Source organism: Oncorhynchus tshawytscha, linkage group LG19, assembly GCF_018296145.1.
Source record: "Oncorhynchus tshawytscha isolate Ot180627B linkage group LG19, Otsh_v2.0, whole genome shotgun sequence".
In the NCBI taxonomy this organism is placed as follows: domain Eukaryota; kingdom Metazoa; phylum Chordata; class Actinopteri; order Salmoniformes; family Salmonidae; genus Oncorhynchus; species Oncorhynchus tshawytscha.
In genome coordinates this window covers 21,586,206-21,872,203 of record NC_056447.1, presented here as the reverse complement: position 1 = coordinate 21,872,203, position 285,998 = coordinate 21,586,206, and the positions used below count along the sequence as shown (strand labels likewise).

The following is a 285,998-nucleotide window of genomic DNA, read 5'->3' as shown; positions in this document are numbered from 1 at the left end:
TAAGTTCTTTGCACACCTACATTGTGCAATATTTGACCATTATTCTCTTCAAAATTCTCCAAACTCTGTCAAGGTGTTGGGGATAATGGCTAGACAGCCATTTTCAAGTCTTGTCATAGATTTTAAGCAGATTTAAGTCAAAATTGTAACTAGGCCACTCGGGAACATTCACTATCTTCTTGATAAGCAACTCCAGTGTAGATCTGGCATTGTGTTATAGGTTATTGTTCTACTGAAAGGTGAATTCCTCTCCCAGTGTCTGGTGTACAGCAGACTGAGGGATAGTCATAAACTAATCATGTCAACCCCTATTATTTCACACAGAGTGAGTCCATGTAACTTCTTATGTGATTGGTTAAGCCACATTTGACTTCTGAACTAAGTTTGGCTTGCCTTAACAAAGGGGCTGAATACTTATGCAAAGACTATATTTTAGTTATTTAATTTGTATTCATTTGTAAAAAGAAGAACACTTTGACATTATGGAGTATTTTGTGTTAAATATATTTCAATCCCACTTTGTAAAGCAATAAAATGTGACAAAAGTTCAAGGTGGTGCAGACGTTTGATAGGCATGCACAACACAGGCACATTAACTCACTCATTGTCAAGAAAAACAAATGCAACAAAATAAAAGAAGGCCTATTGAATAAAACAAAATGTCAAAATGATCCAAACGAAATGGTAAAGAAGCTGCAATGGGAGGCTGTCAGCCCAATAAGCATGTACGGTGAAATATGGAAACCTATGAGATGTACAACTATTCCCTGCTGGATCAACTACTTTACTGACAGACTGACAGACTTAGTTAGCATCAAAACATTGTTTGCTGTTTGAGTCTTCCTACCAAATTGAGTCATGCACGGTGATAAAGTGGCCTCATAATGATTTAGAAACCCCATCTCAACACAGTGACAGGTTGTTTAATGGCTGGGATGCAGTAACAGCAACAGCTAGTCAACACACGCTCTCTCTCTTGTCAGCGGAAGTTTCCAGACCCTTAGACAAAACCCAGATGCAGACACTCCAAAACAAAAGTCCCTCTAAGTAATTTGCGACACTGGAAATCAAAACCCTCTCCTTCTATTTGTGACAACACTGTTGTTGTTCTCTATCTGAAAGGGACTTCTGCATGACATTATAATGGGCCCATGACCAACTTTAATTAGGAACTAACCAGGACAACCAGCCTCATTACTCTGCCTGCTTAATCTCTCTCTCTCGCTCTCTCTCTCTCCTTATATAAGATGGCTTGCTGTGAAATCAATTACCATTACAGTCTATATTCGTCCCTGCTGAAGCCGTTTCAAACCCACTGATTCAGGTTTAAATGACTCAATACTTTTATTCGCTAGCTGCTTTATTCAATATTCCCTAAATCCACAAATACAGTTTCATATTTTCTCTGAGGAATTATTCCTCATACTAATTAAATGAAATGAGGGGGACTTGATCATTTACCCTAAAATGAGGCTGATCGGGAACATCAAATTCACTTCTGGGTTGTGCTGGTGGTGTGTGTTTTTACGTGTGCCCATTGTGCATCCATGGTCTATGGAGTCAAGTAGTCAAGTGCTACTTCAAAGTCTCCTTTCATCCAGTGTCTTTTCATCATCTGCTCTCTGTTAGTGAAAAGAAGATGTGAGGTTTCTCTTACCAAGTTCAGGTTTGTTTTTCCCCATGAGAGTCAAGAGAAGACCGTAATTTTATTTGGTCAAGGATGGTCAAATAAATCTGTCCTCCTTTTCATCTCTCTCTCCCTCCATCTCTCCCTCTCCTCTCCTCTGTTCTTTTACAGTTCTACACAGATTTTGTAGCCATGACAACCTCCAGCAGTGCTGTCGACTCGCCTGGGTTCTAACAGGATCTGGCTTACCTTCTCTGTTCCTTTTAACATATTCTCATTACCACCAGCTGCTCCCCTCACATCTCTTTACCCACACTAACTACCTCTGTCTGGCTGGCCGGCCTCCATCCTCCATATCCAACATATCGCTCTCCTTTCCTCTCATGTAGCTCATAGGGTTATGAGCTGGAAGGGTTGACTTTGTACTGTGGAGAGACTAGTTCTCTCTCACAGTCCCCAATTACAGTTGCAGGGGCCTTATGTGTGACTCATATCGGTAACTCATATGGGTGATAGAGAGTGGGCCTGAGGAAAAGCATTCTGCTGGACAAGAAATCGATGGGATGTGCATGTAGGGGGAAGCATCTGACCAGATGCATGATTCAGAATCAATTCCCGGAAACTGGGCCAGGTTCGGCTCTCTGTCATGTGTGTGCACAGTGTGTGTGCATTTCGTTGTGTAATGGTTGCGTTTGGGTAGTGTCAGGATTTTAATTCTTACTGACGAGTTTTTGAACAGTTTGTTTTACCCATAAATTCAATAAAGCTGACCCATCAGTGACCCCTGGAAAAACAATGTCCAGAAAGGCCCTGTTACTTGATTCATGTTTTTTCAAGCCTCCTCTCTGTCAGTAACATAATTAACTCCGGTACGGCGTATTAATTAGCCATATGGACGTTAACATTAGAGAGGATTAAAGGCCAACTCGTCCAAAACAGAACATGGCCTTTTGCTCTCCTCAGCAGACTGGAACCTAACAACTCAAGAAATGAAATCAATTATACACACTAACGATGATTAAGTGCAAACAAGAACACTGGTCCAAAGTGACATGCTATATAATAAACAGGGTACCATTTTAGATGCAACCAGTGTCACCTCTCTCACAGTAATCCTGCTGTCATCACAGACTTCGTCTCTCTTCTCTCAATGATCTGCTTTCAAAGAAAACAACTCAAAACCCTTCTTGGGGGGGATCTTCTAGTCTACTCAGACCAGACCCGTGTCTGGTACTACCAATCACTCCTCTGTATCCATCATCCTCTCTGCTCCTGCTTGGTTTCTCTGTGCTACTCCAAGTGTTGTTTATGAGCTAAGTGGACATATCCCTTACAGGACTCGCCTCCCACACAAGCCCAGAGAATGATGCTAACAGAGACTGACAACGTGACCAGAGATTCACTTCAACAGGTCAATATTGAAGTGGCATCATCTCACTGGAACATAGAGACAAAACACACACACACACACACACACACACACACATACACATACACATACACATACACATACACACACACACACACACACACACACACACACACACACACACACACACACACACACACACACACACACACACACACACACACACACACACACACACACACACAGAGCAATCAAAACAATGTTAGAGATTCAGCTTCTTTCCACTATTTGAAGTGACACATTCCATTTTTAATATAGTGGTGTATGTCTGAAGGCCTTAGATGAACATGCGCTGGGGGGAGCAATATATCAAATATGGATTAAAAATTGATAGCCAGATATCAACTTGAGGCTGCTATGGCTGGTGCCCCTGGTATTTAGCCTTTTATACCTATACTTACAGAACTGCCTTGCAGGCCAGTCATGTGCATATCCCAAATTGCACCCTATTCCCTATGTAGTGCACTATTCCCTACATAGTGCACTGCTCCCTATGTAGTGCACTATTCCCTATGTAGTGCACTATTCCCTATGTAGTGCACTATTCCCTCTGTAGTGCACTGTTCCCTATGTAGTGCACTATTCCCTATGTAGTGCACTATTCCCTATGTAGTGCATTATTCCCTCTGTAGTGCACTGTTCCCTATGTAGTGCACTATTCCCTATGTAGTGCATTATTCCCTCTGTAGTGCACTGTTCCCTATGTAGTGCACTATTCCCTATGTAGTGCACTCCATAGGGAACAGGGTGCCATTTGGGACACAGCCTATCCCTATCTTTGTCTCTATGTTGCCCTCAGCTCTGGCGTCAGAGATGGCCTGATAGGGCCGTGTCCCCTGAGGAATCCACAGGGCTGTGTTTCCAGCCTGCCTAACCCTGCCTCCTGTCACTATAGGTACCCAGGGCTTTGGGACAGAGCCAGTCGGCCAGAAGGACATGGCATGTGGCTCTCAATGGGACCTTTACACAACAGAGAGGGGAGAGGCGGTGGGGGGGGGGGTCTTAAAACCTTCCTGAACAAACACCACTGTCTCATAAGACTACATTTTCGATTGCAGCGTTCATTCTTGTATATCAAAAGATGGATCTCTTAATTATTTTATTATGAAATGTAACACTGTAAAGGATTTGCCCAACAGGGAGTTGGAAGCCCTTTTCTTAGACATCCAAACCCTCTCCTTCCACCTGACTCAGTTTTGTTAAAGCTTACAGATTGGTGGGTACTTCAGCTGGTCAGAAAATGCTGTTTTCAAATCAAATCAAATGTTATTTGTCACATGCGCCGAATACAACAAGTGTAGACCTTACAGTGAAATTCTTACTTACAAGCCCTTAACCAACAATGCAGTTTAAAGAAAATACCCCTTAAAAAAAGTAAGAGATAAAAACAACAAATAATTAAAGAGCAGCAGTAAATAACAACAGCGGGCTACATACAGGGGGTACCGGTACAGAGTCAATGTGGAGGCTACATACAGGGGGTACCGGTACAGAGTCAATGTGGAGGCTACATACAGGGGGTACCGGTACAGAGTCAATGTGGAGGCTACATACAGGGGGTACCGGTACAGAGTCAATGTGGAGGCTACATACAGGGGGTACCGGTACAGAGTCAATGTGGAGGCTACATACAGGGGGTACCGGTACAGAGTCAATGTGGAGGCTACATACAGGGGGTACCGGTACAGAGTCAATGTGGAGGCTACATACAGGGGGTACCGGTACAGAGTCAATGTGGAGGCTACATACAGGGGTACCGGTACAGAGTCAATGTGGAGGCTACATACAGGGGTAACGGTACAGAGTCAATGTGGAGGCTATATACAGGGGTACCGGTACAGAGTCAATGTGGAGGCTATATACAGGGGGTACCGGTACACAGAGTCAATGTGGAGGCTACATACAGGGGTACCGGTACAGAGTCAATGTGGAGGCTACATACAGGGGGTACCGGTACAGAGTCAATGTGGAGGCTACATACAGGGGTACCAGTACAGAGTCAATGTGGAGGCTACATACAGGGGTACCGGTACAGAGTCAATGTGGAGGTACAGAGTCAATGTGGAGGCTACATACAGGGGGCACCGGTACAGAGTCAATGTGGAGGCTACATACAGGGGGCACCAGGGGTACAGAGTCAATGTGGAGGCTACATACAGGGGTACAATGTGGAGGCTACATACAGGGGGGTACAGAGTCAGTACAGAGTGGAGGTACAGAGTCAATGTGGAGGCTACATACATGTGGGGGTACCTGTACAGAGTCAATGTGGAGGCTATATACAGGGGGTACCGGTACAGAGTCAATGTGGAGGCTACATACAGGGGGTAACGGTACAGAGTCAATGTGGAGGCTATATACAGGGGGTACCGGTACAGAGTCAATGTGGAGGCTATATCACAGGGGGTACCGGTACAGAGTCAATGTGGAGGCTACATACAGGGGGTACCGGTACAGAGTCAATGTGGAGGCTATATACAGTCAATGGGGGCACCAGGGGGTACAGAGTCAATGTGGAGGCTATATACAGGGGTACCGGTACAGAGTCAATGTGGAGGCTATATACAGGGGGTACCGGTACAGAGTCAATGTGGAGGCTATATACAGGGGGTACCGGTACAGAGTCAATGTGGAGGCTATATACAGGGGGTACCGGTACAGAGTCAATGTGGAGGCTATATACAGGGGGCACCGGTACAGAGTCAATGTGGAGGCTACATACAGGGGATACAGGGGATTTCACGTTAGTTGACAACTCAACCAAATGAATATCAAAACTAGACGCTGAAATGAAGTCTGTGCCCAGTGGGTAGTCAGGAAACAAAACCCAAAAGTCGAAACAAAAAAATACGCAACAGGTTTCAAACACTTGAAAACTAGCTATACCTTACTTCAAAAGACTATCAAGAGTATGCTAATACTAAGTTTGAGACTATACCTACACACCCCAAAACAAGGACATGATTGGCATGCAATATGTGTGGAACATGCAGTTCTGTCCAAACTGAACACAACAACAGCAATGGCTGGGGTTCAACGCTGATGGATGGTAATATAACACACACATAGAGAATGTGTGCTGTGATGCTCGGATAAAGCTCGTTCTGAGCATCATTACCATGGACTTAATGGGGTGAAGGTGAGATACGAGTCATCAAATGATCACCCAAATTGGATCAGTCCTGGTCCAGTGCTCTGCTGAGATTGGTCCATGGCTCATGAGTCTCTTTCAACTTTGCCAAAAAAGTGCTTGATGACTCACAAGTAATAGTCCAATACTGAGTCACGATTGGCCACAGAGTCATGAGTTGCCGTCCAATGCTCTGCAGGGATTGGCCATTAGCTTGTAGTCCAGGACACTAAGTTACATTCCACTGGTCCACAAGCTAGGCCTCGGTGTGAAACACTGCAGTCATCAGCTCATGACTTTAGGAAGGACGGACAGTGTGAATGGAAAGAGCGATGAATGTGATGCCAAAAACATAAGTTAAGGAAGCTATATACAGTATATGAATGAGATGCCAAAAACATAATTTAAGGAAGCTATATACAGTATATGAAGTCCATTCCAGAAGGCACTACGTACATGGTCTGCAGCAGGCTCTGCGGCACCGTGCAGTTAGCCTTTGAAGGGAAGTTCCAAAACAATCCGGGCCCCATCTATTAGTACAAAATAAAATCATCCGTTGGAGATTGAAAGAGTGAGGGAAAAAAGTGAACATCAAAGTTCAAGCCATATCGTTATGACTCATAGTTCGATTTTTTTACAGTGGTAGGAACAGAGCAATTTTATCTGCCTCAGCTTAGCTGATAAAGGAACAAACTCACAGGGTATTTTTAAGCAATAAGGCCTGGGGGGAGGGGTGGTATATGGCCAATATAACACGGCTAAGGAATGTTCTTAAGCACGACGCAAAGCGGAGTGGACACAGCCCGTAGCCGTATTATATTGGTCATATACCACAAACCCCTGAGGTGCCTTATTGCTATTATAAACTGGTTACCAACGTAATTAGAGCAGTACAAATAAATGTTTTGTCATACCCATGGTATAGGGTCTGATATACCATGGCTTTCAGCCAATCAGCATTCAGGGCTGGAACCACCCAGTTTATAATGCTCTTTGTAGTTCTATTAATATCCAAGAGCAGCAAAGAAACAGACCTGGTCCCATAGGATACAGTGGGCTTTGTTGAGCTTGCATATGCTGAAGGAGAAAATGCTAACCTGATAACGTCCTTTTTTACACTGTATAGGGTGATTATAAATCATAATAGACAGTGTGGATTAAATAACAGGGACATTGTGTCTACTGTCCATTTGTCAAAGCTTTTGATCCTAGAACAAACCTATGTATTAGAATTCTGCACCAGGCTTATATAAGACAATGAATTGGGGCTGCACCCATATTATTTCAGATTATCTTGTCGGCAGAAAGTGTACCAATGAACAGGACATATTTCTCACAAGGTGAAAGTGATACATATCAGCATTTACTTCCACCACAGCCCAGGAGCCTGTCATCGTTTTGCTGACAGGTGATGAAGATCACTCACACCATGTCAGGCCTGACATTCAGCCTCAGATCTCAAAGGGTTTGCCTACAGGTCCAAGTGTGCAACCACTATTCAATGAGGCAGGAGGCTGTGCACACAGCATGTAAACGAACATCCACATACACAAAGAGCTCAAAAGAAATGTAGGCCTACCAGATATCCAATTACAGTTCCTTCAGAAAGTATTCATACCCCTTGGCTTATTCCACATTTAGTTGTTACAACCTGAATTCAAAATGGATTCAATTGTTTTTTCTCTCACCCATCTACACGCAATACCCAATAATGACAAGGTGAAAACATGTTTAGAAATGCTTTCAAATGTATTGAAAATTTGTACAGAAATAACTAATTTACATAAGTATTCACACCCCTGAGTCAATACTTTGTAGAAGCACATTTGGCAGTGATTACAGCTGTGAGTCTTTCTGGGTAAGTCTCTAAAAGCTTTCCACATCTGGATTGTGCAACATTTGCCCATTATAATTTTTTTATTTATTCTTCAAGCTCTGTCAAATTGGTTGTTGATCATTGCTAGACAACCATTTTAGATCTTTCCATAGATTTTCAAGTAGATTTAAGTCCAAACTGTAACTCTGCCACTTGGGAACATTCACTGTCATCTTGGTAAGCAACCCCAGTGTATATTTGGCCTTGTGTTTTAGGTTATTGGCCTGCTGAAAAGTGGATTCATAACCCAGTGTCTGTTGGAAAGCAGCCTGAACCAGGTTTTCCTCTAGGATTTTGCCTGTGCCTAGCTCCATTCCGTTTCTTTTTTTTAATCCTGAAACACTAACCAGTCCTTAATGATTACAAGCATACACATAACATGATGCAGCCTCCACTATGCTTGACAATATGGAAAGTGGTACTCAGTAAATGTGTTGTATTGGATTTGCCCCAAACATAACACTGTGTATTCAGGAAAAAAAAGTTAATTGCTTTGCCACATTTTCTGCAGTATTACTTGTTGCAAACAGGATGCATGTTTTGGAATATTTTTATTCTGTACAGGCTTTCTTCTTATCACTCTGTCAATTAGGTTAGTATTGTGAAGTAACTGTGGATCCATCCTCAGTTTTCTCCTGTCACAACCATTAAACTCTAACTGTTTTAAAGTCACCATTGGCCTCATGGTGAAATCCATAAGTGGTTTCCTTCCTCTCCAGCAACTGAGTTAGGAAGGACGCCTGTATCTTTGTAGTGACTGGGTGTATTGATACACCATCCAAAGTGTAAATAATAACTTCAACATGCTCAAAGGGATATTCAATGTCTGTTTTCTTTTTACACATCTACCAATAGGTGCCCTTTCTTTGCGAGGCATTGGAAAACCTCCTTGTGGTTGAATCTGTGTTTGAAATTCTCTGCTCGACTGAGGGACCTTACAGATAATTGTATGTGTGGGGTACAGAGATGAGGCAGTTATTCCAAACTCATGTTAAATACTGTTATTGCATAGGACTTAGTCCATACAACTTCTTATGTGACTTGTTAAGCACATTTTTACTCCTGAACATATTTAGGTTTGCCATAACTAAGGGGTTGAATACTCATTGGCTCAAGACATTTCAGCAATTCATTTTTTATTAATTCGTACAGTATTCAAACATAATTCCATTTTGACATTATGAGGTATTGTATGTAGGCCAGTGACAAAAACATCTAAATGTAAACCATTTTAATTTCAGATTGTAACAGAACAAAATGTGGGAAAAGTCAAGGGGTGTGTGAACACTTTCTGAAGGCTCTGGAAATGTCCACTGATTAACTCTTCATTGAGACTGTAACACTTGGAACACAGAGACTACTTGGACCAGAATATAAGCTTTCCTGTCTCTATCCATCTAACTCTACCCCTTCCACATGCAATGGCCTCAGATATGAAGTGCAGTGTGTTAGTGATTAGTGTGGCTGCTGGTTGTTGGAGGGGAGGGTACGCAAACCTTTTTCTACGGCTGATACACAACTAAACACAACAAAGCAAAGCAGTTCGCTATTCTCTTTAACTGGAAAGCAGAAGGCCTGCTCCTAATAAGGAGGTTAGACTGTGTATTCTCTATATTACTTAGTAATACGCAGGTTGCCCAGGGTTGTCTAAGGCAGTACTGATCTGTATGACGCACTCCTGTTTCTAGGGTTAATAAATTCAACCTGACGACCTCGTACTCACGCCAATGCAGAGGCTGGCACTGGGGCACAGTCAGAACCTCACTTATACAGCTAGGAGACAGTAGAGGATCTGGGGGATGCTAAATGTCCCTATACAGTATGTGCTATCAATTCCCTCTTCCATGATCGATGTACCTTAACCTTCTTATGCACTATCAAAGAGTTAAGTCAAGCTTTGCAAAAATGAGTTCTGTCATTCTATCTCATGTAGGTATCATCATCAGATCTAAACTGAACATACAGACACATAAGGACTTACCTCTTGTGGTGGTTTGAGCTTCAACAGCTGCTATTGTTGCGTATTTTGTAGTGCGTCTGTTTTTCTCTCTCTCTTTGCCTTAGTCTGTTCCAGTCTGTGTGTATGAGCGTGCTACAGAAAGAGGCAGTGTATTCTATGGGGTCTCTGCTCTCCAGATCTCTCTCCCTCTCATCCTCCCTCCCTCTTTCTCTCCCGCTCCCTCCCTCCCTCTCCATCTCGCGCTCCCTTCTCGCCTTGGCAATAAACAGAGAGCACGTGTCATCCCCAATGATGCAGCATGAGAGCGCCGCCACACTAGAAGATGAAGGGGAGAGGGGATGAAATGAAAGAGGGAAGACAGAACATGATGGGAGGTAAATTATACGGAGGGTATGGATAGAATGATATGTTCATAAAAGTGAGATTTAGAGTTTGGTAAAGGAGAGAAACTGATCTTTTTGGGGTAATAACTTGCTGTTGAAAGCAGAAGAGTGAAGGAAGGTTCTGCACCAATGAGTTCACAATCATGAGCTTCAGAAGTCTATTTTCTGCAACACCCACACAGTGGCACATTCCACCAAAACCAGTACTTATGGATTTATTATTTCATTTAGCATATTTGAACTGTAGACAGCCTCTCTCAGGCGCCCCCCTCCCACGCACACACACAGGAATAAACCAATACAAGGGGTTTGTTAAAAGGGATCTGCTGGTTTACTTTTATTTTGAACATCTTTTTTTCATCATGCAGGCAATATTGGATCTGTGTTTGTTTGCTGGATCTGCAACAAGTGACCTACTTTAGAACAGCACTGATTCACTGACGAGACACAGTAATATCAGACCAGATGGACCGATTGCCAAAATGGAGAGCCTCTTCTTCGCTGAACAAAAATAAAAACGCAACATGTAAAGTGTTGGTCCCATGTTTCATGAGCTAAAATAAAAGACCCAGAAATGTTCCATTTGAACAAAAACCTTATTTTTCTCACATTTTGTGCACATTTTTTTATATCCCTGTTAGTGAGCATTTCTCCTTTGCCAGGATAATCCGTCCACCTGACAGGTGTGGCATATCAAGAAGCTGATTAAACAGCATGATCATTACAAAGGTGCACCTTGTGCGGGAGACAATAAAAGGCCACTCTAAGTTTGGTCACACAACACAATGCCACACATGTATCAAGCGTGCAATTAGCATGCTGCCTGCAAGAATGTCCAACGGAGCTGTTGCCAGATAATTGAATGCTCATGTCTCTACCATAAGCCTCCTCCAATGTAACCGCAGACCATGTGTATTTCTGGAAGCTGAAAATGTCCTAGTTCTTCCATGGCCTGCATACTCACCAGACATGTCACCCATTGAGCACGTTTGGGATGCTCTGGATCGACGCGTACGACAGCATGAGCATATGAACATGACCGTTAGTGATTAGTGTGGCTGCTGGTTGTTGGAGGAGAGGGTACGCAAACCTTTTTCTACGGCTGATACACAACTAAACACAACAAAGCAAAGCAGTTCGCTTTTCTCTTTAACTGGAAAGCAGAAGGCCTGCTCCTGGTAAGGAGGTTAGACTGTGTATTCTCTATATTACTTAGTAATACGCAGGTTGTCCAGGGTTGTCTAAGGCAGTACTGATCTGTATGACACACTCCTGTTTCTAGGGTTAATAAATTCAACCTGAAAATGTCCTAGTTCTTCCATGGCCTGCATACTCACCAGACATGTCACCCATTGAGCACGTTTGGGATGCTCTGGATCGACGAGTACGACAGCCTCTTCCAGTTCCAGCCAATATCCAGCATGAGCATATGATCATGACCGTTATACGCCCACACCATTCTGTTGTTGGGGTATGCCATACCTAATTACATTTTTTTGCAGAAGGAAAACTATTTCACTCATATTGTAATTAATTATAAGTAATATTTCATAGAAATCTAGAAACACTGGACAGTTACTTTAATGCCAATTTGTCTACGGATGATCATACCATACCAAATCATCTCTATCAAGACCAGTCATTGTCGCGTGAACAATGGGAAATGTAGTTACATATTTAGGTGACTTACAATAACATACACTAAACACAAAGTCCAATGTTTCATCAGCTGAAATAACAGATCCCAGAAATGTTCACAAAAACCTATTTCTCTCAAATGTTCTGCACAAATTTGTTTAGATCCCTGTTAGTGAGCATTTCTCCTTTGCCAAGATAATCCATCCACCTGACAGTTGTGACATATCAAGAAGCTGATTAAACAGCATGATCATTACACAGGTGCACCTTGTCCTGGGGACAATAAAAGCCCACTCTAAAATGTGCAGTTTTGTCACATAACACAATGCCACAGATGTCTCAAGTTTTGAGGGAGCGTGCAATTGGCAATGCTGACTGCAGGAATGTCCCTCAGAGTTAATTTCCAGAGAATTGAATGTTAATTGCTCTACCATAAGCTGCCTCCAATGTCGTTTTAGAGAATTTGGCAGTACGTACACCCGGCCTCTCAACTTAGACCGCGTATAACCACGCCAGTCCAGGATCTCCACATCCGGCTTCTTCAACTGTGGGATTGCTGAGCCCAGCCACCCAGACAGCTGATGAAACTGTGGGTTTGCACAACCAAAGAATTTCTGCACAAACTGTCAGAAACCGTCTCAGGGAAGCTCATCTGCGTACTTGTCGTCCTCACCAGGGTCTTGACCTGACTGCAGACAGTGTCGTAACTGACTTCAGTGGGAAAATGTTCACCTTCGATGGCCACTGGCACGTTGGGAAAGTTTGGGATGCTCTGGATCGACGTGTATGACAGTGTTTCAGTTTCTGCTAATATCCACCAACTTTGCACAGCCATTGAAGAGGAGTGGGACAACATTCCACAGGCCACAATCAACAACCTGATCAACTCTATGTGAAGGAGATGTGTCACACTGCATGAGGCAAATGGTGATCACACCAGATACTGACTGGTTTTCTGATTTAACACCCTACCTTTCTTTTCAGGTACCTGTGACCAACAGATTCATATCTGTATTCACAGTCATGTGAACTCAATAGATTAGAGCCTGATGAATTTACTTACATTGAATGACATGAACTGTAACTCAAATAGTTACTTGTTGCATTTATATTTTTGTTCAGTGAGGCAGGGTGAGTCACAGTTCTAAACACTGTCATGTTTGGTCTGGACAAAATGCTCAGTGTTCATCAGACACAGATTAGTGTACGCAGTGTTCACAAACAGGGAGCTATTGGCCCTAATTTGTCTGTGCAGTGATACTGCTGATGGTCCAGCACAGTAAGCAGGTCAGAGACCTTATTAGGATGTAGATAGGATAGTATGCTGGAGTGGAGATATGAACAGCCGTTAGCCAATAGGGTGTGGCCAGCAGAGAGACTGAAGGGAAACCTGGCACACAGAGGGACTGTGTCTGAAATGGCACCCTATCCCCTATGCAGTGCTCAGTGCTCTGGTCAAAATAAGTGCACTACATAGGGAATAGGATCAGGGGTGACATTTGAGAAGCATCTTGGAGTGGAGAATAGCCGTTGACCAACAGGGCATGGCCTGGCTGAGAGGCTGAAGGGACACCAGAGACCTGGCACAGTGAGGGACTCTACCCTCAGAGGAGAAATGTTAAAGAGCACTTGGTCCAGTATGTGGGATGGTGTTTGTGCCAGCTTGCTTAACTACTCAACCCACATACTGTACAGCAGGGATCATCAACTAGATTCAGCCGCGGGCCAATCTTTTCTTGAGCAGATGGTCAGGGGGACGGAACATAATTACAAATCATTTGTAGACTGCAAATTGACCGCAAGAAGCCCAAACAGGTATAATATTTGACTTAAACAATCATTTCAAACCTTGCTTACATTTTTACATGATCACATTTGTACACGAGCACCGGCCTGTACCCTAAATGCCATAAGCTCTCTCCTGGCCCCTTACACAAAGTCTGAATTTGTCCTGCTAGGTGACATAAACTGGAACATGCTTAAACCATCTGACCAAGTCCTAAAGTAATGGGACTCCCTAAATCTTTCTCAGATTATTACCAATACGACTCCAAACACCCAGAAAAGGCTACTCTCCTTGATGTTATCCTCACAAACAATCCTGATAGGTATCAGTCTGATGTTTTCTGTAATGACCTTAGTGATCACTGTTTTACAGCCTGTGTTCGTAATGGCTGCTCAGTGAAATGACCTGTCCTGATGTCATAGACGCTTGCTAAAAAACTTTAATGAGAAAGCCTTCCTTCATGAACTGGCCTCTATAAAATGGTATAGAATCATCTTGATCCACTCTGTCAAAGACGCTTGAACCTTCTTTTTTATATTTTCAGAGGTATTGTTAACACGCGCCCATAAAGAAAATGAAAAACAGGTTCAGCCCCTGGTTCGACAGTGATTTGGCAAAGTTACTCCACCTCAAGAATTCCATTTGTCAAATCGCTTGGCACACACATACTCAGGCTGACTGGCTCTCGTGAGGCAAAACAGTTAAAGTTAAAGGAAAACAGTTAAAGACCTGGAGAATAAACCCTCCTCTTCATTGCTGCCCATGTCCCTTAATGTTGATGATGTGGTTGTTACTGACAAGGAGCACATGGCTGAGCTCTTTAAATCACCACTTCATTAAGTCAGGATTCCTATTTGACTCAGCCATTCCTCCTTGCCTGTCAAACATTTCCCACCCCTTCTAATGCGACTATCCCTGATGCTCCTCCCTCTTTTACCGCTGCCCCGCTACAAAGTTTCTCCCTGCAGGCGGTTACTGAGTCCAAGGTGCTAAAGGATCTCCTTAACTTGACCCCAAAAAACATTTGGGTCAGATGGTTTAGAACTTTTTCTTCTTTAAGGTTACAGCCCCTATCATCACCAAGCCGATCTCTGACTTTAAAAAAAACTCTCTCTCCTCTTTGGGGAGGTTCCCATTGCTTGGAAGGGAGCCACGGTGCATCCTTTACTTAAAGGGGGAAATCAAGCTGATCCTAACTGTTATAGGCCAATTTATATTTTTCCCTGTTTATCAAACGTTTTGGAAAAACTTGTCAATAGTCAACTGACTGGCTTTTTTGACTTTTTCTCTCGGGTAAGCAATCTGGTTTCCGCTCAGGTTATGGATGTGCTTAGCGACCTTAAAGGTCCTAAATGAAGTCACTATTACCCTTGATTCTGAGCAATATTGTTCTACTATTTTTATTGAGTTAGCCAAAGCTTTTGAAATGGTAGACCATTCCATTCTTGTGGGCCGGTTAAGGAGCATTGATGTCTCTGAGGGGTATTTGGCCTGGTTTGCTAACTACCTCTCTCAAAGAGTGCAGTGTATGAAGTCAGAACATCTGCTGTCTCAGCCACTGCCTGTCACCAAGGGAATACCCCAAGGCTCGATCCTAGGTCCCACACTCTTCTCAATTTACATCAACAACATAGCTCAAGCAGTAGGAAGCTCTCTCATCAATTTATATGCAGATGATACAGTCTTATACTCAGCTGCCCCCTCCTGGAATTTTGTGTTAAACGCTCTACAACAAAGTTTTCTTTGTGTCCAACAAGTTCTCTGCCCTTAACCGTGTTCTGAACACCTTCAAAACAAAGGTCATGTGGTTTGGTATGAAGAATGCTCCTGAAAGGTCGCTCAGCAAGGAAGAAGCCACTGCTCCAAAACCGTCATAAAAAAGCCAGACTACAGTTGGCAACTGCACATGGGGACTAGGATCGTACTTTTTGGAGAAATGTCCTCTGGTATGATGAAACAAAAATAGAACTGTTAGGCCATAATGACCATCGTTGTGTTTGGAGGAAAAAGGGGATGCTTGCAAGCCGAAGAACACCATACCAACAGTGAAGCACGGGGTGGCAGCATCATGTTGTGTGGGTGCTTTGCTGCAAGAGGGAGTGGTGCACTTCACAAAATAGATGGCATCATGAGGCATGTTAATGCTTGATCGTAAATGGGTCTTCCAAATGGACAATGACCCCAAGCATACTTCCAAAGTTGTGGCAAAATGGCGTAAGGACAACAAAGGTACTGGAGTGGCCATCACAAAGCCCTGTCCTTAATCCTAACGAAAATGTGTGGGCAGAACTGAAAAAGCCTGTGCGAGCAAGGAGGCCTACAAACCTGAGTCAGTTACACCAGCTCTGTCAGGAGGAAGGGGCCAAAATTCACCCAACTTATTATGGGAAGCTTGTGGAAGGCTACCCGAAATGTCTGACCCAAGTTAAACAATTGAAATCCAATGCTACCAAATACTAATTGAGTGTATGTAAACTTCTGACCCACTGGGAATGTGATGAAAGAAATAAAAGCTGAAATAAATAATTATCTCTGCTGTTATTCTGACATTTCACATTCTTCAAATAAAGTGGTGATTCTAACTGACCTAAAACAGGGAATTTTTTACTAGGATTCAAATGTCAGGAATTGTGAAAAACCTAGTTTAAATGTATTTGGCTAAGGTGTATGTAAACTTCTGACGTCACCTGTGTGTGTGTGTGTATATACATAGGAGGACGGGCTCATATATATATGAGCAGTAAATCTCAGGTTGCATTTTGACTCAAAAAGTGATCTTTTCTCAGAAAAGGCTGGTGCATTAGAGCATCTTTGGGATGAGATGGAACAGGTTGTTCGCATCATGAACGCACCGCCGTCAAATCTGCAGCATGATGCCATGAGTCAGCATGGACCAACATCCATGTGGAACGTTTGACACTTTGTAGATTACCCCAAAGAATTCAGTCTGTTTTGCAGGCAAAGGGGGGTACGATACAGTACTAGATGAGTGTACTTAATAAACTGGCTGGTGATTGTATATCTCTATTATACGTGGGGATACTTTGATTAATTTCCTAAATTAAAATAACTTGGAGCTGATTTGCTGGTGTTTTTAGTCTTCTGTCCAGCAATAATAATAAATAATAATATAATACTTTTTTTCTCAGAATACTTGGGGGGCCAAATAAAATCAACCACGGGTCAAATTTGTCCATTGGACCGCCAGTTGGGGAACCCTGGAGTACAGTATTCCTCCTGCAGTACAACTCTGACTCATCTGTGTGTTATGCTGAGAATGGGCAGCTCTCAGGCAGCGAGAGTGGCTCTGCTCTGATGTATTTATGGAGACCACTTCTCTTGAGAAGCTCACTTGTCCATGGACAGAACACCCAGCGCTACATACAATCCACCGACAGAGAGGTAGAGAAGACGGAGGGAACCAGGGAGAATGCAGAGAATCAATCAAGACAAAAAGAGATGGATTAGTGGTAACATTTTACATGTACATTATGGTATACTTTATAGAGCGTTCATAGGTAGTTTAGCCAAGCTGTGCGTCATCACATGGGTAACCAATGGTTCTGTGTCGCCGTTTTTCCATTATCACTACTTATCAGTCTACACTCAGCCTATACAATACCAATGTTTGTCGCATTAGATAATATTGGGAAGAATATATTCTTCTCTCTCTACCCTCCCACCTCCAGCCCATGTGTCCGTGCCAGAGTGCGCAGCGGGGGGGAGATTATACCAATTTGAAGAGCCGTGTGGGGGCGTTCACTCAGATACGGCTAATCCTGACACACCTCATCACTGCGATGTGGATGCAATGTGCGCCTCAGCACCTCTCACTCGCTACACCTCTGTTCTCTTACAGAAACCCCTGGAACGTGCACAGCTCTCACGCAGACATGGGAGTCTGAGGAGACAGAGAGGAGGAGAAAGCAGACAGATGCAGGGATAGTTATATTGATGTAGCTAGGCTACATGCTCCCTGTAGTGAGGATAAGAGGAAGGCGTCATCTCGCAGGAAAAGTAAAGCTCGTCAAAAGTTTACTTTTAGTCGCTCGTGTTAACGTTTCACCTCACTGAGGTGGAGGTCCTGATTAATCCAGACGCTTTATGTCGTTGGGTGGTGTCGTTCAAGACATAAATAAAGAAATCTGTCAGATGTTGGACATCTTATTATTTCATTTATAATTGAAGCAGGAAGGTCACTTTGCGGTGAGCATCGATTTTAAAAATGCGCCCTGGCCAAGAAAGCAGCCTAATAAATCAATTAGCAGCACAAACACATACTGTACATTAGTGCAATTTGACACAAAACATATACACCTCCTTATAATACCTTATTTTCCAGTACCTTTTCAACTATCTTTGCAATGAAACAGCTTCCATACATTAGCATATATTCAGCAGTGGAGGCTGGTGGGAGGAGCTATAGGAGGATGAGCTCATTGTAACGTGTGGAATGGAATAAATAGAACAGAGTCAAACATGTGGTTTCCATATGTTTGATGTGTTCGATATCATTCAATTTATTCCATTCCAGATATTACAACGAGCCCGTCCTCCTATAGGTCATCCCACCAGCCTCCTCTGATATTCAGTGTTGTTCTTTGATCTGTGAAGCCATGCAGGTAAAAAAAGGGCAGACACCCTACAGAAGACAATCAGAAAATAGAAAGGTGAGAAGAAGCAACCTTCAATGAGATGTAGTGTTACAGAACAAAAAGCCAGCAGCATCCCACCACCATTATTCAAATAAGGACAAGGACTTTAAAGAGAAGTGCTGTAGTAGACCAAAGTAGTCTAAATAATGTGGGCTGGATATACCCAAAACACAAGCCCTATTATGGAACTGTGCAGTAGTACACTTCAAAGAAAAGATAATTAAATTGTTAATGGCATGGAAACAGAATATTGGCAGCCACATTCATAGTAAAAGCCCAACTCTGCCTGCATAATACCCAGAAAGTGAGGCGCAAGCGTACACAAACAGGTTTGTTTTAAACCCGTCAGAGACCCTTAAACTAAACAGAAAGCAGAGGCTGCTGTGTTGGGTTGTGTGTGTCAGTTCCTGGACTCTGTCCCTAACTCTACCCTTTGATGTTGATAATCTTTTGGCTGAGCATAGTCTCTCTATTTGGCTCCAGGGAGAGCTCCGACAGTTGTCACAGCACCAGACAAGATCAGACCAGAACATTCTAGAAGCCTGCAAATCAGCCATACTACATAGCACACACACTAGAATCACGTGGTGCTCAGGCATTGCGTCACAATCTTCAGATATCTAGACAACCCTGGCTTAGTCCGCTGGAGCATTGATTGGAAGCTACTCTAGCCAAGGCATATTCTCTCTCTCACCTCAAGAACATGGAGAAATGGGCCCTGTGCTAAAGAGCTAAGAACATAACCTCAGTTCTGCAGTACTAATGACTAGAGCCAGGAGTTTCCCTGGTCAGGAAACACTGACAACAGATTTCTACCATTACCAGAACTGCAGAGTCCCTCCAAATGGTCTGGACTGGTAAGATTCCTGATGGTCCAGCATAAAAAGTTACAGTACACTATGACGTAGGTCTATGACGAGGGAAAAGTTGATAATATTCTTCAAACCCTCCCCACAGAGGTCAGTCCCCAGGATCAATAGCTACACCCCAGAGGGGAACGTCAATAGCTTCTATCGAATCACCAACTCCCTAACAGCGCAGGCATCAGCTGACCCGCATTTTACACAGGAGAGAACATATAGGACTGTCACTGCACTGTAGAAACATATGTACTACCATACATAATGTATGTACATTTCCCCTCAACAGGGATAGACAGTTTAATTGTTTGTAAACAGTACTTGTTCTCTTTAGAAAGCTTCCTACAGGTCTTTCATTTGTGTGTGAAGTGCGGAGGTTTGCACACCGGGACTTGCCCGTGTGCATTTTGACGCAGATAGAGCTTTTGATCATCTCTCACACACAATAAATGAACGTGACGTGTGTGAATGTCACCTCTGGGGAACAGGCAGTGCTGCGACAAAGACAAGTCTAGCGAGTGACAGCAGCAGCACAAGGTCAACGCACTCACGTTTATGTATCACACATTAACACTAAAACACTTTTGCAAAAATAAACCATTCAAAACTTGACGTTGTAAAACCCTGCGCCTTCAGCTGGCCATAACGCATCTCCTGAGAGCTCCCCGTCACTGCAGTCATTATTATGCAGACACTGCACCACATGAATATGTACTGTAAACAGAGGATTACATTATGCAAACCACATTTCAGGTTAAACAAATTGAGATGACATTTTTTAGCCAATTCCCATTTTGAGTCAAGAATCATTCCCTGTGATTAAAATGTTCACAGGCTGAAACTTTGATGCTGACAGAGTACAAATTAGATGTACTTTTAACTGGGTCATGCCTTACGGCAGTTTCATTGTAAAGATGAAGTCCCATAACAACCAATGCGTAGCTAATGTAGCAGCATCAACAACTCTCTGTGCTGTTATGACTACAGGCTCTATGGCAGATCAATAGATAGGAGTCTAGTGACCAAAAGCCTGTTTGAGCATGATCACATAATTCCATCCAGGTCATCAAGAGGGATCAGCCAATTGAATACACTGCAGATGGCAGTATGTGCCTTTTCAGCCCGTTTACCAACTCATAGAAGTAGTAGAGGAACATGGACTACTTCAAAATGGAGATGGCCTCAATGGCGCTGCCCGTGTGCTCAGATGACATAATGGGACAGACAAGAATCCTTCATCATTCTCTATGGGCAGAGATCCAAGCTGCTCCTCTGTAGACTAACGTTGTTACTAGTTGTGAAGTCATAAATACCAGTTGGATACATTCATGTGCTTTGAACACGTTGAGAAACGCTGATCAGCTAATGGCCAACAAACTGCGTCAACCATAAACTAAAAGTACAGCTATCATGCTTGGTAACCAATTCAAGTGTTCAAAAACCAAATTAATAGATTGCTTTTTATTAAAAAATGTTTTTGCATTTAACTAACAAAATGCTGTTAGATGTCATTTACTTAGCGTGTGGAAGAAGCCTGAGCTCAGGGATGATCGTTTCCCACTAGTAATTATTTTCCTGTTGTGATGGGTGTTTTGTCCTATATTTTTAAACCCAACACCCATAGGAGGCCTTTTGGTAGGCCGTCATTGTAAATAAGAATTTGTTCTTAATAGACTTGCCTAGTTAAATAATTACCCGTTGGTGGGGCGTTCCAGTGGATTTTTCCCAGTTGTGTGATAAATACCACCTTCCCACTTGGTTATGAACACAGCATATGATGATTTACTGTAGATGGTTTTCAAACAGACTAAATAGATGTGCGGTAAATCAGTTCTGGCATATATTCATTAAGTTGTTGTTGTAGTAATGACATTTATGAAGAAAGGGTAGGTTACATTCATTATGCATGCAGAGCTAGATAATATGGTAATACATTCCTGTTAATCCTTACACAACCATTTAAAAGTTGTTTTGCCTTATCATCCCTGATGGAATGCATGGCCACATGCATTGGCAAAATAAGGCAACTCTACTTTTTAAAAAAACATTCCTGTTAAACGGCAACATTTCTTACTTTAAGGATGACATCCAATTTAAAGACTACGGTAGCTTTAATTTTATAAAAATTCAAACTTACATTACACAAAGCAGATATTTTTTGAATTATTTACAAAGTCTTTGAAAAACATTTGTGTACAGAATGTGTATAAAGATCTCAAAATAAAACACACAAGATACCATAACATAAAAGCAAAACGCTAAGTTTGATGTGGGAATCAGTTTATCTTTTATGACACACACACCTCCACACTACTCTCCTTCCAACTCAGTCATTTCTCTTCTGGCCTGTTGCTTTGAGTTCCAAATGGAACCATATTCCCTTTATAGTGCACTACTTTTGACCAGGGCCCAAGTAGTGCACTGTATAGGGAATATGGTGCCATTTGGGATGCATCTTTGCAGTCCCTCAGGGCTGCAGATCAGTGATCTTCCTCTTGCGGTAGTTGAGCACCAGGCTAGAGGCAGTGATGGTTGATGCGCGGCCCCTCTCCCAGTTCTGGAAGCTGTTGAGGCCGCTTTGCCCTGCCCTGAACAGTGCCCTCTCCAGGTAATCCAAGCGCTCCACCAGGGCTGACGTGTCTTCGTTGTAGGCATTCTGTGAGGAATCCATGGTCCGGCGGAAACGACCAATGAATGTCTGGAGGTGAAGAGGTTAAGCCAATGATTTATACTGAACAAAAATAAAAGGCAACATACAAAATGTCAAAGATTTTACTGAGTTATAGTTCATATAAAGAAATCATTCAATTGAAATAAATTAATTTAGGCCCTAATCTATAGGATTTCACATGACTGGGCAGCGGCGTAGCCATGGGTGGGCATAGGCCCACCCACTTGGGAGCCAGGCTTAGCCAATAAATGTGTTTCTCTAAAAAGATGGAGGTGGCTTATGGTAGAGAAATCAACATAGAATTTTCTGGCAACAGCTCTGGTGGACATTCCTGACAATTGTACACCACCTCAAAAGTTGAGACATCTGTGGTATTTTAGATTGGCCTGTTACTGTCCCCAGCACAAGGTGCACCTGTGTAATGATCATGCTGTTTAATCAGCTTCTTGATATGCCACACCTGTCAGGTGGATGGATTATGTTGACAAATGCTAAAATGCTATCTAACTGGGATGTAAACAAATTTGTGCACAAAAGTTGAGAGAAATAAGCTTTTTGTGCGTATGGGACATTTCTGAGATCTGTTATTTCAGCTCACTTTACATATTGCATTTCTATATTTTTGTTCAGTGTACACTACCGTTCAAAAGTTTGGGGTCACTTAGAAATGTCCTTGTTTTTGAAAGAAAAGCATTTTTTTGGTCCATTAAAATAGCATAACATTTACCAGAAATACAGTGTAGACATTGTTAATGTTGTAAATTACTATTGTAGCTGGAAACGACTGATTTTTTATGGAATATCTACAAAAGGGCCATTATCTTTTGCAACTATCTTAGCACAGCTGAAAACTGTTGTTCTGGTTAAAGAAGCAATAAAACTGGCCTTTAGGTTAGTTGAGTATCTGGAGCGTCAGCATTTGTGGGTTCAATTACAGGCTCAAAATGGTGAGAAACAAAGACCTTTCTTCTGATACTCGTCAGTCTATTCCATGCGAGGAATTGCCAAGAAACTGAAGATCTCGTACAACGCTGTGTACTACTCTCTTCACATAAAAGCGCAAACTGGTTCTAACTAGAATAGAAAGAGTGTGAGTCCCCGGTGCACAACTGAGCAAGAGGACAAGTACATTAGTGTCTAGTTTGAGAAACAGACACCTCACAAGTCCTCAACTGGCTCCAGATATTCAATTAGTCTAAAGAAGGCCAGTTTTATTGCTTCTTTAAATCAGAAGTTTTCAGCTGTGCTAACACAATTGCAAAAGGGTTTTCTACTGATCAATTACCCTTTTAAAATGATAAACTTGGATTAGCTAACACAACGTGCCATTGGAACACAGGAGTGATGGTTGCTCATAATGGGCCTATGTAGATATTCCATAATAATAGTCATTAACAAAAGTAACAATGTGTACACTGTATTTCTGATCAATTTAATGCCATTTTAAAATGGACACATTTTTTCTTCTTTTCATTAAAAAAAATACATTTCTAAGTGACTCCAAACTTTTGAACGGAGGTAGTAACACACACAACACACACACACACACGCTGATAGGGGAGCTGTGTTGAAGCAGTGACTCCATCTTGGCACCCACCCTCTATTGTAAAAAAAAAAAAAACTAAAAGAAATACAACTACAGAAATGCATTTATCAAGGTCTATATTCATTTTTGCCACATGTATTCTATTACAGACATCTTAAAGCTGCAATATGTAACTTTTTGGACACCTGGACAATATTCACATAGAAATTTAAGTTATAGATCTGTCATTGAAAGCAAGTCTAAGACGCATTAAATCTGTTCTATTTTTGCCATTTCTATGCTTCCCGTTCTTATGTTGCGTTTTTGCATCTTTTACTTTCGGTTTTGTACACCAGCTTCAAACCACTGAAAATACAATAGTTTTGGTTAATGAGAAGACATTTAACAGTGGTTTAGATGGTACAATGGTTCTCTATGCTTGTTTTGTCAAACTAAAATTGGGCAAACTGTTAGAATTTTAGCAACGTGATTTTTTTCAAATTGTACCTTTATTTTTTGTACTTTTTACCCCTTTTTCGTGATATCCAAGTGGTAGTTACGGTCTTGCCCCATCACTGCAAGTCCCGTACAGACTCGGGAGAGGCAAAGGTCGCGAGCCATGCTTCCTCCAAAATACGACCCTGCCAAGCCGCACTGCTTCTTGACACATTGCTCGCTTAACCCGGAAGCCAGCCGCACCAGTGTGTTGGAAGAAACACCGTACAACTGGCGACCGAAGTCAGCATGCATGCGCCCGGCCCGCCACAAGCAGTCGTTAGAGCACGATGGGACAAGGACATCCCGGCCGGCCAAACCGTCTCTAGCACTGCAGTGCCTTTGACCGCTGCGCCAATCGGGAGACTATTGCACATTTAAATGCATACTTTAAAAATTACATTATGAGCTAAAAAATAAACACACACACACACACACACACACACACACATATATATATATATATACACATATATATACACATATACATACATACATACATATACACTTACATACATATACACACACACACACACACACACACACACACACACACACACACACACATATATACACACATATATATATATACACATATACATATATACATACATACATACATATACACACACACACACACACACACACACACATATATATAAAAAAAATGGATGACTAATGTTACTCTCCCCACTGCAAATAATGTGAATACATGTCATTCTGTCCTTGAAACAATTCATTGAAATACTGTAGAATTCCATTGATTCCTATGGGAGGACAGCTCCTACTGGAGTGTGCCAATATGGCTGACTGGTGGCTTCAAAGCCTCTCAATGGCCAATTACATAGAATCAGCAATACAGAGTTAACAAACATCATTGGGTTAAGCCATGAGAATATAATGTTTCACATCAACCCCACCAACAAGAAATACACACAAGCATACCAAGAGCTCAAGAAAATACAAGAGGTGAATAAAGAGGGAGGTTAATATAAACACCACCAAAGAAAAATACACACAACCAGTATACATACATGAAGGAGATAGAAGAGGTGAATAAAAACATTTGATGAAACTCAGTCATCCTTTGTGGATGCAGAGAGACAACTAATAATCCTGTTGGATTCACTTGAAGTGATTGTTTTTCAAAGATGACTGATGTGATTTGTCAGTCTGCCCAGCAACAAAACAACACTACGCAGCCTTTTAGTCAATGATGACAATTCGATCACATAGCACCACCTAGTGGCTGACTATGGGACATAACACTGAATTGGTTTGTCAGCGTGTCCAACCATTTGACCTGGGTGGTGACTCAATCATAAACTTTCTAGTGATATTATACAACTAAAAGGGTACAAATTAGAGGTTGACCGATTACATCGGAATGGCCGATTAATTGGGGCCGATTTCAAGTTTTCATAATAATCGGAAATCTGTATTTTTGGACACCGATTTGGATGTTTTTTTTTTTTTTACACCTTTATTTAACTAGGTAAGTCAGTTAAGAACACATTCTTATTTTCAATGACGGCCTAGGAACGGTGGGTTAACTGCCTCGTTCAGGGGCAGAATGACAGATTTTTACCTTGTCAGCTCAGGGGATTCAATCTTGCAACCTTACGGTTAACTGGTCCAACGCTCTAAATACCTGCCTCTCGTTGCACTCCACGAGGAGACTGCCTGTTACGCAAATGCAGTAAGCCAAGGTAAGTTGCTAGCAAGCATTAAACTTATCTTATAAAAATCAATCATTATCACATGGTTGATGATATTACTAGTTTATCTAGCGTGTCCTGCTTTGCATATAATCGATGTGGTGCGTATCGTTGCTCCAATGTGCACCTAACCATAAACATCAATGCCTTTCTTAAAATCAATACATAGAAGTATATACACTGCGCAAAAAAATAAATGGAACACTAAAATAACACATCCTAGATCTGAATGAATGAAATATTCTTATTAAATACTTTTTTCTTTATATAGTTGAATGTGCTGACAACAAAATCACACAAAAATTATAAATGGAAATCAAATTTATCAACCCATGGAGGTCTGGATTTGGAGTCACACTCAAAATTAAAGTGGAAAACCACACTACAGGCTGATCAAACTTTGATGTAATGTCCTTAAAACAAGTCAAAATGAGGCTCAGTAGTGTGTGTGGCCTCCACGTGCCTGTATGACCTCCCTACAACGCCTGGGCATGCTCCTGATGAGGTGGCGGATGGTCTCCGGAGGGATCTCCTCCCAGACCTGGACTAAAGCATCCGCCAACTCCTGAACAGTCTGTGGTGCAACGTGGCGTTGGTGGATGGAGCGAGACATGATGTCCCAGATGTGCTCAATTGGATTCAGGTCTGGGGAACGGGCGGGCCAGTCCATAGCATCAATGCCTTCCTCTTGCAGGAACTGCTGACGCACTCCAGCCACATGAGGTCTAGCATAGTCTTGCATTAGGAGGAACCCAGGGCCAACCGCACCAGCATATGGTCTCACAAGGGGTCTGAGGATCTCATCTCTGTACCTAATGGCAGTCAGGCTACCTCTGGCGAGCATATGGAGGGCTGTGCTGCCCACCCAAAGAAATGCCACCCCACACCATGACTGACCCACCGCCAAACCGGTCATGCTGGAGGATGTTGCAGGCAGCAGAACGTTCTCCACGGCGTCTCTAGACTGTCACGTCTGTCACATGTGCTCTGTGTGAACCTGCTTTCATCTGTGAAGAGCACAGGGCACCAGTGGTGAATTTGCCAATCTTGGTGTTCTCTGGCAAATGCCAAACGTCCTGCACGGTGTTGGGCTGTAAACACAACCCCCCACCTGTGGACGTCGGGCCCTCATACCACCCTCATGGAGTCTGTTTCTGACCGTTTGAGCAGACACATGCACATTTGTGGCCTGCTGGAGGTCATTTTGCAGGGCTCTGGCAGTGCTCCTCCTGCTCCTCCTTGAACAAAGGCGGAGGTAGCGGTCCTGCTGCTGGGTTGTTGCCCTCCTACAGGTCTCCTGATTTACTGGCCTGTCTCCTGGTAGCGCCTCCATGCTCTGGACACTACGCTGACAGACACAGCAAACCTTCTTGCCACAGCTCGCAATGATGTTCCATCCTGGATGAGCTGCACTACCTGAGCCACTTGTGTGGGTTGTAGACTCTGTCTCATGCTACCACTAGAGTGAAAGCACCGCCAGCATTCAAAAGTGACCAAAACATCAGCCAGGAAGCATAGGAACTGAGAAGTGGTCTGTGGTTACCACCTGCAGAACCACTCCTTTATTGGGGGTGTCTTGCTAATTGCCTATAATTTCCACCTGTTGTCTATTCCATTTGCACAACAGCATGTGAAATTTATTGTCAATCAGTGTTGCTTCCTAAGTGGACAGTTTGATTTCACAGAAGTATGATTGACTTGGAGTTACATTGTGTTGTTTAAGTGTTCCCTTTATTTTTTTGAGCAGTGTATTTTTAAACCTGCATATTTAGCTAAAATAAATTAAATGTTAGCAGGCAATATTAACCAGGTGAAATTGTGTCACTTCTCTTGCGTTCATTGCACGCAGAGTCAGTGTATATGCAACAGTTTGGGCCGACTAATTTGCCAGAATTTTACGTAATTATGACATAATATTGAAGGTTGCGCAATGCAACAGGAATATTTAGACTTATGGATGCCACCTGTTAGGTAAAATACGGAACGGTTCCGTAATTCACTAAAAGAATAAACGTCTTGTTTTCGAGATGATAGTTTCGGGATTTGACCATATTAATGACCTACGGCTCGTATTTCTGTGTGTTATCATGTTATAACTAAGTCTATGATTTGATAGAGCAGTCTGACTGAGCGATGGTAGGCAGCAGCAGGCTCGTAAGCATTCATTCAAACAGCACTTTCGTGCGTTTGCCAGCAGCTGTTTATGACTTCAAGCCTATCAACTCCCGAGATTAGGCTGGTGTAAACGATGTGAAATGGCTAGCTAGTTAGCGGGGTGCGTGCTAATAGCGTTTCAAAAGTCACTCGCACTGAGATTTGGAGTGGTTGTTCCCCTTGCACTGCATGGGTAACGCTGCTTCGAGGGTGGCTGTTGTCGTTGTGTTCCTGGTTCGAGGCCAGGTAGGAGAAAGGAGAGGGACAGAAGCTATCTTGTTACACTGGCAATTCTAAAGTGCCTATAAGAACATCCAATAGTCAAAGGTATATGAAATACAAATCGTATAGGATAGAAAGAAATATAATTCCTACAACCTAAAACGTCTTACCTGGGAATATTGAAGACTCATGTTAAAAGGAACCACCAGCTTTCATATGTTCTCATGTTCTGAGCAAGGAACTTAAACGTTAGCTTTCTTACATGGCACATATTGCACTTTTACTTTCTTCTCCAACACTTTGTTTTTGCATTATTTAAACCAAATTGAACATGTTTCATTATTTATTTGAGGCTAAATTGATTTTATGGATGTATTATATTAAGTTAAAATAAGTGTTCATTCAGTATTGTTGTAATTTTCATTATTACAAAAAAAAAAAAAAGTATTTATTATTATTTATTTATTTTTAAAATCGTCAGATTAATCGGTATCGGCTTTTTTTGGTCCGCCAATAATCGGTATCGGCGTTGAAAAATCATATTCGGTCGACCTCTAGCACAAATAGATAAAGATCAGTGAGAAATAATTTTGTTATGGTAGTAGCACCAATGAGGCAGGAGTTGGGTTTCTGCACAGGGCCAGTATGTTTAAAATTGTACAGTCTTCAAAAACCTTTTCCCCAGAATCGGTTTGCACAATTCTCTATACACTTCTCCCTTATATGAAATCAATGATGATGGTAAAAGAGTGATATTACAATATCACCCCATGATTGATATGGAAGGAAAACTCCATTCATGCAAAACGCATCATACTGTGACACTTTCTGTATTTTGAAAGTTCTATATCTTGATAACCTGATTGCTGACTAGCCAAACATTTTGGGACTGTATCAACAGCAGACTAATAAAACAAGGAATGTTAGTTGGGATATGCACAGTTTCTGGGGGGGTCAAAGGAAAGTTTCAGCTAGCAGCCAAAGTTAATAACACCTGAACTGTCGGGGGGGGTAGTGGAGTGAGCAGTGAGATATTTATACCCTCTGATATCACTGTTTGTGTGCTGTACTCACCTGAAGTACTGCCTGGGCAATCTCCGGATTCTCAGGGCTGTCAAAGTGCAGCAACTGGGAGCCGAGGCCATAGTAATAGGGTCCCATCTTGTGAAGGTCTACTACAGTGGGGTCTGCGTTGAACACAGTCCTCCAGCCCTCTTTGTAGACCTTAGGCAGCTCCACTGAGACAACACGCCTCTTCCTCTCATACAAGCCCTTTGCCAGGAACAGGGGCATCTCCATCTTCGTACCCTGGAAGACCGGAGAAAAATATTATTTTGGTGATGGATCAAAAATAACATCGCTAGTTAGATATATACCCTTATTAGGCACACCCATCAAGTACCGGGCCGGACCCACTTTACCTCCAGAACAGACTGAATTCTTTGGGGCATGGACACATTGCTCAATTGGTATCAATAGACCTAACATGTGCCAGGAAAACATTCCCCACACCATTACACCATCAGCCTGTACCGTTGAGACCAGGCATGATGTGGCCATGGAGTCATGCTGCTTACGCTCAAAGTCACTCAGGTCATTGGTACTCTAACTTCTTCTCGGGCACCCTCAGATGTTTCACAATTTTGTAGTAACCCTCAACTAGCTCACCTGATTCACATAGTCAAGGGATTGATCAAGAGATTGATCATTAGTTGACAAGTTGAAAAAGGTGTGCTAGCTCTGAAATAGATTAAATGGCTGGGGGTCCCCAAGGAGAGGATTGAGAACCACTGGATTAGGTCACTTGTTTTGCCCATTCTAACATTCAATCGAACAGTAACTGAATTGCATCGGCGCCTGTCTGCCTGATTTATATAGCAAGCCACAGCCACATGACACACAGTCTGTAGGAGCGAACCATTTGGTATACCTAATAAACTGTATACAGTGACAACAAACATCTCCCCAAAATGCATTTCAGTTTGGCCACGCACAAGGCTAATGACTTTATGACATTATATGGGTCTATAGCTACACAATGTGGGTGCTTATATTTGTCTCCTATTAATCATGAGAAATACACCTGCAAGCAGCAATGCCGGGGTTCAAGCTGTGGGCCCACTGAGACCATCAGGACTAGAATTAGCTACTTCTGTAGTCTTTACCACGCTTGCCAAATACCAGAACATTATTTTTTTTGCTTTTGATACATTTTTGGATCATTTCTAATGTTAAAACATCTTCTCCAGAACCACTCGCACCAAATTTGCTATATCGCGTCTATGGATGCACGTCTTCAAAATGCAATATTTTCCAAAACTCTTGCTCAAACAACAAGGCCACTACAAGCCAATGAGATTGCATTAAATGTTTCTGTAAAACAGCTCCAACGTACTTTACAACTTAGCTAGACTCATATCCCTGACAGGGTTTCCATTAGCAGGCAATGGCCGACTTTTTTTCTGATAAAGTTTAAAAAAAATATTTTAAAAATCCTGTTACCGGCCATAATGACTGGGATAAAAAAAAAATCCCATTGTAAAGTAATGCTTTTTATTTATTGATGGAAATACATTTGACCATCACGCTTATCGGCCTATAGGTTCATTTGCATAATTTAGTGGAATTAAATTGGATGGATAAGACACATGATGACTATCACACACGCAGAACATACAGAGCCTATTTTGAGCTGGATTTCTCCTGCAACTCCTCAGCTGGTTGCTGCTGGAGTAGTTATGAGGCATGGCTTACCTTGCTTCAAAGTAGTCTATAGGCAATATCCAATTACAATTTATCCGGCCATTTCTACTATTCTGCGTGCCAGTTATGATTTTCATATGCATATTTTGTGGAATGGTTTTCATTTCAATAATAAAGCTGTAGTTTAAGTAATCATTGTCAAGTGGTTAATCATAAAAATAGGAATTAAAATGGGCTATGAGTTCCATGTACTCATTTCTTTAGCCACCAATGGATCATGGTGTATCAATGTGTCCATATGGCAGGGGCTGGTGATACGGCATTAGTTGACTTAAACATCTAAAAGTGATCATTTTATTTCCGATTTTTATGATTAACCCACCTGACAATGATTTTCAGAAACTAAAACGTTATTATCAACTAGGCCTATTGCCACAATCAGCTGCCCAAATTGTGGGGCTTCCCAAATAGGCATAGGCCCACGAGCTTGTGATTCGAAACAATCCACAGCATTTAAAAAAAATAAAAAAAAGTGTATAAATTTCACCTTTAATTTTTTTTTAAATAAATATTTCTCACCTATATGAAAGGTCCTTATGCTTCCAAAACCGTACCACAAGCGATGCATGCTAATGTTTAGACTGAGCGTCGAGGCAAAGATGTTTATAACTATCTGTGGTCACGGCTCTTAACAAAACTCCCCCCTTCATAACACCACGGCCACCCCACTCATTAGGCAGATCGATCAGGGCTGCATTTTCTGCACTAAACTGACCAATACTCACCTCCAACAACAACACAAAACCTCCCAGAATTCTGCCCAAAAACAATGACAATTTCTCTCAACCAGTAGCATATGGACTTCCGAGTGGCGCAGCGGTCTAAGGCACTGCCTCTCAGTACTAGAGGCATCACTACAGACCCTAGTTCGAGTCCAGGCTGTATTACAACCGGCTGTGATTGGGAGTCCCAATGTCGTCCGGGTTAGGCCGTCATTGTAAATAAGAATTTGTTTTTAACTGACTTTACTATTTAAATAAAAAGGTTAAATAAAAATGTAATAAATACAATTTTTAGGTGGGGGATGATGCCACCCTGTGATAAGCAGTTCACACTTTGTGTAAGGTAGGGGCGCAAAATATTTTGCTTGTCCATTCCCAGCGCACCTCTTCGGGGTGCTGTTCGAGAGACGCATTACTGCAGCGCTCCACCACATAAAAATAAATATCATACAGCAGACGTAGGACATGGTACAGTGGTTCCTCTAAAAGTTGCGTCACACTGCGGCACACCCTGCGTGCTGCTGCAGCATTCTGTGGCAGGTCATTTAATTCTCAGCCATTTCTTCAGTTACTGCAAGTTAGTTGCTAGTTTGACCACCAGAGGGCATCTTTGAGAAGCGTTTGATAGTATTCCGTACTGGCATGCCAGAGAATTTAAAACCTTTTTTGTAATAACATAGTATATGGGATTGATTTGAAGAAATGTGGCTTAATTTGATTAATATCATGGTGTTTCCATTCAGAGAAAAATTGTTTGTAAATTCAGACCATTTCACTCTCAGAGCACACACTGGACCTTCGGGCCGAGGAGTAGGGTTGATTTGAGCGTTCCAGCAGTCAAGCACCCAAGCTAACATTGGCTAGCTACTTCCAGACACAAATGAGACTACTCTGACCATTTTACTCACCCTAGCAGAGCTGGTAAGGCATTTTTCGTGTTAACCAGAGCGTTGGTGACTGGAAATGTGCTGCTGGAAACAATTTCGCAATGTGTATATTTAGATTTTTTTCAAGTCGGGTGTTACCTTTTTGAATTGGATAGCTAGTTAGCGAGGTGCGCGCTAATAGCGTTTCAAATCGGGGACGTCACTCACTGAGACTTTGAAGTAGTTGTTCCCCTTGCTCTGCATGGGCCGTGGCTTTTGTGGAGCGATGGGTCACGATACTTCGAGGGTGGCTGTTGTCTGTGTGTGCAGAGGGTCCCTGGTTTGAGCCCAGGTAGGGGCGAGGAGAGGGACGGAAGCAAACCTGTTTCACGGGCACCATCTTAAATCAGGAGAATCTCCTCTTTGTAATTATGCAAGCCTGGGCAGCGAGCTCGTTTGTCATCGATCGCTAGGCCAGAAGTTTTTATTTTTTCCATTACGCGACGCAGACATAAACACAGTTGACAGCATCGAGGTTTACATTCTACACAAGTCGTTTATTCCCCCGCGTTAGAACAACTTACATCTGGTTCCACAATAATGTTGTCAGCCATCTTTGTTGAAGGACGCCACAAGGCAAGGGTGGCTTGCGTCAAAATTCGTCATTGGAACCACTCGATATGATAGGTCATATAAAAACCTTGGAACCCAAATGCACAATGAGTGCTCTAACTCCCCCTTGTGGTGGTCTGGAACAACGAGGCCGTGAAGCTGGGTACCTCTAAGTCCCGCAGTGCAAGCTCACAACTTTTAAAGGAGGAACCACTGTAGAAAGTGTATGTGGCCTTTCTGTAGCCTACAGGCTTGAAATATTACATTGTCATACATTTTGAGAAGGACACTTTTTACATCATGCAGGTTTCTCAGATCAAATAGCCTAACCTAAATGGCGTTCAACCAAAATAAAAATGCACTGGCATGTGAACAAACAACTCCTAAAAACAGGACAGGTCAAAGTAAAAGGGACCATTTGGAATGGACAATCACAACTGTTGTCCAGGAGTTTTACCCCATTGTCATTAGTGGTTTCAAGTTTGTATCGGTCCATTTTTTACTAAATAAAATACTTCTGTATTTCCCGCTGTTGTAAACACATTACAAATAGGCTCGCAATAACACCTGATAAAGTTGGGTAGCTGAACCAATCATTTACGCAGTGGCGGGCAGTCCTTTTTTGCATGCTATTTTGGCATTTATACATGTCACATCAGTTTGCAAACAATGCAAAAAAATATATATAATGGAGTTAAAAAAGCTACATAAACATGGTCTCTTGTTTTCTTGGGGAAGGCAGCTCAAAATCCAGGTGTTTCAGCCTAGGTCAGTGCTTTCTGTGGTGGTGGGGCAAGCCAGGAGAAAATACGGAGTGTTGCGCCGTGATCGGCTCAGTGTTCTGTCACTCATGGGGACACCACATCACAGCCAAGTCTAAGGGTACAGCTAGAAAATTCTAGCCCCTTGGTTTCTGCCATAGAGTTCCATTAGAAGTGCCCAACCAAGAAGGCTCAATGTCATAAGCCACAGATCAAATGAAGTCAAATCACATTACGTGTACAGTAGCTTTGATTTGACTGATCATGTCAACATCATACTTTCAAAATCTTAGCTAGCAGTCATCATCATGAATCAAGTTGACAATCTACTGATAAATCCTTTGTAATCCTTGTTGTATGAAGGAAAATAATGAAAATAAATTATAGATAAAACGTATAGGTGCTCATCGGCCATTGGACATAAACATTACACAAGGAAATCTCAAATTCAACAATGAGTGGTTTGGAAGGATTCAGTGTGGCTAACTGCAAGTTTTGCAAAGCAATGCTATTCTGTGGAGTGGCTGTGTGGTCCAAAGTCTATTATTTTAAACTAGGAAAAGAGACCCTTAATCTTAAATATTCAACATTGGCCATGCTGTCAATGAAGCATGATTTGTGCAGCGCTCAAAACAACTAACTCCGAACTGAAAAATCTGGCTTTAGTGAGTTTAAGACAACTGGGAACTCAGGAAAAATGAGCTACAACTGGGAAAATACGTTTTGAACTTTTATCCAACTCGAAATTGTAAATTCGAAACTCGGGCCTCTTTCTAGAGCTACGACCTGAAGATCACTGACGTCATCATGATTCAACCTCCCCCCCAGAGTTCCTGTTGTCTTGAAAGCACTATAAATCCAGAGAATTACAGACTTTGATGACAAAATTTGCCAAAGGACCGCCACACCACCTTCCTGTTCAAGTGAGCACAGCACAAGGTGAGTCCAACAATGTATTGTATGCTGCTGCATAAATGCTGTAATATGCCAGGGAGATATCCATACTGTAGCTATGAAAGTAATACTAGGAGTATGTTGTGTAGTAAGCTGTTAGTATCCCATGTGCCTTACACTAAATTGTGTCTATTTACCCCTCTTAATTTCGACCTACTGTTCTGATTTGGTGGTGCACATGTAGCCTATAATGTGTTTTAGAGAAATGTAATCAACACATTTTGGAAGAGCTTTCATTGTCTGCTTATATGCCCCCTGTATTTATCCTACGGTTCTGACTTGCTGTACAGGGAGAATACACTAAGAACGGCCCATGTTCTGAATTCTGTCGCTGTACATTTCAAAATTGACTACTTCAGTCTTAGCTCGCTCAATAATGTCTTAAATCGAAATTGCCTTTTATCTGCTCGTCGCCCCCTTATGCCATAGTTTGTACATCTAAATTGTCTGTAGAAACTACATTTGTTTAAGCAAGTCAGCTGTTTTGTTTTAAAGGTAGTAAATTAGGCTGAATTAACTGTTTTGCGGCAGACAAGGCTCCGCTGATAGCCAGGTGTAGCAGTGGTAAGAAGTTAGGACTGCAGCTTTATGTAGGCACCGTTTGTCACCGTTATAGTGCAATTAATGTATTGTGTAGTGGCTTTGCTGGCATGCATCTCCCACTTTTTTTTTTTGTTGCCCCACCAAGATTTACATGCTAAAATCACCAGTGCATCACCAGTCTGTTTGGTTCAGATTTTGTCCGGTATGGACGAGCCTTATTTGGCCCAAACAAAGGTCTATAATTGACTAATTTTCAACTTTCTTTCAGAACCTAAAATAAAACCTTATTTCAACTTCCGGAAGACAAAAAATTGTCAACGTCCGGAAAAGACGCCTTTTCAACATCCTGTAAAATATGCATTTTAAACATGAAATACCTTTCTTGCTTTAATCAGAAACAAAATTGAAGTGAACTTAAACGCCTAGAAAATACGTATTTTTAATTGTGCTTTCCTCCAGTGACTTGTGTAATGTAATGGGTCATGATCTAGGGCTAGTGAACGAGGTGACTGAATGACCAGCAGGAATAACAAGTGGATAACTAAAACGATAACTAGTTAGCTAGCTAACAGCCACAGGTGGTGAGATTAATGGCTACACAGTAACATTATCGGATGTGGTTTGTTTCACATGTTCGACTGACCTCTTGAATGTCTCGCGAGTCACTCGATTTCTCCAGGAATCCCAGTCGGGGAAATGTGCATTCTGTCCGACTGGGTAGCCTCTCGTGAGAAAGCAAAATGTCATCAAGAGATAAGAAATTCTCTTCCATCCCCACCCCGGGAGGCACGGGAAGGTACGAATGTGTTTCCATTAAAAACTCACAGTAGTTCAAAAGTAGATATCTGCCCAGTTATTAGCGAGGTAGCTAACTTCTGCTGTGTGGGACTGTTTACACTTTGCTTCCCTGGTTTGGCGCGAAACTTCGAATTGACCCGACTTGCGCAACAGTCCGCTTTTGAGTCAGGCGAGAGCAATCGATTTTCGACAGTCAAAACAATCGGATAAAACAGAGCGCTTTCTTAACATTTAACCTATAATTACTGGTTCTTATGAGAAGAGTACATGAAAGACGTGCACATGAAAGACATATGCTTAATGCTTATTTTTCTTTGTTCTTTAAAAAAAAAATAACTCAATTCTCCGTGCATTATTAGCAGAGGAGCTATATTTTTCACTGATCATATAGGCTAAAACACGTTATTCATTCTGAAGATAACCATGCTGTTCAGTCTATCTGAGGTGGCATGTATTTCTTTGCAACAACAATGCAAGTTTAAGTGATGGTGAGTGATTAGTAACTTGCAATTACTAATTTAGCCAGTGGAGGTCCCAAGGTCGCCTTTGTATGAAGCAGTTCAAATATTTATCTTGTAGGTTGGTGTTTGTGTGTGTGTTGTGTGTGTGTGTGTGTGTGTGGGGGGGGTATGTTTAATGATCACATCAACAAGGATGGCCTAATTGGGTTATTTTGACCTGAGATATGACATTCTGATATACTGTTAGTTAGACTGCCTTGTTGCATGAGTGAATGGGAGTGACAGGTGTCTGTCGCCCCTGACTGTGCTGTCACTCAAACCCACACATTCAGACACATAGGCCAACCTGTATCACGTGTAGCCTAAATCAAAGAGATTGTTAACACACATGCACACATTTGATGTGTGTTTCCTGGCACAGTGGCCCACATTAATAAAAGAAGGCAAAGTAAATACCTCTGACTGTTCCGTAGGCCTATAGGCTATCCTTTGTCTTTCAACTGCGATACCATGGAATGATACACCGTTTTCTCAGTCAGATTGCTTTTTGAGAAACACACAGTGGTAGTTTATTTTACATTCTGGCACCTTACAAATTGTTTACTGGATTTATAAATGGTGAATAGTGTTCATTGTTTGTTCATTTATAATTTATTTAACAGTAGGCTAATAAACAGTTAGGCAATAATTTATGCCAATAACAATTAGGACTATTTGGGGGGAAATACATGAAGGCTACTAATCAACAGGATGAGATTTAGTAGGCCTAATCCCATAATTACTCATGAGTCAATAATCTCAACAATGCCGTATATGGTGAGAAATATGAATGCTGTGCCATCTGCATGTTAACTTGGTTATGACATCAGGTCATATCTCGTCCTCTGCTCACACTGCATTCTGATTTGGCAGCCGGGGGCGAGCCAGACAAGAGCCATCGTTGGATTTCTAGAAGAGATAGACAACGAGGACAATCTGTTAATCAATTAATCGTGATTAAGAATATAGAGTACTGTGTATTCCCTCTTCACACTGTCTTTACATTGATAATCCGAGTATGCGCACTGAACGCCATTGTCTGCCAGCAGCAAGAGTGAGACCGCGGATATGATAGTGCAGGGGAGCGGCATACATTGACCCGAATCTCCGGAACCGGAGAACAAGTGGACTCGGACACACATCGTTGGAAAGACATACTGGCAGACAGACAGCAACAGTTGTCATTGCTATGATCAGCTGAGCCAGTCAAGGCAAAATAATACATGTAAATGTGGTAGCCAATTGCGGAGAAGCGCTACTGTCGGATACGTTTGTTGCGCTTTGTGTTTGTCAACCTTGTTGTGATTTGGGGCAGGCTACCTGTCATTAGCTGTGAGGAAAACGTGTTGCTTATATTTATCGTTTTGTTTTTCTGTCATTCGTTTGACATCATCCTATAGATTCTAGTTTTTCTCGGTTGGTGTGAATCAAAGCACCCAGTCGCTCATGCTGCGGTCAGGGAAATGGGCTGTTGCGTCTGTTAGTCAGACTTGACAACCCAGATTTTTTTTAGGTGCCGTTTTGTCTTTGGCAAAGGGCGAGAAGTCCACTGCAGACAGGCGTGTCGGGGGCGATTCCAGTGACGGCTCGACTCTCTGCGGAGCCCCCATTTCAACAACCCCCACCCATTTTGCTCGGGTGCTTTGGATGGGGGGCAAGCAAAGTACGGCAGGGCGGCCACGGGGTGCTTTTCCCGGTGTCTCGACGGATGACAGCGCAGTGCCGCCCTCGGCTCACTTTGGCCACTACCGACCGAGTGGCACTATGGGGCTACGCAGCCGCTCAGTGAGTTCAGTGGCTGGGATGGGCATAGAACATAGTCCTGCGGTGCCCTTTGGGTTTTATACCCCCAGAGGAACTGACTCGGACAGGGCCGGAGGGGGGTCTGGCACTAACGCTGGCCATGGTAACGGCTACCAGGAAACAGGCGGCGGGCATCACACGGACGGTATGCTCTACCTGGGATCCCGAGGGTCGTTGGCAGACACCTTGCCCCTGCACATTGCACCCCGGTGGTTTAGCGCCCACAGTGGTAAGTGTCAACACATCCACCTCTGGCTGGCAGCATATATCAAAGTTATCAGGGTTTACAGAGGGATGCATTGACATTAGGCTAGATGTCATCAGCAAACTTCCCTACCATCCGTGGAACTTCATTCATTAATTTGTGAAGTGTGTGCGGCTGTGCAGGTCATGTATGTGTGTACAGCAGGCCACAAAGTCAGGGTTTATTGAGTGTCTGACCTCTTGTATGGCAGGATGTCTCCAATACCTTGTTGTGAGAAATGACGCTAATAAGCCATGTTCCCAAACCTAGCTCAGTCAATTGGCCTATGATTAGAGAGGAGGAGGGAGGGCCCAGCATTATCATCCGCTTACCTCAAACCACAATATGTCTCACTGACTGGGCTTGTCAGGGCCTGAGCTGCAGAAAACTGAGGACACTGGCTCAGGTCCCCAGGCCCTCATTACCAAAGCCCAAACCAGCAGCCCACGGGAGGGAAACAGAAAGTTAGGCATCATCCAGATTGTTTGCCTCCCTTTTATCGCTAGGCGACCCCTGATATTCATGTTTATGTGACTGAGAAGCTTTCTGTGAGGTCCTGCTTCGGGTACAGATTTTAGCCCTGTTTTCAAATCCGCTTTCTTCTGTCCACTCTGGTTGGGGGGTGGCTAAAGAAGGCCTAATGACGGAAAAGATAGTCAATGTATTCAGGTTTCAGTTTCACAGGATATTTATTAATGGGGATTGAAAAGTGAAGGCCATGCTAAGTAGACCAATGCCTTACACTGGTCTATTCTAGACCAACAGTATTAAAGATTTCCAGTAACTCCATTCCGAGCTCCATGTCTCTGATAGAGCACGTTTTGAGACGGAGACACAATCCTAAATTGTATCAATTTCAAACCCTCCAGTCTGTTATGGTCACACTCCTATCATAGTATGTAGTATTTTTTTCTGGATATTTCTTATCTCAGTGGAGCATTTGTCAGACATCTTGTTGCCTTCAATTGATTTGTCAAACTAGAAACAGTACTGTCAGTCTGCAAAGCATTTTAACACACAAAAGCTTGTGTTGCCACCATGGTAGACCGTAGACAGTTCTGCTGCAAAATAAACAATAATGACACAAAGTCACAGAGCACTCTTATGACAATGGGATATACTGTACTTCTCCAAGGGTTTGATCATTACAAATGGGCAATTCTATGGGAGCAGAATTACACTGGTCCAAGACAGCCCTTCTTATCTCATTATCAAATCATTTCTGGGTAACAATTAAGGAACCTACTCTGATTGTTTTCAATTAAAATGGTCAAAAAGAAGAAAAAATGCTTCTTAGGAAATAGCCATTTCTCAAGCAAGAATTTTGCTAGGACTGTCTGGGAGTGGCCTGAGTGGGGAGGCAGGCCATCAGGTATGCCATAACGCCAACCCACCAAAACACAAAAGAGTCATTATTATAATTTTCACAATTTCACAGTATTATTCCAACCTCGTAGTGTGGAAAAATAAGAAAAATCACTTTATTCACAAGGACTACTTTTAAACATTTCCCTGATCATTTTTCAAAAACTGATTTACAGGATGAACTGTGCAGATACGTTTAGTAACAGAATAAAGCTGTGTTACCAATTAATTATGTTACCAAACTGTGCACAGTTTTTCCATTGAATTATTATTTTTTACTGTGTAAATTGTTCAAAATAGTCATTTTGCATAAGAGTTGTATAGTTTGTTAAACTTTGAAATTAATGTTTTTTTGTTTGGCATACATTTTAAATGGAAATATCTGAGTCTCAGCATAATTCCGTTACAGTGGAAATGCCCAAATATCACAGAGGCCTCTGATCTTCACCAACTGGACTGTTTTGCCCTGTCCTTTTCCTCAGCCTCCGTGATACTGCATTGACACTCTATCAATAGTGTATGACAGTGCTGTGGGTGGGCCAGCTGAAATTTGGGTGGACCAAAAACACAACAGCTTATTTGCATGACAAATAATGTCCCGTTTGGACCACTGACAAGTAAATATTTTTTGTTGTTGTTGCGCAATCTGATTGGTTGGGCCTGGCTTCCTCTGTGCCTACGCGGCTGGTGTATGACTGCCTGATAAACTTGATCCTGACAGGAAACCTCCTTCTGATAGTCAACTGTTTGATCTAGATGCAAGCAGTGAACAACACTGAGACAATTCTCCCTCCACTGATGCAGTTCCTAAACAGAGTCCTTTCTGCATTGTCACTTAGTGAGTTGTTCACCTACTGTTGTTGTTATGCACTTTCAGATGAAAGACCCTTTAACAATGGTCTGTGTAATATCTCTCCTGTGTTTGACCCACCGTGTTCAGTCACCTGTCACAGAGATAAGTAATCACTCACTCACCGATGTGAGCTGAGCAGAGCACTGACTGAACTCTCTTTTTAGCGGAAACCAAATGTGATTGTTCTCAGATTAGAGCCATAAGCAATCATTCACTTGTGTACACCTCCATTTTAATTGAAATGTAAATAATGACAACGATAACACACACACATGAACACACGCACTACTGTAGACACACACACTGTTGTGGCTGGGTTTTAGTGGCAAGTCTTTTTGGAATGATGGGATTGTGGAACATATGTGCTAAACTGTCTGGCTGCACGATTCAACAATATAGGTCACTCATTTTATTTCTGTTTTCCCATCTCCTCAAACACTGTCTCTCTCCCTTCTCCCATTAGCTCAGCACAGTGTATACAGAGGAAGAGGGACACACACACACACAGTCTACACTGGATTGCTGAGAGAGGATTTCTGTTGCTGTGACAACCATGTTGCTTGTCACTGCTGTTTTCAAGATGCACACTTGCTTGCTCCTTGCTATCCCCACAATATCCTCACACACTTGTTTCCTCAAGAGACAGAGGGCCAGGGAGGGATAGAGGGAGAAAGGAAGAGACTGGGGTAAGGTGAGAGAGGGAGAAAGGAAGAGACTGAGGTAAGGTGAGAGGGGAGAAAGGAAGAGACTGAGGTAAGGGGAGAGGGATAGAGGGAGAAAGGGAGAGACTGAGGTAAGGGGAGAGAGGGAGAAAGGAAGAGACTGAGGTAAGGTGAGAGGGAGAAAGGAAGAGACTGAGGTAAGGGGAGAGAGGGAGAAAGGAAGAGACTGAGGTGAGGGAGAGAGCGAGAAAGGAAGAGACTGAGGTGAGGGAGAGAGCGAGAAAGGAAGAGGCTGAGGTAAGGTGAGAGAGGGATAGAGGGAGAAAGGAAGAGACTGGGGTAAGGGAGAAAGGGAGAGACTGAGGTGAGAGAGGGATAGAAGCTTGACTAGTTCCTCTAACAGACTTTCTGTCACCAGAGTTTCACAGCCAGTCTGTTGTTGAGTGACAGCCGACAGACCTTTCTAATAAAAGGACACCACAAATGGACGGAGCTAAGGCAGTGGCGACCGTTGCCGTGGTGTAGGGACTAAATCCTGTCATCATACAGCAGAGACTTTCTAAAGATAAACCTTTGACATCAGTAGCAGGGGGCAATGGCCCCTGTCAATCAACTACACTGATAATGCCAATGGCTAGTAAGCATTACTGATCACTGGATGCTAGTCTAAATCATTAAGCATCACAAACCTAAATCACATTGTTTCTCACCAGAGCATAACAGCCCATTCTGTCTTATTCGCTGTGTAATGATACCCCTTTCTCCCCGACACAATACGCACCAGTGACATTACACACCTCCCTCCTACCCATACTCTACTCCCGTCTCACCTGTATCTAAGGCCACATTACTTCCTGCAATCAAAGAGTTTAGCTAAAACAACAATAGGTCAGTATGTCAGCTCTCTCGGCCCCCTCCTCCCCCTTTCCCTCTCCAAGTCTTTGACTCTCTCATTCAGCTGTTTCCATGGAAACTGCTGTTCTTTCCGGTAAGGTAAAGAGTTGTCTGAGTTGGGTTTGAGTTGGATGTGATGTAATCAAATGGCTACTATCCATGTATGGGCATGATGTCCTGTATTCTGAACATAATGTCCTGTATTCTGAACATAATGTCCTGTATTCTGGACTAAACAGGTCTCTAGACACGCTCATACACTCCTCATTTAGTACCATCATTAGAGGGACAACCAACCCAGACACGTGGAAAGAAGATATACACAAACAAACAAGGTCACTCATTTAATAAGATAATCTATGTTGTCTTGTCTACTCTAATGACCTGTGTAGACAGTAAACAAGCTATGTCCTTGACTTGACAGAGCGAGGGCTTGAAATAGCAAGGTGTTTGCTCTCCTCAGAGAGACAGAGGCTTTCTGGACAGCAGGTCGGGCAGGGTATTACAAGGAGCTAGTTGTCACCTTGCCTGCTAGAGGGAGACAGACTTCCCATCTGTACCCTTTAATTGTGTCTTATCCCCTCTCTCTGTCTTGCATCACAACCAGCACCATATTCCCTATATAGTGCACTACTTTTGACCAGGGTCGCATTCCAAATTGCACCCTATTCCCTATATAGTGCACTACTTTTGTAGAATCTTATGTAGGATCTTAATTTGATCACCCTGTTGCAGGATAACTTTTCTGCAATGTAGGACATGTAAAACCTGTAGTGTATTTGAAGTTTAATTTCCACTTTGAAATTTCAGACTTGATTTTCCCTTTTTAAAAATGTAGCAACCCCTACAAAAATGTCCATGAATTATAATCCACATAATTCACATTTCCTGTTACAGCAGGGTGATTTTCCTACTGTAGCAAACTGGCTCAAATGTAAGATCCTACATCTGTATAAGGAATAGGGTGCCATTTGGGATGTGCACTCTGTTCGTCTGCTACTGTACCTCTCGGCTCTGTTCATAATGCTACTCCTGAACCTCTCAGTACTGTGTTTGTCTGGCTGGCTACCACAACTCCCCTGCTCCTCTCTTCCCTCCATCTCTCCCTCTACATGATAGTCTGAGCAAAGACAGATTCGGTCGAATGTCATTTTGAAAACATCATGAATTTAGGGAGAGATCTAGTCAGGAGAGTTTATTTTGTGTTTTTTTTTTTTGTGTGTTCATTGCATTTTACTAATGAGCCAAGGGAATGCTATTAAAATATGAATCTAAATATTGATATTGTGACTTTGAAATCCAATGATCTGCTGGTGGTCTTCTTGTTGTGAATACTCCCTTTAGATAGTGTTCATGTTTATGGAATACTTAAGGGAACAGGTGGGTAGGCATCCTTGCAATTTAACCCACTGAAACTTACTTTGTTCTAATAATACATGTTGTTTAATGATATTCTGATCTATTTAAACCATGTATTATATACAGTGCATTAGGAATGTATTCAGACCCCTTGACTTTTCCCACCTTTTGTTACGTTATTCTAAAATTACGTTATGTTACGTTATTCTAAAATGAATTAAATTGTTTTCCAGCCCCTAAGCAATCTATACAGAGTACCCCATAATGACAAAGCAAAAACACGTTTTTAGAAATGTTTGCAAAATTTTAAAAAACAACATAAATCTCACATTTACATAAGTATTCAGACTCTTTATTCAGTACTTTCTTGAAGCAAATTTTGGCAGCGACTACAGCCACAAGTCTTCTTGGGTATTGGCGCGGCAAGCTTGGCACACGTGTATTTGGGGAGTTTCTCCCATCCTTCACTGCAGATCCTCTCAAGCTCTGTCAGGTTGGATGGGTAGTGTCAATGCACAGCTATTTTCAGGTCTCTCCAGAGATGTTCGATCGGGTTCAAGTCTTGGCTCTGGCTGGGTGTTACGAGAATTATGTTCTCAATGTTCATAACCCAATTCAATTAAACTACTCAGCCTGCAACCCAGGATTTGCAAGATACTGGTTGAATAAAACAGACGGAGGCCCAGCTATGATGGCCAAAATGTTTATTCACTAGAGCACTAGTTCGTTGTACAAAACCATTCATTTTATATTGGCTCCTTACACACATACTTTCACACACAAACAGAAGGTATCCTACGCACATACTGTCTCCCTACCCAGCCGACATAGATTATGGAGACCGTGAGGCTGTGAGAAGTACTCCCTGCCCTCTCCCAAATCTCTGTGGCCCCTAGCCAAGGTCGGCACCGAATTTTGCTCAGACAGTCTGTGTTTAAGATATTATAGAGACTTATTGTACAATTATTTTGTTTTACCCTAATTCTGACTAAAACTACACACATCATTAATAATTTTATGATCCTAATCAATTTCATACAATTATATGGTTTCAGGGTGGAATATTCTAATCATTCATTTAAACATATAAATTCTATTAACACTGGGCCACTCAATGACATTCAGAGACTTGTCCCAATGCCACTCCTGCGTTATCTTGGCTGTGTGCTTAGGGTCGTTGTCCTGTTTTGAAGGTGTACCTTCGCTCCAGTCTAAGGTCCTGAGCGCTCTGGAGCAGGTTTTCATCAAGGATCTCTCTGTACTTTGCTCCGTTCATCTTTCCCGCAATCCTGACTAGTCTCCCAGTCCCTGCCGCTGAAAACATCCCCACAGCATGATGCTGCCACCACCATGCTTCACCGTAGGGATGGTGCCAGGTTTCCTCCAGACGTGATGCTTGGCATTCATTTTGGTTTCATCAGACCAGAGAATTAAGTTTTTCATTGTCTGAGTCCTTTAGGTGCCTTTTGGCAAACACCAAGTGGGCTGTCATGTCCCTTTTACTGAGGAGTGGCTTCCGTCTGGCCATTCTATCATAAAGGCCTGATTGGTGGAGTGCTGCAGAGATGGTAACCTTCCTTCTGGAAGGTTATACCATCTCCGCAGAGGAATTATGGAGCTCTGTCAGCGTGACCATTGGGATCTTGGACCCCTCCCTTCTCCCCCGATTGCTCTGTTTGGCCGGGCGGCCAGCTCTAGGAAGAGGCTTGGTGGTTCCAAACTTCTTCCATTTAAGAATGATGGAGGCCGCTGTGTTTATGGGGACCTTCAATGCTGCAGAATTGTTTTGGTACCCTTTCCCAGATCTGTGCTTCGACACAATCCTGTTTTGGAGCTCTATAGACAATTCCTTTGACCTCATATGGCTTGGGTTTTGCTCTGACATGCACTGTCAACTGTGGGACCTTATATAGACAGGTGTGTGCCTTTCCAAATCATGTCCAATCAATTGAATTTACCTCAGATGGACTCCAATCAAGTTTTAGAAACATCTCAAGGATGATCAATGGAAACAGGATGCAACTGAGCTCATAGCAAAGGGTCTGAATACTTATGTAAGTAAGGTATTTTTTATTTTTTTTATTTTATTTTAATACATTTGCTTTAATTTCTAAAAACCTGTCTTCGCTTTGTCATTTATGGAGTATTGTGTGGAGTGATGAAGATTTTAAAAAATAGTTTCTATTTTAGAATAAGGCTGTAACGTAACAATGAGGAAAAAGGCAAGGGGTCTGAATACTTAACGAATGCATTGTATAATTTATGCAGAATGCTTGAGGCGATGACAGGATTGCTTTAAGTAGAGATTAATGATTCATGAAGTGTTAAGATTCATGATTGCCTTAAAATCAATACAAGTTCAAGGTAGAAGCCAAACGTGTCTAAATGAATTGCTACAATTAATTAAAATAGTGTGTTGGCTTTGGGTGAGTGGGTCATGATGGTCTTCAGAACATCTGAAAACAGAAAATGTATACTTTATTAATTCAAAACCAGATCTTTCCAAGTTAGTGTTCATCTGGCTCACAGTTTTGGCCTGTGGAGGCAGTGCCGGTTCCAGGCATAAGTGGTCGCTAGGAGGCCCCCAAGTGAAAAAAATAATAATAATAATATACAGTACACGGAACAAAAATATAAACGCAACATGTAAAGTGTTGGTTCCATGTTTCATGAGCTGAAATAAAAGATCCCTGAAATTTTCCATACACCCAAAAGCTTATTTCTCTCAACATTTTTTATTTGCGAAGATAGTCCATCCACCTGACAAGTGTGGCATATCAAGAAGCTGATTAAACAGCATGATCATTACACAGGTGCTCCTTGTGCTGGTGACAGTAAAAGGCCACTCTAAAATGTGCACTTATGTCACACAACACAATGCCACAAGTTTTGAGGGAGTGTGTAATTGACATGCTGACTGCAGGAATGTTCACCAGAGCTGTTGCCAGATAATTTAAGGTTAATATCTCTACCTTAAGCTGCTTCCAACATTTTAAAGAATTTTGCAGAATGTCCAACCGGCCTTACGACCGCAGACCACGTATAACCACTTCAGCCCAGGACCTCCACATCTGGCTTCTTCACCTCCAGGATCATCTGAGACCAGCCATCTGGACAGCTGATGAAACTGGGGTTTGCACACACAAAGAATTTCTGCACAAACTGTCGACCTAACCAGGGTCTTGACCTGACTGCAGTTTGGCGTCGTAACCCACTTCAGTGGGCAAATGTTCACCTTCGATGGCCACTGGCATGCTGGAGAAGTGTGTTCTTCACGGATGAATCCTTGTTTCTACTGTACTGGGCAGATTGCAGAGCGTGTACGGCGTCGTGTGGGCGAGCGGTTTGCTCATGTCAATGTTGTGAACAGGGGTTATGGTATTGGCAGGCATAAGTAACGGACAACAAACACAATTGCATTTATCAATGGCAATTTGAATGCACAGAGATACAGTGATGAGATCCTGAGGCCCAGTGTCATGCCATTCATCCGCCGCCATCACCTTATATTTCAGCATGATAATGCACAGCCCCATGTCGCAAGGAACTGTACACAATTCCTGGAAGCTGAAAATGTCCCAGTTCTTCCATGGCCTGCATACTTACCAGACATGTCACCCATTTGAGCCTGTTTGGGATGCTCTGGATCAACGTGTACGACATCCTGTTCCAGTTCCCGCCATTATTCAGCAACGTCTCAGCCATTGAAGAGGAGTGCATACAAAATGCTCGTTGACTTGACAAACAAGACGAACTGGCAACAGACAAACCGAGCACACAGGTATAAGTACCCAGGGGATAATTGGGAAGATGGGTGACACCTGGAGGGAAGTGGAGACAAGCCTGTGGCCTGTGGAATGACAATATTCCACAGGCCACAATTGACAGCCTGATCAACTCTATGCAAAGGAGGTGTGTCACGCTGCAAGAGGCAAATGGTGGTCACACCAGATACAGACCGGTGATCTGATCCACACCCTACTTTTTATTTAAGGTATCTGTGACCAACAGATGCATATCTGATCTATTTCACCTGTCCTTGTGCTTGTCTCCATCCCCCTCCAGGTGTCGCCCATCTTCCCCATTATCCCCTGGGTACTTATACCCGTGTTCTCTGTCTGTTGCCAGTTCGTCTTGTTTGTCAAGTCAACTAGCGTTTTGTCTCAGCTCCTGCTTTTCCCCAGATTTAAAATGGCAAAAATCTCTCTCAATCCCATGGAAAATAGGTAGATTTGCAGGAAATTAGCTGTAAAAGTGCACATTTTGTCTCTGCCCTAGAATTGCATGACATTTTTATAAAACTGCAACATGTTCTCTACGCCCCATGACAAAATGTGTAGAATTGCAGGAAATTAACTTTAAAACTTCACAGTTTTCTCTCCACCATCAAGAGGGGGGCCACTAAAGTGTTTTACTGTGACGTGAGGGGCCCCCCAACCAAATCTCACTTATGGCCCCCAAAAGACCCGTGTGGAGGAAATTATTCTGAGGTATTTTAACTGTGCTTATGCAGTGATGTTTGTGCCACATGAGTGAAATATTGTGTCAGATGCATGGCCTTGCCTTACCATCAGCAGTTCCCTGTTATTTGAAAATAGTAGCATTTATCCAAAACCTTTTTGTGTTTTTCGGTCTTCCGTTTCAACCTGGCCTAGAGCCTAGATATTTATGTGACGGTTGAATACACTTGTCACAACAATGTATTGATTCAGTCGGAGTGTGGTTTACAAAACAATTAACCTGACCGTTAATTTGATCTAAAGTCATTTAGGGTGCTGATCCTATCTATCTACTTCTTTTTTTTGTTTGGTAGTTTAAGTGATCCATTTCTTATGCCTAATGTTTATAATTTTGTCTCAAATCACAGTAATTCACATTTGAAGTGCTTCTGAAGAAGGGTAAATGCAGTTTGACATCTAAAAAAAGGAGATGGTTTTTCTTCTCACACACAGGGAGAGGAGGGGTTAGGTATCGAGAGGGTCATGATCCTGAGGAAGGAAGCTATCATAATGCTGGTGGCCAGTCATGGGCATTTTATGAGCTTCCGAGACAGGTATTTTTGTAAGGTTTTGAATTCGTTGTCATTGACGATGGGGAATGGGGCTGGACTGCAGCGGTATCATGAAAAATGCATGAAGCAGAGATTGAGTCAGTCGGCTCGGCTTGGCTTGAGAAAAGTGTCGGCTTTGTCGAGAGGCGCCTTGGGACACTTTAACAGAAGCGCAGTGTGACGGCTCTATTTCACCTACAGGAACATGGGGGCAGCACGCTGGTCAGCTTGGGTTTAGCATGCCCACTCCATAGTTACTTTAACAATGGCTTGATATCTATAGAGTTGTGTGACATCTGTACTCTACATTGTTCAGGGTAGGTATACAGTGGCTGTACTATTACCTAGTAAGAATATCAAACCATATACCGTTTTATTTGTCACACGCTTCGTAAACAACAGGTAGAGTATCAGTGAAGTGCTTACGGGTCCCAACAATGCAGAGAGAAGAAAAACAGAAATAATAGAAAGATAGTGACGCAAGGAATAAATACACAATGAGTAACGCTAACTTGGCTGTATACACGGGGTACCAGTACAAAGTTGATGTGCAGTGCTATGAGGTAATTAAGGTAGATATGTACATATACCACAGGAGATTGGTGTCACCTTAATTGGGGTGGACGGACTCATGGTAATGAGTGGAATGGTTTCAAATACAGCGACGCTATTCCATTCGCTCCGTTCCGGCCATTATTATAAGCCGCCCTTCCCTCAGCAGCATCCTGTGGCATATAATGTAGGCAGCGATAAAGTGACTGGGCAACAGGATAGATAATAAACAGTAACAGCAGCGTATGTGATAAGTCAAAATAGTTAGTGCCAAAAGGGTCTAGCAGTGTTATGGCTTGGGGTAGAAGTTGCTCAGGGTCCTGTCGGTTCCAGGTGCACCAACCCGCGTACCGTGCAGTAGCAGAGAGAACAGTCTATGACTTGGATGGCTGGAGTCTTTGACAAAGTTTAGGGCCTTCCACTGACACCGCCTGAGATAGAGGTCCTGGATTGCAGAGAGCTTGGCCCCGGTGATTTACTGGGCCGTGCTCACTACCCTCTGTAGCGCCTTGCCAAGCATTAGCCATACCAAGCAGTGATGCAGCCAGTCAAGATGCTCTCAATGGTGCAGCTGTAGAACCTTTTGAAGATCTGAGGGCCCGTGCCGAATCTTTTCAGCCTCCTGAAGGGGAAGAGGCATTATTGTACCCTCTTCACGACTGTGTTGGTGAGTCTGGACCATGATAATTCATTAGTGATGTGGACACAGAGGAACTTCAAGCTCTTGACATGCTTCACCACAGACCCGTGGATGGGGGCATACTCAGCCATCCATTTCTTGTAGTCCACGATCAGGTCCTTTTGTCTTGCGGACATTGAGGGAGAGGTTGTTGTCCTGGCACCACAATGCCAGGTCTCTGACCTCCCTGTAGGCTGTCTCATTGTCGTTGGTGATCAGGCCTACCACTGTGGTGTTAATGATGGTGTTGGAATCATGTGCGGCCACGCAGTCATGGGTGAACAGGGAGTATAGGAGGGGACTTAGCACGCACCCCTGAGGGGCCCCAGTGTTGAAGATAAGCGTGGCAGATGTGTTGTTCCCTACCCTTACCAACTCCCATCAGGAAGTCAATGATCCAGTTGCAGAGGGAAGTGTTTAATCCCAGGGTCCTTAATTTAGTGATGGGCTCCCGAGTGGCGCAGCGGTCTAAGGCACAGAATCTCAGTGCTAGAGGCGTCACTACAGACACCCTGGTTTGAATCCAGGCTGTATCACAACCGGCGGGGATTGTGAGTCCCATAGGGTGGCGCACAATTGGTCCAGCGTCGTCCGGGTTTGGCCGGTGTAGGCCGTCCATTGTAAATAAGAATTTTTTTCTTAACTGACTTGCCTAGTAAAATAAAATAATAAAAATAGCTTGGAGGGTGCTATGGTGTTGAATGCTGAGATGTAGTCAATGAACAGCATTCTCACGTAGGTCTTCCTTTTGTCCAGGTGGGAAAGGGCAGTGTGGTGTGCAATAGAGATTGTCATCTGTGGATGTGTTGGGGCGGTATGCGAATTGGAGTTGATCCAGGGTTTCTGGAATGATGGTGTTGATGTGAGCTATGACCAACCTTTCAAAGCATTTCATGGCTACAGATATGAGTGCTATGGGGCGATAGTCATTTAGACAGGTTACATTGGTGTTCTTGGGCTCAGGGACTATGGTGGTCTGCTTGTAACGTGTAGGTATACAGACTGAGTCAGGAAGATGTTGGAAATGTCAGTGAAGACACTTGTCAGCTGGTCAGCGCATGCTCTGAGTACGCATCCTGGTAATCCATCTGTCCTTGTGAATTTAACCTGTTTAAAGGTCCCACTTACTTTGGCCACAGAGAGCGTGATCACACATGATAAATCTGTTATGGTGTGGTGGTTAGTCTTAGTTTCATGTAGGTACATTTGTTTGTGTTGATTATTTGTGCTCTCTCTGCCGGTATGAAGTATGTCTTGTACGCGTGGTTTGATGAAGGGCCAGCTCTGTGTTCATGACACACACTGTGTTCACTGTGGGGAATGTCTTTGTTTGCTTATGTTTTGATGCATTCTTGTGATTTTTCTTTTGCCCCTATTTGACCTCACAGTAGAGTGCTATTTCTCAGTTACAGTATGTTCTCAGGCTGATGTCGCCTCAGTGGATGGACACACACACACACACTTATATTCAGTGAGAGAAAATGGCCGAAAGTCTGAACAAGAAAGGGAAGTGTAAATTAGCATTGTTTCCATTCCATGATGAGGGTAAAAGGTCCACAGTGTTGTCAAGGGAACTCTGTTTGAACACTTCTTTGATCATTGGAATGGTCATAGAGATGCTGCCATATAATGTCTGCTTTGCCATTTACAGACAGGGCCTCTCTGGCCTCTTGCCTTCTGGGAGGGGATTCATGGTCTTTCTCTGTCCATCCAAACTCTGCAGAGCATCTCTCTTATGAAGTCCTCCTGCACCTCTCTTTTTTCCTCTCAAATGTCTTCCATCCCCCTCTCCGTCTGTCCCTAAGGAGGGGCTGAAAATAGCAGCCAGGGGAAAAGTGGGTCAGCTGCCGTGGGGGGCTGGTGGGTGGGGAGGGGGCCCTGGTTTACTGACTACATTTACTTCCCTTCTTAGTTTCTCCCTCCCTCTGTCTATCAATCTCACCTTCATCCCTTTGTCAAACTTATCTTCCAAGCTACTCCCTTACCTAGACATCTACAGCTTTTCTTAATCTCTCCAACTCTTCTCCCGACTGTGGTGGTCTGGCTGCTTTATGCTCTCTAGGTAAGTCCCAGACAGACTCATAGAAACCAGACAAGCCTCCATAGAAAGAGTTTAGACCCTGACTTAACACTAAACACACATTCCGGTGCGGTAGCATGGCATAGCGGTAGTGCTGCAGTCTCCCAAGCACATATTGTCCATGGGCAATACGGTTACGAATCCCACCACTGACACATTTATGCTGTCCTTCCCTCTACTGAGTAAAGAGAAAATACGGAAGGACACATTCTGCCCACTGCTGTCCCAGCGGCACATATGTACCATTTCTAAAACATTACATGAATAACTAACTAGGAATGAAGAATAACTCAGTCATATGCTACCAGTATAAATTAATAGCAACATCTTCATGAGTGCATAGTTATAATTCTACCAAAAGCACGCTGATTTTGGCACGGCTGAGCTCATTTCTGGCCATGCACACCCAGCACAGAGTGGTCGCTGTACTGAGTGGTTTCATGGCCAACGTGATAATGGCCTGCTTGCTATTGTGCATTAAAACACTGGCAAGTCCAGCCCAGCGCTGTGGGATCTGGCATGGTAACTGTGTAAATAAATGTAAAGGGTTTGGTGCAGCAGCCAGCTAAACACTACTGGGTTGCGTCCCAAACGAGACCCTATATTCCAAAGTAGTGCACTATATAGGGGAAGGGTGCCATTTGGGACATTACCCTGGTGTCTGTTTTATGGTTGCTGTGTACATTTTAAAGTGTTGGGTGCAGCCAACTGAACACTACTAGTGTCTGTGTTTAAGCAGTATTGAGAGCTCATGATGCAAAACTCAACCCGTGGCTGGATAGAGAGCGACGCCAGGAATTGATGTAATCTCCTGTTATTTGCTTTGCTAATGCTGTTGTATGCACAAAGCTGAAACCAAACATCGTAAGGGAGATGGCTAAAATAGGGCTTTGCAGTAAGTCATGTCTGCTATTTGGGATGGGATATACCGTATGTGATTAATGACTCACTCTATGTGCCAGATTTGTATCAACACAGTTTGAAAAAGAGTTTAGTTTATTCGTCAGGGACAACATACTGTATATCTCACCCGATTTTGCAACACAGCTAATTTCCATCTGCAGTCCCTTTCCATATGCAGGTAAACATTCAACGTTTTTACAGATGATAAGTGTTGTAATTACATGACTAATAGGGGACAGGTCTGTATCACATTGTCATGCAAAGGGGGCTGACTAGAAAAGACAGACCGAGTGATTCAGTGTGACTACATGGCTGATGCCAATGTTTGTGGTGCCCCTATTTTAGTTTGGAACATTGGTTTGTAATAATCTAAGATAATTTGTTTCACTTATTCACTGTTGTAAATTGGATGGTTGCTTTGAGCGCCAGTGTAACGTGTGTGTATATACTAAGGTCTAACCTCGTTCTCCACAGGGTTCAAGTGTCCTGTCTGCTCCAAGTCTGTGGCGTCCAATGAGATGGAGGTGCACTTCATCATGTGTCTAAGCAAGCCCCGCCTGTCCTATAATGGTGAGACACACTTCCTCTACCTCTCCCCAGACCCTATATCCTGCTCTTGATCTCTTCTCTCCCCTCTTGTTTGTCACTTTTCCTCCTCTGAATCTTTGCATTCTTCTCCATTAGCCCCTCTCTCTCTCTCTCTCTCTCTCTCTCTCTTGCTCACATAGCCTCTCATCCCCGTCTCCTATGATGCTCTCTCCCCCCTATCTCTCCCCATGTCGATGTTGGCTGTGACTGTGGGAATGTAGACGTGAACTTTATGAGCCGTCTCTCTAGCACCAGAGCTGGGGGGTCACGGCGAGTGTTATTCCCTCCATCGATTCTCTCCATATTACTACTGTCTGTCTGTGGACATGCCTCGATATGAGAGTTCAGGATTGTCCATTGCAGACTGTAGCCATAGAAATAGAATTAGAATCCTGTATTTCTATATCAATGGCTTGAGCTGCTTGTACTTAAGTAATCACAGTATCTAAACAAGAAAAACCTGATCTACATGCACCATACAGTAGCCATACACAGAGATAGTGTATGTATGCTATGAGCTCTGTAATTGGTTTTGGTTCATGTGTAATCAGTATGCTCAGATTGTGGGAGAGACAGTTAAATGTTCAGAGTGTCAGCTAGGCACATATAAGTATGTTCAGGGAGTCAAGCCAGGTATACATTCCGAGTCGATTCAGGTATACAATCAGCTTTCCCAGGGCATTATGGGTCCTTGTCTGCTGTTCTTTTCCCGTGACCATGTGTGCCGGCCTGGCTCCAGGTTGTTTGAGTGACAGCGTGACTAGCTGAGATGGCTGCCTGCAGCCTTGGTCACCCCTGTGATTGACTGACTGCTACCTGTTTGAGTGACCACTTTCCGTTCCGGTCTGGGGCTGAAGGTGACCCTGTGGGCTACGGGTCACGTATGACCAGTCTGCTTTCTGGGGCTCATTTAAAGCCAGGTCTGTCAGGATGGAGAAGGAGCTAGATGAGGGGCTGAAAAGGAATGGGGGTAGAAAAAGATTGAGATTGTCATTTTTATTAGGTTCCTCATTAGCTAACGCCGTAACATTGGCTAATCCTCCTGGGGTCCAACCCCAATTAACAAGACATCACAAACAACCACAATCAAGACTTCTCAAACATTCAACAAGTAGACAATACAGATCATTAAAATACCTGACAGGAAACACATTTAACATTCAGTTGATGCTATCTATTTGCCGTCCAGTCATATGGTCTATCGCATTAGATGTTGTTTTTTTCTCTTCTTCTTGAAGGTGGATTTACATTTTGCCTGAGAAATATGGATTGGTAAATTGTTCCATTCAGCTATGTCTCTATATAAAACTGTATTTTTAAGGCGATTTCTCCTTGGGTTGTTTTAGCTGCCCTGAATTTGCCTGTCTGGTTTGGTGGTTATGTGTGTTGCTAGTATGTACTAACTGGACTGAAAAATACTGTTTAAAAAAAAATGTAAATATAACATTCCTAAAGAAAATAAGAAGACTAGATTGTAATTTGTTTTTAACGTGAAGCCATGAGAGATTCTGATGCATTTGGATAATATTCATATGATTAGATCAATGAAGAGATAATCTACCAGCCCTGTTTTGAGCGATTTGGAGATGTTTTATATCTTTCTTTGCTGCAGATGACCATATAACTGGACAGTACTCTAAGTGTGACACTTTGTTCATATCAACCCACTCAGACACCATTCTTGGTTCACTGCTCAGTACATCTGTTAGCTCATTACATTCTGATGCTGCGCTATACATTGTGGAGTTATCAGCATACATGACCACTCTTGCTTTGTTTATTACTGAAGGTCATGAGAAGTTGGCCTGGGCTACTTCCTTGAGGAACACCACAGTGTATATATTTATTGTTTGAAAAGCTACCATTTAAAGAACCATTTTTGCCTTCTCCTGGATAGATAGCTTTCCGTCCAGGATAGAGCTGCAGACTTAAGACCATAACATTTGAGTTGACCTAGTAACAGTTCATGATCAATTACATCAAAAGAAGCACTGAAATCTAGCAACACAACACCAACTAACTTCCTGTCATCCATACTCTTTAACCAATCATCTGTCATTTGTGCTAAGGCCGTACTCGTAGAATGCCCTTCTTTGTATGCATGCTGGAAACCCGTTATCAGATCACTACATTAGAAATGATCCTTGATTTGTACAGATATAATTTACTTAACTCAGGCAGTAAACTTATAGGACGACTATTAGGACCAGTGAATGCAGATTTTTTTTTAATCCTTAGGTAGTGGAATAACCTTTGACTCTTTCCAGACTTCTGGGCACATCCACTACATCAAGCACTTATTCAAAATATAAGAGATTGGGGTAGATATTTGGCTAGCTGTAGCTCTAAGCAATCTGGCGTCAAGATGATCTGTACCAGGTGACTTGTCATCTGAAAGAGACAACAGCATCCTTTCTACCTCTTCACTTTCTACTTGATGAAATTCGAACATGCATTGCCTCTCCTTCATGATAGTCTTTTATAAGGGTATATGCCACTGAGCCATCAGTTGGAATCATAGCATTCCTCAACTTGTCCACTTTGCCTGTAAAATATTCATTAAAGTAGTTTGCGATGTCATGTGGTTTTGTAATAAATTTACCCTCTGATTCAACAAAAAAGGCGAACGCGTTCGAATTCCTACCCATAAGTGTTCAACGTTCCCCACAGCTTTTTCCAATCACCCTTCATCAATTTTGTGCTGATCGAATCCCTTCTTCTTTCCTTTGTTTAGCTTGGTCACAAGATTTCTTAATTTACAATAACTTTGCTTATCAAACAGAGTGCCACATTTATCTACTACTTTTTTGGCATCATAACGTTGATTCATTACATTTCTCCGCTCATCATCAATCCATGGAGCACCGTTTGACCTCACAGTGCATTTTCTTAAAGGAGCGTGCTTATCAACTATAACCATAAATTATTTCATAAACTTAAGTGACATTTTCAGGATCATCCTTACTACACACTTCTAACCGTTGCACATGTTTAATCTCATCCACAAATGAGTCCTGATTGAACCCTCTGTAGGACCTGAGGTAGATTATCTTAGGGCCAGCTTTTGGTATTTTAGTTTTCCTAGTGCGTGCAACCAAGTTAGGATCACTGCAACAAAAAAAATGTAGACCTCCACAAGTCTGGTTCATCCTTGGGAGCAATTTCCAAACGCCTGAAGGTAGGTAACATGTTCATCTGTACAAATAATAGTACGCAAGTATAAACACCATGGGACCACGCAGCCGTCATACCGCTCAGGAAGGAGACGTGTTCTGTCTCCTAGAGATGAACGTACTTTGGTGCGAAAAGTGCAAATCAATCCCAGAACAACCGCAACGGACCTTGTGAAGATGCTGAGGGAAAAGGGTACAAAAGTATCTATATCCACTGTAAAACGAATCCTATATTGACATAACCCGAAAGGGCGCTCAGCAAGGAAGAAGCCACTGCTCCAAAACCACCATTAAAAAAGCCAGACTACGGTTTGCAACTGCACGTGGGGACAAAGATCATGCTTTTTGGAGAAATGTCCTCTGGTCTGATGAAACAAAAATAGAACTGTTTGGCCATAACAACCATTGTTATGTTTGGAGGAAAATGGGGAGGCTAGCAAGTCGAAGAACACCATCCCAACCGTGAAGCACGGGGGTGGCAGCATCATGTTGTGGGGGTGCTTTGTTGCAGGAGGGACTGTGGATATATTGAAGCAACATCTCAAGACATCAGTCAGGAAGTTAAAGTTTGGTCGCAAATGGGTCTTCCAAATGGACAACAACCCCAAGCATACTTCCAAAGTTGTGGCAAATGGCTTAAGGACAACAAAGTCAAGGTATTGGAGTGGCCATCACAAAGCCCTGACCTCAATCCCATAGAAAATGTGTGGGCCGAACTGAAAAAGCGTGTGCGAGCAAGGAGGCCTACAAACCTGACTCAGTTACACCAGCTCTGTCAGGAGGAATGGGCCAAAATTCACCCAACTTATTGTGGGAAGCTTGTGGAAGGCTACCTGAAATGTCTGACCCAAGTTAAACAATTGAAAGGCAATGCTACCAAATACTAATTGAGTGTATGTAAACTTCTGACCCACTGGGAATGTGATGAAAGAAATAAAAGCTGAATAAATCATTCTCTCTACTATTATTCTGACATTTCACACTCTTAATATTAAGTGGTGATCCTAACTGACATAAGAGAGGGAATTTCTACTAGGATTAAATGTCAGGGATTGTGAAAAACTGAGTTTAAATGTATTTGGCTAAGGTGTATTAGCCTTCTTACTAATACAAACTTCTGACTTCAACTGTACATTGGCAACAGAAATACTTTTCTTTCTCATTGGACAGTTGGTGTTAAAAAAGCAATATTCATATCTACCCCCAAAATATATTTCCCTATTTTCATCAGATACCTCATCCAACATTTCACAAATTACATCAATATATTTCACATCAGCACCAGGTGGCCTATAGCAGCAACCAACTAGTTTAGGTTTCAAATGTGGTAAATCCACCTGTACCCGTAGCACCTCTAATCCATTCAACATGACGTCTTTACGTTGTTTTGCTGGAATATGACTCTGGATGTAAACTGCAACTGCGCCGCCCCCATATCCATTTCTGTCCCTCCTGAACAAATTATATCCAGGTATAGAGATCTCAGCATCCATGAGTCCATGTGAGTCTCTGTTATTGCCAATACATGAATATTGTTTGACTGCACTAGACAGCATATTTCATGAATTTTGTTCATTGAACTGCATATATTCAAGTGAGCAATTAACAGACCTTTCTTTGGTAGATGCACAGTATTTATATGTCCAAACATGAATCAGCAGTTGGAATCTGAGAGAGGTGTGTGTGTGTGTATGTGTGTGTGTGTGTGTGTGGAGCTGGAATGACTTGTCTGTCGCTCCTCCTAACTCCTTGGGAGTTAACTGAGGTGAACAATCAGTTTGTCATACCTCAGATATGCTATGTCACCTCGTTCTCTTGCAGCCTTCATGGCTGGTATTAGTTCCTTTCTTCTTTGACTGACTGCATCTGAGAAACCCTCATTGATGAAGACGAAGGACCCTTTTAAGACGTTTGGCTTTTCCAAGGACTGCATGTTTATCCTTAAACCTGAGGAATTTCACTACAATTGTCCTGGGTCTGGTTCCATTTGCACCACCAGTGCCCCCTGGTTTCCCAGACCGGTGAGCACGTTCCAGCTCTACCTGTTGAGCCAGTTGTAGCTCCTCAGAAAACAGCTTTCAAACATTGTCCTCTGATTCAGCCCATGTCTCACTTTGGCTCTCCTGGATACCGTCTATTACAAGATTATTTCTCCTCGAATGTCCATCCAGGTAATCAGCCTTCCCAGACATGTTCTGGGGGCCCTCCCTGACTGTGGTGATTTCATTCTGCCTTCCCAGACATGTTCTGGAGGCCCTCCAGAACATGTGGTGATTTCATTCTACATCAAGGAACAGTTTCTGGAAAGTGTATCTTCAAGTGTGTCTTCATCCACATCCTTCTGTGTGAACTGAAGGCTTGTTTTAATGTCTTGTACATCTTTAGTCAGGTCGTCCAGCTGTTTGTTGGTCGACTCCATGATCATTTGTATGAAGCTTTTACAGTTCTTTTCCTGCTGAAGTATCATTTCCTTACAGAAAACTTTCTGCTTCTCCAAGACTTCACGTACCTGACCAGCAGAGATGTGGTCCTTGCCTTTTTTCGGAGGCATGATAGTAATGATAGTAGGACGAGCACGCTATTCACTCCGTGAAATGAGAGACGCCAGCAGTAGAAACCTCTGGAAATCGGTGGTCCTAAAACAAGGGCTAACCGCTTAGCGTGCTTGGTATCCGGCAATAGTAGCCCAGGTTTCCTGGCTTGATAGTGAGCAGCAAAAGTAGAGCGAAACTGACTGGGATGGATGGAATAGTACAGAGAGTGACTGAGAAGGATGGAAGAGTCTGGAGAGTGATACAGAGATGGCTGATAAAGAGTAAGAGGAGAAATCTCTCATTTTTTGGTTTTGGGGGTTGTTTTTCAACTGTCCTTTCAAATTTGATTTCTGACACATTTGCTTTCTCTCTCCCTCTCCATCTCTTCCTCTCTGTCTCTCTGTCGTCCCCCCTCTCGCTCTGCAATCCCCTGAGTTAGTGACACATAGGGACAGGGCTGCGGCTTATCTTATTTCCCAGAATGCTCTGTGGCCCATTGTCAATCAGCTGGGCCCGCTTCCTGTCACACATCAGCAGATCTCTCTGCATGGCCAATGTACCTCTCACACACACACACTCACACCCTGTCTGCAGTGGCAGTGATAAATGTGTGTGTCTGTCTGTATTCTTACTGTTTCTGTTTGTGGAGCAGCTAGAGAGTTGTGTGTGTCTATTATAATGACATAGAGGATCCATGCAGTGTGTGGGTATCTGGCCAGCCAGATTGACATTGTGATATTGGTTACTGGTTAGAAATGCCACACATTACTTGTGTGGTTTACCCAGTGGTCTTTAATGGTGCTTATACCTGTGAACTCCTGCCCACCCAGGCCAGTATTGATCCTGATAGGAGATTAACATAGGGCTGGTAACACCCAGCTAATACAGAAATATATAAGTGCATTAATATTGGTCAAAAACAGCACCGTCCGCCATCAACTGTAAGAGACAGTGTAATATCTTGACGTTATTGAATTATTCATTTTTATTTCACAGATAAACTCCTTTCCCACTCAGTGTCATTTGCATACAGTATATTGCCAACAGAGATTTGGCATTCTTCCCAAACACATCAAATAGGATTAAAGTACTTTTTCTTTTATGGCTTTCTCAAGCATGGCTTGCTTCCCTGTCTGTCTCTGTGTGTCCTCCAGACTAGCAGGCAGCCATCACCTGTGCTGTAAAAGCCAAACTCTTTCTCTCTCCTCTCTCTCTGCAAGGGCTATATTTAACCACAGTTATTAAAATATCATCATGCAATGTCGTAGCCCAAAAAAAGACAGTGGTCAGCTCACGTGGACTGGCTTCATCTATCCTTCAATCCCCAACTTACATTTCTACTAAAACAGTGTCACATTCAGTCACTCACTCACAAACACCCCTAGATTCCCAGAAAACACACACACATACATAAGCATAAAACATAAGACCTAACAAACTTCACACAAATAATGCATACCCACAGACACATATATAGACACATACTGCACTGTACTTTGCAGTGTGAAGACCTAGACCTAAATCCCCCCCCATGTACACAACATTGCATGCACAAAAACAAACACACTCCCTCCCTCTGGCTGACTGGCTGGCATAATGCGAAGCGAGCCGCTGATGCCATAGTTCCTAAGAGGATAACAAGCTAAGGAGCAGGAGGTGAGGACGGGGGGAGTAGGAGGGGGTGCTTATTGTTCTATCTGCAAGGGTGTGGAAAGGGAACAGCTGTGTATAAATTTACTGAGGACCAGTTTTGGAGATTGAGGATGTTGGAGGAGAGGGGGTGGGAGGTGGGGAGAGAGGGGGAGGCAGAGGGTTGACGAGACTGGGCAGCTAGCTAAGCTGATTTACATTCAGAGCATATGTCTTCTGTCTGTCTCTCACTCCATCTCACGCTGTCTTCTCCTCCCTTCACCTTAGCTTCCCCACATTCCCTCCCTCGTCTCTCATCCCTCTTCCCCCCCGCTTTCCTTTGTTCTAATACTGTTTTCACCCAGTGCTCAAACCTAACCAAACATCTCATTAAGGGTCATTTAAAAATATAACCTTCACTTCCTTAAATGCTTTGAATGGACTACCAGAGGTTTGGTGCATCACGTCCACCTCACCATCCCGTTTTATAAACTGGGTAGTTTGGGTCTGTGATGCTGCTTGGCTAAAACAGAATGTGTATATCAGATAATATACCACAGGTATGACACAAACATACTTGTTTACTGTTCTTTCACTGGCATAGACCAACCAGGTGAAAGCGATGATCCTTTATTGATGTCACTTGTTAATTACACTTCAATCAGTGTAAATGAAGGGGGAGAGAAGTTAAAGAAGGATTTTTAAGTCTTGAAACAATTGAGACATGGATTGTGTATGTGTGACATTCAGAGGGTGAATGGGCAAGACAAAGAAAAGTGCCTTTGAATAGGGTATGGTAGTAGGTGCCAGGCGCACAGGTTTGTGTCAAGAACAGCAATGCTGCTGAGTTTTTCATGCTCAACAGTTTCCCGTGTGTATCAAGAATGGTCCACCACCCAAAGGACATTCAGCCAACTGTACACAACTGTGGGAAGCATTGGAGTCAACATGGACCAGCATCCCGGTGGAAAGCCTTTGATACTCAATATTAGGAAGGTGTTCCTAATGTTTGGTATACTCAGTGTATGTTGGTAACCAGTTTATAAAAGCAATAAGGCACTCTGCTTCACGTTGTGCCTAAGAACAGCCCTTAGCCATGATATATTGGCCATACACCACACCCCCTTGGGCCTTATTGTTTAAGTCTACCCTTTGTTCTAAAACCCCACTCTCACTCAAACAAAACAGTCATGACAAGAAAGATGCGTGCGTGCGTGCGTGCGTGCGTGCGTGCGTGCGCACGCACACACACTGGTGTTTCCAGGGAAAGTATTGAGTTGCTGTAACAGGATGTGGTCTGGTGTCCTACTCTGTTCTGGCACTGCAGCATTTCCTGTCAAATTTAAACTAGGTTTTACTGGAATCCACAATGTCTTATTCTAAGAACAATGGCTGTTGCGAAATGTGTTTCAGTGACTCACTGTTGGGGTATGAGCTACCGTGTTCTATCCTGCTGATCATTACCTTGCTGAACAAATGGCTGGATGTTTCCAGTAACAGACACACACACACACACACAGTCTTCTGGTTCGTGTATCGTCTGCCTGTGCACAGAGACAGTAACTGTGAGCCATGTTGGGTCTAGAAGCCAAACGATGTGTTGGCCCGGTGTAAGCCGGTGAAACCCTGCATCAGTGAGTTGTGTTAGAGATACTGTGTATATGCTGTGTGAGATGGTTGTGTGTCTGCCCTAAAAATAGGAGTCGTTGTCCCAAAAGGCGGGTAGGCAGGCGGTTTGCTTATCGCTGTATTCCCGCGCGGACAGATTTTGACAGCAGTGGACCCTCTTGCTTCGCCTCTTCTTCTCTGGTTGTGTTGGTCCAGACCAGACTGTGCTCAATGCTGCCCCCTGCTGTTTGTTTTACACAGCAGCAACCAGACAAGGCCTAGTCCTCCCTCTCCTCTGACGCACTGACTGGATGCTCTTCCACCTGAATAGCAGAGTGCACAGCTGCGTTTCTTTTGCTCTGTTCTATTCTGGTGTATCTGTTCTATTGTTGCTTTACTGGAATAGTCTCCAGTTTTTTACTGAATTTAGTTTTGTTCTTGTGGCAGTGACACACTGTCTTTGTTTTTCATATTTGGTACGATGTGATGTGTCATTGCCACTCACCATTGTCTTGCTTTCTTTTGTGTGTGTGTGTGTGTGTGTGTGCCTGCATGTGTTTGTGTGTGTCACAGATGACGTGCTAGCAAGGGATGCCGGGGAATGTGTGATCTGTCTGGAGGAGCTGCAGCAAGGAGACACCATCGCCAGACTGCCTTGTCTCTGCATCTATCACAAAAGGTGAGGTACGACTCAGCTCTCAGGCTGCGTCTCAAATTACCTCCTATCCCCTAGATAGTGCACTACTTTTGACTAGGACACATATGGCTCAGGTCAAAAGACATGCACCATAGGGAATAGGGTGCCATTTGACGAACCCTCTGACTCAACTCCTGGTCTGGACTGTACAGTGCATTCGGAAAGTATTCAGTTGGACTCCTTGAGTTTTTCCACATTTTGTGGAAAAATTTTTGTAAATTGATGAGGGGAAAAAAACAAACAATTTACACACAATAGCCCATAATGACAAAGCAAAAACAGGTTTTTCAAAAAATATTGCTAATTGAAAAAAAAATATACATCACATTTACATAAGTATTCCGAACCTTTACTCAGTACTTTGTTGAAGCACCTTTTGGCAGCTATTACAGTATCGAGTCTTCTTGGGTATGATGCTTTAAGCTTGGCACCCCTGTATTTGGGGAGTTTCTTCCATTCTTCTCTGCAGATCCTCTCAAGCTCTGTCAGGTTGGATGGGGAGCGTCACTTCACACCTATTTTCAGGTCTTTCCAGAGATGTTCGATCGGGTTCAAGTCCGGGCTCAGGCTGGGCCACTCAAGGACATTCAGACTTGTCCCGAAGCCACTCCTGCGTTGTCTTGGCTGTGTGCTTAGGGTCGTTGTCCTGTTCAAAGGTGAACCTTCGCCCTAGTCTGAGGGCCTGAGCGCTCCAGAGCGCTCTTCATCAAGGATCTCTCTACTTTGCTCTGTTCATCTTTCTCTCAATCCTGACTAGTCTCCCAGTCCCTGCCCCTGAAAAACATCCCCACAGCATGATGCTGCCACCACCATGCTTAACCGTAGGGATGGTGCCAGGGTTACTCGAGACGTGATGCTTGGCAGTCAGGCCAAAGTGTTCAATCTTGGTTTCATTAGACCAAAGAATCTTGTTTCTCGTGGTCTGAGAGTCCTTTTGTGGTCTGAGATTCCACATGGCATCCCACACCAAGTGGGATGCCATGTGCCTTTCACTGAGGAGTGGCTTCCGTCTGGCCATTCTACCATAAAGGCCTGATTGGTGGAGTGTTGCATAGATGGTTGTTGTTCTGGAAGGTTCTCCCATCTCCACAGAGGAACTCTGAAGCTCTGTCAGAGTGACCATCGGGTTCTTGGTCACCTCCATTCTCCACCGATTGCTCAGTTTGACCAGGGGCACAGCTCTAGGAAAAGTCTTGGTGGTTCCAAACTTCTTCCATTTAAGAATGATGGAGGCCACCGTGTTCTTGGGGACCTTCAATGCTGCATAATTTTTTTGGTACCCTTCCCCAGATCTGTGCCTCAACACAATCCTGTCTCGGAGCTCAAGGGACAATTCCTTTGACCTCATGGCTTGGTTTTTGCTCTGACATGCACTGTCCAAATCATGTCCAATCAATTGAATTTACCACAGGTGGAATCCAATCAAGTTGTAGAAACATCTCAATGAGGATCAATGGAAACAGGATGCATCTGAGCTTAATTTGTCATAGCAAAGGGTCCGAATACTTATGTAAATCAGGCATCTGTTTTTATTTTATTTAAGACAATTACAAAACATTCTAAAAACCTTTTTTCACTTGGTAATGATAGGGTATTGTGTGTAGATTGAGGGAATAAAAACTATATATTTTAGAAAAAGGCGGCAACGTAACAAAATGTGGAAAAAGTCAAGGGCTCTGAATACATTCCCAATGTACAGTAAAGCACGCAGGCTCACAACATTACCCAGCCTGAAATGACTCCACTAGATGAATTATACGCAGTGGGGCAATACATTTAGGCCTCAGTGATATACTGTAACCGAGGCCAAAGAGATAAGTGCATTCATGTAATGGTTGTGTTTCCCCCTCTCTTCCTCTCCCAGCTGTATAGACTCCTGGTTTGAGATTAATCGGTCCTGCCCTGAGCATCCTTCAGACTGACTGACCTCTGTGCTGCTACTACTACTCCTTCAAGGTGAGAGCATCCCTTCTCTTCCACACAGGAGACTGGGGATTCTTACAAGAATACTATGGTACAAATAGGACACTCACTCAGTGTAACTAGGTAGTAGTAATATGATGAGAACATACTCTTGAAATAGCTCACTCACTAACGTCTACACTGAGTGTACAAAACATTAAGAACACCTCTTTCCATGACTTAGGCTGACCAGGTGAATGCTATGATCCCTTATTGATGTCACTTGTTAAATCCACTTCAAACCAGTGTAGATGAAGGGGAGGAGACGGGTTAAAGAGGGTGAATGGGCAAGGCAAATGATTTAAGTGCCTTTGAACGGGGTAGTAGGTGCCAGGCGCACCGGTTTGAGTGTCAAGAACTGCAACGGTGCTGTGTTTTTCACGCTCAGCAGTTTCCCGTGTGTATCAAGAATGGTCCACCACCCAAAGGACATCCAGACAACTTGACACAACTGTGGGAAACATTGGAGTCAACATGGGCCAGCATCCCTGTGGAACGCTTTTGACACCTTGTAGAGTCCACGCCCCGACTAATTGAGCAACTCAATGCTAATGTTTTGTATACTCAGTGTAAATGCACTGTATAATGCATACATACGCACACATGCATGTACAGTATAACCACCCTGAATAAAACTCTCTTAGTCTGTATGAAATTATAGCATTCTGTAAGTGTGAATTATACATTTAAAATAACACCCTTAACTGTCTTTGTGTATCCACTTTGATTATATGGCTATAACCTCTCAGGGCACTTTATGGTCCAACCATGGATAACTGGATACTGAAGTAACCAAAAAAACGAAACAATCAAAACAACCAATCAATTGATCTATCAAGAAAATTCCTAGCAAACTGAACCAAAAGAAGAAACATCGCAGCCAATACTGTCACTTCCACATGCATTACTGAGTGCCCCTCCTCCCTGCCCCTTCAGCCCTAGAGACTGCCAGTCGGGCCCAACCAGGCTGACCATCCCTCCAGACAAACTGCCTCATCAGGCCGCTTGTCCCCCCACCCCAGCCAGCCAGTTGCCCCACCACATGCCCTGGCCCCCTGCTCTGCCCTCCATTCTGCCTCCAGAGTCTAGCGCTCCCTGTCACTCATCTGGATCCAGTCCTCACATGGCCTTCACCGGAAGAGACAGGGGAGGAAGAATCGGGCTGGATGCACCCTGTGTGCCAGGGAAAGGTCGACTCCCAGGACGTTGTCTGATCATCAGACAGAAAGCCCCCCCAATCACTATAGTTACAGCACCCACCCACTCACTCATTAGCTGGAGTCACATGTGCTTCTCTTAGTCTTCGCTTTGAGGTGGAGTAGCGGTGTGTGAGATGTCGAATTGGCGAGGCAGGGTCTGTGTGTGGGTGGGTGGTGTCAGAGGTGTAGTTTATGCTTCTCTGTGTGTTTAGGCAGTGAAGATGCCAGTCAAACTACACTTGTTCTGTGTGTGGAGGGGGTACATTGTTTATGCTTGGTGGTGTGTGAATGTGTGCTTGTGTGTTGTAGGGGGCAGTTGGGGTTCGTTGGTTTACGTTCTTCTATGTGCTGGGGCGGTGAGGATGATGTCAGTCACCATACCTGTGGTGTAGTTGGGGTGATGATGATCTCTGTAGTGTGAGAGCCTGATTTGCTAAAGGGTCAAATAGAAGTCTGAGACAATACTGTGTGTTGGTCTGTGTTTGAAACGTTTACAATTTAGATGTCCATTTTCCCTGTGTGAATGTGTAATTTCTCCCTTTATTTCGCTAATGTTTACAGTTACAGAAAATCAACATGACATATTCTATGTAGTTATTTTTGTCCACCAGGTTTTTGCTGTGATGGGGACACTGATCAGAATGAGTCATTTCTTTGTAGGGGCCTTGAGTGTGTTCATGTGAGAGTGTGTGTGTGATGCATCTCGGCCTAAGAGACTGTCTGTGCCCCATATGCTTTCTGCTGAAATAGGTAATGTCCTCTCTGGTTGTGTTGACTTATTGTAATGGAGGTGTTCAAGACCCATCAACCCAAACATTTTAGTGCTATTCCGGGGTTACAACTGAGCTATTCCGGGGTTACAACTGAGCTATTCCGGGGTTACAACTGAGCTATTCCGGGGTTACAACTGAGCTATTCTGGGGTTACAATTTATTTATTCACATTTAAGATTTGTTTTTCCAAATCGGTCAGAACTCTTCAGAATGCCTCTAATGTATAAAGAATAACAGAATGGAGGGTTCTGTAAGGGGAAAAAAAAAAGACTGAACAAATGGGTGAATATATATATTTTTTCCATTTGTGCTAGATTAAAATGTAGAGAATAGTATTTTTGCAGGGTTATCTGCTTCATACCCGTGAGGGCACTACAAAAACCATTTATTAAGCAAGCAGACAACCACCAAGCTTCTCAGACACAGGGGAGACAGACTACTAGTCAGTTATGATATAAACTATATAACTTAACGTCTCCTGCTAACTGGAGCCCTGCTCAACACTCTAAAGGGCCATACCTTCATTTCTTTATTTAGTTTTAATGTCTTTTGATTACTTTTTTTTCCAAGGATGTGAATGGATGCCTGTTTTGGAGGTATCAACTAATTGTCTCATGATTTTGATGTGCAATCTGTGGGATGAGTAATGATAAATATAATAATAAAAGTCTAAATAAACATGTTTTTTTCCATGTAATTTCCTTAACTAGATTCAGGCCTAAATGTTAAGTTTGACAAATCTACTCATGAAATGATTGTGTGGTAGTTACTTTGTTCACCCAATTTGAAGGCATCAGCTAATATTGACAAATTAGATTGTAAGAAGAAATCTTTAGACATAAGAGCAACTACACCATGGCAATATGAGGGATTTTTATTAAAAAATACATCATTGTCAATGAGAAGGGGCCAATTACAGTTTGAATACAGTATGTACACATCAACAGGGCACACAATTTAACAGAAACAAAACACAGAACGTTGCATTAGGTTTGTTGCAAATATATAATTTCAAGCCACCTTCGATTGTAATAACATCTAAATTAGCAGCAGTTCATTCTGAGGAACTAGACAGGCAAAAATAACACAATTTGCCCTTGGCACTCAGTCAGTTACTCTATAAAATACTAAACTCCTGACACCCTGTGGCAGACAAAGGTATTGTTTTAAACTTCATTCATTGATTCAGTGCTCTGATAAGGTCATAGCTACAGTACCTTCAGCTACAGAACCTTCCCAGGATTCATGAGGTTCTTGGGATCAAGGGTGGCTTTGAGGCCCTGCATGACCTCGATGGCCAGGGGTCCCATCTCCTCTCGGAGCAACGCTCGTTTCCCCAGGCCCACCCCGTGCTCCCCCGTACATGTCCCGTCCAGGGCCAGTGCTCTCCTACAACATGAGAGAAACGGAGAACTATAAATATAAGAGAGGAGTTCAATGGTCAGGAACAAGGGGCTGATTTAATGCGATAAAAGGAGAAAGGATAGGATAGAGAGACATACAGTACCTGGCCAGTCGCTCAGTGAACTCATGAACTCTAATGACCTCATCCTGGTCATTGGGGTCCATGACCATTATACAATGGAAGTTTCCATCTCCAACATGACCCGCGATCGGACCTCAGGAGAGAAAGAATCCTCAATACACTACTGGTCACACACAAACATGTACAGTAACATAAACAAACAGTGTATCCTCTGAGTGATGCCCCACCAGGGAGTCTGTGTTGATTGTTAGCTAGCCGTTACCTGTGAGTCCATTTAGCATCAGGTCCTCCTTGGTTTCCACAATGATCTGAGGGAGACGAGAGAGAGGGACGCACACATCTGTGGAGTAGGCCTGCAGGACCAAAATGGAGTCGGCACATTTCTGTTACAACATTACAAACAATAATGCTGAAGTGATTACATTATTTATCAATAATTATTAGAGTCAGAGCCTTACTGACCTTGCAGCCCGGTCTGAGTGCCAGGGCAGCGTACCAGGCATCGTGTCGTGCCTTCCACAGGCGCCCGCGGGTCTCTGCATCCCGTGCCCAGCTAAAGTCTGACCCACCGTTAGCCTGCGTGATCTCCTCTGGACAGTTTCCAATCAACAAATAAAGAAGAAATCTCACTCAAGTCAAATTTCCAGCAAACTATCGCAAGTAACGTTAACTTAACGTACAATTACATCACACATTCAGTATAACACCGTACAGCAACAAAACACCTGTGACGGTAACCTGCTCCTCCAGACTCTTCTCAGTGCCGTGGAACTCCAGGAAGAGAGTGGGGGCCACGGGGTAGGCCAGCGAGTTGAAGCTATTACAGGCATCAATCATCACATCATCAAGGAACTCTGGAAAGGACAGACGTGGTTAGATTAGAACAAGGCTCCAGCTCCACTGAGAAGATTGTGGTAAAAAACACTTGGTCAGTGTTTTAAATAGCATCAGGTCCTCCAATTAGTGTCTAAAGCCCTTGGTTACTCTGAGTAAGAATGCATAGCAGTCTCTTGCTCAGTGTCAGTTTAAGATGGACAGGCACTTTACAGTAAGAAAACCATGAACGCAGAGGTAAGTTCTGTGTTAAAAACTAGTAAATGGCCACCTTGTCTACTCACCGATGCGTGCGATGGGCACTCCAGTCTGGAGGACCTGCACAGTGCTGTCCACTGCTGCCTGGACAGAGGGGAAGGTGCACACAGCAGACACCATGGCTTCTGGCACCCCGTAGAGACGCAGGGTGGTCTTCGTGATCACTCCCAGAGTGCCCTCTGAACCCACAAACAGGTTGGTCAGGTTGTACCCCGCTGACGTCTTCCTAACGGAGACGAGAGAAGGTCATACATGTCCTCATTACTGGTGAAATTACAGAAAGAGAGAGAACACCAAATAGGTTGTTAATAGCTAAACACTAAAACCTGTTTTAACTGTCACTTTCTGTTTCAGGCCTGGCAGTGTAACCAATGACGTATATAACCATGAATATATCCATGTCTGGGAGTGTTACCGGGGCCGGCGCCCCCTGCCTGCTGTGTGGATGATGGATCCATCTGCCAGCACCACCTCTAGGTTGAGTACGTTCTCCCGCATGGTGCCGTAGCGCACCGCATTGGTGCCTGATGCACTGGTGGCAGCCATGCCACACAGAGACGCGTCTGCACCAGGGTCTGTGTGTGCCGACAGACAGTAGAACACCTCAGTGATTTCATACCCAACACTTCACAAATATTCTTCCCAACTTCGGGCACAAAATGTCAGCTAGAATGACGATCATGCAATACCACTGTACATGAAAGTAGTTGGTGTGATTTGTTATATCAGGGGTTCCCAACATTTTCCACCCATGGACCCCTATTTCATGATAGAAAAATGTTCCCCTTCATTTCACAATGATTAACTAAACTCAGGCGTGTGTATAGTGACAGGCCTATTGGGCCTACCCGTTGGAGCAGTGACATCATTGCAGGCCACGTGACTCACCGACAGGAAACCACAGGCCGGTGTCTCTCAGGTAGGAGTTGAGGCCTTTGCGTGTCACACCTGGCTCCACGCTCACATCAAAGTCCTCCTGATGGAGGTCCAACACCCTGTCCATGTTCCTCAGACTAAAACACACCCCGCCCTTACACACACACACACACACACTTGGAATACTTCCTATAGACCCTCAATGAAACATTGTGAATACAAGGACCCATGTTATCAGAGGTCAGGGATGCACTGTACAGACGTCTGCCTGCGCTATTTGGTACTGACAACACATTGACCCCTTTTTTCAAGACCTCTTACACAGCACCCTTCATTTAGACACCTTTAGGAGATGATGACACTGCATCCTGTCTTACTCTGTCACACACATTCCGACTAACATTGTGCGAGAGAAACAAAAAACGTCAACATGAATTATTATGGCTTTTACACAGAACAACTTTCTCTCTCACTCTTGTAATCTTTCTCTCTAGGGTCATTCCATGTCATTTCAACAAGCCATGACACCCAGCATCTCAGGTTGTTATTGAGAAATAAAGCTGATTGATTGTACCCAAATTGGATTCACATAATATTCAACAAATTATAGTACCAAACATCCGATTTGGTCTAAACTTTTCCTACCATTGAGTGAGACACAAGGAACATCCATCCAGGCTAATCCCACCCATCAATCAGTACGCTCACAGCCTGGTTCCTCTCTAGGTTTCCTCCTAGGTTCTGTCCTTTCTAGGGAGTTTTCCTAGCCACCGTGCTTCTACACCTGTATTGCTTGCTGTTTGGGGTTTTAGGCTGGGTTTCTGTACAGCACTTTGAGATATCAGCTGGTGTAAGAAGGGCTTTATAAATAAATGTGATTGATTGAGTTCTCTGTTTGACAAGTAGTATGGAGCTGTGGCTTAGAGTATTGCTTATTCACCATTTGTAAAGGATATCCCTGTGAATCTGGTGACGGTTGTTTACCCCTGTTCAGAGAAATTAGCCATTGACGTTGCTTGCATTTTTTACCATAAATGTGTGAAAGTACCATGTTTTGTCCACTAGATACCGCTGTTCCTGCTACTGCCACCACACCCTTTTATCCATGTTGCTGGTCTCTTGTGTTTATTAAATGAATCACAACATTTTCTTTGGAAATTGGGTAGAAAACCAATAGCTTTTGCTGATGATGAAAATGTATTGTGTGGTCAAGCCAGTCCTCCATGAAAGGAATTCAGTTTGTCCTTCTCTTAGCAACCTAATGCTTCAACCCAGCTCTCCTTGAATAGTCCAACAAATGGCAGCTCTCAGAGAACTATCCGTACGGTGCAATTCTCATATGAAGACTTTTCTTTCAAGCCCGAATCTTTGATGGAGAAATGGGCTAGTGACTAAAATGTTATGACAACCCTTAGATAATAATTCAAATATAATCCATTGCATGGCAGTCATATGTTTTTCAATCAAATTCTTAGAAAACATCTCTTATGTAGTGTGATTAGTGACATTTACCATTAAACCCAACCCAATACAATTACCATTGCAAAACACACACATATATATATATATATATTTGGGACTTTTACCATTGAAGTGCTGTAACCTAATGGTTTGTTTGTTCACCAGGAATGGTCTAACTAATCCAGACCTTTTTGAAGGGAATAAACCACACACAGAGGGTCTGTTTCATGGACAGAAATTAAGCCTAAGAGAATAAAAAACAGAATTGCTTTCATGGAGAACAGGCTCGAATTGTGAGGATGACCATAAAATCTATTTTCATCATGAGCAAAAGCCATTGGTTTTCTACCCAAAGTTGTAAAAAGAATGTTGTGATCCATTTACTAAACACAAGAGACCAGCAACATGGATAAAAGGGTGTGGTGGCAGTAGCAGGAACAACTGCATCTATTGGACAAAATGTGGTACTTTCACACTTATTTATGGTAAATAATGCAAGTGACTTCAATGACTAATTTCTCTGAACAGAGGGAAAAAACATCACCAGATTCACAGGGAATACATTACAAAGGATGCAGAAGAAGCAATACTCCATACTACTTTTCAAACACTGATAAACGATACTGGTTGTTGGGGTTGGAGTGGCATGGGGTGTGTAGGCTCCATGGGTGGCTTTTTATAATTTATTGGATTCCTTACATCTTACTCATTGTTAGGAAGAATTAAGTTCCAAATTGGATGTTGGGTACTATATTTATTGAAGATTATCTGAATCCTATCAATTAAAATGGCAATTTTTTCTACAATCAATTATCTTAATCAAATTATATATAAATTCACAGAGAGATTAATCAAACTTTCCAGGCTGGTATTTATCTTTCTCCTTAACACAGACTGATTCGCTCTCACCTTAAGTGCACCCACTCCTCCCTCGAGGCCTGTGCCTGTGCCAAATGGGATGATGGGAAGGTGGTGGTGGTGGCAGATCTTGGCGAGGGCACTGACCTCCTCCACACTCCGCGGCCACACCACTACGTCTGGGGGGCGACATCTGGGAGAGAACAATCACTTAGACTTATTGGATACTCCTAGAACCACCAAGGCACACCCCGAATCCCTGTAGCTATCCATCACCAGAAACACATCAGGGTTGGGTCAATTCGAATTGAAGGCAGTCAATTCAGGAATTTATGTGAATTTAATAATCAGATTTCATTTATTTTTTATTTTTAATAGCTTTTAATACTTTTCAGTTTATTGAGAAGACGTTGAAAAGAAATGCCCTTTTTTTCAATTATTGAATTAAAATTTAAGTTCACTTCCTGAATTGACTGGCTTCAATTCAAATTGACCCCAACCCTGAAACACATACACAAATCGAGTGTGTGCGTATGTGTGCCTGCATGTTGGAGACAGGACACACCTGCTCTGTGCCAGACGGCTGAGCTCACCTGTGTACAGACTCGTCTCTGCCATGTTGCTCCCTGACTGCTGCACCCAGTGACACTCCATCTTCACCACACACCGAGCGGAATGCAGGGATCACCCGCTCCCACACACCATTCTAACACAGGGACACACACAATAAGAACAGTTTAGCCATACCTGAACAAGGGGACTATACTAGAACCACATAGGCTTGTTGGACTTGTGACTGAATTAATCAACTGTATACTTCTGTAGACAAGAAAGGCAGGAAGGTGAATAAAAATGTTAAAAATGCACAGAAATAAATATCATTATAAGCCTTAAAAAGACATGTATACATGCTTGTAACAAGTAATAAAGCATTACTGTTCACAAGTTCTGAAAATTACAACTACAAAAAAAACGACAAAAGATAAGGATTGACAAGGAGAGACCCTTGTTTTCAGCACCTTCTTAAGAAAGTACCCACTAAGCATTTGACGTCATGCAACGTCTTTTTTTGGTCAATCATAGACATCTACGTTTCACAAGTTTGGACGGCACAGTACAGTAAAGAAGATTAGAGTATAGTACAGAACAATATAGTAGAGCACTGCTGGCTTGCCTCTGAAGCTAAGCAGGGTCGGTCCTGGTCTGTCCATGGATGGGAGACCAGACGCTGCTAGAAGTGGTGTTGGAGGGCCAGTAGGAGGCACTCTTTCCTCTGGTCAAAATAAAATTAACCCAATGATTAGGATCATTGCCCTTTGTAGGGTGCAGTCTTTCGGATGGGACGTTAAACAGGTGCACTGACTCTTGTTGTCTCTTTAACTATGCCGGATTAAGTGATATGACATGCTATTCTATAAAATAATTTCTCTGTAATTAATATTACCTGATTGAGCTAATCATTTAAATGTAATTAACTAGAGAGTCGGGCACCACAAAATAATATTTATAGAACTGTTATCTTCCGAATAAACTCTTAAAGACCTAGTAATATTTTACATAGCAGTCAATATTAATCGTCATCTTAATTCAGTCTCATCTGAAAGTTGTACATTCTTGGTTATCTGCACGAACCCTGGCAAACAAGTTGAATCAGCAATACAAAATTGGGTTTAATTATTGATTTACTAAATACCTAACTAATCACACAGAATTACACATACACATATTTAAATCATAACTTGATTACAAATTACGTCATAAAGGAAAACGTCCCTAGCGGGCGGAACAGATATGACAGCTGGTTACACAAAAGAAAAGGGGATGGGTTTGAGTGAAAGAGTGGAAAGACTGAGGAACAAAGGGCGAAGCTGTGCTATCGTAAATACAGTATCTTATGCATTCTAAATTACCTCCCATTTGGAAAAGGAAAATGCAATAAATATTTACTCTGAGCTGCGCTTCGGTAGGTTGGTGGTAGATGGAAGGCCATGTTGCCCAACCGAGTCCTTTGAAGAATGCATCTGCTGGTAAATTGAATACGTTGTAGTAACGTCATTGTGTGGTAGACGGGATACTCTGTCTGTTCCTTCCTAACCCTTGTTTGCAGCAGCTGTTGCTAACTCAACGGCTAGGAGGTATCACTTCTGTAGTGAATAAGAGTTCATACCATTCGCAACCAAAGCTCACGCTGATGTTGGCTTCGTTCTGTAGTTATTATCTGAACCATTCTGACATCGGACCGTCGTTCTCACGTCCTCGGAACAGGTTATATTGTCGTCAAGGGCTTATATAGGAAGGGAGAGGAGGGTGTGTTTGAAAAGTTTTATAGCCCATGTCCCTTCACAGGGCCACTGATTGAGCAGAGCGCTATCTGATGAAAACCCAAATCTCACATTTTAGAAGCTAAAATCACATTTCATCCTGAATAATTTCATATTCAAACATTTAAATTGAACAACAATTCCATGTGAATCCGATAACTCTGAGGTGTAGACTTTCCACTGTAGAGTTTGTCATCTTATCATTGATGAGAATGTCTCAGATGACAACTGAACTGACATCATATTAAGTACCACTGCATATGTTCAATTGGTCGGATTACCAGAATATAGTTCATTTCCCCCCACCTTCTGATGTTCCCAGAATCTCTATGTTAACCAAGGGTTTTGAAAATGTAACATCAGTAGGGTAGAGAAAGGAAAAAGGGGGGAAGAGGTATTTATGACTGTCATAAACCTAACCCCAGGCCAACGTCATGACACTCTATGGTTAATATAGATAGAATGGCACTTATTGTAAGGGTGTTAACCCTGGTGTCCTGGCTAAATTCCCAATCTGGCCCTCATGGCCACCTAATCAACCCTAGCTTCCAATTGGCTCATTAATCCCCCTACACTCTCCTGTAACTATTCCCCAGGTCATTGCTGTAAATGAGAATGTGACCTCAATGAACTTAAAAAAAAAAAAAAAGTAAAGCAAAGTATACTTTTGTGCAGGGTTTCCCAAACTCGGTCCATCGTTATTAACAATACACTTATAAACACTTATATTCTAACGCCTGCCTCAGACCACTCTTAGAACAGTTAAGTGCGTTGTTAGATGCCTTTTTTCCCTTCCGTGTCACTTCACACACAGAAGAGGTTTATCTGTCTCTGTGACTGCGGGTAACGTCACAACGAAGTTGACTACAAATACAATGTCTTTGAAATTGTTGCAAACAAACAAAGGATGAAAAGATGCTTCAAATGAAAACTGAGATGACTGCATTAGATAAATAGCCAACCTTCTGTACAGTATAGGCTACATAGGCCTATATACGGTATTAAATGATATTGAAATAGATTATGTTCATTCAATTTAGTTTTATTTGGCTCCTGTAACATATTTCATGATGTGTAGCCTAACATAAGCTCAATGTTCCAAATCTGTGATTTAGTGCATTTTTATTGGAAAATAATTAGAATAAGCCACCTCAATATATGAGTGTTTATCTCTCTAGGAGCTGATTCGTCATCAGTATTGTCAAATAATTCAAATGTTAAGGTAAGATTTTAATGGAAAATGGTGATCCGAGAGAAGCTCCACATTTCTTTCGACTCCATCAGTACAGACACATGCTTCAACAAAACACTTACCGACCGTTCTATCTGTGTGGTGTTTTGGGAAACGCATGTTACATCTTCGTTAGTTGTAGGAAAGAGGCTTTGTTAAAACACCGCCATGGGGAAACCGGGGCCTGTACTGTACTCTGTGTTCTACTATACTAAGCTGTGCCGTACTGTATGATTCGTTCAGATTTAGATCTGGCTCGCACGGACCAAGCGTGTACTTGTTTGGGGGCGCAACTAATTATACTAATACCCATCATGCTTTGCAATACTTTTTTTTTTTTTACATTTAGGTCAGTCAGCAGACACTCTTATCCAGAGTGACTTAGTGCATTCAACTAATTTGTTTTTACATTTAGGTCTAGGTCAATCAGCAGACACTCTCATCCAGAGTGACTGAGTCAGTGCATTCAACTAAGATAGATAAACAATAACGTATCAGTCACAGCAAAAAATAAAAAAATATGTAACCGTTACTCTATAATGCTATTGTAGTTGAAGTGGTCTGCAGTCTGCTCCTCTTTCCTATGAAGATATATCGCAAATATTATTGCGATATAATGCTTACTTAATTAAAAATGTATAGCAGTTGAATTTTGGCCATAGATTCAATGCCTGAAAAATAAGTATTTTCACCTTTCATTCAACACCTATAATGCACTGATTTCAATGTCCGGAGAAGACGTCTTTAAACATCCGGAAAAAAAACATATGTGACGTCTGTATAAGACGTCTTTTCATTTTCGTAAAATATGTATTTTTGACGTCCAGCACCTGAAATGCATGTGATGTCCACGTCTGAAAAATACATATTTTCAACGTAATTTTGCTAGGTCGAATTATGCCTTCTCCCTACAGTCCTCCGCCATTTGCTTCGCCCACAAATGCCACACGTGAACTACAATCCCGACGCTGTATTGTAACGTTTATAAATGTAAATAATCATCACTTGCTATATGGCTTTCGAAAAATATCGTATATTTCATCAGTGAGAAAGAATATTTCAAATAAAACATATACACATAATGTAGCAGTTTGCGCAGATCCACTCAGCTATGGGTGCCTCCATCTGACTAAACTACACTTCAGCTTCATATGCCACGTTCAAAACAACTGGGAGCTCGGAAGTCGGATGAAATCAAAACAACTGGGAACACGGAAGTCGGATGAAATCAAAACAACTGGGAACACGGAAAAAAATATATCCGACTGGGAAAAATCGATTTGAAAGGTTATCCAACTCGGAATTCCAACTCAGGAACCCGGGCCTCTCTATAGTTCCAACCTGACGATCACCGACTTCATGATTTGCACTGAGTTCCCAGTTGTTGTGAACGCGGCATTACACACAGGTGTTCGGAACATGCTAGATAGCCTCTTGTCTTCAGTAAACAAGTGCTGTAACATAGAGAAATGGCCACACTAACCTTAACAAGGTGTGTATCAATTTAACCTTTAGTTTAACAAAAAGACAAACAAAACATTTCTCGCTGATATGAAAGATAAGGTTCTTGTGTTTCCAAAACAGTAGCGCAAGAGATGCATGTTAATGTTCAGACCGAGCGTCGAGATCTTAACAAAACTCCCCCTACAGAAGACGCCTTCGTCCAATGACTCGTGTAATGCAATGGAACGGAGTCATGATCAAGGGCTAAGGCTCTACTACTACTACTAGCCTACAGAATAAATGCAGTCGTGCATTTCGGTTATCTATCCACCAGAACAAGAATATATCATGCAGCTCATTAAGCTTTTAAACATTAACTACCGGTATGATCAAAATATCAGAACAAACTGACACATTACCAAGTTAACTGAATGCTCACTTTTAAAGTGTGTTCTTTCTTGATAGTGCGACACTGCACGAAATTAGACTTTGACAGGTGAGCGTACAAGCGTCGCGTTGGTCTCAAGGCGAAGGTCATATTCACAGATCAGAATGTCGGCCCGTGAAATATTTTTTTATAATAAACTACTGTATACTAAATGCACTTAGCTGTCGCCTGCGATTTCATAATGGACAAAGTATTCTTCCGGATCAGAAGTTTACAGTAGTGACGTCGAGACTTCTTCTTCGTTTGGTTTTCCGGTAGACCAGATGCTGTGTTGTATTGCTGCCATTCGCAGGTCAGAGTACGGATTGCACATTTTGTGACCAAAAAAAAAGGAAAAGGGGAATGGGAAAAACTTGAATTGCACCACCATCTAACCCTGCACCTATACACTATCCCACAACTTTGGCCCTAAACGAGCCTACAACAAGCTGTCGGCCTGGGAGGATGGAACCCCTTCTCTCAAAACATCCTGTAGATCTTCTAAACTAAAAATATTTCACACCCAAATATTTATCTGCTGCTGCAACTACCACATCTATCTTCTGTGATTTCTGCTCCATCAGTGCAGTGCAGTGCAGTTGATCACCATGGCTGTAAATGCAAGAAATCCAACCTTACTAAAACTCATCCTCGCTGGCTCTCTCTCTTCAGGCCTACTCATGGGGGCATCCCAGTTGACTCACTCATCCTTGGGCTATCTTCTACTCTCTTCACTGTCTCATAGGAAACTTTCTGCCCCACTTGAACTCTGGCAATCTCAACCTGTCTCTCTCTCACAGGGCACTTCGGATCCCCAGCTGCATGGGCACCCCCACAGTTGACTACAGTGCTTTCTCTATCCCAACAGCACACTCCCTCTGACTATACCTTTCTGCACATGTCTCACATCGTGGGATCTCCCTTCTACACACTGCTGCAACATGTCTGAATCCTTGGCACCTAAATCACCGAAGCAGGTTCAGAACATAGGCCCTCACAGAATAGCAAAGCTAAACATGACAGACAGGGTATTCTCAGTCTCGCCATTGCCACCGAGTCTACGTCTTACCAAACGGCAGGTGTCAAACACTAGGAATATACCTTTTAATTTGATCCACCTCTACACTCAACGCTATCCCACTGATCACCCTTTTTAGTGGCTCCAGAGAGCAAAGCCCACCACAGGTTGAGTCCTGAGCCAAGTGACTCCAAGTGCCCACTTCCTCTAGAAGGCAGATACACAAATCTAAACAATTCCACTTCTCGAAACTTCCACAAATGTAACCAGTTTGTCCTTTACCCAGCTTGACTCAATGTATGGGTCAGCCAAAAAGCAGGAATCCACTCTTTCCAAAATTCGCACTCCTACCTGTCCAAAATCATCTCTGGTACGATTCTCAGGGAAAATGTCGGAAGACTCTACCACACCTGTCACCACAGGTAGGCCCAATACATCCTGGACTGGTTCAACTTCAGAGCGCTCACCACTGCTGACTGACTCCATTTCGCGGATCATCAAGGTTCTCAAGAGAGCTTGACCTATAAGTAAGATTACTTGGTTTATAATTAGGAGACATAGGTATGTAGACCTTGAACGAAGGTGCATGCTCAGGAGACGAGTCTCTGATCTTAACAGCAAAGTCTTATGCTTTCGCGTCATCGCACTTCTGACGTCGACCTCACGCCAGGTACCTGCCTACACATTAGTCTCAACTAGCCAGACCTTGGGCAACGGCTTGTAGGCCCAGTGCAGTCAAAAACATGATTTCCCTGTGTTATATATATATTTCCACACTGAGGTTGGAATAATATTATACAAAATTATGATAATGCAATTTTGTTGTAAGAGCTGTTTGAAAAGACCTCCTGAAATTTCTGCCTGTTTTGGTGGGATAGATTTTGGCCAGGTGCAAAAGTAGTTAATAGCTCAATTCGAGAGTTCCAAAGCTAGTTTTCAGTTGTCCCCTCCCACTCAGACCATTCCCAGACAGTCCTAGCAAAATTCTTGCTTGAGAAATTGCTCTTTGCTAAGAAGCTATTTTTGTTTCTTTTTGACCATTTTTAATTGAAAGCAATCACAGTAAGATACTCAGAAATGATTTTATATTGAGATAAAAACAGCTGTATTGGACCTTTTTTAACTGTAGCATTTAAAGATTGCGGATGTAATCCGTCTGTCTCGAGACGCCACCTACATATTGAGCAGCAATATCAAGCAAAATCAGGTTACTAGTGTTTCAAATTTTAACATTAAACAGGGTTTTTTGTCTTGAATAACATATTTGGAATCATTTGTATAATCTACTATCCATTCGACTGTAAACAAGTTTTGTAAGACATAGCTATCAATTTGTTACTGTGAGCCTTTTAATTAAGCCAAGCTTTTTTTTTTTTATCAATTTGGCCAAAGTCACAAAGTGACACATTGAATGGTGACGCATTTATAAAATGCAAATGTCATAGGAAAGAAGCCTCTAGTGATAGCATCGTTCCACTAGATGGGAGTATGGTACCACAAGTCTCCTCAAGGCTATTCCTCATCCAGTAGGCTATAATCAGACGCAAGGTACAGTACTATTATTTTTTTCATTTGTTTATGTAGCTAGCCATTCTATTTAGAAAGCTCTGTTTTTTTTTTCGCTCTAGTGACATGTTCGCAGGTCATATGAGACAGCAGACAATTGGAATGAGATCTCCTTTTTTCCCAAGATGAAATCAATCAAAATATCTGGCTGCTCAGCTGTGCTGCTGGTAGGTTTTGTATTATAGCCCCAGTACAAAGTTTTGTCAATACACTTGATGATGGATTTTCACATTTCAGTGTGGGTCAGTGGCCTACAGTGAGATGGGCTCGGTTGGGGGCCCTTCAACCAGGATCAATAGAGAGAGAGAGGGTTATTTGAGGCCGTATCTGATACCCTTCTTATTCCACTGGTTCCAGAATAGCTTTTAGCGGACAAGCTGTCAGTCTGTGTGGCACAGGTCCCAACACCCCCACACCAGAGCTCTCTGCTGCCTGGGCCAAATATGTTCAGAGACCTGATCAATGCCTCTGGGATGATTAAAATGCTCTCTCTTTCCACTTAGAACTCCAGGACTCTCCGCACTGTTTGCTTCTGCTCATCTGCTTTAGTTTGTTTACAGGACTTTCTGTCCTCCTCCTTGTGTATTTACAACAGCTTATGTTGTGTAACATGTACTTATTACAGATATTAACAAGTTGATTGCATCTGTTACAGGTGTCTGAGGATCATCTTGTGTCATTTATCATAGGCTAAGGTAGCCATACTGACTAAAGAGAACGTGTTTTCATTATTTCTCTGCAAAGGCATTCTAAAGAATTACAATTTGTAAAAAGCCTTTGCAGTTATGAATCATTGCTAAAGGCTACAGTTGACCTAATGTGATGTGGTTAAAAGGCCTCCACTGATAGGCCACTATGCCTCAACCCATAGAAATATGTGAGTAATGGTAATATCCCCATTGTTTCTTGCTTTCCTCCACCTACCTAATTATAGACAGTGACACGCTGGCTGTTGCATTGCATAACAGTCTTCCTCTCTCTTGACTTCAGAACAGACATTTTTTTCTGTATAGGCCAGGCCCTCAGCCCTTCCTCTCGCGCACTGGGAGAGAACATCGTCCGCAGAGGACGCGAGTGAGCTGGAATGCTTTGACGTCAGTAGCAGGCCAGCGCTCAGAGCCGATCAGACAGTGAATGAATGTGCGAATACTGCAGAGAGGCGCACTCGCAGCATCGACCATCCATCCCTGTTGCCTCGTCCTTTCGGAGACATCGGGGCATACACACGCCACTGGCACAGTGAACACAACAGGACGTCGGGAAAATATTGGAAACCAATAGCTTTACGATTCTAACTCATCAAGTAGTATTGGAATAGCAAGAAGTGCCAAGCTGTTTACAGAGGCAGGTCGCTCCACAAGCCTCAAGGATAACGCATTTTCCTCTCAATGGTAAGTTATTTTTGTAACCTTTTTAAGGTAGCAATATTCTCACTCTTTTAGCAATTTTAGCATCATCATCTTTGGTTAGAATGTTATTGTCAGACCGCGGATGTTTACGACATGTCTATTTTTGTGCATTTCATCAGATGCGTAGTAGATGCGTATTTTGCGAACTCAGGACTGCAGTTGCGGAGTGGAAGTTTACCAGTCAGCAAGTGTTTACGCCGGGATGTTGTACTGCTTATATTAATCTCCAAGGGGACAATGGGACAATTGTTATTTGCATTTTGATATCTATCCATATGTGCTCGCAGCTTTCACAGAAAATTACACTGACTCACGGATGATCGATCCATCCTCTCTAATATCCAGATTCCTATTCAAGTTTAGCGGAAACTTTTAATGCTTTAATGTAAGTAAATAACTGTTGATGTTCATGATCCCATAATGAAAGATGATGATGATTGTGTAGTACAGGGGATGATGAGTAAAATTATTGCTCATGTGTTCTGTGTGTGTTGTCCTTTGTTAAGGGGGTGGCAAGTCCGGTGGCATCTCACAGTGCATTGTGTGAACACTGATAACGCTGTAGCCTATTGGTCGTTACTGTAACAAGAGAGCTGGATCCTGGCCTGCACAGTGCATTGTGTGAACACTGATAACGCTGTAGCCTATTGGTCGTTACTGTAACAAGAGAGCTGGATCCTGGCCTGCACAGTGCATTGTGTGAACACTGATAACGCTGTAGCCTATTGGTCGTTACTGTAACAAGAGAGCTGGATCCTGGCCTGCACCTCTTCTTTTTATTATCTTGGCTTCTCCAGGGAAACCGTGGAGCATGGGTCAACTCTGAGTCATCACAGGACCACCAACCAGAGAGGGAGAGAGAAGAAGAGGGTGGACAGGAATACAGATGGGGTGATTGAATAGCAGAGGAAAGTTAAAGTGATCCTACAGAGTTGATAATTGAGGGAACAAGCATGTGATTGTGGGTATACAGTCAGAGTGCATGTGTGTGTGAGGGCTTGTTGGCATGTGTACAAGTTACTGCTTATGACCATCTTGTCCTCAGTTAATTTTTTTAAACATTTGTGGGAGGAGACAGATTGCCCTCTGCCTGCGCTGTGACCCCTGGGTCATGGGGTGGGCCTAGGGGAGAGAGAGGGGACAGGAAAGAAGGGAGAGCAGCCAGGTCACACAGGCCCTGCAGCAGTCAGTCTCAGCACACAGCCTCTGTTAGTGCTTCGATCTGCTGCATAAGGGAACAGAGCGTGTGCTGCTCAACACATCAACTAACTATGTGTCTTGGTAGGCCTTGAGAGCCATGCTGTACTCAACTCCGCTCTCTCATTACCACTGATAGGTGAAAGAACTGGATAGGTGTCCACCATATTGATTTGACTGTCCGTGACCAAACTTTGGGCCCTAGTCATGAGGGAAGGAAGACAAGGATAGACCGATATAAGGGTATTTAAGACACAACCCACTCAACACTGTACTTCCCCTCCCAATTGTATTTCTATTAATATTACAATGCTGTTCCATACAAAGGGAGAGACAGAGGTAATGGAGGAGTTAAATATGTGATGAGTTTAAATGCTGGGAATGAGTGTAGAATTGAATCTACTTTGTTGTAATGAGTGAATTGAGAATTCAGAAGAGAGAGTGCTCTCTCAAGTCTCTGCTCCCCTATTCCCACGTGGACCTCACCATGTTGAATATTGCACGATGGGAACAAGTGAGATGAGATCATACCTAAGGAAACCCCACTCTGTTCCTCCATCACCCCTCCCTCCATTTTCCCCTTCACTATCCTGACTCCATTTCCTCCTCCCTCCCTTTTCCCCTCTCCATCCCTATCCTCTCACTCTCTACTCTTCCCTCTGATACGAAACCGAATGAGTCATCCCCTTGCCCCTCTCTCATTATGCTTCTCTCACACCATAATCCTACCCAGCTGTACCCTGTGTGTGTGTGTGTGTTTGTGTGTGTGTGTGTGTGTGTGTGGCAGTGCATGGGTCCATATTCACCCTTGTCCTTGTGTTAAAGATGCACTCTCAAACTTTTGTATAATTTCAGCCAGTAGTTTTGAAAGTGGTGCTCTTGAGCCAAAATGGGTCCCCTTTTTTTGTGTACTGTGTCTTCAAATTGTGTACTACGCCATGTGTACTAACTCAATTTGTGCAATATGTTACACATTTCTTGCGCTTAAGATCCCTGCGTGCATCTTTAAGTGTGGCCCTTCTATTGTTGTTTGTCTGAATGTTCACTTCACTTAGAATGTGTTCTCTGCCTTTTCTGCTCAGCTAGCACCAGCAAAAATATATATTTTCAATAATTGGCTCAAGATGTGAGATCCTTTATGTTTGCAAAGAAATATGCTGAGTGTACTAAAATCATGATGCCTTGGCATTGTTTATTTGTGTATGTGTGTACGTGCACCTGCAGACATGTGGGTGTGTGCGTGAGAGTGTATGTATGTGTTAGTTTGTCGGTGTGTGCGTCTGTGTGTTTTTATAACTGTAAAAGGAATCTCCCCAGCGGAAGCCTTTTCCCTGTGTGAACACTATCAGAAGGAAACAGTGTTGTTCCCTCCCTGCTCCCTATAGGAAGCAGCGGTCTGTTTAAGACCTGTTCTGCTTTGATAACTGACAAGAGAGGCAGTGAAAGCCACAGTGAATAGGAGGATGGCCTTATCCTTAAACTCTCTCATTCTCTGTTCTCTCCTGTTCTCTCTCTCACTCCCCCTCTCTTTTACAGTCTACCACAGCACAGCTTGTCCACTGAGTGTTGTTTAACATAACTGCTGCATCTCTCAGATGGTAACATAAAAGCTCTATCCCAAGGACAGATCCTGAGGCAAGTCACACACATTGTGTTTGTGTGGCTGTGTTCATTTGAATGCACAAGTGAGTTTGCCTTTCTGTGTACAGTGATGTGTTTGAATACCCATACTAACTTACTTAATGAGTATATACTACATACTATATGCTATTAGTTCATTTTAGTATACTGTAAACAAACGGTATCCTTTTAGTTGATAATACTAGCCCTTTGCCTGTCTACCAGAAGTTGATGCTGTTGCTGTGCAACCTCTTGCTAGCTTGTTAGCATAACAAATTACTAGCTAGACATTATACCACTTCGGGTGTGTTTGTAAAAATCAATCTGGAGTGCCAGAGTGCACTCTGAGTGTTCGTAAATTCAGAGCGTTGTCCATTTGTAAATTCAGTGCGTTTTGCTCTCGGATCGTTTAGAGCCCACACCTGACGCTCTGGTTGAGGAGTAGGGTTGATCCGAGCGTTCTGACCTCACAACGGCAGTCAAGCACCCAAGCTAACTGGCTAACGTTGTCTAGCTTGCTAGCTACTTCCAGCCACAACTGAGAGAACACCTCACTCTGACCATTTTACTCGCCCTAGCAGAGCTGGTTAGGCTGTTTTCATGTTATCCATAGAGTTGGTGACTAACTATGCTGCTGGCAACAATTTAATTATGCATTTTATGCCAACTTTTACTGCCACCGGTGATATTCAACGGGTGTTGCGTTCGTAAATTCATCATACTACTCGCCAATGTCCAGTCTCTTGACAAGAAGGTAGACGAAATCCAAGCAAGGGTTGCCTTCCAGAGAGACATCAGAGATTGTGACATTCTTTGTTTCACGGAAACATGGCTCACTTGGGATAGGTCATCAGAGTCGGTACAGCCACCTGGTTTCTTCACGCATCGCGCCGACAGAAACAAGCATCTTTCTGGTAAGAAGAAGTGCGGGGGTGTATGCCTTATGATTAACGAGACGTGGTGTGATCATAACAACATACAGGAACTCAAGTCCTTTTGTTCACCTGACCTAGAATCCCTTACAATCAAATGCCGACCGCATTATCTACCAAGAGAATTCTCTTCGATCATAATCACAGTCGTGTATATCCCCCAAGCAGATACATCGATGGCCCTGAAAGAACTTCATTTGACTCTATGTAAACTGGGAACCACATATCCTGAAGTTGCATTTATTGTAGCTGGGGATTTTAACAAGGCTAATTTGAAAACAAGGCTCCCTAAATTTTATCAGCATATCGAATGCGCGACCCGGCCTGGCAAAACCCTGGATCATTGTTATTCTAACTTCCGCGATGCATACAAAGCCCTCCCCCAAACCTCCTTTCATGAAATCTGACCACAACTCCATTTTGTTGCTCTCAGCCTATAGACAGAAACTAAAACAGGAAGCGCCCGTGCTCAGGTCTGTTCAACGCTGGTCAGACCAATTGGATTCCACGCTTCAAGATTGCTTTGATCACGTGGACTGGGATATGTTCCGCATAGCGTCGGAAAATAACATTGATGAATACGCTGATGCGGTGAGCGAGTTTATTAGCAAGTGCATCGGTGATGTTGTACCAACAGCGTCTATTAAAACATTCCCCAACCAGAAACCATGATGGCAGCATTCGCACAAAACTGAAAGCGCGAACCACTGCTTTTAATCAGGGTAAGGTGACTGGAAACATGACCAAATACAAACAGTGTAGCTATTCCCCCCGCAAGGCAATCAAACAAGCTAATCGTCAGCATAGAGACAAAGTAGAGTCGCAATTCAACGGCTCAGACACGAGAGGTATGTGGCAGGGTCTACAGTCAATCAGACTACAAAAGGAAAACCAGCCCCGTCGCGGACCAGGATGTCTTGCTCCCAGAAAAACAAAACAATGTCTTTGCTCGCTGTCATGGCCATTGCTGGAAGAAGACCAAGGTGCAGCGTGGTGAGTGTACATTTTCCTTTTTATTTCAAAATGTTGCCAACAAAACAACAAACGAAAAACCAACCGTGAAGCTTACAGGGCATTAGTGCCACAAACAAAGTTAACTACCCACAAAGACAGGTGGGAAAAATGGTTGCCTAAGTATGGTTCCCAATCAGAGACAACAAATAGACAGCTGTCCTTGATTGAGAATCATACCCGGCCAAAACAAAGAAATACAAAACATAGAATGCCCACCCTACATCACACCCTGACCTAACCAAATAGAGAAATAAAACAGCTCTCTAAGGTCAGGGCGTGACACTCGCTTTGAGGACAATACAGTCCCACTGACATGGCCCGCTACTAAAACCTGAAGGCTCTCCTTTACTGCAGCCATTTAAACGTGTTAACCCCCGCAAGGCTGTCGGCCGAGACGGCAGATCAGCTGGCTGGTGTGTTTACGGACATATTCAATCAATCCTTATCCCAGTCTGCTGTTCCCACATGCTTCAAGAGGGTCACCATTGTTCCTGTTCCCAAGAAAGCGAAGGTAACTGAGCTAAATGACTATCGTCCCGTAGCACTCACTTCCGTCATCATGAAGTGCTTTGAGAGACTAGTCAAGGACAATATCACCTCCACCCTACCTGACACCCTAGACCCACTCCAATTTGCTTACCGCCCCAATAGGTCCACAGGCGACGCAATCGCAATCACACTGCATAAACCCATCTGGACAAGAGGAATACCTATGTAAGAATGCTGTTCATCGACTACAGCTCAGCATTTAACACCATAGTACCCTCCAAACTCGTCATTAAGCTTGAGACCCTGTATCTCGACCCTGCTCTGTGCAACTGGGTCCTGGACTTCCTGACGGGCCACCCCCCCAGGTGGTGAGGGTAGGAAACATCTCCTCCCCGCTGATCCTCAACACTGGGGCCACACAAGGGTGCGTTCTCAGCCCTCTCCTGTACTCCCTGTTCACCTATGACTGCGTGGCCATGCACGACTCCATGCACGATACTACAGTGGTAGGCTTGATTACCAACAATGACGAAACGGCCTACAGGGAGGAGGTGAGGGCCCTCGGAGTGTGGTGTCAGGAAAATAACCTCACACTCAATGTCAACAAAACAAAGGAGATGGTCGTGGACTTCAGGAAACAGCAGAGGGAGCAGCCCCCTATCCACATCGACGGGACAGTAGTGGAGAAGGTGGAAAGTTTTAAGTTCCTCGGCGTACACATCACGGACAAACGGAAATGGTCCACCCACACAGACAGCGTGGTGAAGAAAGCGCAGCAGCGCCTCTTCAACCTCAGGAGGCTGAAGAAATTTGTCTTGTCACCAAAAACACTCACAAATTTTTACAGATGCACAACCGAGAGCATCCTGTCGGGCTGTATCACCGCCTGGTACGGCAACTGCTCCGCCCACAACCGTAAGGCTCTCCAGAGGGTAGTGAGGTCTGCACAACGCATCACCGGGGACAAACTACCTGCCCTCCAAAACACCTACACCACCCGATGTCACAGGAAGGCCAAAAAGATCATCAAGGACAACAACCACCTGAGCCACTGCCTGTTCACCCCGCTATCATCCAGAAGGCGAGGTCAGTACAGGTGCATCAAAGCGGGGACCGAGAGACTGAAAAACAGCTTCAATCTCAAGGCCATCAGACTTTTAAACAGCCATCACTAACATTGAGTGGCTGCTGCTAACATACTGACTCATCTGTAGCGACTTTAATAATGGAAAACTTGATGTAATAAACGTATCACTAGCCACTTTAAACAATGCCACTTTATATAATGTTTACATACCCTACATTACTCATCTCATATGTACAGTGGGGCAAAAAAGTATTTAGTCAGCCACCAATTGTGCAAGTTCTCCCACTTAAAAAGATGAGAGAGGCCTGTTATTTTCATCATAGGTACACTTCAACTATGACAGACAAAATGAGAAAAAAAAATCCAGAAAATCACATTGTAGGATTTTTAATGAATTTATTTGCTAATTATGGTGGAAAATAAGTATTTGGTCAATAACAAAAGTTTATCTCAATACTTTGTTACTGTATATACTGTATTCTATACCATCTACACTATCTTGCCTATGCCGTTCGGCCATCGCATATTCATATATTTTTATTCATTCCTTTTTCTTATTTTTCTTATTCATTCCTTTACACTTGTGTGTATAAAGTAGTTGTTGTGGAATTGTTAGATTACTTGTTAGATATTACTGCATGGTCGGAACTAGAAGCACAAGCATTTCGCTACACTCACATTAACATCTGCTAACCATGTGTATGTGACAAATAAAATTTGATTTGATTTGAATTATTTTGCACTCTGGCACACTCACACGAGAGTGCTCTGAAATTAGAGTAGATAGCCAGAACGAATTAACCATGTCCATTGAGAACACACAACGACTATGCCACTTAGCTAAGCGTGACATGAATAATCAAGTCAATCAACGTTGGGTAGTTAGTTAGCATATAGTTAATATACTGGAAGGTCTGATGTATTAGTAGCCAACTAACATTACTTTAGGTAGCTAGCTAACATACCGGTACATACTGCTGTAATGATATGCTATGCGGTTCATAAGGATAGCGTAGCTAACAAATTGTCAGCCAACATAACGTGTAACTTATTTGAAAAGGCATTACGTCGCTCAACATTGTCTTAACACATCATAATTTGTTAAAGAAATGAATTTTTATAAACTCTCGTCGGACTTTGGCTGCATATTTTCCTCCATTTTCTTAAAATCTGAAAACGTTGTGAAGCTATGCTCATTTTCTGAATAATTGCATTATGGGGCCTAAAAGCATGGAAATAGTGTCCACTGCTTGTATACTTCGTATTTTAGCGAATTTAGTACGACATCCGGGAACTTAGTTAGTATGAGTTCGTTTTTGAACACAGCTCTAGTGTATGTATACACTAGGCTTGGCTGATACCTCAGTATATGCTATAAACGGTATATTTTGAATTACCAATGGTATGATTTTCAATACCATAAAAAAAACACATTTTAAATTAAACAATTTGGGGGCACCCGGGGTGCATGCTACGCCACTCCTTCTATCTATGTTAAGTATATAACTATAAGAAATGCTACGCCACTCCTTCTATCTATGTTAAGTATATAACTATAAGAAATCTAAGATGTGTCAAATAAATGATATCCAGCTCAGGCCTCTAGCTATGCATTTGGTTTGCTAACTTGCTAAGTGGCTAGATGTCAAGATCAAGCTTCTTGGTTACAGCAGAGACATTAAATCCCCTCCTGGATCAAGATCCCTGTTGCTTAAATTGTTTTGTGCATTAAATACAAAAGCTTTATTTGTATTATTTTTTTGGGTCGGGACACGGCTCTTTTATAATTTTTGGTGGCACAGCACGCACTCCCACAGCTCCCGCTAGGGGGGCGTGCTGTGCCACCGCTTATAAGTTAAGTATAACTATGAGAGAACTAATCATTTTTGGGTTTTAAAAATAGCGCCCTTTGTGTTCACTTCTTGTAATAATACCACCTAACCCTAATGGATTCCCACAATGTTTCAGGTAGGTTAGCTATAAATTCAGTTGTCCAGCTTTGCAGTGGCAACAAAAACACAGTGTAAACATGAAGATCCACTGTCACGTTTCTTTAGTATTATACACAAGTTATGTTATGAGACTGTTTCTTGTTGGCTGAAGGTTTGGGTGTCTCCTATGCTGCAGAGAGAGAGAGAGAGAGAGTCCAGAGACTTGGCCATCAGACGCCCATCAGACTGTGGGTAGGTCAATAATTAGCAGCATTGATTTCTGCATACAGAGCGCTGTGTCTGTCTGCACATGCTCCTCCAAGGACTCTGCACTCAGACACATGTGAGAAGGCCTGCTCTCTCTCCAACCCTTCTGCTTCTCATTAAAGGGCGACTGCACTTCCTGATTTGGCCTGATTTTTAGATATGGTTCATTAAGAAATGCGTGTCTTGGTCTCGGGGTCTGATTTGATGAGTGTGTTTGCAAGTGGGAAGAGTTTGCCAAATGATTTAGCTAATTAGCTTCAGCCAGCAGGTGTGTGACCGTGGCAAAGTTTGTTTGACTTTAGATAGCATTTCCCCAGGGCTAGTTAAGGACCGTCAATAAAATTACACAATGTAAAATTACATAATTTTAATGTTGTTCACCTTTTAGCTCTCATTAAATGCGTTCAATATTTGCATATGCATTTCTACAATTTATAGTTGGTTTGATGTTTTTAAGTCATCGAAATTTAACGCTATTGGAATTTTAACATATTGTCCCTTTGTATATTGTGTAATTGACCGATGGGCCCTAACTAGCCCCATAGGGATATCCAAAGTCAACCCAAATTTAAATCTACCACGGGCATCTGCCCTCCGAATTGATGATCACTTGAGTGCTGCCAGCTGTGGGTGTGGGTGGGATCGAACCAAACCCAACCTTAATTTACATTGTGAGGCAGTCACGATCACAAGTCTCACAAACTCTGTTTTGGATGAGACTGACTTTGACCAAAATTATCCTATTTACACTTTTGTAGTCTAATTAATGCCACAGACTGTTTTATAAATGAGAAGTTTAGAGGCAGTTGCTCTTTAACCATTCAGTTACACAGACACGCACACACACACTTGCACGAACGCGCACACATGCACGCACAAACGCATGCACACACACACACCCCGATACACACACATCCACACTGCGATACACCCACACAAACAAATTATGATATCTCATTACAGATATTGATCCATACCATTTTTGCAGGATTGCTGTTATCTGACTCCCTGCCACTAATTCCCTAAACACACTCAACATCCATAGTCTTTATCCCTTCCAACCTTGTCTGTATCTGCCACCCTCCTCCATCGAGCCCTTCCTCAACTAAACCTCTGTTTATTCTAGCTTTTCCTCTCTCCTGTCCTGGCTATTATCCTCACAGTTATGTGTATCTATGCCTAGAGCACTACAATAGTGACGCCTGTTCTGTTGTTCTTTCTGCCTTCTTTCCTGTTTCCTTCGAAAGTCCTCTGGGATTCTTGGAGGCACAGAAGGTTGCTTGGGTGTTTATGATGCCATTAAGGGATTTGAGACTGTTTTAATGTCATAAGGTGTCACAGAAAAAAGCTTTTTAGTTGTCGTAACATGGCCTCCTCAACTGTCTGTGTTTGTCACTGAGGCTACTTCCTGCTTGATGCTTCCACTCCCTTATGTTGATAGGAACGCTTCCCTAACCTGTCTGTCAGGCTTACTGTACACACACGCGCATGCATGTGCACGTATAGGTTCAGTGGCAGGACAGTTTGTGTGAGAAACTGGAAATGAGAATGAAGTGCAGCCAGGATATTTTGGCAACCATTCTGAAGTTTAAATTGCATAAATGTTGACAATGGCCACTATGACTGATAAAATTAGTTTCAAGATTGTAAAAGTAGATTCTGTTCATATTTTTAATATAGTTTGCACAAATGTATAGACCTCTACAATGAATAGCTTGTTGAAAGCAGTTGCATAATGTGTGTGTGTTACCGTAGCAGTACTGTAATGGCAGTCCACACAATGAGCACTCAGTCTGTACCACTGATCAGAGCACTCGCACTGGAATAAGGACCCTAGCTGCAACAGACTGCAGAAATTACAATACATTGACATATAAGGCCCAAAGTATATAGGTTTTAGTTTATTTCAAACACCCCATTTCACATACCAATCTGCACTAAAAACCCTCCTCCGTCTTGTTTGATATCAAGCACAACTCTGTGTCACATCTCTCTGTTTGTCCAGGTAATGCATCAGTAGAGAGAGCCTCCATAGAGCTTCAAGACCCCTCCAAGGCCCCTCATCCAGACTGAGACTGTCTCCAGCACCAACACACCACTCCCCTCACCCCGTCTCTGCCCTGCCCCACCCAGACATGGCTGCCTCCAAGAGCGGCTACGAGGGAAAGATCGCCGGCCTCTATGACCTGGATCGCACGCTGGGTAAAGGCCACTTCGCAGTTGTCAAGCTGGCACGCCACGTCTTCACAGGCCAGCTGGTGGCGGTAAAGGTGATCGACAAGACCAAGCTGGACGCCATGGCGACGGGCCACCTGCTGCAGGAGGTGCGCTGTATGAAGCTGGTGCAGCATCCCAATGTGGTGCGGCTCTACGAGGTCATCGACACTGCCAACAAGCTCTACCTCATCTTGGAGCTGGGCGATGGAGGAGACATGTATGACTACATCTTGCGCCACGAGGGTGGCGTGGCTGAGGACACGGCTAAAGTTCACTTCGCCCAGATCGTCCGAGCAATCTCCTACTGCCACCGGCTCCACGTGGTGCACCGAGACCTCAAGCCAGAGAACGTGGTGTTCTTCAGGCAGCAGGGGACCGTCAAGCTGACCGACTTCGGCTTCAGCAACCTCTTCAAGCCCGGGACTATGCTGATGACCAGCTGTGGCTCGCTGGCTTACTCCGCCCCAGAGATCCTGCTGGGAGATGAGTATGATGCTCCGGCTGTAGGTAAGACAAAAAGGGGACCGGGACAGGGGTGTCTGGGTGGGCAGGGGGTCTGTCTGTCCATCTGGTTGTCTGGCTGGCTGTTTGTTTTCTTCATAGGAAGGGTCAAGTGATGCAATGAGATGAGAGAAATGTGAAGATAAAATAAATAGAACATTGTTTGCGTGTAACTCATTTTGCAGACAAGTACGTGATTCACTGAGTTTTTAAAATTATATTCTACCCGTAAGACCACATATATAGATTCAGGTCCCTCTAAGGCTAAGCCATTGAGCTACACAGAATTACCATAAATCCCCTGAGACCAAGATAAAGCTGGAGAGATGAACATGGGCGTGTCTGTGGTACTGCCTGTGGATCTGTCAGTCAGGCAGGCATTCCTCTAGCTCACCCAACATACACACACACAAACGTGAACAGATGGACTACTCTCTGGGCTGCATAGAATCTGGAATGGAAATGTAATTTGCGTGTGGATGGGCGGTGTGGTTGAAGCAATCCACACAGGGCTTTAATCCAGGGCAGGGACAGTGAAGCTGTGTACATGCAGGGCTTAAAGCTGGAATCCTTCATGGGGAAACAGCCATGTCTGTTTGCGATATTACAACAACAAAAGTTACTGTAAACAACGAACACAGTCCCCCTCCCCCCGGACATCATTGCACACGCGATAGAAGAGCAGAATATGTATCACACTGTATATTTTTTTACCTCAGCTCGGCAATAATAACAACGGTGGTCAGGTGGCCAGTGGCGCTGTTGCCCCCTACTGCGAATTCCATCTTTAAAGCCTAGAGCCAGGCGGATAGTTGTCTCTGTGTCAGGGTAGGAGGACTGTGGGTTTCCACTTACAGTTCAGCCGGTCTGCCCACTGAGGTTGTTTTTAGGTCTGGTTTGTTTTCTGCAGACAGACAGGGTTGTATCTGGATTTTTCTTCAATGAAATTAAAATCAGTGGAGAGTAGTGCAGCGAGAGTAAATGTACAATGTCTCCAGTCCTGTAGTATTCCAGACCTAAGCATGCCCCAAATACACACTCCTGGCCTGCCCCAGATATGAACACCTGGCTGCACCTCATTCATCTGCTACAGGGAAATGGACTGTTATTGTGAAAATGCACCATGACATCTTAACATGTGGAAAGTGTTATGGTGCGGTGTCATTAACACCCTAGCAGAACACTGAGCAATAGTAGAAGAGTTATTCCCTGGGTTTTTAGCGGTGAGTAATCCAGTAACCCTATGAGACCTGTTAGGTAATGGCCACTGGCCAGGGAACACCTGACAGGATCACAGTTTAGAGGGACTCAAATCAGATTCATACCTCATCTCGGCACAACACTCTTCTAGTGCGCAGATGCATGGTCATGTACATTCCTTAATCATAACTGCTGATGGGCCATGTGAAAGAATGATGATCAGCGCTACGCAAAGTAAAGAATATCCCCTATGGCTACATACTATAGAATATATAGTTGAGACTGTTCTCAAGCAGCCATGTGACCCATGCAGGGTTGGTAACACAGACGACAGTCATACTGACTGGGCTGTATGCAGTGTGGTGCTGGGAGTGTGCCAGCCCCTAACTGGGTCAGACTCCTCTGAGATACAGCTCCAGCTAAGCCTGCCAGGTGCCAAAAGCTAAGTGGGCTTCCCACTGCAGAGGGACCGCAGGGGTTTAGGCATGTGCACTGAAACTAAAGACACAACCACAACACAACCACCACATTCACCAGTACCTGGCTTTAACTTCCACACCTCAAATAGAGACTATTGTAGCCGGGATACCGGTGACAATCACTGGAGCTACAGTATATTCTCTGATCACTGGAGCTACAGTATATTCTCTGATCACTGGAGCTACAGTATATTCTCTGATCACTGGAGCTACAGTATATTCTCTGATCACTGGAGCTACAGTATATTCTCTGATCACTGGAGCTACAGTATATTCTCTGATCAGTGGAGCTACAGTATATTCTCTGATCACTGGAGCTACCGTATATTCTCTGATCACTGGAGCTACAGTATTTTCTCTGATCACTGGAGCTACAGTATATTCTCTGATCACTGGAGCTACAGTATATTCTCTGATCACTGGAGCCACAGTATATTCTCTGATCACTGGAGCCACAGTATATTCTCTGATCAGTCCTACGTGTGTCACTGTGGGCACGTGCAAAAATGCTTGGACAGTGCTCACCTACATTTGTAGTGGAAGCTCAAGTAAATCAGAGCAGATTTTTTTGGTTTTATCCCTCTGGTTACTACGGGTTGATTAACCTCAAACACATCTGGCACACATTTTGATAATTAGATCAAAACAAGATTATTGGCTTGCAAGGCAGTGGAACTATTGTACAATCCCAAATATTTTGACCTATTGCACGTGGGTGGCCTTGGTGTTGTGTGTGCGACTGACCAGTGGCAGTCTGCCCACTGGGTTGAGGCTCACAGTGGTATAATCAGATTGTGTGGCATGCTGGGCACTGCAGTGCCTGGCACAGAGAAAGGTCCCATTCCACACCCAACATACGGCACGGGAACAGGTTTCGGGCATTAACCTGGTTTGAGCCCAGTCAATGAGCCTGGGAAACAACACACACCTACCCATGTGGCTGAAGAGACCTTGTTTCTAGTATCAACTTGTCCCTGATGTTATCTGACAGGCTGTTTGAAGTCAAGCCGGGACAAGGCCTGCTGTGTGTGTGTGTGTGTGATTATATTTAGTGCCTTCAGAAAGTATTCAGACCCCTTGAATTTTTCCACATTTTGTTACAGCTTTATTCTAAAATAGATTGTATTTAATCCATCTATTAAATACAATGCCCCATAATGAAAAAGCATAAATAGGGTTTTAGAAATTTTAGCAAATGTAATAACAAAAAACATACCTTATTTACATAAGTATTCAGACACTTTGCTTTGAGAGTCTAAATTGAGCTCAGGTGTGTCCTGTTTACATTGATTATACTTGAGATGTTTCTACTGTACAACTTGATTGGAGTCCACCTGTGGTAAATTCAATTGATTGAATAACCCAATGGTCACTCTAACAGAGCTCTAGAGTTCCTCTATGGAGATGGGAGAACCTTCCAGAAGGACAACCATGTCTGCAGCACTCCACCTATCAGGCCTTTATGGTAGAGTGGCCAGACGGAAGTCACTCCAAAGTAAAAGGCACATGACAGCCTGCTTGGAGTTTGCCAACAGGCACCAAATGGCTCTCAGACCATGAGAAACAAGATTCTCTGGTCTGATAAATCCAAGATTGAACTCTTTGGCCTGAATGCCAAGCATCGTGTCTGGAGGAAACCTGGCACCATCCCTACGGTGAAGCATGATAGTGGCAGCATCATGCTGTGGGGATGTTTTTCAATGGCAGGGACTGGGAGACTAGTCAGGATCGAGGCAAAGATGAACGGAGCAAAGTACATATAGAGATCCTTGATGAACACCTGCTTCAGAATGCTCAGGACCGCAGACTGGAACGAAGGTTCACCTTCCAACAGGACAACGATCCTAAGCACACAGTCAAGACATTGCAGGAGTGGCTTCGGGACAAGTCTCGGAATGTCCTTGAGTGGCCCAGTCAGAGCCCGGACTTGAATCCGATCAAAAATCTCTGAAGAGACGTGAAAATGGCTGTGCAGCAACGCTCCCCATCCAACCTGACAGAGCTTGTGAGGATCTGCAGAAAAGAACCCCAAATACACGTGTGCCAAGCTTGTCACGTCATACCCAAGAAGACACAAGGCTGTAATCACTGCCAAAGGTGCTTTAACTAAGCACTGAGTAAAGGGTCTGAGTACTTATGTGTGATATATATATTTTATCTTCTTTAAAAAAAAAAAAATTTGCAAACATTTCTAAAAACCTGTTTTTGCTTTTACCATTATGGGGTATTGTGTGTAGATTGAGGGGGGAAAAAACGATTTAATACATTTTAAAATAAGGCTGTAATCTAACAAAATGTGGAAAAAGTCAAGGGGTCTGAATACTTTCCGAATGCATTGTGTCTCTAGACCACAGATATCCTATTACTACTGGATTCTATGGTCTAGTCTCTGTGACTTAGTCGTCTTCTGATGACGCCTGTAAATGCCATGGATGGAGCCTGAGTCAGTGTGATGTAGTATTTCCACAGGTTACCTGGGTGGTTGTGTATAGTTACTGTATCACTTAATGAATATTCATTAGTTCAGCATGCTCTTATCCTGGTCCACTAAGCAGGTGCTGGTGTAATCTACTTATTAGGTCTTAGTGACAGAGTGCCAGCTGAGCGAGGCAGCTTGCTCACTGAGGCCCACTGCCATTATACTGCCATGCAGCCCTGTTATGATAACACAGCACAACACAACACAGCAGGGTTGGGGTCAACTCCATTTACATTCAGGCAATTCAGAGTAAATTGAATTTCCAATGTAAGAATTTCAAACTGCTCTTAGAAGATAAATGACACCTGGAAGATTTGAGTGATTGGACAGAATGCAAATGAGGTTGACACCAGCCTTGCAGCTCTGCGGAGCACTGCAAGGCGTGACATGTGCGTGTGAAAGAAGAGCTTAGAGATATGATACTCCATTATATCCCTCTTTCTGCACAGATGCAGGTTTGTGGATAATGCTGAGTAGCTCTGAGAAAGAGATGTCCCTTCTGTACTGAGAAAAGAGATTACCTTAGTCCATGGGGACGTGAGTCATAAACTCCTTTTTATAGCACACTGTGTATCTCATACACCTACTCATACACCTATGTTGCCATATACAAACAAATGTACAACCACGTATTAAATATTTGTACAGGGTGTACTGGTATTTTATAGGTGGGTACTGTATGAAGCTATGGATGGATCCCAAGGGCCATTAAACAGAGTGCAGCATGACTGTGGTCATATGATGAGGCAGAGAAAATCAGAGGCCTGTGTGTGCAGAGCCACGCAGCAGTACCAGACCCAGGGCGATGGGACAGTGGCCTGTTCTGTGTCTAACACATGGCTGCTATACTGCATAAGCCAAACAAAGCAGTGTGGAGAAGAACAGTCAGATACCATCTCAGGTCTTGTCTTGTGTCCATTTAAGTAGAACTTGTCTGTCTCTACCTGGGTTGTGCCTAAACGGACAGTCTTGGCATACTCAAAAGCAGAGGAAATCTACATGTAGAGTTGGGGAGAGTTAGTAGTAGGCCAGTTGGCGCTCTTTAATATACAACTTTGAGGTAGAGTTAAGGAGAGTTGTAGCAGGTAATGCTTGTGATTATGTGCATTCAGATAAACTATTTTCATTCATCAGTCTAAAGTGGGTGTAGTTTCCTTTCTATGATTCACCCTTATCCAATTCCATGAGGCGTCACTGCATGGTGATTCAGTGATTTAGTATGATCCTCTCGTTCAGTCCGAGTGTGACAGATTTAGGGAGAGAGGAACAGATTGGGTGAGGTAGAGGGCTCTCATTATTTACTCTAGGACAGAGCATTTCCTCTGAGAGAGGGACTGAACACCATCTGGTAGGATATTTGACAGAACAGAGAGAGAGACCAGGAGAACTAGCTCTCCACACACACACACACACACACACACACATGCCGTTTTGCAAACTCCAGGAGTTTACTTTTTTTTTTTTGAGGACATGAAAATACAGCTCTTTGGCCGAGGCACACCAGTGGTGGGTTTGGTGTCAAAATGAGAACACATGAGCAGAAAAAAAGCCATATCTCCTTTAAAATATGGTGGATCTTTGATGTTATGGGGCTATTTTGCTTCCACTGGTCCTGGGGCCCTTAAGGTTAACAGCATCATGAACTTTACCCAGTGCCAGGACATTTTTGCCAAAAACCTGGTTGCCTCTGTCAGGAGTTGATCTTCCAGCAAGACCATAACCCCAAGCACACATCAAAATCCACAAAGAAATGGTTTATTGGCCACAAAATTATTTTGCAATTGCCAGCTTAGTCACTAGACATTGAAAAACTGTGGTTTGAATTGAAGAGGGTAGTCCATAAGGTCCCGAGTGGCGCAGTGGTCTAAGGCACTGCATCTCAGTGCAAGAAACTACATTTTCTTGGCATTTCATTACTTTATTACTTTCATTACGTTTCCTAAAATGTCCAACATGGTTACATTTAATGAAAATTTTGGTAATGTTCTAATAATGTTCTCCAACTGGTTTGACATTGGGAATGTTCTCGAATAGTTCAGAGAACGTTAAGAAACGACATTCTTCTGTGGGAATTTCAGTACTTCATCATATTGTTTCCTCATGGTTCTATTTACAGTAATGTCCTCAAATTGTTCCAAGAACATTGAGCAAGTTTTCCATAAAAACCACAAGAATGTTATTTAAAAACATACATTCCGTTATCAGCATCAACAAAACTAAAAACAAAAAATGATTGGTCACATACACATATTTAGCAGATATTATTGCGGGTGTAGCAAAATGCTTGTTTTCCTAGCTCCAACAGTGCAGTTGTATATAACAATACACAAATCTAAAAGTAAAAGAATGGAATTAAGAAATATGTAAATATTAGGACGAGCAATGTCGGAGTGGCATTGACTAAAATACAGAATATACACATGAGTAAAGCAGTATGGAAACATTATTAAAGTGACTAGTGTTCCATTATTAAAATGGCCAGTGATTCCATGTCTATGTATATAGGGCACCAACCTCTAAAGTGCAGGGTTGAGTAACTGGGTGGTAGCCGACTAGTGATGGCTATTTAACAGTCTAATGGCCTTGAGATCGAAGCTGTTTTTCAGTCTCTCGTCCCAGCTTTGATGAACCTGTACTGACCTCGCCTTCTGGATGATAACAGGGTGAACAGGCCATGGCTCGGGTGGTTGATGATCTTGATGATCTTTTTGGCCTTCCTGTAACATCAGGTGCTGTAGGTGTCCTGGAGGGCAGGCAATGTGACCCCGGTCATACGTTGGGCAGACTGCACCACCTGCAACCACATGGCTCTCCAGAGGGTGGTGCAGTCTGCCCAACGTATGCAAATTAGTAAGCAAATTGAAGTAGGTCTTGGGTGTCAGGTAAGGTAGAGGTGATATGATCCTTAACTAGCCTCTCATGCACTTCAGCACTTCATGATGACAGAAGTGAGTGCTATGGGGCGATAGTCATTTAGTTCAGTTACCTTTGCTTTCTTGGGTACAGGAACAGTGGTGGACATCTTGAAGCAAGTTGGGACAGCAGACTGGGATAGGGAGAGATTGAATATGTCCGTAAACACTCCAGCCAGCTGGTCTGTGCATGCTCTGAGGATGCGGCTAGGGATGCCGCATGGGCCGGCAGCCTTGCGAGGGTTAACACGCTTAAATGTCTTGCTCAAGTCGGCCACGGAGAATGAGAGCCCACAGTCCTTGGGAGCGGGCCTCGTCGGTGGCAATGTGTTATCCTCAAAGAGGGCGAAGTAGGTGTTTAGCTTGTCTGGGAGGAAGACGTCGGTGTCTGACATGGCTGGTTTTCCCTTTGTAATCCGTGATTGTCTGTAGACCCTGCCACATACGTCTTGTGTCTAAGCCGTTGAATTGCGATTCAACTTTGTCTCTGTACTGACGTTTTTCCTGTTTGATTGGCTTACTGAGGCAATAACTACAATGTTTGTATTCAACCATATTCCAAGTCACCTTGCAATGGTTAAATGCAGTGGTTCACGCTTATAGTTTTGAGCGAATGCTGTCATCTATTCACTGTTTCAGGTTTGGGTAGGTTTTAAGTCACCGTGGGAACAACATTCCCTATGCACTTCCTGATGAACTCAGTCACCTTGTCCGTGTATACGTCAATGTTATTCTCAGAGGCTATCCGGAACATATGCCAGTCCGTGTGATCAAAACCATCTTGAAGTGGAAGTGGATTCAGGTTGAACAGACCAGCGTTGAATAGTCCTTAGCACGGGTACTTCCTGTTTTGAGTTTCTGCCATATAGGAAGGGAGGACCAAATGGAGTTGTGATCTAATTTGCCAAAGGGAGGGCAGGGGAGGCCCTTGTAGGCATCTCGAAAAAGTGAGATGCCTACGTCTTATTAAACTTCTTGATGCACCCATCCCGTTAGCGGGATCATTTTCGTCAACATCCGCTGAATTGCAGAGTGCCAAATTCAAATTAAATTACGAAAAATATAACATTTTCATGAAATCACAAGTGCAATATAGCAAAACACAGCTTAGCATGTTGTAAATCCACCTGGCGTGTCAGATTTCAATAAAGCTTTTTGGCGAAAGCATACCAAGCGTTTATTTAAGGAGATCACTCTCAGTAGGCAAAATATTACAAACAGCTAGCAGCCAAGTAGATTGGTCACGAAAGTCAGAAAAGCAATGAATTAAATCGCTTACCTTTGATGATCTTCAGATGTTTGCACTCACGAGACTCCCAGTTACACAATAAATGTTCCTTTTGTTCCATGAAGATTATTTCTATATCCAAAATACCGCCATTTGGTTGGCGCGTTATGTTCAGTAATCCACAGGCTTGAGCGGTCACGACATCGCAGACGAAAATTCCAAATAGTATCCGTAATGTTCGTAGAAACATGTTAAAAGTTTTTTTATGATCAATCCTCAGGTTGTTTTTACAATATATAATCGATAATATTTCAACCGGGACTGTACCTTCTTCAATAGGAGAGAGAGAGAAGTGTCTGCTCCAAGCTGGTGCGCATGCAAAACGCTGCTGGCACCCAGCCATACAATGACGCGATGTGATCTTTCTCACTAATTTTTCAAAATAAAAGCCTGAAACGATGTCTAAAGACTGTTCACACCATGGGGAAGCCACAGGAAAAGGAATCTGGTTGATATCCCTTTAAATGGAGCGTAGGCAGGCTATGGAACAGAGAGCTTTCAGGAAAAACAACACTTCCGGGTTGGATTTTCCTCAGGTTTTTGCCTGCAATATCAGTTCTGTTATACTCACAGATAATATTTTGACAGTTTTGGAAACTTTAGAGTGTTTTCTATCCTAATCTGACAATTATGCATATTCTAGATTCTGGGCCTGAGAAATAGGCAGTTTCATTTGGGTACATTTTTCATCCAAACATCAAAATACTGCCCCCTACACTCAAGAGGTTAAATCAAATCAAACTTTGTCACATGCGCCGAATATAAGAAGTGTAGACCTTCCTGTGAAATGCTTACTTACAAGCCCTTAACCAACAGTGCAGTTCAAAAAGAGTTAAGAAAATATTTACCAAATAAACAAAAAGTACAAAATAATAAAAAGTAACACAATAACATAACAAGGCTATATACATGGGGTACCGGTACCGAGTCAATGTGTGGGGGTACAGGTTAAAGTAGTTTGTACATATAGGTAGGGGTGAAGTGAATATGCATAGATAATAAATAGTGAGTAGCAGCAGTGTACAAAATAAATGTTTGGGGGGGGTGGGTCATGTAATAGTCTGGTGGCCATTTGATTAATTGTTCAGCAGTTTTATGGCTTGGGGGTAGAAGGTGTTGAGGAGCATTTTAATCCTATACTTGGCGCTCTAGTACCTCTTGCCGTGCGGTAGCAGAGAAAACAGTCTATGACTTGGGTGACTGAAGTTTCTGACAATTTTTGGGCTTTCCTCTTACACGCCTAATATTTTGGTCCTGGATGGCAGGAAGCTTGGCCTCAGGGATGTACTGGGCCGTATGCATTACCCTCTGTAGCGCCTCTGTAGCGCCTTACAGATGCCAAGCAGTTGCCATACCAGGCGGTAATACAACCGGTCTGGATGTGCTCGATGGTGTAGCTGTAGAACTTTGAGGATCTGGGGACCCATGCAAATTCTTTTCAGTCTCCTGAGTGGGAAAAAGTTTTGTCGTGCCCTCTTCACGACTGTCTTGGTGTGTTTGGAACATGATAGTTTGTTGGTGATGTGGACACTCGACCCGCTCCACCACAGCCCCGTCGATGTTAATGGGGGCTGTTCGCCCACCTTTCCTGTAGTCCACGATCAGCTCCTTTGTCTTGCTCACATTGAGGGAGAGGTTGTTGTCCTAACACCACACTGCCAGTTCTCAGACCTCCTCCCTATAAGCTGTCTCATCGTTGTCGGTGATCAGGCCTACCACTGTTGTCGTCAGCAAACATAATGATGGTGTTGGAGTTGTGTTTGGCCACGCAGTCGTAGGTGAACAGGGAGTACAGGAGGGGACTAAGTACACACCCCTGATGGGCCCCAGTGTTGAGGAACAGCTTGGCAGATGTGTTGCTGCCTACCCTTACCACCTGGGGGTGGTCCATCAGGAAGTCCAGGATCCAGTTGCAGAGGGAGGTGTTTAGCTCCAGGGTCCTTAGCTTAGTGATGAACTTTGTGGGCACTATGGTGTTAAATGCTGAGCTTTAGTCAATGAACATCATTCTCACATAGGTGTTCCTTTTGTCTAGGTGGGAAAGGGCAGTCTGGAGTGCGATTGAGATTGCGTCATCTGTGGATCTGTTGGGGCAGTATGCGAATTGGAGTGGGTCTAGGGTATCCGGGACGATGCTGTTGAGGTTAGCCATGACCCGCCTTTCAAAGCACTTCATCGTTACTGATGTGAGTGCTACGGGGCGGTAAGCATTTAGGCACGTTACCTTTGCTTCCTTGGGCACAGGGACTATGGTGGTCTGCTTGAAACATGTAGCTATTACAGACTCAGTCAGGGAGAGGTTGAAAATGTCAGTGAAGATACTTGTCAGTTGGTCCGCGCATGCTTTGGGTACACGTCCTGGTAATCCATCTGGCCTGCCGGCTTTGTGAATGTTGACCTGTTTAAAAGGTCTAGCTCACTACTGAGAGCATTATCACAGCCATCCAGAACAGCTGGTGCTCTCTTCCATGTTTCAGTTTTGCTTGCCTAGAAGCAATCATAAAAGGCATTTAGCTCATCTGGTAGGGTTGCGTCACTGGGCAGCTCGCGTCTGGGTTTCCCTCTTTAGTCAGTAATAGTTTTCAAGCCCTGCCACATCCGACGAGTGTCAGAGCCGGTGTAGTAGCATACAATCTTGATCCTGTATTGACACTTTGCTTGTTTGATGGTTCGTCTGAGGGCATAGCAGAATTTCTTATTGGCATCCGGATTAGTGTCCCACTTCTTGAAAGCGGCAGCTCTAGCCTTTAGCTCAATGTGACTGTTGCCTGTTATCCATGGCTTCAAGTAGGGATATGTACGTATGGTCACTTTGGGGTCCATGCCGTCAATGCACTTATTGATGAAGCCGATGACTGAGGTGGTATAATCCTCAATGCCGGAACATATTCCAGTCTGTGCTAGCAAACAGTCCTGTAGCTTATCATCCGCATCATCAGTATTGAGCGAGTCACTGGTAATTCCTGCTTTAGTTTTTGTTTGTAAGCAGGAATCAGGAGGATAGAATTATGGTCAGATTGGCCAAATAGAGGGCAGGTAAGAGCTTTGTATGCATCTTTGTGTGTGGAGTACAGGTGGTTTAGAGTTGTTTTTCCCCTCTGGTTGCACATGTGACATGGTGGTAAAACTGATTTAAGTTTGCCTGCATTAAAGTTCTCGGCCTCTAGGAGCGCCACTTCTGACTGAGATTTTTCTTGTTTGCTTATTGGCTTATAGAGTTGGTTGAGTGCGGTCTTAGTGCCAGAATCGGTCTGTGGTGCTAAATAGATGGCTACGAATAATATAGATAATATAGATAACTCTCTTGGTAGGTAATGTGGTCTACAGCTTATCATAAGGTACTCAACCTCAGGCGAGTAATACCTGTAGACTTCTTTAATATTAGACATCGTGCACCAGCTGTTATTGACAAAAAGACACACCCCCACCCCTCATCTTACCAGACGTAGCTTCTCTGTTCTGCCGGTGCATTGAAAATCCCTCCAGCACTATATTATCTGTGTTGTCGTTCAGCCACGACTCGGTGAAACATAAGATATTACAGTTCTTAATGTCCCGTTGGTAGGATTATTGTAGGTCATCAATTTTATTTTCAATGATTGCATGTGAGCAAGTAGAATTGATGGCAGTGGGAGTTTACTCGCTGGCCTACAGATTCTCAAAAGGCAGGCCATTCTGCGTCCTCTTCTCCTCCGGTCTTTTCTTCACGCAAATGATGGGGATCTGGGCCTGTTCCCGGGAGAGCAGTATATCTTTCTCACCGGACTCGTTAACGGAAAAGCTTCTTCTAGTTCCTGGTGAGTAATCCCAGTTCTGTCCAGAAGTCCAGAAGTTATTTTCGGTCATAAAGACGGTAGCAGCAACATTACGTACAAAATAAGTTTAAACAAAATAAGTTACAAACGACTCAAAAAAAATAAGAAAATAGCACAATTGGTTACGGGCAATGTAAAACGTCAGCCATCCTCTTCGGTGCCATCTTACTTAAGTGTGTTCAGGTGTGTTGGCCGCCCTCACTAATTGGCCACACCTAATTGGCCACACCTGATATTAATGAGTGCTTGTTTTGTTTGAAATAGGGTCTGTTTGAATAGACTAAAATGAACAGCTTTGTATGCGGAAAAACAAACAAACAAGGCATTTAAGCTCCATCTTGGTGGCACAGTGGACTAATTCCATGGATAAAGAACAGAAGATTATAGTTTTTAATCTCATTGATGCCGTGTAATAATAAGAAAAGTGTTTGCATGGTTCATGCCTGAGGAAATACATTTTCATGTGTTCTATCTGTGCTTGGAATCAAAAAAAGTTAACCCAAAATAAGCTAGCAGTGTCATCAAAAGTCTGCATATGTAAACATAAATAAAAAATAAATCACTGAAAGTTGTAAGGAAGTTATTCAAAAACCTCCAAATAAATGATAATTTCCTTCTCAGAGCATTTATTAATAAAACCTCCCAGGAAAATGTTCAAGCAACCAGCAAAATTTTTTTTAATCAAATCCACCCTGCAACCTAAAAATAAACGTTTCCAGAACAGGCAACATTTTCACTTCTGTTTTCAGAATGTTTGAAAAAGGTTATGTTTTACCGGTCAGGAAACGTATGGCTTCATAAATTTTTTTTGTGAAACCAACTTCCATGGAACCAAATGTTAGCAGTATTTGAATTATTTATTTTATACAGTCATTTTTGCTCATCTTTATCAACGGTGTCAATAATTTCTGACCCCACTGTTTATAGATCGGGATTGCAGGAAGAGAACAGATCAGGAGAATAATCACAGGGATTCCACATGGGTAACCTTTGCCCTCATACAGCAATCAGTGCCATGGGGCATTCTGGCTGTCGGATGTCATTAGCTGAACCTTAACTTAAAAAGGCCAGCTATTCATGTTCTACCCTTTGAACACACATTATTATGTGCATGTATCTCAGTGTTCAGGAGTCATCAGCAGAGAAACGGCTAACTCCAGTTAATATGTTACGTAGTGGGAACACATACATACGATTTATTGGACTGAACTTGATTAAATATGGCAGCTCAGCCAAGGAAAGGTTATTTGCTTTACGATCAAATGCTCGGTGCTCATGGTTGATTTTCACTTTTCAACTTCTGTTTACTTTCCCTGGACTCAGAGACGAGTGATGACGATAATTGTGCTTTTGACAGGGTGAAGACAGTGTTTGTGCTTGTTTAGCAGCGAGTGATGTGTGTTTTGAGTGCAGCACTGCAGATCTGTCAGATCTAATGTGTGGTAAGAATATGTGGAAATCCCCAGTGGACTGAGAGAGGGAGCGTCGCATTTTGAATTTGCTGCCGTTGTATAACTGAGGTGGAGAGGGTTGTGTGTGTGTGTCTCTGTGTGTGCGCGCGTTCATGAGAGTATTTCTGTGTGAATGTTTATATATGTGGGATAGATATGGTAACGAGGCAGAAAGAGAGTGAGGGTTATTGTTTTCATTGTCAAGAGCCCTCTGGGACAATGGTAACATGCACTCAGCAGGCATCATAATCTCCTCTGTCCCAGCATGCAGCTGTGATGACGCCCACTGTCCTGTCCCATGAGGCTGTTCTGTTCAGGCTGAGTCGTCTGACTGTCAGTCAGGGGAATGTCTCTGCTTAGACCAGCACGCACTTCTCTTCTCTGGAACAATGTACAATGAACTACATTGTTTTCTACATGTGCCCGACCGGCTCGATTCGGTCTTATGTAGCAAAATTTGAAATTGTGTTTTTTACATTGGATGAAAGCAAAGGCTCAGAGCTAGAAAATTGTATATAATACACTGCAGTTGAGGAACAATGGGAAAGTAATTCAGCTTTGAAAGTTGATAAACTTGTAACCCCACTTTTAAGAGAATGTCCTTGAATGTTTTGGTATACCTACTCTTCTTTGTCTACACCCATTCAGCATTGTTCATACCCTCTTAAGCCTTAGCCCCACCCATCTTTTTAAGGATTCACGTGAGGCCATGTGCTAAACAGATAGTGTAGTATACAACCTATGTTAAAGTGTTGAAAGTGGTATAAAAAATACACTATCTAGTCCTTGGCCTATGTCCTTAACTGACATTGTTGCAGGTCATGTTCTTCACATTACCGTCTCTGGTAAACACTGTATCAATTAAAATCAAAGTGTATTTTTCATAGCTAACATTAGGCTAAAACTAGCAATGCAAATGGCTTTCTGAGATATGAATAATAGTACTACACAGATCACGTAACGTTAGGTAGCGAGTCAGCCAGCTAGCATAAGCTAGCTAGCTAACGGTACACCTTAACTTGCAATGAAAACAACTTTCTGACAATTATTTTCTATAAAAGAAACACACACAATTTGAGTTTGATATTCACAAGAAGCAGTGCCTGATGTGAACCATACCTCGAACAAAAGAGATCCAAGAAGACCGAAGATTAAGAATTGTTGACTTGCATAAAGCTGGAAAGGGTTACAAAAGTATCTCTAAAAGCCTTGATGTTCATCAGTCCACAGGAAGACACATTGTCTATAAATGGAGAAAGTTCAGCACTGTTGCTACTCTCCCTAGGAGTGGCCATCCTGCAAAGATGACTGCAAGAGCACAGCGCAGAATGCTCAATGTTAAGAAGAATCCTAGTGTGTCAGCTAAAGACTTACAGAAATCTCTGGAACATGCTAACATCATCACTGTTGACGAGTCTACAATATGCTAAACATTAAACAAGAATAGTGTTCATGGGAGGACACCACAGACGATGCTACTGCTGTCCAAAAAAAAACTATGCTGCACGTCTGAAATTTGCAAAAGAGCACCTGGATGTTCCACAGCGCTTCTGGCAAAATATTCTGTAGACAGATGAAACTACAGTTGAGTTGTTTGGAAGGAACACACAACACTATGTGAGGAGAAAAAAAGCACAGCACACTAACATCAAAACCTCACCCCAACTGTAAAGTATGGTGGATGGAGCATCATGGTTTGGGGCTGCTTGGCTGCCTCAGGGCCTGGACAGTGTGCTATCATTGACGGAAAAATGAATTCCCAAGTTTATCAAGACATTTTGCAGGAGAACGTAAGGCTATCTGTCCGCCAATTGAAGCTCAACAGAAGTTGGGTGATGCAACAGGACAACCACCCAAAACTAAACTAAATCAACAACAGAATGGCTTCAACAGAAGAAAATACACCTTCTGGAGTGGCCCCGTCAGAGTCTTGACCTCAAACAGATTTTGAGAGCGGTTCACACCAGACATCCCAAAAATATTGCTGAACTGAAACAGTTTTGTAAAGAGGAATGGTCTATAATTCCAGATATGGGGAAGGGTACAAAACATTTCTGCAGCATTGAAGGTCCCAAGAGTACAGTGGCCTCCATCATTCTTGAATGCCAAGCGTCACATCTGGAGGAAACCTGGCACCATCCCTACGGTGAAGCATGGTGGTGGCAGCATCATGCTATGGGGATTTTTCTTCAGTGGTAGGGACTGAGAGACTAGTCAGGATTGAGGGAAAGATAAGCGGAGCAAAGTACAGAGAGCTCCTTGATGATAACCTGCTCCAGAGCGCTCCAGACCCCAGACTGGTGCGAAGGTTTACCTTCCAACAGGGCAACAACCCCAAGCAGACAGCCAAGACAACGCAGGAGTGGCTTCGGGACAAGTCTCTGAATGTCCTTGAGTGGCCCAGCCAGAGCCCGGACTTGAACCTGATTGAACATTTCTGGAGAGACCTGAAAATAACTCCCCATCCAACCTGACAGAGCTTGAGAGCATCTGCAGAGAAGAACAGCAGAAACTCCCCAGATACAGGTGTGCGAAGCTTGTAGCGTCATACCCAAGAAGACTTGAGGCAGTAATCGCTGCCAAAGGTGCTTCAACAAAGTACTGAGTGAAAGGTATGAATACTTATGTAAATGTGATTTTTCCATCTTAAAAAAAATATATACATTTGCTAAATGTTCTAAAAAAACTGTTTTTGCGTTGTCAGTAAGGGGTATTGTGTGTAGATGGAAGAGAGGGGGAACTATTTAGGGATAGGGGGCAGCATTTTCACTTTTGGATAAATAGCGTGCCCAATTTCAACTTCCTGATACTCATCCCCAGAATATAAGATATGCTATTATTAGTAGATTTGGATAGAAAACACTCTGAAGTTTATAAAACTGTTTGAATCATGTCTGGGAGTATAACAGAACTTAAGTAGCAGGCAAAACCCAGAGGACAAAACATTCAAATGTTTTTTTTTTTTTTAAGTCACTGTCTATTCAATAGGGTTTTCATTGGGAAACTAGAAACTTTCTAAGCGACTTGTTTGCAGTTCCTACCACTTCCACTGGATGTCAACAGTCTTTAGAAATTGGTTGAGGTTATTCCTTTGTGTAATGAAGAAGTACGGCCATCTTGAATCAGTGTCATTTGAAGTGTACTTTTTGAGAGAGGAGCATGACTTGAAAAGTAGCGTGAGTTTGTTGTCTTCCTGTATTGAACACAGATTGTCCCGTATTCAATTTGATCGATTATTAATGTTTAAAAATACCTAAAGTTGTATTACAAAAGTAGTTTGAAATGTTTTGGCAAAGTTTACAGGTAACTTTTGAGAGATTTTGTAGTGACGTTGCACAAGTTGGAAGCTGTGTTTTTCTGGATTAAACGCGCCAAATAAATGGACATTTTGGATATATATCGATGGAATTAATCGAACAAAAGGAACAGTTTTGATATTTATGGGACATATTGGAGTGCAAACAAAAGACGCTCGTCAAAGGCAAGGCATGATTTATATTTTATTTCTGTGTTTTGTGTTGCGCCTGCAGCGTTGAAATATGCTACTCTCTTTGTTTACTGTTGTGCTATCATCAGATAATAGCATCTTACGCTTTCGCCAAAAAGCCTTTTTGAAATCTGACAGGTTGTCTGGATTCACAACGAGTGTAACTTTAATTTGGTATCTTACATGTGTGATTTAAAGAAAGTTTGATTTTTATAGTATTTTATTTTAATTAGGCGCTCTACATTTTCCCTGGCTATTGGCCAAGTGGGACGCAAGCGTCCCGCCTATCCCAGAGAGATGGATACTCTAATTGTAACTCACTCTGGGTAAGAGGCCGCTATTTTAAATAAGATTTTTTTTCTTACCTGACTTGCCCAGTTTTTTTTTTTGTTGTTGTATTTTTTTGTTTGAATTTTACCCCTTTTTCTCCCCAATTTCGTGGTATCCAATTGTTGTAGTAGCTACTATCTTGTCTCATCGCTACAACTCCCGTACAGGCTCGGGAGAGACGAAGGTTGAAAGTCATGCGTCCTCCGATACACAACCTAACCAAGCCACACTGCTTCTTAACACACCGCCACAGGAGTCGCTAGTGTGCGATGAGACAAGGATTTCCTTACCGGCCAAACCCTCACAAACCCTCCCTAACCCGGACGACGCTGGGCCAATTGTGCGTCGACCCACAGACCTCCCGGTCGAGGCCGGTTACGACAGAGCCTGAGCGCAAACCCAGAGTCTCTGGTGGCACAGCTGGCGCTGCAGTACAGCGCCCTTAACCACTGCGCCACCCGGGAGGCCCCTGACTTGCCCGGTTAAATAAAGTTTAATAAACAACATGCAAATAAAGATTGTCTGTATGTATGGTATTTGAATCAGCCCCTTTTCAGGGAATTGGGTTACATATTCGATTCGCCATCTCTCTCACGTACTCTCTCCAGTGCTCCTTTCTCTATGCACATGACTGAGAAGGAGGGAGGTTTATTTTCCTGGAGAGATATCTTGGAATGGAACCATCCCGAAAAAGATTAGTTCTCTGTGGCCAGCCCCCATGTTCCACAGCTGCTCTCTACTTGTGACAGGTCACACACTGTTCTGAGTTGTTCTGGGTGCAGGATGTTCTGAAAGCGCTTCCAGAGACCTTGCGTTACTCTGGCCCTGAGGAAGGGGAGAGGGGAGGAGACAGGAAGGGCGTGCACCGTGCACGCTGAAGAATGTCACTCAATAAGAGCAGAGACAAATAGAAGGCTCTGAGCAGGGCCTGTGTCAGTGTGGGTGAGAGGTTGCCTCTCTGTCTTTTAGGGCAAGCAATCATAGGGCAACTTACAGTGTGGGTGAGAGGTTGACAATGAGTGTCTCAAGGCCTGTCTGCTCGCTCCAGGATTCAGACTCCAGACCCAGTCTGCCTGGAGGAGGGAGAGTTATGTACTCACACAGCTGTCTGGGACAAATGCCTGGCTCTGTAAACAGCATCATATACTTCAGCTACTGAAACCAGCCTATTGAGGAACAAGTTATACTGTAGATGGTTGTTTGTTGGTTTGTTTGAGTGCTTGTTTTCTGTTAGGAAAATGATGTTTTCATGATCTTGTGACCTGACCATACAAATCTCTAGGCCCTAGTGATCATATAGTATGTGTGTGCGTACTCACTTTACTCAAGTGTGACAGGGTGTTTAAGTATTGTATCATATGATGACTGTATGCATGGTGTTTGTGTTACAGATATCTGGTCGTTGGGGGTGATCCTGTACATGCTGGTGTGTGGACAGCCCCCTTTCCAGGAGACCAATGACAGTGAGACGCTCACCATGATCATGGACTGTCACTACACCGTCCCAGCCCACGTCTCCTCAGACTGCAAAGAGTGAGTACCACCCATCACCTACAGAGATAGGCCCCCAGCTCTCTCTCTCACACATCCACGCATTGACCTTAACACAGTAAGAATATGTCATATGGTTTTATTATTCGGTCAGATACTGTGGTTATATGACAAAAATACACACAATAATCATGATGCCAGTCAGTTGTCAGCTCTCCGTGTTTATGAATACAATGCGCCAAATTGTCCTACCCCAACCTGTCCTACCCCAGTCTACACAGCCCCAGCCTACAATGCCCCAGCCTAGCCTGCCCGGCCCCAGCCTACACTGCCCTAGCCTACACTGCCCCAGCCTACACTGCCCCAGCCTACACTGCCCCAGCCTACACTGCCCCAGCCTACACTGCCCCAGCCTACACTGCCTTAGCCTGCCCGGCCCCAGCCTACACTGCCCCAGCCTACACTGCCTTAGCCTGCCCGGCCCCAGTCTACACTGCCCCAGCCTACACTGCCCCAGCCTACACTGCCCCAGCCTACACTGCCTTAGCCTGCCCGGCCCCAGCCTACACTGCCCCAGCCTACACTGCCCTAGCCTGCCCGGCCCCAGTCTACACTGCCCCAGCCTACATTGCCCCAGCCTACACTGCCTTAGCCTGCCTAGCCCCAGCCTACACTGCCCCAGCCTACACTGCCCCAGCCTACACTGCCCCAGCCTACACTGCCCCAGCCTACACTGCCCTAGATCATGCCCAGAAATGATAAACCAGTGTCTCCTATCGACCAAACTCTAAACCTCACACCTATCTGACAACCTTGTACAAACAGACTTCTAGACACAGTGTACCCTGTGATCATTGGCTGTTTTTGTCAATGGGGGCAAGCCAATCACTGAATAGGGAATACAATACTGAGTGTTGATTTGAGGGGGCAAGCCAACCAGTGGGTAGAATAAAGAGCTGACTAAAGGGAAAGTTCATGTCAGGCGTTATAGGAAATTGAGTGAGTTGGCTGCAACCCATGCTGTATTGGATTGGCATGGGTGCGATCAATCCCTGCATACCTAGTCCATTCCATATCGGACCCCAGATCTCACCCCAGCTCTGGTATATATTAAAGATCAATCTTGACAAAGCTGTATTTGTTTTAAAAGTTGTGTTAGCTGAGCCCCTTGGTACCAGTCCTATTTGTGGTTGAGACTGAAGAACACCCCTGCAGCCCATGAACCTCAGGCCAGAGACCTGGCAGATATTGTGGTTCCGAAGCAGATGACTCTGCCTCAGACATCTGGATGACTGGCTCAAGAACAGTTCCAAACATAGAACATGGGCCACATGACCAGGGCCCTGATGAAAGCTCCTTTAATGGGAAGATGATTTCTTGCTAAACAGTTTAGTCCTGCGGGCAACAATCAACTGAACGAAAGCAGAAACCTCCTCTCCCCACCCTTCATCTCTTTCATTTTCTCTCTCGTTGCCCAGCTATTTATTTCTCTCTCCTCTGTTGCTCTCTCTCTCTCTCAAGCAACTCTTAATTTGTATTTAGTGCTTTACTCTACAGTAGTGTTGTGAGATATGCATGGGTCAGTTAGGATGGTATGTAAATAATTAATTTCTATAAATATTTAAGTAGTTGTATGAATAGGATATACCAAACACCAACAGCATTATTGGAGGTTCAGAGAAGCATGGGTACTTGAACAGTATAGATGGATTTAAGGGCAAATAGAACATTTCTGATAAGTGCATAGGCCGATTTGGTGATCCTGGTCTTACATGGTTAAACCACGTAAAGACACACACGCACACACAGACAGACAAAACATTAGGAACACCTAATATAATAGAAGCACGGAACACCGTACTTCTACACCTGCATTGCTTGCTGTTTGGGGTTTTAGGCTGGGTTTCTGTACAGCACTTTGAGATATCAGCTGATGTACGAAGGGCTATATAAATTGATTTGATTTGATTTAATATTGAGTTGCACCCCCTTTGCCTTCAGAACAGCCTAAATATCGTCAGGGCATGGACTACAAGGTGTCGAAAGCGTTTCACATGGATGCTGGCCCATGTTGACTCCAATGCTTCCCACAGTTATGTCAAGTTGGCTGGATGTCCTTTGGGTGGTGGACTATTCTTGATACAGACAGGAAACTGTTGAGTGTGGAAAACCCCAGCAGCATTGCAGTTCTTTACACACTCAAACCGGTGTGCCTGGCACCTACTACCATGGCACTCATACACAATCCATGCCCCATTTGTCTCGCGGCTTTAAAATCCTTATTTAACCTGTCCCCTCCCCTTCATCTGCAGATTGAAGTGGAATTAACAAGTGACATCAATAAGGGATCATAGCTTTCACCTGGATAGTCATGTCATGGAAAGAGCTTAGTGTATACACATACACTAAGCTCCCGACTTGGGCTCCCGAGTTGGCGCAGTGGTCTAAGGCATTTCATCTCAGTGCTAGAGGCGTCACTACAGACCCTGGTTCAATTCCAGGCTATACCACAACCGGCCGTGATTGGGAGTCCCATAGGGTGGCACACAATTGGCCCAGTGTCGTTAGGGTTTGGCCGGGATAGGCCGTCATTGTAAATAAGAAGTTTAACTTAACTTGCCTAATTAAATAAATAAATACATGTGACACGGAGGGTGCAGTGGCACCCCCTGCTGGTAATTCAAATGAGCTTGTAGAGGCCGCTCAGCCTTTCACTGCAGTGCAATAAAACAGTCGCATGAACAAATAGATGTCTGATGCAGACTTTGCATACCTCTATGCACACACACATATAAGAGAGAAATACAAAGTCCCCATCCTGTCTCAGCCTGCATGATGATGCCAAGAGTCAGACTATGCCATGCTTCTCAGCAAATGATCTGCCTGGCCCTGCATGGGTGCACCTAAAGACTGTCTGAGGTCTGCAGGCACTCATAAATATTGATTAACTATGAGATAGACAGTTTGATCTCATTCCCTCTCCTATCACAGATATATGGGGTTATGTGCTTTGCCTGTCAATTACTGAATCAGTGTACATGAGAACTTCACTCACTTGTACCGGTGTTCCAAAAGGAGATATTTATATATAGTATCTGGTCCATAGAAGATTAATTCTCTCCCTCTCTCAGTCTGATCTCCCATATGCTGCAGAGGGATCCATCTAGCCGTGCCTCCCTGCAGGAGATCGAGAACCACCCCTGGCTGCTAGGGGTCGACCCCTCGCCCGCGGGACACAGTGCCGCCCCCCTCACCTCCCACCGTAGCCTGTCCCCAGAGGAACACGAGGTCATCCTCCAGGCCATGACCAGTGGCAACATTGCAGACCGCGACGCCATCCAAGAGTGAGGACATCTCTACATCTCCCTCTCCTTCCCATATTCTCTCTCTCTCAATCTCTATCCTCTTCCTTTGTACCCTGCCACAGATCTGTAAGTTTTTCAAGCAAGGGAGCTTGGTGATGTGTGTTATGGATGTAGTTGATTTTGATAGTTAATTATTTTATTTTAAGTGTATACCAATCATTGTGTTGCACCCAGGGCTCTAGAGGCAGACCGATACAACCACATCACAGCCACATATTACCTGCTGGGGGAGCGCATCCTGAGAGACAAGCAGGAGCAGCCCAGCGAGATGCCCAAAGTCGACAGCGCATGGGCTGAGCCACCACAACTCCAGTAAGACCTATTCACGTCCCTGACAGTCACATTACATACTAGGCCACTAACGGATCATGAACACTACTAATGTCCCTGTCTCTTCTACAGGAGGCCACTGTCTGAGCCTCTGGATCTGGAGCAGAGGGGGCTCCATGGACTGCTGCCTGGCTGTCCCCGCCGAGGGGTGTCAGAGTCTGGGGACTTCCTGGCCCACAGGCCCCTTTTGCTCCAGCCACAGCCAAGTCGCACAGAGAGCCCCTTCCCTGACTACAGCACAGGGCCCTGCCCGGGGCTCACCCTGCACCCCCCACCCCCTGATGAACCCCTGCAGGTCAAAAGCCTGGGAGCCCTGCAGCTGATCTGTGAAGAGGATGAGGAAGAAGAAGAGGAGGAGGAAGAGGCAATCAAACCACATGTTGGACTTCATAATATTCAAGCACTGCCTCACATAGTAGGCTTGGTATCAACCACTGGGTCTACAGAACAGTCAAGTCCCATGCTCTCAGCTCCAGAGGCTCCACAGAGGCACCCAGTTAGAGTAGTGCCAGGTCAGGGAGAGGAAACAGGCCTGTTGGGCACCTCAGTGAAGGAAGCACTGGACACAAAGAGGGGGGAGGGGGACAGGGAACAGCAGGACAAGGTTTCCAGCCACAACAAAGATATGGAGTCTGACCAGGTGGCAGCCAGACAGGAACAGGGTACAGTGGAGTCAGAGGAGAAGCCCATGGAGGAAGAGGATATGTCATGTGACCCACTGAGGCTAGGTACTCATGCGACTGCAGACCAGCCAATCAATGGTTTAGAAAACCTGATTCAGACAGTGGTAGATAGTCAACTCACTCCGAAAGCTCATCCTCCATGCCTGTCTCGCCTAGGGCGGGTGCAGTGTTGTCGGGGGCAACGAGAGCCTCCTACCCCATACATCATGGAAGGGGAGGAAGACACTATGCTTGAAAACAACAACAACACCACAGAGTCCAAGCCTAAGCTCCTGGTGCAGGGTGGGGGTTCCACTCCAAGCGCTTCACCCCGCTCTCTGCCACGTAACCACTGTGTGGACCTGGGTCCTGACGGAGTGGAGACGACACGCAAGGTGGGTGGGCCTGGAGGAGAGTCTGAGGGGGAAATGCCGGAGGAGCTCCAGTTGGAGAGATCCCATATTGCACCACAGGGCCCTCTTGGGCTCAGAGAGGCGGGGACCGACCCTGCAGTCAGACTGGATCCTGGGAAGGGGAAGAACGTGAACTTGCGAGACCGCCTACTGCAGTTCCCCCTCTGTGAGAAGGCCTTGTCCTTCAACATCCAGCCCACCTCCAAGGAGAAACTCCTGCCCTTCGCCCAGTACAACTGCTGCCACGTGTTGTAGGCGGGGCCACCTGTAGCTTTACCTCCCTATACCTCCCACATCACTCACTCACTTTATAGCCTGGCCACGGGGCACAAACTAGGGGTCCTCAGGCCCCTCAAGACAGCCTCACACCAGGCCAGAGCCTGTCACCGATCCATCTAGTTCAACACAAAACACCAGAGCAGTCTGGGTCCTGAACTAGAAGTCTGCATCTTACCTGAACTAGAAGTCTGCAGCCGACCTGAACTGAACTATCTTACTGTGACCTCAGACATTTTGTAGACAATTCTTGTTAGATCTGTGTAGCCCTTACCTCGTTATACTTAGCATCTACTGCTGCTTCCTTTGTGAGAAAATAACTCAACTTCTTGTGCTGCCATGTACTGAAGTTTATTAACTGCTTTTTGTGTAGTCTTCTTAGACTATCACTATATAGTATATAGCTTTGTATTGATTGCTATTATAAAATCCCTTATATCGTAGCTCTTCATTTTGCACTAGCTTATCTCGAACTGAGCCCATTTCAGTGTATGGTATGTTGTCACTCTGAGGCCTGCTAGTACAGTGCTATAATTGTAATGTCTAGCATGAAGATGATGCATGCTGTAGAGGGGACAGCTATACTCCCTGCCTCAGCCGCCCGTCTACATTAGCTCAGCTAGCGGACTGATGAAAGGGTTGATGCTATTGACAATGTAGCTGGAAGCATGGTATCATTTAATGCTGGGGGTTGGATACGTCAGTGGTAATCTGAGAGGTGTAAGGTTTGGGACCTAAACGGACTAATGCAGGGAGAGCTAAATCTGTGAACAATTGTTGGACAGGGTTTAATACAAGAGACTTTTGAAAATGGATATGATATCGACTACGGAAATGCAGGTCTTCCAGATTGTTTGTGTGTATATGTACTTTATTTAAAAATCTTTCGTCGTTATTCTTACAAATGCTATTGAACCCTTTTATTTTGTCGGACAACAGTTTCTTTGTCGTAAGACATATCCACAGGTGCGTGATAATAACTATTCTTTTGTGGTATCTAAGTGTGACAGAATGAATCAGTCTCGAGAGTGATGACAGATACTGTACATTAAATCCCTGTATTTAAATCTGTATTATTTACCACATATGCCTCAGTGTACTCTGGGCCGTTAAACAAACAAACCGTGTCCCTGCATATTGTTGTTGGACTTGCCTGGGGATTTGTGTATATATGTATTCTGTCTGTCTATGGTTCTGAGAGTACACCTATACATACATACTATTAAGAGATACCACTTGATCAAATCAGAAATCCTAATCTAGATGCGAACTAGCTATTATGCAAAGAAGAAATGTTATAGAACGAGAGTCCTCAGAAAGCTGTGTTCTTTCTCATCAGTGGAATCCCCAGAGGACTGTATGAGAGCAGAATTAATGGCATACTTTTATCCCCCTCGTTGTGGAAGAGAAGAGTGTAGTGATGGACACAGAGCCCTAACCTCAGCTGTCACACATTCATATGATATGGACACTTCAACCTCCCCTGTCTCCTTTCCTCTTCTGTCATTGGATGGGGGGGGGTGTGTCTCCATTCCACTCCGCCAACCAGCTGTCTCCTCCACACCTAGCCTGGAGTCACCTTAGCTGGGAAGTGTCTGTCTGTCTGTCGGCCCATTGAACCTGATTTAAACTATGACTATAGGGCTGGATTCAATTTGTAGCGCAGAAGATCAGTGTTGTAGCACGGTTTAAATTTGTAAGTAATTTTCGATTGAGCCGACATATGAAGTGTTTACCGCGGAAGCATTGCATTTAAAACGGCAATTTGTGATCGCTAGGTCCATTTTTGGACTTTTAAATTGGTGGTATACCCCCTCATTCTTGAAGAATATAACTTATAAATGCCTAATGAGCTTAGTTCAACTGTTGTACCCCATCACAATACATATTTTAACCTTTTACACCTCTTTGTTTGTAAACAAACATTGTATAGCCTCCAAACATGGTTAAAACTATCATTTTAATCTCAGAGCTGGTCAGTCCTTGCACCCATAGTTCAGTCTATGAATTTGAGAGCGCTTACATTTCTCCAGCCCCATCCCTCCTCTCTTTACCAAATCAGCGGTGGGGTGGCCTTTGTTGTTTGAACAGCAGATTTCACCTTTAAATTTCAATCACGCTATAACGCTGATTTTAGGCGCTACGGATTGAATCCAACTCTAGGTCTCAATGAGATTTATTTATTTTTGTATTTATTTATTAAAATGGATTAAACCAGAGATATGGTGTGTGATGTGATTTAATGGGGTATATGTACTATAGTAAGGATAAACCAATGTATAATTACTCCTCTGAAACGGCCATGGAACATTGTCTTTTTTTTTTAGCAGGTCAGATGAAAGTCCAAGTGGATTTCAGTACATTTTGACAAGAGGATACTGTACAAATAATTTTGATGGCAAAGTAAACTATACTAAATCAAGTACAACCATCAGCCTTGCTATCTACATTCATCCAACACTGCATCAGTTCTGAAATCTTCATTTTTAAAAGATACTGATAATACACATGTAATAGATAGGCCTACAAATATTCCAACAACAAGCTCATCAATCCAAATGTTTAAAATATAGTCAACTTCAAGTAGAAGTGCACAGATATACTGTATTATGTGATATCAAGTACTCTCATTTTGTTTGTGATGTGCCTATTATAAGTTAAGCGTACAATGTAACACTGATAATGGGAAATTACATGGAGCACACTGTGGGAACATTTTACAAAATGATGTGCAACATGAAAAAAAAGGATGCAAATGCTATATTAACACAATGAACTTAGCTCTTCTTCTTTGCGTTTCCCTTTAGTCCCTGGCCTTCTCTCTAGTATCTCCCATGACATGAGAGACCACTCTAGTTATGACTGAAACAGTCCTCCAGAGGGAGATACTGACAAGAGTTTCTTGGAGCGGAGAGCAGGCTCTCATGGCTCAGCTCCCAGACTTCGTCGTGGCAGCTGGTTCTAATGAGACCCCAGGTCTAACACTGGATGGGAAACATGAACACCCTCAGGGGTTCCACAGCCTTCAAAGCTTCTGCAGGAGTCAAAGGGAGATGTTTGTCATTGAGCTGATTGTTCCATAAGATTCAGGGCTTTTCTATATCATTAACGATTCAACTAAATCTGATCACGCTCAGCTGCTGCTCAAGACCTTGCAGAGAGTGGATCTCAATCTGTTCCCTCTTTATCCCCAAACCTAACTCCCCTCCCTCATACTGTACCTCCACCAGGATGGCTCCCCAAACCTAACTCCCCTCCCTCATACTGTACCTCCACCAGGATGGCTCCCCAAACCTAACTCCCCTCCCTCATACTGTACCTCTACCAGGAAACCTAACTCCCCAAACCCCTCCCTCATACTGTACCTCTACCAGGATGGCTCCCTCTACCAGGATGGACCTACCCTCCCCAAACCTAACTCCCTCCCTCATACTGTACCCTCAAACCTAACTCCCCTCCCTCATACTGTACCTCCACCAGGATGGCTCCCCAAAAACCTACCTCAAACCTAACTCCCCTCATACCAGGATGGCTCCTCAAACCTAACTCCCCAAACCTAACTCCCCTCCCTCATACTGTACCTCTACCAGGATGGCTCCCCAAACCTAACTCCCCTCCCTCATACTGTACCTCTACCAGGATGGCTCCCCAAACCTAACTCCCCTCCCTCATACTGTACCTCTACCAGGATGGCTCCCCAAACTCCCCTCCCTCTAACTCCACCAGGATGGCTCCCCCTAATACTGTACTCCCCTCCCTCATACTGTACTACCAGGATGGCTCCCCAAACCTAACTCCCCTCCCTCATACTGTACCTCTACCAGGATGGCTCCCCAAACCTAACTCCCTCCCTCATACTGTAACTCCCCTCCCTCATACTGTACTCGACCAGGATGGCTCCCCAAACCTAACTCCTCTCCCTCATACTGTACCTCGATCAGGATGGCTCCCCAAACCTAACTCCCCTCCATCATACTGTATCCTGACCAGGATGGCTCCCCAAACCTAACTCCCCTCCCTCATACTGTACCTCGACCAGGATGGCTCCCCAAACCTAACTCCCCTCCCTCATACTGTACCTCCACCAGGATGGCTCCCCAAACCTAACTCCCCTCCCTCATACTGTACCTCCACCAGGATGGCTCCCCAAACCTAACTCCCCTCCCTCATACTGTACCTCTACCAGGATGGCTCCCCAAACCTAACTCCCCTCCCTCATACTGTACCTCCACCAGGATGGCTCCCCAAACCTAACTCCCCTCCCTCATACTGTACCTCTACCAGGATGGCTCCACAAACCTAACTCCCCTCCCTCATACTGTACCTCCACCAGGGTGGCTCCCCAAACCTAACTCCCCTCCCTCATACTGTACCTCCACCAGGAAGGCTCCCCAAACCTAACTCCCCTCCCTCATACTGTACCTCGACCAGGATGGTGAAGAGTATGATGTTCTTGCCGCTGATCCCTCCCTCCAGACAGAACTGCCTAACCCGAGGAGGCAGCAGCCAGCAGTTAGACATGACTGAGACAAAGCCCAGAACCTCAAACGCTGTCTGAAACATACACACAGGCATACAGTAATATGGTTACAGGTACATACAAGGACAGGAGCAAATACAGACATGTGCATAGTGACATAGATGGGCACTGATTAGGAAATAACACTAACCACTGCACGTTGCTCACATCTATTTATTTACCAGATTTATCTACATAGATCATTTGCAGTAGAATTCCCTCTCTGTTCACATCTTCGCTTAATACCACCTGGCCTGCCACACTCCCATGTTGTACACGGGCTGAGAAGGGTTTCTGGAAGAGTTTACAAATGTTGTACGCAATCTGCTCTGATCTCTGTGATGTTGTTAAGGACGTCACAAAATGACATCACAAAATAAAAACCAATATGACATTAGTTTTATATAGATCATCTCTGACCATTCCCCACATTCTTATGTTAGAAATATTGTTCCAGTATTCGCTTTTGAACGTGTTAGAGTTTCGGCGGGAAAACTGTCTGTGAAACAAAGGTACATTCCTATGAGCATTTAAAGAGGGAGGGAGTGAGTCTTCTTCTACCTTAATTTACGACAGGGCGTGAGGTGTCAAAACCCACCCACACCAGTTCCCTCCTCCACTCTGCGGGTGGTGAGAGGGGGTCTGGTGGAAGTTTATTAATTACAAACCTGATCTGCCCATTTGGATCACACAAGGACAGTCGTAACAACAGCGTGTATTTAATGATGGTGTTCAATCAGGTTTTCTGGACATAACAAAGGATCGATTTTTGGTCTGGTTCTTTACACTGTTTACATTAACAATATTGGTTTATCTGTAAAAAAAACTTGTATGGAGATGACACTGTTGTGTTTGCTATTGCCCCCACAGCTGACCAGCCTCTGTCAGAGCTTCAATCTGCCTTTATTGCCCTGCAGAAAGCCTTTGTTGAACTGAAATACAGTGGTAAGAAAAAGAAAATTGGTCATCAAATTTTTATCTAAGTCACAACAATAGACAAACATAGTGTACTTAAACTAATAACACATAAATTATTGTGTTTTTCTTGTTTATATTGAATACATAATTAAAACATTCATAGTGCAGGTTGGAAAAAGTATGTGAACCCCTAGGCTAATGACTTCTCTTAAAGCTAATTGGAGTCAGGAGTCAGCTAACCTGGAGTCCAATCAATGAGAAAAGATTGGAGATGTTGGTTAGAGCTGCCCTGCCCTATAAAAACACTCACAAAATTTGAGTTTGCTATTCACAAGAAGCATTGCCTGATGTGAACCCTGCCTCAAACAAAAGAGAGCTCAGAAGACCTAAGATTAAGAATTCTTGACTTGCATAAAGCTGGAAAGGGTTACAGAAGTATCTCCTAAAACCTTGATGTTCATCAGTCCACAGTGCAAGAGCACAGTGCAGAATGCTCAATGAGGTTGAGAAGAATCCTAGAGTGTCAGCTAAAGACTTACAGAAATCTCTGGAACATGCTAACATCTCTGTTGAAGAATCTACGATACGTGAAACACTAAACAAGAAGGGTGTTCATGGGAGGATATCACAGACAATGCCACTGCTGTCCAAATAAAACTATGCTGCACGTCTGAAATTCGCAATAGTGCACCTTGATTGTTCCACAGTGCTACTGGCAAAATATTCTGTAGACAGATGAAACTACAGTTGAGTTGTTTGGTAGAAACACACAACACTATGTGTGGAGAAAAAAAGGCACAGCACACTAACATCAAAACCTCACCCCAACTGTAAAGTATGGTGGATGGAGCATCATGGTTTGGGGCTGCTTGGCTGCCTCAGGGCCTGGACAGCTTGCTATCATCAACAGAAAAATGAATTACCAAGTTTATCAAGACATTTTGCAGGAGGCTATCTGTCCACCAATTGAAGCGCAACAGAAGTTGGGTGATGCAACAGGACTACCACCCAAAACACAGAAGTAAATCAACATCAGAATGGCTTCAACAGAAGAAAATACACCTTCTGGAGAGTCCTGACCTCAACCCAATTGAGATGCTGTGGCATGACCTCAAGAGAGCAGTTCACACCAGACATCCCAAGAATATTGCTGAACTGAAACAGTTTTGTAAAGAGGAATAGTCCAAAAATCCTCCTGACCGTTGTGCATGTCTGATCCGTAACTACAGAAAACGCTTGGTTGAGGTTACTGCTGCCAAAGGAGGGTCAACCAGTTATTAAATCCAAGGTTCACATACTTTCCCCACCCTGCACTGTGAATGTTTACACGGTGTGTTCAATAAAGACATGAACATGTGTAATTGTTTGTGTGTTATTAGTTTAAGCAGACTGTGTTTGTGTCACGACTTCCACCGAAGTTGGCTCCCCTGCCTGTTCGGGCGGTGCTCGGCGGTTGTAGTCACTGTCCTACTAGCTGCTACTGATCCCTTTTTCGTTTGTCTGTTGGTTTTGTCTTATTAGTTTCACCTGTGTCTATTTGTTCACACCAGACATCCCAAGAATATTGCTGAACTGAAACAGTTTTATAAAGAGGAATAGTCTTATTAGTTTCACCTGTGTCTATTTTAGTTTAATTAGCTTCCCTATATGTAGTAGGATTGTTTTTTGTTACTCTGTTGGATGTGGTTTTCATGTGTGTATTCTCCGGACTGTTTGGTCCTGTGTTTGGGCTGGTTCTATGCGCCCTGTATGTTGGTGTGACCGTTTGTTGGCCGGAGAATAAATCATGATATATACTGAACCCTGCTCTCTGCGCCTGATTCCAACCCACCACTCCTAGTATCCCGTGACAGTTTGTCTATTGTTGTGAACTAGATGAAGATCCGATCAAATTTTATGATCAATTTATGCAGAAATCCAGGTATATGCCAAAAGGTCACATACTTTTTCTTGCCACTGTAGGTACTTAATGCAAGTAAAACCAAGTATACTGTAGGTTATTTTCCAAATCACGTAAAAATATATCTGATGATTTATGCATACGTACTTTCGATAGTGCCCTCATTGATCGTGTCCCACCAGCTAAATCTATGATGTTAAAATGCCTATTTACTCTGTCCCATTTGACTGTGTAATCCACTGTCTCATCAGCCCAGCCAGGCAATTTATAAACTTGATATCCACTATAAAAAGCATCTAGATATTATCTCACATTTCTTTTAGACTAACATTTAGTTTTCAACAGCGGATTTCTATAAACCTTAATGTCTGGCTATCCGACATTTGCAACATTGTTTCAATATTCAAATTCGATCTCCAGCTGTCGGGACGAGACAGACAGGCAGGCAGCTTTTCTCAGCCAGTCGTAATCATGAATCAGCTGGTATCATTTTATGGATATATACAAAGAAAGGTGAATTGAAAAAAAGTCAAACGAAACAAAGTGCAGCTAGTTTGCAATCTGTACAGCTTAATTTTGAAGTGATTGTGTTAGCTGTGTTGTTGGCTAGCTCCTCTGAACAACAGTGTTCTGATGAGTGAGCACATTTCCTATGCCATCGAGGCGCGAAATCGCGCCTCATTAGCTCATTGTTATGGGTGTATCCAAATAAATGTCACTAGAAAACAGCTTAAACAAACACAAATGCAGCTACTTTGCTGTTATTCTGCACTTTTTGACATTACTGTAAGTTAGCCGTCAGTAGTTGGCTAGCTAGCAAGCAAGGGATAAGAATGTTGCCAACCATAATGGCAATAGGACATTTAGAACAAATGTCCATAGATACAGATCAAATAGACTGAAGGACTCGGTTGTGTCTCTGGCAAACAAACCGATAGAACGACCGACCAGCTGGCTTGGGTAGCAACCCTAGATTTGTGTTGGTACTATATCTTGCAGAAGGATGGAATAGGATGAATAAATTCATCAAAATAATGTTTTTCATTTCAGTTATTATTTGAATATGTTGATAAGCCGGCCTTCGACTTTATCTCGGGCCTAACAACACCCGTGCCAAAATGTCTGACCTTTGTCCCGTCAAAGTGAAGGTTCATGTCCATTCTAGTATTCTAATTCCTAATTCTACGTTGCTGAACACAGCCTGTAACATGTGACCGCTGACAGGGTCCGTCATCTTCCTCCACCTCACCCCTCCCCGCCTGCTCCGTCACCACTCCACCACCTGAACCACCTCCAGCAGAAGAAAGGTCAGGACCAGGCCTAGGAAGCCAGGACTCAGGTGTAGAAGTCTCAAAAACTGAAGTAAAACGGTAATTTTTACAGGCGTTTTATACTCAACTTTGGTGCTGTGGCAGCACCTCTCACGGCCCTAACCCACATGTCCCAGAACCGTTTTTTCTGGACCTCTGAGCCTGACAGAGCATTCGGGGAGCTCAAGGGATGTTTCACCTCCGGACCCATCCTCGTCCATCCTGATCCTACCCGTCCCTTGGTGGACGCCTCGGACACCGGAGCAGGGGTGGTCCTTTCACAGCGGAACGAGGGCTACAAGAAACTCTCTCCAAGCGGTTCTCGCCAGTGGAACGCAACTACGATGTAGGCAACCGGGAGCTCTTGGCAGTTACGTGGGACCTTGAGGGATGGAGACACTGGTGGGAGGGGGCACCTCATCCTTTCGTGATCTGGACGGACCATAAGAACTTGGTCGCCATTCAAGAAGCCAAGAGGTTGAACACTCACCAGGCTAGGTGAGCTCTGTTCTTTAACAGGTTCAACTTCACACTAGCCTATTGCCCGGGATCCAAGAATCAGAAAGCAGACGCCCTGTTCCGCCAATACAGTGTCTCTAACAAGGCGGGGGACTCTGAGCCCATCGTCCCCAGCTTCCGCATTGTGGCCCTCTTGATATGGAGTATTGAGACCACGGTCCAACAAGCCCAGATCTGAGAACGTGACCCCGGTGGGGGTCCCACTAACAGACTTCATGTCCCGTGATCAGCCCATTCCTGAGTACTACAATGGGGACACTCCTCTAAATTACCTGGGCATCCAGGGGTTAATTGGACACTGGAGTTCCTGAGGCGGAAATTCTGGTGGCCAAACATGATCGAGGATGTGAGATCCTTCGTTACAGCCTGCTTCCCCTGTGCCCAAAGCAAGTCCTCACAACAGAGACCGGCTGGGTTGCTCCAACCTCTGCCTATCCCCAGCCGGCCCTGGTCCCACCTGTCCATAGACTTTATCAGAGGGTTACCCCCATTCCAAGGGCTTTCCTGGTGGTCGTCGATCGGTTTTCCAAGGCAGCCCATTTCATCACCTTACCCAAGTTTCCCTCAGCGAAAGAGACCGCTGATCTCATGATTACATTTGTCTTTCGACTACATGGACTTCGCCAGGACATTGTTTCTGTCACACGGTATTGGAAAGCCTTCTGCTCCCTGTTGGGGCCGTCAGTGAGTCTCTCCTCAGTGTTCCACCCACAGTCGAATGGGCAAACGGAACTGGCCAACCAGGAGCTGGAGAAGTTCCTCCGCTGTTTCGGCTCCACCCAGGCCAGCAACTGGAGCAATTTCCTCGTCTGGCCAGAGTATGCTCACAACACACTGCCGAACTCGTCCACTGGACTGTCGCCGTTTGAGTGTCAGTTCGGGTTCGCCCTCCCCTATTTCCTGAACAAGAGGCTGAAGCGGGGGTGCCAGCAGCCGAGAGGTTAATTCAACTGTGTCGCTGCACCTGGATCCTCCTTGCTCCGCTCCTCTGCCTGACACCAACCCCAGGCAAACCGGCACCGAAGGCCTCTTCGGCTCCTCCGACCGGGTCAACGGGTGTGGCTGTCCACCCGTGATCTTCCCTTAAGGGTGGACTCGAGGAACCTCGCTCCATAGGACTATTCAAGATCCTGAGTTGCTAAGTGTACTCATTGTTTTGTCAAGCAAACTTACACAAACGCTTGTATTGCTTTCGCTGCAAAGCATAATTTCAAAATCTGAGACGACAGGTGGATTAACAAAAGGCTAAGCTGTGTTTTGCAATATTGCACTTGTGATTTCATGAATATGAATATTTTCTAGTAATATTATTTGACTGTGGTGCTATGCTATTCAGCGTTGCTGATGACAATTATACCGGATCCGGGATGGGTGGTTCAGAGAGGTTAATCTAACTGTACTGTACGATTTATAGTAGCGATTACAGCGAAAGCATGCCATGCGATTGTTTGAGGATGGCGCCCCACAAATATTTTTCCACCGGCACAGGTTTCAGAAATTCACAAAAAGCGATTAAATATTCACTTACTTTTTGAAAATCTTCCTCTGGCTTGTCATCCAAAGGGTCCCAGCCATAACATATAGTGTCGTTTTGTTAGATAAAATCCTTCTTTACATCCCAAAAAATCAGTTTAGTTGGCGCCATTGATTTGAGTAATCCACTCGTTTAACATGCAGAGAAAGGAATCCAAAAATCTACCCCTAAACTTTGTTTCAACAAGTCAAAATAAGTTTCTATTTACTCCTTAGATACCCTAAAATGTAATCAAACTATAATATTTCTTACGGAAAGAAGTATGTTCAATAGGAAAGCGATTTTAGCAGGTGCGTCCTTTCTCAACAAATTTCTAAGACGGTCTCCCTGTACTAAAACGAATATTTCTTCTTCGTTTTTGAAGTTACAAACCTGAAACCTTGAACATAAACTGCTGACACCCTCTGTGGAAGCCGTAGGAATAATTTCCAGTATGCCCTTACACTTTCTATTGTAAGAGAAGGGTCTCTCTCAAATTTTGGGGGCGTTATTCTTTGGATTTTTTTCATTATTTTAACATTTCTACATACTTATATGCATTTCTACCCAATTATATGCATATCCTGGCTTCAGGGCCTGAGCAACAGGCAGCTTACTTTGGGCACGTCATTCAGGCGGAAATTTAGAAAAAAGGGGCCTAGCCCTAAGAAGTTAGCCTGTTCGGGAAAGGGGGCAGCATTTTCACGTTCGGATGAAAAGCGTGCCCAGAGTAAACTGCCTGCTACTCAGGCCCAGAAGCTAATATATGCATATTATTAGTAGAATTGGATAGAAAACACTCTGAAGATTCTAACACTGTTTGAATGATGTCTGTGAGTATAACAAAACTCATATAGCAGGCGAAAACCTGAGAAAAATCCAACTAGTAAGTGGGAAATCTGAGGTTTGTAGTTTTTCAACTCATTACCTATTGAATATGCAGTGTCTATGTGGTCATATTGCACTTCCTAAGGCTTCCACTAGATGTCAACAGTCTTTAGAATGTTGTTTCAGGCTTCTACTATGAAGGGGGAGAGAATGAGAGCTGTTTCAACCAGAGGTCTGGCAGAAGGCCATGAGCTGATCACGCTTGCACCCGTGAGAGCGTCCTGCGTTCCATTGCATTTCTAAAGACAAAGGAATTCTCCGGTTGGAACATTATTGAAGATGTTAAAAACATCCTAAATATTGATTCTATACATCGTTTGACATGTTTCTACGAACTGTAATATAACTTTTTGAACTTTGTCTGAACTTTCACCTGGACTTGCCTGCGCCTCGTGAGTTTGGATTTGTGAACTAAACGCGCTAACAAAAGGAGGTATTTGGACATAAATTATGGACTTTATCGAACAAAACAAACATTTATTGTGGAACTGGGATTCCTGGGAGTGCATTCTGATAAAGATCATCAAAGGTAAGTGAATATTTATAACGCTATTTCTGACTTTTACTGACTACACAACATGGCAGGTATCTGTATGGCTTGTTTTTGTGTCTGAGCGCCGTAAATCTGACACAGCAGTTGCATTAAGGAGAAGTATATCTATAATTCTGTGCATAATACTTGTATCTTTTATCAAAGTTTATGATGAGTATTTCTGTAAATTGATGTGGCTCTCTGCAAATTCGCCGTATGTTTTCGAGGCACAACATTACTGAACATAGCGCGCCAATGAAAACTGAGATTTTTGGATAGAAATATGAACTTTATCGAACAAAACATACATGTATTGTGTAACATGAAGTCCTATGAGTGCCATCTGATGAAGATCAAAGGTTAGTGATCAATTTCTCTATTTCTGCTTTTTGTGACTCCTCTCTTTGGCTGGAAAATGGCTGTATGTGTTTTTGTGACTAGGCTCTGACCTAACATAATCATACGGTGTGCTTTCGCTGTAAAGCCTTTTTGAAATCGTACATGATGGGTAGATTAACAAGAAGTTAAGCTTTAATTTGGTGTATTGCACTTGTGAATGTATGAAAGTTAAATATTTCTGAACACAGACCTAAACACACAAGCACTTAATGTGTCAGCATGTTTCAGTTTGCCTGGAGCTTAGTTGAACTCGGCTAGCTGAATTGAACGAGTGTTCTCGCATACTCCTTTAAAAGACCTTTGCTTGAAAAATGAGAAAAAGCGGCAATAGTACTGGTTGTCCATTTTGAGACGCCGTAGTCAGTATACACTTCCTCAAAATATTCCAAATTTATCTAAGACAACTCAAGAAATCTATAATTAATTTTAATATTTTGCCATAGAGATTTTAGTTACGCAGTTTTGTATCTAACTGAGATGTTTGGTGCAGTGTTTAAAAAATAAATAAATGTGCATGAAAACGAGCCGTCTCTCGTTGAATGACAACAAAGACTTATTGAAGAATCCCTACTGTTGACCAATCACCTATGAAGGGGCGTAGACTTCGGCTCCGAACTTCGGGATACCTCCAGAAAAACTGTTGTGTGCCCGAACAGCCGAAAAACCCTTGCGGAAGTCCAAAACGAACAGAAACGTCACAATGTTATCATAACAATATATATGCACGAACTCTAACAAACTGTTTTGGCTTGGAAGCATGCGGATGCCTTTACCCACTACGGAGCTGTCCTTGCAGATGGTTGAGTCGGAGTTGCAGGACAGGAATGCAGTGAAACTTCTCCCTACCTTTAGGGTGTGGAGCTCTGTTCACTGTCTCACAGAGCTCTGACTCACAAACCACAACCGCCACTCTACTGAATACATACAGCACACAGTTATACATATTTAATGACTAAAGAGATACATATTTTATATTACATTGGTTGTAACTTAAGCTATTAAAAGAATAGTTCTCAACTAGGTTTGTGAAAATGATCAAAAATAGATGCAACAATTTAGTTAGTGATAGTGACAAGCACCATCTGTACGTGGTCTCATGATGGATTATCTTAAATTATTTCCACTACTAGTTTGCTAACTTGCTTATGATGGGGCAATATGCCAGACGATGGCATGCCATAGCGCTCTGTTGTTTATGACAGCTGGAAGGTCCTCTGTTCGGCAGATCCTAGAGCATATGTATGCTGTTTGACATCAATGCTTGATTAGCGCAATTACTAAGGCAATGAATAACAGAATGATCTACAGTTCAGTACAGTACATCAACATAACTATAAAAAATTATAGTAGGTTTGGAAGACAAAAATGGGCTGGCTCAAAAACATGACAAGTGATCAGAAATATACAGGCATTTATTTTCAGATACATAGAGTACCAGTCAAAAGTTTGGACACAATTATTCATTCAAAGGTTTTTCTTTATTTTTTACTATTTTTTACATTGTAGAATAATAGTAAAGACAAACTATGAAATAACACATATGGAATCATGTAGTAACCAAAAAAGAAAAAAATCAAAATATATTTTATATTGGAGATTCTTCAATGTAGCCATCCTTTGCCTTTGATGACAGCTTTTCACACTCTTGGCATTCTCTCAACCAACTTCACCTGGAATGCGTTTCCAACAGTTTTGAAGGAGTTCACACATATGCTGAGCACTAGTTGGCTGCTTTTCCTTCACTCTGCGGTCCAACTCATCCCAAACCATCTCAATTGGGTAGACGTTGGGTGCTTGTGGAGGCCAGGTCATCTGATACAGCACTCCATCACTCTCCTGGGTCAAATAGTCCTTACTGTACACAGCCTGGAGGTGTCTTGGGTCATTGTCCTGTTGAAAAACAAATTATAGTCCCACTAAGCGCAAATCTGATGGGATGGAGTATCGCTGCAGAATGCTGTGGTAGCCATGCTGGTTAAGTATGCCTTGAATTCTAAATAAATCACAAACAGTGTCACCAGGACAGATTTCCACTGGTCTAATGCATTGCTAGTGCATTGCTGGTCTAGTGCATTGCTAGTGTTTCTTGGCCCAAACTAGTATCTTCTTCTTATTGGTTTCTTTGCAGCATTTCGAACATGAAGGCCTGATTCACGCAGTCTCCTCTGAACAGTTGATGTTGAGATGTGTCTGTTACTTGAACTCCGTGAAGCATTCATTTGGGATGGAATGGAGGCTGGTAACTCTAATGAACTTATCCTCTGCAGAGGTAACTCTGGGTCTTCCTTTCCTGTGGCGGTCCTCATGAGAGCCAGTTTCATCATAGTGCTTAATGGTTTTTGCGACTGCACTTGAAGAAACTTTAAAAGTTCTTGAAATTTTCCAGATTGTCTAACCTTCAAGTCTTAAAGTAATGACGGACTGTTTCTCTTTGCTTGTTTATGCTGTTCTTGCCCTAATATGAACTTGGTCTTATCAAATGGGGCTATCTTCTGTATACCACCCCTAACAAATTCCATCACGAACACCATCATTGTGCGCAGCTCGATGGTGACAGATTTTGGCCTGCCTATGATCTCTGGATCTCTGTTACCCAGTAGCCCGTGTCCATGACATCAACCCCCTCTTGCCCACGGTTCTGGCCAACTACTCCAATATTGACACCATCATCACACACACAGGTTTTAACGACCTTCCTTTTTTGCGATCTGACAAACTGAGGGAGGACTACAAACCTTTTTTAGACATACTTGCTAGCACAATGAAGATGATAATTATCTCTAGCCCCTTCCGTGCTGACAAAGGGGTTCAGAATGTTTCAGCCGACCCTTTGATCTGAACGAGTACCTGAAGAAACTTTGCAATGACAGAAATAAAAAAAATTGTGACAACACTGATTTGATGTAGGAGCAACCAGCACTTTTTAAAAGAGACGGGATTCACCCTAACCACAGTGGTTCCAGGATTATTTCTAGCAACATCGCAAACTGTTTTAGAGACTGACAGACAGGGTCTGGTAGTGTTCCAGTTCTCCCTGTCAGAATAAGCAACAGAGGACTTGGAAAACATATCAACTCCTATAGAAATGGCACTATGGTTATTGTGAGTAACCTAATTTATGTTCCATTATCTCCGCCTACTGTAACATTCTCTTTTCACAGAAAAATGGCTCTCTCGGGATATGTTGTCGGAATCGGTCCAGCCACTGGGCTTCTCCATGCATCACGCCGACAGAGATAAACACCTCTCTGGGAAGAGGAAGGGCGGGGGGGTGTACAACTCACGGTGCGATAACAACAACACACAGGAACTAAAGTCCTTCTGCTCCACCGACCTAGAATTCCTTACAATCAAATGCCGACCATTCTACCTACCAAGAGAATTCTCTTCAGTTATTCAGTTAATTCTCTTCAGTTATTCTCTTCAGTTATTCTCTTCAGTTATAGTTAGTCACAGCTGTGTACAACCCCCCACAAGCGAACACCAAGACGGCACTCAAAGAACACTCGATTCTATGTAAACTGGAAACTATATACCCGGAGGCTACATTTATTGTAGCCGGGGATTTTAACAAAGCAAATTTGAGACCAATGTTACCTACATTTTATCAGCATATTGATTGCACAACACGTAGGGCTAATACTCTCGCCCACTGCTACTCTAACTTCTGCGATGCATACAAAGCCCTCCCTGCCCTCCCTTCGGCAAATCCAACCATGACGCCATCTTGCTCGTCCCGGCTTATAGGCAGAAACTCAAACAGGATGTACCAGTGACGAGAACCATTCAACGCTGGACTGACCAATCAGAAGCCACGCTCCAAGATTGTTTTGATCACGTGGACTGGAATATGAGAACGACATTGATCTATACGCTGACTCGGTGAGTGCGTTTATAAATAAGTGTATTGGAGGTGTCGTAACCACTGTGACTATTAAAACCTACCCTAACCAGAAACCGTGGATGGATGGCAGCATTCGCGCAAAACTGAAAGCGTGATCCACCACATTTCACCATGGAAAGAGGTCTGCTGATATGGCTGAATATAAACAGTGTAGTTATTCCCTCCGCAAGGCAATTAAACAAGCGAAATGCCAGTACAGGGACAAGGTGGAGTCGAAATTCAACGGCTCAGACACGAAACGTATGCGGCAGGGTCTACAGGAAATCACGTCTACAAAAACAGCCACATCACAGATGCCAACGTCACGCTTCCAGACAAACTAAACACCTTCTTTGCCCGCTTTGAGAATAATACAGTGCCACCGTCGCGTCTCGCTAACAATGTCTGCGGTCCCCCACTCTCCTTCTCAGTGGCTGACATGAGTATAACATTTAAAAATATTAACCCTCACAAGGCTGCTGGCCCAGACGGCATCCCTAGCTACGTCCTCAGAGCATGCGCAGACCAGCTGGCTGGTGTGTTTACTGACATATTTAATTGCTCCCTATCCCAGTCTGTTGTCCCCAGATGCTTCAAGATGGATACCATTGTTCCTGTACCCAAGAAGGCAACGATAACAACTAAATTACTACCGTCCCATAGCACTCAATTCTGTCATCATGAAGTGCTTTGAGAGGCTAGTCAAGGATCATATCTCTGCCACCTTACCGGCCACCCTAGACCCACTTCAGTTTGCATACCGCTCCAACCGGTCCGCAGGTGACGCAATCGCCATCACACTGCCCTATTTTTAAAATATATATATTTTTTACCTTTATTTAACTAGGCAAGTCAGTTAAGAACAAATTCTTATTTTCAGTGACGGCCTAGGAACAGTGGACTGCCTGTTCAGGGGCAGAACGCACCATCTGGACAAAAATAATAGCTATGTAAGAATGCTGTTCATTGACTACAGCTCAGCATTCAACACCATAGTACCCTTCAAGCTCATCAAACTGGAGGCCCTGGGTCTCAACACCTCCCTGTGCAACTGGGTCCTGGACTTTCTGGCGGGCCGCCCCCAGGTGGTGACTGTAGGAAACAACAACTCCACTTCACTGATCTTCAACACTGGGGCCCCACAAAGGTGTGTGCTCAGCCCTCTCCTGTACTCCCTGTTCACCCACAACTGCGTAGCCATGCACACCTCCAACTCAATCATCAAGTTTGCAGACGACACAACAGTAGTGGGCTTGATCACCAACAACAACGAGACAGCCCACAGGGAGGAGGTGAGGGCACTTGGAGTGTGGGGTCAGGAAAACATCCTCTCACTCAACGTCAACAAAGCAAAGGAGATGATCGTGGACTTCAGGAAACAGCAGAGGGAGCACCCCCTATCCACATCAAAGGGTCAGCAGTGGAGAAGGTGGAAAGTTAAGTTCCTGGGCGTACACATGACAGACAAACTGAAATGGTTGACCCACACAGACAGTGTGGTGAAGAGGGCACAACAGCGCCTCTTCAATCTCAGGAGGCTGAAGAAATTTGGCTTGTCACTCAAAACCCTGACAAACTTTTGCAGATGCACAATTGAGAGCATCCTGTCCGGCTGTATCACAGCCTGGCACGGCAACCGCACTGCCCTCAACCACAAGGCTCTCCAGAGGGTGGTGCGGTGTGAACAACACATCAATGGGGGCAAACTATCTGCCCTCCATGACAGCTACAGCATCAGATGTCACAGGAAGGCCAAAAAAATCATCAAGGACAACAACCTCCCGAGCCACTGCCTGTTCACACCATCATCATCCAGAAGGCGAGGTCAGTACAGGTGCATCAAATCTGGGACCGGGAGATTGAGAAACAGCTTCTATCTCAAGGCCATCAGACTGCTAAACAGCAATTTTTAACTCCGAGAGGCTGCTGCCCACATTGAGACCCGATTGATTACTGGACACTATAATAAATGGATGAATAGTCATTTTAAACAATAGCCACTTTAAATAATGCCACATTAATAATGTTTACATATCTTACATTACTTATATCACATGTATATACTGTATTTTTTGCCATCTACTGCACCTTGCCTATGCCGCTTGGCCATCGCTCAGCCATCTTTCACCCCTTTAGATTTGTGTGTGTTAGGGAGTTGTTGGGGAATTGTTAGATATTACTGCACTGTTGGAACTAGAAGCACAAGCATTTCGCTACACTCTCATTAACATCTGCTAACCATGTGCATGTGACCAATAAAATTAGATTTCTAGTGAATTTATACAAGCTGTTATCTCCTACCTATAAGGGCACAAGGCAGGACCCAGCTGCAGACACAGGAGGCAGATGGTTTGAGTCTTTGATATTTATTAATAATCCAAAAGGGGTAGGCAAGAGAACGGTCGTGGACAGGCAAAAGGTCAAAACCGGTTCAGAGTCCAGGAGGTACAGTGTGGCAAGCAGGCTCAAGGTCAGGGCAGGCAGAATGGTCAGACAGGCGGATACAGAGTCCAGAAAACAGGGAAGGTCAAAACCGGGAGGACTAGCAAAGAGAATAGAAAAGGCAGGCGGACGGGAAAAACACACTGATTGGCATGGAACATACAAGATGAACTGGCACAGACAAATAGAAAATACAGGGGATAATGGAAAAGATGGGTGACACCTGGAGGGGGTGGAGACAGGAGAAACAGATCAGGAGATCAGATCAGACCAGGAGAAACAGAACAGATAGATTGGAGACTGTCAGAAAACTTAGTTGTAATGTTAATAATTTGGTTGTTACTCCATTGGTTACCTCGAGGCAGATGCCCCAGGGGCAGAGTGGACCACACTCCTTGAATATGGCGTTTTAAAATGTTAGAGCAATCACAAGGAAAACCTTTCTCTTGAATGACCTCATTACTGAGCGCAAAATTGATTGCATGTATCTCACTGAAACATGGCTGTCTTCAGACTGTAGTCCTGCTCTTATTGAAGCCCCCCCCGCCCCGGACTACATCTTTTAATACTCTATCAGAAAAGGAGAAAAGGGTGGGGGGACATCCTCTATTTTTACTCATGCTCTCAGCTGTAAGGACATTTCGTTTGGCGTCTTTGGATATTTTGAGCATCATGCTATACTATTTAAATGTGTGCCAGTGCTGGCCATAACCCTGTATAGGCCACCAAAGCACTGCCCCACTTTCTTTACTGATTTATCTGAACTACTGTTTCTTGAGAACTATGATAAAATCATTATGTTGGACGATTTTAATATTCATGTTGACAAATAGACTGACTCCAAAGCCATTGAATTTACAGTATGCATTTTTTTGAGCTCTATGGACTTTATCCAACATGTTACTGGGCCCACCCGGCCATTCTCTGGGCCCGGATATTACTAAGGATCTTTCTACTGACATATCCTCTATTGTTGATGTTGCTTTATCTGATCACCACTGTGTATTTTTTACTAGGTTGTTGCCCATAGCACAGTGTAATACTGAACGCATTATTAAGAAACACTATCTTACCTCTGAAGTGAACTTTCCTCCACATCTAAATGTGATGAGTTTGCGCGTTACTTCAGAGATAAGGTTGGGTATCAGTCAAACAAGACCCGATGAGAAGTTTGATATGTACCCTAGCCTACCACGCAAAGGCACTATGGATTTATTTCCCCTGGTTGACACAAAAAATGTTCAGGAAAGTGATATCACAACAAGCTTTGAGAGAAAATTAGAGAAATAAGCTTTTTGTGCATTTGACACATTTCCGGGATATTTTATTTCAGCTCATGAAACATGGGACCAACACTTTACATGTTGCGTTTATATTTTTGTTCAGTATAGATATTGGTGACTGAGTTATTGTATTGTTGGCGGAAGGTGTTATGGAATAAGTTAGCTAGGTTAAGTTTTAGGAGCATAATTAGACACTACCATGACACACTTCCACATCTCATCGCTAGGTCCAGGTGCTGCGGATCAATTGACAGGTGGAAGCAATCAGGTGGATTGTGTGAGAGAGGTGGCAGGAAGCCACTCAGCCTGCCTTTGTTTGTTTTGTATTACCTTTACTTTTTGGCATGCCTTTGTGTATATATTTCTGTTTCATCATCATCTGAACCAATAATAATGCCCTTGGACTGGCTGACCATGGGAGTCATGACTCAGCTGGACCTAAGGTAAGGTTGCTGTCTCCCAGGTACATGCATTCAACACCTGGTCACATACGTTTACTTCTCACATTTATGCATACATCAAATCAGGCCACAGACCATGTAGCTATGTCTAAGACCCCCTAGACATAATGAGAGCAGCAAAAATCAGTAGGCTAGTTATTGGTTTTGTAACAACAGTAATATTATTAAGAGCTGCACTTCACCCCCCTGAGTGCCACCCCAGTTATAGCTCTCCACCGGCTACATTGTTCCAACTGGGGCAGGATGTCAACGTGTTTGCCATCCCTCCATCCTGCTTAGTTCCAAGAGGAACAGGACGACAGAACACCAGTTGCCATCAAGCCCATTCCTGTTGCATCCAGGCACCTGGCCAAGAGCACAGAGCAACAAAAAAAAGGAGATTCCTCGTTGCGCCACTAGAGGTCATCGGTCCCTCAGGTGAGCGAGATTCCTCGTCACCTAGGACATCCTTACAGGCTGGGGAAGATTTTCATGCATGTGCAGTCTCCCCACCGGTGAGGGGCTGTGGTAGCTTGGGAACATTAGGCATCAGTCTGGTATCCTATTATGTGTTTGTGCATTTTTGGCTTTTGGCAACTTGGCTCCATTACTAGAGGATTGTGCTGCGTCCTTTATTAGAGCCAGGGAACATGAAGTATGTGTTCACGCTACTTCTCAGTTCCTGAAGAAGGTGAAGGGGGCAGGTCCTATCGGACTGGGGGCAGGTCCTGTCGGACTAGGCCCCCGACAACTATCTTTTGTCTTAAGCCAACAATGCTATTGTATCTCTCGCCTAATCCTTGTACCCTGAATTGGTTTTCTTCGCCACACTTCAGAGTGGATGTTTTTCCCTCTCTCGGCTGTCACCCTGCATGAGCATAGCGTCATGGGAATAGCCTTCTAGGATCAGCTAGGCTCGTACAATCTCCTAGCTAACTAGTTCTCCATCCACTTGGTTAACTGTCCTGCAATGTCATTTCCATTCTATCCTACAAGAGGAATTTGACTGCACTGATGACCCACAACCGATAGGGTGCGTTCGCACCCTTCATCTAATGGGCTGGTTCCAGACTGTTGGAGACAGCAGGCACTCTTCACTTTGCTGCTAGGAAGTACACACATTACTAAGTTAATGTCTCTGTAACAGATCACCCTGCTCTGTTCCTGTGTTGGACTCATGCTAGACAGAGTGGCTTATATGGTACAGTGGTTACAGCCGCAGACCCCTGCTTGGGTTCTATTCCGGTCCACTGTCTTTTGTATGGATGTCTAGCAGTGGAGGCTGCTGAGAGGAAGGTTCATAATAATGGCTGGAATGGAGTAGAATGGTATCAAACACATGAAAACCATTCCATTTACTCCATTCTAGCCATTATGAGCCATTCACCACTCAGCAGCCTTCCCTAATGTCTAGCCTCCCCACAGTGTGGGCATGACTGTATACATGGGTGTTGGAGCAATGCGACGAGGGAAGCCTCCCTCTCGTGGGTTGCTGTAAGGAGGGAGTGTGTTATACACACTAATCTCCAGCCCTATAGTCCCATTGCGCACCCTGTCTGTTTTAGCGGTATCCAGTATAGTGACCAAGCGGACAGTCCCATACTGGAACTGTGCTGAAGACTATTTCACAGCCGCTGTTCGAGCCACTGGAAAGCGTGAAAGAGTTTGTCATTTTAATTCTGCTTTACTAATAGCTATTACATCCACGACCTGGGTGATGAGCTGCAAGCACTGTCACATGCTGACTAGACCGGGCGCGCTCATGTTGATTTTTGTCCATCCACATCAGACACAATCAGGACACACAGGTTGAAATATGAAAACGATCTCTGAACCAACTATATTAATTTGGGTACAGGTCGAAATGCATGAAACATTCAAGGCAATTTAGCTAGCTAAGTTGATGTTGCTTGTTATACATTTGGGAGTTATACATTGGGTTGTTATTTTACCTGAAATGCACAAGGTCCTCTACTCCAACAATTAATCCACCGATAAAAGGGTAAACCGAGTTTGTTTCTAGTAATCTCTCCTCCTTCAGTCCTTTGGACTTTATATGGCGGTTGGCCATCAAGTTTAAGGTGCATTACCACCACCGACTGGAGTGTGGACCTAATTTCATCTTTCAATCACCCATGTGGGTACATGCTCCTGAAAAACAATAAGGAGATGGAAGAGGCGGGACTTGCAGCGCATCAAAAACAGAACCAAGTTCTATTTTAGTGCCTGGCTATGCAGACGCTCTTTGACGCACGTGAGCTGTTTGGATTAAATGATTGAATAACATGTATTTTACAACGCTTGCGCACGTAATGTGAGCCGTGTGGTCAGCATGTCAGTTTCACCACTTGTGCCTATACCTTGACCCGGGATAGCCCTAGACCGTCAAACTCAATCAGCCCACAGGCCATATTGAAAAAACACAATGAATTTGTGGGCCAGACAGTTTGTTTGACCACAAGATGTCACCAAATTATTTTCCCAACACTTTCCCTGGCTGCCACTGCTCTTACTCAACAACAACAAATGTCCTCTGTGTCATCACAACTTTTGGAGATATTTAAACAAATATCTTTGGGAAGTTGATCAAATGCTTTGAAATGTTGAAAAAGTTGGAGATATATTCCAATGAAGTTAGATCTATATACTGTTCAAAACTTTGGGGTCACTTAGAAATGGCCTTGTTTTTGAAAGAAAAGCACGTTTGTTGTCCATTAAAATAACATCAAATTGATCATAAATACAGTGTAGACATTGTTACTGTTGTAAATGACTATTGTAGCTGAAAACAGCTGATTGTTTTATGGAATATCTACATAGGCGTACAGAGGCCCATAATCTGCAACCATCACTCCTGTGTTCCAATGGCACAGTTGTTAATTTTACCTTTATTTAACTAGGCAAGTCAGTTAAGAACAAATTCTTATTTTCAATGGCAGCCTAGGAACAGTGGGTTAACTGCCTGTTCAGGGGCAGAACGACCAATTTGTACCTTGTCAGCTCGGGGATTTGAACTTGCAACCTTCCGGTTACTAGTCCAACGCTCTAACCACCCTGCCGTGTTAGCTTATCCAAGTTTATTATTTGAAAAGGCTAATTGATCATTAGAAAACTCTATGTTAGCACAGCTGAAAACGGTTCTGATTAAAGAAGAAATTGCCTTCTTTAGACTAGTTGAGTATCTGGAGCATCAGCATCTGTGGGTTCGATTACAAGCTCAAAATGGCCAGAAACAAAGACCTTTCTTCTGAAACTCGTCAGTCTATTCTTGTTCTGAGAAATGAAGGCTATTCCATGCGAGAAATTGCCAAGAGACTGAAGATCTGGGGGGTTATTAATTGTCAAGCTTTAAACCCCGAAGCCAGACTGCAACATTTTAGTAGCCTAGCTAGGACTGTGGCATGTCTGTACACTTTCCCTCCGCTGTGCAGGCTGTAAGCGGGAGTCATGAAAGCAGCGCATTTGATGTTGAATTCACCTACGGGAGTGCACCAGGCTATGATGTCATGAAGTAAATGACTCAACTGTTGACTCATTACTCACGTGCAGTGGTGGAAAAAGTACCCAATTTTTTATTTACGGAAAACCAGGGGCACTGACTTCTTTAGGAACGAAGCATGTGTTTGGTGAGTCTGCTAGATCAGAGGCAGTAGGGATGACCAGGGATATTCTCTTGATAAGTGTGTGAATTAGACCATGTTCTGTCCTGCTAACCATTCCAAATGTAACGAGTACTTTTGGGTGTCAGGGAAAATGTATGGAGTAAAAAAGTACATACGTTTTACTTAACTACTTTACACCACTGCTCGCGTGTGTCTTATTGTCCTTTAGTAGTAATTTATACCCGCGTGTGAATGCTTTATTTTATAACTTTTTGGCAACCAAGATTACATTTTCTGTAGGATACAGCAATGACCCGTTGGAACCGAAACTTGGCATGGACATTTAGCCTACAACACGTTCACACTTTTGGTCCCGTAGAAGATTCATCCAGTGTCATTAATGATGATATGATACAGCACACTGGCTGGCTCGTGTGTGGGTCTTGGAGGTGTGTGTGTGGCACTACTTGCTGTGACTTGTAGAGCAGGGCATCATGGGCGTTATGGAAGCGGCCCAAAATCAATTAACAACGCAAATCATTGCACACCTGATAGAAATGTCATTCGCCGGATTGACAGTGTGATGAGCAAAATAGTACACATCATCTGGATATGTATGCAACAAGTGTATAATTAAACTTCTGCTACCATTTCTGCCAATCCGTCTACGCATACAGTTTGACGAATACGTTTGATAAATCCAAGGTATGCACCACACCCTACACACTGCAACTGCCTCTGCAACGCAATGCTGCAAGGCAAAAGCAGCGTTTCATTGGAAATTCATGTAATTCTGGTGTATCAAAATGCCAAGACGCTGTCGGTGTTTTCGAAGCGTCAACATAGGCCAATTTTATCCTTTGGACGAGTGGAGGTTAATATAATCGTGATGGTTTCTAGGCTCTTCCACCAGAAGTATGGCTGCATCATGGGAATGGTTTATCCTGTTTTGGAGACAAAACATTTTTTTTGTTCGGAATTTCGGATGACTGACATGCCCAAAGTAAACTGCCTGTTACTCGGGCCCAGAACCTAGGATATGCATGTAATTGGTAGCATTGGATAGAAAACACTCTGAAGTTTCTAAAACGGTTAAAATAATGTCACATGTTTGAGTATAACAGAACTGATATGGCAGGCGAAAATCCATCCAGAATGTGTGTTTTTTTTTTTTTAGGTCACAGGCCATTTCAGTGCTAGCCTATGGGAAATACAAATAGATAGGACCCAGATTGCAGTTTCCTATGGCTTCCACTAGAAAGGGAAGTGATTATTGCACAAGGGATTCCATAGGTTAATCAGCAAGGATGGTGGAATTGGAATTTTGACCACACCCATAAAGTAGGTGTTACCCCAGAAATGAGTGACCTCACTCATATTAACATATAACCAGGGTTACGTAACCTTGCATTTTTTCTCTTTTAGAAGGTCAAATGATAGAAATGCACAAATGAAACTTAGTCTTTTTCCAACTAGAGCAAGAAAGAGAAATAGCCTACAGTGAAGTGTGATGATTTGGGATGTTTATTTTATTTGGCTGAACATAACCATCTCCACTCAATCCAACACATCATCTCTTCCACATATTCCATTTTAAAAGATACATATGAATATAGTATGTATCCCAAAATCAAGTTAATCATTACTCCTTATGTTTTAACATTTGTAAAATCTTCAAATAATTTATAATTTAATTTTAGGTTTAATGTGCGTGAAGCGTACAATGTAACAGTCATTATGTGGAAGTACGTAAAACACTGGAGAAAAAAAATATATATATAGCAAATTAAAAACGTGCATAGTATGTGCCAGACACAAAGTCCAAAGCTACCCAGTATTTCAAGAAATCTGACACATAAACTGAAGCTGCAAAGCTACACCGCTTCAGTCCATGGCCCCTGCCTCTAGTATCTAACATGCCTTATAAAGCAAAGCAGGTTCAGAATGAAAACCTGAGTTTCTGCATCAGCTGAGACTGCACCAACCAGATGCTAACAACACTTCCTACATTAATATGGCGGTCTATTTAAGCTGACCAGGTTCTGCTCACACATCCTCTGCCGCTTGCTGCTACTGCTAGTATGCATTTGTTTTTCTTGCTACACACCACCACCAAAACCTCCACCACCCCAACCCCCACCTGTTTGGTTCTGTTTTCCTTCCTGCAGGTGGAATGGTATACCCGTAGTTATTATATGTTGACGCTTTGCTCTGACAGTGAGCTACCCTGAAGGAGCGGAACCTATTGCCGAGACCTATTGTACTGTTCATATTCTCTAATAAATGGTTAAACGAATACCTGGTGTTTCCTTTCTGGAATGTATTTATGCCTGGAGAGGGAGTCCTTCAGAGGGAGATACTGAGAGAGCTTCTCAGACTGGCTGACTCCAGGGTTTAGGTTCACAGGCCAAACAGACGTGTCTTTATATCCTCCTGTCCGCCCTCGTTATGGCAGCTAATTCTAATGAGCCCCCTAGTCCAGACCACCACTTGAAGAGCAACAGGACACTCACTCTCCCACAGGGGCTTCAAAGCTTCTGTAGGAGTCAAAAGGAGATGTTTGATTGTCAGATGCCAGGTTGTTCCAGTAACTGGCAGGGATTTTCTATATTATTAGTGATTATTCTTGATTTGGTCATTCTTACCTGCTGCCCTAGAGCTTGCATAGAGTTAAACTCGATCTGTTCCCTCTTGATTCTGACCCAGTCAGGCTCATCTGGGATCATAAAGGCTAGAACCATCTTGACCAGGATCAGGACATGCTAACAAACACATTTTAGTCATTAAGCAGATGCTCTTATCCAGAGCAACTTACAGGAGCAATTAGGGTTACGTGCCTTGCTCAAGGGCACATCGGCAGATTTTTCACCTAGTCCGCTCGGGGATTCAGCCCAGCAACCTGTCGGTTACTGGCCCAATGCTCTTAACCACTAGGCTACCCTCACCTATGTTGGTTGGGCAGATGATGACACTGTAACATTCTGTAAATAAGACAATTGTTATGAACCATGTACTGTTATGAACAAGATACTGTACCTCCACCAGGAAGGCTCCCCAAACCTAACTCCCCTCCCTCATACTGTACCTCCACCAGGAAGGCTCCCCAAACCTAACTCCCCTCCCTCATACTGTACCTCCACCAGGAAGGCTCCCCAAACCTAACTCCCCTCCACCCTCATACTCCCCTACCTACCTCCACCAGGAAGGCTCCCCAAACCTAACTCCCCTCCCTCATACTGTACCTCTACCAGGATGGCTCCCCAAACCTAACTCCCCTCCCTCATACTGTACCTCCACCAGGATGGCGACCAGTATGATGTTCTTGCCGCTGATCCCTCCCTCCAGACAGAACTCCTGGACGCGAGGGGACAGCAGTAGCAGCCAGCAGTTAGACATGACTGAGACAAAGCCCAGAACCTCAAACGCTGTCTGAAACATACACACAGGCATACAGTAATATGGTTACAGGTACATACAAGGACAGGCGCAAATACAGACATGTGCATAGGGACATAGATGGGCACAGATTAGGAAATAACATTGACCACTGCACGTTGCTCACATCTATTTATTTACCAGATTTAGCTTCATAACACATTTGTCTGCATTAAAAATGTCCTCTCTGTTTGTTCAAATTCTCACATCGCCCCAAAACCCTCCTGACCTGCCACACCCCCATATTGGACACTGGGGCAGAGAATGGCTTCCGGAACAGTTTGCAGATCTTGTAGGCATCCCCTCGGATCTCTGTGATGTTGTTGAGGAGCAGGAGGACGGCGGTGAGCGGGTACACACAGGAGAACAGACTCAAATACCCAAACTGCAGCAGCAATTCAATGTACTCCGCAAACAGGCCCTGCAACGTAGCAACAGACGCAATAACACCAAAACAAATATACACCAAACATACAGTACATATTCAAATGCACCCAACCCTGATTCTACCCCTTAAGGCACAGATGCAAAGAAACCAAGGCAGGCGAGCACAATGAAGAGAAATGGAAAAGAATAAAAAATTTTTACATGGACTTACTGGATAAGGGGGAAGGCTTCTCTGGGCTCTGAGTTTGTCCATCTCTAGGTCGTCCTCCTGCTCTTTCTTATGGGGAGCACTGAGGAAGCGGTCGACTATAAACGGCACTACCACCTCTGTACACTGGTTCACCAGCTGGTTTCCAATTAGCATAGAGGCAAGCCTCTGGGCAAAAATCGATAGTAAACAAACATAAATAGTTACATACTGCATACACACTCTCTCTGGGATCAATTACTACAGACAGTGCACATAGAGAATGTGATCTGCTCTGTTGTAGAGCTCAAGAAAATCTATTTGAGATCCATCTACCCTTTAAAATGAGGTATTTCCACATTGTATAACTTTTCCTCCGGCCATAGACAAACAGTGCTGCCCAGCTGAAATCTCTTACCTTGCGTAGCAGTGGTAGGTCCTGTTTGTAAAAGGCAATGTGGAAGAGCACAGCAAAGTTGTTGAAGAAAGTAAACTGAAAATTAGAAAGGGAGATGTTGGCTTCAATTAATATCTCTGGAGGCATGACTACAGATCCTGTATCTGATTTGCCTCCCACATCTGTTTATAAAAAAACAGCTGATACTATCTGCACAGTACTCTCATCTGTATCACAATACATTTAGCTCTGCACCATTTTTTTTATTTTGTCATTTACCAGAAGCGCCTATCCAGAGCAACTTACAGGCTAAATCCCTTGCTCAAGGGCACAACAACAGATGTAGCACTTAGTCGGCTCTGGGATTCGATCCAGCTACCTTTTGTTTACTGGCCGAACGCTTTTAACAGCTATGCTACCTTTCTCCTGGGAGGAGGAGGATGATAGACTGACAGATGGGGAAGGAAAACTGACCAGGAGGACTTTGGTGGTATGATGGTTCTGGAAGGAGGACTCCTCTCTGTGGTTTTCTATGTGGGTAAATCAGACAGATTTTCAGTGGACTTATCACACACAAACTGTGATACTTTGCATCCAATTGCATTCTCTATTATTATATGACTCTCTGCTCTTTGGTGAACTTAGCTATGTTCCCAAACATTCTAACCCCTACTGCAATTATTCATCAACCTCACATTTATTTTCTCTCCCCCTCTTTTATAACCCTTCTCTATCATCTCTAACCCATCTCCCTCCCCAGTGCTCTCTCTTACCCCACTCAGTGAGTTGCATGGCCACAGCATGGTACACATTCCCCAGCATGTTGGTGTAGACAATGTGGGCCATGGAGGGCATGTAGAGCAGAACTCCAGAGAACAGGGAGCCGCTGTCCTGATGGAAGCCCTGTACCAGGGCCTCTCCGTGGTAGAAGCAAGTCATTCCCAGCACCACCAGTCCCATTAACAGCCCCACTAGGGGCAACGACACCAGGCCCACACGCAGCTGCCTCTGCCACTCCGGGAACAGGGGCTCCAGACGGCCTGTTTCAGGGTTGAGCCCCAGGGTACCGTGGAAGCCAGGGCGGGGCCCGGCAAAGCGCTCGGCCAGGTTCAGTGTGCCCCAGCGGTGGGAGAGGGAGGAGCTCCGGCGCTTCCACAATTCGATGAACAGCGTGGACCACAGCATGCTGAATACAGCCTGTACCATGTGACCGCTGACCGAGGGGCCATCGTCGTCCTCCTCCATCACCCCCTCCCCGGCCTGCTCCTTCACCACCCCACCACCTCCAGGCAGCAGAAAGGTCAGGACAAGGCCCAGGAAGGCAGGGGGAACCAGGGCCCAGGTGTAGAAGTCTAGAAAACTGAAGTAAAACGCCACGGTGCTTCCAAAATATGATTGTATTGCATCTGCACAGGAAGAGAGCGATCATTAGCAGGACAAAGGAGCAAATGTTTGTTAGAGCCGGGCGATATGGATAGAAAATCCATATCACAATAAATTCACACATTTTTGACGATAATGATAAATCAGCATTAAATTACAACAAAAAACATCCGGGAAGGCGACATCGCTAGGCGATATGGGCAAAAAGTCATATCGCGAATATAACTTTTTTGCCCAATAACAACAATATACAACAATAATAAAAACATGTCAATGGACAGTTACTTTACATTAGTGGTCAGTGCCAAGTAAAACAACAGAGATGGTAGCCTATGATTAAAACAGTTAAGCCATTTCATCGAACTTATCCAGGAAATACATGATTTGAGATTTTGATGTGCAACCTGTCAAAATTCTTCAGAGAATTTGACAACATCTTTGCATATTGGCCTCATGGCTGTATTATTCACCACCTGAGGAAGTGGGAACTCAAAACATTTAGCTAGATTGCTAACGCTAAATATGATATTGTTGCTATATAGCCATGTAGGCTCAGTAAATGTAGTCTAATGTCCTACAAAAACCTTTCACCGCTATGCCTAAGCTACAGTTCCACTTGTAAAGTCGTACCATGAACTCAATATTAAGAGGTGAGAAACACATGATCTACTCACAGAAAGCTGTGACTCTCCTTTCTGTAACTAGAACAACATGAGTTGCTTTGAAAACTGTATTTATCTCACAATATCATTTTGAGCAAAGGTCATATGCATCTCTACCTCCTCACAGTGGGGATTTGATTTGGATCTTTTAGTCCCCATTTGGACTAATTTTCCAAGAGTCCGTAAACATTAAAATACAATTTATAATACGAACATATTTTCACATATAACGCACTATTACAAACATACATAATATACCAACAATGACCCAATAAATACTCAATCTAAAAAATATTGATTCTTCATCTACTATAGTCCCACAACATTTCTATGTATTTAAATGGTTTTAAAATAGTTTGAATTTATATATTGAAATGTTTTTGGTTTGCTCAGTTAATTAATTCAATTTCTTTATTGCTCTAAATCGAAATGTTCTTTTGCCTATTTAAATTTTCTGTCTGGATAACGCATAGATGGTGGACAATCTATGTCTAGTATTTACAGAATGTCTGTCTCTTACCAACTGAATACCGTTATGAATAGAACTTGGCCGTTTTAAATTATGTATATTATGAAATAAAATAAGTATGTTTTTTCCAATTATCTTGTCGATTGATGACGTCACAGTGGGGAGATGGGCATGAGAGTCAGCAGCCAACAGCAAAACAGGGACAGGCAGATACTTTCATAGCAAGAATAAACATAATGCATAGACTATTGCTGTTGACCAAATTATGGTTTTAGCACCATCTACAGGAACGTTGTGTAACAAAATCATCAACATAGGAGGAAGGCTGTGTCTGTAATTTTTGGTTTATCATCCCAGCTCTAGTGTGTGGGTGAATACAGTATGTAACTATTTTGTGTTTGCTTTACTGTATGATGTTGTTTACCGAGAGGCTGTCCCCATATCTGCTTCTTAGAGTACCACCTTCTGCCGAGGTCATTCAATCTCTGCTGGTCATGTAGAGGGAAGATGTCCTTTATCACTCCTGCCCTCACCAGCTTCTGACCTACAGCACAGAGACAGGACGGATGGGCAACATCAGGGAACTGTACAATACCTCTTCCATTATTACACATACAGGCGGGTAACCGGGGGTAACATAGCCAGAAGCTTGGCAGCATATGTAAGGGACAGTGCAGATCACAGAGCAGTGAGAGAGGACCGGAGAGAGCACTGAAATGATGAGCCAGAGGTGGTGCTCTGCTCTGCTCTGCTGCAGAACAGCTTAGCTAAGCAAGATCATGACCAGAGGACAGAACATGCAGAGGTAAACCAGATGGCACACATGCGCACAAACAATACTACTCATATTACAGAGCAAGTGATAAAGCTTCAAATGATACCAACTTTTGCTTCGTAGAAATGACTTTGCAGCACATTGTGGAGTCACATATTCCAATTTCAATGAATCATTTCTCAATTATGCATTAAAATACAAATGTCAAGTACATGTCAACAATCATTCCTATTGAAGGACCTTTCTATGGATAATATTTAGTGAAAATACCCAAAATCAGTCCTTTTTTGATCTAGTTTCGTGAGGAATCACCCAACATCCCCATTTATAGTATATCACTCTATTCACATACCTAAACACACACACGCACATGTAAAGACTCACAGATGTTTTCCCAGGCCTCTAGGACCCCCGGAGCCTCTGGGATTCCAGGGATTCTCTGCTTCTTCTGGGCCTGTAGAGAGTCCAGCTCATTCTTGACTATGTACTGACGCTCCGCTAGCGTCAGGAACTCCTGCATGTCATCTGGTAACACAGAGGACAGGCGTCAATCAAGACTGTCGTGTGTGTGTGTGTGTGGATATATAATATATACACACACACACACACACACGCACACAGTTCTGGAAAAAAATTAAGAGACCACTGCAAAATTCTTATTTTACTATTTAAAGGTATGTGTTTGGGTAAAATGAACATTTTTGTTTTATTCCATAAACTACTGACAACATTTCTCCCAAATTCCAAATAGAAATACTGTCCTTTAGAGCATTTATTTTCATAAAATGTCAACTGGTCAAAATAACAAAAAATATGCAGCGTTGTCAGACCTCAAATAATGCAAAGAAAATAAGTTCATATTAATTTTTAAACAACACAATACTAATTTTTTAACTTGAGTTCAGAAATCAATATTTGGTGAAAAAACTCTGATTTTCAATTACAGCTTTCATGCGTCTTGGCATGCTCTCTGCCAGTCTTTCACATTGATGTTGGGTGACTTTATGTCACTCCCGGCACAAAAATTCAAGCAGCTCGACTTTGTTTGATGGCTTGTGACCATCCGTCTTCCTATTGATCACATTCCAGAGGTTTTCAATGTGGTTCACGTCTGGAGATTGGGCTGGCCATGACAGGGTCTTGATCTGGTGATCCTTCATCCACACCTTGATTGTCCTGGCTTTGTGGCATGGACCATTGTCCTGCTGGAAAAATCAACCCTCAGAGTTGGAACTTTGTCAGAGCAGAAGGAAGCAAGTTTTCTTCCAGGAAAACCTTGTACGTGGCTTGATTCATGCATGGGTGCGAAACCTGGAGAGGCCTACAAGCCACAGTGTCCCGCACCCACTGCGAAGAAAAAGCCATATCTCAGACTGGCCAATAAAAAGAAAAGATTAAGATGGCAAAAGAACACACACTGGACCGAGGCACTCTGCCTAGAAGGCCAGCATCCCGGAGTCGCCTCTTCACTGTTGACGTTGAGACTGGGGTTTGCGGATACTCTTTAATGAAGCTGCCAGTTGAGGTCTTGTGAGGCGTCTGTTTCTCAAACTAGACACTAATGTACTTTTCCTCTCGCTCAGTTGTGCACCGGGCTTCCCACTCCTCTTTCTATTCTGGTTGGAGCCAGTTTGTGCTGTTCTGTGAAGGGAGTAGTACACAGCGTTGTATGAGATCTTCAGTTTCTTGGCAATTCCTCGCATGGAATAGCCATAATTTCTCAGAGCAAGAAGAGACTGACAAGTTTCAGAAGAAAGGTCTTTGTTTCTGGCCTTTTTGAGCCTGGAATTGAACCCACAAATGCTGATGTTCCAGATACTCAACTAGTCTAAAGAAGGCCAGTTTTATTGTTTCTTTAATCAGAACAACCATTTTCAGCTGTGCTAACATAATTGCAAAAGGGTTTTCTAATGATCAATTAGACTTTTAAAATGATGAACTTGGATTAGCTAACACAACGTGCCATTGGAACACAGGAGTGATGGTTGCTGATAATGGGCCTCTTATGGAATATCTACATATGCGTACAAAAATCAGCTGTCTCAGCTACAATAGTCATTTACAACATTAACAATATCTACACTGTATTTCTGATGAATTTGATGTTATATTAATGGACAATAAATAAGAGCATTTCTAAGTGACCCCAAAATGTTGAACTGGTGTGTGTGTGTGTGTGTGTGTGTGTGTGTGTGTGTGTGTGTATATGAATATATATATACAGTTGAAGTCGGATGTTTACATACACCTTAGCCAAATACATTTGAACTAAGTTTCACAATTCCTGACAATTAATCCTAGTAAAAATTCCCTGTCTTAGGTCAGTTAGGATCATCACCTTATTTTAAGAATGTGAAATGTCAGAACAATACTAGTTATTTAGTTCAGCTTTTATTTCTTTCATCACATTCCCAGTGGGTCAGAAGTTTACATTCACTCAGTTAGTATTTGGTAGCATTGCCTTTAAATTGTTTAACTTGGGTCAAACGTTTCAGACAGCCTCCCACAAGCTTCCCACAATAAGTTGGGTGAATTTTGGCCCATTCCTCCTGACACAGCTGGTGTAACTGAATCAGGTTTGTAGGCCTCCTTGCTCGCACAACCTTTTTCAGTTCTGCCCACAAAGTTTCTATAGGATTGAGAAAAGGGCTTTGTGATGGCCACTCCAATACCTTGACTTTGTAGTCTTTACGCCATTTTGCCACAACTTTGGAAGTATGCTTCGGGTCATTGTCCATTTGGAAGACCCATTTGCGACCAAGCTTAAACTTCCTGACTGATGTCTTGAGATGATGCTTCAATATATCTACATAATTTCCCTCCTCGTGATGCCATCTATTTTGTGAAGTGCACCAGTCCCTCCTGCAGCAAAGCACCCCCACAACATGATGCTGCCACCCCCGTGCTTCACGGTTGGGATGGTGTTCTTCAGCTTGCAAGCCTCCCCCTTTTTTCTCCAAACATAACGATAGTCATTATGGCAAAAACAGTTATATTTTTGTTTCATCAGACCGGAGGACATTTTTCCAAAAAGTATGATCTTTGTCCCCATGTGAGGTTGCAAACCGTAGTCTGTATTTTTTTATGGCAGTTTTGGAGCAATGGCATCTTCCTTGCTGAGTGGCCTTTCAGGTTATGTTGGTATAAGACTCGTTTTACTGTGGATATAGATACCTTTGTACCTGTTTCCTCCAGCATCTTCACAAGGTCCTTTGCTGTTGTTCTGGGATTGATTTGCACATTTTGCACCAATGTACGTTCATCTCTAGGAGACAGAACGTGTCTCCTTCCTGAGCGGTATGACGGCTGCGTGGTCCCCCGGTGTTCATACTTGTGTACTATTGTTTGTACAGATGAACGTGGTACCTTCAGGCGTTTGGAAATTGCTCCCAAGGATGAACCAATCTTGTGGAGGTCTACAATTTATTTCTGAGTTCTTGGTTGATTTCTTTTGATTTTCCCATGATGTCAAGCAAAAAGGCACTGAGTTTGAAGGTAGGCCTTGAAATACATCCACAGGTACACCTCCAATTGACTCAACTGATGTCAATTAGCCTATCAGAAGCTTCTAAAGCCTTGACATAATTTTCTGGAAGTTTCCAAGCTGTTTAAAGGCACAGTCAACTGAGTGGATGTAAACTTCTGACCCACTGGAATTGTGATACAGTGGATTAGAAGTGAAATAATCTGTCTGTAAACAATTGTTGGAAATATTACATTGTGTCATGCACAAAGTAGATGCCCTAACCGACTTGGCAAAACTATAGTTATGTTGTAGAACAATAGTGAAAACATCAAAACTATGAAATAACACATATGGAATCATGTAGTAAACAAAAAAGAGTTAAACAAATCCAAATATATTTGAGATTTGAGATTCTTCAAAGTAACCACCCTTTGCCCTCATGACAGCTTTAAACACCCTTGGCATTCTCTCAACCAGCTTCAAGAGGTTGTCACCTGGAAGGTTTTACAGCTGCACCATCGAGAGCATCCTGACTGGTTGCATCACTGCCTGGTACCGCAACTGCTCGGCCTATGAACGCAAAGGCACTACAGAAGGTAGTGTGTACTGCCCAGCCACCCCAGTCATAGATTGTTCTCTCTGCTACCGCAAGGCAAGCTGTACCGGAGCGCCAAGTCTAGGACCAATACGCTTCTCAATAGCTTTTACCCCCAAGCTGTAAGACTCCTGAACAGGGATTCAAATGGCTACCCGGACAATTTGCATTGTCCCCCGCCCAACCCCTCTCTTACGCTGCTGCTACTCTGTTCATCATCTATGCATAGTCACTAACTATACATTCATGTACATATTACATCAATTAGCCCAACTAACTGGTGCCCCCACACATTGGCTACCCGGACTATCTGCATTGTGTCCCACCAACCCCTCTTTTACACTGCTGCTACTCTGTTCATCATATATGCATAGTCACATAGTCACTATACCTACATGTACATATTGCCTCAATTAGCCTGACTAACTGGTGCCTGTCTATAGCCTCGCTACTGTTATTTTCAGTCTTTTAACTGTGGTTTTTATTTCTTTACTTATCTATTGTTCACCTAATACCTATTTTTTACTTAAAAATTGCACTGTTGGTTAGGGCCTGTAAGTAAGCATTTCACTGTAAGGTCTACACCTGTTGTATTCTGTGCACGTGACAAATAAACTTTGATTTGAATGCATTTCAATTAACAGGTGTGCTTTTTTAAGTTAATTTGTGGAATTTCTTTCCTCCTTAATGCGTTTGAGCCAATCAGCTGTGTTGTGACGAGGTAGGGGTGGTATACAGAAGATCAACCTATTTGGTAAAGGACCAAGTCCATATTATGGCAAGAACAGCTCAAATAAGCAAAGAGAAACGACAGCCCATTACTTTAAGACATGAAGGTCAGTCAATACGGAAAATTAAGAACTTTGAAAGTTTCTTCAAGTGCAGTCGGAAAAACCATCAAGCGCTATGATGAAACTGGCTCTCATGAGGACCGCCACAGGAAAGGAAGACCCAGAGTTACCTCTGCTGTTCATTAGCGTTACCAGCCTCAGAAATGTCAGCCTAAATAAATGCTTCACAAATTTCAAGTAACACACACGTCTCAACATCAACAGTTCAGAGGAGACTGTGTGAATCAGGCCTTCATGGTCGAATTGCTGCAAATAAACCACTATGTACTAAAGGTCACCAATAAGAAGAAGAGACTTGCTTGGGCCAAGAAACACAAGCAATGGACATTAGACCGTTGGAAATCTGTCCTTTGTTCTGAGTCCAGATTTGAGATTTTTAGTTCCAACCGCCATGTCTTTGTGAGACGCAGAGTAAGTGAACGGATGATCTCTACATGTGTGGTTTCTACCATGAAGCATGGAAGAGGTGTGATGGTGTGGGGGTGCTTTGCTGGTGACACTGTCTGTGATTTATTTAGGATTCAAGGCACACTTAACCAGCATGGCTACCACAGAATTCTGCAGTGATACACCATATGGTCTACGCTTAGTGGGACTATAATTTGTTTTTTAAAGGGAAAATGTCCCAACACACCTCCAGACTGTGTAAAGGCTATTTCACAAAGAAGGAGAGTGATGGAGTGCTGCATCAGATGACCTGGTCTCCACAATCACCCGATCTCAACCAAATTGAGATGGTTTAGGATGAGTTGGACTGCAGAGTGAAGGAAAAGCAGCCAACAAGTGCTCCGCATATGTGGGAACTCCTTCAAGATTGTTGGAAAAGCATTCCAGGTGAAGCTGGTTGAGAGCATGCCAAGAGTGTGCAAAGCTGTCATCAAGGCAAAGGGTGGCTACTTTGAAGAATGTGAAAAATAAAATATATTTGTATTTGTTTAACACTTTTTTTGGTTACTACACGTGTTATTTCATAGTTGTGATATCTTCACTATTATTCTACAATGGAGAAAATAGTACAAAATAAAGAAACACCTTGAATGAGTAGGTGTGTCCAAACTTTTGACTGGTACTTATATATTTTATATATATATATATATATATATATATAGTCCCACTAATATATATATACAGTGCCTTGCAAAAGTATTCGGCCCCCTTGAACTTTGCGACCTTTTGCCACATTTCAGGCTTCAAACATAAAGATATAAAACTGTATTTTTTTGTGAAGAATCAACAACAAGTGGGACTAAATCATGAAGTGGAACGATATTTATTGGATATTTCAAACTTTTTTAACAAATCAAAAACTGAAAAATTGGGCGTGCAAAATTATTCAGCCCCCTTAAGTTAATACTTTGTAGCGCCACCTTTTGCTGCGATTACAGCTGTAAGTCGCTTGGGGTATGTCTCTATCAGTTTTGCACATCGAGAGACTGAAATTTTTTCCCATTCCTCCTTGCAAAACAGCTCGAGCTCAGTGAGGTTTGATGGAGAGCATTTGTGAACAGCAGTTTTCAGTTCTTTCCACAGATTCTCGATTGGATTCAGGTCTGGACTTTGACTTGGCCATTCTAACACCTGGATATGTTTATTTTTGAACCATTCCATTGTAGATTTTGCTTTATGTTTTGGATCATTGTCTTGTTGGAAGACAAATCTTCGTCCCAGTCTCAGGTCTTTTGTAGACTCCATCAGGTTTTCTTCCAGAATGGTCCTGTATTTGGCTCCATCCATCTTCCCATCAATTTTAACCATCTTCCCTGTCCCTGCTGAAGAAAAGCAGGCCCAAACCATGATGCTGCCACTACCATGTTTGACAGTGGGGATGGGGTGTTCAGGGTGATGCGCTGTGTTGCTTTTACGCCAAACATAACGTTTTGCATTGTTGCCAAAAAGTTCAATTTTGGTTTCATCTGACCAGAGCACCTTCTTCCACATGTTTGGTGTGTCTCCCAGGTGGCTTGTGGCAAACTTTAAACGACACTTTTTATGGATATCTTTAAGAAATGGCTTTCTTCTTGCCACTCTTCCATAAAGGCCAGATTTGTGCAATATACGACTGATTGTTGTCCTATGGACAGTCTCCCACCTCAGCTGTAGATCTCTGCAGTTCATCCAGAGTGATCATGGGCCTCTTGGCTGCATCTCTGATCAGTCTTCTTCTTGTATGAGCTGAAAGTTTAGAGGGACGGCCAGGTCTTGGTAGATTTGCAGTGGTCTGATACTCCTTCCATTTCAATATTATTGCTTGCACAGTGCTCCTTGGGATGTTTAAAGCTTGGGAAATCTTTTTGTATCCAAATCCACAACAGTATCTCGGACCTGCCTGGTGTGTTCCTTGTTCTTCATGATGCTCTCTGCGCTTTTAACGGACCTCTGAGACTATCACAGTGCAGGTGCATTTATACGGAGACTTGATTACACACAGGTGGATTGTATTTATCATCATTAGTCATTTAGGTCAACATTGGATCATTCAGAGATCCTCACTGAACTTCTGGAGAGTTTGCTGCACTGAAAGTAAAGGGGCTGAATAATTTTGCACGCCCAATTTTTCAGTTTTTGATTTGTTAAAAAAGTTTGAAATATCCAATAAATGTCGTTCCACTTCATGATTGTGTCCCACTTGTTGTTGATTCTTCACAAAAAAATACAGTTTTATATCTTTATGTTTGAAGCCTGAAATGTGGCAAAAGGTCGCAAAGTTCAAGGGGGCCGAATACTTTCGCAAGGCACTTTATGTGTGTGTAATTTGGGCTATATTACCACACTCTCACAACAGTGAATGTGTGTGTATCTATTCCTACAGAAGGTGTATTGGGTACTGAAGCTCTACACAACAAGTTCAATGACTTGTTATTAACTGCTGATACTGTTAATCTCCCTCTACTTTTCCCCCACCATTACCAACATTCTTACCAACATTGCTGAAGTTGTCTTTGTCGTGGTAGGAGAAAGCAACCATGTCTTCATTGTGGTATTTCTTACACAGACCCAGGTCCTCCGTGGCTTTGAGGAATGTGCAGCGAGGAGCAGACACCACGACCACATCCCCACACTCATCCTCTCCAGGGTGGGCCAGCAAAGCTGCTCCTAGTACAGTGAGGAGGAAAGGGTCAACTTCAATACTTCTGCCTCTACTGCAATGATCTTAGAGGGTGTATATGCTTTTGTTTCAGTCCAGTACTTAATGACATAGCTAATAAACTAAGATACCCGTGCACTGATATATGCCCCCGCAGTTGTATTGTGCAACACTTTGTGTCAAAAGTCTTTGTCAGGCTTAACCCACATGCATAAAGCATTCACTGGATGAGGGTACACTACTTTTATACTCTTGATTCAAAAAGCTCATCATCAAGCCCAGGGGAATCAATTGAATCAGAGGTGTTAATAGCACTCAGCAGGACCAAAACAAGCGACACAGACTGAAGAACAGTCAGACCTCTGCTGATAACCCAACATGACCTCTCACCTCCGTGTCTCTTTGAAGTTTCAATCAGGGAGATGAGCCACCTCTTGGTGACAGGCTGGACGCTGTCTGACAGCTGGATGAGGACCAGGGGCTCCACCTGCTTAGACACACAGCAGGGACAGCTGACCTGCGTCCATGAGTCCTGGGACAGGACCTTAGTCTGTGTCTGGACAGAGCCTTTATCACCCAGCGACGTCATCACGTCCCTGTGGAGAGGCAGTGTGAGGAGGACAAGGAGTTTTACTGTATCTGTTATTCACTCTGTAATCCACACATTTACAAGGGTCGTTCCACCTCAAAAGGGCACAAGAAAGAGGATTTTGACACCCACCATCTCAGATTGTTCTGAAATGGTTTCTGTAGTTTAGAAACAGATAAGATAAGCATTCCTGCAACATTGAAATATGAAATATAATTTCATCTGAGAAATTAAACTAATAGATTGCACCTAAATTGGCCATTTTAATTTATAGTATTTATATAATATTCAATAGATATAGTATCCAACATCCAATTTGGACAAAACTTCTTCCTACCAATGAGTATTTAGATAGGTTTGCCAGTGGATATCTGTAATGGTAGACTCAGTAATTCCAGTTTAGTATATTGTTTTTCTGATATGATCAATTATTCCTACAGATTTAATCATACTTAATTATCCATTGTCTCCTGGCCACAGAACAATTAGCAAAAAATATTTGATATCGCTACTAATGTCACACATTACATTCATCCTAGGTGCTCTACTATCAACTGGCATGCTAAATTAGGCAGCTGTAGATGTGAGGGGGAAACAAAAATATTTATATTATGTATAAAGATGATAAAAAGGCCATTAGGTAGCTAGCCATCTTAAACACAATAGGATTATGATCAGGATGTCTGGTCTGGTCTCTGTTTCACTGCATCTTAACTAAGCCTGTTGGATGAGCTAGCTAGCTAGCTAGCTAGGTTGAAACTGCTGGGGGAGAGCTAACTCTCACCATCAGCCTAGTTCATCAATGTAGCTAGCTAATGATTTTAGATAGGAAAAACTATATTTGCTAGTTATAATTTTTTTAAAGACTTGCTACTGACTATTGAACACTTTTTATCTAGTTCCCCTGAATGTTTATTGATGGTAACTGAAAAAAGTTGTTTTGGTATACTTTAGCTGATAAAGAATAGGCTTGTACATGTACACATGAGTATGTCATTAACTAACTACATTGGACTGAATAGGCACATTTGTATTCATATTATTGTTATTGCAATTCAGGTGAAGGGAGTAAGATGACTAGAAAGGAGCATGCTGACAGACCAGGAAGAAAGCTGTTGTTGCACAGCAAAGGTATTACAGTCAAAGTTTATGAACTTAATATGGTGTGTGAATTACTCATTTATATCATTGGCACTTACAAAAGGTGTGGATTATTCAGCAACATGAGCAGTAAATGCTAACATGGCTTTGGTGATGAAAGGTGATGTCACGGAGGTGACTGTATCTATTAGAAGCTGACCCCAAACATTGCATCATATGCCCAGAATCTAATTCACCAGGCCTCTGTCATCTTTTTTAAGTGGGAGAAATACAGTGGGGCAAAAAAGTATTTAGTCAGCCACCAATTGTGCAAGTTCTCCCACTTAAAAAAGATGACAGAGGCCTGTAATTTTCATCATAGGTACACTTCAACTATGACAGACAAAATGAGAAACAAAATCCAGAAAATCACATTGTAGGATTTTTAATGAATTTATTTGCAAGTTATGGTGGAAAATAAGTATTTGGTCACCTACAAACAAGCAAGATTTCTGGCTCTCACAGACCTGTAACTTCTTCCTTAAGAGGCTCCTCTGTCCTCCACTCGTTACCTGTATTAATGGCACCTGTTTGAACTTGTTATCAGTATAAAAGACACCTGTCCACAACCTCAAACAGTCACACTCCAAACTCCACTATGGCCAAGACCAAAGAGCTGTCAAAGGACACCAGAAACAAAATTGTAGACCTGCACCAGGCTGGAAAGACTGAATCTGAAATAGGTAAGCAGCTTGGTTTGAAGAAATCAACTGTGGGAGCAATTATTAGGAAATGGAAGACATACAAGACCACGGATAATCTCCCTCTATCTGGGGCTCCACGCAAGATCTTACCCCGTGGGGTCAAAATTATCACAAGAACAGTGAGCAAAAATCCCAGAACCACACGGGAGGACCTAGTGAATGACCTGCAGAGAGCTGGGACCAAAGTAACAAAGCCTACCATCAGTAACACACTACGCCGCCAGGGACTCAAATCCTGCAGTGCCAGACGTGTCCCCCTGCTTAAGCGCGTACATGTCCAGGCCCGTCTGAAGTTTGCTAGAGAGCATTTGGATGATCCAGAAGAAGATTGGGAGAATGTCATATGGTCAGATGAAACCAAAATAGAACTTTTTGGTAAAAACTCAACTCGTCGTGTTTGGAGGACAAAGAATGCTGAGATGCATCCAAAGAACACCATACCTACTGTGAAGCATGGGGGTGGAAACATCATGCTTTGGGGCTGTTTTTCTGCAAAGGGACCCAGACGACTGATCCGTGTAAAGGAAAGAATGAATGGGGCCATGTACAGTGAGATTTTGAGTGAAAACCTCCTTCCATCAGCAAGGGCATTGAAGATGAAATGTGGCTGGGTCTTTCAGCATGACAATGATCCCAAACACACCGCCCTGGCAAAGAAGGAGTGGCTTCGTAAGAAGCATTTCAAGGTCCTGGAGTGGCCTAGCCAGTCTCCAGATCTCAACACCATAGAAAATCTTTGGAGGGAGTTGAAAGTCCGTGTTGCCCAGCAACAGCCCCAAAACATCATTGCTCTAGAGGAGATCTGCATGGAGGAATGGGCCAAAATACCAGCAACAGTGTGTGAAAACCTTGAGAAGACTTACAGAAAACGTTTGGGGGGGGACCTCTTTGTTCAGTACTTCCTGTAACATTTCGCCTGTAAAGTCCTGGAGATCCAGAAATCTATTTGCCGCCTTCACGATGATGTCTAGCTTCTTGGATTTTTTTAACATGAGTTTTTCTAGTGCAATTTACCACTTGCGCCATAAACGCAACAAAGTGCACCTTCGCTGTTAGTGTGTCGGGATCCTTCTCCTGCATGGCAGACTGTGGGACATCCACTACTATCTCTACTCACTCCTTTAGCTATTTTCACTGGCTCACATAGGAGACCTGCTGGAAAGCTTTGATCCTAGCTACTGCGACCTCCTTCCCCCTGTTTATCACGGGAGTAATTAATTGATGCGTCACTGATCTGGACCTGGGAGTTGCTTGCTCCTGTTCTTTATTTAAGACGAACACCAGAAGTAGCACACAGAACGCATGCTGTTGCTGGAGCAGACCAACCAGTTTCCATTTATGGGAATTGGGAGGGTGAACGCATGACCCTTCCCAAAGCTAAGTACCTCTCTATAGTTAATTTCCAACAATTTCACCTGATAGCACTGCCTGCCGACATTCTCTATTGTTTTGTGTGCTACGCACTCGTTGATGCCAGTGTCCCTATTGTGAATCGGGTCGAACCAGAAAGGAGGCTTTTGGGATTCTGGGAGGGTGAAACACGTTTACCCTTCCCCTAAGTATGACTTTCATGGCCTCCTGAGTGGTGCAGCGGTCTAAAGGCACTGCATCTCAGTGCAAGAGGTGTCACTACAGTCCTTGGTTCGTATCCAGGCTGTATCACATCCGGACGTGATTGGGAGTCCCATAGGGCGGCACACAATTGGCCCAGCTTTGGCCGGTGTAGGCCGTCATTATAAATAATAATTTGTTTTGATGTGGTGATTGTGAAGTCAAATCCAAACTGGCCTCCCTTGACATCTTTTTTTTTTTTTTTGGTACACAAGGACCATTTAAAGTTGAGCTTACTCAGTTTAGCTCAACACTGATTGGCTATTATTTTATACTTATCAAGGGAGGCCAAATGCTCACTGGCTTTCCTTGCATAGGGGCAACAATGCCATACTCTTTTTGACCAGACAGGATCAAAAAGATGGGCTACAGAGACAGAGGGATGTCGTTTCGCTCGCGCTGATGCTTTCTCCGGGTGAGATACTTTTGTGTATATAGTGTATGTAGACACCCCTTCAAAATAGTGGATTAGGTTATTTCTGCCACATCCGTTGCTGACAGGTAAATAAAATTGAGCACCAAGCCATGCAATCTCCATAGACAAAAATACTTTTTTTCATGGTTTGGGCTAGGCCCCTTAGTTCCAGTGAAGGGAAATCTTAACACTAGAGTATACAATGACATTCTAGACGATTCTGTGTTCCCAACTTTGTGACAACAGTTTGGGGAAGGCCCTTTGCTGTTTCAGCATGACAATGCCCCCTTGCACAAACTGAGGTTCATACAGAAATGGTTTGCCGAGATTGCTGTGCAAGAACTTGACAGGCCTGTACAGAGTCATGACCTCAACCCCATCGAACACCTTTGGGATGAATTGGAACGCCCACTGTGAACCAGGTTTAATCGCCCAACATCAGTGCCCGACCTCCAATAATGCTCTGTGGCTGAATGGAAGCAAGTCCTGCAGCAATGTTCCAACATCTAGTGGAAAGCCTTCCCAGAAGAGTGGAGGCTATTATAGCAACAAAGGGGGAACTAACTCCATATTAATGCCCATGATTTTGGAATGAGATGTTTGATTAGCAAGTCTCCACATACACTACATAACCTTTCATTTCGACATACTTTTGGTAAACTTACAAATGTGTGCATAACATGGTGTTTTATGTAGGCTACACTTCCAACGGTGTAGCCTCATAGGCCTATGCTTATTAACTTGTCAATGTAGGTCACGGATTGTGTGGAGAAGGATTGCGAGTCCTTTCGGGATCAAGGGCTGCCCCCAAAACCGTGTCATGGACCTTGCCAGAGGGGCAAAGCCCCGTCTGAGACAGGTTATAATAATGTAACGTAAAATTAGCTAACAGGTCTAGCCACTAGCCTCTTTCTAAGGTGAACTAGTGGTAGCCTAAGTTAGCTTAATAACTTAAACAAATAGCCTATAACGGAGACGATGCCCCGGTTTTGGGATAACCTATACATCCTTCATTCCTCCCATCCTTGAAGACTGATAGATGGATCGTTTATTTCACTTTTGTATATTATCTACTTCACTTGCTTTGGCAATGTTAACACGTTTCCCATGCCACTATAGCCCCCTTGAATGGAAATTGAATAGTGAAAGGAGATATTATGCTTAGGCTACCAACCAAGTTATGTCTGATAAGTGATTTATTTATAGACTATAAAGATTATCATAATTTATCTAATAGGCTGATATTTAGATTAATGATTATTTCGAGAAAGGGAGAATGCATCCATGAATATATTCAAACAGTGCCTCAGATTAGCTGGTTGTTGCATGCAAGAGTCGTCCTTGAGTTACACCTCCCACAGACACTTGCGTAAAACCCGTGCTTCGTTGTTCATTCCCCCCGAAGCCGTTGGATAGCCCTATCCTTTACATCCACTGTAACGTACGACTAGTCTACAGGTTGGGGCACTCAATTTGTAATGAGTGAAACAGCGGCGTTGTAGCGAATTTGGAGAGCAGTTTGACGTAGGACATACACACGCATAGCCCCGGATCTCCAGGATGCCAAGATAATTTGTTTTATTGGGTGTGCTAACGTTACCTACTCGCCTATAGTCGTTAGAAGAATAGCTGACATAAGGGGGAAATACTACTGCCAATAAAGCACCATGGATAAGGTCGTTAATAGTTTCCATTATGCACAGATTTTTGCAAGGTGTTCGCTTCGGCTACGCAGCAAAACTTTATAGAGAATTCGGAGGGGAGACTGACAGGGACGCCCCAAATTCAGTTAAAGTGCAAATAAAGTTTTTGTTTGTTTGTGCTCACAACGCACCATGGACTTCAGAGTGTATACCTATAATCTGAAATTGACAGTTATTAGATTGATGCGCATTAAAAATATATATATATAATGATGCGCGTGAATGCGCAGTGACACATGTTTGAACGAGTGTATTAGTTCACTAGATTGAAAGCCGTTTGTTTTGGGCGTTTTTTTTTTTTTTTTACCGCCCACACACCTGCATACACACACAACCTGCCGTCTCTACCTATGTATGTAACCACGGTTCCTCATTCTGAAAATAATCTGTGGCACAACCTTTTCCAGGTCCTAATACTTATAATAATATGGTTATTATATGCTAAAATAGCTAGGATTTCCTTCTTACTAAAGCCAATTCTAAAGTATACAGTAGTTTCATCAGGTCATCAAACACACAGCAACACGGAGTCAGGGAGACACTTATCCAAATCTCTACATTCATTTTGAAACATAACTGAGACTTTTTTCTCATAATGTCGAATTTATTCTTGAAGTATTGTCACTTTATTCTCGAAATGTCGAGTTTATTCTTGAAGTATTGTCACTTTATTCTCGAAATGTCGTTGCTTTATTCACAATTTAATTTCTACTTTATCCTCGAAATATTGACACTTTTTGAAGTACTATAATGCAAAAAATAATAATCCAGGTATCACCACCTATCGCTGTTTTTTTTCTCTTCACTTGGCCCTAAAATTCTTCTGTAGCATAGACATTTAAAATTGCAAAACAAAAGTAAAAACTATATTGTATAAAATAGATTTGGAAAAGTATTTGTAATCATAATTTAGCAGATATAGTTTCACTTGACAGAATCAAAGTTGGTTATAAATATACAGTGCCTATAGAATGTCTACACCCCCCTTGGATTTCATCACATTTGATTGTGTTACAAAGTGGGATTCAAATGGATTTAATTGTCTTTTTCTGTCAATGATTTATACAAAATACTGTCAGTGTTGGTACACATGCATGTTTTGGAATATTTTTATTGTATATTTTTGTTATTTTCTCTCTGTCATTTAGTTCATTATTGTGGAGTAACTATAATGTTGTTTTGGCCATCCTCGGTTTTCTCCCATCACAGCCATTGAACTCTGTAGCTGTTTTAAATCACCAATGGCTTGGTGACATCGCTCAGCAGTTTCCTTCCTGTCCTGCAGGTCAGTTCAGAAGGATGACTGCACCTTTGATATGTGTGAGTGCTTTAATACATCAGCCACAGTATACTTTTTTAACTTGACCATGCTTAAAGATGCATTCAATGTATGATTTATTATTTTTACCTATATACCAATCACTGCCCAGGTTTTCAAAAATCTCCCTGGTCTTTATTTGAATCTGTGCTTGAAATTCAACACTCGAATAAGGGACTTTAAAGATGTTGTATGCATGGGGGACAGAGGAAGGGGTAGTCCTTCAAAAAACATGTCAACCTCTATTTCACACAGAGTCCAAATAACGAATTATGTGATTTGTTAAGCCACATTTTACTTCTGAAATAGTTTAGGTTTACCTAAACAAAGGAGGTGAATACTTATGCAAAGTCCAGACTTTCTATGGCACTGTAAGTCTATTCACACAGTCATTGTTTGAATTTTGATATCACAAACAGTTTGTTTTAAGTTGTTTTAGGCAGTGGTGGCCCACCCATTAGTTGCCCCACTGGTGATTGTATTTTTGTGAAGGGTTTAAACACTGTTTCCCATGCATGTTCAATGAACCATAAACAATTAATGAACATGCACCTGAGAAACTAACAGCTTAGACGGTAGGCAATTAAGGTCACAGTTATGAAAACTTAGGACACTAAAAAGGCCTTTCTACTGACTCTGGAATAGCACCAAAAGAAAGATGCCCAGGGTCCCTGCTCATCTGCGTGAACGTGCCTTAGGCATGCTGCAAAAGGAGGCATGAGGACCGCAATGTGGCCAGGGCAATAAATTGCTATGTCCGTACATTGAGACGCCTAAGACAGCCCTACAGGGAGACAGGACGGACAGCTGATTGTCCTCCCAGTGGCAGACCACGTGTAACAATACCTGCATAGGATCGATACATCCGAACATCACACCTGTGGGACAGGTACAGGATGGCAACAACAACTGCCCGAGTTACACCAGGAACGCACAATCCCTCCATCAGTGCTCAGACTGTCCACAATAGGCTGAGAGAGGCTGGACTGAGGGCTTGTATGCCTGTTGTAAGGCAGGTCCTCACTAGACATCAATGGCAACAACGTCAACTTTGGGCACAAACCCACCGTTGCTGGACCAGACAGGACTTGCAAAAAGTGCTCTTCACTGACGAGTCGCGGTTTTGTCTCACCAGGGGTGATTGTCGGATTCGCGTTTATTGTCAAAGGAATGAACGTTACATCGAGGCCTGTACTCTGGAGCGGGAACAATTTGGAGGTGGAGGGTCCGTCATGGTCTGGGGCGGTGTGTCACAGCATCATTGGACTGAGCTTGTTGTCATTGCAGGCAATTTCAACGCTGTGCTTTACAAGGAAGACATCCTCCTCCCACATGTGGTACCCTTCCTGCAGGTTCATCCTGACATGACCCCGCAGCATGACAATGCCACCCCCCTTTGTTCGGGGACACATTTTTCCATTTCTGTTAGTCACATGTCTGTGGAACTTGTTCAGTTTATGTCTCAGTTGTTGAATCTTATGTTCATACAAATATTTACATGTTCAATTTGCTGAAAATAAACACAATTGTCAGTGAGAGGACATTTTTTTTGCTGAGTTTATGAAGTTATTTCAGAATGAAAGTTAACTGGCTAGGGCATCATGCTTTGTGACATTGTTTGATCATGTATTTTCAGTTATTGCATAAGCATGCTTGTTGCGTTCTCCCTAGTTCACTTATTCATTCATGAGCTGCCTGCTCGTTGTGAACAGTATAATCAAAACAGTTCAAAACAGTGGCAGCATGTGCAGGAGTGGTCATGTTTTTTGTGTGTTTTTTTTACATGTTAGTGAAATAGGTGTATTTATGCTCTTGTTCAAATGCACAGATCGCATTATATATCTTCTCCGAGAAACTACTGGTAGTTCGAAAACTTGGCATCATATTTCTGTCATGCTGCTTTGTTGACAACTCCAACCACCACCATGACCCTCCCCCCTCACCGCCTGGGTATTCAGCAGCTGCAGCCACTGGTTTTACGAGGAGGTTATTTTTTTCCGCCTGCCTTTCCTTCACCAGTTGGCTGCCATCTGACAATGGCCCATAGAAACAACATCAAAACTATATCAACTCATTTCCTACAAAGGCATATAAAAACAGATGTAGCCTAAATACAAGATTAAATTGACAGTAGTCTGATGGGTGACAATATTATCAATTGCCTTGTAGCCTCTGCCGAGTCCCCAACAACTGGAAAGAGTTTACGCTTTTGGATGTTAAGGCGACACTCCATATTAACTCCTCCTCTACATTTACTGGATTGGTTAAACAGTGCACAAAAGAACCTCTTGTTGTTGTCAAGACCAGTATGTAGAGGATCTAGTTTCAGCCATTTCCTTTAAGCCTGCTACGCTAGGTTAATTGCCTAGTGAAATAAGAGACTGCAGCGCAGCGTGGGTAATTGACAAAGAAGGGAGCGAGTTTACCAAAATAAACTTTTAGAAATCATCCTTCATCTAGGTAAGGCGTTTTTATGTCATAACATATCAGAAAGAGCATGTTCAACGGTTTCTAAAACACATACATTTGCCAAACAACTTAAAATTAAGGCATGGGGCCTCCCGGGTGGCGCAGTGTCTAGGGCTCTGCTGTGCCACCAGAGACTCTGGGTTCGAGCCCAGGCTCTGTCACAGCTGGCTGTGACCGGGAGGTCCATGGGGCAACACACAATTGGCCTAGTGTCGTCCAAGCCCTCGCTTGGCCGGTAGGGATATCCTTGTCTCATCTCAAGCGACTCCTGTGGCGGGCCGGGGCGCAGTACACGCTAACCAGGTCGCCAGGTGCACGGTGTTTCCTTCGACACATTGGTTCGGCTGGCTTCCGGTTTGGATGCGCGCTGTGTTAAGAAGCAGTGCGGCTTGGTTGGGTTGTGTTTCGGAGGACGCATGGCCCTCGACCTTCGTCTCTCCCGAGCTCGTATGGGAGTTGTAGCGATGAGACAAGATAGTAACTAATAACAATTGGATACCATGAAAAGGTGGTAAAACAAAACGAAAATTAAGGCATGGCCTCTATTTTAAAATATCACTTTTTTTGGTAGAATATTACAGCCGCTACTCAATGCGTTCTACATTTGAGCACTTGCGGCAGCATAGCCATAGGCTACTAAGCACAGACTACTAACATAATACAACTTAAAGTATGATATTCTGTTCTTTTGAAATAAAATGTACATATTTTTGAAACGTTTATAAAGACCTGTCTTATCAAAATAATGTTGACTTTCTTTGTGAAGGTGTATAACACTTGAATTGTGGTGTGTTTTGTTTTTACGTAGTGATTATACCAAACATCAGGAACACTTTCCTAATATTGCGTTGCACCCCACCCCCCACCCACCCCTACTTCAGAACAGCCTCAATTCGTACAAGACATGGACTCCTGTGTTGACTCTAATGCTTCCCACAGTTGTGTCAAGTTGGCTGGATGTCCCTTTGGGTGGTGGATCCTTCTTGATACACACAGGAAACTGTTGAGTGTGAAAAACCCAGCGGGGTTGCAATTCTTGACACAAACCGGGACACCTGGCACCTACTACCATACACCGGTCAAAGGCACTTCAATCTTTTGTCTTTCCCATTCACCCTCTGAATGGCACACATACTCCATTGTGAACATGCACAATCCATGTCTCAATTGTCTGAAGGCTTAAAAAATCCTTCTTTAACCTGTCTCCTCCCCTTCATCTACACTGATTTGAAGTGGATTTAACAAGTGATATCAATAAGGGATCATAGACTGACCAGGTGAATCCAGGTGAAAGCTGTCATGGAAAGAGCAGGTTCTTAATGTTTTGTATCCTCAGTGTACAATATAAAACCAACTTTACCTCAGTGCCTACCTGCTCTAAAAAGTTGGGTAAACAATACTTTCCTGTGGATATTTTGTCTCAAGTTTCAAGCAGCTGAAGGACAAATTGCACAGACAACCGGTAGAGTAAGTTTAAATGTAAACATTTTTTTCAACATTCTGGCTTGTAAGAAACATTTACACAATTTTTCAGGCATTAATTTCAGGCTGAATATACCAATTTTGTATGACAGCCTGATTAATCAGACTAGCAGTATTTGAACAGACCAGCAACTTCCTCTTAGCTCTGCCTCTGTATACAGAGATACAACATGTAACATCAAGGCCAAGAAAAATTAACGAGAAGGGAGTGGGTAAGGAAAGAACGAGTGAATGAGGGGCTGTACAGTACCTGACAATGTGCTGAGGTTTAGGTCAATAGGTGTATGCGGATGTCTGGCCCACACCCCCTCCGATGTGACGTTTTAACACAAACTAATATACACACAATGTGGTCCTGAAATCAAGGTGGGGGCCTGTTCAGGGGTCCTGAACAGAGCCACAAACACACACACACTACGGATATGTCCTTGCAGATGGGTGAGTCGGAGTTGCAGGACAGGAATTCAGTGAAACTCCTACCTCCCTTCAGGGTGTGGAGCTCCCTGACTGGCACCTCCCAGCTCTGCCTCGGTCTGTCTGCAGCTCTGGGTCCTACTGTCCGACAGAGTAGAGGACTCTATTCCCACAGGAATCTCACAGTAGTCAGACACACAGCATTGGGATTACTTTTTATTTTTTACTTAATTCTTTTGTCCTGCAGATTATTTGGAAACACAATAACAAACCAATGTAGATATTTATACATGCAATTTAGAAGTTTTATATCACAAAATGTTGATTTTAAAATATTTTGATCCTCAGAGCAATCTTATTTGATTTAGAAAAGGATATTCAAATGATCAGTAAGCTATACAAAACCTTGCGGAGCCTATCCAACTGACAATCTCTCAGGAAAAAAATAAGCTATTGGAACCAAGACTCAAAAAGAACTGATGGCACAAGATGGAGGGAATGTTGGAACATAACTAATGAAATGACAGTCAACGAAAATATCCGCTTAATGCAGTATAGACTAATGTATAGAAAGAGACACAATTCACTAATTCTACAGCACAACGGCAGAGTCATGTCTTAAGTGTAAAACTAACAATGACTCAATCCTTGCCTTCTGGGAATGTTATGAAGTCCAAAAGTTTTATGTGCGACGTTAGAAAGTTGTCTGTCAGAATTATTACAATGTAAATGCACTTTTAATCCGTCTGTCCGCATGTTTCAAGACATGGCATATGAGGGTGCAGTGTGATACCCGATGGGTTGGACCATACTTTTCTCGTCAATCATCTTGGAACATTTTCCAATTAAGAACATTCAAAACAAAAGTGAATAAAATATTAGACAACAATAGAACAATGTAACAGACGAGCGTAAAAAAAAAAAAATATTATATATACAAACATGCAATAAATAAGTCATAAAGAGTAAAATAATGAGACATTGGATCATATGGTCACCTGCTGTAAGCTACATATTATACATTAGGTGTGAAATATTATATAAGGATTAAATCAATGTGATGTGGGGGGAGATTCTCCATATAGTCAATAAAAGGTTGCCAAGTTCTGTAAAATGTCTAACTTATTCCTCAAGCAGTAAGTGATTTTCTCCAGTGGGATACAACTATTAACCTCCGATAACCACATTGCTACTTGCAGGGAGGAATCCGATTTCCATTTCAAGGCAATACATTTCTTGGCAATCGCTAGCAATATTTCTGTTAGCTTTATAGTATGGCTTTGTCTAAGATTGGTGTTAGTAAAGTTACCCAGTAGACAGACCTCCGGGTCTAAAGGGAATGCAACCCCGTGAATTGAGGCTTTGGTATCGCATACCCCCTGCCAGAAACCGTGTAGTTTTGAACACTGCCAAGTGGAATGGAGGAATATTCCTTCATCTGAGCCACATCTAAAACATAGGGAGGAGATATCAGTGTTGGACTTGTGCAGTTTAGATGGGGTGATATAGAGCTGATGGAGGAAATTAAACTGGATCAGTCTGTATCTGGAGTTCAATGTGGATGTAACACCATCCCTGCATAGGCCACTTCATAGACCCTCATCAAGATCAATACCCAGATCAGAGTTTCTCTAGCTCAGGCAGTGTTAGTCCTGAAGTTAGAGCATCGTAAACATGGGAAATGGTCTTGAAAAGTGGTTGGTCTGCGTGGCAGAGTTGTTCAATAGGTGACATCTTAGGTAGGTTCCATTGTCCCTTGAGTCACCCTACTAAAGTTTCATAGCTGTAGGTAGCTAAAGAAGTCCCTGTTAGGCAAGTGGTATTTCTGTTTCAGCTGATCAAAAGACATAAGAACTCCCTCCTCATAACAATGTTCCAGAAGAGTGATCCCCTTATCAGACCATGGTCTAAAGTAGAGGTTGACCGATTATGATTTTTCAACACCGATACCGATTATTGGAGGACCCAAAAAAAAAAGCCGATACCGATTAATCGGCCGATTTTATTTATTTTTTATGACAAGGTGCGGATGACACGGTACAAATCTGTCATTCTGCCCCTGAACAGGCAGTTAACCCACTGTTCCTAGGCCGTCATTGAAAAATAAGAATTGGTTCTTAACTGACTAATCTGTTCGGGATTTGAACCAGTGACCTGCAGTTACTGGCCCAACACTCTTAATCGCTAGGATACCTGCTGCCTCAACACATTGGTAGGTTGCACTAGATACTTCAAATATCTGCTATCCATGCGGAGTTGGAAGCGGGACAGCTTCCGGATACTTCTCATCAGGATACTTCTGTAAGGAGTGGGCTGTACACTGTGGGGAGCTCAAACTTCATCAATATAGATATAGAGAAGGGATGGTGGAGACGGCCTGGTGACATTGAGCTGCCTGTCTATCCTTGGATATGCTGACCTTACCACCTCCGCTGACCATCTATGAGCTTCCAGGTCCTCACCTCCCAGGATGCCCCTCATAGCGCTCTGGTGCTGGGAGATGAGCCTCCCGAAGAGGAAGAAATTGAGCTCGAGGATGGAGGATTAGGAACAGCAGCCTTTGCTCCCATCTGTCCTGTTGCAGAGCGAACATGAGTTATTAAAATCCGATAATGCCTGCAGCCGCCAATCACAGTTCATTGGTGGATGAGAGCCGACCATAAATGGTGAGTTCACATGCATGTTCCTCCTCTGCTGGGTCCATTGTTGGCTGCTGGGTCCATTGTAGGTCTACTGTTACAGTGATGCTTGTATGAACTCAAACTTAAGGTAAATTCAGCTCTTTACTTAAAATCTTGACAAAAACAAGGCAACAGCACGAAACAAAACACAAGACCTAAGCACAGATACAAGCAACAGAGGAACCTAAATATCAAGGCAACCAGGTGAACAGAAACCAGGTGAAACCAATAAGTAATAATTAGGGTAACATGTAAACTAGAACACAAGGCAAGGGTGCCCTCCAGCAGTAACCCGAGGGAACAACAATCAAATAAACGGAACCTGTGACACTCATGACCATGGCTGCCCATCTGCTGGAGGTTTCAAGAAGCAGAGTTTATTGAGATGATCTAGCTACTGTTGTAGCCTATAATTATTTTAAAATGACTTGCTGTTTATTTAGCGAAACAAGCACTTAGAGATTTTGTCTGTAAGGAAAAGCACTATAAAAGTGTAATTTATTAATATTATGAAATACTACCTGAGACACCTTTTTGCTATTTGTCTCTGTACTCAATAAAAAAACATGAACATTATGCATGCCGACCATAGTATTGGGCAGCTGCTATTTGAGAACTCATCTGGTTTACAAATTATTGTAGAGCACAATGTACAACTGTTTTTAAAAGGTTTTTATTGCAAGGTATGCTATATGTGTAGGTTATTCCATGAAAAAAATCTAAAGATATGTCACATGCACCAAATACAACTGGTGTAGACGTTACTGTAAAATAGTAACAAAAGAGGAATAAAAGAAAATACACAAGAATGGAGCTATACACTGTGTGCACAATTATTAGGCAAATTGTATTCCTCAGGATTCATTTTATTGTTGAACAAACACAATGTCAGTCAAGCCAAAATGTTATTGAACCTCAAACCTGAATGTTTAACAAAGGAAACGTGAGTTTTGTCTTTCTCAGAGGAATATACGTGTGCACAATTATTATTCAACTATTAGTGTCCAGAATTATTAGGCAACTAAATTACTAAAATCATTTCTCCCAACTCACTTGTTTATTCTCAATTTTTAGCGTAAGTGTAACAAATAAGTAACACAAAATGACTAACAGTTTTGACCTTTCAAAAATATTCAGTGACCAATTTAGCCACCATTCTTGCCATAACTACCATGAACCATCCATGGAGAGAGACTGTCAGTTTGTTGATCTGTTCACAATCAACTTTCGCTGAAGCAGCAACCACAGCCTCCCAAATGCTGTTCAAAGAGGTGTATTGTATTCCCTCACTGTAAATCTCACCTTTGAGAAGGGCCCACAAGTTCTCAATAGGATTTAAGTCAGGTGAGGAAGGGGGCCAAGTCATTATTCGGGCATCTTTCAGGCCTTTGCTGGCTAGCCAAGCAGTGGAGTACTTGGATGCATGTGATGGAGCATTGTCCTGCATAAAGATCATGGCCTTCTTGAATGCTGATGACTTCTTCCTGTACTACTACTTGAAGAAAGACTCTTCCAGAAACTGGCAGTAGGTTTGGGAGTTGAGTTTCAGTCCATCTTCAACCTGAAAAGGTCCAACTACCTCATCCTTAATGATAGCAGGCCATACCAGTACCCCTCCTCCACCTTGCTGGCGCCTGACTCGAAGTGGTGCCCTCTGTGTCCATTACTGATCCAGCCATGAGCCCATCCATCTGGTCCATCAAGAGTCACTCTCATTTCATCTGCCCATAATAAAACCTTTGAAAAATCTGTCTTCAGGTATTTCTTTGCCCAATCTTGACGCTTCAACTTGTGAATCTAATTCAGCGGTGGTCGTTTTTCAGCCTTCTTGACCTTGGCCATGCCTCTGAGAACTTGACACCTTGTACTTCTGGACATTCCAGGTTGGTTGCAGTTCTGGAATATGGTGGCACTGGAGGATAATGGGTTCCTGGTAGCTTGATGTTTAATTCTTCTCAAGTCTGGAATATGGTGGCACTGGAGGATAATGGGTTCCTGGTAGCTTGATGTTTAATTCTTCTCAGCTCTGGAATATGGTGGCACTTGAGGATAATGGGTTCCTGGTAGCTTGATGTTTAATTCTTCTCAAGTCTGGAATATGGTGGCACTGGAGGATAATGGGTTCCTGGTAGCTTGATGTTTAATTCTTCTCAAGTCTGGAATATGGTGGCACTGGAGGATAATGGGTTCCTGGTAGCTTGATGTTTAATTCTTCTCAAGTCTGGATTATGGTGGCACTGGAGGATAATGGGTTCCTGGTAGCTTGACGTTTAATTCTTCTCAAGTCTGGATTATGGTGGCACTGGAGGATAATGGGTTCCTGGTAGCTTGACGTTTAATTCTTCTCAAGTCTGGATTATGGTGGCACTGGAGGATAATGGGTTCCTGGTAACTTGATGTTTAATTATTCTCAAGTCTGGATTATGGTGGCACTGGAGGATAATGGGTTCCTGGTAGCTTGATGTTTAATTCTTCTCAAGTCTGGATTATGGTGGCACTGGAGGATAATGGGTTCCTGGTAGCTTGATGTTTAATTCTTCTCAAGTCTTTTGCAGTTCATTTGCGCCTTTTCTACTCCATGCGTTTTTTGTGCCCCAGTTGACTATTTGCAACAACTTTTGCAACAAAACTGTCCGGTGGTCACACCTCCATAGTTTAGCTATTTCAAGAGTGTTGCATCCATCTGAAAGGCATTTTACCATTTGACTTTTCAGTATCAGTTAAATCTCTTTTTTGGCCCATTTTACCTTTGGTAATGAAGCTGCCTAATAGTTATGCACACCTTGATATAAGTGTTATTCACTTTTGCCACACCCTCCCTCGTTACACAAATACATATCACCTGAAAATGATTACATCCAATAAGCATTCAAGTTTATATGGTTTGGAGTTGGAAAATGTGCATAGAAATAATGATAAGATCAGAATTCTCACTTGCCTAATAATTGTGCACACAGTGTATACAGGGAGTACCACTACCAGATTAATAGGTACGGGGTATTTTAGGAAGATATACATGAAGGCAGGGTAAAGTGACTAGGCATCAGGATGGATAAGAAAAGTAAAATAAAGAAAAGTAGCAGAAGCAAATGATATGTGTAAAAGTGTGTGTGTGCTTGTGTAATGTGTATTAGCAGCATACCATCCTGCATCCCACTGCTAGCTTGCCTCTGAAGCTAAGCAGGGTTGTCCTGGATGGGAGACCAGATGCTGCTGGAAGTGGTGTAGAAGGCACTTTCCTCTGGTCTAAAATAAATAAATATCCCAATGCCACAGGGCAGTGATTGGGAACATTGCCCTGTGTAGGGTGGCATCTTTCAAATGGGACGTTAAATGGGTGTCCTGACTCTCTGTGGTTACAAAATATCCCATGGCTCTTATTGTAAGAGTAGGGGTGTTAACTGTGGTGTCCTGGCTAAATTCCCAATCTGGCCCTCATACCTTGATGTCCACCTAATCATCCCCAGCTTCCAATTGGCTTATTCATATCCTCTCCCCAGTAACTATTCCCCAGGTTATTGCTGTGAATAAAAATGTTTAAAAAAAATGTGTGAATGTGTGTGGGTTTTGTGCAGGAGTGTCAATGTACTGTGTGTGACTAGATGTGTGTCTGTGTATGTATATATGTATGTATGCGTGTGTGTGTGTGTGTGTGTGTGTGTGTGTGTGTGTGTGTGTGTGTGTGTGTGTGTGTGTGTTGAGTCAGTGAAGACAGTTTGGATACCAATAATTGACTATTTAGCAATCCTATGGCTTGGGGGTAGAAGCTGTCTCAGAGCCTGTTGGTCCGTGAGCCGATGCTCCGGTACCGTTTTCTGAACGGTAGTAGAGTGAACAGTCTATAGCTTGGGTGGCCGGAGTCTTTGGCAATTCTTCGAGCCTTCCTCTGACACCGCCTGATATAGAGGACCTGGATGGCAGGCGGCTCTGCCCCAGTGAAGTACTGGGCTGTCCGCACCACCCTCTGTGGCGCTTTGCGGTCAAGGGCGGTGCATTTGCCATATGTGGTGAGAGGCTCTCGATGCTCACTCAAGATGCTGTCGAACGTTTTGAGGATCTGAAGGCCCATGCCAAATCTTTTTAGCATCCTGAGGGGGAAGAGGCGCGGCCGTGCCCTCTTCATGACTGTGCTGGGTTGTGTGGACCATATTAAGTCCTTAGTGATGTGGATGCCAAGGAACTTGAAGCTCTCGACCCGCTCCACAACAGCCCTGTCAATGTGGATGGGGTCGTGCTCTCCCCTATTTTTCCTATAGTCCACGATCAGCTCCTTGGTCTTACTAATGCTGATGGAGAGGTTGTTGTCCTGGTACCACACTGCTAGGTCGTTGACCTCCATCCTGTAGGCTGACTCATCGTCGTCGAAGATTAGGCCTACCACTGTCATGTCGTCAGCAAAATTTGATGATGGCGTTGGAGTCGTGGGTGAACAAGGAGTAGAGGAGGGTAATAAGCACAGCCAAAGCACTTCATAATTACAGATGTGAGCGCTACAGGGTGATAGTCATTTAGGCAGGTTACCTTGAAGCTGTTGGTAATAGGGACAACGATTGTCATCTTGAAACATGTTGGGATTACAGACTGGGACAAGGAGATTGAAAATGTGAGGACACTTGCCTGCTAGTCAGTGCATATGCTTTGAGAACGTGTCCATTTACATAATTATTCAGAACCTTTACTCAGTACTTTGTGAAGCGCCTTTGGCAACGATTACAGCCTCGAGTCTTCTTAGGTATGACGCAACAAGCTTGGCACACCATTCTTCTCTGCAGATCCTCTCAAGCTCTGTCAGGTTGGATGGGGAGCGTCATTGCACAGCTATTTCCAGGTCTCTCCAGAGATGTTAGATCGGGTTCAAGACTGGGCTCTGGTTGGGCCACTCAAGGACATTCAGAGACTTATCACAAAGCCACTCCTGTGTTGTCTTTTAATGGTCAAAAAAATGTGCTTTTCTTTCAAAAACAAGGACATTTCTAAGTGACCCCAAAGTTTTGAACGGCAGTGTACATATTGTGGCAGACGGCAGGGAGACGTGAGGGGAGTGGTTATTGAGGGGAGATATCTTACAGTTGGCTCCACCCCTGAGCCTTATATGGACTGCCTGCCCCAACAAGGCAAGGCTGTGGTTCATTAAGCCAGGGAGTCCGGCACACAGGGGCAGAGAGGGGAGAAGAAAGAGCACGGGGAGAAGAAAGAGCACTAGCTGTGTGATTACCTGTTGTGACCTGGACTGTCTGATTACCCCCCTTGTGTACTGAACTGGATTGGCTGAGGACCTGAGTTTTAGGATTACCCCTGGAGAATGGAACGGACAACGAGACCAGTTTGTGGACTGTGAAATAGTTTGTGACCCCCCCCTTTCCCCAGTGTACAAAAATCCCTAATAAACTCCCAATTTGCATTCTAGTTGTGCTACTGGTTTGTGTTTTGTTATTTTTAGAACTTGTTGACGTGGAAACCCCACACCCTTGAGCCTGCTACAATATGAATATAATATATATTCCAACATCAAGATCATCATTAATCATTGTTTTAACATTGTAAAATATTCCAGTAAAATATATCATGTGATCTTAGGTTTATAATGTGTCTGAAGCGTACAATGTAACACTCATGAGGTGAAAGTACATAAACCACTGTGGAGAATATATTTTTTAATGATACAGCACTTGTGTGATTAGAGCAAATTAGATACTTGCATAGTATGTGCCACACAAAGTCCAAAGCTACCTAGTATTTTAGAAATCTGACACCTTAAGCTGAAGATGCAATACTGCATTAACACAATTAACGCTCCTAGCTCTTCATTTGGTTTGCCTTCAGTCCCAGACCCCCGCCTCTTGTATCTTCCATGACATGAGAGACTTATAAAGCAAAGCAGGTTCAGAATGAAAACCTGAGTTTCTGCATCAGCTGAGACTGCACCAACCAGATGCTAACAACACTTCCTACCTTTAATATGGCGGTCTATTAGAGCTGACCAGGTTCTGCTCACACATCCTCTGCCGCTTGCTGCTACTGCTAGTATGCATTTGTTTTTCTTGCTACCCACCACCACCCCAACCCCCACCTGTTTGGTTCTGTTTTCCTTCCTGAAGGTGGATTGGTATAGTAAACCTTGCTCACTGCCTGTAGTTATTTTGTCATGTATTGATGCTTTGCTCTGACAGTGAGGTACCCTGACGGAGCGGAACCTATTGCCGAGACCTATTGTACTGTTCATATTCTCTAATAAATGGTTAAACGAATACCTGGTGTTTCCTTTCTGGAATGTATTTATGCCTGGAGAGGGAGTCCTTCAGAGGGAGATACTGAGAGAGCTTCTCAGACTGGCTGGCTCCAGGGTTTAGGTTCACAGGCCAAACAGACGTGTCTTTATATCCTCCTGTCCGCCCTCGTTATGGCAGCTAATTCTAATGAGCCCCCTAGTCCAGACCACCACTTGAAGAGCAACAGGACACTCACTCTCCCACAAGGGCTTCATAGCTTCTGTAGGAGTCAAAAGGAGATGTTTGATTGTCAGATGCCAGGTTGTTCCAGTAACTGGCAGGGATTTTCTATATTATTAGTGATTATTCTTGATTAGATCATTCTTACCTGCTTCCCTAGAGCTTGCATAGAGTTAAACTCGATCTGTTCCCTCTTGATTCTGACCCAGTCAGGCTCATCTGGGATCATAAAGGCTAGAATCATCTTGACCAGGATCAGGACATGCTAACAAACACACATTTTAGTCATTTAGCAGATGCTCTTATCCAGAGCAACTTACAGGAGAAATTAGGGTTACGTGCCTTGCTCAAGGGCACATCGGCAGATTTTTCACCTAGTCCGCTCGGGGATTCAGCCCAGCAACCTGTCGGTTACTGGCCCAATGCTCTTAACCACTAGGCTACCCTCACCTATGTTGGTTGGGCAGATGATGACACTGTAACATTCTGTAAATAAGACAATTGTTATGAACCATGTACTGTTATGAACAAGATACTGTACCTCCATCAGGAAGGCTCCCCAAACCTAACTCCCCTCCCTCATACTGTACCTCCACCAGGAAGGCTCCCCAAACCTAACTCCCCTCCCTCATACTGTACCTCCACCAGGAAGGCTCCCCAAACCTAACTCCCCTCCCTCATACTGTACCTCCACCAGGAAGGCTCCCCAAACCTAACTCCCCTCCCTCATACTGTACTCCCCAGGAAGGCTCCCCAAACCTAACTCCCTCCCTCATACTGTACCTCCACCAGGAAGGCTCCCCAAACCTAACTCCCCTCCCTCATACTGTACCTCCACCAGGAAGGCTCCCCAAACCTAACTCCCCTCCCTCATACTGTACCTCCACCAGGAAGGCTCCCCAAACCTAACTCCCCTCCCTCATACTGTACCTCCACCAGGAAGGCTCCCAAACCTAACTCCCCTCCCTCATACTGTACCTCCACCAGGAAGGCTCCCCAAACCTAACTCCCCTCCCTCATACTGTACCTCCACCAGGAAGGCTCCCCAAACCTAACTCCCCTCCCTCATACTGTACCTCCACCAGGAAGGCTCCCCAAACCTAACTCCCCTCCCTCATACTGTACCTCCACCAGGAAGGCTCCCCAAACCTAACTCCCCTCCCTCATACTGTACCTCCACCAGGAAGGCTCCCAAACCTAACTCCCCTCCCTCATACTGTACCTCCACCAGGAATGCTCCCCAAACCTAACTCCCTCCCTCATACTGTACCTCCATCAGGAAGGCTCCCCAAACCTAACTCCCCTCCCTCATACTGTACCTCCATCAGGAAGGCTCCCCAAACCTAACTCCCTCCCTCATACTGTACCTCCACCAGGAAGGCTCCCCAAACCTAACTCCCCTCCCTCATACTGTACCTCCATCAGGAAGGCTCCCCAAACCTAACTCCCCTCCCTCATACTGTACCTCCACCAGGAAGGCTCCCCAAACCTAACTCCCCTCCCTCATACTGTACCTCCATCAGGAAGGCTCCCCAAACCTAACTCCCCTCCCTCATACTGTACCTCCATCAGGAAGGCTCCCCAAACCTAACTCCCCTCCCTCATACTGTACCTCCACCAGGAAGGCTCCCCAAACCTAACTCCCCTCCCTCATACTGTACCTCCACCAGGAAGGCTCCCCAAACCTAACTCCCCTCCCTCATACTGTACCTCCACCAGGAAGGCTCCCCAAACCTAACTCCCCTCTCTCATACTGTACCTCCACCAGGAAGGCTCCCCAAACCTAACTCCCCTCCCTCATACTGTACCTCCACCAGGATGGCGACCAGTAAGATGTTCTTGCCGCTGATCCCTCCCTCCAGACAGAACTCCTGGACGCGAGGGGACAGCAGTAGCAGCCAGCAGTTAGACATGACTGAGACAAAGCCCAGAACCTCAAACGCTGTCTGAAACATACACACAGGCATACAGTAATATGGTTACAGGTACATACAAGGACAGGAGCAAATACAGACATGTGCATAGTGACATAGATGGGCACTGATTAGGAAATAATATTGACCACTACACGTTGCTCACATCTATTTATTTACCAGATTTAGCTTCATAACACATTTGTCTGCATTAAAAATGCCCTCTCTGTTTGTTCAAATTCTCACATCGCCCCAAAACCCTCCTGACCTGCCACACCCCCATATTAGACACAGGGGCAGAGAATGGCTTCCGGAACAGTTTGCAGATCTTGTAGGCATCCCCTGGGATCTCTGTGACATTGTTGAGAAGCAGGAGGACGGCGGTGAGCGGGTACACACAGGAGAACAGACTCAAATACCCAAACTTCACCAGCAACTCAATGTACTCCGCAAACAGGCCCTGAAACGTAGCCACAGACGCAATAAGTTCATCACCAAAACAAAGAGACCCCTAACATACGACATGCAAATATTATCGGGTTGAAATAGACATTCGTGGTTGTATGAGTTTTGCCATAATTAAGCAGCTAGGTTATGTATATGTATGTGTAGTTGTGGAGCCACTGGCCGTGTTATTTGTGGAACTGCATCTCTGTGTATGCATGTGCCTATGATCACCCAGGATCCAACCAAAGAGTTCCTAATCTTTGATGGAGGTATGTATCGGGATCCATGATATCTAATGTCTGTTAGGCTGAAAACTATACTGTTTTATAATCCCTATGTTATGTGATAGTGTTACAGTTGTGTCCTGTATTTACAATATTATTGTCATTTTAAAAAGTTAGCACGTTGCTGTACGCTAAAGGTTAGCTAGCTTCTGTCCTGTACAGTCCTTGCTAATGAGGTTAGTCACCCTGTGAAGAGTAAATGCATTTTTATTTCATGTCACTCAGATTTCATGACGGATTGGCAGTTGCTCTAAAGTGTGTGCGCGTGTCTGCAGGTACGGGCTCTCAAACTGTTATGGAACATTGTTATGTTACTGTACACGTGTATGGCCATCAGATAGAGTTTATAAGATGAGTGCTCCTCTGTAGTCATGTTGTTAAAAATCTAAACAGCATTGTGTCCTTTGTTGGCCAAGCATATGAGAACCATTACACATATACACCCAACCTTGATTCCACCCCCTAAGGCACAAGATGCAAAGAAACCAAGGCAGACGAGCACAATGAAGAGAAAAACAAAACAAACAAACACATTTGACATGGACTTACTGGAAAAGGGGGAAGTCTTCTCTGGGCTCTGAGTTTGTCCATCTCTAGGTCGTCCTCCTGCTCTTTCTTATGGGGAGCACTGAGGAAGCGGTCGACTATAAACGGCACTACCACCTCTGTACACTGGTTCACCAGCTGGTTCAGAATTAGCAGAGAGGCAAGCTTCTGTGTGCACAAATCGACAAAACAAACATAAATAGTTGCATACTGTATACACACACTGTCTGGGATCAATTACGACGCACAGAGAGAACATGATCTGTTCTGTTGCAGAGTGCAAGAAAACATATATTTTAGATCTACCATTTAAAATGAGGTATTTCCACATTGTATAACTTTTCCTCCGGCCATAGACAAACAGTGCTGCCCAGCTGAAATCTCTTACCTTGCGTAGCAGTGGTAGGTCCTGTTTGTAAAAGGCAATGTGGAAGAGCACAGCAAAGTTGTTGAAGAAAGTAAACTGAAAATGAGAAAGCGAGATTTTGGCATATTATTTGACAGTATTATTTGGCATTGATAGACTAGTTTTATGCACAACAACTTTCTATCCAAGCTGGGAGAGTGCACAAGGACAGCTCATGTTATGTCTGTGTAACCTCATGTTATGCAGGTTCAGTAAGGCTATACAGCACAGTGGTATTTCTTATTTTTTATCAATTGGTTGTTGATTAGTATCCTGTTGTACAATCTGCAATGTTTGAATTTCCAACTTTAATAACTAAACAAGTAATTACATTATTGCCGCCAGCCAGCAGTTTAAATCATGGCAGCCTTGCAACACAGACCTAGAAGGGTTCCACAGAAACTGTGTTATGTGAGTGTACACCTACCTGTATCAGATTACATTTAGCACCAGGGACTATTGCAACACATGTACAGTGCCTTTCGGAAAGTATTCAGATCCCTTGACTTTTTCCACATTTTGTTACTTTACAGCCTTATTCTAAAATGAATTAAATAAAAAAATATCCTCATCAATCTACACACAATACCTCATAATGACAAAGCAAAAACATATATTTTTTTACATTTTTGCAAATGTATTAAAAATAAAAAACAATTAATTTTGCTATGACCCTTTGCTATGAGACTCAAAATTGTGATCAGGTGTATCCTGTTTCCATTGATCATCCTTGAGATGTTTCTACAAGTTGATTGGAGTCCACCTGTGGTAAATACAATTGATTGGACATGATGTGGAAACACATCTGTCTATATAAGGTCCCACAGTTGACAGCAAAAACCAAGCCACAAGGTCGAAGGAATTGTCTGTAAAACTCCAAGACAGGATTGTGTCGGGCAAATATCTGGGAAAGGGTCCCAAAAAATGTCTGCAGCATTGAAGGTCACTAAGAACACAGTTGCCTCCATCATTCTTAAATGGAAGAAATTTGGAACCACTAAGACCTTTGGCCTCCCGGCCATTCTGAGCATTCTGGGGAAAAGGGCCTTGGTCAGGGAGGTGACCAAGAACCCGATGGTCACTTTTGATAAAGCTCTAGAGTTCCTCTGTGGAGATGGCAGAACCTTCCAGAAGGACAACCATCTCTGCAGCACCACACCAATCAGGCCTTTATGGTGGAGTGGCCAGACGGAAGCCACTCCCCAGTAAAATGCACATGACAGCCCGCTTGGAGTTTGCCAAAAGGCACTTTAAGACTCTCAGACCATGAGAAGCAAGATTCTCTGGTCTGATGAAACCAAGATTGAACTCTTTTGCCTGAATGCCAGCCATCATCTCTGGAGTGACCTGAAAATAGCTGAGCAGCAACGCTCCCCATCCAACCTGACAGAGTTTGAGAGGATCTGCAGAAAAGAATGGGAGAAGCTCCCCAAATATAGGTTTGCCAAGCTTGTAGCGTTGTACCCAAGAAGACTCCAGGCTGTAATCGCTGCCAACGGTGCTTCAACAAAGTACTGAGTAAAGGGTCGTAATACTTATGTAAATGTGATTTTTCAGTATTTTAAAATTCTAAAAACCTGTTTTTGTCTTGTCATTATAGGGTATTGGGTGTAGATTGATGAGGGAAAAAAAGATTTAATACATTTTAGAATAAGGCTGTAGCGTAACAAAATGTGGAAAAAGTGAAGGAATCTGAATACTTTCTGTATGCACTGTATATATACAGTAGAGATAGGGGCGACCGGGGAGAGGGAGGAAGAGGAGAATAGACTGACAGATGGGGGAGGACGACTGGGACTGACCAGGAGGACTTTGGTGATATGATGGTTCTGGAAGGAGGACTCCTCTCTGTGGTTTTCTATGAGGGGAAATCAGACTGATTTTCAGTGGACTTATCACTTATCACACACAAACTGTGACACCTTGCATCCAATTGCATTCTCTATTATTCTATGACTCTCTGCTTTTTGGTGAACTTAGCTCTGTGTTCCCAAACATTCTACCCCCTACTGCAATTATTCATCAACCTCACACTTATTTTCTCTCTCCCTCTTCTCTAACCCCTTCTATCATCTCTTCCCTATCTAACTCATCTCCCTCCTCATTGCCTCACCCCACTTGGTAAGTTGCATGGCCACAGCGTGGTACACATTCTTTAATATGGTGGTGTAGACTGTGTGGGCTATGGAGGGCATGTAGAGCAGAACTCCAGAGAACAGGGAGCCGCTGTCCTGATGGAAGCCCTGTACCAGGGCCTCTCCGTGGTAGAAGCCTGTCATTCCCAGCACCACCAGTCCCAGGAACAGCCCCACTAGGGGCAACGACACCAGACCTACACGCAGCTGCCTCTGCCACTCCGGGAACAGGGGCTCCAGACGGCCTGTCACAGGGTTGATCCCCAGGGTGCCATAGAAGCCAGGGCGGGGCTCAGCGAAACGCTCGGTCAGGTGCCGTGTGCCCCAGCGGTGGGAGAGGGAGGAGCTCCGGCGCTTCCAGAACTCGATGAACACCGTGGACCACAGCATGCTGAATACAGCCTGTACCATGTGACCGCTGACTGAGAGGCCATAATCTTCCTCCTCCATCACCCCCTCCCCGGCCTGCTCCTTCACCACCCCACCACCTCCAGGCAGCAGAAAGGTCAGTACAAGGCCCAGGAAGGCAGGGGGAACCAGGGCCCAGGTGTAGAATTGCAGAAAGCTGAAGTAAAACGCCATGGTGCCTCCAAAGTATGACTGGATTGCATCTGCACAGGAAGAGAGCGATCAAAATTGGTAAATGTTTGTGGTGGTGCCAGAGCTTGGCGATATAGACAAAAAGTCCTATCGCAATAAATGTAACTATTTCGCTCGAAAACAACAAATACAATGATAAACCCCCCAAAATAAATGGACAGTTACTTTACATTAGCAGTAGGGCTCTGGATTTGTTTTGTCAGTGCCAAGTAAGACATCTGAGATGGTAGCCGATGATTATAACAGTAAGCTATATTTCATCGAACACATCCAGGAAATGCATGATTTCCACAAACCGATGCTGGCACTAATACCATACTCAATGAGCTGTATACGGCCATAAGCAAACAGGAAAACGCTCATCCAGAGGCGGCACTCCTAGTGGCCGGGGACTTTTAATCCGTTTTACCTCATCTTTACCAGCATGTTAAATGTGCATCCATAGGGAAAAAAAACTATAGACCACCTATAGTCCACACACAGACGTTTACAAAGCTCTCCCTCTCCCTCCATTTGGCAAATCTGACTATAACTCTATCCTCCTGATTCCTGCTTACAAGCAAAAACTAAAGTAGGAAGCACCAGTGACTCAGTCAATAAAGATGTGGTCAGATGACAAAGATGCTAAGCTACAAGACTGTTTTGCTAGCACAGACTGGAATATGTTCCGGGATTCTTCCGATGGCATTGAGGAGTGCAGCACATCAGCCACTGGCTTCATCAATAAGTGCATTGATGACGTCGTCCCTACAGTGACTGTACGTACAGTGGGGAGAACAAGAATTTGATACACTGCCGATTTTGCAGGTTTTCCTACTTACAAAACATGTTGAGGTCTGTAATTTTTTATCACAGGTACACTTCAACTGTGAGAGACGGAATCTAAAACAAAAATCTGTAAAATCACATTGTATGATTTCTAAGTAATTAATTTGCATTTTATTGCATGACATAAGTATTTGATCACCTGCCAACCAGAAAGAATTCCGGCTCTCACAGACCTGTTAGTTTTTCTTTAAGAATCCCTCCTGTTCTCCAATCATTATCTGTATTAACTGCACCTGTTTGAACTCGTTACCTGTATAAAAGACACCTGTCCACACACTCAATCAAACAGAGTCCAACCACTCCACAATGGCCAAGACCAGAGAGCTGTGTAAGGACATCAGGGATAAAATTGTAGACTGGGATGGGATGGGCTACAGGACAATAAGCAAGCAGCTTGGTGAGAAGGCAACAACTGTTGGCGCAATTATTAGAAAATGGAAGAAGTTCACGATTTTTATTTATTTATTTCACCTTTATTTAACCAGGTAGGCAAGTTGAGAACAAGTTCTCATTTACAATTGCGACCTGGCAAAGATAAAGCAAAGCAGTTCGACACATACAACGACACAGAGTTACACATGGAGTAAAACAAACATACAGTCAATAATACAGTATAAACAAGTTTATATACAATGTGAGCAAATGAGGTGAGATAAGGGAGGTAAAGGCAAAAAAAGGCCATGGTGGCAAAGTAAATACAATACAGCAAGTAAAACACTGGAATGGTAGATTTGCAATAGAAGAATGTGCAAAGTAGAAATAAAAATAATGGGGTGCAAAGGAGCAAAATAAATACATTAATTAAATACAGTAGAGAAAGAGGTAGTTGTTTGGGCTAAATTATAGATGGGCTATGTACAGGTGCAGTAATCTGTGAGCTGCTCTGACAGTTGGTGCTTAAAGCTAGTGAGGGAGATAAGTGTTTCCAGTTTCAGAGATTTTTGTAGTTTGTTCCAGTCATTGGTAGCAGAGAACTGGAAGGAGAGGCAGCCAAAGAAAGAATTGATTTTGGGGGTGACTAGAGAGATATACCTGCAGGAGCGTGTGCTACAGGTGGGAGATGCTATGGGGACCAGCGAGCTGAGATAAGGGGGGACTTTACCTAGCAGGGTCTTGTAGATGATGAGCCATTTGACAACGAGTATGAAGCGAGGGCCAGCCAACGAGAGCGTACAGGTCGCAATGGTGGGTAGTATATGGGGCTTTGGTGACAAAACGGATTGCACTGTGATAGACTGCATCCAATTTGTTGAGTAGGGTATTGGAGGCTATTTTGTAAATGACATTGCCAAAGTCGAGGATTGGTCAGTTTTACAAGGGTATGTTTGGCAGCATGAGTGAAGGATGCTTTGTTGCGAAATAGGAAGCCAATTCTAGATTTAACTTTGGATTGGAGATGTTTGATATGGGTCTGAAAGGAGAGTTTACAGTCTAACCAGACACCTAAGTATTTGTAGTTGTCCACGTATTCTAAGTCAGAGCCGTCCAGAGTAGTGATGTTGGACAGGCGGGCAGGTGCAGGTAGCAATCGGTTGAAGAGCATGCATTTAGTTTTACTTGTATTTAAGAGCAATTGGAGGCCACGGAAGGAGAGTTGTATGGCATTGAAGCTTGCCTGGAGGGTTGTTAACACAGTGTCCAAAGAAGGGCCAGAAGTATACAGAATGGTGTCGTCTGCGTAGAGGTGGATCAGAGACTCAGCAGCAGTAAGAGCGACCTCATTGATGTATACAGAGAAGAAAGTCGGTCCAAGAATTGAACCCTGTGGCACCCCCATAGAGACTGCCAGAGGTCCGGACAGCAGACCCTCCGATTTGACACACTGAACTCTATCAGAGAAGTAGTTGGTGAACCAGGCGAGGCAATAATTTGAGAAACCAATTCTGTCGAGTCTGCCGATGAGGATGTGGTGATTGACAGATGAATACGGCTGCACAGTAATGTTTCTTATCGATGGCGGTTAAGATATCGTTTAGGACCTTGAGCGTGGCTGAGGTGCACCCAAGACCAACTCTGAAACCAGATTGGCAAAGAAGAGAAGGTATGGTGAGATTCGAAATGGTCGGTAATCTGTTTGTTGACTTGGCTTTCGAAGACCTTAGAAAGGCATGGTAGGATAGATATAGGTCTGTAGCAGTTTGGGTCAAGAGTGTCCCCCCCTTTGAAGAGGGGGATGACCGCAGCTGCTTTCCAATCTTTGTGAATCTCAGATGACACGAAAGAGAGGTTGAACAGGCTAGTAATAGGGATGGCAACAATTTCGGGAGAGATAATTTTAGAAAGAAAGGGTCCAGATTGTCTAGCCCGGCTGATTTGTAGGGGTCCAGATTTTGCAGCTCTTTCAGAACATCAGCTGAACGGATTTGGGAGAAGGAGAAATGGGGAAGGCTTGGGCGAGTTGCTGTGGGGGGTGCAGTGCTGTTGACCGGGGTAGGAGTAGCCAGGTGGAAAGCATGGCCAGCCGTAGAAAAATGCTTATTGAAATTCTCAATTATGGTGGATTTATCAGTGGTGACAGTGTTTCCTATCTTCAGTGCAGTGGGCAGCTGGGAGGAGGTGTTCTTATTCTCCATGGACTTTACAGTGTCCCAGAACTTTTTTGAGTTAGTGTTGCAGGAAGCAAATTTCTGCTTGAAAAAGCTAGCCTTGGCTTTTCTAACTGCCTGTGTATAATGGTTTCTAGCTTCCCTGAACAGCTGCTTATCACGGGAGCTGTTCGATGCTAATGCAGAACGCCACAGGATGTTTTTGTGTTGGTTAAGGGCAGTCAGATCTGGGGAGAACCAAGGGCTATATCTGTTCCTGGTTCTAAATTTCTTGAATGGGGCATGTTTATTTAAGATGGTTAGGAAGGCATTTTAAAAAAAATATCCAGGCATCCTCTACTGACGGGATGAGATCAATATCCTTCCAGGATACCCCGGCCAGGTCGATTAGAAAGGCCTGCTCGTTGACGTGTTTCAGGGAGCGTTTGACAGTGATGAGTGGAGGTCGTTTGACCGCTGACCCATTACGGATGCAGGCAATGAGGCAGTGATCTTGGTTGAAAACAGCAGAGGTGTATTTAGAGGGCAAGTTGGTTAGTATGATATCTATGAGGGTGTCCGTGTTTAAGGCTTTGGGGAGGTACCTGGTAGGTTCATTGATAATTTGTGTGAGATTGAGGGCATCAAGTTTAGATTGTAGGATCGCTGGGGTGTTAAGCATGTTCCAGTTTAGGTCGCCTAGCAGCACGAGCTCTGAAGATAGATGGGGGGCAATCAGTTCACATATGGTGTCCAGAGCACAGCTGGGGGCAGAGGGTGGTCTATAGCAGGCGGCAATGGTGAGAGACTTCTAGACAGTAGATTGCAACACCGCCCCCTTTGGCAGTTCTATCTTGTCTGAAAATGTTGTAGTTTGGGATTAAAATTTCAGAATTTTTGGTGGTCTTCCTAAGCCAGGATTCAGACACAGCTAGAACATCCGGGTTGGCAGAGTGTGCTAAAGCAGTGAATAGAACAAACTTAGGGAGGAGGCTTCTAATGTTAACATGCATGAAACCAAGGCTATTACGGTTACAGAAGTCGTCAAAAGAGAGCGCCTGGGGAATAGGAGTGGAGCTAGGCACTGCAGGGCCTGGATTCACCTCTACATCGCCAGAGGAACAGAGGAGGAGTAAAATAAGGATACGGCTAAAAGCAATAAGAATTGGTCGTCTAGAACGTCTGGAACAGAGAGTAAAAGGAGGTTTCTGGGGCGATAAAATAGCATCAAGGTATAATGTACAGACAAAGGTATGGTAGGATGTGAATACAGTTGAGGTAAACCTAGGTATTGAGTGATGAAGAGAGAGATATTGTCTCTAGAAACATCATTGAAACCAGGAGATGTCATTGCATGTGTGGGTGGTGGAACTAATAGGTTGGATAAGGTATAGTGAGCAGGACAAGAGGCTCTACAGTGAAATAAGCCAATAAACACTAACCAGAACAGCAATGGACAAGGCATATTGACATTAAGGAGAGGCATGCTTAGTCGAGTGATCAAAAGGGTCCAGTGAGTAGAGAGGTTGGTTGGGGGTCACTGCGATTTAGACAGCTAGCCAGGCCATCGGTAGCAAGCTAGCATAGGATGGAGGTCTGTTATTAGCCACCTCTTGCGTTCCGTCAGTAGATTAGTGGGGTTCCGTGTGGTAGAGGGAATTAATCCAAATCACACAACAACAAAAAAAACTGTAGATATAGTTATAGAGGCCCAAGAAGAAAAAAAAAATTATAATAATAATATAAATAAATAAATAAATTGTCCGATTGTCTATTCAGATAGCAGCCGATAAGACAGCTAACGGTTAGCGGGCCGCAGATGGGCGTTCAGGTAACGTCGCGACGGAGGAGCCAGCTGGATAACTCCTTCGGGTAGATAACGTCGGCAGTCCAGTTGTGAAGGCCCGGTGGGGCTCTGCATTGGGAGTAAAACGGGTCCGGATAGGTGATTGTAGCCCAGGAGTGATTGATGTAACTCTTCAGCTGGCTAGCTCCGGAATAATTTATGTTTGCGCCGGAATCGACGAAAGCTGATGGTCACACGGATAGCAGCTAGCTAGCTGTGAGATCCAGGTATGAATGTCCAGAGTAAGCGGTTGAAATCCAGGGACATGGAGAGAAAAATTGGTCCGGTATGTTCCCTTCCGAGCCGCACTGCGCCGTACAAAACTGGCGATAGATTTTCGAGCTAAAGGATAGCTGATGACCACCACCGTGGTTAGCTGAATACTAACGATTAGCCAGTAAAGAAGCTAACTAGCTTCTGATTAGCTTCTGGATTAGCTTCTGGCTAGCTTCTGGCTAACTCCTGGCTAGCTTCTGGCTAGTTTCTGGCTAGCTTCTTGGAGGATTACAGATTTGAGGTAAATAATACTTTTTTTAATAAATATAAATTGGTAAGGCGAGTTGCAGGAGAGTGTTTTGAAGATGAGTTTAAGGAAAATAAAAAAAAATTATATGAAAAGGTATGTGAAAAAAGTTGTAAATATATATATATATATATACGGGACACGACAAGACGAGGACAAAAGACGTCTGAACTGCTATGCCATCTTGGAACAATAAAGATGACGGTCAATCACCCTCGGTCTGGGGCTCCATGCATGATCTCACCTCGTGGGGCATCAATGATCATGAGGAAGGTGAGGGATCAGCCCAGAACTACACGGCAGGACCTGGTCAATGACCTGAAGAGAGCTGGGACCACAGTCTCAAAGAAAACCATTAGTAACACACTACGCCGTCATGGATTAAAATCCTGCAGCGCACGCAAGGTCCACCTGCTCAAGCCAGCGCATGTCCAGCCCCTTCTGAAGTTTGCCAATGACCATCTGGATGATCCAGAGGAGGAATGGGAGAAGGTCATGTGATCTGATGAGACAAAAATAGAGCTTTTTGGTCTAAACTCCACTCGCCGTGTTTGGAGGAAGAAGAAGGATGAGTACAACCCCAAGAACACCATCCCAACCATGAAGCATGGATGTGGAAACATCATTCTTTGGGGATGCTTTTCTGCAAAGGGGACAAGACGACTGCACCGTATTGAGGGGAGGATGGATGGGGCCATTTCTCACGAGATTTTGGCCAACAACCTCCTTCCCTCAGTAAGAGCATTGAAGATGAGTCGTGGCTGGGTCCTCCAGCATGACAACGACCCGAAACACACAGCCAGGGCAACTAAGGAGTGGCTCCGTAAGAAGCATCTCAAGGTCCTGGAGTGGCCTAGCCAGTCTCCAGACCTGAACCCAATAGAAAATCTGTGGAGGGAGCTGAAAGTCCGTATTGCCCAGCGACAGCCCCGAAACCTGAAGGATCTGGAGAAGGTCTGTATGGAGGAGTGGGCTAAAATCCCTGTTGTAGTGTATGCAAACCTGGTCAAGAACTACAGAAAACATAAGATCTCTGTAATTGCAAGCAAAGGTTTCTGTACCAAATATTAAGTTCTGCTTTTCTGACGTATCAAATACTTATGTCATTCAATAAAATGCAAATGAATTACTTAAAAATCATACAATGTGATTTTCTAGATTTTTGTTTTAGATTCCGTCTCTCACAGTTGAAGTGTACCTATGATAAAAATTACAGACCTCTACATGCTTTGTAAGTAGGAAAACCTGCAAAATCGGCAGTGTATCAAATACTTGCTCTCCCCACTGTACATACCCCAACCAGACGCCATGGATTAAAGGCAACATCCGCACTGAGCTAAAGGGTAGAGCTGCCGCTTCCACGGAGCAGGACTCTAACCCTGACGCTTATAAGAATCCCATTACGCCCTCCGACGAACAATCAAACAGGCAAGGCATCAATACAGGACTAAGATTGAATCGTACTACACCGGCTCCGAAGCTCGTTGGATGTGGCAGGGCTGGCAAACTATTACAGACTACAAAGGGAAGCACAGCCAAGAGATGCCCAGTGACACGAGCCTACCAGATGAGCTAAATAACTTCTATGTTCGCTTCGAGGCAAGTAACACTGACACATGCATGAGAGCATCAGCTGTCCGGATAACTGTGTAACCACGCTCTCCATAGCCGATGTGAGTAAGACCATGAAACAGGTCAACATTCACAAGGCCAGACGGATTACCAGAACGTGTACTCCGAGCATGCACTGACCAACTGGCAAGTGTCTTCACCAACATGTTTCAAGCAGACCACCATAGTCGCTGTGTCCAGGAACACTAAGGTAACCTGCCTAAATGACTACCAATCCGTAGCACTCACGTCTGTAGCCATGAAGTGCTTTGAAAGGCTGGTCATGGCTCACATCAACACCATTATCCCTGAAACCTTAGACCCTCTCCAATTTGCATACCGCACCAACAGATCCACAGTTGATGCAATCTCTATTGCACTCCACACTTCCCTTTCCCACCTGGACAAAAGGAACACTTGTGTGAGTATGCTATTCATTGACTACAGCTCAGCGGTCAACACGATAGTGCCCTCAAAGCTCATCACTAAGCTAAGGACCCTGGGACTAAACACTTCCCTCTGCAACTGGATCCTGGACTTCCTGATGGGCCGCCCCCAGATCGTAAGGGTAGGTAACAACCCATCTGCCACACTGATCCTCAACATGGGGGCCCCTCAGGGGTGGTTGCATGCTCAGACCCCTCCTGTGTTCACTCATGACTGCATGGCCAGGCACGACTCCAACACCATCATTAGGTTTTCCGACGACACAACAGTGCTTGATCAACAACAAAGATGAGACAGCTTATAGGGAGGAGGTGCCAGGATAACAACCTCTCCCTCAACGTGATCAAGACAAAGGAGATGATTGTGGACTATAGGAAAAGGAGAACCAAGCACGCCCACATTCTCATTGACCGGACTGTAGTGGAGCAGGTTGAGAGCTTCAAGTTCCTTGGTGTCCACATCACCAACAAACTATCATCTTCCAAACACACAAAGACAGTCGTGAAGAGGACATGACAATGTCTATTACCCCTCAGGAGACTGAAAAGATTTTGCATGGGTCCTCAGATCCTCAAACAATTCTACAGCTACACCATCGAAAGCATCCAGACTGGTTGCATCACTGACTGGTATGGCGACTGCTCGGCCTCCGACCGCAAAGGCACTACAGAGGGTAGTGCGTACGGCCCAGTACATCACTGGGGCCAAGATTCTAGCAATTCAGGACCTCTATACCAGGTGGTGTCAGAGGAAGGCCCTAAAAATTGTCAAAGACTCCAGCCACCCTAGTCATAGACTTTTCTCTCTACTACCGCACGGCAAGCAGTACCGGAGCGCCAAGTCTAGGTCCAAAAGGCTTCTTAACAGCTTCAAAGATGGCATAGCAGTCAGACGTCATTTGTCCTCGTCGTGTCCAGTGTGTATATATATATATATATATATAATATATATATATATATATATATTTACATCTTTTCTTCTCATATCTATTTATATATATTTCTTTTCTTCTAAAAACTCAACTTCAAAACACTCTCCTGAAACCCGCCTCACCAATAAAAAATAAAAAGTATTATTCACCTCAAATCTGAAATCCACAACAGAATCTAGCCAGAAGCTAGCCAGAAGCTAGCCAGAAAGTTAGTATTCACCTAACCACGGGTGGCGGTCATCAGCTATCCTTTAGCTCGAAAAGCTATCGGCAGTTTTGTACAACGTGACTCAGACCAAAGCATACCGGACCTAGTTTCTCTCCATATCCCCGGATTTCTACCGCAAGCTCTGGACATTTACACCTGGATCTTGCAGCTAGCTAGCTGCTATCCGAGTGACTATTGGCTTACGTCGGTCCCGGAGCAAACATCAATTATTCCGGAGCTAGCCAGCTGAAGAGTTCCATCAGCCACTCCTGGGCTACAATCACCTATCCGGACCCGTTTTATTACTGCCGATGCGGAGCCACACCGGGCCTTCACGACTGGACTACCGACATTATCTGCCCGAGGCAGTTATCCAACTGGCCCCTCCGTCGCAACTTAACCTGAACGCCCATCTGCGGCCCGCTAATCGTTAGCTGTCTTATCGGCTGCTTTCTGAATAGGTCTATTTGACAATTTTCTTGGGTCACTATAACTATATCTATTTTGCCAATTGGATTGGTCCCCTCTACCACACGGAACCCCACTAATCTACCAACGGAAACGCACGAGGTGGCTAAAAACAAACCTACATCCTCTGCCAGCTTGCTACCCATGGCCTGGTTAGCTGTCTGAATTGTCGTGACCCCAACCAACCTCACTACTCACTGGACACTTATGATCACTCGGCTAAGCATGCCTCTCCTTAATGTCAATATGCCTTGTCCATTGCTGTTCTGGTTAGTGTTTATAGGCTTATTTCACTGTAGAGCCTCTAGCCCTGCAAATTATACCTTATCCAACCTTTCAGTTCCACCACCCACACATGCGATGACATCACCTGGTTTCAATGATGTTTCTAGAGACAATATCTCTCTCATCATCACTTAAATCATTACCTCCACTGTATTCACATCCTACCATACCCTTGTCTGTACATTATACCTTGAAGCTATTTTATCATCCCCAGAAACGTGCTCCTTTTACTCTCTGTTCCGGACGTCCTAGACGACTAATTCTCATAGCTTTTTGCCGTATCCTTATCCTGCTCCTCCTCTGTTCCTCTGGTGATGTAGAAGTGAATCCAGGTCCTGCGGTGCCTAGCTCCACTCCTTTTCCCCAGGTGCTCTCTTTTGATGACTTCTGTAACCGTAATAGCCTTGGTTTCATGCATGTTAACATTAGAAGCCTCCTTCCTAAGTTTGTTTTATTCACTGCTTTAGCACACTCTGCCAACCCGGATTTCCTAGCCTTGTCTCAATCCTGGCTTAGGAAGATCACCAAAAACTCTGTAATCTCCATCCCTAACCACAACATTTTCAGACAAGATTGAACGGCCAAAGGGGGCGGTGTTGCAATCTACTGCAGAGATAGCCTGCAGAGTTCTGCCCTACTAGCCAGGTCTGTACCCAAACAATTTGAACTTCTACTTTTTAAAATCCACCTCTCTAAATACAAGTCTCTCACCATTTCCACCTGCTATAAACCACCCTCTGCCCCCAGCTGTGCTCTGGACACCATATGTGAACTGATTTCCCCCCATCTATCTTCAGAGCTCGTGCTGCTAGGTGACCTAAACTGGGACATGCTTAACACCCCATCCATCCTACAATCTAAGCTTGATGCCCTCAATCTCACACAAATTATCAATGAACCTACCAGGTACCACCCCAAAGCCGTAAACACGGGCACCCTCATAGATATCATCCTAACCAACTTGCCCTCTAAATACACCTCTGCTGTTTTCAACCAAGATCACTGCCTCATTGCCTGCATCCGTAATGGGTCAGCGGTCAAATGACCTCCACTCATCACTGTCAAACGCTCCCTGAAACACTTCAGCTCCCTGAAACACTTTCTAATCGACCTGGCCCTGGTATCCTGGAAGGATATTGACCTCATCCCGTCAGTAGAGAATGCCTGGTTATTTTTTTTAAATGCCTTCCTCACCATCTTAAATAAACATGCCCCATTCAAGAAATTTAGAACCAGGAATAGATATAGCCCTTGGTTCTCTCCAGACCTGACTGCCCTTTATGGTGTTCTGCATTAGCATCGAACAGAGGTTAGAAACCAATATACACAGGCAGTTAGAAAAGCCAAGGCTAGCTTTTTCAAGCAGAAATTTGCTTCCTGAAACAACAAACTCAAAAAAGTTCTGGGACACTAAAGTCCATGGAGAACAAGAACACCTCCTCCCAGCTGCCCACTGAACTGAGGATAGGAAACTCTGTCACCACCGATAAATCCACTATAATTGAGAATTTCAATAAGCATTTTTCTACGGCCGGCCATGCTTTCAACCTGGCTACCCCTACCCCGGTCAACAGCACTGGACCCCCCACAACAACTCGCCCAAGCCTTCCCCATTTAATTTGTGCCGTCCGTTTTGTCACCAAAGCCCCATACTACCCACTACTGTGACCTGTACGCTCTCGTTGGCTGGCCGTCGCTTCATACTCGTCGCCAAACCCACTGGCTCCAGGTCATCTACAAGACCCTGCTAAGTAAAGTCCCCCCTTATCTCAGCTCGCTGGTCACCATAGCAGCACCCACCTGTAGCACGCGCTCCAGCATGTTTATCTCTCTGGTCACCCCCAATGCCAATTCCTCCTTTGGCCGCCTCTCCTTCCAGTTCTCTGCTGCCAATGACTGGAACGAACTACAAAAATCTCTGGAACTGGAAACACTTATCTCCCTCACTAGCTTTAAGCACCAGCTGTCAGAGCAGCTCACAGATTACTGCACCTGTACATAGCCCATCTATAATTTAGCCCAAACAACTACCTCTTCCCCTACTGTATTTATTTATTTTGCTCCTTTGCATTTGATTTGATATGATTGATATTTTGATGTGCAACCTGTCAAAATAGGATCCAGAATTATGAGTTTTATTTAGTTGACATCTTTGTGCATATTGGCCTAGAGCCTATACACGCTACGAAAAAAAGTTTTTATCTAGAACCTAAAGCGGTTCTTTTCCTGTCCTGATAGGAGAACCCTTTTTGGTTCCCAGAAGAACCCTATTGTGTTCCATGTAGAACCCTTTTCCCAGACTGTTCTACATGGATCCCAATGGGGACAGCCAAATAACCCTTTTGGAACCCTTTTTTCTAAGAGTGTATTATTCAGCACCTGAGGAAGTGGGAAATCAAAACACAGCTAGATTGCTCACTCTAAAAAAAGCATGTCACTTTTTTGTGTGTGTGTTTACTGTATGTTGTTGTTTACCGAGAGGCTGTCTCCATATCTGCTTCTTAGAGTACCACCTTCTGCCGAGGTCATTCAGTCTCTTCTGGTCATGTAGAGGGAAGATGTTCTTTATCACTCCTGCCCTCACCAGCTTCTGACCTACAGCACAGAGACAGGACGGATGGGCAACATCAGGAAACTGTACAATACCTCTACCATTATTACACATGCAGACGGGTAACCAGGGGTAACATAGCCAGAAGCTTGGCAGCATACGTAAGGGACAGTGCAGATCACAGAGCAGTGACAGAGGACCGGAGAGAGCACTGAAATGATGAGCCAGAGGTGGTGCTCTGCTCTGCTGCAGAACAGCTTAGATCATGACATAGAAGACAGAACATGCAGAGATTAGCAAATGGCACACATGTGCACAAGCAATATATTGACAGATGTGCCAAATTGTATTCTTTCATTTTTCATGTTTATATTATTCAATGTTCATTAATGTATGTAAGCAATGTGTTATGGAAATCAAAATACTACTCATATTACAGAGCAAGCGGCAAAGCTTCATATGACACCAACTTTTGATTTGTAGCACCTTGTAGCACACCATTACAGTCTTAAAGGAGGCTTGGGTAAGTCCACAAATATTCTAATTTCAATTCATTATTTCTCAAGTATGTTTAAAGATACAAATGTCAAATATATGTAAACAATACTTTCTCCAAAGGAAAATCCCCCAAATCTTGTTCCTTATTTGTTCTAGTTTTGAAGGAATCACCCAACATCCCCCTTTACATCACTCTATTCACATACACACACACACGTAAAGACTCACAGATGTTTTCCCAGGCCTCCAAGACCCCCGGAGCCTCTGGGACTCCAGGGATTCTCTGCTTCTTCTGGGCCTGTAGAGAGTCCAGCTCATTCTTGACTATGTACTGACGCTCTGCTAGCGTCAGGAACTTCTGCATGTCATCTGGTAACACAGAGGACAGGCGTCAATCAAGACTGTCATATACAGGACCAGTCAAAAGTTTGGACACATATATTGTAGAATAATAGTGAAGACATCAAAACTTTTAAATAACACATTTGAATCATGTAGTAACCAAAAAAGTGTTAAACAAATCTAAATACATTTTATATTTGAGATTCTTCAAAGTAGCCACCCTTTGCCTTGATGACAGCTTTGCACACTCTTGGCACTCTCTCAACCAGCTTCATGAGGTAGTCAACTGGAATGCATTTCAATTAACCGATGTGCCTTGTTAAAGGTTAATTTGTGGAATTTCTTTCCTTATTAATGCGTTTGAGCCAATCATTGTGTTGTGACAGGGTAGGGGTGGTATACAGAAGATACAGAAGAAGGTCAGTCAATCCGGAAGATTTTATGAACTGTCTGTGATTTATTTAGAATTCTAGGCACACTTATCCAGCATGACTACGCCAATCTGGTTTTCACTTAGTGGGACTATCATTTGCTTTCAACAGGACAATGACCCAAAACACACCTCCAGGCTGACCAAGGGGAGTGATAGAGTGCTGTATCAGATGACCTGGCCTCCACAATCTCCCGACATCAACCAAATTGAGATGGTTTAGGATGAGTCGGACCGCAGAGTGAAGGAAAAGCAGCCAACAAGTGAGCATATGTGGGAACTCCTTCAAGGCTATTGGAAAAGCATTCCTCGTGAAGTTGGTTTAGAGAGAGTGAAGCTGTCAAAGGCAAAGGGTGGCTACTTTGAAGAATCTAAAATCAAAAATATATTTTGATTAGTTTAACACTTTTGTTTTGTTTACTACATGATTCCATATGTGTTATTTCATAGTTTTGATGTATTCACTATTATTCTACAATGTAGAACATTTTACAAAAAAAACAAAAAACCTTGAATGAGTAGGTGTATAACTTTTGACTGGTACTGTATATTACATTTAATATGTAATTTTGTCTATATTACCACACTATTACAACAGTGAATGTGTATTTTGTTGATTCTATTCCTACAGAAGGTGTATTGGGTGCTGAAGATCTGTTACCACTTGTAACTGCTGGTACCTTTAATATCCCTCTACTCTTCCCCCACTATTACCAACATTCTTACCAACATTGGTGAAGTTGTCTCTGTCGTGGTAGGAGAAAGAAGCCATCTCTTCATTGCGGTATTTCTTACACAGACCCAGATCCTCCGTGGCTCTGAGAAGGGTGCAGCGAGGAGCAGACACCACGATCACATTTCCACACTCATCCTCTCCAGGGTGGGTCAGCAATGCTGCTCCTAGTCCAGGGAGGAGGAGAGGGTCAACTACAGTACTCCTGCCTCTACTGCAGTGAGTGAATTATTGACACTTAATTCAGCTAATAAATGAAGATACACGGATTGCCCCTGCAGTTGTATTGTGCAACATTTCATCAGGATTAACCTGATGTTAGCTGGCTACTTTGAAACTAGAGACTCAACTATTAAACGAATCATCAAGCCCAGGTGAATCAGATGTGTTAATAGCACTCGGCTGGAACAAAACAAGCAACACAGACTGAAGAACAGTCAGGCCTCTGATCTGCTGCTGACTCTATCTGACCTCTATCTGACCTCTCACCTCCATGTCTCTTTGAAGCTTCAATCAGGGAGATGAGCCACCTCTTGGTGACAGGCTGGATGCTGTCTGACAGCTGGATGAGGACCAGGGGCTCCACCTGCTTAGACACACAGCAGGGACAGCTGACCTGCGTCCAGCAGCCCTGGGACAGGACCTTAGTCTGTGTCTGGACAGAGCCTTTATCCCCCATCAACATCATCACGTCCCTGTGGAGAGGCAGTGTGAGGAGGACAAGGAGTTTTACTGTATCTGTTACAAACTCTGAAATTCACACATTACATGGGTCGTTCCAACAACAACAACAAAAAGGCACAACAAAGAGGATCCGACACCCACCATCTGAGTGTTCTAAAATGGTTTCTGTAGTTAGACATTATTATTTGGTTGAAATATAATTTGATCTGAGAAATTAAGCTAATAGATTGCACCTAAATTGGCCATTTTAAATTATAGGATTTAAATCATATTCAGTAAATATAGTGCTAAACATTCAATTTGGACTAAACTTCTTCCTACCAATGCTGAAATGACATGGGGGTCATAAGGGGTTTTGATTGCTTTGGGTTTTGTTCACCTGCATCTGGTTGTCTTGACTTACAGAGATGCAAGACTGAGATGAAAGGTCTACTTGTTTGGCTTGATAGCTAGCTAGCTGGCTATTTGAAGAACAAATGCATGCGTTGGTCGGGGATGGCAGAGAAGGCTAAGGGACTAGTTCCTAACCACTGTCGATGTGTAGTGGCTTTTGTAAGCTATTTCAGCAGCCGTGACACAATATCGGCAAGGGAGGACCAGTATTGCGGATTTTGTAATATTCTTGTCAAGTTTTTTTTATATGAATGTCCCCTATGTTTTAAAAAAAACTCAATCAATCAATCCATCCATCAACGACACACATGGAGATCTCAAATGGCCATAGAAGGCTGTGGCTACAGGTTAGAGAGCAGTCCCATTTGCATGTGATGCGGATAGGAGATGGTAACAGCCCACTAAGCACAAACCGGCCTTGATCTAAATGTACACGGACGTTGGTCCGGCCTATATTTGGCCCAAACATCGACATCTAAAATTGGTTCCGATTTGGTCTGGACCAGCCTTGATTTTTTTCCCAAACATAGACATCTATGTTTCACAAGTTTGGACAGCACCATACAACACAGTACAGTACAATAGAGCACAGCAGAGTACAATATATTACAGTAAAATAAAGAAAAGTACAGTACAGTAAAGAAAAGAAAAGTAAAGTATAGATAGATAGGTACAATAGAGCACAGTAGAGTTGTGTACAGTATAATGTACCCTACTTTACTCTAATGTAATCTACTATACTGAACTAAACTGTACTGTACTCTAATCTACTAAATTGAACTGTACTGTACTTTACTTTATTTCTACTGAAATAAACTGTACTGTACTACACGCTACTGTACTTGAATCTACTGAATACAATTCTACTGTACCGTACTCTACTGAATAAAACTATACTGTCCTGTATCATACTGTACTCTACTATACTCTGCTGTGCTCTGCTGTACTGAACTGTGCCGTACTGTACTGTGCTGTTCAAACTTGTGAAACATAGCCTAGACGTCTATGACTCACAAAAAGTTGGTCTGGTCCCAACTACCTAATTTTGTACTTGTTTGGGGCGGAGTTCAGTAGAATGATACCCAGTATCCTTTTCAAGTGTTTGTTTTTACATTTACATTTACATTGTGGTCATTCAGTAGACACTCTTATCCAGAGCAAGTATTGATGTCAACTGCACAAGTACAGTGAAATGTATTTATTGCAAGCTCTAAACCCAGCAATGTAGTAATCAATATCAATATAGTACTAAAAATAACATAAGGTAGAACAAAAACACAAATAACAAATAAGAAGAACACAAAGTAAGAAGCTAAACTCAGCAACAAAAAAAACATCCTCTCACTGTCAACATTTATTTTCAGCAAACTTAACATGTGTAAATATTTGTATGAACATAACAAGATTCAACAACTGAAACATAAACTGAACAAGTTCCACAGACATGTGACAAACAGAAATTAAATAATGTGTCCCTGAACAAAGGGGTGGTCAAAATCAAAAGTAACAGTCAGTATCTGGTGTGGCCACCAGCTAGCTGCATTAAGTACTGCAGTGCATCTTCTCCTCGTGGACTGCACCAGATTTGCCAGTTCTCGCTGTGAGATGTTACCCCACTCTTCCACCAAGGCACCTACAAGTTCACAGACATTTTTGGGGGGGAATTGCCCTAGCCCTCACCCTCCGATCCAACAGGTCCCAGATGTGCTCAATGGGATTGAGATTCAGGCTCTTCGTTGGCTATGGCAGAACACTGACATTCCTGTCTTGCAGGAAATCATGCACAGAACGAGCAGTATGGCTGGTGGCATTGTCATGTTGCAGGGTCATGTCAGGATGAGCCTGCAGGAAGGGTACCACATGAGGGAGGAGGATGTCTTCCCTGTAACGCACAGCGTTGAGCCTGCAATGACAACAAGCTCAGTCCGATGATGCTGTGACACACCGCCCCAGACCATGATGGACCCTCCGCCTTCAAATTGATCCCGCTCCAGAGTACAGGCCTCGGTGTAACGCTCATTCCGCAAATCTGACCATCACCCCTGGTGAGACAAAACCGCGACTCGTCAGTGAAGAACACTTTTTGCCAGTCCTGTCTGGTCCAGCTACGGTGGGTTTGTGCCTATAGACAACGTTGTTGCCGATGATGTCTGGTGAGGACCTGCCTTACAACAGGCCTACAAGCCCCCAGTCCAGCCTCTCTCAGCCTATTGCGGAACTTCTGAGCAATGATGGAGGGATTGTGTATGTGAGTGTGTGTTGTGGTAGACCATGGGGTTTGGTCAAGACGTTTACACAGATCAGACACGGACAGAGTAAGATTAGCTCGGCTTCAAGGGTGTTTATTTAAATAATAAATAAAAAAGGATAGGTCTCCCCCAGGAGACCCTCTCCAAGACACTGTCTTCTAGGCTCCGGGTCTTGCTGTACGGCACAAAACTGCACTCACCCCTGTTACCTCTTTAACAGTCCCCACCTTTACAGGAGTCTTTTCTTCCCCAACTCTCTCCCTGTGTGCTGTCCTTCTGGCAGCTTTATGGGCCTTGTACAGCTGGTGAGCCATCAGCCCTTGATTACTCCCCAACTCCCAATTAGCCCCAATTAGTCCTGGCCGGAGCACCCGTCGAGACCTGGCACGTCCAGCAGATGGAGCCATCGCCTTGAGATGTATACACCGTCTGTCACCAGGCCTCGACAAGTCTCCCCCTGGTGGCTGACCTGCTGTACGCCACAGTGTGTGGAGTCAATATACACTGTGTACAAAACATTAGGAACACCTTCCTAATATTGAGTTGCACACCATTTTGCCCTCAGAACAGCCTTAATTTGTTGGGCCATGGACTCTACAACGTGTCAAAAGCGTTCCATGGCCCATGTTGACTCCAATGCTTCATACAGTTGTGTCAAGTTGGCTGGTAGTGGATCTCTACTCTGAATAGCTCGTTCCATCTCATCCCTTAAAAAGTCTAATAAATCCATGTAATAAATCTTGCACCTTCACAATAAATCCATCCTTTATTTTAGACAGGTCTAAAGAAGCATGATATGAAGAAAATGTAGTCTACTTCAGAAGAACAGAATAGCATGCTCTGAGTTGTCCTTATGTTAGGTCCTTATCTGGCTATGCCAAATATCTGTGGGCTACCCTAGTTCATTTAGCAGACAAGATTGTCTTAGAATTCTGTGGCATTATTTTATAATATTTTATAGTACATAGTTTAAAGAATATAATTGATAAAAGCTGAATAAAACGTAAGTATTTTATCCAAAAGATTTGAGGGAGTGCGCACATATGGCTATTCTGTGTTGAGCGGTTAACAAAGAAATAGGTACTCCTATATGCTTAACTTAGAGTCATTCATGTAACTTTAGTTGTTCTACAAATTTTGGGCTACATTACCGGTCAAAAGTTTCAGAACACATACTCAATCAAGGGATTTTTTTATATTTTTTATATGTTCTACATTGTAGAATAGTAGTGAAGAAGACATCAAAACTATGAAATAGCACATATGGAATCATGAAGTAACCAAAAAAGTCTGAAACAAAATATATTTTATACTTTAAATTCTTCAAATAGCCACCCTTTGCCTTCATGACAGCTTTGCACAATTGGCATTCTCTCAAACAGTTTCATGAGGTTGTCACCTGGAATACATTTCAAATAACCGGTGTGCCTTCTTAAAAGTTCATTTGTGCTCTGATATATATGACACTGTTATAGATCCGTCTCCCCGTACAGCCCTTTTTGGAGTACTGCCCATAGGTACCCCCCTATCAAGAATCCAGTCGGACACTGTTGCTTATACAACTCTTTTAGCTAGACGGCTAATACTACAGAACTGGAAGATGGCAGCTCCCCCATCTTATAAATATTGGGTGAGATATGTGTTGTGCTCTCTGAAACTAGAAAAAATTCAATTCAATTCACGTGGGAACCCCAAACTGTTTGATGAGGCTTGGGCTCCATTCCGGTCTTACTTTAAACAGTCCATCCTCTGATGGCATTCCAATTAAAACTAAAATAAGTCTGTGACTTAAGGGTTGGAGGAGCTTCTCTCTGTGTTTTTGCTGGGGGGGTTATTAAGGTCCATGTGCTTATTGATTGTGACCCGCGGATGCCTTGTTTATATTGCCCGGGCAGAGACTGAAGTGTGAGCTTGTTTTTCCCAGTTATTTTTACATTTTGTTCACGCCTACATGAATAATCATTCTATTTTCTTTTATTTTAAAACATTGTAAACTTTATTTTTGGTCCAGTGGATGGTCGGTCTGTGGCCATGACTCTCTGTGAGTGGTTGCATTTCTCCACCCTTATCCCTTGACTGTTTACAGGAACAATGGTGAGGTGTTTGCTCTGTCCCTGTACTATAGATTGCCCTTTAACCTTTGTAGCCTTCTGCCTGGTGTGTTTAACTTGTCTAAAGTATGGTATCTTTAAAGCTATTTTTTTTTTTTTTCTAGTTGAGTATATTATTTATATTGCTTTGTGTTGTCTTGTGTGTGTGTAAAACTTAATAAACAGAGTTTAAAAAATTTAAAATAAAATAAAAGTTCATTTGTGGAATTTCTTTCCACCATAATGTGTTTGAGCCAATCAGTTGTGTTGTGACAGGTAGGGGGTATACAGAAGATGGCCCTATTTGGTAAAAGACCAAGTCCATATTATGGAAAGAACAGCTCAAATAAACAAAGAGAAATGATAGCATCATTACTTTAAGACATGAAGGTCAGTCAATACAGAAAATGTCAAGAACTTTGAACATTTCTTCAAGTGCAGTCACAAAAACCATCAAGCGCTATGATGAAACTGGCTGACATGAGGACCGCCACAGGAAAGGAAGACCCAGAGTTACCTCCACTTAGAGTTACCAGCCTCAGAAATGTTTGCCCAAATAAATGCTTCACGGAGTTCAAGGAGCAGACACATCTCAACATCAACTGTTCAGAGGAGACTGTGTGAATCAGCCCTTCATGGTCGAATTGCTGCAAAGAAACCACTACTAAAGGATACCAATTAGAAGAAGAGACTTGCTTTGGCCAAGAAACTCAAGCAATGAACATTAGACCAGTGGAAATCTGTTCTTTGGTCTGATGAGTCCAAATTTATGATTTTTGGTTCTAACCGTTGTGTCTTTGTGAGCCGCGGTGTGGGTGACCAGATGTTCTCCGCATGTGTATTTCCCACCGTAAAGCATGGAGGAGGAGGTGTGGTGCTGTGCGGGTGCTTTGCTGGTGACAATGTCAGTGATTCATTTAGAATTCAAGGCACACTTAACCAGCATGGCTACCACAGCATTCTGCAGCGATACGCCATCGCATCTGGTTTGGGCTTAGTGGGACTATCATTTGTTTTTCAACAGGAAATGACCCAACACACCTCCAGGCTGTGTGAGGGCTATTTGACCAAGAAGGGGAGTGATGGAGTGCTGCATCAAATGACCTGGCCTCCACATTCCCCTGACCTCAACCAAATTGAGATGGTTTGGGATGAGTCGGACCACAGAGTGAAGGAAAAGCAGCCAACAAATGCTCAGCATATGTGGGAACTCAAGACTGATGGAAAAGCATTCTAGGTGAAGCTGGTTAAGAGTGTGAAAAGCTGTCATTAAGGCAAAGGGTAGCTATTGAAGATCTCAAATATAAAATATATTTAGATTTGTTTAACACTTTTTTGTTTACTACATGATTCCATATGTGTTATTTCATAGTTTTGATGCCTTCACTATTATTCTTCAATGTAGAAAATTGTAAATAATAAAAACTGAATGAGTAGGTGTTCTAAAACTTTTGGCCGGTAGTGTGTATATGTATATATATATATATATATATATATATATATATATATATATATATATATATGTTTTGATTTTAAATACATTGTAAGGATACATGATATGACTCTGATGATTTGAAAAAAATCAGTGACATCCCTTTTTGGCAATAATGCACCCTAAACAAATCCATGCATTTTGCGGTCAGTGGCAGGGAGTGCTGCGTTGTGCCGTTCTGAGTGCTGGGTGCTCCTAAGCACCTCTCATTCACATGGCTCTCCATCACGTGATTGGGTCTTTCTCACAGGCTACAAGTGAAAACCTGCATTGCTTGCTGTTCTGTACTGATGTAAGCTTTATAAATAACTTTGATTCATTCATTTATTGACAGACACATTGGTGATGCAACTGCTCGCGTCCTTATCCAATTCCGAGGTGCATATTGAAGATACTGGAAGAACTGTCCACATTTACTTTTCGGCAGCAAAACAAAATGAGTAGGCCTAACGAACAGCAATCTGTCAATCTACTATCCCCCGTAGTACAAAAGTCGACCTATTCTATTCTGTGAGAGAAATAAATATTCCAAACATAGTCTGGGACAGTTGTGGGATGCAATAGATCCCAAATCAATACAACCACTTGCTTCAAAAAAACGTTTTAATGCAATGTGGCTGACGCAACAGATCAGAATATTTAGCCTAAAATGTTGATAAACTATTAGGCTATTTCTTCACATTATACGTGTACCAACGCGCACATGGCAGTAGGCTATAAGCGCAAATGTTCCATTAGTGGGAAAACACCATTATCAAAAGTGACCGCAAATGTGATTATGCATGTAATGCTTTTATTATAAAGCTGCATTTTTATGGTGAAAATTATCTTCCCCAAACTTGAAACTCACGCGCTGTTTATGTATGCCAGTTAGTCTTTAAACCCCTTGGAAAGCTGATTAATATGCTTAATTTTAAGAAGTTGTTTAGCCACTTTAGTTGTGATACAAACCTTATAAAAACATATAGGCCTATGGGCTAGGCTGCATGAGATGTGCGACAATGAATAGAAAAAGTCACAAAAAAATACATGTTTCTTATGCTTTGTATCATTTACAAGTGATAGTATATCATTCACAAGTGATAGGCTAATATTGTCACCCATCAGACTATTCTTGATTTAATCTTGTCTTTACATATACTAAATAATATATGTGTAAAATTTGTTTGGATTTAGAATGGACCATTATCATGCACCTGTCTTGAATCTGGGGCAGCGGGAAAAAAATACATATCATCTATGCACGTAAAGAGCGAATGGAGCTTTTCCCGTGGTTCATTTTCATGGCAGCCAAGTAGGCTATATTCCTGTTGTATATATAAACCATGTGCTTAATATTAGGAAAGTAGATAAATAGTGTAAGTATAGTAGGCCTAGCCTATAGAAAGCTGATGGAATCCTCCTATTTTTAGTAGAGGCCATCAATCTGTTTTCTCGTGCAATTGCATAGCCTATAGAAATGTTGAGCAACATGAGCTCATGGGCTCTCATGAAGTGTTTGATTAGATTTTCGAACATATCTGCATTGATGTCAGAGTGATTGGAGGGACAATAGAGTGCTAGGCAGTTAGTAAGTTTGGTAGGCTACTAATGACCATCAGCAGCATCAGAGCTTGGAAAAGCTTAATTACCGTGACTAAACGGTCACGTGGAATTTGACTGCCTTCATGACTTGTGACCACCGATGTGGCGGTATTACGGTCACCGCAACAGCCCTATCCAATTCTCCAGTGTCCATTGTTTTTGTTCCTTAGTTCACTGCAACAGCAGTTTCTTGTTTTTTTTGCTGAAAGAAGCGGAACTCTGTAAGGTCATTGGCTGCCATACCCCATTCGTGTCAAGGTACGACGAGTTGTGCATTATTTTATGGGTCTTTGGGCACCAATGTTGCACTGGACTGTCAGTTGACTAACTGTCTTTTGCTCTGCACAATTCGTGTCAGCCTCCTTTGTCATCAATGGCCAGTGTTCGACCACTGGCCTGATGTTGGCTGGATGTTCTTTGGGTGGTGGGCCAATCTTGATACACGGGAGAAACTGTTGAGTGTGAAAAACCCAGCAGCGTTGCAGTTCTTGACACAAACTGGTGTGCCTGGCACCTACAACCATACCCTGTTCAAATATTCAATATTTTGTATTGCCCATTCACCCTCTGAATGGCACTCATACACAATCCATGTCTCAATTGTCTTAAAGCGTATTTCTTTAACCTGTCTCCTCCCTTTCATCTACACTGATTGAAGTGGATTAAACAAGTGACATCGATAAGGAATCATTGCTTTCTCCTGGATTTACCTGGGCAGTCTATGTCATGGAAAGAGCAGGTGTTTCTAATGTGTTGTACATTCAGTGTAAATATGTTATGTGTGTGTTGGAGTGTCAGTGTGTTTGAGTGTGTAGATGCCTGAGAGTGTGCATAAAGACAATGCAAAAATCGAAATAAAATACAATGGTCAACACAGATAGGCTGTGCAGCCATATTGTTAGATATTTAGCAGTCTTTTTGGAGGGATAGACACTTTCAGGAGCCTGCTGGTGTCAGACCTGATGCACCGGTGCCTCGTGCCTTACGGAAGAAGAGAGAACAGTCTATGGCTTGGGTGGCTGGAGTCTTTAACGATTTTCAGGCCTTCCTTTCACACCACCTGATATAGATTCCCTGGGCACCGAAGACGTGGATGTCGATTAAGGCAGCCCCCTGCACCTCTCTAATTCAGAGGGGTTGGGTTAAATGTGGAAGACATATTTCAGTTGAAGGCATTCAGTTGTACAACTGACTAGGTATCACCCTTTCTCCTGTACATGTTAGAATCAACTTTGGCAGCAATTGCAGCTGTTTGTCTTTCTGGTTAAGTCTCTAAGAGACTGGATTGTAAAAATTATTCAAGCTCTGTCAAGTTGGTTGTTGATCATTGCTAGACAGCAAGGTCTTGCCATAGATTTTCAAGCCGATTTATGTCAAAACTGTAACTAGGCCACTCCGGAACATTCAATGTCGTCTTGGTAAGCAACTCCACTGTATTTGACCTTGTGTTTTAGCTTATTGTCCTGCTGATAGTAACATTTGTATACCAGTGTTGGAAAGCAGACTGAACCAGGTTTTCCTCTAGGATTTAGCCTGGGCTATTCCGTTTCTTTTCATCCTAAAAAAACTCCCTAGTCCTTGCCAATGACAAACCTACCCATAATATGATGCACCCACCACCATGCAGAGTGGTACTCAGTGATGTGTTTTGTTGGATTTGCCCCAAACATAACACTTTGTATTCAGGACATGAAGTACATTTCCTTGCCAATGTTTTTGCTGTTTTACTTTAGTGCCTTATTGCAAACAGGATGCATGTGTCACGTTCGTCGTAGTGAGAAGACCAAGGCGCAGCGTAATGTGAATACATGATACTTTTAATAAAGATAGACACTAAACAAAATAACGTGACGCTATGATACAAAAGTGCAAACACAGGCACATAGACATAGACAATAACCCACAAAATACCCAAAGAGGATGGCTGCCTAATTATGGTTCCCAATTAGAGACAACGATAAACAGCTGCCTCTAATTGAGAACCAATCCAGGCAACCATAGACATACATAAACACCTAGATAGTAAACAACCCCATAAACCTACAAACCCCCCTAGACAGTACAAAAACACATACATCACCCATGTCACACCCTGACCTAACCAAAACAATAAAGAAAACAAAGAATACTAAGGTCAAGGCGTGACAGCATGTTTTGAAATATTTTTAATCGGCAAAGGCTTCTTTTCATTCTGGCATTTAGGATAGTATTGTGGAGTAACTACAATGTTGTTGATCCATCATCAGTTTTTAACTTATCACAACCATTAAACTGTTTTAAAGTCACCATTGGCCTCATGGTGAAATCCCTGAGCAGTTTCCTTCATCTCCAGCAACTGAGTTAGGAAGGATGCCTGTATCTTTGTAGTATGTGGGTGTTATGACACACCATCCAAGTGTAATTAATAATTTCACTATGCTCAAAAGGACATTCAATGTCATTTTTATTTATTTACCCATCTACCATTAGGTCCCCTTCTTTGCAAGGCATTGGAAACCCTCCCTGTGTGGTTGAATCTGTGTTTGAAATTCATTGCTCGACTGAGGGACTTTATTGCACACAGAATGTGTCCATGCAATTGATTATGTGACTTGATAAGCAAATTATTACTCCTGGACTTAACTTATTTAGACTTTCCATAACAAAGGGGTTGAATACTTAATTGACTGAAGACATTCCAGCTTTTCATTTTTAATACATTTGTTAAAACATTTTTTTTTAATCCACTTTGGCATTATGGGGTATAGGCCAATGACACAACATCTAAATTTAATAAATGTTCAATTCAGGCTGTAAATCAACATAATGTGGAATAAGTCAAGGGGTGTGAATACTTGCTGAAGGCACTGTGTGCAGTCACATACACACACTCTTCAATGACTGATGAACTGTCAAAGCGGTGGACACAACTGTACAAGATATACTGAATGAAAATATAAATGCAACGTGCAACATTTTCAATGGTTTTACTGAGTTACAGTTCATATAGGGAAATCAGTCAATTGAAATAAATTCATTAGACCCTAATCTATGGATTTCACATGACTGGGCAGGGGCACAGTCACAATGTTGGAGGCGACATATGGTAGAGAAATTAACATTAAATTATATGGCAACAGCTCTGATAGACATTCCTGCAGTCAGTATGTCAATTCCTCAAAACTTGAGCCATCTGTGGCATTGTGTTGCCACAATCTGCTGATTTTAGGTGCACAAGATGCACCTGTGTAATGATAATGCTGTTTAATTAGCTTCTTGATATGCCACACCTGTCAGGTGGATGGATTATCTTGGCAAAGGAGAAATGCTCACTAACAGGGATGTGAACCCAAAAAATGATGAATCTAGGTGGGTGAGGGTAGAGTGGCGTGCAATTGAGATTGTGTCGTCTATGGATCTATTGGGCAGTGTGCAAATTGAGGTGGGTCTAGGGTGTCTGGAATGATGGAGTTGATGTGTACCTTAACCAGCCTTTCAAAGCACTTCATGATTACAGATGTGAGTTCTACCAGAAGTCACATCCCAGACACCCTAGACCCACTCCAATTTGCATACCACCCAATAGATCCATAGACGACACAATCTCAATTGCGCTCCAACCTGCCCTCACCCACCTAGATCAATATAGATTTTATTTTACTTCCCTTTACCCAACCAGAAGCCATGGATAACAGGCAACATCCGCACCGAGCTAAAGGCTAGAGATGCCGCTTTTAAGGAGTGGGACGCTAATCCGGACTCTTATAAGAAACCCTGCTATGCCCTCAGATGAACCATCAAATAGGCAAAGCGTCAATACAGGACTAAGATTGAATCCTACAACACCAGCTCCCAGGCTTGTCGGATGTGGCAGGTCTCGAAAACTTTTACGGACTATAAAGGTAAACCCAACCGTGAGCTGCCCAGTTATGCGAGCCGACAGTACCAGACGAGCTATGCCTTTTAATGCTTGCTTCGAGGAAAGCAACACTGAAACATGTATGAGAGCACCAGCTGTTCCCGGACAACTGTGTGATCACACTCCATAGCCGATGTGAGCAAGACCTTTAAACAGGTCAACATTCACAAAGCCACGGGGCCAGACGGATTACCAGGACATGTACTCAAAGCATGCACGACCAACTGGCAAGTGTCTTCACTGACATTTTCAACCTCTGGACTTCCTGACGGGCCACCCCCAGGTGGTGAGGGTATATAACAACACATCTGCCACGCTGATCCTTAACACTGGAGCGCCCCAGGGGTGCATGCTCAGTCCCCTCCTATACTCTCTGTTCACCCACAACTGCATGGCCAGGCATGACTCCAACACCATCATTAAGTTTGCAGGCAACACAACAGCCTGATCACAGACAACGACAAGGAGGTCAGAGACCTGGCTGGGTGGTGCCAGAATAACAACCTATCCCTCAACGTAACCAAGACTAGGGAGATTATTGTGGACTACAGGAAAAGGAGGACCGAGCACGCCCCCACTCTCATCGACGGGGCTGTAGTGGAGCAGGTTGAGAGCTTCAAGTTCCTTGGTGTCCACATCAACATCAGCTGCCTACCATCCAGGACCTCTACACCAGGCAGTGTCAGAGGAAGGCCCTAAAAATTGTCAAAGACCCCAGCCACCCCAGTCATAGACTGTTCTCTCTGCTATCGCATAGCAAGCAGTATCGGAGTGCCAAGTCTAGGACAAAAAGGCTTCTCAGCAGTTTTTACCCCCAAGCCATGAGACTCCTGAACAGGTAATCAAATGGCTACCCAGACTATTTGCATTGTGTGCCTCCCCAACCCCTCTGTTTATGCTGCTGCCACTCTCTGTTAATCATATATGCATAGTCACTTTAACTATACGACAAACCAGTGCCTCCGCACATCGTCTAACCGGGCTATCTGTACTGTGTCCCACCCATCACCCGCCAACCCCTCTCTTACGCTACTGCTACTCTCTGTTCATCATATATGCATAGTCACTTTAACCATATCTACATGTACATACTACCTCAATCAGCCTGACTAACCGGTGTCTTTATGTAGCCTCGCTACCTCTATAGCCTCGCTAATGCATATAACCTGTCTTTTTACTGTTGTTTTATTTCTTTACCTACCTATTGTTCACCTAATACCTTTTTTGCACTATTGGTTAGAGCCTGTAAGTAAGCATTTCACTGTATGGTCTACACCTGTTGTATTCAGTGACAAATAAACTTTGATTTGATTATGTTTTTAATTTTCTTAACTCTATTCTTTGAACTGCATTGTTGGTTAAGGGCTTGTAAGTAAGCATTTGATTTACAAGATGGTCCAGTTCTTGGGAAGAAGAATGATCAGTAGTGTAAAAAGTACCAGAACGTCATACTTGAGTAAAAGTAAAGATACTGTGGAAAGACCACCAGGAGGCAGGCTGTGTCCACTGAGTATCCCAGCCTAGCACGTGAGTACTGAGATCAGAGGCAATTAAGCACACCTAGCGGCACTAACCACCTATTCTCTTCCTCCTACATAAGATACAGGAGAACCAGAGGAACCAGAGGAAACCATTGGAAAAAGGACACTTACCTGACAGACGACAGAAGAAAGGAACGGACTACCTCACAGGAATGGCAAACACTGATTCTCACCACCACCAGAAATGAGCTCTCCACGAACGTATAGTTAAGATGGTGACACACCCGTAATTTATGCTATAGTTAAAGGTTACTCACCTTGTTTTCCTAATTCCTGCAATGAAGAAGATTTGTGTTATCCTTGTGAGATCTTGCTTGGTTGTGTGGGCATGTGGGAGAAGAAAATATACCTCAAAAGAGAACTTGAGAAATGACAAAACTTGCTCCCAACTTGTTTATTCCACCTTTCCGCTTTAGAGCAACAGACAAAAAACTTGGTCCACTCACAATACATTCAAGATACCTAAAAGTAAAAGTGAAAGTCACCCTGTAAAATATTACTTAAAACTATTTGGTTTTAAATATACTTAAGTATCAAAAGTTAATGTAATTGCAAAAATAATTTCAAATTGCTTATATTAAGCAAACCAGACGGCACAATTGTATTACTTTTGGGTGTAAGGGGAAATGTATGGAGTAGAAAGTAAATTATTCTCTTTAGGAATGTAGTGAAGTAAAAGTAGTCAAAAAATATAAAGAGTAAAGTGAAGTACAGATACCCCAAAAAACTACTTTAGTAGTACTTAAAAATAGTTTTACTTACACCACTGGGAATGATGATAGTCATCTTAAAAGGTGGGAATTACAGACTGGGACAAGGAGAGGTTGAAAATTACAATGTACAATATATACCTGCCAGCTGAAATGTGCATGCTTTGAGAGCGCCCTAGAATACCATCTGGCCCCGCGACCTTGTGAGTGTTGACCAGAGGAAAGACCTTACTCATGTCGTCCTCTGTATCGGTGGGGTACCACACCCCCTGTACGTTGTTGTTACTGTTGAAGCATGCATAAAATATGTTGAGTTCGTCTGGGTAGAGAGGCATCGTTGGGCAGATCATGTCTGGGTCTAATCTGTAATGGACTGTAGCACCTGCCACATGCGACCGGCATCGTACCCTGTGTAATATGAATCTACATTATTCGTATATTGTCCTTTTGCTCATTTGATGGCTCTGCAGAGGTCGTAGGGAGGATTATTGTACTTGTTCCTCAAGGTTGCCTGTGATGGCCCTGTGTGTGGTAGCCCTTTCCTTTAGCTTAGCTTCAACCTCTGTGTTAATCAGGGTTAATTGGGGAGGCAGCGAATCTTCACCATGGGGATAACATCTGCTTGTAAACAGGTGTTTACTTGTAAACAGGAAGCAGGAGTATGGAGTCATGATCTGATTTGACCAATGGCGGACAAGGGAGGGTATTGTATGCTTACTTGTGGGTAGAGTAACAGTAGTCTAGGACTCTATCCCCTTAGTGGCGATGGGACGTGTTGATGGAAGATGGGCATCATGTGTCTTAATGATGCAGAATCAAAATCGTCAGCGACAAGGAAGACAGCTTCAGATGTAGGTTTTCCTGCTTGTTTATGGCTTCCTACAGTTCGTTAAGTGCCAGCTTGTTATATTTCTTGACCTGAGGTGGAATGTATACAACAGTCACAATAACAGCTGAACGCTTCCTTGGGAGGTAGAATGGTCGGCATTGGACCACTAGGTATTCCAAGATGAGCGAACAATGGGTCGAGGCTATGACTGAGATCGAGTCAGACCACCGTTTATTGTTGATGAAGAGGCACACCCCTCCCCCTCTCAATTTCCCTGACTCTACTGTCCTGTCCTCTGTGAATGGAGAATGCATCGAGTTGGATAGCCATAGGGGGTATTTTGTCCTAAAGCCATGTTTCACCAAAAGCGGTGTAATCTTGCTAGGATTCCCCCGCTCTTTCCTCTATAACAGCGGGGTTTTCTCTTGGGTACTCCAAAAAATTGGGTCGGAATTGGGGTAAGTAATTGTTGATCTGATGTTCAGAAGTTGTTAGTTATAATAAATGATAGCGGATACATTTCGTGAAATTAAAGTAAAAATAAAAGCCAAAATAATCACAAAATAGCAAAGCTGGGTCAGAACTCACAAAACAGCTTTGGGTCAGAGCTTGCAGTACCACGCCATCTTAGTCTGAGGAAAATGAAAGATGGATAAAGAAGGAGGAAGGGAGTCGGGGAGAGAAAGAATAAGGAGAGTGAACGAGGGACTATATGGTGCCTGATTATATGCTGAGGTTTAGGTCAATAGGCGTATGTGGATGTCTGGCCCACACCCCCTCCGATGTGACGTTTTAACACATACACTAACATACATACACTGTGGTCCTGAGATCAAGGTGGGGCCTGGTCAGGTGTCCTGAACACAGATCTAAACAGACACAACAAATATGTCCTTGCAAAAGGGTGAGAATGATTTTCAGGACAGGAATGCAGTGAAACTTCTACCTCCCTGCAGGGTGTGGAGCGCTGTCTGTTTTATTTTTCCTCCCTGACAAGCACCTCCCAGCTCCGCCTGCTGTTCAGTAACTTACTACTTTGCCCATCATTGACTCTGCTAGTAGCAGAAGCGCCGCAGGCGAATAGGCAGTGCTTGGATTGTATTGCCAGCTATTTGCTATGAGGGGGAACTGCCCCAACATACATTTTAAGAGCACAAAGTAAATGGGCCGTCCTCGGGCGCTTAAATGTGCGCTCAGTCAGAACTTTCGCCAGATGGTCTACTATTGCACGTGAGACTAGATCTGCTCTATCAAGTAAAGATGGTGCGAAAGCAAAAATCACATTGTAATTAACTAAATACATTATCATAACAGTCATGGAAGCTTGGTAACTTATGAACCAGATATCTACATCCAGCAAGAGTTGAAGGACAGAGGGATATACTAGCTAGAGGGATATACTAGCTAGAACCTTCTTATCGTGGATCTGGTAGGACAAAAAAGCATGACTGTGGCTGGCCAATTGTATTGTTTCCTGCGGTGTTCATAATGTTGTACTGTAGGTGACAGGGCAACATGCTATGGGGACTAATACAGTATAACGCCTGGTGTATCACAAAGCATGATCAAATTAATTTGCCAACTACAGTAATTTTGAGAAACATTGAGAAATTGTTAGGTCATTTTGTTTGTCAAATTAATGTCTTAATCGAAATTACGGATTGCTCTTATCCGCATGTCGTCCCCTTATGCCATAGTTTGTACATCTCAATTGTCAGTAGAAACCACATTTGTTTAAGCAAGTCAGCCATATCAGCTATGTTTTTTTAAGGCAGTAAATGAGGCTGAATGAACTGGTGGTAAGGAGTCACTCCATGGTGTTGAAAAGAAAGCTCTGCTGTTGGGACAGATTTATGTAGGCCCTAACTGTTTGTGGACACCGTTTGTCACTGTTATAGTGCAATTCATGTATTGTTTAGTGTTGTGCTGTGTTGTGTAGTAGTGGCTTTGCTGGCATGCATCTAAAAAATATGTTGAGTTTTCCCCACCAAGATTTACATGCTAAAATGACCACTTTTTGGCTGTGTTTAGGAAGGTTTTAGGTAGGCCTACCATTAGAATACAAAATCAAATGTTATTTTGTTTATGTTAATGTTGGCTATATGTAAAAACTAAAAAACACAAAACACCACAATTCAAGTGTTATACACCTTCACAAATAAATACATTATTATTTTGAAAAGGCAGGTCTTTAGAAACATTTAAAACATATGTACATTTTATTGAAAAGAAACATTACTTTCACTTTATTATGTTAGACTACTAGTCTGAGTTTAACGGCCTATGTCTATGCTGCCGCAAGTGTATAACATGTAGAACGTATTGAATAGAGGCTGTAATATTCCTAGGGTGGTGGTGGTTGGAGTTGTCAACAAAGCAGCATGACAGAAATATGATGCCAAGTTTTCGAACTACCAGTAGTTTCTCGGAGAAGATATATAAAGTGATCTGTGCATTTGAACAAGAGCATAAATACACCTATTTCACATTCTGCCACTGTTTTGAACAGATTAGATGATACTATTTAGAAGGAGCAGACAGCTCACAGACGAGTGCACCAAGGAGAACGCAACAAGCATGCAGATGCAATAAGTATAGCTAACACATAATGTCACAAAGCATGATGCGCTAGCCAGTTAAACAAATATTCCAGTTAATGTTCAACTGGTTAATGAGCGAGCTAAGACGGACATAGTCAATATAACTATTTGTTCAGCACTTTTAAAATGTACAGCGACAGAATTCAAAACATGGGTTGTTCTTACAGTATTCTCCCTGTATAGCAAGTCAGAACCGTATGATAAATAAAGGTGGCATATAAGCAGACAATGAAAGCTCTTACAATATTCGATGATGACATTTCTCTAAAACAGGCTATAGGCTACATGTGCACCACTAAGTCAGAACAGTAGGCTAAGTTATGAGGGGGAAAGGGACCAACTTATTAGGGTGAGGCACAGCTTACTATACAACACACACTTAGTATTACTTTCTTAGCTACAATATACATATCTCCCTGGCATAATACATAATTTATGGACTCACCTTGTTGTGCTGTGCTCTCTTGCACAGGAAGGTGGTGAGGCAGTCCTTCTTGTGGGCAAATTATGTAATCAAACTTTGTCATCAAAGGCTGGCATTCTCATGATGTATGCTGTTTTCAAGGCAACTGGGAACTAGGGGAAAGAAACAGGGTTGAATCATGATGTCAGTGATCTTCAGCTCAGAGCTCTAGAAAGAGGCCAGAGTTCCCGACATGGAATTCCGAGTTGGATGACCGTTCAACATGTATTTTCCCAGTCGGAGCTCGTTTTTTCAGTTCCCAGTGGTCATGAACTCACTGAAGTCTGAGATTTCCCAGTTCCAAGTTTCGAGTTGTTCTGAATGCGGCAGAAGTCATGCTGGATTGACAGCATGGCCAATTTATTCAAACATTTCTAGCCCATGGAATGTTTATCCTTTTAAACTTGGAAAAGAGACCCTTAAACCCAGACTTGGACCACACACCATCTCCACTGAAGAGCAGGCTAGTGATTACTTTGCAACTCTTGCAGTTAGCCACTGATTCATTAGAAAAATAACTCATTGTTGAATTTACGATTTCCAACTTGTTGTGTAATGTTTACAGTGCATTCGGAAAGTATTCAAACCCCTGGACTTTTTCACATTTTGTTATGTTACAGCATTATTCTAAATTTGATTAAATAAAAAAATGTCCTCAACAATCTACACACAATACCCCATATTGGCAAAGTGAAAACAGGTTTAAAGAAATGTTTAAAAATGTATTAAAAAAACTGAAATACCTTTGCTATGAGACTCAATTGAGCTCTCGTGCATCCTGTTTCAATTGATCATCCTTGAGATGTTTCTACAACTTGATTGGAGTCCACCTGTGGTAAACTCTATTGATTGGACATGATTTGGAAAGGCACACACCTGTCCATATAAAGCCCCACAGTTGACAGTGCATGTCAGAGCAAAAACCAAGCTATAAGGTCGAAGGAATTGTCCGTAGAGCTCAGAGACAGGATTGTGTCGAGGCACAGGGAAGGGTAACAAAAAAAGACTCTTCCTAGAGCTGGCAACCCCGCCAAACTGAGCAATCGGGGGAGAAGGGCCTTAGCCAGGGAGGTGACCAAGAACCCGATAAAGACACATGACAGCCTACTTGGAGTTTACCAAATGGCACCTAAAGGACTCTCTGACCATGAGAAACAAGATTCTCTGGTCTGATAAAACCAAGATTGAACTCTTTGGCCTGAATACCAAATCAAATCAATCAAATCAAATGTATTTATATAGCCCTTCGTACATCAGCTGATATCTCAAAGTGCTGTACAGAAACCCAGCCTAAAACCCCAAACAGCAAGCAATGCAGGTGTAGAAGCACGGTGGCTAGGAAAAACTCCCTAGAAAGGACAAAACCTAGGAAGAAACCTAGAGAGGAACCAGGCTATGTGGGGTGGCCAGTCCTCTTCTGGCTGTGCCGGGTGGAGATTATAACAGAACATGGCCAAGATGTTCAAATGTTCATAAATGACCAGCATGGTCGAATAATAATAAGGCAGAACAGTTGAAACTGGAGCAGCAGCACAGTCAGGTGGACTGGGGACAGCAAGGAGTCATCATGTCAGGTAGTCCTGGGGCATGATCCTAGGGCTCAGGTCCTCCGAGAGAGAGAAAGAAAGAGAGAAGGAGAGAATTAGAGAAGGCACACTTAGATTCACACAGGACACCGAATAGGACAGGAGAAGTACTCCAGATATAACAAACTGACCCCAGCCCCCCGACACATAAACTACTGCAGCATAAATACTGGAGGCTGAGACAGGAGGGGTCAGGAGACACTGTGTGTCACATCTGGAGCAAACCTGGCACCATCCCTACAGTGAAGCATGGTGGTGGCAGCATCATGCTGTGGGGATGTTTTTCAGGACCAAGGGAAAGAATAACGTAGCAAAGTAGAGAGAGATCCTTGATGAAAACCCCCCCAGGGGGGTTAGGACCTCAGACATGGGGTGAAGGTTCACCTACTAACAGGACAATGATCCTAGACAACCAAGACAACGCAGGAGTGGCTTCGGGACAAGTCCTTGAGTGGCCCAGCCAGAGCCTGGACTTGAACCCAATCAAACATCTCTGGAGAGACCTGAAAATAGCTGTGCAGCAAGGTTCCCCATCTAACCTGACAGAGCTTGAGAGAATCTGCAGAGAAGAATATGAGAAACTCCCCAAATACAGTTGTGCCAAGCTTATAGCTCCATACTCAAGAAGACTTGAGGCAGTAATCGCTGACAAAGGTGCTTCTGTAGCGTGGTTCATTCTGCGTTGTGTACTTTTAATTAGGACGCTGCCACAACTGAAGGTCTGCTAGTTGAATTATTTTTATTTGCCCTGCACACGGAGACAACACACATTATGTTAACCCCTGGCGCAGTCCTAGCTCTCAGGCACCTTGCTAGCCGAAGGTCAGGCAAAAGAGCCTCAAAAGGAATAGCAGATGCTGCGTACACACATTCAATGCACAACAGCACACCATACAATACAAGTAAAATGATACAGAACATAATTCAGACAAAATAAAAGACATACCTGCACACGAAGAGACCACACACACTATGTTAACCCTTGGCGCAGTCCTAGCTCTCAGGCACCTGCGCAAGCACATGGACACTCACTCAAACACTGTCCCAAGTACTCACAAGTTACAATATATACCCTAGTTAGCGAGCTTTGTGAAACTTGTTAACATACATCTTTATATTATCCACATTGTAACAAACTTATGGTAGCATAACAGTACATTGTGTAACATTATGACGGTTTTATATTAAACAATTTCGTAGCCAAGGACAACATACTGTACCTTGCTAGCCGAAGGTCAGGTAAAAGAGAACAATAAGGGGGTACGGAAATACAGAAAACCCGCGATGGGCCAAACCAAAATATACAAAACTTTTACAATCACATGTATGTACAAAATTGATATGGAAAAAGTGTTTGTACACCAAAGAAAAACATTAGCTATGCAGCTGTAATTAAATGTAAAAAATACATTGAATTATTATTATTATTATCAAATTATTAACATCCCCTCTTGACCTGGCCTATTTGAATTGGTCCTTGTGTGCAACTTGGTGCATAATCTAGGGGAACAACATCACACTGCTACACTTCAACAAAGTACTGAGTAAAGGGTCTGAATATGTATGTAAATGTGATGCAGGTAGTCCTCCCAACTGATGCAGGTAGTCCTCACAGCTTTCTCCAGGCCCGGTGTCAGACCCCTCACCAGGGCGTTTTTCAGCAGATCCCCATATGCATGCTCGTTTGGTCTGATACCACTGTGTAGCCTGAAACAGGTCTCAAGTCTCTTTCTGAAAGTCTCCAGGCCTTCATCTTTCTTCATAGTGCATTCTCTGATGCAAGTCCAGTCGGTCTTAGTTGGATACATCTCCACAATTCTGGCCAGCAGCGCCGTTATCTGGTCCTGATACGCACCATTCTCAGCCCACAGGTAGTTGCAATCAAACTGTCCCTGTACATCTGTCCACCTGAGTCCCAGTTTTTTTTTTTTTACAGATATAGGTTATCTCATCTGTAGATGGTTTGTACTGACCCACCAATACCCTCATCTCTGCTGAATATTTCACAGCATCCTTACTTGGGTCTGGTAGGTCTTCTACAATGTCTTTGATTTCATCATGTCTCCACGTTCTCTGGACATACACAATGGGGTTCCATGCTGCTGCGGCAGCAACATTAGCATCATCAGGTCGAGGTTGAGGGTTGGGACAGGCCATCAGAGGGTATGTCTGATGCTGGGTCTTATGGGGAGACAGGCCTCTCCGTCCTGTTCCGTAGACGATCCTTCAGCGGGGGAGTCAGCTGGGGTGCCCCTCCGTCCTCACTTTCCTCACTGGAGCTGAATGGAGGAGCCTTGAGAAAAGGATTATTGGTCTTCTTTCCCTTCTGGTGTGCTCCCCCCACAGCGCCTCCAGTGGGACTGGCCGGGGTCACTCCAGACCCTTTCAGGGAGTCAGCCAGGCTCTGTGCCAGACGATCAATCACCGTGGTGTTGGGAGAGACAGGGGGTGGGGCTGCAGGTTGTAGTGGTCTTGCATCCAGCTGGAGGCGGCGGAGGAGGAGGGAGGTCCGGCAACACTGAGTAGAGAGTTTGAGGAGTACAGTAGGGAGGGGGACAGTCTCTGTCATCATCATCCTTCCTATTCTTTCTCACTGATTCATATTTTCCCTTCTTTTCTCCTCTCAGTCTGAACTACCATATTCTGACAGGGTTTTCCCTGAAATGGGTCCTGTCTCTTCTTTCGTTTGTCAGCTTCCCTTTCCCATTTCCTGAATTTTACCCAGTCCACTTTATCCTTTTTCCCTAGTTCACCTTGCTTCTATACCAATTTCTGTCTTATCTCATCTAACAGCGTCACACTTAGTGTCCCTGTCAAAGGATAACCACCCTCTCTATGCCATAGTGGTACCTGTTCCAGAATATCCATACCCCATTTATTTACCATAACCTTCAAGGCAGCAGGGTAGCCTAGTGGTTAGAGTGTTAACCGAAAGGTTGCAAGTTCAAATCCCCGAGCTGACAAGGTACAAATCTGTCGTTCTGCCCCTGAACAGGCAGTTAACCCACTGTTCCTAGGCCGTCATTGAAAATAATAATTTATTCTAAACTGACTTGCCTAGTTAAATAAAGGTAAGAGGGTAGGAGGGTCCCTCCTAGGAGGGTCTAGAATGCCTGGTTCTTTACATTCCTTAGGGGGTTTCTATGTGAGTCTTATCTTATCCATTGGGGAGCAACTGTTTCACCCTACAAATATATCTCTATTAATTTCTGCAATGGCAGATTCTATGTCCCCTTACACTAACAATTGTGGTCTGTCAAGACTGTATACCTGCCTGATTCCCACAGGGTCCATACGGTCTCTGTAATGTATTGCTACCCTAAATTTATAGTCTGCAATTTCAACATCAGGGTTTGTCCCTAGAATAAAATACCTTGTGCACCTACACCTTAGTAATAATCTCTAACTTTATGGGGAAAAAAATATTATTCAATAAATATAGCAACTCCACTCATACTAGAAAAAATAAGAAAAATATATATAATATTCAGGCTTTATGGGCAATTTTATTTTAAATGTGATACCCAGACAGAAAAAATCCCATAAGCATTTAGACAGTGAAATAATGATTTAACCTCCTCTAACAAATTTTCCATAAAGAGCCTACTCTGAACCTACGTACGTCTACGTATGGGTTGTTGAAGGTTATTACTTTTTCAAATCTGTAGTAATCAATTATACACACATACATTTCATCATATTTTCATATATTCACAGAATCCATATAGAACGTTAGAAATTCTTAGGTACTCACACAGTACCTTAATGATCACCCACACAGGATTGGTCAGATGCTCACACAGAACTCTCCTACAAAGACTACCTACACAGGATTTCAAACCCTGTCTATATGTACGGGAAACCCATAACGTTATCAAAATATTACCTAGAGGTCCCAAAACAAAACACTTACACAGGGTAACCCAGGTCATATCTGGCTAGCACATTTAAAATAATTGGATTTCACCACCTCTGAGGGTCACTTAGACACTTTTTCAGAACAAGGTCGTTCTTCCAATAGGGCTTCACCAAGTACCGTGTTTCACACAGAACCCACAGTCACCCTGGCCCCTCGACCCTACAGACTGCACCAATCCCCACTGTGATCAATTCAGTGTCAGGACGGCTCTAAGTCACCAGCAACTGAACAGTGGCAGAGTATCTTTGAGTCCACAAACTCTCAGATTACTCTCTTCTGACTCGGCCCTGCTTATGCCTCCAATGTGCCCCCCTCACACAGGAATAACACTCCGAGCCGACGTAACAGAGGCTATTGTTAAAAAACTCAACTTCAAGTGTGCTTTGCTCACCTCTTTTTTTGTCTTTTTTTAAAAACTATGTTCGGGATGTGGTATCCACTCGGCTCGCTGCCTCTCAGATCTTAGGTTGGTCCATCTGCTTCGTTCCCGAAGTGTGGTCTCCCTGAGATCCCAAGTTTGAGGGATCCATTGTGCACGATTTACCCAGGTCGTCAGGAGCGGTCACCAAGTGAAGATTCACATCCCAACCGCGTCGCCAATTGTGGTAGTTAATTTCTGTATTATCAAATGAGGAGAGAAACTTATCACACATGTCAGAGTTATACTTAAACTTAATCTTTATTAGTGAGAGCTTTGCAATAGCGGTGGCTTGTCGACGAATCAACCTCAGATGATTCGTTGAGAGAGCCACAACAAAAAAGGCTACTGAGATCTTTTATAGCAAAGATCCCCCCCCCTAGTCGACATAACAAACCACAGATATTTGTAATGGTTCACAAGGTGAGACTTTTTAAATGAAAAAGGAGTATCCCGTAGCCAGATAGCATTCGCTATAAATTATCGTTCAGTTTGGCCCCTAAGACGAGGTTCCGATCTCGTTCCTGGTACTCATAGCACAAAAACACCAACTCGACCAATGGCATAAATCAATTGTCAACTCCAGATACTCCCATCTCAAGTAAAACCCCTTCTTGACCACACTCCTGGACAAGCTCACTGAGAGGGGAGTGAGCCTCTAGGACATACACTATCCCAGGATAAGTGCAACATCAGAGAAGACATACAATGGCTGCAGACACTACCACACACATCCCCCAAGGCCAAAGGAGGGCGTCACTGGCGCACAGACATTGTGGAGACAAGTAATTGGTTCCCCATTAATCACGCCATCCCTTCACATGGTTTAAGAATAGGTAAAGACACATTCACATATGAAGACTATGTTCCCCCCTGTCCTCTTCCCTTTCTGATATTCTGCATAGCACCAGAGACATGTGAAAGACAAGCCTGACCTCTCCCCTCTCTGAGCCCCAGTTGACTGAGCCCCAGCTGAGGGAAGAAGTGCAACTGCCAACAACAGAGTCCCGAAGGGATACATTCTAATAACAAGTGTATCACATAAGCATATTATGCAGATAAAACATCTTAACTATCTATGTTACCCAACTAATTCTGATTCATCCGCCACACTAGTTAAACTTTACAGGGAATACAATTCTCTCAAAATGAAAGGTTAACATCACATTACATCTTTTCACAAATAGTTTCATCTTTACTCATTAATTTCATACAAGAATTAGATGCAAACACCATAATTAAGAAATGTACACATTCAGAGATATAGTTATGTGTGTTTCCTGTCCTTCATGAGGTACCCAAATGAAACACACTCAACACAACTGTCCTTTAAGTGTCCACGAACCATTCCCACAAGTGGACATATTGTTTCATTCTCCCATTTTGGGGATTTAGGAGTTTGGCCATGTGAAATCCTTTGTTCACTCTGCGGTCTCTCTCTGCATGAAAAGACAGAGAGTCTCCACCAGGAATTTACAACCTGAGATGTGTGTAGGAGAGAGTGAGAGAGGGGGAAGCCACGATCTACACCCAGAATGGGCCATGTCATGACAGTAGATATAACGTGATTTGACATAATATTATCTGTGGCCAATTACCTTGAGCCTTCTTGGATGGGCAATTCTAATGTACATCTATAGAAGCACCCAAGGGACTTGAATTTTCAATCTCTCCCTGTAGATTTTGTGGTGATGTAGTGTTTCCATGAATGACAGAACACTGAGCCAATCACGGCGCAACTAGAGAAAATTACCAACCCCTACGCTCTGTATTTTCTGCTGGCTGCCCCACCACCACCAAATGCACTGAGCTAGGCTGAAACGCCTGCATTTGGATCTTCCTTACTTAAGAAAACAAAAACAATGGCTAAACAGGCAGGTGGGGCTCAAAACAGGTGCTGCTCTGCCCTGAATGACGGGTCACCACTTCAACCTAATGATATTATTTGCAATAGAATTTATTAGACAGTTAGAATGCTCAGAATGGGATCGCCTCATTCACATCGCCTCATTCACATTACCCGTAAGCACTCTGTTATGATGTCATTAATTTGAATGGGGACCATCCACAACAGAGTGGAAACGCAACGCCCCCTTAAGATTGAGAGCTATGTTGCAAGACGGACAATGCATACTTTACATTTTTCCTGCAAATTGAGACCTGCCATATCATTCCTTCCGCAACCGTGGAGCTAGTGTTGTAGCTTTGTTCCTCGATCTGATCTATAGGCTATTCCTCAAAGTAGCCTATTTTGCATTAATAACCAAATATAATCTCAGCAACTGTTCAAACAGTAAACCAAACAACAAGAATACACCCAAAAATGTATTTTGATTAGAAGTTATGATTACTAGTGATTCCAGGCTATTGTGAAATGGTAGAACCTGCTGTAGCCAACTACTGTAGCTAGCCATGTGCTTTCTTCCCTGTGAACAAAACATGATGATGATTTTATTTTTAGCTGATATGGGAATGAATACACAAGCAGCATATTAAACTGGGAAAATAATTTAGCTTTGTGATTTTAATGTCATATTTGTGCTTTTCTAATAACTAATTTCTGTGTTCTATTCATGTGCTGTTCTAATAACCAATTACTGTGTTCATGCAAGTGACAATTGAACAAATCCTCACTTATCAGTATGTGCAATTTGGCAGTATGCCCAGACCTTGTTTTAAGACATCTCAGTTTCAAGGTCTCAGCTTAGAGAGAAGAAGCCTCATGAGGTATTGGTCTGTTACATGAATGAAGCAAACGTTAATTAATTATGAATGATGAATAAGCTAAATCATGCAAATACGATTTGTCTGCAGTACATTAGGAAACTAACAGGACTGCCCCGTTAGTGCTCCTAACACACGTTCACTATGGTGCATTGAGTATGTTGCAAACTCTCCAGCGTGCTGACAATAAACAATGATTCATTTAAGATAGACTTTGAGTGTCCCTAGTGGTAATTTCCATGACATGGTGTAGAATGTCCACGACAGCTTACCCCGGCAAATATACAAAAACTGGTGGGGATTAACAACTCACGTCCTGTTGTAAATCAAGGAAGGAATGTGCTTTCTCAACAGACTTTTCCTACTGAAACTCTTACACGTTCAAAAGTGAATACGGGAACAATATTTCTAACATAGAATGTGGGGAATGGTCAGAGGCGATATATAGAACACTAATGTCATTTTGATTGTTATTTTGTGATGTCATTAAAAATGTTATATAGGAAATATTGTAACTTGGAAAGTATACCCACCACATGTAGAAAGTTTCCATACTATGCTTTGTGCATGTAACATGAAAAAGGGATTTGAAAAGCTATAAGAGATAATTGTTTTTTATAACTTTGCACAGTGAGTAGTCACCGCCCCTGAGTGAGGTCAGAGAGCGTGTCAGCCTGCCAGAACCGCCCCTTTCCTGCAAACTGTATGAATGATGGGTTAAGAAATTAACATATCAGACCAGAAAGACGTGAAGCTGCAGCTGCAAGTTTAAGGTGGTTTGAACTTTGAATCTCAACACGAGGCAGAGACGATAAACTCACTTCCCTGACAATCACTGGTGCGGTTGATTAGCTTGCCTAAGTAAAGTATCTGCGAAAGCGAATTTAAGTAGGATCATTCTGTTACTCTGCTCAAACCATCGATACGGCTGGCTAGCCTATCTTCAAAGAAGCCTCTTCAAGAGTGAATGGAAGGAAAGTCAACTCTGTAGTTCTGTTCAGGACTGCACAACAAGTCACCGGATACTGACCAACTACAGAGAAGAACAACAGTAGAATACTTGTTGGAACCATTTTGGACAATCAGAGCCTTACAAGCGTGCCGCGAAAAGGCCCAACTCCCTTTCCAATGCGTCCCTGTTCACCAAGAGATCGAGCAAACTCAGGCATTTCATGGTTTCTTACTCAAAGCGGGTGGCGGTTTGTGTATAAAGTATTTGGTTACTGTAGGTGAGATTAGTTTCTGAATGTACCAATGTTAAGTGTCTCTGTCCCTCTCTATCTCTTCTTTAGTAAGCAGCCATGTTGTTGTCATTCCGCTAGGGACCTGTTTTCAGCATATTAAGTCTCCAGTCAATAACTCCTGTAAAGTGTGTACGTTTATCCTGTGTTCCCTTTTAATTAGCTAGTAAATAAATAATTAAGCCAATTTGTGTAGTACTGAATCATATGTAAGGCTCTGGTTTTTGCAGATGCAAGGAGGTTACGACTGTTCAGAATGATGATATAATACGAGGTTATGATTAATAGGTTGACTGTTTATAGATGTGACAGGTAAAGACCGTTTAGAGTTTAATTTAGGAGATGGTACCTCTTTAAAGAACTGCTATCGTGGTACCCCAGATCCTAATGAGTTAATTGTTACATGATGAATTGAATCGGGTAGCAATTAAACATAGTTAGTTAATTAAATAAATAACAGTCTTAAGATTAATGTTAAAGTCCAGTCACAACATAAGGAACATTTACAGGATTTAATTTCAGGCTGTATATACCAATTAATTGTGACTCCTTTCAGGAAACTAAGCTTATTTCGCATGTCACTACTTCACAGAAGCGGCAACAATTTTTTTTTGCAGAAATTCCTTCTGGAACTTGTGAACTTGTGAACTTTCATGTTTCTTAACAACATAAATATGAATGAAAGTGTTCATTTTGGGCCTAGTTGGTTTAGTCACAGAAACAGACAGGAACCTTTCCGCTAGCTATGATTGGCTGAGATAACGGATGGGCTGGACCTACTGGGAGATGAATTAGGATTGGTTTCCCATGTAGCACAAATCTGTTTATAATGTGAGCTGCTCAGTATGTGTTTCTAGGATGTTTTGAAAGATATAATGTTAGCCATCGAGAACTACAAATCTTTTGCTACTTTTCTCAACAACATTGATGCCCTGAATTTAGCAGACACTATCAAAAGATCAGTTGGAAAAAGTGATGGGCTACTTTCTGCACATGCACCTGTCAGTGTGAACCGGAGTGACTTGACACAGCACTGGCCAAACAAGATGTACCGTTAGCTACAAACAAAACAGAGTTAAATGGTTCCAGTCTTCCGTGAAGCGTTCATCCATGTACAATAATTTTGCACGCCCAATTTTTCAGTTTTTGATTTGTTAAAAAAGTTTGAAATATCCAATAAATGTCGTTCCACTTCATGATTGTGTCCCACTTGTTGTTGATTCTTCACAAAAAAAATACAGTTTTATATCTTTATGTTTGAAGCCTGAAATGTGGCAAAAGGTCGCAAAGTTCAAGGGGGCCGAATACTTTCGCAAGGCACTGTATATCAGTAAGAGTCAAGCTACATTTTCAGACGTTTCTTATTTTGTCAGAAAGTCTTTTTTATTGCAAGTTAAAGTGTAATGTTAGTTAGCTAGCAAACGTTAGCTAATATTATTTGAATCAGAAATCTGTTTTCAAAGCTAGGTATAGCCTAATGTTCGCTAGCTAACATTGGACCTAGTTTGTTAGCTTTAGCTACCTGCAGATTCATACTAAAGCTATGACAATGTTTGTTTTGGTAGTAGTATGAGTTTAGATTATTCCGGTTGATTATTTAGCTAGCTAGCTTGCTACATGTCTAAACAAAAGACTCTTCTTCGGATGGATTATTACATGACCCATCAAATTAGCCAGGTGGGTCTGGAGGTGATTACGGCCATCTATTCAAATCAAATCAAATCAAATATATTCATTAAGCCCTTCTTACATCAACTGATATCTCAAAGTGCTGTACAGAAACCCAGCCTAAAACCCGAAACAGCAAGCAATGCAGGTGTATAAGCACATAACACCCTAGAAAGGCCAGAACCTAGGAAGAAACCTAGAGAGGAACCAGGCTGTGAGGGGTGTGCCAGGTGGAGATTATAACAGGACATGGCCAAGATGTTCAAAGATCTCCCAGACAGGGAGATCACGTCAGTGACTCAACCCACTCAAGTGATGCAGCCCTCCTAGGGACGGCATGGAAGAGCACCAGTAAGCCAGTGACTCAGCCCCTGTAATAAGGGTAGAGGCAGAGAATCCCAGTGGAGAGAGGGGAACTATTGTATCTATTGTATTTCATGAACATGTGTACATGTCTAGACGTTAGTGACCCATCCACTAAGTAGATTAATTAAAATTACATTTAGACTGAAAAAGATGGCTTTTAGCGACACAATCATTTCTGTCGGGCCGCGGTTTACGTGATTATCTTGCAGGAATGCAGTCCTCTACTCTGTGGGACAGTCGAAGGACCCGGGGCTGCAGACAGACTGAGGCAAGCAGCTAGGAGGTGCCTGTTAGAGAGTAAAAATAAACACACAAAGCTCCACACCCTGAAGGGAAGAAGTTTTACTGCATTCCTGTCCTGGAACTCCGACTCACCCGTGTGTGTGTGTGTGTGTGTGTGTGTGTGTGTGTGTGTGTGTGTGTGTGTGTGTGTGTGTGTGTGTGTGTGTGTGTGTGTGTGTGTGTGTGTGTGTGTGTGTGTGTGTGTGTGTGTGTGTGTGTGTTTGTGTTGTGTGTGTGTGTGTGTGTGTGTTGTGTGTTTTCGTTCATGACCCCTGACCAAGCCCTACCTTAATTTCATGTGGGTCATTCTCATGAAACTGACATTTGACCAAAAAATTCTCATGTCATTTTTTTTTACAAAATGCCCTCTTGGATCACTGAGATTATTATCTCTATTTATCAATTTCATAATTGTTATAATGTTTTTTGATCAGATAGTCTGAAAAGTAATAAATAAATAAATCAAATTATCTTCTTTTTTTTTTTTACATTGTTCCCTTAATGGAAACTGAGTTTAACATAAGACTGAAAATAAAAATATTTAAAATTAAATTATAAAATTATAGTAAAATTAAATCAGACTTTTTCTCTATTTTAGATATTTCGGTCATGAGAAGGGCAAGCGGGGTAAAGGGGGTGTTTGAGAAAAAGAGCCTCATTCTGAAGGCATATCAGAAAAAAATGACTTAACTTCTACTACTCTTCTAGATGATGCATCACTGGTGAATAAAATTTAGTTAAAAACTGATTGGAGATTTTGCACTAACTCGAATAATTGTTACGTTAATGAGACACATGTCCACAGGCACTGTGTTTGTATGAGAGAAATATGATAGTTTAATGTAAACTTCAACTAGTATAGTATTTGTATGAGTTATGGACAATCTACAGCAACATATTTAGTGTTTTATTGAAATACCGTACAGTCCCTCATTCCCTCTTCTTTTTCCCCCTTTCCCCCACTCCTTTCCTCCTTACCTATCTAGCTTTAATTTTACTCTGCCTTGATGTAACATGTTGTATCTCTGTATACTGTACAGGGGCAAAGCCTCACAATTGTGACTGACCACCTCGATTTCGGTCTTATGTAGCAAAAGTTTGAAATTGTGTTTTTTACATTAGATAAAAGTAGACTCGGAGCTAGAAAATTGTATATCATCAGTTGACGAACAATGAGAATGTAATTCTGCTTTGAAAGTTGATAAACCTGTAATCCCACTTTTGAGAAATTGACATTTGAATATTTTGGTACACCTACTGGAGAGCTCTTTGTCTACAGCCATTCATAATCATTCACACCCTCTTAATCATTAGCCCCATGTGAGGCCATGTGGTAAACACACGCTAAAATCTAGCAATGGAGGCAATGCCCATGATTTTGGAATGAGATGTTTGTGCAAATTAATTACTTAAAAATCATACAATGTCATTTTCTGGATTTTTGTTTTAGATTCTGTCTCTCACAGTTGAAGTGAACCTATGATAAAAATGACAGACCTCTACATGCTTTGTAAGTAGGAAAACCTGCAAAATCGGCAGTGTATCAAATACTTCTTCTCCCCACTGTATTTGTGAAAACTGAAGAGCTCTCGCCAATAAATCGGGATCTGATCAATTGTGAGCTGGGAATTCTGTCTGTTTTATTGAAGACCAGAACTTTACAACCTCTGGGTTTCAGACAGATAAAGATAATTGGAATTCATGAACATTGATTACAAAATTACTTAACAGGACTACAAAGGGAAGTACTGCCACAAGCTGCCCAGTGACTCCAGCCTACCAGATGAGCTAAACCATTTCTATGCTCACTTTGAGGCAAGCAACACTGAAGCATGCATGAGAGCATCAGCTGTTCCAGACAACTTTGTGATCACGCTCTGCGTAGCCGATGTAAGACCTTTAAGCAGGTCAACATTCACAAGGCCAGACGGATTACCAGGACGTGTACTCCGAGCATGCACTGACCAACTGGCAAGTGTCTTCACTGACATTTTCAACCTGCCTCTGACTGAGTCTGTAATACCAACATGTTTCAAGCAGACCACCATAGTCCCTGTGCCCAAGAACACCAAGGTAACCTGCCTAAATTACTACCGACCTGTAGCACTCACATCTGTAGCCATGAAGTTCTTTGACAGGCTGGTCATGGCTCACAACAACACCATTATCCCTGAAACCTTAGACCCACTCCAATTTGCAAAAGCACCACAACAGTTTGCTACTGTTATTTTATTTTTGCTACTTAATTATTTGCTATTTTTTATATTTTTCTTCTTTATTTTATTTATTTTTTAATTCAGTTTATTTTATTAAATACTTTCTTAACAATTATTTTTCTTAAAACTGCATTGTTGGGTAAGGGCTTGTAAGTAAGTATTTCACTCTGAGGTCTACATCTGTTGTACTTGCGTGACAAATAGCATTTGATTTGATTTAATCCCTGTTAGTGAGCATTTCTCCATTGCTAAAATAACCGATCCAGCTGACAGTTGTGGCATATCAAGAAGCTGATTAAACAGGGTGATCATTACACAGGTGCATCTTGTGCTGGAGACAATAAGGGCCACTCTAAAATGTGCAGTTCTCTCACACAACATAGTTCTCTCACACAATCTCAAGTTTTGAGGGAGCATGCAATTGACATGCTGACTGCAGGAATGTCCACCAGAGCTGTTCTCAGAGAATGTAATGTTCATTTCTCTACCATAAGCCACCTCCAACGTCATTTTAGAGAATTTGGCAGTACGTCCAACCGGCCTCACAACCGCAGACCATGTGTAACAACGCCAGCCCAGGACTCCCACATCCGGCTTCATCACCTGTGGGATTGTCTGAGACCAGCCACCCGGACAGCTGAAGAGTATTTATGTCTGTAATAAATCCCTTTTGTGGGGAAAAACTGTTTCTGATTGGCTGGGCCTGGCTCCCCAGCGGGTGGGCCTATGGCCTCCCAGGCATGTGAACTCCATAGATTAGGGCGTAATGAATTTATTTAAATGGACTGATTTCCTTATATGAAATGTACCTCAGTGAAATTGTTGCATGTTGCATTTATATTTTTGTTCAGCAAACATTGCCTTCGGAAAATATTCAGACCCCTTGATTTTTTCCACATTGTTAGGTTAGTCTTATTATGAAATTGACTAAATAGTTTTTTCCCTCAGTCTGCATACAATACCCCATAATGACAAAGCAAAAACAGGCTTTTATTTTCATATGACATTTACATAAGTATTCAGACCCTTTACTCAGTACTTTGTTGAAGCACCTTTGGCAGCAATTACAGCCTTGAGTCTTCTTGGGTATGAGCTACAAGCTTGGCACACCTGTATTTGGGGATTTTCTCCCAGTCTTCTCTGCAGATCCTCTCAAGCTCTGTCAGGTTGGATGGGGAGTGTCGCTGCACAGCTATTTTCAGGTCTTGGCATTCAGGCCAAAGAGTTGAATCTTGATTTCATCAGATCATAGAATCTTGCTTCTCATGGTCTGAAAGTCTTTAGGTGCCTTATGGCAAACTGCAAGCGGGTTGTCATGTGCTTTTTACTGAAGAGTGGCTTCCGTCTGGCCTCTCTACCATAAAGGCCTGATTGGTGTAGTGCCGCAGAGATGGTTGTCCTTCTGGAAGGTTCTCCCATCTCTACAGAGGAACTCTAGAGCTCTGTCAGAGTGACCATCGGGCTCTTGGTCACCTCCCTGACCAAGGTTCTTCCTTCCCGATTGCTCAGCTCTAGGAAGAGTCTTGGTGGTTCCAAACTTCTTCCATTTAAGAATGATGGAGGCCACTGTGTTCTTGGGGACCCTCAATGCTGCAGAAATGTTTTGGTACCCTTCCCTCGATCTGTGCCTCGGCAATTCCTTCGACCTCATGGCTTGGTTTTTGCTCTGACATGCACTGTCAACTGTGGGACCTTATATAGACAGGTGTGTGCCTTTCCAAATCATGTCCAATTAATTAATTTACCACAGGTGGACTCCAATCAATTTGTAGAAACATCTCAAGGATGATCAATGGAAAAATGATGCACCTGAGCTCAATTTTGAGTGTCATAGCAAAGGGTCTGAATACTTGTGTAAATAAGATATCTGTATTTTATTTGTAATACATTTGCAAACATTTCTAAAAACCTGTTTTCACTTTGTCATTATAGGATATTGTGTGTAGATTGCAGCTGAATTTGTTATTTTATTTAATCAATTTTAGAAGGCTGTAAACATAACAAAAATGTGGAAAAGTCAAGGGGTCTGAATACTTTCCGAAAGCACTGTTCAGCAAACACATGGTTTCCAGGGGTTTGATGCCATTCCATTAGCTCTTTTCTGGCCTCCTGTGCTTTAAAACTATGTTTAGCTGATAGGTATAACCCTGCCATGTGAGAGTCTCTGTTAATTTAACTTATGTTATTTTAGCAAATTGTTATATTGCCTATATGGCCCAAAATTGCGGGGACCATGGCTGCCAAGCGAGCTGCATCACATAGCCTACGCCTAAAACAACATTTGTACGACTGCGGTCGGGTTCAGAACCAGTTCTTGTGGTAGCAGGTGAGAGTGGGACTAAAAAAACTTTGGGAGTGAGCGAGTGCGGTGGGAAAAGCTGCAGGAGCTGGCGGGAGTGGAATGGAGATATCAGTCCAGTGCAGAACCTTACCACAGAGCTTGCATAGGCTCACAGACCACAGCTGCCACACTAATGAACTAATCAGCAGGCGGCATACATACTGCACAGCTATACATTTTTAATGACCATAAAGATATATATTTTACATTACATTGGTGGTAAATTGAGCTTTTAAAAGAGAACTCAACATAGGCTTAAAGAAATTATTCAATATAAATGCAAAAATGTTCTGGAGTTAGTGGAGTTTGTGACAAAGCTCCTTCTGAATTATACTAAATAAATATACTCCTTGGTGGATTATACCACTACTAGCTTGCTTCCTTGCTTATGGCGCCGCAATGTGCCAGATGATGGCATACCTTAGTTCTCTGTTGTTTATGACTGAAGGGTCCTCTTTTCTGAGACCAGTGTCTCAGCAGATCCTAGAGGATATGTACAGTATGCTGTATAACATCAATCCTTCATTACCAGCCATTACTAAAGGCAAAGAATATACACTGCTCAAAAAAATAAAGGGAACACTAAAATAACACATCCTAGATCTGAATGAATTAAATATTCTTATTAAATACTTTTCTTTACATAGTTGAATGTGCTGATAACAAAATCACACAAAAATTATCAATGGAAATCAAATTTATCAACCCATGGAGGTCTGGATTTGGAGTCACACTCAAAATTAAAGTGGAAAACCACACTACAGGCTGATCCAACTTTGATGTAATGTCCTTAAAACAAGTCCAAATGAGGCTCAGTAGTGTGTGTGGCCTCCACGTGCCTGTATGACCTCCCTACAACGCCTGGGCATGCTCCTGATGAGGTGGCGGATGGTCTCCTGAGGGATCTCCTCTAAGACCTGGACTAAAGCATCTGCCAACTCCTGGACAGTCTGTGGTGCAACGTGGCGTTGGTGGATGGAGCAAGACATGATGTCCCAGATGTGCTCAATTGGATTCAGGTGTGGGGAACGGGCAGGCCAGTCCATAGCATCAATGCCTTCCTCTTGCAGGAACTGCTGACACACATGAGGTCTAGCATTGTCTTGCATTAGGAGGAACCCAGGGCCAACCGCACCAGCATATGGTCTCACAAGGGGTCTGAGGATCTCATCTCGGTACCTAATGGCAGTCAGGTTACCTCTGGCGAGCACATGGAGGGCTGTGCGGCCCCCCAAAGAAATGCCACCCCACACCATGACTGACCCACCGCCAAACCGGTCATGCTGGAGGATGTTGCAGGCAGCAGAACGTTCTCCATGGCGTCTCCAGACTGTCACGTCTGACACATGTGCTCAGTGTGAACCTGCTTTGATCTGTGAAGAGCACAGGGCGCCAGTGGCGAATTTGCCAATCTTGGTGTTCCTTAGGAAATGCCAAACGTCCTGCACGGTGTTGGGCTGTAAAGCACAACCCCCACCTGTGGACGTCGGGCCCTCATACCACCCTCATGGAGTGTATTTCTGACCGTTTGAGCAGACACATGCACATTTGTGGCCTGCTGGAGGTGATTTTGCAGGGCTCTGGCAGTGCTCCTCCTGCTCCTCCTTGCATAAAGGCGGAGGTAGCGGTCCTGCTGCTGGGTTGTTGCCCTCCTACGGCCTCCTCCACATCTCCTGATGTACTGGCCTGTCTCCTGGTAGCGCCTCCATGCTCTGGACACTTCGCTGACAGACACAACAAACCTTCTTGCCTCAGCTCGTATTGATGTGCCATCCTGGATGAGCTGCACTACCTGATCCACTTGTGTGGGTTGTAGACTCCGTCTCATGCTACCACTAGACTGAAAGCACCGCCAGCATTCAAAAGTGACCAAAACATCAGCCAGGAAGCATAGGAACTGAGAAGTGGTCTGTGGTCACCACCTGCAGAACCACTCCTTTATTGAGGGTGTCTTGCTAATTGCCTATAATTTCCACCTGTTGTCTATTCCATTTGCACAACAGCATGTGAAATGTATTGTCAATCAGTGTTGCTTCCTAAGTGGACAGTTTGATTTCACAGAAGTGTGATTGACTTGGAGTTACATTGTGTTGTTTAAGTGTTCCCTTTATTTTTTTGAGCAGTGTAATATAATAGTAGGTTTAGAAGACAAAAATGGGCTGGCTCAAAAACAAGTGATCATCAGAAATATACAGGCATTTATTTACAGATATATCTGCATTTGCATAGACAAAGTTAAAATATGTATTGTGGTAAACAGATTTGGAAAATTATTTAAATGCATAATTTAGCAGAGATATTTCCACTTGACAGTATTAAAGTTTACAAGTTGTTTATAAATATATATATGTATTATTACTTTAACCCAACCAGAAGCTTGAGGGGAGGGCAGGGAAGAGGGGGCATCAACATCATCATTATTATCATTATCAACATCATCCTTATTTTCAGCACTATTATCATTATCAACATCACAACAATTGTTGGTTCTTTATCAAGTCATGTAAAAAGTTCATCATACAAGTCATCATAAGCATGAGTACAAATATTGGTTTGAACATGCATCATCTCAGTACTGTAATGTGAGTCCTTGATGCTCATCTGAATATCTTACTGCTGACCGCTCTCTGTCTGAATACAGTGTGAACACAACCCAACCCCGACTCCTGACCCTGACCTGAGTTCCAAACAGACCACTCCCACTGCAATTTTTATACAGTTAAGTACATGCTGGATTACACACAATATTTTTGCAATGAAGAATTACTCTCGTCTTATAAATCACCCCAATCAAGGCCCTTGGAGGTGATAGGAGACTGTGGCCCCCGGAAGCCTTCCTTACTGTAGCAATATACTATCACTAACATGACCTAACTAATGGTTCAAATCACTGTCTGAGACCACATGGGCTTCGTCAGGCCCCAGTCCCCTGTCTGTTTCCATGGTCTCCTGAGGAACAGTAGGAGTATTTGGGCTCATCTGTAGTGGCTTCACCTAAGGGTTAATTAAAACTGTAAAGAAAATCAAGAAGGGAATGAACAAAAACACATGGAATGCAGAAGATAGAGACATTAGGATTGAAAACAATTTGTCAGAACAGCTGAGGATCAACCTGTAACTGTACCAAGGGTCTCCTACACTTTAGTCTGACGCTAGATCATCACCCTACATGCAGGGAGGAGAACGGGCACCTATAGTGAGGTCCTAATATAAATCGGGCCCCATCCTTTACCTTATCACATTAGCCACGTGCTCCTCCCTACAGCAGGAGACCTGATAGACCGGTCTCATGCCCTCAGCGTTCTGTCTCTGTATCCATAACACCACGTATCCAGCCATCCTTCAATACATCCACCCACACACAAATCAGGATGTATACATCCGACTCCATCTCTCTCCACCTAATAAAACATCAACTCATTCTGAAGCTTCATTTGACATGTCAACAACAAACCAGTGTCTATGAGAGAGATGGAATGGGAAAGATACAGTATCTCTTTGTTTGCACACATATTTCTATATATTTAGTCATACCATTAATGAATACAAATAGACATTATGTTGAAATATACATTAATATGAACATAGTGAACGAGTAAATCAGCTCCCTTCATACCTTCCCACAGATTTTTTTTATGGAAATGTCCCAGTGAAGGCAAGACACTACAGATGAAACATCTTTTGGAATTCGGTGAGCACATGCTGTCAAAAGCTTTTTTCTGTGGGAAGAGCATTAGTAACGCTTGACCTTTAGAATAGAGGAGGGCATTCTGCAGCATCAACACTCCAGGGATAGAGAAGGGACTTTCCTGAGTTTTCTTAAAGGTATATGTAAATGTGTATACTTGGACAGCTTCTATAAGGACAAGTGTAATCTCTTTCACTTTTCACCCTCCTAAACATCACTCATTCGCCTTCTCTTTCCACATGCACACTCCTTCTCTCACTTTCAAATCATTCTCTCTACTGTCTCTGGTGGGATGTTGACCGTTAGAACCTGGGACTGCATGTAAGTTAATCCTTACTGCATCATAGTCATATACAATCTTAATTGTATCCTTTTGTCCATTATAAGCTAAATGAATAAACAACAAAGAAATATAAACATGTTCCCCATCCCGGACCCTGCACCCCCTCCAGTTCTGAAAAGATACCTTCCTGCTTTGACTAGCAGGTGGAACATTATGGAGAAGTGTGTTTTGTTTTGTTCGGAGACGAGAGTAGCACTGTAGCAGTGAAGCAGTGAGCCAGACAGACAGACTGGTTTGTAGTAGTTTAGAGGGACATGCTGGAGTCACAGGGTGGGGGTTATTGAAGGGTTAAGTTGTCAGGTGTAAGAGGGATGGGGGAAGGTCGCCCCTCTCTGGAGAGTAGATTCAGTTGGGTCTTCTAAAAGGTTTGTTCGGGGATCACCGTGTTGAACGGATGGTCCCACAATGTGGTGCTGATTCCAAACCCTGCAGAGGGAAACATGTCGTCAGTGAGCAGACCCAGTCATAAGGTATAATAGATATAAGAACCATACGCTGAACTGCAGAGAATTACAGAGACGTATGAAGAGTCTGAGGTCATATACTTCACATTCTATGTCCCTCATTCTCTTCATTAGAAGTTACTATGCCAACAGAAGTATGGTGATGCAAAGAGACTATTCTGGTCCTCCTTACCTGCTCTTTGGTGCTCAAAGTGGTGCTTGACGTGGTATGCCTTGAGGCTGTACAGGTAGGTGTTTCTCTGAGGGGAGCCGTAGTGAAGGTAGTAGTGGGTCATGTCGTACACCACGTACCCAAACAGCCCCCCCACAAACAGGGACACCCCCAGGGTCTCGGGGAAGGCCTTGGTTAGCAGCAGGTAGAAGCTGCCTACTACCACTGAGGCCAGGCCAGGAGGAAAGACCAGGCGGGAGCCATCGTAGGGTGACTGAAGGGAGGAAACAGCAGGATTAAACATGGTGTTAGTTCAGGAGCAGATAGACATTGACTTGTTACTGAAAAAGTTGGTTTTTATCAGTTATGCATATGGCTTGGCCTAGATTTGGAACAAAAATGATATCCTCCTGCAGTTTCCCAAGTTTCTGAATTCCAAATTAATCATAATCCAAAGAGGCATTAAACACATGTAGGTACTTATCCGTTTAAAAAAAAAGACATTAACATTTAGTTCCAGAGTATCATTCACTCTTCTGTGTATGTCCGTATCTCACCTTATGATGCTGTCCGTGCAGCAGGAAGTGAATGGTGATGAGGTAATAGTTGTGGGCGGGCGGGCGCATGTGGAAGACGAAGCGATGGATGCAATATTCGATGAAGGTCCACATGACCATGCCCATTATGAAGATGAGGGGAAAGCTGTACTTGTGCACCAAGACGGAGTAGTCTGGAGAGGGAGGTGGTGGGACAGATACAGGATATAGATATCTACTAGACTGTACATGGGGAAAAGCATGAATTGGCTGGCTGGCGAGAGAGAGAGAGAGAGAGACAGAGATATGATTGGGTCTGTTACCTGTGCTGGCGAACAGTCTGGTTGTCTCCAGTGCCAAGGTGGTGTAGCAGTACCAGCTGAGATAGAACACCAGTGGCATCCACACAGCAGGGACCATGTACCTACATGCAGACAATCAAATGACTTACTTAAACCCAAGCTTATCTTTCTGGGATAAGTGCATTTCTACACTGTATGGGCCGATTTCTCGGACAGAGATTAAGCCAAGTCTGGGACTAAAAGTATGTTTAATAGAGTCTCCATTGAAATAGCCTTTTAGTTCAGGACTAGGCTTAATCTGTGTCTGGAAAACCGTCCCGAAGTGTACGTTCTTCTCTCTTACCAGGACGTTTTAGTGCTGGCCTCTAGAAACTCGTTCCCGAACAGGCGAATGGGCCGGTCCACAGGCTGGTGCACCCAGGTGTCATATTTCTCTCCAAGGTGGCCCACCTGCCAGGCCAGGGGCTTCCGCCAGTCCACCAGGTCCTGCAGGAATAGCAGGGGAGCCACGGCTCAACTTACAACACAGTACAGTAGCTTAAGGCTTACAGCACACAACACAACAGTACAATACATACATACAGCATCATACAATACAAGGTGATTCTAATGTTTTAGAACCCCATTAGCACCACTTCTGCCTAAAAGCTTGAATTGTCAAACTACATCTTTTTCATGGAGAATCGAAATCCAATGGAAATTGGACTCGATAACTTATTTCAGTCATAACTTTATGTGACAGTGAGATCACTTTGGCTTGGCCCTTCTGACTGATGGTGTTCTGTCCAGCAGGTGGCGGTAGAGAGACTGAGACAGATGTCCACGGGAAAGTCTCCACCACACCAGACTTCAGACCCAGGAAGTAGAGGTGTTGTGCAACTCCCTGATAAACGCGTGATCCAATCTCTGTGAAGGATCTGCAGATCATATATCTGTCCATACCCTTTACTAAACGTCTCCTTTAACCGTTAACGTGACCTTGGATAGAGACCAGGCAGACTGAGATGGGCTTGTTCTTAGAGTCATGGTCTCCTCTGCACTGTAATAAATTATAGGGTGGGTCAGGTTTATATAGACTGCATGAAATATATATTTACTATACTGCCCTACCAAGCAAAAAGGCAGTAACTGCTCATAGCGTGGAACTGAGAAAAAGTACTTTTATTTACTTTATGCAGTTACTGCTAACATGAACCCCACTTTCTCCAAAACACAATACGAGGCAGGATACTTGTCCACATGATTAAGCATGTATTTAATGTAGCAAAAATGACCAGTTACAAATGAGCAGTTACTTCCTTTTTGCTTGGTAGGGCAGTATAGTAGACAAGTTTGGATCAATTTAGAGAAAGAAAAATGTAAACAAACCATTCATTGAGGACATCGATTGTCTTGGGGTAGGAGGTTAAAAGTGAGGAATGGGGTTTCAAGGTATGTGTTGAAAAGCAAACAAACAGGTCAATAATATAACAATGAGTGACAAAAGTGTCATGGTATTCAGGCCACAGATTCCTCCACTGTGTAAGTATGTAGGGCTGAATGAGCCAAGAGAAGAGACGCTGCACTAGGTACGTAACAAGCAATGGCAAGCATCATGCCATCGCTCAATGCATCACAATGACAAACACACACAGCTGGCCTTGGCCGCCCCTGTTGCAAAGTAAAGGTGACTCGCTGCTATTCACTAGCTAATCAAAAACATTCCTAAGGCCTGAGAAATACCTGTTCTGTTAGTGAGAACAAAGGAATCTCTCCCTGCATACCGTACCCTGTCTATCTATACTGAACACAGATAAACCTTCCACATATCTTCATATCTACTACGATTATGAATGCCCCGAAGCAGCTCCCCCACGGTCTTCAATAATTCGCTGTGAAAACGGGTGGGCACACAATTTTTAGCAAAGCCGGGTGAATGACTGTGCGTGGTCACGTCTCCATCTTTCCCAACTCTCTCCCTCTATGTGTGCGTTCGTAAATTCACTCTGGAGTGCCAGAGAGTGCTCAGAGTGTGCTCAGAGTGTGCTCAGAGTGTGCTCAGAGTGTGCTCAGAGTGTGCTCAGAGTGTGCTCAGAGTGTGCTCAGAGTGTGCTCAGAGTGTGCTCAGAGTGTGCTCAGAGTGTGCTCAGAGTGTGCTCAGAGTGTGCTCTGGGCATTCGTAAATTTAAAGTGTTTCGCTCTCGTGGGGTTCAGAGCCCACACTGGACTCTCTGGCCAAGGAGTAGGGTTGATCCGAGCGTTCTGACCTCACAACGGCAGTCAAGCACCCAAGCTAACTGGCTAAAGTTATCCATTTTTCTAGCTACTTCCAGACATACATGAGAGAAAACCTCACTCTGACCATTTTTCTCACCCTAGCAGAGCTGGTTAGGCTGTTTTCATGTTATCCAGAGCATTTTGTGACTATTACTTTGCTGCTGGCAACAATTTAATGAATCTTTTTAGCCCGATGTTTAACTGACACCGGACATATTCCACGGGTGTTGAGCATTCGGAAATTCATCAGTTATTCAGATGAGTGCTCTGAAATCAGAGTAGATAGCCACCCTATGTGTCAATGCAGCAGTGTACTGTAGCTTACAGGCCACAGTCAGAGCAGCAAGAGCGTTGAACTCAAGGGCCTTGGACCAGACACATTGATGTTGCACAACCCTGGCTGCCTGCTACCCTGCCTGTGTAACCGATGTGAAATGGCTAGCTAGTTATCTGGGTGCGCGCTAATAGCGTTTCAATCGGTGACATCACTCGCTCTGAAACCTTGAAGTAGTTGTTCCCCTTACTCTGCAAGGGCCGCGGCTATTGTGGAGCGATGGGTAACGATGCTTCGAGGGTTCCATTGGGCCACAAGTGTTGGGCCAATGACGACCCAGTACGGCTCTGGGATCTGAGCTCAACTCTGACTTGTAAACCCCATAACCAACCCCTGATATGATCACCTGTCACTTCCTGCCTGGCTGAAAGCCTGCAGCCTGCAGTGGTTGGGTTTTGATGTTCAGCCTGATCAAAGAGGGAAGTCCAGAGGACCCTGCGGGCATCCTCTAAATCAGTGGTTCTTAACCAGGGGTACTTGAGAGGACTCATGAGACCATAGGCCTACTGGTAAAATGCACGAGGGGGTACTTCAGGGGTACTCCGGCCAGAGCTAAATTCAATTGGTGGTACAGTAACCCAAAAAGGAAACACTGCTCTAGATCTTTCTTACTCTTTTTTTCTTCCAGTTTTCTTTCTGATTCTCTCTCTCCCTTTATTTTTCTCTCACCGTGTCTAGGTCGACTTGACTGCATTTGCTGAGGGGTGAAGGCTCCTCGTCCACAGTGTGCTCCTGGGTCTTCCTCCTCTCCCTCACTGTCTGTGGAACGGGAGACAAAGGTTGTGAGCTGCAATTCAAAATGCGAACATGGCAGGATGTCCATTAAGGCACTCACGCACACTGACACTCCCAACACACGCACAAACACTCACTTCATCATTTGCTCACACACACATAATACGCACATACATTTATACAGACTATATACACACCACGTACACTCACTCACATATAAGGCCAACAGACGGTTAAATAGCTATCACTAGCACCTTATAGGCTGCTTCCCTATATACATATTCTTGAAATCCCTGGCCACTTCAATATTTGGAATAATAGTCACACTAATAATGTCTACATATTTTGCATTACTCATCTCATATGTATATACTGTATTCTATTCTAGTCTATGACTCGTCCAAATATTTATATATTCTTAATTCCATTCCTTTACTTTAAATGTGTGTGTATTGTTGTGAAATTGTTAGATATTACTTGTTAGATATTACTGCACTGTTGGAGCTAGAAACACAAGCATTTCGCTACACCCGCAATTACATCTGCTAAACATGTGTATGTGACCAATAAAATTTGATTGGATTTGACTTGATCACATACTCTGCTGCTACTCTGTTTATCATATATCCTAATACCTTACCCCAATACATAACTCTATCACTCGAGTATCCCTGCACATTGTAAATATGGTACTGGAACATACTGACCCTATATATATATATATATATATATATATATATAGATAGATACACATACACAGTAGTGTGCTTACTTACTTTCTCCTGTTGTTTTTATTGCTTTAGTGTTTTTGTTCTACCTTATGTTATTTTTAGTATTACATTGATTACTGCATTGTTGGGTTTAGAGCTTTCAAGAAAGGCATTTTACTTTACTTGTACATGTGAAATTAAACCTTGAAACTAAAGCAAATGATGCACAATATAATGTTACCATGGGGACATACAATTTGGTTTAGGTGTGTGTGTGTGTGTGTGTGTGTGGCGAATCATAACAGGTATTTGTTTCTGCACATCCCCATGGCTATACTCCAGATTATTCAATGACATTATAGTATCAGCGTTGCCACCTGTATGGACTGAGTATGATGTCCAGTGTCCACCATTACACTCATGATGATCAGATGTTATCTGCATTCACTCATAAACAGGCACGGTACATTCTCCCATTTATTGACTGTATGAGTCAGAGGCATAGATCATATACGTCTGCCTTTGCAATTTGCCCTGAAGAATGGGAAGGATGTAACATGGACACAGCCCTGATTATATCTTAAAGCGCATTTCTTTCAGTTCATATTGTTTGGTAAGGCATCCTTTTATGTATGTCTCAGGGCACATTACATGGCTGTCTGGGTTTATGCTCAGGACCAGGTAATCTCAAAGGGTAGCTCTATCAGCTGATCATCATGATTCAGCCATATTATAGGTTGTCATAAAACTAAGTGGGTGAAAATTATAGGGACGGGAAGGATAACTAGATCCTTGGATAGCCATGCTGTCAAGCTTGGTGAAATGTAACGTGAGGAGTTTGTACAATTAAAACAAATAGGCAGAGAGGCATGCCTCAGTTTGTAACCCAATGCCCTGCATTGTGTGTTGACTATGGGTGTTGACTATTTACACAAAGCGACAAAGTAACTATTTAACAACGGAACACACCTCCGTCCTTAACTTTTCAACAATAACTTTAGATTCTATCATTCATTCTTATAAAAGGGCAGGCGAATATTCCAATATGAATCCCATGCTCATTTCTGAAGGTGAATTTCATAGCTCAAGTTACGAGTGGGGGTAAGAGATGGTTTTATTGACCCTAGTCTAAACCCTCCTGTCACAGAGTTGATCTGTGGTTTCTTGAGCAACAAATTTGACCTAAACTACCTGGTGAAGGTTTGCCTCCCTGTGATCTAGGGTTAGAGTCTGTCTTTCAGTGTCATCCCTCCCACCATGTCTGTCCTGTGATAGTCTTCCCATTCCCCTCCTTTCCCAGGGACACGGCGAGGCCATCTCTTTTTCTCTCCCGGGCATCCCCTCTCAGCTCTCCCTGGTCGAGTCATTGCCTGGCAACTCCTCTCAGAGTCAGACAGGTGCAATATCAATCAGGTGTAAAGCGGCAGCTCTCTCCATCTCAACTCTCTAGCTACACAAATGATTAACCACAACCCTCCTCTACTCCCGCCCTCTTACTCACGCATCTCCACGGCTACGCAACACCTCATTTGTTCTCTCTAAATCCTAACTACATCTCACTCTCTGTCTCCTCCATCCTTTTCCACCATCTCTCTCTCAATTTGATTTAAGGGCTTTATTGGCATGGGAAACATATGTTTACATTGCCAAAGCAAGTGAAATAGATCATAAACAAAAGTGAAACAAACCATTTAAAAAAATGAACAGTAAACATTACACTCACAAAAAGTTCCAAAATGTTCTTATTTTTCTCCCTCTCTGTGTGGCAAATAAATTAACTTTATGTCCTGAATAAAAAGCATTATGTTTGGGGCAAATCCAACACAACGTCACTGAGTACCACCCTTCATAATTTCAAGCATGGTGGTGGCTGCATCATGTTATAGGTATGCTTGTCATTGGGAAAAACTAGGGAGTTATTTAGGATAAAAATAAAATAATAGAGCTAAAAAAAAATAATAATAGAGCTAAGCACAGACAACTCCCTAGAGGACAACCTGGTTCAGACTGCTTTCCAACAGACACTGGGAGGCAAATTCACCTTTCCGTAGGACAATAATCAAAAACACAAGGCCAAATATACACTGGAATTACTTACCAAGAGGACAGTGAATGTTCCGGAGTGGCCTAGTTACAGTTTTGGCTTAAAATGTCTTGAAAATCTATGGCAAGACTTAAATGGCTGTCTAGCAATGATCAATAACCAACTTCACAGACCTTGAAGAATTGTACAAATATTGTACAATCCAGGTGTGCAAAGCTCTTAGAGAATTATCCAGAAAGACTTAACTTTGGCAGCGATTACAGGTGTGATTCTGACATGTATTGACACAGTGGTGTGAATACTTATGTAAATGAGATATATCTGATTTTCATTTTCAATACATTTCAATAAAATACTTTCTCAAGGCACTATAAATGTGTTCCATGAGCTTACTTAAACTATGTTGAATGCAAATACAACACACAAGCAAAAAAAACATGTCAACTCACATGATGGAAACTCAATTACAGTTATAAACAGATGCACAAAAAAAAAACAAAGTTAATGATCACCTAGGCAGGACTTTTATGGCACCAGAGGCAGACACACCGTTCATACGTGAGCTTCAGCATGTTTTAATCTTTGGTTTATGACACACTGATATTTCAATGTATTAGGGCAACTGAACTGATTAGCTGTTTTAACACCCAGTTCATTTTATAGCAAACAATTCACAATTGCCCTTTGAATGTACTACGCTACATTACATTGCAATCTTTCCACATAATACACTTCAATAAAATAGAAAATCAAATTTCCATCATTTCTATCCCATGTGTGATCATTGAAGACATCTTTCACATTCATTGATGCACAAATCCTGTCTTGAGCATTTGGTCATAGGTTGTCATTGACATCGCAGTAAAGCACTTAATGTCCTCATTGTTCATGCACCTTGGAAAAACCTTTTGGCATGGCAATTCCAAGCCTGACATTGGTCTGTATTGATGTAATTGCATGCTCCTGCATAGCAAGTGATTACTGAGTGCCAAGTCTAGGCCCAAAGGACTTAGCAGCTCAGGTAGCTAGTTAAATAAAGGTTAAAAAAATGTTTTTAATAAGACTCCTGAACAGCTAATCAAATGGCTACCCAGACTATTTGCATTGCCCCCCCCACCCCTTCCGCTCTTTTACGCTGCTGCTACTCTCTGTTTCTTATCTATGCATAGTCACTTTAACTCTACCTACATGTTTATATTACTCGACTAACCGGTGCCACCGCACATTGACTCTGAACCGGTCCCAACTGTATATTGCCTTGCTATTGTTATTTTACTGCTGCTCTTGAATTATTTGTTACTGTATTTTAAAACATATTTTTTTCTTAAAACTGAATTGTTGGTTAAGGGCTTTTAAGTAAGCATTTAACTGCAAGGTGTATTTGTTGTATTCGGCGCATCTGACGAATCAAATTTGATTTGATTCATCCATTGCCTGAAGGAGGGTGACACGCTCATGGCGATGGCGATTTCTTTTAAACAAAAAAATACAAATAATGTTTTATTGTCACATACACTGGATAGGAACCGTGAAATGTGCTGTTTGACAGGGTCAGCCATAGTGGTACGCACTGGAGCAAATTAGGGTTCAGTGCCTTGCTCAAGGGCACATTGACCGATTTTTCACCTTGTCAGCTTGGATAGTCAAAACAGCGACCTTTCGGTTACTGACCCAGCGCTCTGATAGTCTATCTGTCGCCCAATCATACACCTTCCACCTGTATTGTAATCATGTATCATGATGCGTAGCAAACATCAAACACTGATTAAGTTTGGAGAAGAATTTACTATGAATTTGTCTGTTGTACCGAGTCAATTGAAAAAAGTTTTGAAACAACTGCCTTTTTGATGATCTGCTTTGAGTTTTGTACTAAGGGTTGTGAAAATGTACCACATACTGTACTTGTGAAAACTGCACCAAAGCAATTGAACAAAAAAAAAGTATTACAACACTAAAAATGCCATTGAATATTACAGCTGGCGTGGTAGCATTTCTGAAGAGGAACAGAACACATTGTTTCCCAGAGAAGTCTTAAGAGAGTATTGTCATAAGACCACTGAGAAAGTGAAGAAGTGTAGAAGCACCTGACCTGATTCTACGTTGTAACCGGAGTTGAGTTCACTGACTTATTGGAAGGCTTGGTTGGAATCAGCAGCAAATTGGAGTCTGGCAATGATTGTTCAGGGCCTAGTTTTTTATCACCCTGGGCAATGGCTTTGATTTGAAACCAGCATGTGTGGAAATATGGCCACTCTTAACATGGACCTGAACTTTAGGGTAAGTTATTGTGAACCGAACACAGGCGTCAGAGCCAACAAGTGTGTAAATCAACTAGCTTACTGATACTTATAGCAAGCCATAATATAATTTAATAAAAAAATACAAAGTTATCCGTTGAAGTTCTAGACTGTAAGCTGCTCCAGCAGAGCAGTGTCTCGGTGTGTACTGTGTGTGTGTAGGGCTTTGACTATTCCATATGAAATGGGAGAGGGTCTGAGGAGAGGAGAGAGCGGAAGGCTTTAATTTGCTCAGCCAGGGTGGGTAAGTGAGGGATGGATACTGCTAAGAGAGAGGCAGGGCCATTAAGTAAGGTCCTCCACACCAGACCAGTTTACCTCCCATCCACTGAACACACTCACTCAGGTAGGTCTCACCATGGTAACACATCAGAGTAGAGGAGCGGACAGAGGGCCTCCCATCAGCTCATAGCGTAGAGTACAGTGTCCCCTCACTCTCTCTCTCTGAGACATCTACTCAGTCTCAAAATGTGAAAACAGACAGTCACATGCGCACACATTAGTTTCATCGCTTGGGGCGAGACAAGCCGGCATAAATCTGACTAGGTGTACTACACAGAATAGGGTTGTGCCTGTGTATACTCCTACTATGTGAACTATGACAATGTGTGGAACGCAAGGAATATTGACAGAGGTGACATGGTGTATTGAATTACTGTTAGAGTTTGCAAATACTGTACTATACACTTTTTACACCCCTGGTCACAGCATACAATTTAGGTTAACAAAATACGTACTCAAAGGTCATGGACCATGCATCTCTGATGTTTGTGGGTGTACAATTAAGCAATAAGGCCTGAGAGAGTGTGGTATATGGCCAATAAACCACAGCTAAGGGCTGTTCTTATGCATGATGCAACACAGAAGGCCTTGATACAGAACTTAGCTGTGGTATATTGGCCATATACCACAAACCCCAGAGGTGTCTTATTGCTATTTTATACAACGGGTGGATCTACTCCTGAATGCTGATTGTCTAAATGTCTATTTACTCTGTTCCATCGGACTGCTCAATCCACTGTCTCATCAGCCCAGTCAGGCAATTTATAAACTTGATCTATACTATAAAAAGCATCTAGATATTATCTCAGATTTCTTTTAGAATAACATTTAGTTTTCAACAGCGGAGATTTGGATAAACCTTGCTGTCTGTCTCCGACATTTGCAACATTGTTTCAATATTCAAATTCGATCTCCAGCTGTCCCATAGTAATGAACGTGTCGGGACGAGACAGACAGGCAGGCAGCGTTTCTCAACCAGTCAAAATCATGAATCAGCTGACATCCTTTTTATGGATATATACAAATAAATGTAAATTCAAAAAAGGTCAAACGAAACGAAGAGCATCTAGTTTGCAGTCTTCCCAGCTTCAGTTTGAAGTGATTGTGTTGTAGTGACTGTGTTGTTGGCTAGTTCCTCTGAACAACAGTGTCCTGACAGGGTGAGCACATTCTTCTATGCCAGGCAAAATAGCACCTCATTAGCTTATTGTTATGGATGTATCCAAATAAATTTCACTAGAAAACAGCTTAAACAAATGCAAATGCAGGTACTTTTCTGTTAATCTGGCTGCAAGCAAAGGATAAGAATGTTGCCAGCAAGGACGGTAATGGAACATTTACAACCAACGACTGTGTCGCGTCCATAGATACAGAACAAAAAGACTGAACGACTGGGTCGCGTCTCTAGCAACCGAACCGATAGAATGAATGGCCAGCCGGCTTGGGTAGAAACCTTCTTGTGGAAGGATGAAATAGTATGAATAAATTCAGAAAAATAACGTTTTTAAAAATATGTCAATCATTATTTGAATATGTTGTTAAACTGTTGTATAAAAGTGATAATGCCCTCAAAGCTGGTGTTTGGAGGATGTATTGGCACGGTTTGCTGGCACTCAACTTCATCTCTGGCCTAACAACACCCGTGCCAATATATCCTCCAAACACTGGCTTCTCGGGCATTATCACTTAAATAAAACTGGTTACAAACATAGTTATAACAGTAAAAATAAATGTTTTGTCATACCCATGGTATAGGGTCGGATATTACATGGCTTTCAGTTAATCAGCATTCAGGGCTGGAACCACCTGATTTATAATTCCTTTTATAAACTGGGTGGTTCGAGCCCAGAATGCTGATTGGCTGAAAGCCGTGGTATATGAGACCGTATACCATGTGTGTGGCAAAACATTTATTTTTACTGTTCTAATTACATTTGTAACCAGTTTATAATAGCAAATCAGGCACCTCAGGGGTTTGTGGTATATGGCCAATAGCTGTGGTATATTTGCCATATACCACACCCCCTCATGCCTTATAGCTTTAATATACCACACCTTCCTGTATTCACAGTAGGGAACCACGTGTGGGCATTGACAGTAATGGAAAAATTAGGCCTAGTTTCACATTGCCAGACATCAAACTATATTCTCATTCAAAAATAAGATGTGACCTTTTCTGGTGACTAAACCTAGAAGATGAATTATAAGAGATATCCTGTACTGCATGTTTCTATACTACTACAGTACTACCCCTATTGCTACTTCTACAGTACGGGTCTGAGTGTTTCAAGGGAATGGGGGTAATTGTCTCTGGTTGCAGCTGGTGTGGAGGCATGCAGGCTGGGAGAACTGAGCAGTTACATTTTAGTCATTTAGTCAGACAATAGAGCTTCTTCATTCCCGGTCCTCTCAGCCCTACACTGAGAGGAGAGGTGGGGGAGCGAACGGTAATAAGGCACTCTGTGTGTCGTCCATCTAATAGGCTGGGAAGGAGAATTAAGGAAAGAATGAGTGACAAAAAACAAAGGGGATGGACAGAGGAGACCCTAGTCCAGGCTGGTACCATCAGAACAGGGGCCATAGTGTGTTGGTGGGGCACTGGGCGGATGGGTGTGGCAGAGGAAGGCGCGGGCTCGTGGTTTGGGAGGGGAATGCTTGGTTTAGGATGGGGAATTGTGAGGTCACAGACAGGCAATATGAATAACTGCCCGCCCAGCTGGCCAGAGCCACAGCACAATCCTGCCTTGTTATTTTATTCTTTGTCAAGACAAAACCGGCAACCACTGGCGCTCACATTACTGGACTGGAAGTAGGCCTACACATAACAGGCTAGTGTTGCTCCTAACCAGAGAGCAGCTCTGATAATGAGTGGGGTGAGTCAATGGCTGAGAAGAGGGAACAGGACACAATCTCAATACATGTTACGTCAAGGCTTTTGTTAGAGATTATGGATGGATTGCTTGTTGTATAAAGGAGTAGTAAGAGAAAGCAGGGAGTTTCTTTTTTAACAGTATGAAGCAGATTATTCAAGTGTTTGCCAACAGTTGATGGGTTGGGCTGTATGGTCATTTCCAATGAGGATACAGGTTCAAAGTTCACAGTCACACTCTTGGAGTCCTTGAGCCAACACTGGAGGCCGAAATGGTGTAGCCAGAGTAGTTGGGTAACAAGAGGAGACACGACAGATACACAATCAGTATTATTCAAGTAACAGTACCACCGGTCAATATGTCACAGCAGGAGGGTGGTGGATTTTGTGAGCGTCAGTTAAAAAAGGTGTATCCCAGATGTCATCAATAGTTCCATCGCTGGTCACAGTGAAGAGGTCTTGTGACTCATCCTGGTTAATGGTTAACCATCACTATCATATCTGTGCCGGGGTACACAGTCGGACGGGCTACAGAGTTTAGAGAGATAAGTGTATTTCCCCTTTGCCACACACATGTACATAAGAACCATTTACCGAGTGTCATTGTCAGATCAGTCTCAATCACACATCAGTTGAAATGGCTCTGTTAGAATATGTAAGAGCAGTCTCTCTCTTACAGGGGAGTAACATGTTTTCACAAAACATTTGACTTTTCATTGTGGAAGACATTGTGGAGAGAAACAGTGACAGGGTGCGGAGGTGGGTGACTCCCTCTCCTCTTCCTCTCCTTACACACACACACACACACACACACACACACACACACACACACACACACACACACACACACACACACACACACACAGGCTAGCAGGATCACTCAGCTTCTCTTAGTAACAAAGCCAGTCAAACCTGACTGGCAAGAAATGAAGATTACTCTCATTCACACACACGCAATCGTGGATGAGGATGGTACTAAAATCAGAGACAAACTGTAGCTGGAGACATTTTGGCCCGAGTGTCCTGTTACTACATACACAGAGTATGACAAGAGACTGCCATTATATTACCACAATAAACCAGGAGAACCATGATAGACTACAAACACGATATGGGCATGATGACCAGTGAGTTTTGACCTAGATTCAGAGCAGCAGACAACCACAGAAAATCTCTTGACATGGAAACTGGGGAGATTCTTCAATACACAGATTCATAACTAGTGGCAGGTAGAAGTTCATAGCTCACAGATTGGGAAAGCCAGGTGCAAAGGTCTATCCACATGTTCATGTGTGCTAACATGCATATCATAAATTACCAGAACAACGCTGATATTAGCATAGGAATAGAAAGATCATTTTATATGTTCTACGTGCTCTTAGCTCAGCATGAGAGAGATTTATCCTCCACTTAATCACTGATATTATTGTTTTAAAGGGTGTGTGGATGTGTTTGGGAGAAGAAGTAAGTAAGTCATGGAATGATAGGCTCCTGTTCATGCTGACCCAGATGGATTTTCTACTTTGTTAAAGAGAGAGGTAATAACCTCCCACCCAAGATTACAGCTACTCAGCAATTGCTAAACTACTGATCACCATAGCTTGTCAAGATACGCCTAACATGAGCCAAATGCTGGGCCAGGGTGTGCCTTCAGTCATTCCCTCCAAACTTGCTCACCGACCCTAAAACGGTTTGTTTTATAAAAACACGTTTTTGTTATAGAGCTACTACCATTTAGCCATAGGCAGTTTATAAATACACCTGACAGAGAATTGGTATTGGGTGGTGCTTGAACAATGAACTTGAACTTGGCGTTGAGAGTTAGGTCCTTCCTATATAAATACCAACAGACAGGCTTTAGTATAGTGGTCCTCAAGGCCCTGGAGGCTGAGAGAGGCCTGTGTTAGAAATAAACAGAGCTATGGGAGAAGTGATCATGAGAGCTCCTTTTGTCCTCCTTGCTATACAATCTGACCTGTGCAGTGTCCTATTAACTAAGCATGTTAGCAAAAACCTATTAGCTAAACAGCTACAGTATAATTTGTAGGGCTGGGAATTGACAGGGTCCACGCGATACGATATTATCATGATACTTAGGTGTCGATATGATACGTATTGTGATTCTCACAATTCTATATGTATTGAGATTTGATTGTGCGATTTTATTGTGATTCGATGTTCTAAACATATTGCTGCTCATGTCTGCTGCAGAGGGACGAGAGAGAGTCGTGGAAAAGTGAGTTTTGATCAGTCATGAAAATACGTGCTAAAAACATGTTGGCTCACTATTTAAAAAGTGGCACAAATACAGCCGACCAGTGCAAAAATATAACCATATTGTCAAAAATAATATAACTTTATTGATGTTTTCCCCCCCCATCACTAATGAGTTGGTCTGCAATCATATAAAATGATGTCTGTGAGCGAGAAACTGACTATCCCTGGCTCTGCTGACGGGGAGGGGTAAGGAGAATCAGGAGGCTGCAGAGACATATAAAGCAACAGTGTAGCATGGCATCCCTCACCCCTCAGCACTGCCACAGGCAGCTGTGTCTCTGCCCGTCTTCAGGGCTCCTCATGTGTGGGACTACCCTGCCACACTAGCCAATGAGATCCCGCTGGATCTCTCTATATCCTGGTGACGACAGTCTCACCTCTTCAACTCTGCCCCTGCTGCCTCTCCCAGGGTCCCACGCCACATCTTATTGAAATTACTGTGGCAGAGCAGGCCAGCCATCCTCAGACAGGACAGGTGAAACATGCCGGCTGTGTTTGTGCTGCGTCTTAATCAATCGGACCTCACAACCTGTTCTCTCTCCGGCCCTCTCCTCCCCGCTTACATCCCCCTATTCCCTCACCACCCTTTGGCTCGAACCAGCAGTTGTAGAGCATTACCTGAGGGACCTACATATGAATATGTGTGCCAATTGAAGGCTTGTGACAACTGTCTCCATGGAAGCAGAAGCTAAACAACACTAGCATTCACAATGATAAACTTAGGCCAACTGCAGCAGATAAAATATACTTTATGAATGAATTCTGCCGTCAAATTACAAAAGGACTGAACGTTTGAGGCGCTCTAGTTTCCACCCCTGCTGCATAATGCTTGGTCATGTCCCTGGGGATGAGTGATGAAATACAATAAGGCCTTTGAGAGAAAAAATGTGATTCCGATCCATAAAGAGGAAACATTCCTTCGAGGCTGAGGCACCACCGACTGCCCTCACAAATTCCTCCCAAAATGTTATCATCAGCTAGGGCTTTTTTCTCTGAGGGCACTCTGTCCTAAAGAGTTGTGGAGGGCCACATCAGGCCAGATGGTCAACATTCACCATTCACAAAAGCCTATGCATACACACACACATAAAAATACAATGCCTTCAGAAAGTATTCACAGTACTTGACTTTTTACACATTTTGTTATGTTACAATGTGGGATTAAAATTGATTTAACGGATGTTTGTTGGTCAACAATCCACACACAATAGTCTATAACAGGGCTGCCCAACCTTCTTCTAGGAGATCTACCATCCTGTGGGTTTAACACACCTGATTCTATTAATTAGCTGCTCAACAAGACCTTAACTAGCTGAATCAGATATGCTAAAATTAGGGTTGGACTGAAAACATACAGGACAGTAGTTCTCCAGGAAGAGGGTTGGACTGAAAACATACAGGACAGTAGATCTCCAGGAAGAGGGTTGGACTGAAAACATACAGGACAGTAGATCTCCAGGAAGAGGGTTGGACTGAAAACATACAGGACAGTAGATCTCCAGGAAGAGGGTTGGACTAAAAACATACAGGACAGTAGATCTCCAGGAAGAGGGTTGGACTAAAAACATACAGGACAGTAGATCTCCAGGAAGAGGGTTGGACTGAAAACATACAGGACAGTAGATCTCCAGGAAGAGGGTTGGACTGAAAACATACAGGACAGTAGATCTCCAGGAAGAGGGTTGGGCAGCCCTGCTCTATAATGTCAATGTGTTTGAAAAAATGCAACTATTTTTAAAAAATATACAAAAAAATAAAACACTAATATATCTTGATTAGATAAGTATTCAACCCCGAGTTTTGGGTAAGTCTCTGAAGCAGTGTTCACATTGGCAGTTTGAAGTGACTCAAAAAGTGACTGTTTATTTGCATATCCGATTCGAATCTGTTCTTTTTCCTGCAGTCTGAACAGCCAAAAAGCACATAGAATCGGATATTTCAAGCCACATTTCAAACCATCTTTATAGATGGCTTGAAATCCGATATAAATCTGATAGCTGGCCATGTGACATATCTGAATAGTCAAATCTGATTTATTTTGCCCTCAAGTGTTTTTTAGACTGCTATTTGGAATATCTTGTTGCTTGCTAGCTGCTCTGTTGACAGTTTGACAAGAACATGTGGTAGCTAACTAGCTTGTTAATTGTTTACAAACAAATGAGTGATTATGCTAGAAAGCTAAACAGCTACCTAGCTAGCTAGTTGATTGCTGTGGCTAGCCAAAAAGGACTCGTTTTGAAAGTTAGATCATCTTATCCTTTGAGGCTTTAAAAATGTTCTTACCTTTTTGATTTTGAAAATGCAAAGCAACTGGGAAACGTCCATGGCAGGCATTGTTGTTACCTTAGCTTGTAACATAACTTCTGAGTGATAGCAAACACTAGCACCACCACCAATCAGCCTACACCACTGAACACAAACCCATCATTACTATGACAACTAGTGTAGCCTTGTCATAAAATAACTGCTGTCTGAACTAGGGTTGCAAAGGGTCGGAAACTTTCCCGTAAATTTCCAGCATTTTTCTGGAAATTTTCCATAGGAAGTTAAGCCCGGGAATTTGGGTAATTTTTCTTAAATTCATCAAAAAAGTTAGCTTATAACAGTGAATTTTTTTGTGGGATACACAGAAGGCAATTTTAGGTCTTGTGGCATATTTTGGTTAAACTTAATTCAATGGAATTTTAACCCTCTACATGCACAGTGCACTCTTCCATCACATGTACAGCTGATTCTCAAGATCTTGCACACTAATGAGATGCTATTGAGCCCACACTACTACACTGTCTGGGCCAAGGACTACAAGTTTTCTGGTAAGTTTTAATTACAATACTGGGTGGGGTGAATATATTTTATATGACATACATTATGTTTTGTTAACTAGTAAATAGTAGCCTACAGCAAAATGTGTTTAAATCATTTCTAACTTGTTAACAATTTCTGCTAGTTAGTTTTTGCTACCATGTGGGTTTTAGCTTGCTTGAGCCTGCTAACTGAGGAGTGTTAATTCACCTGTTTCTACACGTTTCATTTTAAAACATTTATCCTACAAAGGAGTTGTTTAATCTAACTGCTTAACTATTTATCTGTACATGTGTAATGAACACTATGGGAGACAGAGAGATGGTTTCAAGCGCAGGGTGCAGCAGGTGTTGATTTATAAAGGACCACCGGAGGAGGCAGGTAGCTGGGTCCAAGGTCATACACCGGGGGTCCAAAAAGTAAAAAACTATAATACACGGGCAGATTAAATTACAGGGAAAAACAGAGCTCTGAATAGAAGTGTGTCACAAAACAAACAATACCTCACAATGATGAGGTGCAAAGAACTGAACTAAATACTGTGTAATAATGACATACAGGTGTGTGAACAGGTGATCAGAATTCAGGTGATTGCGTTCAGGGGATCTATGTGTTTGAGAGTGTGAGTTTGAAGCAGACGTTACAACATGGAATTGTATTTGGGGTTTTTTACAGGAAAATTTACAGGAAAATGCCACGGGCACTATCTGATGTGTGAAGACATTTCACTGCAGCTAATGTAGAAGGAAAAGCTGTGTGCATTTGCAAATACTGTGCCAAATCATATGTGAAGAATGCAACAAAGATGCAGAATCATCTGGCCAAGTCCATAAACTTCCCTCAGTGCTCACAACAAGCAACCTCTGACAAAAGTCCCTCTACTTCTATTCGAGGTGAAAATGAAAAATCAGACACCTTATCGATAGCAACTGCTTATGGTCTTCCTGGATAAATTCTGATGAATGTCTTGCTCGAGCTGTGTATGCAACTGGTTCACCTCTGATGCTCACAGGCAATGTGATTTCTGAGTGTTCTTTGCCCAGCATACACCCCTCCAACCAGACCTGCTTTATCTACTCATTTTCTAGATACAGAGTTCAATCGAGTTCAAGTGAAGGTCAAGCAAATCATAGAGAAAGCAGAATGTATTGCAATCATCTCTGGTAGGTGGTCAAATGTTCATGGGGAAGGAATAATTAACTATATCCTCTCCACCCCTCAACCAGTATTCTACAAGAGCACAGACACAAGGGACAACAGACACACCGGTCTCTACATTGCAGATGAGCTGAAGACAGTCATCAATGACCTTGGACCATAGAAGGTTGACAGACAATACTGCGAACATGAAGGCTACTTGGTCTACCCTCACATCCATTGGCTATGCTGCTCATGCATTGAATCTGCTCCTCAAGGACATCATGGCACTGAAAACAATGGATACACTCAACAAGAGAGCCAAGGAAATGGTTAGGTATGTGAAGGGTCATCAAATTATAGCAGCAATCTACCTCACCAAGCAAAGTGAGAAGAATAAGAGCACCACATTGAAGCTGCCAGCAACACTGGTGTTGTCATCATGTTTGGCAGTCTCCTGGAGGGGAAGGAGTCTCTCCAAGAAATGACCATATCACAGTCTGCCGATATGGACAGCCCTGTCAAATCAAATCAATTTTTATTTGTCACATACACATGATTAGCAGATGTTAATGCGAGTGTAGCGAAATGCTTGTGCTTCTAGTTCCGACAACGCAGTAATAACCAACAAGTAATCAAACTAGCACTTCCAAAACTACTGTCTTATACACACAAGTGTAAGGGGAAAAAGAATATGTACATAAAGATATATGAATGAGTGATGGTACAGAGCGGCATAGGCAAGATGCAGTAGATGGTATCGAGTACAGTATATACATATGAGATGAGTATGTAAACAAAGTGGCATAGTTAAAGTGGCTAGTGATACATGTATTACATAAAGACGCAGTAGATGATATAGAGTACAGTATATACGTATACATATGAGATGAATAATGTAGGGTATGTAAACATTATATTAGGTAGCATTGTTTAAAGTGGCTAGTGATATATTTTACATCATTTCCCATCAATTCCCATTATTAAAGTGGCTGGAGGTGAGTCAGTGTGTTGGCAGCAGCCACTCAATGTTAGTGGTGGCTGTTTAACAGTCTGATGGCCTTGAGATAGAAGCTGTTTTTCAGTCTCTCGGTCCCAGCTTTGATGCACCTGTACTGACCTCGCCTTCTGGATGATAGCGGGGTGAACAGGCAGTGGCTCGGGTGGTTGTTGTCCTTGATGATCTTTATGGCCTTCCTGTAACATCGGGTGGTGTAGGTGTCCTGGAGGCCAGGTAGTTTGCCCCCAGTGATGCGTTGTGCAGACCTCACTACCCTCTGGAGAGCCTACGGTTGTGGACGGAGCAGTTGCCATACCAGGCGGTGATACAGCCTGCCAGGATGCTCTCGATTGTGCATCTGTAGAAGTTTGTGAGTGCTTTTGGTGACAAGCCAAATTTCTTCAGCCTCCTGAGGTCGAAGAGGCGCTGCTGCGCCTTCTTCATAATGCTGTCTGTGTGGGTGGACCAATTCAGTTTGTCTGTGATGTATCCCGAGGAACTTAAAACTTGCTACCCTCTCCACTACTGTTCCAAGAATGTGGATAGGGGTGTTCCCTCTGCTGTTTCCTGAAGTCCACAATCATCTCCTTAGTTTTGTTGATGTTGAGTGTGAGGTTATTTTCCTGACACCACACTGGCCCTCACCTCCTCCCTGTAGGCTGTCTCGTCGTTGTTGGTAATCAAGCCTACCACTGTTGTGTCGTCCGCAAACTTGATGATTGAGTTGGAGCGTGCATCCTGGCAGTCGTGGGTGAACAGGGAGTACAGGAGAGGGCTCAGAAGCACCCTTGTGGGGCCCCAGTGTTGAGGATCAGCGGGGTGGAGATGTTGTTGCCTACCCTCACCACCTGGGGGCGGCCCGTCAGGAAGTCCAGTACCCAGTTGCACAGGGCGGGGTCGAGACCCAGGGTCTCGAGCTTGATGACGAGCTTGGAGGGTACTATGGTGTTAAATGCCGAGCTGTAGTCGATGAACAGCATTCTCACATAGGTATTCCTCTTGTCCAGATGGGTTAGGGCAGTGTGCAGTGTGGTTGAGATTGCATCGTCTGTGGACCTATTTGGGCGGTACGCAAATTGGAGTGGGTCTAGGGTGTCAGGTAGGGTGGAGGTGATATGGTCCTTGACTAGTCTCTCAAAGCACTTCATGATGACGGAAGTAAGTGCTACGGGGCGGTAGTTGTTTAGCTCAGTTACCTTAGCTTTCTTGGGAACAGGAACAATGGTGGCCCTCTTGAAGCATGTAGGAACAGCAGACTGGGATAGGGATTGATTGAATATGTCCGTAAACACACCAGCCAACTGGTCTGCGCATGCTCTGAGGGCGCGACTGGGGATGCCGTCTGGGCCTGCAGCCTTGCGAGGGTTAACACGTTTAAATGTTTTACTCACCTCGGCTGCAGTGAAGGAGAGGCCGCATGTTTTGGTTGCAGGCCATGTCAGTGGCACTGTATTGTCCTCAAAGCGGGCAAAAAAGTTATTTAGTCTGCCTGGGAGCAAGATATCCTGGTCCGTGACGGGGCTGGTATTCATTTTGTAATCCGTGATTGACTGTAGACCCTGCCACATACCTCTTGTGTCTGAGCCGTTGAATTGAGATTCTCCTTTGTCTCTATACTGACGCTTAGCTTGTTTGATTGCCTTGCGGAGGGAATAGCTACACTGTTTGTATTCGGTGTAACAAGAGGATCCTCCTGGATGATGCATTTGGGAGAGAATGGTAAGCAGCCTGAAACTCCTGAAACCTATAGCAGTAGCCATTGCACGGATTGAGGGAGACAATGCCATCCTGTCTGATGTTCAGACTCTGCTTGCAGATGTAAGAGAAGAAATCCGTACTGCCCTGCACACTTCACTGTTGCTCCAAGTGTAACAGTTTAACTTTAGTCCGTCCCCTCGCCCATACCGGGCTCGAACCAGGGACCCTCTGCACACAGACAACAGTCACCCACGAAGCATCGTTACCCATCGCTCCACAAAAGCCAAGGGGAACAACTACTTCAAGGTCTCGGAGCGAGTGATGTCACCGATTGAAACGCTATTAGCGCGCACCACCGCTAACTAGCTAGCCATTTCACATCGGTTACACTCACCCCCCTTTTGATCTCCTCCTTTTCCGCAGCAACCAGTGATCCGGGTCAACAGCATCAATGTAACAGTATAACTTTAGTCCGTCCCCTTGCCCATACCCGGGCTCGAACCAGGGACCCTCTGCACACATCAACAACTGACACCCACAAAGCCTCGTTACCCATTGCTCCACAAAGCCGCGGCCCTTGCAGTGCAAGGGGAACTACTACTTCAAGGTCTCAGAGCGAGTGATGTCACCGATTGAAACGCTATTAGCGGGCACCACCGCTAACTAGCTAGCCATTTCACATCGGTTATACAAGCAGAGGAAACTGCAGTTCTGAAATACATCAAAAAGCATGAAGACTTTTGCCTGAAGCCCAATACACACCGCAGCGCACATGTTGGACCCCAAGTATGCTGGCAAGAGCATCCTGTCTGGTGCAGAGATCAACAAGGCCTATGGCGTCATCACTACCGTGTCTCGCCACCTTGGCCTGGATGGGGGAAAGGTTCTTCGCAGTCTGGCGAAATACACTTCCAAGCGAGGGCTTTGGGATGGTGATGCAATATGGCAGTCGTGCCAACATATCTCATCAGCCACCTGGTAGAAGGGACTTTGTGGATCTGAGGCTCTTTCCCCTGTTGCCTCCATCATCCTCCAAATCCCACCAACATCAGCCTCCTCAGAGCGCAACTGGTCCTTCCTTAAATGGTATTAATATTAATTTGTAAATATTTCCGATAATTCCCATGTAAAGTTTCCACCGCTGAATATTCCCCCAAAATGTGCAACCCAGGCCTGAATACGCACAAATTAAATGTGGTCACTTGTAGCTTGCTGTTTGGACAGTCAGTAGTCCTAAACAGATTTGAAAACCGAAACTGATTCCAGCATTTAGTTCAAGAAATAGAGTTAAGAAAATATTTACTAAATAAACTAAAGTAAAAAATAAAAGGCTATATACAGGGGGTACTGGTACCGAGTCAATGTGCGTGGGGTACAGGTTAGTCGAGGTAATTGGTAAAGTGACTATGCACAGATAATAAACAGTGAGTAGAAGCAGTGTATCACCCATGATTGGATCACCCAATCATCCATTAACGTCTCTCCTATGACACGGCAGCATTACGTTACTCTACCAGTACCTCCATCTTCTGCTACCTCGAAGAGAGACAGAAGATGGGCTAATGGGCGAGTGGGAGGATGTGAAGAGAATTGTCCTCTGGGTTGGCCCCTAATGTTTACATAAAGGGACCACTGAATAAGCAAGAGGCGCATCGCCAAAACTCTTGTTTATAATACCAGCACTATAATCAATGCAAAACCCTGACAGCACTGTAAACACAAGCCTGTCAATTGAAACTGAACCCAATGTTTTGAATTGACATGTGATAAAATAAGACTTTGACAGAGAGGAGAATGCCATACTTAGGCATAAAGACTTGCATGAGGGAGCAGTAAAATGTTTAACTGTGGTTAACAGGATCAACACAGTGACCGTGTTTAACTGTAGTAAACAGGATCAAGGCAGTGACAACCACATGCATCCCTTGCCTCCTCTCTGCAACACTCACACTTTATGATGTGGTTGTAGAGGTAGCAACAGTTTCCAAAAGTCAGAGTCGACCAATGAAACTTAGTGTTATAAGTAGTGATATGACATTTTTGGCCGATACCGGTATCCAATATTTTCCTTGCCAAAAAACGATACCGATAACCGATATTTAAAATTTTAGCGGCCTTTTAAGCAATCTAGTACAGTTAAATAGTTAACACACACACGGACGCAGAGGTCTAAGGCACTGCATCTCAGTGCAAGATGCATCACTACAGTCCCTGCTTTGAATCCAGGCTGTATTACATCCGGCTGTGATTGGGAGTCCTATAGGGCGGCGCACAATTGGCCCAGCATCGTACGGGTTTGGTCGGTGTAGGCCGTCATTGAAAATAAGAATTTGTTCTTAACTGACTTGCCTAGTTAAATAAAGTTTACACACACACCACACTGACCAAAAAGTTATTTTGTTTGCATTTCCATTACCAGTAAAACATCATCAAAACCTATTTCTTTCACTTACTTGCTGTGCTGTTTCATTGTTCATTTGTTCAGTCGTTTCATTCTCAACCAGGATTTCATCATACATGACAAACAGTGAAGTTTCAGCTGTCTGTTTGTCCGTGGCCTCTCTTCCTCGGTGCGCAATGTCACTTTGTCCGTTTCCATCTTGTCCAGCTGTGTCTGTAACATTTCACGTGAAACCTGTTTTTTGTCTGCATCAAAGTAGTGGACAGTAATGAGAGAATGCCACCGAAACACTTGTTCACAGACTGTCTGCAGTTTTGTTGAGCAGGCGTTTCAATGCCATGACAGAGGGTATCACGTCTGCTGCAGGCGCAGTTGATGAGCTTATTTCTCGAGTCAGTTGTTCGAATAGAGCTAGCTAGTGTGTTAATGTTTCAAGTTTCAAACATGTTCTCAAATGCCATTGAAATGGCAGCAGCGGTATGACAACCAGCACATTCATGAGCATGAAATACGACTTTCCTCAGTACGAAATCCTCGACGACCCACTGTGCTGTCAGACTCAGCATGCTCATGGGGCTGTAACACTATTACTGTGTAACTCCGGTAGGGCAACATCTGCACACTTGACCTGCAATTCAACGGCTCAGGCATGAGACGCATGTGGCAGGGTCTACAGGCAATCACGGACTACAAAAAAAACCAGCCACGTCTTGCTCCCGGGCAAACTAAACAACTTATTTTCCTGCTTTGAGGAGAATACAGTGCCACCTGCACAGCCCACTACCAAGGTCTGTGGGCTCTCCTTCTTTGTGGCCTATGTGAGTAAGACATTTAAACGTGTTAACCCTTGCAAGGCTGCCGGCCCAGACGGCATCCCTAGCAGCATCCTCAGAGCATGCGCAGACCAGCTGGCTGGTGTGTTTACGGACATATTCAATCTCTCCCTATCCTAGTCTGTTGTCCCCACATGCTTCAAGATGGCCACCATTACATTCTTGGGTACAGGAACAAAGGTAACTGAACTAAATGACTATCGCCCTGTAGCACTGCATTCTAGCATTATGAAGTGCTTTGAGAGACTAGGATCATATCAAGGATCATATCACCTCCACCTTACCTGTCACCCTAAATCCACTTCAATTTGCTTACCGTCCCAATAGGTTCACAGATGATGCATTCGCCATCACACTGCCCTATCCCATCTGGATAAGAGGAATATCTATGTAAGAATGCTGTTCATTGACTACAGCTCAGAATTCAACAACATAGTACCCTCCAAGCTCATTATTAAGCTTGATGCCCTGGGTCTCAACCCCGCCCTGTGCAATTGGGTCCTGGACATCCTGACGGGGCATCTCCAAGTGGTGAAGGTAGGAAACAACATCTACACTTTGTTGATCCTCAACACTGGGGTCCCACAAGGGTGATGCTCAGCCCCCTCTTGTACTTCCTGTTTACCAATGACTGCGTGGCCATGCACGCCTCCAACTCAATCATCAAGTTTGCAGACGACACAACAGTAGTAGGCTTGATTACCAGCAACGACGAGAAAGCCTACAGGGAGGAGGTGAGGGATCTGAGTGTGGTGTCAGGAAAATAACCTCTCACTCAACGTCAACAAAACAAAGGAGATGATCGTGGACTTCAGGAAACAGTAGAGGGAGCACCCCCCATCCAAATCTATGGGACAGCATTGGAGAAGGTGGACAGTTTTAAGTTCCTCTGCGTACACATCACGGACAAACTGAAATGGTCTACCCACACAGACAGCGTGGTGAAGAAGGCGCAACAGTGCATCTTCAACCTCAAGAGGCTGAAGAAATTTAGCTTGTCACCTAAAACCCTCAAACTTTTACAGATGCACAATTGAGAGCATCCTGTCGGGCTGTATCACCACCTGGTACGGCAACTGCACCGCCTACAACCGCAGGGATCTCCAGAAGGTGATCATCAAGGACAACAACCACCCGAGTGACTGCCTGTTCACCCCGCTACCATCCAGAAAGCAAGGTCAGTACTGGTGCATCAAAGCTAGGACCGAGAGACTGAAAAACAGCTTCTATCTCAAGGCCATCAGACTGTTAAACAGCCAACACTAGCACAGAGAGGCTGCTGCCTACACACAGACTTGAAATCATTGGCCACTTTAATAAATGGACCACTAGTCACTTTAATAATGTTTACATATCTTGCATTACTCACCTCATATGTATATACTCTATTCTATACTATCTATTGCATGTTAGCCTATGCAGCTCCGTCACTAATCATCCACATACTTATATATTCTTATTCCATTCCTTTAGATTCCATTCCTTTAGATTTGTGTGTATTAGGTATCTGTTGTGTAATTGTTAGATATTACTTGTTAGATACTGCTGCACTGTCGGAACTAGAAGTACAAGCATTTCGCTACACTCGCAATAACATCTGCTAACCATGTGTATGTGACAAATAAAATTTTATTTGATTTCAATACAACACCTAGGGGGCTCATGGTTCTCATCCCCTTCCATTCACTTACACAGTAATTATGACAACATCCAGAGGATGTACTCCAACCTATCAGAGCTCTTGCAGCATGAACTGACATGTCCATCCCATCAAAGGATCAGAGAATGAATCTAGGACTGAAATCATAAGCTACAGCTAGCTAGCCCTGCAGTGCATAAAATGTGGTGATAGATGACTCAGAGAAAGAAAATAGCTTTACAGTTAACAAATTAATTTATTCAAAAATGATAGAGAAGCAAGAGAGGGAGAGAACTATATTTTGTCTTGTTTTTCACTTTCACTTTCTTTGCCAGCAAATGCAGCTAGCTAGCTAGTTTAACCTACTCAAACACCCAGCTCAATCCAAGGGATGCTATATTAGCTAGCTGGCTATGACTATCCAACACAACACTGGAACTCTTCCAAGTCAAGGTAAGCTTTTGGTTTTACTAATTTATTGCCATCGGGCCCACCGGTGTAAGTGCTAAACTGCTTACTGTACTGTACACTAACTTTACTGCATAATTGTAGCGGGTTTATTAACTCTAGTTCTATTAGCTATGTTGACTATGATGTTACTTTAGCTAATATGGGGACAATGAAGTAGGCTGTGTAGCAGTTATGACATGGTTTGGCTTGGAAAGGTTTTTTAGCCTGGTCGCATACAGCTGATGTGTTGTGCATTGAAGTCCACAAGCGAAGGGAAAAGGTTTGAGGAGGAGAGTGGGTAGATGCGAGAAGGAATACAACGTGGCTGTTATAAAAGTGAACTGGGTTTATGTCCGATCAGGGGTGTATTCATTTAGCCGATTCTGTTGAAAAACATTTCTTAAACAGAAGCAAACGGAATTAAATGGGAATAAACATATCTGAATTTGTCCAATAGAAACTCTTGTTTGCAACTGTTGAACTATAATCAAGTATGCAAGATGGCATTGAATGTGTCACTGTCTGTCACCTCAAATCTTTCTCTTGACCTGTGTACATCTACGTTGTAAACTTTAATTCATAGGCTAGGTTGTAGCAACCTCATGATGGGTATAGGGAAAATTTGAGTATCATGTAGTAGCCTAAACCTATCAATGTTACAATGAACTGGATGAATGTAATATGAATGACAGTCATCCAATATGCTGTAATAGAAAAGGCCATGCTCATGAAAAAAGAAAATTGCCTGCCTTCAACTTAAACAGCACCGACTGCGACTGACTTGCATGTAGCCTACAACCATTAGAGTAATGGAAAGTTTCTCCCAAATCCACTGACTGTGTTAATAGGCATATTGTTGTGCCATCATCATCTCCTATTTGTAAACCACATGCATGTGGTTTACAAATAGGGGCAATGTGAGATTGTTGTTTGATGCAAATAGGCAATGTGTCTCAAATCAGATGTGAAAATCACACCACCATGTACATCGTCTTAATTTACTGTAGTCTACTTTCCAGCTATAAGACTGCTGAACAACTCATCAAATGGGCACCCGGACTATTTCCATTGACCCCCTTTGTTTTTACACTGCTGCTACTCGCTGTTTATCATCTATGCAGTCACTATACAAATTACCTCGGCTAACCTATACACGGCACATTGACTCGGTCCAGGTACCCCTGTATATAGTTAACTCGTTATTGTTATGTACATTTATTGTTTATTTTTGATTGTTTGGATTTTTTTTCACTTTAGTTTATTTAGTAAATATTATATTAACTCTATTGTTTGAACTGCATTGTTGGTTAAGGGCTTGTAAACACGCATTTGTTGTATGCGGCGCATGTGACAAATACAATTTGATTTGATTCGATAAGAAACTATGCTTGGGTTACATTTTAGAGTATACTCAGAGCAGAGTATTATAGCCTGTACCTGAGTTTCATCGGCATTACTGTCTGTGTCCAGCTCTCCAATGTAGTACTGTTCCATCCACCGCCGTGCGTTCTCGGAATGGCGGTGCGGGGGTCCCTCCATCTCCAGGCTGACATCATTCCCTGACCTGTGTAATATCAGAGCCTCTCCACCCGGATGCATTCGAAGGAATCCCGTCACATCATAAACCTTCGTCCCCAATAATACCCAACATGAGTATTTTGTGCAATGACGGGCTACCTCCATCTCAGAGAAAACCCGAGGGGACACCAATGGAGACATTGCGATGTTGAAGTGTCCACAAAAAAAAAGCATAAACTAAAGGAGCGCGTAAAGACCCCCTGGCCGACTGACCGCGTACTAACTTCTACTTCATTTCTCAGCCCTCACTGGGCTTACTCGACCAGCTCATTAGCATATCATTAATTATTCATCACTCAAGACTGCTCAAAGCTCAGTCTTTCATCTATCTGCGTTTTGCTCGCTCTGCAACTTCACAGCGCTCTAGCTTATTTTTACCCCCAATGTTTACAGCTATGAGATCATTATTGCATTGTTAATTCATGTTTAGATGTGGTTGAGATCAAATAAAAACTCACTTTTAAACTAGTCTAATAGAGAACCTATTAAACATGCGTGTTATTTCCTCATGGGCGTAGTTCTGTTTGACGTGTGGGCGCCTCTCAATACCAATAACCTATATTAGGGGTCACCAACCGGTCGACCATCTAGGTATTCCCAGTCGATCACCACAACATTTCTGTAGAAAAGCCGACGATAAATGCTTGCGGTCCTTTATTACTAGATTTTTTTAAATTCGACTTTGCGCTTTTGCCTTTACGTGCACTTGATTCAGAAACCCTGTGCGCCGAAAAGGCAGTGTTCACATTTTGAACAATTTCATTTGTCTGAACTGAAGGGACAAACTCCGCCTACCCGGGCGACCAGGAGAGCTGTGCGTAAAATCAAGTGCACCTACTGTTCTGGACAATCTGATAGCTCAAGTCACCGTGCCGAGTACTCCACAGCAAAGTTTGATACCTGCCTACTTGAGATTTAGTAACTTTTAAAACTATGACCATAGAGAAACCATCAAAGATTACAGCAAAGAGTTGTATGATTAAGTCTTTATTCAGCACTGTCAACACTGTTTTTATAAAACATACTCCTGATTCTCGCGCTGCAGCTGCACTGAATTAGTAGCCACGTGTATCGGAATAACTGCATTTTTATTATTAGCAGTTCGTCATGTCTATTTTAATTTCGATAAATATTTCACTTTCTCTGGTCAAATGAGCAACATGAATTTCTGCATGAGGCGGAAATAATGCGGTGCGACTCAAAGTCCGCCTACCCGAGGGGAGATTTTGATCATTCTCTTTCGTGTATCGTTTTTGACATCCCCCTCTCTTTCCCGACACACACACACCGGCACTCATGCTTATTGTAATTTATTAGGTCTTTCTTAAAAGGGTCTTGAGGTTGGTTGAGCATCGTTGAGTGGCAAGGGACAGTGTGACGTTATCTTGTATTGTACGTGCGTCTTGCTACTACCGAGGAGAGAAAGTTGGAGAGACCAGCTCTCAAACTATCAAGGAAGATGTCGTTACCCTCTTCCGTAGTATGGTACAAATGCACACGACAAGTTGCACAGGTTGTAAACGTTTCTCATTTTCAGGGGCCACTTTCTTTCATTTGAGAAGCTAAGAAATTCGTCAAACTGGCACACGTGGAGCTGACAAACAAATTACGTTTATTGATATGCACACAGTACATTGCACACCATCAGTAGCACTTTATGTATGTTCTGTTCCAAATCTGTGAGTACTCCCCTTTTCATATTTATACTGCCATTTAAACTTTAAAGTACATTTGGATTATTTTGTGCATTTTCCATGAGCTTTCTCAATCGTCTTGTTTAAAGAGATCAGGGAAAATGTTTCCAGTTTAATCCATATTGGTTTAAATGGGTTTCTGGTTTTTCGATTCCCTCCGGAAAATCAGCTGTTAATTTAAAATAAATACTGGAATGCATTATTTATTTTGCCATTTGTTATTGTGTACTTTTTGTCACGCCCTGGTCTTAGTATTTTGTGTTTTCTTTATTATTTTGGTTAGGCCAGGGTGTGACATGGGTTTATTATGTGGTGTGTTTTGTCTTGGGGGTTTTGTAGGTATTCGGAATTGTGGTATAGTGAGGTTATCTAGAAAAGTCTATGGTTGCCTGAAGTGGTTCTCAATCAGAGACAGGTGTTTATCGTTGTCTCTGATTGGGAACCATATTTAGGCAGCCGTATTCTTTGAGTGTTTCGTGGGTGATTGTTCCTGTCTCTGTGTTTGTTTGCAACAGATAGGCACAGTCACTTTGGTTTTTATTTTTTCATTGTTTTGGAAGAGAAAAGAACGAGCGCCATTCTCCTTGCGGAGATGGTGCTAAATCCATCAACACGGTCGGTCCCTGGGATTGGGCTGGCCAACACGATTCGGTTTGCTTGGAAGGAAAAGGAGTTGGAGCCTTTAGGACAGAACTTTTGGAAGGATAATATTGATGGGGATTCTAAAGCTGACGGTGAAGGACGTGTTTTGTTTCCAAGGCAACTCATTGGAGGGAGCATACGACGTGGCACTATATACAGAGGAGAAACACGATGATATCCTGAGAAGGGCAAGAGCAGTGGGAGGTGAGAGGCCGATGAGCCACTATGAAATAACAAGCCTGGCGAAGAACAACTTTAGGGTTGTAACTGTCAACATTTACAACCCTTACGTTAAGGACGAAGAGGTGAGGGCATTTCTGGGGAGATACATGGATAACGTCTCCTCAGCAAGGCACCTCAAAGACTCCCTTGGGTTTTGGAATGGGAGGCGAGGCTTCCAGGCCCTCCTCAGGGAGGACCCAAAGGGACATGGTGGCTACCTCCATCCTCCTGCTATGTTCTCCCTAGGGGCTGACAGGGGGACGTTGTTTTATGCACGTCAGCCCCCATTTTGCAGGCGCTGTATGGCCTACGGCCACATATTCGCCTCGTGCAGCACAAGAAAATGCAGATTTTGTGGATCTGAGGAACACGAGGCGAGGGATTGTGACAAGCCTAAGGCGTGCCACGGGTGTGGCTCGTCAGCACACCTGTGGCGGGGGTGCCCGGCTCGTCAGAGGTCATATGCGTCTGCGGCTGGGGGGGAGCAGGAGCGGGGGATGGGGGAAGAAGAGGGGAAGGAAGCACGCCTCATGACCAGAGTACAGGTCCAGAGGGGAAGGCCGCAAGGAAGGAGGAGGAGCAAGAAGCAGCGGATGGAAGAGAGAAGGAAACAGAAGGCATGGGAGTAGGAGAACCAGGAAAAACGGCGGAAGAAGGCAACTGAGTGGAGGAGCATGAGAGAGAAGAAAGCGAGGGAGGAGTGTTGGAGACGGTGGAAGAGCAAGTGGACTGGGGGGAAAGTGCCCTGGTGGAAGAGATGAGGGGTATGGTGGAGGAGCTGGCGGGGGGGGAGGGTGGTATCTCTCCACTGCCGCCATCACCAAAGAAGAGAATGAAGAGGAGGGTGCGATTGGCCGACAGTGAGAGGGAGGGGATGGCCAAGAGAGTGATGGGGGTGGGAGAAACCTCTGGGTTGCTGCTGGTTTCCCCAGGCCCTCAACTTCTGTTGGGTGGGGACACACCTAACAAGACTCAGGACTGGGTACAGGAGGAGGTGGGGAGTTTTTTGTTTGGGGACTCAGCCTCCCCGATTTTTTTCCAAACCAGCTGCAGCACTGGGGAGGGGGAGGAGTGTGGGGGTAGACCCAGGGCACCCCGGAGCCAAACACTATTCCTGCATCCTGGGTTGGTGAGATGGAGGAAGAGGGAGGGATGTCGGGAGTACAGATGGTGTTCTCACCGGTAGATATGGAGCAGGGGAGCATCGGGTGAGTCTCCTGTTTTTTTTTTTCTGTCTGGGTTTAGAATGAGTGTATTACATGTTTTTATTTTATTATTTCATGGGGTCTAATTTTACTTTTGTTAGTTTAAATGTAAGGGGTTTAAGGGATTTTGTTAAGAGGAGGGCGGTTTTTAGTTATTTGGAGGGTGTGGGGTTTGATTTTTGTTTTTTACAGGAGGTTCACCTGAGGGATGGGGATGTTAGTAGGTTTAAGAGGGAGTGGGACAAGGGGAGTCGGTTTGGGGTATTGGGGGGGTGCACTCATCGGGGTAGGGATTTTGTGTGGGCACAGGGAGGTAAAAGTGGAGGATTCTTTTGTGGTAATGCAGGGGAGGGTTATAGGGGTGGATGTCACGATAAGGGATTGTAAATTTAGATTAGTGGTGGTGTATGGGCCACAGGTGGTGGCAGACAGGAGGGAGATGGTGGACTGTCTGACGCGCCCTGTGTGTCACAAATAGGAAATTAGTGATAGGGGGGATTTTAATACAGATTTAGGAATAGGGGGATAGCAGTGCAGGCGCCATCACCAGGCTAATGGCTTGCCATGGTCTGGTTGATGGTGGTCTGCACACTACTCCGAAAATGGCCGGTCCTACATGGCGCAACTCCAGGGGGGTTGAGCGGAGGCTCGACTATATTTTTGTACCCAGGTCTTTGGGTAAGTTGTCTGGGCGGCTGTTGCCTGTTTTCTTTTCGGATCACGACGGGGCGCTCCTGCAGGTGGGGTCGCCAGTCTGCCTCTTTGGTAGGGGGTACTGGAAGTTAGATCGGGATGTGCTGGAGGAGCAGGCTTTTGTTGACGGGTTTTATGGTTTCTTTTGGAGGCTTGAAGGCCCCCGGTCCATGTGCGAGGGGGTGTTAGAGTGGTGGGAATTAGTTAAGGTGAGGATTAGGGCTTTTATAATAGGGTATTGCAAGAGGAAAAAAAGGGAGGAGAGGAGGGAGGTGGATCGTATCCAAAGGTTAATTGAACTCGAGTACGAGGCAGGCAACCTCGGCGGGTCGTTTGACTGGGAGAGATCCGCAACCCTAAAGGCGCAGCTCAGGGAGTTGCAGGAGCGGAAGGCTCAAGCTTTCCTGGAGCGTGCGCATAGTGGCTTTCTAGAACACAATGAGACTTGTTCTGCTATGTTCTTTAAGTCGGTTAGGGCCAGACAGAGTAGGAAGGTAATGCATGGCGTTAGGGAAGAAAATGGTAGTATAGTTAGAAAACCAGAGGAAATGGTCAGGGTGACAACTGATCATTTCCAAGGTTTATTTAAGGAAATGGAAATAGATGTAGAGCAGGGAAATGTGTTTTTAGAACACTTGTCCAGGCGGTTGCCGGAGGACATTAGAGAAGTGATGGAGGCCCAGATCTCACTAGAAGAGGTTGAGAGCGCTCTTAGGAGGATGGGAAAAGTGAAGGTGCCTGGGATGGATGGGCTGCCGGCTGAGTTTTACCTCAAGTTTTGGGGTATACTTGGACCAGTGGTCCTCGAAGTCTTGAAGGCCATCCTTGAGACGGGGGTCCCGGGGGGGATCAATGGCTGTTGGTGTGCTGTCACTTTTATATAAGAAGGGGGAAGTAACAGACCTTGGCAACTGGCGGCCGTTGACCATGCTGTGTGTAGATTACAAGCTACTTGCAAAGGTTTTAGCAGACCGGTTGCGCACAGCCCTTCCCTACGTCGTCCATGAGGATCAGACGTGCGGGGTAGAGGGCCGCTCTATTAGATGGAACCTACAGTTAATCAGGGACTCCATCGCTTGGGTTGAAGATAGAGGACTGCCTTTAATGGTAGCAGCGCTAGATCAGCCTTTGATCGCGTGAATAGATCCTTTTTATTCAGAGTGTTAGGTCGATTAGGATTTGGGGAGAAGTTCATAGGATGGATTCGTACATTATATGTCGGAGCAGGGTGCCGAGTTAGTGTAAATAGTCACTTGGGTGACGTTTTTGACTTCTCATCTGGGGTCAGGCAGGGGTGCCCCATCTCGGCTCTCCTCTTCGTTCTGTACATGGAGCCTCTGGGGGCTGCCATTAGGGCAGACACAGGGGTGGAAGGCTTGTTGATCCCTGGAAGTGGTGGGCTGCGTGTTAAGATGACGCAGTACGCCGACGACACTTCCTTGCTGCTGTGCAAGGACTCGTGCCTGACAAGGTCCCTTGCCATCTTTGGGGATTTCACCCGAGCGTCGGGAGCGGTTCTGAACCATGCAAAGTCTTCCGTCAAGTTTTTCGGAAGAAGGCGCGGTAGAACGGATTTGCCCGGGGGGTTATCTCTCTGTGAGGGGGCCCTGAGGATTCTCGGGGTCCATTTTGAGACCTCCAGCTCAGCGACGCTAAACTGGAACATGCGTATCGCAGTGGTACAGAGGAAGCTAGCAATGTGGAAGGCTAGGTATTTGTCTTTTATGGGCAAAGTCCTGGTCCTAAAGGTGGATGTGTTGCCGTCTCTTTTGTATTTGGCGTACATCTACCCATTGCCGGCTTGTCTGAGGAGGCCTCTAGTGAGGCTTGTGTTCCAGTTCATGTGGGGTGGCAGGTACGAGTGGGTCGCCAGGGCTCGCATGCTCTGTCCCATCGGGGAGGGAGGTAGGGGGATACCACATTTCCCCCTCAAGCTGGATGCAATTTTTGTTTCGTTCTTGTTGACGGAGCTTGCTCATCCAGTGATACACCCGTCCGGTTACCTCCTGCGGGTGTTCTTCTCGTATCAGGCGAGAAGCGTAATGGTGTGGTCTAACACGGGTCCTCGGGCGGAACAGCTGCCGTGGCACTTTGGTCATGTGACTGCGTGTACACCCTGAGGTTGAAGTTGCCCGAGTAGGTTTAGATCACAGGCACCTGTACGAGGAGGTCAGAAAGGCAGGGAGTCCGGCGCCTGTAGTGAGCATCTCGGAAGTGGTCTGGGAGGGAGTGCAGGCGCGGGGTCTGGACAATAGGCTCAAGGACCTGAATTGGTTGGTCCATAAGTGCTTGCCGGTACGTTCCATCATGTACCGGTATAATTTGGTGCAATCCCCCACCTGTCCAAGATCCTCTTGTGGCAGGGAGGAGACTGTGCGCCATGTCTTTTGGGACTGTGCCTTTGCCGGAGTAGTATGGGCTAGGGCACGGGTGTTGTTAGGTTTGGTAAGGGGGGATTTTGTATTGACGTGGGCCAGGTTAGAGAGTGGTGTAGGGAGAGCGAGAGGGACGGATAGGGACAGGTTTCTGCTCTGGCTTCTCATGAGTCTCTTTAAACGGGGGCTGTGGGAAGCCAGGCAGAACATGGTGAAGACAGGGAGAGATTGGGGGTGGAAGGGATAGTGAGGAGGGTGGAAGGAGATTTGAGGGGAGGATGAAGAGGGAGGAGAGGAAGTGGGGGCAGCATGCTGCTCGGGAGAGGTGGAAGGGGGTTTAGGGCTGGGTGTCATTTAGATTTGTAAGGGGATAGATTAGGGACGGGGAGATAGGGAAAGGTAGTTTGTAGGGTGACGGGGAGGGAAGATGCTCCCCTGAGTTTTTGTTTGGGTTTTTTGTTTTGTTTAGTTAAATTAAAATACCATTGTTGGAGTATGTATGAAAATTATGAGTTGTAAAGAATGAATGGTATTGAAGGTAATAAATTATTTTTTATAAAAAAATATATATAAAAAAAATAGTCTGTTTAGGTTTTCACGTTACGTTTGTTTTGTATTGTTCGTGTTTTCATCTTTATTAAAGATGTATACAAATAACCACGCTGCATTTTGGTCCGCCTCTCCTTCACTGCAAGAAAACCGTAACACTTTTACCTTTACTTTTATTACTGTGTTTTGCTGTATTATGTTGTATAATCACCTTCCGGTGTAAAAACCATGGATATTAAAAACAAAAAACTAAGTGAGAAGTAGGCATTGGTCTGAAGCTGAAAAATAAAGGAAATTCACCAGCACCACAAGGTGTACCCATGCTCTACCAAGGTTTTCCAGCACACAACTTTAACCTACTACAGTGGTTATGTTGGTCTATTGTACTTCCAGCAATAAGTAGGCAGGTTGCTTAGGATTTAAACTGCCTAATTCTGTCACACCCTGATTTGTTTCACCTGTCTTTGTACATGTCTCCACCCCTTCCAGGTGTCGCTCATCTTCCCCATTATCCCCAGTGTATTTATACCCGTGTTCTCTGTTGCCAGTTTGTTTTGTTTCATCAAGCTTACCAGTGTTTTTCCTGTGCTCCTGTCTTTCTCTAGTCCCTGTTTTCTGGGTTTTTACCATTCTGCCTGCCTGCCGTTCTGTACCTTTCTGACTCTGCTCTGGATTACTGACCTCTGCGTGCCCTTGACCTGTCGTTTGCAGGCCACCCTGTTTTTGAAATAAACTTTTGTTACTTCAACTGTCTGCATCTGGGTCTTCTCCTGAGCCTTGACAAATTCATACTCTTCAGAGGGATAATGGACTTTAAAATATTAAAATATATGTATGAATTTAAAATGAATTACATTCAGATTTTGTCACACATAGCACAATGTCAAAGTAGAATTTCGTTTGTAGATTTGTTTTTTATTAATAAAAAATTAAAAGCTGGAACATCTTGAGTCAATTATTGAACCCCTTTGTTATGGTAATAAAAAATATGCTTAACAAATCGCGTTAAGTTGCATGGATTCATTCTGTTCAATATTGGTGGAAAACGTGTTTTTTGAATAACTACCCCATCTCTGTTCTCCACACATACAATCATCTGTAAAGGCCCTCAATCAACCAGTGAATTTCAAGCACAGATTCAACCACAAAGACATGCATCTATTGGTAGATAAAAAAGCAGACAGTAAATATCGATTTGACCATGGTGAAGTTACAGTGCCTTGCGAAAGTATTCGGCCCTCTTGAACTTTGCGACCTTTTGCCACATTTCAGGCTTCAAACATTATATATCTTTTATGTTTGAAGCCTGAAATGTGGCAAAAGGTCGCAAAGTTCAAGGGGGCCGAATACTTTCGCAAGTGTCACGCCTTGGTCTTAGTATTTTTGTGTTTTCTTTAATTACTTGTTCAGGCCAGGGTGTGACATGGGTTTATTGTGTTGTCGTATTGGGGTTTTTGTAGGCATTGGGATTGTGGCTGATTAGGGGTGTGTCTAGCATAGGCTTGGCTGCCTGAGGCGGTTCTCAATCAGAGTCAGGTGATTCTCGTTGTCTCTGATTGGGAACCATATTTAGGTAGCCTGGGTTTTACTGTGTATTTTGTGGGTGATTGTTCCTGTCTCTGTGTAGTGTTCACCAGATAGGCTGTAATTAGGTTTTCACGTTTTGTTTGTTGTTTTTGTATTTATTTAGTTATTTCATGTATCGCTATTTTTTCATTAAAGAACATGAGTAACCACCACGCTGCATTTCGGTCCGACTCTCCTTCAACAGACGAACGCCGTTACAGCAAGGCACTGTATTAATTAGGCTTTGGGTTGTGTGTCAATACACCCATACAAGCGTCCTTCCTAACTCAGTTGCCAGAGAGGAAGGAACCTGTTCAGGGATTTCACCATGAGGACAATGGTTATTTTAAAATAGTTAAGAGTTTAATGGTTGTGATATGAGAACTGAGGCTGGATCAACAACATTGTAGTTAATCCAAAATACCAACCTAAATGGCAGAGTGAAAATAAGTAAATCTCTACCATATAAAAAATATTCCAAAACATGCATCCTGTTAGCAACAAGGCACTTAAGTAATGTGGCAAAAATGAACTTTTTGTCCTGAATACAAAGTGTTATGTTTGGGGAAAATCCAACACAACATATCACTGAGTACCACTCTTAATATTTTTCAGGCATGGTGGTGGCTGCATCATATTATGGGTATGCTTGTCATTGGCGAGGACTAGGGAGGTTTTTTTTAGATACAAAGAACGGTATACAGCTTTAAGCACAGGCAAAATCCTAGAGAAAAACCTGGTTTAGTCTGCTTTCCAACTGACACTGGGAGATGAATTCACCTTTCAACAAGACAATAACCTAAAACACACGGCCAAATCTACACTGGAGTTGCTTACCAAGACAACATTGAATGTTCCTGGGTGGCTTGGCTACAGTTTTGACTTAAATCGGCTTGAAAATACATGGCAAGACTTGAAAATGGTTGTCTAGCACTGATAAACAATCAATCAATATATTTTAAATGAATAATGAGCAAATGTTGTACAATCCAGATGTGCAATGCTCTTAGAGACACCCAAAAAGACTCACACCTGTAATCACCAAAAAAAGTGCTTCTACAAAGTATTGACTCAAGGGTGTGAATACTTATGTAAATTTGATATTTCTGTAGTTAAATTTCCCAAAATGTGCTAACTTTTCAAAAAACATCTTTTCACTGTCATTATGGGGTATTGTGTGTAGATGTGTGAGATATAAGTCAAGGGGTATGAATACTTTCTGAAGGCACTGTATATACAGTACCAGTCAAAAGTTTGGACACACCTACTCATTCAAGGGTTTTTATTATTTTCACTATTTTCTACATTGTCGAAGAATAGAGAAGACATCAACACTATGAAATAACACATGTAGTAACCAAAAAAGTGTTAAACAAATCAAAATATATTTTATATTTGAGATTCTTCAAAGTACCGGTAGCCATCATTTGCCTTGATGACACCTTTGCACGCTCTTGGCATTCTCTCAACCAGTTTCACCGGAAATGCTTTTCCAACTGTCTTGAAGGATTTCACACATGCTCAGCACTTGTTGGCTCCTTTTTCTTCACTCTGTGGTAAAACTCATCCCAAACCATCTCAATTGGGTTGAGGTCATGTGATTGTGGAGGCCAGGCCATCTGATGCAGCACTACATCACTCCCCTTCTTGTTCAAATAGCCCTTACTAATGTAGTGAATTTTAAGAATGGCCCCAACAGGGACTCAAACCTGGTTCCAGCGACTGTCAAACCGTTACACCAAGAGTTACAAACCACTTGACAAGGTCGCTAGGTGTTGGGCTAAGGTCGCTACAGGTTTATTAAGGTATTAAGGTGTATTAAGGTCTGTCGGAGTCCAAAGCAGCCCTAAATAATCCGTCGAACAGTAATCAGACCAGATATTTTGAGTGCCCTTGCTGTCGGACTTGCTGTCGGATGTAGCAATGATGGTTTAGCATGATTTAGAAGCTGTGGATGTAGCAAGAAATGATGGTTTAGTATGGTTTAAAATCTGTGGATGTAGCAATGAGGGTTTAGTATGGTTTTAAAGCTGTGGATGTAGCAATGGTGGTTTAGTATGGTTTAAAAGCTGTGGATGTAGCAATGATGGTTTAGTATGGTTTAAAAGCTGTGGATGTAGCAATGGTGGTTTAGTATGGTTTAAAAGCTGTGGATGTAGTCTAGAACCAAAGCAGTCTACAAAGTTAGAATAGGCCTATTTATTCCATACATTAGAGTATATGGAACCCACGGACAGACTGGTCATCATAGGACAATTCTGGCAAATGCCAGATGGACTGGTCCACCTGGTGCATGTTTGTGTACTGAGAAAGATGTAACTTAGTTCCAGAAGAAAGCCACTTTCAATTTCCTTATGTTGGGGGCTTTCATCAAGGTACAGTAAGTGTTGCCTGGTGTAATGTGACTTCCATGACTGCATTTTAGGTTGTGGTCAGGTCCAATATTGGCTATGCACCCAAGAGGGAAAGAGGTTGGGACATCCTAGAAATGTATGACATTACAAGGTTATAGATGCTTTGTGAAGCCTCAATTTGAATTATTTGTAAAGCCTTTATTAAGCTGTGGTTATGCCATCCTTTAAAAAGCATAGGTTTTTGACATATTTGACATTGATGGTTATATCACACAGTTAGGCCCCACTTATGAACCCTTTATAGAGCATGACATACAGTTAGAGATGATTTGTGACAAATGTATGTAGTGCTTATGAAGCCTTCATAAGTTGCACTTCATTTAAAGCTGGACCACTTGCACGATCAATGTTTTCCAGGAAGCACAAGTGATCACACTGGTCTGTTTTACATAGGATTCAAACTTTCTCAAGCAACCATGGAGGCCCAGTCTACTGGAGATCGTGATAGCTGACTACTAATGTTTATTATGCCTTGTGTTTGAAACACAAGATGGTGACATAAAACAAAGATGACATTAAATTGAAACAATGAAACAAATTAAATTAAATGAAACAACAAAGATTAATGAGGTTAATAACATGTATTCTACCATATCTAATCATGTTGAAATATGATAATGCAAATAATAGCCCAATGTATTCAACATCTTGATGTTCATCCCTCATTAGCCTAATTACTATAACACACCCTTCACTGTGTTCATTGGTTACCCTAATTGCAATCTTTGTCTACATAACCTGGTTTAAGCATTCATTATGAAACCCTGAGGAAGGAACTGCATTGGTTATTAGGTTTACCCATAATATTTTTGGGAGCAAACACTGCATTCAGAAAGTATTCAGACCTCTTTACTTTTTCCACATTTTGTTACGTTACAGCCTTATTCTAAAATAGATTCTTGTTTTTTTCCCTCATCAATCAACACACAATACCCCATAATGACAAAGCAAAAACAGGTTTTGATATATTTTTGCAAATGTATTAAAATAAAATAAAAACTTAAATATCACATTTACTAAAATATTTTAAGACCCTTTACTCAGTACTTTGTTGAAGCACCTTTGGCAGCGATTACAACCTCGAGTCTTCTTGGGTATGACGCTACAAGCTTGACACACCTGTATTTGTGTTTCTCCCATTCTTCTCTGCAGATCCTCTCAAGCTCTGTCAGGTTGGATGGGGAGCGACGCTGCACAGCTGTTTTCAGGTCTCTCCAGAGATGTTAGATCGGGTTCAAGTCCGGGCTCTGGTTGGGCCACTCAAGGACATTCAGAGACTTGTCCCAAAGCCACTCCTACGTTGTCTTGGCTGTGTGCTTAGGGTCATTGTCCTGTTGAAAGGTGAACCTTTGCCCCAGTCTGAAGTCCTAAGCGGACTGGAACAGGTTTTCATCAAGGATCTATCTATATTTTGCTCCGTTATAATCTTTCTCTCGATACTGACTAGTCTCCAAGTCCTTGCCTCTGAAAAACATCCCCACAGCATGATTCTGCCACCACCATGCTTCACTGTAGGGATGGTGCCAGGTTCCAGACGCAATGCTTGGCACTCAGGCTAAAGAGTTCAATCTTGGTTTCATCAGACCAGAGGAAGAATTTTGTTTCTCATGGTCTAAGAGTCCTTTTGGTGCCTTTTGGTAAACTCCAAACGGGCTGTCATGTGCCTTTTACTGAGGAGTGGCTTCGGTCTGGCCTCTCTACCATAAAGGCCTGATTGGTGGTCCTGCAGAGATGGTTGTCCTTCTGGAAGGGGAAGCTTCTCCCATCTCCACAGAGGAATTCTGGAGCTCTATCAGAGTAACCTTCAAGTTCTTGGTCACCTCCCTGACCAACACCCTTCTCCCCCGCTTGCTCAGTTGGGCCGGGCTGCCAGCTCTAGGAAGAGTCTTGGTGGTTCAAAACTTCTTCCATTTCAGAATGATGGAGGCCACTGTATTCTTGGGACCTTCAATGATGCAGACTTCTTTTGGTGCCCTTCCCCAGATCTGTACCTCGACACAATTCTGTCTTGGAGCTAAATTTCGAGTCTCATAGCGAAGGGTCTGAATACTTGTAAAAGTAAATAAGGTCTTTTATTATTTATGCTTTCACAAAAATGTCTAAAACCTGTTTTCCCTTTATCATTATGGGGTATTCTACAATGATTTAATCCATTTTCAAATAAGGCTGTAACAAAATGTGGAAAAAAGGGAAGGGGTCTGAATACCGAACTGTATATAGAGTGTGACTTTCTTTCTTTTTACGCAAATGCAGACTACCTGTTCGTTAGATATATACGTAAATGAGACAAGTTTACCATGGCCAAGTTTACCATGGCCAAGTTTACCATGGCCAAGTTTTCAGGTCCATTTCTGGTGAGGTGTTATTGGCGATCCACCTGGAGCATGCACTCTTTGTTGGAGAAAGCTGGAGTCAGTGCAGTTCCAGGTAACCTAGATATTAAAGATATTCTCCAGTACTATATTCCCCAGTACTCTATACTTTTTAGCCAGTAGTTCTGAAAGTAGCGCTCACGAGACAAAAGTGGTCCCTGTAAATTGCATACCATGTCACATATGTGTCGATATGTGCACCACATCATTACTTTCTCTCTGCACTGAACCCTTTGGCCCGCCCTGCAATCTCATTGGATAACGTGGGACAGGCCTCTTGCTAGCTTTCACTCAAATGGCAAGATGCTGAACCTCATTGGCTAAACCTCAAATTGCTAGGGGGCCCACATGGTCAAAGCTTGCAGTACTCAAAATGGCATTCACAGCTTCCATAAAACAGTCACTTTCACACATCATTATGCTTGGTGGAACAGTAAGACACATAGTCCAGCTCTACAACACAACACAAAAGGCATTTCATGACTATTCAATTATCACAATGATTTTCTTTTTAATTCTAAGAGAAGCTGTGATAACAAACTACAAACATGAACGTTCTATAGCGTTCTAAAAACACTCATCCGTGCTGTAAGTTTTATAACAATTCAAGAGTCTCCCCGTAGGTGGCAGAAGAACAGAGAAGAGTATTTTCCTCACCCATAAAGTAACATGCATTAGGATGGAAAATAACCTGTCATTTTCTAGGAGGATTTTTACATTACTTAAATGAGCTTCATATCATAAGACTGGAATTAAATTGGATTCAACTCAGTAATTCAACACCACCTCTGATGGCAAAATGCTCTTACTTTACTTAAACCCTTGGCTCCTACGACAGGAGCATAGGCCATTGACGAATGTCCTCCATCTTACTCGGTTATGGACACACCAGTTGAGACCGCTCTCAGTCATTTCTGCCTGGGCGTCTCTCCTTCAAGTGTTTCTGTGTCGCCCCTGTTTCTTTTCCCCTGGCAAAATTGGGGCAAAATAAAGTTATTAATAACTGGCCTATATATAATCATGATGAACTGTAAAAAGCAGGGTTTTTTTAACCTAAAATTAGGTGTCCCGTCTGTCTGTCTGTCTGTCTGTCTGTCTGTCTGTCTGTCTGTCTGTCTGTCTGTCTGTCTGTCTGTCTGTCTGTAGCTTCTACTGGCAATGATGTGAAGCATAGCATAGATAAGGCATACTTTCATACAGCAGCTCACCTTTATGCTAAATGGAAGCGCTCCTCTGGGTACAGAGTAGTCCTCTCAAGTGGTCTAAGTCAATCATGAGCACCAGGGGCCCAATTCAAACAATGAAATGATGACACAATGCGTCCCTCTTGCCAAGCGTGTCATCCTATTATTTTCCCTATTCATTCCCAGAACTACACTTATGTTCCCACTAGGGGTTGGAAACGGATCAGTGAACAGATAATGCTGTTCATTGACTACAGCTCAGTGTTCAAAACGATAGTGCCCACGAAGCTCTTCACTGATCTAAGGACCCTGGGACTATAAACCTCCCTCTGCAACTGGATCCTGGAATTCCTGACGGGTCGCCCCCAGGTGGTAAGGGTAGGCAACAACACGTCTGCCAAGCTGATCCTCAACACTGGGGCCCATTAGGGGTGTGTACTTAGTCCCCTACTGTACTCCCTGTTCACCCACGACTGCGTGGACAAACACGACTCCAACACCATCATTCAGTTTGCTGATGACACAACAGTGGTAGGCCTGATCACCGACAACGATGAGACAGCCTATAGGGAGGAGGTCAGAGAACTGGTAGTGCGGTGCCAGGACAACAACCTCTCCCTCAATGTGAGCGAGACAAAGGAGCTGATCGTGGACTACAGGAAAAGGCGGGCCGAACAGGCCCCCATTAACATTGATGGGGCTGTAGTGGAGTGGGTCAAGAGTTTCAAATTCCTTGGTGTCCACATCACCAACGAACTATCATGGTCCAAACATCCCAAGACAGTCGTGAAGTGGGGACTGAAAAGATTTGTCATGGGTCCCCAGATCCTCAAAAAGTGGCCAGTTGTATCACCGCCTGGTATGGCAACTGCTCGGCATCTGACCGTAAGGCGCTACAAATCAAATCAAATTTATTTACATAACCCTTCTTACATTAGCTGATATCTCAAAGTGCTGTACAGAAACCCAGCCTAAAACCCCAAACAGCAAGCAATGCAGGTGTAGAAGCACGGTGGCTGGGAAAAACTCCCTAGAAAGGCCAAAATCTAGGAAGAAACCTAGAGAGGAACCAGGCTATGAAGGGTGGCTGTGCCAGGTGGAGATTATAGCAGAACATGGCCAAGATGTTCAAATGTTCATAAATGACCAGCATGGTCAAATAATAATAATCACAGTAGTTGTCGAGGGTGCAACAAGTCATACCTCAGGAGTAAATGTCAGTTGGCTTTTCATAGCCGATCATTAAGAGTATCTCTACCGCTCCTGCTGTCTCTAGAGAGTTGAAAACAGCAGGTCTGGGACAGTTGCAGCAGCACGGCCAGGTGGACTGGGGACAGCAAGGAGTCATCATGCCAGGTAGTCCTGAGGCATGGTCCTAGGACTCAGGTCCTCCGAAAGAGAGAAAGAAAGAAAGAAAGAAAGAGAGAAAGAGAGAGGTAGTGCGTACAGCTCAGTACATTACTGGGGCCAAGCTTCCTGCCATCCAGGACCTATGTAATAGGCGGTGTCAGAGGAAAGCCTATAAAATTGTCAGAGACTCCAGTCACCCAAGTAATAGAATGTTTTCTCTGTTACCGGAGCGCCAAGTGGTACCGGAGCAGCAAGTCTTGGACCAAAAGGCTCCTTTACAGCTTCTACCCCCAAGCCATACGACTGCTGAACAATTAATCAAATAGTGACTGGACTATTTATATTTCCCCCCACCCCACCTCCATTTGTTTTGTACACTGCTGCTACTCGCTGTTTATTATCTATGCATAGTCACTTCACCCCTACCTACATGTACAAATTACCTTAACTAACCTGTACCCCCGCACACTGACTCGGTACCGGTACCCCTGTGTATAACCTCGTTATTGTTATGTTACTGTGTTACTTTATATTTTTTGCTTAAGTTTATTTGGTAAATATTTTCTTAACTCTTCTTGAACTGCACTGTTGGTTAAGGGCTTGTAACTAAGCTTTCATGGTAAGGTCTACACTTGTTGTATTCTGGGCATGTGATAAATAAAGTTTGATTTGATTTTAAAAGGGAATGAAAGTGATCTATACTGTTGGGAACCGATTAATAACATTATTTTACGTACCGGGCATGTTTTCTCCAGTCCCACAAGAAAACACAACAAAGCACCTATGCAAACCCTCCCTATGTCAATCAGGAACTTCTTCCAGTGTCTACTGACATTACAAGCATGATTCAGAAGATAGGGAGAGAGATTTTTTTATTAGAGAAGAATGAATTAACTTTTTCTATGTTAGTTAGGGATGCTATATTTATCACTTTTAATTCATTAACTACAAAAAGGTCAGACATGTTTTTAATTCTGGTGCCACTCTATCAGACAAAGTACTTAACCCCCCAAAATGATATGCTAATTATCTGCAAACAGAACTACAAATTCCTGTCTCAAGCTTCACGTCCCTCACCAGGGCCATGATGATCTGAAGGATCAACTTGCTTAAATTGAGAATTCTGTGAACTGGCAAGTTAAAAAACGCGGACGAAACCTGTTGTCTAGCCATTTAAATACATGGGAAATTCATGGATTTTATAAACCAACAGTCTAGCTTGTTAGTTAACTAGCTAGCATACTTAGATGGTGAAGCTAGGTGTTCTTGATAATGTTTGTTTGTGTCTGTGTGTGAGGGGTGGGTGGGTAGTCGATTTCAAGTAACTACTTGACTTGTAGCTACCCAAGCTAGCTGTATTATTTTGGTCTGGATTGTTGAGAGGTTTCATAGATGGACTGATTAGCATCCTTTCTTGAGTCAACAGTGTGCTTACTGTACTGCAAGAAGACATGAATCAGTTTGTTGTTACCCTCTGAACAACATATCATTAGTATAGCTAGTAAGCAAGGTTACGTAACCTTATTTAGTCCTACCTGCTATGGTGGGTTTTACACATTAATTGGTAATCACACGTTTGTTTTTAAGATAGAATGACTGTCATGTTATTGATGGTGTATTTACATACACCTTGTCTATTCCAGAACCAGTGTGTGTGCCTGAGTCTTATCAGATGTTCATTTCAATGGTATTGATTCCACGGGTACCAGTCAAAAGTTTGGACACACCTACTCATTCAAGAGTTGTAGTAACCAAAAAAAGTGTTAAAAAAATCCAAATATTTTTTATATTTGAGATACTTCAAAGTAGTAGTGATGAGTCGTTCGCGAACGAGTCGGCTCTCGTAGGTGAACGTTGGGAGCCGGCTCGCATATCAGAGCCAAATCTGTTTATAAAAATATTTTTTAAATTAAGATCGTGAAAAGATGTAAATTAATAGAATTAACTAATTCAAAAAACGAAAAAATAAATAAAATAATATAGGCCTAAATGCTCAAGCGCACACATTCGTTCTGACTGTCTGCTCAGACTAACAGCCTCGCCTGTTGTCCTCTCAATCAGACATGCAATGAACCAAAGATGCGTGAGGGATGGACGAGCCAACTCACTCACAGTCACACACTTAGCAGCCGAGGAGAGAGAGGAAGAACAGCTGTGAAAACAACAGCTGGGAAATGAGTCGGAATCACAGTAGCATTTGGATGCATTTTAATAATGTAGACAATGTTAGAGCACAGTGTAGAATTTGCCAAAACAAAATCTCATATAAAGCCGGTTCTACACACAACCTACACCGGCATATGCGAACTGTGCACCCAACTGTGAAGCTAGCTTTTAGCAGAGCTTCGAGAAACTAGCGGTGATAGTGATAGTGGTGGAGCCAGCACCTCCACACGTGGAGATGTATCAACTTAGTCAAGTAGGCCTACTCCACGACCCATAGCAACGCAGTCTTCTATGGACCAGTTTATGCCAAAGTCTATGCCTGTAGCAAAACAAGGCCAAATTGATATTGCATTGACTTAAATGATTGCCACCAATTTCCAGCCATTTTCAATCGTGGA

At 43.2% G+C, this 285,998-nt stretch overlaps 8 protein-coding genes and 1 long non-coding RNA gene across 18 annotated transcripts in view; 2 read left to right on the top strand and 7 right to left on the bottom strand.

The window, feature by feature from the left end:
• LOC112219223 (protein NDRG4) overlaps positions 1-10,213 on the bottom strand; it is a 45,036-nt gene extending 34,823 nt beyond the window's left edge. For 2 of the 5 annotated variants that reach the window (XM_042301466.1, XM_042301469.1), the window contains exons 1-2: positions 10,044-10,213; positions 6,643-6,716 (exon numbers count right to left, since the gene is read on the bottom strand). In XM_042301466.1, the coding sequence (XP_042157400.1) occupies positions 6,643-6,716 (74 nt within the window). In that variant the 5' untranslated portion in view covers positions 10,044-10,213. The remainder of the gene's footprint in view (positions 1-6,642; positions 6,717-10,043) is intronic. The other 3 variants (XM_042301467.1, XM_042301470.1, XM_042301468.1) reach the window with 3 other exon arrangements.
• Positions 10,214-21,436: 11,223 nt separating this feature from the next.
• On the bottom strand, positions 21,437-36,299 carry gins3 (GINS complex subunit 3). The gene is made up of 3 exons (XM_024379253.2): positions 35,994-36,299; positions 29,204-29,437; positions 21,437-22,042 (listed from the first exon to the last, which is right to left on the bottom strand). Exons 1-3 carry the CDS (start codon positions 36,162-36,164, stop codon positions 21,812-21,814), a joined length of 636 nt encoding a protein of 211 aa, XP_024235021.1. The 5' UTR covers positions 36,165-36,299; the 3' UTR covers positions 21,437-21,811.
• A 1,194-nt stretch (positions 36,300-37,493) lies between these two features.
• On the top strand, positions 37,494-67,937 carry znrf1 (zinc and ring finger 1). 2 transcript variants are annotated; one of them, XM_024379252.2, is made up of 5 exons: positions 37,494-38,680; positions 53,567-53,662; positions 63,198-63,303; positions 65,186-65,277; positions 66,220-67,937. In XM_024379252.2, the coding sequence occupies exons 1-4, from the start codon at positions 38,296-38,298 to the stop codon at positions 65,241-65,243; spliced, it is 645 nt and encodes a 214-aa protein (XP_024235020.1). In that variant the 5' UTR covers positions 37,494-38,295; the 3' UTR covers positions 65,244-65,277; positions 66,220-67,937. The 2 variants fall into 2 exon arrangements, with proteins under 2 accessions (XP_024235020.1, XP_024235019.1); XM_024379251.2 differs by having other exon boundaries at positions 66,033-67,937.
• A 174-nt stretch (positions 67,938-68,111) lies between these two features.
• On the bottom strand, positions 68,112-78,685 carry ldhd (lactate dehydrogenase D). Of its 2 annotated transcripts, none has more exons than XM_024379249.2 (11): positions 78,463-78,685; positions 73,622-73,734; positions 73,080-73,221; positions 70,722-70,863; positions 70,249-70,408; positions 69,860-70,059; positions 69,467-69,595; positions 69,204-69,331; positions 69,004-69,094; positions 68,763-68,874; positions 68,112-68,644 (listed from the first exon to the last, which is right to left on the bottom strand). In XM_024379249.2, the coding sequence occupies exons 1-11, from the start codon at positions 78,559-78,561 to the stop codon at positions 68,479-68,481; spliced, it is 1,482 nt and encodes a 493-aa protein (XP_024235017.1). In that variant the 5' UTR covers positions 78,562-78,685; the 3' UTR covers positions 68,112-68,478. The 2 variants fall into 2 exon arrangements, with proteins under 2 accessions (XP_024235017.1, XP_024235018.1); XM_024379250.2 differs by having other exon boundaries at positions 69,204-69,326; positions 69,480-69,595.
• Positions 78,686-82,042: 3,357 nt separating this feature from the next.
• Positions 82,043-119,895, top strand: snrkb (SNF related kinase b). 3 transcript variants are annotated; one of them, XM_024379248.2, is made up of 7 exons: positions 82,043-82,425; positions 90,910-90,965; positions 92,986-93,704; positions 112,531-112,672; positions 115,762-115,974; positions 116,170-116,307; positions 116,398-119,895. In XM_024379248.2, the coding sequence occupies exons 3-7, from the start codon at positions 93,116-93,118 to the stop codon at positions 117,653-117,655; spliced, it is 2,340 nt and encodes a 779-aa protein (XP_024235016.1). In that variant the 5' UTR covers positions 82,043-82,425; positions 90,910-90,965; positions 92,986-93,115; the 3' UTR covers positions 117,656-119,895. The 3 variants fall into 3 exon arrangements, with proteins under 3 accessions (XP_024235016.1, XP_024235015.1, XP_024235014.1); XM_024379247.2 differs by having other exon boundaries at positions 90,886-90,965; XM_024379246.2 differs by lacking the exon at positions 90,910-90,965.
• LOC121840065 lies at positions 119,185-130,978 on the bottom strand. Of its 2 annotated transcripts, XR_006079350.1 has the most exons (3): positions 130,760-130,978; positions 122,099-122,230; positions 119,185-120,710 (listed from the first exon to the last, which is right to left on the bottom strand). It is a non-coding gene; the product is annotated as an uncharacterized LOC121840065 (long non-coding RNA). The 2 variants fall into 2 exon arrangements; XR_006079349.1 differs by lacking the exon at positions 130,760-130,978 and having other exon boundaries at positions 122,099-122,969.
• Positions 130,979-143,325: 12,347 nt separating this feature from the next.
• Positions 143,326-169,427, bottom strand: LOC112218449 (anoctamin-10). Its single transcript, XM_024379244.2, has 13 exons — positions 169,198-169,427; positions 157,907-158,112; positions 157,351-157,524; positions 149,904-150,044; positions 149,169-149,288; positions 147,004-147,636; positions 146,705-146,760; positions 146,252-146,326; positions 145,858-146,022; positions 145,489-145,680; positions 145,116-145,253; positions 144,470-144,586; positions 143,326-144,361 (listed from the first exon to the last, which is right to left on the bottom strand). The coding sequence occupies exons 2-13, from the start codon at positions 158,103-158,105 to the stop codon at positions 144,353-144,355; spliced, it is 2,019 nt and encodes a 672-aa protein (XP_024235012.2). The 5' UTR covers positions 158,106-158,112; positions 169,198-169,427; the 3' UTR covers positions 143,326-144,352.
• An 8,192-nt stretch (positions 169,428-177,619) lies between these two features.
• Positions 177,620-213,369, bottom strand: LOC112218448 (anoctamin-10-like). The gene is made up of 13 exons (XM_042301465.1): positions 213,237-213,369; positions 199,538-199,743; positions 199,042-199,215; positions 197,772-197,912; positions 196,970-197,089; positions 184,201-184,833; positions 183,890-183,945; positions 182,070-182,144; positions 181,685-181,849; positions 180,673-180,864; positions 180,300-180,437; positions 178,640-178,756; positions 177,620-178,531 (listed from the first exon to the last, which is right to left on the bottom strand). The coding sequence occupies exons 2-13, from the start codon at positions 199,734-199,736 to the stop codon at positions 178,523-178,525; spliced, it is 2,019 nt and encodes a 672-aa protein (XP_042157399.1). The 5' UTR covers positions 199,737-199,743; positions 213,237-213,369; the 3' UTR covers positions 177,620-178,522.
• Positions 213,370-236,517: 23,148 nt separating this feature from the next.
• LOC112218447 (fatty acid 2-hydroxylase) lies at positions 236,518-267,421 on the bottom strand. The gene is made up of 7 exons (XM_024379243.2): positions 267,028-267,421; positions 243,086-243,175; positions 240,170-240,312; positions 239,848-239,948; positions 239,546-239,718; positions 239,010-239,262; positions 236,518-238,799 (listed from the first exon to the last, which is right to left on the bottom strand). Exons 1-7 carry the CDS (start codon positions 267,340-267,342, stop codon positions 238,732-238,734), a joined length of 1,143 nt encoding a protein of 380 aa, XP_024235011.1. The 5' UTR covers positions 267,343-267,421; the 3' UTR covers positions 236,518-238,731.
• Between the last annotated feature and the right edge of the window lie 18,577 nt (positions 267,422-285,998).

Excerpts from the sequence above, each read along its gene's own strand:
- LOC112218448 (XM_042301465.1), bottom strand. The coding sequence starts at position 199,736 with ATGATGTTGATGGGGGATAAAGGCTCTGTCCAGACACAGACTAAGGTC. Across the intron at positions 181,850-182,069 it reads ACCTACCACTGCTACGCAAG|AAGCTTGCCTCTCTGCTAAT; the intron begins GTAAGAGATTTC and ends TTGTGCACACAG. Across the intron at positions 180,438-180,672 it reads CTAATATGGGGGTGTGGCAG|ACAGCGTTTGAGGTTCTGGG; the intron begins GTCAGGAGGGTT and ends TGTATGTTTCAG.
- LOC112218447 (XM_024379243.2), bottom strand. The coding sequence starts at position 267,342 with ATGCTTTTTTTTTGTGGACACTTCAACATCGCAATGTCTCCATTGGTG. Across the intron at positions 240,313-243,085 it reads GTCAAGTCGACCTAGACACG|GACCTGGTGGACTGGCGGAA; the intron begins GTGAGAGAAAAA and ends CTATTCCTGCAG. Across the intron at positions 238,800-239,009 it reads CTTTGAGCACCAAAGAGCAG|GGTTTGGAATCAGCACCACA; the intron begins GTAAGGAGGACC and ends TTCCCTCTGCAG.
- LOC112218449 (XM_024379244.2), bottom strand. The coding sequence starts at position 158,105 with ATGACGTCGCTGGGTGATAAAGGCTCTGTCCAGACACAGACTAAGGTC. Across the intron at positions 146,023-146,251 it reads ACCTACCACTGCTACGCAAG|AGGCTTGCCTCTATGCTAAT; the intron begins GTAAGAGATTTC and ends ATTTTTGCCCAG. Across the intron at positions 145,254-145,488 it reads CCAATATGGGGGTGTGGCAG|ACAGCGTTTGAGGTTCTGGG; the intron begins GTCAGGAGGGTT and ends TGTATGTTTCAG.
- snrkb (XM_024379246.2), top strand. The coding sequence starts at position 93,116 with ATGGCTGCCTCCAAGAGCGGCTACGAGGGAAAGATCGCCGGCCTCTAT. Across the intron at positions 93,705-112,530 it reads GTATGATGCTCCGGCTGTAG|ATATCTGGTCGTTGGGGGTG; the intron begins GTAAGACAAAAA and ends TTTGTGTTACAG. Across the intron at positions 115,975-116,169 it reads GACCGCGACGCCATCCAAGA|GGCTCTAGAGGCAGACCGAT; the intron begins GTGAGGACATCT and ends TGTTGCACCCAG.
- gins3 (XM_024379253.2), bottom strand. The coding sequence starts at position 36,164 with ATGGAAACACATTCGTACCTTCCCGTGCCTCCCGGGGTGGGGATGGAA. Across the intron at positions 29,438-35,993 it reads ACTCGCGAGACATTCAAGAG|GGTACGAAGATGGAGATGCC; the intron begins GTCAGTCGAACA and ends CCGGTCTTCCAG. Across the intron at positions 22,043-29,203 it reads TTGCCCAGGCAGTACTTCAG|ACATTCATTGGTCGTTTCCG; the intron begins GTGAGTACAGCA and ends CTTCACCTCCAG.
- ldhd (XM_024379249.2), bottom strand. The coding sequence starts at position 78,561 with ATGACCTTCGCCTTGAGACCAACGCGACGCTTGTACGCTCACCTGTCA. Across the intron at positions 73,735-78,462 it reads AGAAAGAACACACTTTAAAA|AATGGTGTGTGGGAGCGGGT; the intron begins GTGAGCATTCAG and ends TCCCTGTGTTAG. Across the intron at positions 70,409-70,721 it reads CGGCCTGTGGTTTCCTGTCG|ACCCTGGTGCAGACGCGTCT; the intron begins GTGAGTCACGTG and ends CGGCACACACAG.
- znrf1 (XM_024379252.2), top strand. The coding sequence starts at position 38,296 with ATGGGGGGCAAGCAAAGTACGGCAGGGCGGCCACGGGGTGCTTTTCCC. Across the intron at positions 38,681-53,566 it reads GTGGTTTAGCGCCCACAGTG|GGTTCAAGTGTCCTGTCTGC; the intron begins GTAAGTGTCAAC and ends CGTTCTCCACAG. Across the intron at positions 63,304-65,185 it reads CTCTGCATCTATCACAAAAG|CTGTATAGACTCCTGGTTTG; the intron begins GTGAGGTACGAC and ends TTCCTCTCCCAG.